Raw genomic sequence first — 244581 nt, forward strand, 5'->3', positions numbered from 1 at the left:
TTTATATATATGCTGCCTGAGATTCACATGGATCTAAGAAATACTGACTTTTTTATATTATTATATCCTTCTGGTACTGTTGGACCTTCACACTCTAGCCTTCATCTCTTTATAAAATGTCCCTCTTTTCATCTCACTCTATGTGGAGAATATCTTCAGATCTAGTTTTCTAATTCTTTCTTCAGTTATGCCTAGTTTCTTTTTAATGCATTGAGGTTTTTTATACACAGTTTTATTGAGGCATAATCAACATACAATAAACTGCACTTATGCAAAGTGTACATTTTGATAAATTTTGACACATGCACACATTCATGAAACTGTCATCACAACCAAGATAATAAACAAATCCTTCACTCCCCAAAATTCCCTTATGCCCTTTGGTAATGCTATTCTCCAGTCCTTACCTACCACTATCTCTGGTCAAGCAACCATTGATTTGCTTTCTATCATTTAGATTAATTTACATTTTCTAGAATTTTATATCTATGGAATTATACAGTATGACTTTTTTTGGTCTGATTTCTTTCACTCAACAAAATTATTCTGAAGTTCATCCAGGCTGTTAGGTTCATTTATTTTTATAGCTGAATAGTATTCCATTGTATGAATATACCACAGTTGGTTTATCTTGTCCCTTGTTGGTCATTTCCAATTCTTGGTTATTACAAATAAAATTGCTATGAACATTCATGTACATCTTATTATAGACATGTGCTTTCATTTTTCTTGGGTAAATAATCAGGAATGCAATAGCTGAATTATATGGTGGGTATATGTTTTACTTTTCTCGAGACACTGCCAAAGCATTTTCCAAAGCAGTTGTACCATTTTACATTCCTACCAGCAGTGAATGAAAGTTCCAGTTGCTTCACATTCTTGTCAGCATATGGTATTATAAAGCTTTTTACTTGTAGCCATTCTAGTAGATATGTAGTTGTATTACATTGTGGTTTTAATTTGTATTTTTCTAATGGCTAATGATGCTGAGCATCTTTTCATGTGCTGCCCATCTACCATGGAACTCAACCTGTAGAATTCTTTGAAATCTGAATTAAAGTTAAATTCCTCCAAAGAAATTTGCATTTGTTCCTATCAATTACCTGGGGCTATGGTCAGGTTAAATTTCTATCTTATAATTCCCCATTTAAATTAAAATGAATTCTGACAGAAAACACATGTGGAAAAAAAAAACACATGTGAGGACCAACTTGATTTATGAATCCTCAAGGGAGATTTCTGCCCCCTCCACCAGCACCAAGGTGAAAATAGGCATTTCTTCAGATCCCCTGTGTAGTATGATTTCTTATTGCATCAAGGGTGTGATAGGCTAGGTTTCCCATGAGATACTTCACCTTGGTCAGCCTAGGCTTTAACTCCTGACTCCACACTCCACACTCTGCTTCACAAAGCCATCAAGGAGGAAGGACTCTCTGGAGTTTGAAAAAAGCCGCAGAGTGATAGCTGGCTTGGCACTTGTTTCCTGACCAGATTTCCTACTTTCGCTACTGGTTTTGAAATCAACAAATTCCTTACTTTACATGCATTTATAAGTATCTGAAAATATTTTACCCAAAATTTTAGTTGTTTCAACCTAGAGGGTTGTTCAGAGTACCTAATCCACAATACTACCAGAAATAGACGTTTTCAGCCCAATTATGTTGCAAATTGGGTGCTAGAGGATACATTTCAGAGCCATTGTTAACAATAATAGCATATAACTATTATATGTTGAATGCTTGCTCTGATTCAGGCATTTTGCAGATACAACCTCTGATCCTCACAGTAACCCTACAAGTAGGCATTATTTTTACCATTTAACAGATAAAGCAACTAGGATTAAATTGTCCAAAGTCACACAACTAATCAGCAAAGAAACTTGAACTCTGCTCTTTGCAATCAATCCTGGTCTCTTTTTCAAGCTGCAGTCTCTTCTTAATATTGAAAGTACACGATGGCTTTTATATTTAACAGCAGGCACTGAAAGCAAGAAAAAGATTTTAAGCAGTAAGATTTTCCACTTTAGTGTCCCAACATACATCTCAACCCATATCCCTGATATGATTCATCAGTGATGCAGAAATGCAAAAACTGACTTCATAACATTAGTAGTCAGAACTCTGAGGTCTTCCTATTTCTCTATTTCCAAAGCTTCAGGTGATCTTTATTTGCCTGAGACACAAAACCAATTCCTTCATCTGAAGTCTCTTTTAGACCTTGATTACCTAATGGGACTTTCTCACAACTGCAGCCTTTCAATGTCATTTTTCTTCATTTTGGGGGGTTGGTGGCTTTTGTCCTTAGCAGCTGTGGCCTTTGACTTTATCTGAGTTTGCAATCAGGAAGCTGTGATACTTCCTGAGACTGTTCGGGGTACAATTTACACAATACAAATTGAGTTCACTTTCTTCACTTTGGAGTTGCTCTGGGCAGCTGAAAGGGTTGGTTGGTTGTGCTTTGTCCAGTTTTCTACAGGTTGTATCCAGCAGTTGGTGAGAACGAACCTCTGTGGTTTACGATTACTTGTGCTTCCTGAGCAGCATATGTGGAAAATTTGGAAAGAAAGCAATGATAGGATTGGAGTCTAGAAAACCGTTAAGAAGGAGGAAGTTTATCAACTCAGTGGGAGTAAATCTCCAAACCACCTTCAGAATGCTAACACGCACTTGTTGAAATACTAACACTTTCTTGTTGCCATGACTGATCAGCAGGTTGTTGAAGAAAACCAACCTAATACCAGAGGCAGAGGGAACTTGGAGAAGAATCATCATTTTTAGATATTCAGGTCTTCTGACCAAAAAAACAGAGTCAGGACTGTAATGGACAGGTGTCACTTATTATACACAAGCTTTTTCATTTGTGAAATGCTCCCAAAGCTATGACTATCAGTCTATGTTTAAAAGTTATTTCCTTGCTGACTACACTTTGGGACGCTGTGACGAATTAACCTGTTTATTGATATGAAATTTATGTTACTTAAGTACTATTAAAATCTTTATGATTATTCCAACTACTATAAAGAAAGGACAATTATGTAACTTGATAGAGGTGCTAATTATTATATTATATGAATGCATCAAATTAACATGTATATCTTAAATGTACACAATGTTATATGTCAAATTTATTATAATAAAAAAGTTTTATTAGCTTATTATTGAGTTTGTGTGCTAGTAGTCTTCTTCTGACCTTCTTTCCCAGGGTCCTGTTTTTGTATCATTCTAGTAAGAGGACTTGGAGGGGTAAAAGGGGAAAATACACAAGTCAAATCTGTGTGAGCAGATTTGGTAAATGGAAATGAGTGAGCATAGGGGTGGCCTGATGTTTGGGATCACATCTGAGTTAGAGGTGTTCAACTTTGTTGATCTCCACAAATAACAACGATCCAACAAAATGTTGACTCACTCACTGCCTGACTACCAGAAATAACATAAGCAATGCCTTGATGGCTATAATATCTGTCCTCTAACAGTATTACCTCACTAAGCCCCACAAAGTCCCTGTGAAGTGAATGAATAAGATTGGTATTAGTATTTCCACAAGAAGGAGGTATAGGGTCAGATATCTAGGAATGAGACTGCCTGACTCATTAGGCTGAACTGTCTCCCAGCCCAGCATACCCGTAGAAAACATGAATTCAAATCTTGGCTCCACCACTTACTACCTGTGTGACCCTGGGCAATTACGTGCCCGAGTTTTAATTTTCTCATATATAATCCAGACATAATGACAATTACCTAACAGGAATTTTGAATTGGGTAAATACGGGCAAAAATCTTGACCCATTATTTATTCTCATCCCTTCCCCCACAGTTCACAGAGCCTAAATTATCATTGCATGTTTTCTATACCTGGAATGGAACAAAACTATTTGAATATTCCTGAGGCTAGCAAATATGCAGTTAAACCACACTCCATTGAACACATGATAAAGAAGGTATTTAAGAAAGTGACCACATGGGGGAATAAAAGAGACATTCATAATGGCAACCAAAACAGAAAAAACCCACAAGGACACAATGAAAACTGAAACCACAATAATGTTCTAAATAGAGAAGTAATAATTGTAGCCTATATTATGGGAAGCAAGGTTTTAGGGAGGGATGTGCCTGCCATGGAGATCATGCTCATTATTTGAAAGTTTGTGGAGAGAACTAGAACTGATTTTTTTTAAATCACAAAATATTTCAGGTTTTTCTAGTCTTATCGAAAAAAGTATACAAATAAAATGAATAAATAAATAGTGATGCTGACGGAAATGGGCTAGGGCAATATACATACAGTAATGTCAATGGTATTGACAAAACCCTAATTTTTAAGCTCGGGCTGGGATCATTGTTGTTTAATCTTATTATTATACTCACGACTTACAATTTCATTACATATATTCTTCTTTACTAAATATTACATAATAAAAATTAAAGTGAACTGGAAATTGTTCAGTGAGTGCCACAGCAATAAAAAAGAATAATATCTGTGAGATTTTGTCTACAGTCAAGTATGGCATATGTAATCTCACTACCTAAATGCTGCCAGAAAACATATTTGCATTTCTGATTTTTTAATCAGTAAGTTAGAGAACAAAAAGAGTATAGCTTTACCACTGGACATCAGTGAATTGCTAGATCAAGTGTCTCATACAAATGTACCTAGGGACACAGAGAAGCCTGGTCTTTTCCAGGCAGATGGAAACAACTTGCGCGATGGCATCAAAGGGCACCAAGCAATGGAATAGTCTCAGGCTTGGGAGAGGTGGACTATAAGTCACAGCCCTCAGTAATGAATGGCTAATTCTTTAAATATCTTAATGAATTGTTTGAAAGAAGAAAATATTTCTCTTAATTGAATGTATGTGATTTAAAAGTAAGATTATCCGGTTTCCAGAATAAAATTTGTCATGATCTAATTGCGAAACAAAACCAACCAATGACATGCCCCAAAGAAGCATGCAAATGATCTGATATCAGCCTTGAGAGCTAAACTGCCTGGTTCTGTTTCTCTTGAAAGCTTTGACTAATTCAACACTTCATAGTAATATTATTAGTATTAAATGAGAAAATATGTGCAGAGCACTTAGCACAGTTCTTAGCACAGAGTAAAATCTTAATAAGTGGCAGTTACCAATATAGGAGGATACCAATAATGATAAAAATATTAACAATGGTAGGGCTATTTATTGAGTGCCTACTCTGCACCAGGTTCTTGATATCTATATTATCTTTTTTTTTTTTTTACTGCATATTTATCTTACAAATTGTGTTTAATTTGTAAAGTGGGTGATGAGTAAAGGAAATCAGATTTTTCAAAGAGACGATGATCACAGTGAAACTGAAAGCATAAGCTAAGGAAAGATCAATCACACCTTCTTTTCAGGGACAAAAGAGCTTCAGGACATCCAGATATTATTTGATACACAAATAAGAAGTAAAGCTAATTCCTATACTCCATGGGACTACAAAGAGAAAGCAATACTCTATAGTTTAGAAATGCCTGCTCTTACTCTGAAATTGACCATTATCTCATGTACATACAGTTTGGCACATACTCTACTACAATAATGTGGAGAAAGTGCAGCTCAAATGAATGCTGACAGCAGATGCTTCCTGGCCTGGACAAACAGTACTTTTACTCTCAGTTTTAACTTTTCTGGGCCCCCAAACTTAGGTTAAACCATGAAGAATAGTCTATTATTGGCCTCTTCCTTGTTATTCTGAAATTCCTAGTGTCAACAGTAGACAGGTAAGATTAAAACATTATATATATGTATGTATGTATGTACGTATGTATGTATTTACTAACATACTTCTCCCAAGAAACCCTATTGCCCTGAATTCAGACCAAATTAAATAATTTTTAAGTATTTTTAAGTAAATTTTTAAGTAAATTTTTAAAATTAAGTAATTTTAAAAATGTTTACTTTGTGCCAAGTACTGTTATAGGCCCTGAGGGTGCAGTAGTAAATAAAGCAGACATGATCTCTTACTTTGTAGAGACTAAAGTCCAATGAGTAGTCAGATAATAAACAAGAAAATAAACTACAAATCATAAAACACAGAAAAGAAGGTAACTTATAAACACAATCACTCTGACGCAGGTAAGCCTTTTGTGATGACCTCTTCTAGGCTATCTAAGACTGGAGTGTATGTACCTTGGCCCCTCTCTGTTGGTACTCTACAATCTTAGGGAAGGAGCCCAAGGGTCATTGCTTTTCACAACATGAGAGCTGGAAGAGGAATCAAGGAGGCAATTTCATGGCCACATTTATATTCGTACACATATCCGGTAAGGGGTGGGAAGGCTGTCTCACCATGACCTAGGGTAAGACTACACCATGGGAGAGGAGGTTATCTTGATTCCTGGGAACTTCAGAACATGAATAAACTTCCCAAGGCTGCAGGTGTAAGCTAGAAAATCCTTGGGGGAACCCTGATCACTGTTCTTCTCTCTTGGACTGGGAAAGATCATGTCCAAGCTGGGTGTTTCCAGGGCCCAGCCAGGGTTTTGACGGAATTAGATGGTCAGAGCTGGAAAGTCCCTTAGCAATTATTTAGTCCATCTTCCTCTCTTTACAAAGAAGGAAACAGACTTGGAGAGGAGATAAGCACAAGTTTAAAAGCTAGTTAGGGTTCTGGCAAGACTGGCTAGATGCTCACCAGTCCCATTTTCTCTTATTTGGTATAAAAGAAGATTACATTTCCTAGCCTCCTTTACAGTTATGTTGGTGTTCAAGCCATATGGAATGTGACTAGTGATCTATCCGTTGCCCAGTCTGTCTGTATAAAGGTCCCATATGATCCTTTATACACTCTCTATTTTCAAAGATTCATCAGCCAGTTAAATGCGAATAATCCAACAGAGGACTCTAAGAAATCCTAGAAGATGCCAGCACTATAAGACAACAAAAAGAAGGAGCTGAGATTTCCCAATCACCTGTGAAGGCAGCAACCTGAACACACCCAAATCAATTGCAACGTGTATGAGAAATAAACTCTATTGTGTAAGCCACTAAGATTTTTGAGTTATTTGTTACTAAAACTAGTGCTCTTTATTCTGACAAATATACTGGCATGTTGGAGACTGTGATGCTTACTTTTATGTGTCACCTTAATTGGGCCATAGGGTGCCCCAACATTTGATCAAACACAGTTCTGGGTTGTCTACGAAGGTGTTTATGGATGATATTAACATTTGAATCAATAGATTGAGTAAAGCAGATTTTCCTTCCTAATGTATTTGAGTTTCAATCAATTAAACACCAAACCATTGAATAGAACCAAAAGGCTAAGAGGGAACTTTGTCTGCCTGACTAATGAGCTGGGGCATCGGTCTTCTGCTGCTCTTAGACTGGAATCTATACCATCAGCTCTCCTGGTTCTTGAGCCTTTGGAATCAGACAAGAACTACACCACAGGCTCTCCTGCCTGGGTCTCCAGCTTGCTGACTGCTGATCTTAGGACTTCTCAGCCTCCATAAGCACATGATCCAATTCCTTATAATAAATCTCTCTCTCTCTCTCTCTCTCTATATATATATATGTATTACATTGGTTCTATTTCTCTGATCCCTAATACAGAGGCTATATGTCAGAGCTCCTGACTCCCAATTCAACCCTCTTTTTCACTAAACAATTCTGTTTCTCCAAGCTAATAGAAGATTCCCTAAGGAACTTTCCATATCTGGAACCTCCTAGTCTTGGACCAACAGTGACCAGTGGAAAAGAAATCTCCATGTGGATGCCACGGCACCCTGAGCAATGCACAAAGCGTAAATTTGTGTGTACTCTGGGATCAGCTAAACCCCTGGCACTAGTGCTTCAAATGAAATGTGTCTATCAGTCTACTGCCCATTATTTCATGTGCCTGACAATAGCACATGTGCCCAGCAATCTGTCAGCTAGAGAACTCTATCCTAATCAGTGCTTCTACATACCTGAGGCTTGAACTGTAAATCATCAAATAAAAAAGTTAAGTAGAGCTTTTAGTGTTGCATGATTTTGCTATAATCTGATTTTTAAAAATATAATAATCCAAACATGTACATAGAACCACAGTCCATTGCCACAAACTTATAAGCATCAACCGATTCAAATAGTTTATTCTTGTCCTTTCCGAATCACAGATGGAGAGAGAGATTTCCTGATGGAACAGCTAGTCATAAAACATCCATTCTCAGGCAGTAGGTGAAACAGAATAATCTGGATCTCTTTTCCATATCTTCCTGATGTTAACTCTCTTCTGAGTGAAAGGATTTACTTAACTGAACACACCTGTAACATGCCTCTACTATCAGTTTAGATTGTAAACTCTTAGGAAAAAAGAAGGACTCAAAATCAGAGAACCTTTGGAATGAAAAAATTTTGGAGTTCCTCTGATTCTATCTTTATTTTTAAATTTTTATTTTATATATTCTTTGATATAGTGCCTAAACACATGATGTAACCAATGACCATACAAAGATAAGTAAAAAAAAAATGGCGTGCAAAACTATGATAATGTGGTGGGACTCCCTCAGCTGAGGTAAGAACTTGTTACTCTTGCTTATTGGAGTCCTTTGAATAGTAGTTTCAGTACAAGAAAAGAGGAAGTTGAGTTCATATGAAATCTCTGAGAAGGTATGTCCAAGAGATAAAATATAGACAAGTCTAGCAAAAGGTAATGAAAAGATGGTTCCTGACTCTTCCAGAAAGTCGTAAGAAATATCCAGTCAGCCTTCCTTACCTAAGAACAACTAAGGAATTGCCATTGCAGCAAAATCTTTTAGAGGCATGCCAATGAGTTCTACTTCTCAGAAAAGGCAACCTAGGAAATTATCTAATTCATGTTAAGAGACAGAATTGAAACTACACTTCCTAATTTACCAAAAATAAAAAATTCTCAATGAACTTTGTAAAACTAGCATCAAGAAGCAAATCTAACTTCCCACTTTTGTTTCTCCTCTACAGTTACAACAAATTCAGGCTTTAAATACCTTACAAATTAGGATCCCTCCTCGAATACCAGAAAATGAACTGGCTGAGTAAAGCAGTATCTTATTCTTTTGACCAGAGTAATTGGTTACTTCTCTTTCCCATGTGTGTGATCAAACACACACACACACTCACACACACACACATACACATACAATCATTTCAGAAATCAATGTTTTGATTGGAAATTATATTTTGGTCGTATCTGAAAGACTTTAAAAAGGTAAACAGTATTCAGTTGATGCTGTTTACAAAGACACAACTAGAGCATAGGACATAGATTTAAAATAAAAGGATAGGAAAAATACTGTGTAAAAATCAACCAAAGGAAAGTTGATATAACAATATTATAATCAGCAATTAGAAAACATACATTCTTTTTAAGCACATATTCTGTATAAAAATTGACCATGAATAAGGCTATGAAAAAATCTTAACAAATATCAGAGAATTAATGTCATGCAGACCATGCTCTCCAATCATATGTAATTAATTATAATTCATTAATTAAAAATTACTGGATAACATGATTAGAAATTTTAAATGCATTTCTAAATAATACATCTGTCAAATAAGAAGTCTTATTAAATAAGATATAGAAATAAGTGACAATGCAAACATGCTGCAAAAACTAATAAAATAGAGACCTTTGTCAAAATTAACCAAGAAAAAAGGCACAAATAAAAAATATTACAATAAAATTTTAAACATAATTATAGTAGAGATTTTTTTTTAAATCAGAGAATACTATGATTTTTCATTCTGTTTCACACTGATTTTTTTTTTTAACCCTTACAGCACCTGGTCTTCCTAGGTGGTCTTCCCATCCAAGTACTAACCAGATCTGACCCTGCTTAGCTTCTGAGATAAGATAGGATTGGGCATGTTCAGGGCAGCATAGCCGTAGACACACACTGATTTTTATACTGTGGCCATTCATTTGAAAACTTAGAAGAAACAGAATATTTCCTGAAATATATAATCTACTGTAGTTATTTTATGAAGAAATGGAAAAACATAATAGATCTATAGTTGCTAAAGCTTAAAATATACCTTCCTTTTTGCCTTCCCTTACCAAAAAAAAGAGGCCCAGATGAGTTCTATCAAACATTCAAAAAATATATAATCCCAATCATTCACAAACTGTTCTAGAAGACAGAAAAAGAGAAAATGCTACCTTATTCATTTTGAGATGAGTTAACCTTGACATTAAAAGCACATATGGACATTATAAGAAAGATTATAATATAAACTAATTTCACTAATAAGCGTAAATACAAAGATCCTAAGTAAAGTTCAGCAAACCAAATCAGCAATGTAGTTTTTCAAAATGACCAAGTTGGGGTTTTTTCCCTTCAGGAATGCAAAGATAAGTTAACATTAGAAAATCTATAAATGTCATTCACCATATTCACAAATTAAAGAATAAAAGCTATAAGATTTAGAAACTAAATAACAGTTTTCTCAGCAGATGTCCCAAAATTATACAATAAAATTGAATACCCATGCATACACAAAAAAATTTTCCCAAATGGAAACATAAATTCTTAACCTTATCTACCAAAATCTACCCCCTATATCACAATACACTGGGAAAAATTAAAAACATTTCCTTGGAAGTTATGAATAAGACAAGGATGTCTACTATTTTGCCCCTATTCAATATAGTCTTGGCTGATGCAGTAAGTCAAGAAGGATACTTTGGAAAGAGCAAAACGAAGCTGTAATCATTTGCATATTTTATGATTATCTTACTTAGAAAATCTAAAATAATCTGCAATGAACTAAAAAGAAGGCTCAGCAAAGTTGCAGGGTAAAAAATCAACATATAAAAATTAAAAATTTTGTTCTCATACATCAGCAGCAGTTAGAAAATGTAGTTTTAAAAGAGAACTCTGAGAAAAATGACCAAAGAAAGATAGAAAGAAAGAAAATAAATTATGCCAAAAATTAGAACATGTTATTGAAAGACATAAAGGAAGATCTAAATAAATGAACAATATACCATATTTATGGATGGAAAGAATCAATATGAAAATGATTTCAATGCTCCCCAATTAAATAAATGTAGTACAAATAAAAATTCCAATGGAGTTTTTCACAAGCAAGAGCGAAGGGCAGAGGGTTGCCAAGATATTGCTGAAGAGATTGAAATAGGTAAAGGGATAACTTTCCCTACTAGCTACTAAGTTTATTATAAATTTAATCAAGACACTATGACTTTTGCATAGAGGTAGGCAAAATGACCAGTGGAACAGAGCAGAAAGCCCAGAGATGGAATCATACTGAAATAGAAATTTGACATATGACAGAGGTAGCATTATAATCAGAGGGAAAAGGATTTAATCTGCAATAATGTTGGATTAATTATTATCTTGGGGGAAAAAATATTTAATTAGATCCTATTTCATACCATATACATATAAGTAGATTTAAAAGCTAATATTATAAGCAAGCATTTTAACATTTTTAGAAGAAAATATAAAGGATGAGCTTATGACCACCAATTAGAGAAGGGTTTTGTAACTAAGATGTAAAAAGCATAAATCATTAAGGAAAAAAACAATACATTTGACTACAATAACACGAAAACAGAACAAACAAACAAATTCTCTCTTCAACCAAAGTGAAAAGGCAAGCTACATACTGAAATATGTTTGCAACACATTTAACTAACAAAACAGTAAGTACTTAGAATATATTTTAAAACAAATTGATAAAAATCAAGTAACCTTATGTGGCAACAGAAAGAAATCTAACTATGGGAGGACACAATGTAAATATGTGTGTGTGTGTGTGTGTGTGTGTGTGTGTGTGTGTGTGTCTTAAATAAATAAATAAATAAATAAATAAATAATTAAAATAAATAAAATAAATAAAGTAACTCAACCAAAAACTGGACCAAGTACATGAACAGGCATTTCACAGGAAAGGAAAGGTCAATAAACTTATGAAAGATACTCAATCTCACTAGGAATCAGAAAATGTAAATTACAATAACATTTCATATCCAGCAGATTGGCAAACATTCAAAAAGTCTGACAATACCAAATGTTGGTAAAATGTGGAGCAACAGGAATTCTATACTATTGGTAGTAATGTAAATTGGTACAATCACTTTGGAGAACACTCTAGTAATATCCAACATTTCCATTCCCAGAAATACACTCTAAAGAATCTCTTTAACAAGAAGATAGGCAAAAGATTGCTCACTTCAGAATTGTTTGTGACAGGGAAAATTGGAAATAACCAAAACTCTCCCAACACAACACATAAATAATCACCAAATATTCATATGACAGAATTCTATATGCAGCAGTTAAAATAAATGAACAAGATTACATATACCAACATCGATAAATCTCAGAAATAAAGCGTGAGCAAAAAAAAAAAGCAAGGTGCAAAAGGATATATACACTATGAAACATTTGTATTAAGTTAAAATACGCTAAACGGTATTATATATTTTTATTGGGATATGTATAAGTAAAGGTGTAAAAATATTCATGGCAATGCTATGTACCAATTTTGGTATAGTGGCTGCCTCTGAGGAGAGAGGAAAGGGAATGGTGTTAGGGGAGAACATTTTCCAGAAGATATTCGACAGAATATTACAGAAGATATTTTGTAATATTTTATTTCAAAAATAAAATCAGATGTAAATATGGCAGAATGATGGGTACATTCATATTTATTATATTATTCTCTGTAATTTCCCATATGCTTAAATATTTTTTTATCTAAAAAATGAATAACTTTAAAGTAAAACTTCAGAAAAGACTACCTTAATGACTGATAAAATTCCTAATAAATACTCAGACGTCAGAAAAATTAAACTACAAAAACTTTTGAAATTCTCATTGTGAAATATAAATATTTCAGTTTTAAGTATGTGCCCATTTTACAAATAAATAGGAGAGCCATATAGCCAAAAATTGCAAATATTCTGATTACAAGGTAAAAAATATAAAATATAAATATACATGCATGGGTAAAAATTGAAACACTAAAAAAAACACAAACTTTTAAGCTGGAAGAGTTTGGAGTAAAATTTCATTTTTTTAATTTTTAAATTTTGACTCAATTAATGAAATATTAAATAAATGCATTATGCACTTCCTAAAAATATTTTACTGTAGAAATAATATAGCAGCAGAGATTTAAACAATTAGAGCTCTAGAAATGCACAGGAAAATTCCTTTTAGGCTTTCCACTGAAATTATGTATTTCTGTGAAACAATCAGCTTAAACGAACAGGTATCAAACAAAATGACTTGGGTCAAATCACTATCACCACCCAATTTTCAAAGGTAATGGCAAATCAACAACTTGTCCAGGTTTAATACTTTGCTATGCCTTTAATTAAGGCGGGGCTTTTAATATTCAGTTGTTCCATACGTGTCTCAAATCAATCAGATGAAATTCACCTTTTACGTGTCCTGAATCCTGATAGCTCCGCACACTTGATAGGTAATTTAATCATCTCTGGTGTAGATGAACGCAAACTCAAATTAGCTACTGAAAGAGTTGGTCTTCTCTGAGATAGCTGTGCTTTTCCACTTTTATGCACGAGCTGAGCTTCACCAACTGGCTGGCTGGAGATGTTATTAAAAATTTAGTGAAAGAAACAAAGGTGTGCTCTGGTGTCTCTTGTTACCCTTTCTACTGTTACCCAGTAGACAAAAGGCATAGGGGCTGCCTCATGAATAATGTGACATGGAATATTCACAATCTATTTTTAATGGAGTCAAGTAATAACATTGAGAGATATTTGCAATCTTCAAATTTCACACAGTAACAGATGCAGTAATTTGTTTTGATTCTGTACTGGGGATATTAAGATATTTTTTTTTCCCGGAAAAAAAGGTATACTGTTAACATAAAAATTAAAACTCATTTATAGCACAAACAGGGATTATAAAAATGGAGCCAAAGTTCTATATGTCATAAAGGGAGAACAGGACAGGGCAAACAACTAGATTTCAATCAGTTCTACTTACCCTTCCATGCAACTTCTTTACTTTTCAAATCAGGTTGGAAATAATCAACCAGTGTGCATGGTGAATTCTGTGGGAAGGAAGTTTTGTGATCTTTATGCACTGGGAACTTTGTTTCCGAGGATACTAGTTAGAGGTTCCTGGATGCTGCAACTATCCACGTATCAGTTCTGGAAAATTATCTTAAACTTGCATTATAGAGCAAACAAATTTAAATTTTGAATGAGAGTAAACTGACATGGAAAGTTATGGTGTTGAAAACTAAGTGAGCACAGCCAAGGACTGAGATTTGGATAAACTGGCAAAAAGCAGTGTCAAAGCCCCCCTTACCTACCAACTCAGAGAGAGTCCTATGTGTTCTGTTGGTTTCCTGGGACCTCAAGCAATTTCTCTTCCCTTTGTGCTGTAGAGAGCAGAGCCAGCCAGAATAAAGCAGTTTGCCTGCTAATTCACTTAGCACCTCAGCAAATATTTATTGTTCTACTGTGTGCCAGGCACTGTTCTGGGAGCTGAAGATTCAGCAGTAACCAAAGAAATAAAGCTCTACTGACATTGTGCTCACTGCTCTATCCTAGCACCTGGAACAGTGCCAGGCTTATTCTAGGTGTTCTATATGTGTGAAGTTGATTTGAATTAAAATGAACAATCTGCTGGTGATCACCATGAACCATATATACCCTAGTTGGCAGATGTTAGAAAAAGTATCTTGGGATTTAGGCTAGGACCCTTTTCTGGTTTCATTCTCTTAAGGCATTGACTTATGCAAGAAATTCCCACAGGTGAGAAAGAGCCAGAAATAACCCAGATCCCAATTTTACTGCCCCTGATGCATCTTTGGATTTATAATTTCCTTTAGGTGAGGCAGCTAACCAATCTCAGATATTTTCTTTCCTTTCCAGTCTCCATAGAATCAAAGTGCTCAGGGTTATATTGGGATGCTAGAATCATATTACATTTGATAGTTAAGAAAACGTATCAGAGAGGTCAAAGGCTTTTTGCCCATGTCACATAATGTGTTAGTGACAGGGCTGTGACTAAGAATCGATAGACCTAAGGCTTGTGATTTCTTTATTCATCTGGGAGCCTGCTAGCCTATAAACAAACAAGCAAACAAACAAAAAACCCTGAAACTCTCAAAAGAACCTATGTACAATCGGGACCATCAGGGACTCTCCAAGGTAGGAGCTTAGTTTTGTACACCTAATTTTTCTGTTAAGAACTAAGGATCTCTAAGAAATAGAAAAAAAAAAAAACATGAAAAGCAGAGAAACTAAATTTTATTCTCTTCTGGATGTTGGCTCATCTGCTTTACTTCTATAGTTTCTTTCAGTGCCAACTCCTTCTACAGACTAAAACAAAGGTCTTTCACAAATTCCCTGCCTAAATAAAAAAGCAATATGTAAGAGTCTTAATACTTTATTAACTTAAAACATCACTCTAATAAATATGTATTAACAAACATAATACACCTCAGAAAATCTAAAAACATTTACAAACCTCATCAAAGGAAAATACCACTTTTTTGTCCTCTACGGTACACATGGAGGGTCAAAGAGTTGAAGACAGAGACTTCATTCCTACATGCCTGCTAGCTTATACATCTTTTAAAAATCAGCTTGACAACAAAAAACTGAATATACACACAAATCTTTTAAGTATCTGTTCAGCTATTCTTTGTTTATCTTTGATAAAATCCAAACGGGTCAGAAGGAAATGTTCAAGATTCTGTTTTGTCTTCTTGAAATTCTTTTGGAGGGAAAGAACAGACTCAGACACTTGGAAGTACGACTATTAGCTTTTGAAAGGCAAAGGTAGAGGCTGTGGCCTTAATCTCTGGCTCCCCAGTACCCAGCATAGGGCCTGGTACCATGGTTACTGGTGATCAACAAACATTTGCTGAGTGAATGGGTAGTATTTTGTCCAAAGGCATTGCTCTGTGCTTCTACCTCCTCTGATGAAACCTTCAAAGGTCTCCTGGAGGCCTCTAATCTCCTCTCATCACCAAATCCACTTTTCTTCAGCATCTTCTTGGGGCAGGCTCTACAGTGTATCTTGTAATTTCAAAAGTATGAAACCACTTCCCTAAATCATTTCTGAACCAGTCTTTAAGTGGGAGAAACAATTCCTCCAAGATTTACAGGCAGCACCCAACAGAAAGGGGTCAACAGACCTCCCAAAAGGAAAAAAATAAAAATAACACTCATTCTTCATTCTAGATAAAAACATTAGCATGTGTCTACCTTGTAAATGGTGATTCCTCCTCTTCCACACAAGTATCTGGGGTGGGTCAGGAGGGAAGAAACCTGAAGGACCTTCCTGTCTGTGGAGCAGGGCTGGGAATGTGAAGGACTGTGGGGCCCAAGGTTTTAACTGATCCCCTCTTGGGTTTGAGTCTTCAGGTAGAGAGGAGCCCATTCGGCACGTCCAAAGCCCAGTGAGTCATTTGGTTCCCACTTTAGGAAGAACTTTGAAAAAGCAATCTATCCCCTCTGTCAGCTGCAGGAAGTAAGGTGAAGGGGTACACCCTAGTGGGATCTGCAGACTGGACTAGGAGGCCTGAGAAGTCAGAAGTGAGTGGTGGCATGTGGGGAGGCTACCCTCCCTAGTGTTGTGTAATTGCTGCTTGCAGCCAGCCAGGGCTCTCATTTTAGCCCATGCTGTGTCTCCCGGTGCCGCCTGAGGTCCACTTTTCTCTGGAAGCCCTTCCCACACAGGTCACAGCCGAAGGGCTTGAAGCCTGTGTGCTTGCGGCTGTGGGTGATGAGGTTGGAGCTCTGGCTGAATGCCTTGCCGCACACCTGGCACTTGTGGGGCTTCTCACCTGCAGGGATGGAAGGGTGGAGGAGGAAGTATGAGTCTGTGATGAAGCTAGAGGGGATTCTCTGTGACCCACATGCTCTCAACAGCAGCTGGCTACATTACAGTCTAAGGCCTTCAAGCAACTTGGAGGGTGACCTGTTGCAGTGCAAGTCTCAGAAAGCCATGGGTGCACCAGGTGAAAGGGAGACTTTCTGAGTGGGGGTTCCCAGCCAAAAGGCCTCAAACCGTTTCCTGCTAAGCGGAAACAGAGCAAAGGCCACGTGCCCTCCTCAGGCTCGCAGCTGAATCCACCCCGGGAAGACTCTCCTGACTTTAGAAGCTGAAAGCTCCACAGCAGATGTTCAACAGGAGGGGTGGGGGTGGGGGCTGTCCTTCAAACCATGTGACTCTGTTCTAATTCAGAGGAAGTTTTCAAATCTGAGTTTCCAAGTGGGTGTTGGTTTGCATGGACCAGTGAGCCTGTCTTCTTTCTTGCTCTTGAAGGACAATAGAATGCATCTGAAGCATTAATATTTCTCAAAATCTTATTTTTAAAAATTCACATGTGGGCCACAAAGTATTTCTTAAGGTAGCTGATATTTTTCTATCTTGATTTTACTTTCTTTTTCATGAGGTTAATCACAAGATTCTTTATATACCAGCAACTCTTCACCATAGATTAATAAATAACAGATAGAAAAGATTTTGTCTTCTTCCATTCCCAATTCACAAGTTGCTTAACATGGCATCATAGTCAAGGCTTGGCCTTGGAAAAAATGCAAAATAGATGAAGTTTATTTTTGAGGAACCCTCTGTCCATCTTGCTGCACCTCTTTCTGTCTTCATGCTTCAGATTTCCTTGATAAGAAACCACCCATCAAAACTTATCCTAACCCTTAGGGTCAAACAAATCTGAGAAATGAATTCTAGCTATAATGTAAATGTTTGATAAGGGCTTAATGTTTCATTCAGTCAAGAACCTACTTACATTTTGATAAGCATCTGGAATACCTTTACTCAAAAGGAGTGAGTTACATGGAAATTTCAGGCAAGAAGGTATGATTAAAGGAGAATATTTTCCTGGGTTTTCTGATGGGGGCATCTACCTTGCCCAAACATATTTAAATATGAATGGTAAGTGTTTGGAATACACTGTAATTTGTTTTTAATCAGTATTCATATTCTGAAATAAAATAGTCAGAATTCTGGGTCTTGTGTATATGTCTTGTTGACTATTAAAGAGAGTGCTCCTGGCATTAAAAATGCCACCCACACACAATCGAAACATTAATAAAGAGTCCAGGATTTGGAAGCTAGAGCATTTCATGGCCCTATGATTTACTCTTGGTTTGAACTTTAGTAAATTATTCTCTTCGAGTTTCAGAATGGTAATTGTAGTTCCTTCTACTTTATGGGATGGCAGTAAGGATCTAATGAAGCGATATACTTGAAAGCACTTTGTAAATCATAAAGCATTATAATAGGTAAAGAATTATCATTATTATGGCGCAAACTTGTTGATATTTTGAAGAGGGCAATAAGTGAAGAGAAGCTTTCTATATCTGTCAACCCCCGTGACTTTGAAAATAGAATACAATAAATGGTGGTCAAGAGCACAGACACTGAATTTAAGTCCTGGCCCTGCCACTTGCTAGCAATGTGACCCTCAGCAGGCTACCTAACCCTTTTGTACCTTGCTTTCTTCATCATATAAAATGGGAATAAGGAATAGTCTCTACCTTACAGCACTGTTGTAAGCATAAAATGAGAATGCATTTAAAAAGTGCTTAGCAGTGTTTAGTAATATTTACCATTTCCCCCCTCAATCAGAATAAGCTCTCAGACTCTTAAAATGCAGTCAAGATGGCACACATAAGTCCCTCCCCAAAAATGCAGGGGAGAAGCCCTAGAGAAAGTCCTCAATCCCCAGATAAACATTTAGGACAACACTCTGAGAGGACCCTGGGGCTTCATATTTCACCCAGAGCAGGCAGCAGTTGGAGCAGCTGCTAAACTACAGGAAAATTGCCTTTGCAAGGGATCCTGCAGCTGACCTGCTGCTGAGTGGTTCTTCAGATGCAATCTCAAATCAAGGCCCCTCTGGAGAGAACCATATATATAAATGAACCTAAGAGAATCTGCATCCTTGTTTTCTTTAACACACTGCAAAGATTAACTCCATCTGGAAAGCTTCATCCACCACTCATTCTGGGGCCAGAACATCACAGAGAAGTTGAATTACATTGGCCTCAGGGGGAAGAACAATGTCCCCATGGTCCCCATCCCTCACTGGGTGTTTTCTACAAGCCAAGGGCCTTCAGCTCACCAGTGTGGATGAAGGTATGTTTCTTCATGTCTGACTTCTGATGGAACCTCTTGCCACAGTACTGACAGGGGTAAGGCCGGGTGTCTGAGTGGATGAGCAGGTGTGTGGACAGCGTTGATGATCTCTTGAAGCTCTTGCCACAAATCTTACAGTCAAAGCTCCGCTCCTATTGAAAAATGTGTCATTCTTACTGCAATCATCTATGCCAGCAGTCCCCAACCTTTCTGGCACCAGGGACCAGTTCTATGAGAATCTAATGCCTGATGATCTGAGGTGGAGCTGAGGCGGTGGTACTAGTGCTGGGGAGCGGCTGCAAATACAGATGAAGCTTCGCTTGCTCACCACTCACCTCCTGCTATGCGACTCGGTTCCTAACAGGCCACAGACTGGTATTGGGGAACCTGGGGGTTGGGGACCCCTGACCTAGGCTAACATTCTCCTCGTCACTAACTTGAATCTAAAATCCCAAGCGTGGCCTTTCTCTTCCTTCAGACTTTTCAAAGAGCCTGCTCCATTATCCTTTCTCCCCTCATTTATTTCCAACCTCCACCCTCCCCACTCTTATCCTCTTCCCCTTTAACACTTTTGCTACCCAAACACTTTTTACCCACAACCCTCCACACCCCATGGCAAAACTGTATCACCACCCTGTTTTTTTAACACCCGTTTACAAACACTTCTCCACCCTCTTCCACAGGAGGCTTAGACCTCAGTCACTTGAGTTGCCCCCCACCCTCCAGCCTCCAGCCTGTGTAGCTGTTGAGGAGATGGGAGAATACTCTTTTTGGTAAATACGTCTCTGTGAGTAAGCCTTCTCCTGTCATAGTTATTTGGGTACTTATTTGCTTATCCACACTGTCTCTCAGCTAAACTGTAATCTCCACATGGGCATCCTGTCAGGGACCTGATGTGTTATAGGATTCTCATATGCCTAGCACCTGGAAGTTGGGCAACAAATATTTTGAATGAATGAAAGACTAGCAGGACAAATATGCCACTAGATGCTTTAAATAAGCTGAGATCCCTCCTTTTCAGTCGTGGAGGGGTTAATGCTGATGAAATGACAGCCATTTGGTGAAAAGCTGAGGAAAAGAAATGGATATATCAGTAGCAAGAGTGCGTACAAACCCTCCTCAAACCCAAAGCAACGATCAGGATCACGGTTCTGGAGGTTCGCAATGATGTGGCATCAAATTCTAGGGCTGCCTGGAGGCCTGAGCCGACCACCACTCACCTTTCCCTACACACCTACATCTGGGCAAGGGAACAAAGTGGAAGAGACTGGAGCAGTCCAGGGAAGTCCAAGGCGAAAGCCACAAGGCGAAGAGCTGCGGGTGCTGCACAGAGAAGCTTAAGATCGCTGAAAGCGAAAACCTGAGCAGGGCTGCAAGCGCTTCCAGCTTACCTGAGAGTGCACGGCTTTGTGCTGCTCCAGGCTCACCGCGTGCCCGAAGGTCTTGCCGCATATCTCGCATGCAAAGGGTCTGGTGCCACTGTGAGACCTGCGCACGTGCACCTCGAGCCCGTGCGGTGTGGAGAATACCTAAGGCGGGTGGGGCCGGGGAGAAGGCGGCTGAGAATGGCCGATGGGTGCGGACGCTGGCTGGGCGTGTGCCAGGGACACGGGTGCAGGGCTGGCCAAGCCCGGGACGCGGAAGCCTCACCTTGCTGCACTTGATGCACTTGTAGGAGCCGCCGCCCAGCAGCAAGCGAGTGCACAGCAGATCAGACTCCACCTTGACTCCGGAGCCCTTGTCCGCGTGCCGTCCGTGGCTGCGCTCGGAGTACAGCCCACCCGCTGCAGCCACTGGCCGATCGTATAGCCCGGCCGCCCCTGGCCCGAAGTCGCCGTAGAGCCCCAGGCCCGCACCGCCTCCTGCGCTGCCTCCCCCTGGGGCCCCTGACCCGGCGCCGCCCGCCCGCTCCGGGCGGTACAGCGCCGCAGGGTGGCCTGGCTCCTGGGTGCGCTCGCAGAAGAGGCTCAGGCTGGCGCCGCGCTCCAGTGCCGCGCACGGCCTGTAGCTCTGCACCAGGTGCCGCAGGTCAGACCCCGCCAGGCCGCTCCACGAGTACTGCTTAAAGGGCAGGGAGAAGGGCTGAGCTTCGTCCAGCGACGGGCACATTGACTTCTCTGAGGCTGCGGAGACACAAGAAGGTGTCTGGTCAGGCTTAAGACTGCAAGTCAGGTGCCACCCGGCTGCGTCTGCCAGTCGGGTGTTTGGGGCTGCCAGGCACCCAGCACTGTGGAGCACTCCGTGTGCCAGGTGCCGCACTAGGTGCCTGGATAAAACACGAGCCTTGTCCCTGAGGCCTCGAGGGCCACTGGAGGCCGCAAGCAGCAAACATAATTAAAATGACATCCATCCCGAGCAGAGATCGGTAAATTCTGTGCCAGGGCAAGGGAAGCGCAGGTCGTTAAGAGGGTCTTTTCTGGTGGTGCCATAGAGAAAGGCGCGCCACACTGTCTGTGGTTAATAACTGCACTGAGCTGAGCTGTGACGGAGGAGAAGGTGGCCACGGTTCGAGACCTGGACAGCAATCGTGGGCAGGGGACCCACAGCAGGCGCTCTGCGGCCCAAATGTGTTCCCACTCCGTTCCTTTTCTTTCCCAAGATCGAAAAGGAGGGAAGGAGAGGACCAATAAAATGCGGCCCAGCCCACCAGAGCCCACCTGAAATAAAGGGGGGAGGGGAAGGCGTTAACATTACTTAAAGTTATTAAGTGTTCACCTCCCCGCCACTCCTCCCACCCCCTGCCCCATGCCAGTAGCAAAGGGGCAGCGGGAAGGGGGCCTGGGGCTTCAACTGCCTGCCAAATATTCCCCATTCCCATCATAGCTTGACAAGAAAAAAAAAAAAACAACACCCGAATTTCTTAGAGAATAATTCACAATTAAGGTTTAGCCACTAACAGTAAGGGGAATAGCTTTCCGAATTCAGGGCCTTCTGCACCTCCACCCCACGTGATTTTTGCTAGAACCAGATGACCAACATATACTTTCTCTAAATGCATACAGGTTTACAAATCCGTTCACACACATCGCAGCCTCCAGTCGAGACTAGCCACTTCGCCAAGAGGCTGCACCCTGAGTTTCCGTCCGAGAGAGATGCGGGCGGCGCCGAGTCCTTTAGGGGTGGTGTCCCGCACAGCCAAGAACCCCCGGGTCACTAGCTCCCAGACACATTCGCTGGAGTTACGCTTTAGCCAAGCCAACGCACTGAGTGCAGGATGAGGTTGGGGGTGTCTTTCAAAACTAGTAAATGTCATCTGGGAACAACTGGCCCTTGGCAGATCTGGCTGGTCTGCACTCTCCTTTCCCCGGCCCGACCCCGAGACTCAATCCCCACACAACGTGAAAAATCACTCAGTTTTCGCAAAACTCGACTACTGGCTGGAAATGAAACCAGACAGCTGGTCCCCCAACTTGAGCCAACCAGGCAGAACGAAAAATGAAATGGGCCCCCAATCCACGCCCGCGAAGAGCCAGAGGAGCGGGGCTGAGATTTTCGTCCCGGACGGGTCCCACTGGCTGGGCGCCCCATGCGCTGCCAGGTCCCACGCCGCGGGAGCGAGCGTAATTTTTAAAGGCAATGACTGGTTTCTTTCAGAGTGGCCAGGTTTCCGTTTGTTTGAGACTCGGGGCTCTGGATTCTTTGTTAACAGCTCTGGCCAGAAAACGAAATATCGACTTTGCTTCGGGTTGAAATCACTCATTTATTTTCTCCCACGCATCGGCTCCGCGCAAACGAATTAGTTCGGGATGAACAGCCTGGGTCCCGCTGCCTCGGATTCAAGCAGCAGACCCCGAAAACAGGCTGTTACAGTCCCAGAGAAGCCAAATGCCTCTCCACCGGGCCCCTTACCCCCAGGAAAACGCTCCCCCCTCTCTGAAAATTTCTCCACCATTCATTTAGTACATCTGCGCCCAAAGCCGCGCGGGTTCATTCCTCGCCGAGGGGTCCCTGGCGCTTGGGCCCTAGAGCTTCAACGAGTTCCTACCTGGAGACACAGAGGGCGACGGAGGCCTCCAGAAGTCCTCAAATTCCGAGCTCCGATCGCAGACGCTGCCCTCGCAGCTGCCAGGGGACACGGAGGCTCTGTCGCGGGCCTCCGTCAGCTGCAACTCGGGGGACAAACGGCCCCTGGGCTCCGCCTTCGCCCCGCCTGCGTTCGAGGTGCTGTCTGCGGAGAGGAGGCAGAATAGGGGCTCAGGCTGGGCCTGGTTGGGCCCAATGGTTCTAAAGTGGCGCCCCCCAGACCATGGCACCCAGTGTTCTCATCTCTCCCCAGACCTTCCCGGATCCGAGGGCGAGAGCAGAGAGGCCTTGGCACCTTGGCGACAAGCCCGGAAGAAACCAGACGGTAGGAAACAAAACAGGCAGCAAAGGGGGCGTCGGGCCTCTCTTCCCGGTTCCTGGGGAATGGCGTGGCAGGGCGCAGAGTCTACGTTCCCGGGAGCAGCCCCGCCCGGCCCGCGCGCGCCCCGCACCTGCTCCGCCTGGCGCCAGCACATTCTCCAGGCGGAGAGAATAGTCGGGTCCCGGGGAGCGCGGCTGGTGGTAACTGTGAGCCTTCTTGCTCTTGACAAGGAACGAACGCGGCATGATGGTCGGGCGCGCTCCCCACTCTGCTCCAAGGGTCCCTGGAGCCGCTGTCACCCCACCGTTACCCCGAGTTCTTGCTCAGCCCCAGCCAGGCAGAGACCTGCGAGAGGAGAACCGGGTGGAAACGCGAGTCAGCACGCTCCGAGCCCGGGACTGGATAGTCGGGCGGAGATAGAGCTCTGGCCGGGGAGGAGCGAGAAAGGCCCGCGGGAGGAGGGGCCTGGCCCCGCTGCGCCACGCTCACCAGGTGGCACTCGGACAGGTGGTGCGAGCCCGCCGCTGCCGCCGCCACAGCTCAGCGGCAATCGTGGTCTGGAGGCCGGGGCTCAGGCCTCTTCCTTCTGCTCTGCCCACTCCCCTCGGCTCCTCCCCTTCCCCAGCAAAACTCGCTCCCGCAATCAAACTCTTAGAAGAGCCAGAGCCCGCAACGCTCCAGTTACTCCAATTCGACCATTCACTGCATGCCTGGCTTTGCTTTCGGGCTGGGAAAGAGGTCGGGGACCCATGGATACATTTAGGGCCAGGGGATGTATCAGTGGTCCGGGACCTGAAATAGGCAAGGAGCCAACCCCTCCGAGAACTGGCTACAGACTGGAGTGAAAAGAAGGCAGAGGCGGGGCGCACTAGGCAGGCTGAGGGGTGGGGTCCGGTGGACAACACCAGAGAGACTGAGGGCAGCGAAGGCAGGAGAAAGAAAGCCGGAAGGCAGGACAAGAGGTGAGGTGGGGGCGGAGAGAGTGGCAGAAGACCGACCCCAGCCCAGGCAGGAACTCGCATCCCCATGATCTTGTTCCGCCCACGGTCATGCCCCATGCGGGGGAAAAAGTTGGCCCGGAGACGCAGGTGCGGTGGGAGCAGGCAGGATCCAGGACGAGACACCCCAGGCCATGGAGACCTAATTTCGGAAACCAAGTCCCAGGCAAAAACACTTTCCTTTTTGCTCACCAACAACCTTGTCTTGGGGAAGTCGAGCCCGATCTGCGCGCGCTGGCGGGGAAACGCGCGGCGTTCCGGAGAACCCAGTTTAGCGGACGCAGGAGAACGCACGCTGCTCTGGCAGCAGCCAGAGAGCCGGGGTCCCGGCGCGGGGTTGGGAGAGAGCTAGCTACCCGCTACGTCGCTCTCATTAACCCCCAATCAGTTCACCTAATCCCAGGGTCGAAACCTGAGCCCGGCGGGGAGGCGGGGCAGTGCCTCCTGCTCTCCTCGTCTCTCAGGGGGCGGGACCAGGAGGGTGAGGAGGTCTAAGGAAAACAGCCTTCTTCCCGGGGCGACGACGATGGGGCCCGGGTTCACTTGCGAGCTGCAGGCTCTTCGGGCATCAGCTCTACGAGGTCTTGGCTAGTTCAGAAACAAGGGCGCTGGGGACCCTGGACCAGGGCAGGACCCCTTGTCCTTGGGCTTCGTGCGACGTAGACTACCAGATTTGGAGTCGCGCGGATCTTAAGGCAGGATGCAGGACAGTCTACATCTGCCGGTTGGCGCTCCGGGCTCAAAACGAGTTCCAGCGGACTCGTTCTCTGAAGGGCATTCCACGCCCCCCCACTGTGTCTCCTTCTCCTGGGGAGTAGGGACAAGCTTGGGAGAAAAGACGGCTGGGACATGTAGCGGAGCCCAGAGCTACGTCTCCCGGTCCTAAGTGCCAGAAGGCCCCTGGGGTGAGGGTGCCTCAGATGGGACTTCAGGAGGCTTCGGGGTGTTTGGGCTGCCCTAGGGCTTAGTCCTGCCGCTTCAGTTTTCCTTGCGGCGCGGCATGAGCCACCCCTTCGGCCGTATAATTCGACACTACGAACGCAAAAATCAATTCCTTAAACAACCCTAAAACTCAGAGGAAAGGAAAACGGGTGGAAAGGTCCCGGGGGCCCTGCTGAGCCTTGAGTACGAGTTGGCGCGGAGCTGGACCAGAGTTGGGGGCGGGGGCACGGGGGAAACTGTCCGCGCCCGCGCTGAGTCTGGACTGGCTAGGACAGCGCGGGATCGAGCGGACGCGGTGGCACCTTCCCGACTCGGGCAACAGCCCCGCGCCACTCTCCCATCCTGGCTGGCTCTGTGGGTTCCTGGGAGGGTGGGGTGGGTAGCAGGGTGGTAGGGCAGAGGGCTGAGCGCGTGGGAAGGCGACCTCGAGTAGCAGCTGGCGGCCGGGGGGCGGGGCGGCCTTCTCCGCGCACGCGGGCCCGCAGGGCCTCTGTTCATGGTCAGGGCCTGGGAAGGCGGGAGCTGGAGGCGCTGAGGGAGCTGACTCTTGAGCCCAGCTGCCGCCGCCTCCCCACCAGATGTTTCCTTCCCGAGTGGGTCCCGCTCTCTTGCAGAACTACCAAATGGCCTGGCGCGCGTCCCCTGCGTCAGATCCCAGCCCCACCGTGCGGGTCGCGCCAGGACCCAGCGGATACAGTTCTTCGTGCTCCCGCACAGAGACTCGCCGCGGGTAGGAACCCAGCAGCGCCCTCTGGTCGCCCCCGCAGTGCCAGTGCCCAGCTAGTTTCCGCCGCCCCCGCCAGGAGGGAGGCGCAGAACAGGAGCAGCGGACCTACCTGCGGGGTCAGGGCGCGGACACTGCGCTCTGAGAGTTTCCAAACTGAGTTGCTTTCGGGACAGACCGCTCTCTCTGTCTCCTTCTCTCTCTCTCTTTTTTAATCTCCTTCCGAGCTCAGCCCCCAAAACCACAAGCTTCACTTCCTGAGCGTTAAGGAGTAGCTCGCTTAGCCCGCTCAGACATGCTCCCCACCCCCCTCCCCTAGTCCGGAGGCTGGGCGCGTTCCTCTGTGCAAGGGGCTAGGAGGCAGATAGGAGGCCCAGCCTTTCCAGCCATCTTCCACGACGGTCCTAACCCGGTTTTTCTCTGTAGAAAGGCGTGGGGCGGGAAGGGGGAGACCTGAAGGGCCCAGACACTAGAAATGACTCGAAAGAAAATGAACTGTTCTTGACTCTTGTGAGACTTCCACAGCGAGAAGCCACAGATTCAGGACACAGATTGACTGGAGCGCCGGGAGTGAGAGCGCCCTGCTCCGAGGAGGCCTCTCCGCCCATCTGGTCCGGGACAATCCCCCCAGCCCCCGACCTCGCCTCCTGCTTGGGTTGCGCCGCCCCCGGGTCGGGACAGTGAATCACCCGCCCGCGGTGCCGCCGGCCTGGAGCCCGGCGAGTGGCCGCGGCGTCCGCAGAGAGAAACCTGCACCGCCGCCCCGAAATAGCTTGTTGTGGAAACACTTCGGGATAAATACGCCCAACGATGCTGAAAATACCTTGACACCCAATCCGAGAGGTTTGCTCATTTCCCTTCGGATTTAGGTAATGGTTAAATTTGGAAGAGGTGGGCGAGCGCCGAGCCCCCGGCGGAGAGGGCGCTGGTGGCGCGTCCCGCGGGCGCCCGGCTGGGCTGGAGGGAGCACCCTCCCCACGCCGTGCTCTCCCGCGCGGTGCCGGCCTCGCTCTGCTGGCGGCTAATTTCCGGTGGTCGGAGCTGCGAAATTAAAGTCCACGCGGGAGGGAGCGCGCGGGGGCAGCGGCGGCGGCTGCTCGGCTGACCCCGCCCTGCCCAGGCCCGCCAAGGAGAGCTGAATCTCAGGGGCGGGCTCCGCCACCCACTGAGGTCATACATAGGCACCTGGTCCAGAGGGGAGCAGTAAAGCGCCATGAAAGCACTACCCCGATGATTCTTAAAAAGTAAATCTTCGCCGGGATTGTGTGTTATATGAGGGTGGGCAACTGGATCTACGGCACTATGTCCCTGGTAGTCTCTTAACAAATGTCTGTGCACTCAGTAAATGAATGGCATTAATTAATTAATCCTGTTAATAGAACAGAAAAAATTAAAATCTCACCCATAAGTAAACAATGCAGCAATCTCCAACGCTAGCCTGTATGTCATGATCCATAGTGTGGTCTGTTGTGTATACTTAAAGTCCAAGCCTTTTCCTGACAAGGGTGGATATCGTTGTAATTGCATTGCTTTCCTAAATGAATTGACTTAGATTTTGATCACTAATGCATGCACAATAAGTCTCCAGTGTCAGATACCGGGAGAAGAGAGTGGTGCTCTTATTTCTTGCCAATATAATACCATATATTAGAGTAATCCAAAGTTCTCTAGGAAAAAAGAGTCCCTTAGAGCTCTTTTCCTAGAGAATTTTTTAATAATTTTAAATTTGTACTGTAAATCTAAATAATTGTGGAAAATATTTGGTTACCGTGGCAGCGCTTCAAGCATGCTTTAATAAATTAATTATGTTTTATACCGCAATGGCTGCACACCTACTGTGTGCCAGGTGCTGGACTAGGCATACATCTTTTGTGCCTACTTGCTGTCTTTATACTAATACTTGCTCAACACACCCTTTATAAATAAATGCAGAGGTAACTAGTCTTAATCAGAAAGATTACAAATATTGAATTAGCTGAAGGGAAATTAAGGGCGTTTTGTTAAGTTTTTATTTCTTGGGTGCTTTGTCCTGGCCCAAGATATAAAAATCTTAAAACAGTCCAAAACAAATATTTCCCTTATTCCTTCTATCCTATGCAAAGCAGAAAAAGACAAAAATTTAAAAGAAAATGATAAATGAGTCAAAAGAAAATTTATTATCAATCAAATTCTAGGGAAATGGCTAAACCATTTTCTTTGCACATTAGCAAGTTCACAGTCAAAATTTCTTGAAAAGGGGATGTGACTATTCAGCAGTTTAATTGAGTGTTGCTTTTTGAAGTCTCAGAAAACATGGGGAGGCTATGAAGGGGACAAATAAATCACCTTGCATATCACCTTAGAATAAATCTATTTCATTCAGAATAAATCTATTTCATTCAGATTAAATCTAGTCATCTTGCTTTGTTTGCTCTTCACAAGCTTTTGAGTTTGCAAAATAAAACTGAGGACTGGGACAGGAACACCAGAGAGAAGCAGGTGGGAGGGAGATGGCACCGAATCCCCCTTTTCCTGTTTTGAACCATGTGGCTGTATTACCGATTCAAACAAATAAATACATATTAAAAATATTTAACTAGCAAGAGCAGGTCATTTCCCAGGTGTATGGTGTTGAAATGTGATTCCCATTTAGCGGGAGCAGGGGGAAAAAGTAAGAAGAGGGGCACCTGAAGGTTAAGAAACTTGCCAAACAGCAGCCAAGAGCCAGTACTGGAAATGGTAGAATGAATCTGACTTGCCACTACTTCAAACTACTTCTCATTTACTACTAACCTGAGAGTAAAGACAATAAGAACCCTCCCCCGACACACACCCCCGCCAAAGTGCAAATTTTTAAAAGCTAGAAAGAATCCCTACCCCCATATGTTCCTTTGGAACTGAAATCTAATGGTAAGCATAATGTAGGCTCAGGGCATAATTTTCTATAAATACTGGTTTTCCCAGTATTTATAGGGATATAGTATAAAAGGATGTATAAAAGGATGTTAAATTGACTAATTTTGTCAGTAATTTACTAATTGCTATTAAGTAACAAAAATAATCTATCAGTAGGTGCCAAATAACAAATGACCTTCTTCATGAGGCAAACATTTCCAAGCTCTGGCCAGTGGCCTATTTATTTCAAGCAGCATCTCATAGATCAGAATTTCCCTACAATAAAAGATCTGAGACATTTTTAAAAAGAAAATTGTGACAGGATATTACCAGTCTCTTATTTATTTATTTATTTTTTCACAAGGCTTTACAGTTACCATCTCTGTTCTATTTGGGGAGATATAGCTTCGAAGGATGGGTGATCCAGGAACCGCAGAGAGGGGTGGTGATGCCCCATTTTCCAGCATACATTTCTGTAATGTTTGCTTCATTTGATTTTCACAGCAATGCTGCCAGGAGGGGAAAGAGTCCATGCTCTTTGTAGACAATCATTTGTGGGTATCAATCTCTGTTATGCTAGTTAACTACCCCTGTGACCTTGAGTAAGTTAATTCAACTCTCCCAGCCTCAGTTTCTCACTTGTAAAGTCAGAATACCTACCTACCTTGCAAGACTGCGGAGCAGTCCTTCAGTTTCCACTCTTCACAGGTTCCTCTGGGCACCAAGAATGGAAGAATGCTCCCAGTGGGGGTGTCCTAGGTTTAACCTCCTTGTTCCATGTCCTGCTTCAATTTATTCAACTCTGCATAAGTAAACTTCGTTACAGCAATTTTCAGGGACTTGGATTTTTTTTTAAGTCAAAAGTCAGAGAAAGTGAATGAAGGATCTATTTTCATTTCTAGATATTTTATGGATTTGTTTTGGGAAAGTTAAATTAGTAACCAACTTGTTTTAGGACTAAGTTTACCCATCTTTAAAACAGGAAATGTCTGCCATGTGTCAAATACCGTGAGCTATTGGCTGAAGAGTACCTGTGGGAGACACACTTAAAGTAAAATCAAAAAGAAAAAAAAAATCACAGGGTGGGACTGGGCATGAGGTTCCTCTGCAGGCCAGACAGAGGTTTTGTCTTTATGAAGGTGGTGCTTTATTTTTAAAATATATTTTTTCATTATAAATGATATGAGATATAATTTGATAAAGAAAGAAGAAACCCTAGTAAAACAACTTTCCAGTGTTTTTGCTCTGCTTCTTTAAAAAACCATAACTGTAATCATATCACAGGTACAAATGTGTATTCTGCTTTTTTTACTGAACATTATAATAGTATTTCTTTTTCCTATTCTCTTTTATTTTTCAAGTTTTATTTAATTGAACAAAAAGTTTTATAGTAAAAATTATTTAAATAAAAATTATGACAATCATCTTCCTTGCTCTAGTATTATCTTTTATCATTCTCAGTCGCTTAAAAAAGGAGTCTAAACTAGATTACTGTAATTTACTCAATCGCTCCTGTTTTAGTATTTAGCTCTTTAAAATTTTTTACTATTTTAAATAATGCAATAAAAAGTTTTCTGGAGCTAGCTTTGCCCACATTTTAAATTGCTTCTTTAAGAGGTATTTTTAGGGGCGAAATTTCTGGATCTGACAATGGATATTTTTAAGGCCTTTGATACATACCAGAAAAAGTGTTTTGGATAACATGTTTATTTAATGCATAAGCCAAGAGAATTCATATCACTTAACAAGCAATTAAAAGATTATAAAAATCAACTATGGAAAAGTTAGATTTTGATTAAAGACCAGATATAGTACAGATCTCTATTTTATTCACATGAAGTATTTGTTAGACAATAACCACACCCTGTCATATTGCCATGGTTTTGTCCTCATGGCATTAAACAACTATTTAATTTTTGTCTTTGCATTAGCTATCTTTGTGGGTATAGTCAGGCAGAGATATATATTTTTTCTAAATTGTATGAATTCAAGGAAAATAAATGCAAAGTGGTAATTGCGTAATGGCTTAATTCAAATGTTATATAATACCATTGTCTCCCTTCTACTCTTACAAGTAGCAGGCTATCAAGATAAAATTCAAATGTCGCTGTAAGTCAGAATGAGATTTGATGGTATCATTTATGGAAAGTGGGTAATGCTTTTTTTGACCGACATACGCAAAAATTGGGAAATGGGGTAAAGGAGAAATTTGGAGATAAACAAATTAATATAAGTCTTATGCTATGAGTAAGATCTGATGTCATATTAATATTTGGAATCCTTTCAAAAATGAAGAAAAACACTATTTTTTTAAATAAACATTTTGGGACTGACATTCAAATCTTGATACATTATAAAATATATTACTATAAAAATTTTAAATTAAACTTTACAAAAAGGATTTCAAACATCTGATGAGGGAGGGGGCTGTTAGCTCTGGTGTTCAGAGTTCAAATAAGAAAATTGTTAACCTCTCCACATATGTATTTTTACATTGTTCCTAAGAACAGATTGACTGAATAAAGTGTCATCTTATGTGTGGGCTGCATGAGATGACTCTTCATAGAAACATACCCAGTGTGAACTTTTATGGAAAAAAAAAAGGAGTAGATTTTACTTGGTGAATGGAAAATGTAACGAGAGAGGAAATGTAAAATTATTTTTCTTTTAAGTTTTTCACCATTTCCTCCAGGATGTTTGGTGATCATTTTACTCTACCCTAGATGAAACACTTCGCTTTAAGAAATTAAAGCCTGCATATTGTAACTTTGCCTGAGAGGCACGTCCCTCGGTAGACAGCATGAACACATTCCCTCATATGCAGCAAACTTCTAACCCATCACCCCAATAGTGGACAGTTATTTGGTATGTTGCTCATCACAAGCCCAGAAAATTGCATTCAATAAATACATCGCCGAACACAGCATAGCTATATGATGGAACATTTGTAAAGTAGATAAAAGAAAAATTGAAACACACTTCCATATCCCACTACCTTAGTTTAACCACTACTAACTACTATTTGGGAGGCAGTTTTTCCAATCTCAAAAAAAAAAAAAAAGAAATCTAGATGTATATTTTGCAAAATATGTATACTAGATGTATATTTTGATATTGTATAACTGTCTATTTAGATGATGTGTTATGATTTTTTTGTTCACCTTTTACTGGACAGTTAGATTGTTTTTCTTTTCCCTACTATAAATGATACAGTGATTTTTAAAGTTTTTATGTATGTATTTTTTTTCTTTAGGATTGATTGGCAGAAGAGGAATTACTGAATCAAAGAGTAAGAACATTTTAAAGTTTATGGACACATATTGACAAATTATTTTTCCAAATAAGTGTAACAATTACACCCCTGCCAAGGAAAATTTTAAATACCATAGTAAATGAAGGGCAGCAGAATGTAGTAATTAAAGACATGGACCTGAGCCAGATTTTCATAGTCTAGAAATTCTGACTCTGTCATTATCCTTAGACAAGTTCCTTAACTTCTCTGTTTCTTTATCTGTAAACATAGTTACAATAATAGCACCTACGTCATAGGTTGTTGTACTGCACAGATTCAACAAGTTCATAGATGTGAAGATAGAGTAGGCATTTGCTGTTATCACTATACGCCAGGCACTCTTCAAAGCCTTTTCACTCATTATCTCTCTGACTATCCCAATAAACAGGCTATGGAAATAGACTTGGAGAGGCTTGCCTTCTCTGGGTCACACAGCTAGACAAGGACAGAGCCTAGATTCAAACCCTGGTTGCAGACCCTAGGCAGGCTCCAGGAGGTAGGCTTCGGGGCCTCACAATGTGTAAGCAGGAGCTTGCACACTTTGGGCAGAGCCCAGGACTTGCCAGAAAGCATTTTATATAAATTTCTGATATCCCCAATCAGACTGACCACCTGAGAGGCCCTTTCCCTGGCTCACAGGCCTCATCTCCTACAGGAGGCCTTGGGTTCTAGACTTTCGAAGATCACTTCCAACTTTGTTGTGTCCCTAACAAATTGAGCAGTTCACTGGGGCTGAGGCTGGTAGACGAGTGCCAAAGGCTCATTGCCTCTTCCTAAAATATTCTTTACTGTTCCTGTTTTCAGGTAAGGACCAATACAGTGGTAAGGGCCACAGTGAACTTTGATTTGAGCTTTAAAACGCCACCCCCGTCCGCCTGCTACACATCTGCACATAACCCCCAATCCCTACATGATGAAAGAATGAGCAGGGCTTCTGTGCAAATCAGAGATTTGCTTGTGCACCTCACTATCTCTTTGTTCACTGGTGAGAGAGAGAATGTCCTGGTGGCAACAAGGGAACACAAAAGATAGCCTCAGAAAGAGCTCTGCCTCAGATGGTAACCCATTTACCAGTATGGAGACTAAGTTTAAAAGCAGCCACTGAGGCCTGAAGGATGGAAAGGTCCAGTGCTGGCTCAGTGGTCCCACAGGAAAATGAGGTTTGTGGACTCAATTGTAGAATTCAATTTCATCCAACAATATTTACTGAACACTGATTGAATGTCATGTGCCATGCCATATGTGGGTTTCTGTTCTCTTTCAACCAACTCAGAAATGAATATAGCAGGGAAGGTGAATAAAAAAGAAAATTAATAAATGAAGAATATTTTTATCCTATCCCAGTCCTCTGAGATGCCATCTGGCATGGCATATTTCTATTTTTTTATGGCAAAAATAAAATTATTTAATTTAGTAAGGTAGTCATATCAATGAAGACATAATAGAGTATCTAATTTTTATTCTAACATTTGTACTTTTTTATGATAAGAGTAATACATGTTCATTTTATTTATTTTTAAATTTTATTTATTTTTAATTACAGTTGATGTTCAGTATTATTTTATGTTAGTTTCAGGTGTACAGCATAGTGGTTAGACATTTATATAATTTACGAGGTGCTTCCCCTCACCCGATTAATCTAATACCCACCTGGCACTATTCATAATTATTACAAAATTATGTACTATATTCCCTATGTTGTACTTTACATCTCCTTGATTATTTCATAACTACCAATTTGTACTTCTTAATCCCTTCACCTTTTTCATCCAGCCCCCCTCCCCACCAACCCTTCTTCCATCTGGCAACTTTCAGTTTGTTCTCTGTATCTGAGTCTGTTTCTGTTTTGTTTATTTATTTTGTTCTTTAGATTCTATATATAAATGAGATCATATGGTATCTGCCTTTCTCTGTTTGACTTATTTCACTTAGCATAATACCTTCCAGGTCCATCTATGTTGTCGCAAATGATAAAATTTCATTCCTTTTTATGGCCGAGTAATAGTCCATTGTTTATATGTACCACTTCTTTATCCAATTGTCTATTGATGGGCACTTAGGTTGCTTCCATATCTTGGCTATTGTAAATACGCTGCAATGAACATAGAGGTGCATATATCTTTTTGATTTAGTGTTTTGGATTTCTTTGGATAAATACCTAGATGTGGAATTACTGGGTTATAAGGTAGTTCTATTTTTAATTTTTTGAGGAACCTCCCATCTGTTTTCTATAGTGGCTGCACCAGCTTACAATCCCACCAACAGTGTCTGAGGGTTTCCTTTTCTCCACATCCTTGCCAACACTTGTTATTTTTTGATTTATTGATAATAGCCATTCTGACAGGTGTGAGGTGATAACTCTTTGTGGTTTTAATTTGCTTTACTCTAACAATTAGTGACACTGATCATCTTTTCAGATGTCTATTTGCCATCTGTATGTTCTCTTTAGAGAAACTTCTAGTCAGATCCGTTGCCCATTTGTAAATTGGATTGTTAATATTTTGGTGTTAAGTTACACGAGTTCTTTATAAATTTTCGATATTAACCCCTTATCAAATGTATCATTGGTGAATATCTCCTCCCATTCAGTAGGTAGTCTTTTCAGTTTTTCAATGGTTTCCTTTGCTGTACCAAACCTTTTTGGTTTGATGTAGTAGGGACTTTTCTTTTGACCAGTGTGATGGGTAATTTTATATGTCAACTTGACTAGGCTAAGGGATGCCCAGATAGCCGGTAGAACATTATTTCTTGGTGTGTCTGTGAGGGTATTTCCAGAAGAGATTCTCATTTGAATCAGTAGACTGAATAAAGAAGATCCGCTCTCACCAATGTGGGTCAGCATCATCCGATCTATTGAGGGCCTTACTAGAACAGAAGGTGGAGGAAGGATGAATTCAGATTTCCCCCCACGCTATCTTGATCGGGACGACCATCCTCTCCTGCCCTTGGAGGTTAGAACTTATGGTTCTCAGGCCTTTGGACCCGCCACCTCTGCCCTTATTTGCCACAGACTGAATTATGCCACTGGTTTCCTAGATCTCCAGCTTGCAGATTGTGGCACTTTTTGGCCTCCATAACAGCATAAGCCAATTCCTATAATAAATCTCTCTCTCACACACACACACACACACACACACATCATGGTGTGTGTGTGTGTGTGTGTGTGTGTGTGTGTGTGTGTGTGTGTGTGTATCCCCTATTGGTTCTGTTTCTCTGGAGAACCTTGACTAATACAACAAACCAGTCAGAACATTGCACAGTTTCTCCTTCGGATCTGAAATTCATGTAAAATGAGGCAGGGGTTAGCATTTTAGAACATCAAAATATTCTACCAGTTGCAGAAGAATGTATTCTATTTTTCACACAAAGATATTTTTGCTTTTTTGGGAATCATTTTGCAGTTTGGATTGAAGAAAGGCACTTAATTTGGGGTATTTCATCATGCTTCTCTAATAAAAACTTCTCTGTTTTTGCTTAGGATTCTCTGAGGAAGGAGCCAGAGAGGGTAGGTGAAAGTATTTTTTTTCTTTTTCTTCCTCCCTCTTCCCTCTCTCCTTCTTTCTGTCTCCCTTTCTCTCTTTCTTTATCACATAGTTGAGATTAACTATTACTATTAAATATTCTTGGTTCCAAGGTCAGATATATTTCTCTCTGGTATCTTAAAAAGTGATTATTGTAAGATAGATATGAACAATGTTCTCAGACAACCTTAAAATAGATGCAACAAAAGTTGTTGTTTTTCACAGCACTCAATATATGTTGTTGACATCACACGAAAATAGAGTTTGGTAAAAATTATACTTCAGGAAGCTCTGGCACTGTCCAGCAAGGTACCAGATTTCTATTGATTTGGTTTAATCCATGGACATGTTTTAGACTAGACTATCTGAAAAAGTGCGTAAGTTGATGTATGTTTCAAATAATCCTCCCTGAAAATTGCCTATCCTTACTGAGTTTTTAAAATAAATATTAGATAATGAAATGAGATTATATTCCCAACTAAATCATGGAATGCAGCTATTCTGAGTTATCTGAATTCAGACCCATATTTCTTAATAGACAATTCAAGGGTAGAGTTTGACCTATTATGGAAGCTGAGGTACCTAAGGACAGCTGGCTGTATAAAAGGGTTTTCTCACCTAAAAGGGAAAACCAAAGTCAGGTGTAAGGTTTTCCTGAGGAAATTGTTTTGAGTCTGCGTAGCACATAAATGAGACCCTAAAAGGGTCTTGTCTTTCTGTTTTTTTTTTTACAACAGAAAGGAGTTGTCTTACTCATTTACAAAAATGGTTTTATATCCCAGGTTCTTTAAGATTTAATTTAAGCATTAATAGGGGGCAGCAGGATAGAGCACATCTGTGTTGAACTTGTGTTGTTGGCCCCTAACCAGTTTCTACCAACAGACCTAAAGGTTGAGGAAGTTCAAAGCAATGAAAATTATAATGTTGGCATATAATAGACAAGTCGTGTCCTCAGTCCTCCTTATGTATAATACTAATCTAAAAAAACCCAAGCTTGAAATTTGTCAGTCAAGCTAATAACTAATTTTTATTGATTGTTGACTATGAAATTTGCCAAGTTCTTTTTTCTTATTATTTCATTGAATACAATAACCCTATGAGGTAGACAGTGCTGTTGTTGTTGTTGTTATTTTATGGATGAGGAAACTGAGGCTTAGAGAGGTAATTTTGTCTGAAGTCACACAGTTATTTAATAGGATTCAAACCTAAATGAATTCGAATTAAAACCCAGACTCCTAACTCCTTGATTATGATATTCCCCTACCCCCATAATAAGCAAACACACTAGATGGTCCTTTATTCAAGCTGGCTTTGTAAAAGATAAGATAAATGCTGCTCTTCTCCTAAGCAAGATCATGCCTGGAGAGAGAACAAGTCAGTAATACCTCTTGTTAATATCTATCAGAGCTCGTAATTCACAGCAATTCTTAAATGGCTCTAGAAATAAAGTCTCGGGTGCTTTATTCTCTTTTATAAACTTCTATTGATGTATAATTTATATGCATACAGTAAAAGTGCATAAATCTTAAGAGTTTGGCTTGGTTAATTTTTTTCATAGCTATACACCCAAGTCAAAATCTAGATTATTTCTAGCACCCCAGGTGCTTGATTGAATTTGTATTTTTTTTAATCAGTTGCTACTATGGGAGACCATTACTGAGCTCCGGTTAGAAATTGGCTTGGGAGCTACAAAAATCTAGACTATTGACCCTGGTTTGTAGAGTTAAGTAAAGTGAGCCTCCCATGAGCCAACTCAGATCTGCGATGCCACTCCATCATCTTGCCTTGGAGACTGTCCAAATTGCCAGATCCAGTGATCTGGTTCTGTTTCTCCTATATGATTGGAGCAAAAGAGGTTTTACTGTTTTTGTTTTATTTTCCTGGAAAATAAAAAACATATATAGATAAAATAGTAAACTGCACCCCCTGTATCCATCACCAGCTCCAACAGTAAATCTCTGGCTAAATTTGTTTCATGTATCTCTCCATTCACTGCTCCCCTCCTCTGCCTGACTATTTTGAAGTAAATCTCAAATATCATATCTTTTGTTAATATTTCAGGATGTCTTTGAAAGAATAAGGACTCTTCTTAGTAATAGCTTTTAAGGCAAAGAAAAATTATAGAAGATCTTTAATTCTACAAGATTTTATAAGGGTCATTCCAAATTTGGGTTTATCATGATTAATCCTACTAAGATTTTTTTTGGCTACCCAGCAGTCCTTGACAAATCACATATTAGGGAAGTGATATCTTTATTTTTAGTGAAAACTGCTTATGAGTTTTCTACATCCAAAGAGGTTTATTTTAAATTCAGCTAATGATAAATCACCAGGTATTTGAAAGCTCTCAGCCACCTTACTTTTCTCGGTGCCCTAACCACAGTAATCTAATTCCTAGGTATTACGGCTCTAGGACAGGGATGCTCTTAGCTAAGTCAGAGAAAAGATAACTCTATATGTAATCCAGAGTATTTATTCTAAGGATGTTTAGAAGCATAATAGCGATAATATGTGAATAATATAAATGAATATAATAATATATGAGGCAATCTCTCAGACTGGAGAGGAAAATTTCCCCCAAATGTATTGAATACCACAAGTTTTCATTTATAATATGTCTTTAGTTCAAATTAGCTTATCTGTTTCCAAAAGTATGTTCTGCAGGAAAGTGAACATTATTCTCTATTACTAATGGCAATGTCGATTTGTAGAGAGTAAGCTGGCAATATGTATCAGAAAAAAGTATTTAAAATATACATATCCTGTGATCTAGGAATTCTACTTTTAGTAGTAAATCATAAGGAAATGTGCCACAACTTACTTTGAGCAGGTTTGGCAATAATAGGGAACACAACAATAGAATATTGGTTAAATATGTTAAGGAATGTTCATAGGACAGTCATTAAAATATGCAGGAAAAGGTAAGTTTAAAATATAAGGTCAGGTAACAATGTGTACATATATTCCCAATTCTGAAAAAAATAAACAAACGAATAATAAAAATAAGAGAGAAAAAAATAGTGGAGTAATTCAGGGGCCTCAACATCTCACTAATAGAATGAGAAAGGAAACTATCACAGAAATAAGAAAAATACTTCCACAAATAAAGGACACAAGTCTCCCTATTGAAAGGATCCATCGAGGGCCCAACACAATGAGCGATAAAAGCCCTCATATCAGGGGACATCATTGTGGAATTCCAGAACCAAAAGATATTGGAGGAACGTCAGGCAGTCTCTGCCATACTGACCAAACTATCAATAAAATAGAACAGCAACATATATTTTCAGACTAGCAACATCTCATAACATTTAACTCTCATATATCTTCTCTTGAGAGGCAACTGGAGGATGTAGTGTAATTTACCTAGAATTTGGGATTGATGATGAAAATGAGAAAAATTCCATAACTTATTAGCTATATAACTGTGGGCAAATTACTTAAGCTCTCCAATGTCTTAATTTCCTCATCTGTAAAGTAAAGATAGTTACAATGTTGTGAGGACTAAATGATTTAATATATATAAAAAGTACTTAGCTAAATGCAATGTGGTATCCTGGATTAGATATTGGAACAGACAAAAAGAACATTAGTGGAAAAACTGGTAAGATCTGAAAAAGTCTGTAGTTTAGTTAAAACTATAGTACCATTAATAATTTCTTATTTTGACAAGTGTACTACAGTTGTTAAGACATTAGGGAAGCTAGGTAAAGGGCATATGGAAACTGTACCATTTTTGCAACTTTTCAGTAAATCTAAAATTATTCCAAAATAAAAGATTTATTTAAAAAAAGTACTTTGTCCCTACCTCATACCATGTACAAAATGAATCATCAACCTAAATGTAAGAGTTGAAACTATAAAACTCTTAGGAGAAAATATAGTGACCTTGAATGAGGCATTGGTCTCTTAGATGTATCACCATATGCACAAACAACCAGAGAAAAAAGACAAAATTGACTTCATCAAAATTAAATAGTTTTGTGCTTCGAAGGACATTAAGACAGTAAAAAGATGGCTCATGGAATAGGAAAAAATATTTGCAAATCATATATCTGATAAGGGACTTATATTCAGAATATATAAAAAATTCTAACAATTCAACAATAAAAAAAACCCAAGCCAATTTAAAAATAAACAAGGATTTAAATAGACATTTCCGAAGAAGAAATCAAAGGGTCAGTAAGAATGTGAAAAGATGCTCAATATCATTCGCTATCACAGAAATGCAAATCAAAACCACAATCAGATACCACTTCATACCCACGAGGATTCCTTAAATAAAAAGGACAGACAATAATAAATATTAATGAAGATGTGGAGAAATTGGAATCCTCATACATTATTGGTGAGACTGTAAAATACTGCATGCAGACACTTAAAATAATTTGGTAGCTCCTCAAAATAGTAAATAGAATTACCATGTGATACAGAAATTCTACTCCTAAATACACACCCAACAGAATTGAAAACCTATGTCCACACAGAAACACATATACAAGTGTTCATACACAAGTAGTATCATTCATGATAGCAAAGGACTAGTAACAATCCAAATGTTTATCAGCTGATGAATAGATAAACAAAATGTGGTATACCCATCAACTGGAGTATTACTGAGAAGAAAAAAAGGGGGGGGAATGAAGTACTAATACATGCCACGACACTAATGAGTCTCAAAAACATTATGCTAAATGAAACACACACAAAAGGTAACATATTATATAATTCCATTTATATGAGATCTCTTGAATGGGCAAATCCATAGCAACAAGGTAGATGGATAGTTACTTACTAATAGTTGCGGTGGTTGGAGGAAAGAATAGAGTGACCACAAATGGATATGGGATATCTTTTTTAGAGTGATGAAAATATTCTGATATTGACGTGAATATTCTGAAATTGGTGTGAACCATTATCTCTAGTGGTGATGGTTGCACAATTCTGTGCATATACTAAAAATTATGTAAACGTATACTTTAAAAGGCTGAATTTTATGGTGTGTGAACTATATCACGATAAAGCTGTTATTTTAAAAATGTACTTAGAATAGTCGTTGGCACAAAGTACTATGTCTCTAAATACTCACTGCCTCTTCCTGGGGGAATCTTAAACATATGACACGCCTTAGCCAATGAAATGTGACTGGAAGTGATGTGTGTTAGTTCCTGGCAGAAGTTTTGGGAAACAGCATGTCATTCACCATATCACTTTTCCATCTGCTGTAACAATCAGAAATGCTCATCAGCGTGGGTCCTAGATTAAAAACGATGTAGAGCAGGGCAGCAGTCAATTTTTGGTGGACATGTAGCATGAGTGATAAATGATGTTGTAAGCCCCTGAGATTTTAGGATATGATAATAACAACTAATATAATTACCACCACTGGCAGAAATTAGGAAATAGATACTGTCGCACCATCACCTCAAGCAATACATTTATGTGTAAATACCATGTAGACAGTGGAAATGTAGAACTAGAATGCAGATGAGAAGTCAAGGCAGGAGAAGAAACATTCGAATAAATAACTGTTTACTGAGAGGCCTGTACCGGTTCTGGGGAATCAGAGGTGCCATGCATGATCTCTCTTTAGCTAACATTGATTGAGCACTCACTATGCGCCAGACCTTTTGGGCTCTGGTACATGCGTTGTCTCCAGTCTCGCCAAAGAGTGGTTTGGTGATGAACAAGAAGCTTCTCCAATTTTGACCCGCAAATAAACAATTCTATTTTAGAGAATTAGTGAAGCAAATAAAAGGTTGTGGGATATGTTTAAAATAGCTACAGAGTGTCAAGGGCTGTGAGCCAGACCAAACAACACACCTTCCCACACACCCCACTTGGGCCTGTGATTACTCAAATCCCAGCACTGGCCAGGGGTGCTGCCCTGCCAGGAACATCCCTCCAAAGAGCACAAACTGGAGGCAGTTTGCCAGAAAAGGGCAGAGCTAGACTTGGCCTTAGGCTTCAAATTGACTAAGACTTAACTGGGAAGCAATGCATGACATTTTTCTTTATATTTATACATTTATGCTTCACATGATGCCTCTCCATTGTTTGGTTTTCCACTTCCTCACCTGGCAGTTTGCTTTTGCAGTTCTGGTAGTAGCTGGGCCTGGCTACTACCCAGGGGAGAGGGATGTGGTGCAGACTCCTTTAGGCTGAGCAACCTAAGCCTGAGCAGAAGCTTATCTGGTAATAAGGAGGTTGCAGAGATCAACATTTATTCATGCACCAAAGTTTTTAAAACTCTCTTTGTAAATGGAGCGTGGTTGACCCAGTCCTGAGCTCCAGTGAAGGGCACAAGCTGGACCTCAAGACACATGAAACAAGAGATGATGCAGGGCAGTTGGGGGAAGCATCAACATGGTCAAGTCTGCACACAATTGTACCCTGAAGGTAGAAGTACAGGAGGGACACCAAGTCCAGTCCTGGGGTGACACTGGAGACCAGGAAAGCCTCAGCCTGGAGAGGAAGAAGAGCTTTTGGTACAGGAGGAGACAAGGTTCGAGGGCGGTGACTTGACTGGCTTCTCTGCACCAGCCTGCCGTGTGCAATGGCCACTTGCCCCACCCCTCGGAGCAGAGGCAGGGAGCAGTTAGGAGCTCCCAGGTGCATCTCAACTGCCACCTCCTCTCTCAGCCTTGGAGTCTCTCATGTGTACAGTATGCATTTCCTTTTTTAAAAAAATCAGAGAAACAACATCTTTAAAGCCAACTAGTTTCTTTCCACCTGGCCCTGCTCTCTCCTGTTACTGAAGACAGCCTCAGAAGACCTTTTCCAAGTCTCTGAAAAAGTGGCCAGCCCTGGGTGACAAGGGAGTGAGGACACAGCCGCTGACTGATCTTACTGTGGACACAGCAGCAGCTACCTTCTAAGAGTCAATTCAGGAGGTAATAAAAAGGTTCTCTGGACCTGAAATCCTACACACTGATTTAAGATGCTTCATTTCTAGACATCTTTGGTAAAATCTACAGTGACAGAGAGATGTAACTATGAAACCAAACAAGGAGACAATAGTACCTATGTAAGAGCAGATCCTTGAATAGGAGACAATGGAGCATACAAGACAGTTGTGACAGGGATCATGGGCCCCACCCTTGTGTAGGATGAAACTTTAGGATGGGCAGAGAGGGGAGAGGGTACAAAGTAGGCCCTTCCTCCAAGCTGGATATAATCTCTGAGTTCCCAAGGCATCGTATCTGTACTCTTGTATCTCTCATTCCATATGTGAGGACAGGAGTTGGTCTGTCTCATTTTTGCATCCTCATCAGTGCCTGGTTAATGCCTCATGCTAAATCAGTATTCAGTAATTAGAGGACTTTGGAGGTAGATTGGCTGCACTGAGATTCTGGGGTTTCTACTGGCATTTGTAATTCACAGATGTAGTTTATCCCATTTTCATAGTGAACAACTTCATTCAGTCATTCAACGAATATTTATTGTAAGATAAGGCACTGTTCTGAATACTGGGGATAGAGACAAGCATCATAAAGTTTGGATTCTAGTGTGGGTAGACAAAGAAAAACAAAGATGTAAAATGTATAGGATATCAGTCATCAATGCTATGGAGAAAAATAAAGCTGGGAAGGGGCTTTTCAATTTTTTTAATTTTTATTTTTTTCAATTACAGTTGATATTCAACACCATATTAGTTTCATATGTACAGTATAGTGGTTAGACATTTATGTAACTTAATAGTGATCCCCCGATAAGTCTAGTACCCACCTGGTACCATATGTAGTTATTACAATATTATTGACTATATTCCCTATGCTGTGCTTTACATGCCTGTGACTATTTTTGTAACTGCCAATTTGTATTTAATCCCTTCACCTTTTTCACCCAGCCCTCCAATCCCCTTCTCGTCTGGCCACCATTAGCTTGTTCTCTGTATCTAAGGGTCTGTTTGTTTCATTTGTTCTTTTATTTTTTTAGATTCCACGTATAAGTGAAATAACATGATACTTATCTTTTTCTGTCTTATTTCACTTAGCAAATACCCTCTAGGTCAATCCATGTTGTCTCAGATGGTAAGATTTCATGCTCTTTTATGGCTAATATTCCATTGTATATATGTACCACCTCTTCTTTATCTTGTCTTCTATTAATAGACATTCAAGTCGCTTTTATCTTGGCTATTGTAAATAATGCTGCAGTGAATATAGGAATGCAAATTAGTGTTTTAGACTTCTTTGGATAAATACCCAGAAGTGGAATTTCTGGGTCATAAGGTAATTCTATTTAAAAATTTTTGAGGAACGTGCATACTGTTTTCCATAGTGGCTGTAACCATTTTTAAAAGAAAGGGTCAGAAAAGGCCACTGTGCAGGAGATACTTCAGCAGAGACTAGGAGGAGGTGGGGAGCTAACCTTGTGTGAATGTGGCAGAAGCCTTTTCCGGGAAGGGCAAGGCTTTGTGTGGGACTCTGGTGAACAAGTTGCAGCAAGGAGGCCATAAAGTTCTTCTGTGATTTGTCCAGGTTTCATCAATACAGATCATTCATCTGTTGATGATCATGTGTTGTTTCCACATTTTGGCTGTTGTAATGCTATTATGAACATTGGTGTACAAATATCTGTTTGTGTCTCTGCTTTGAGTATACGTCTAGGAATGGAATTGCTGGATTATATGATAATTGTTTAGCTTTCTGAGGAACTGCCGAAACTTTTACATAATGGCTGCACCATTTTACATTCCCAGCAGCAATGCACAAGGTTCTGATTTTTCTATGTCTTTACCAACACTTTTTTGTTTCATTTTGTTTTGAATAGCTGTCCTAATAAGTGTAAAGTAGCACCTCATTGTGGTTCAGGCTTTAGTTTTCTCACTGACTACAAATTTGTGATCCATTGTCAATAGGTATATGTATTTTTAGTTTTTGTCCTAGTGGCTTTGTTTTTTGACTCACTTCTAAATTCATACCAGAGATTCTCAACCAGGGGCAATTTTCATTCTCAGTCCTTCCCTACCAAGGATATTTGGCAATGACTGGAGGGAGACATTTTCAGTTGTCACAACTGAAGGAGGGGGTGTTACTGTCATCTAGTGGGTAGAGGCCAGAGATGCTGCTAAACATCCTACACTATACAGCATAGCTACTTGCAATAATTTGGCCTCAAATGTCAATAGCGCCTTAAATCCTTTTGGGAATAAAGCAAAAATATATAGTGAACTACTCTAAACTAAATGGTATCAATATTGTGATAAAGATGCAGAAGGCATAACTTTATATAATAGCCTCTCTATACATAACCAGATTGTATATATTCAAATATATTTATTGAATAAGTTGCTAATTTAATAACCTAAAGTACAATGTGAGATGAAAATATTGCCATTAATATTTTCAAAAAAAAATTAGCATGTTCCTGAAGGAAATAACAAATCTAGATATCTGGCTTCTCATGAAATTGAAAAATATCATATACCAGACTCTCTGTCTGGCACTAATTATATGTGTGTGGACCAGGTGGATACGGTGCCTGTACTCATGAAGCACAAACCTCATGAATAAACATCTGGTGTTAGGCTGAGCATTTTTTACAGTGTTTTGATGCACCTCCCCTTTAAAGTTGAATATTTTAAGAAAACAAAAGTTTTTATAAAATGGAAAATTTTAATTATTTAAAGCAAAGGCACGAGTAAACATTTCAGGTTATCATACAATGTTACAATAAGAAATTCCAACAGTAAAATGAAATACTTTATAATTTTGCATCTCTATAGTATATTATTCTATCATCTCTTCTTTAGAGTGAAAAGAAGGGATAGGTAGATCCATGGATATGATGTAAAAACCTGGATTATAAATAGCATCCACTCTACTTTTTAATCAGAAATTTAATTTCAGTAGAATGAATTGAATTAAAATTAACCAAAAAAACTTAGTTTTGTTAATGAGAGAGCAGCAGTAACTTTCTTGCTAAAGCTCATTGTTTAAATAAAGTAAATCATTACTTTCTGCAATGTTAGCTGTAGATGTGTGGTACTACAATAATCAAACTGGTCATGAAAGGGATTTATTTTAAATCTGAAAATTATAGTGTATTACATAAAAGATAAAGGAAAATGAGGAACCAAGTAATTTCTTATGATGTCAGAAATAAAATACTTAAAAAGGTCTAAGACCTTGTTTTCAATCAAAGGCACTATCTGGAGTTTTTTTCTGTCCTTCCAAAACAGCCAGCCAGTTATTTGGGACTTTGTTGTCTCAATTAGTCATCAAATATTGAGTGCCTAATATTTATCAATAATATCAATAAAAGGGTAGAAATTGTGTAAAGTTACATCTTTGACTTTTTTCCAGGAAGAAAAAATTTACCACTAACTTTTTAAAAGCTGTTGAAGTATTTGGATCTAAAGGTCTCTGTTTCATCACCACAATGCAATTTCCATTTTATTCAGGTCACTTGTAAGCCTCTAGTATCAGCATTTCAACCCAGGATGGCAATGATGCCAGGGATGTAACTATCCCCAAGGGAGTAAGTTTTTCTTTTTAATTGTGAGTTTTAAAAATTTCATTTATTTCTGCCACTCCCCTCGCCCCCCGCCCCAGCCCAATAACTGTTTAACTTAATACCATTTAAATGACATAAAATAACAGACACTAATTAAAATCTATCAAAAAAACATTGTCCCATGCCTCAAAGTCTTAATCTGAAGGAAATGGAACCCAATCAGAGCAGAGTAACCTGTTGCATCCTAAGGCCAGGAAGATTTTAAACCCTTCGAAGGAGTATTTTAATGAAAGATCTTGAATGAGAAGATTGTTTCTCGTTTTCATTGTCCAAATTACAAGAGTATCAATGGATTAAGATTTACTTACCATGATTCTTTTAATACCTAATTCCTAACCAGAAACAGTACTCATGAAATTCTCTAAGAATACCTTTCAAAATTTAGAATTCACTGTGACTCCAGAAAGATGTTCTTACTTTTAAAGTCAAATGATAACAATGATTCAGTTAAGAATACCTTAAATGTCAATGATACATACTCTAAAGAACAGTGCTAAGATTCTAGAATTCTTTCTCCATTCCCAAAGGTACAGCTATCCTTCCTAATTTGTCTACGGTGTCAAAGACTTCATGACATAAAATAGCTGGCACACTTTCCATTTTGAATAATCCTGAGTCTAAGATTCATCAGGAAATTTTAGGTTTCCAAATTATTAGTTCAACAGCAAAAGCAAATGGTTCGATCGTCTACTGAGACAAACTGAAGTAAACCTACATTTTAGAGTATCTAAATCAAGGGTCAGCAAACTTTTTCTCTAAAGAGACAGATAGTAGATATTTTAGGCTACTCAACTCTGCCAAAAGCTGTAGCACAAAAGCAGGCATAGATATTATATAAATGGATAAACATGGGTATCCAATAAAATTTTATTCACCAACACTGAAATTTGAATTTTATGATTTTCATGTAACACAAAATATTATTCTTTTGATTTTTTCCTCAACTATTTGAAAATGTAAAAACTACTCTTAGCTTGTGGGTCACATAAAGACAAGCAGCTTGCTAGAATTGGCTCATGGGCTGTAGTTGCTTATCCCTGGTCTAGATCATTTAGATTTCTTGATGTAGGGGTCAAAGCAATCATGTGGCCGTGCATCAAATCATCTCATTTCACTTGGGCATCAACAGCCTCTAGGCTGACAGTCATGAACAACAAAAAGAGTAACCCAAAAGCACCAATCAGACAATTCTGGGAATAGTATCTAATTCATAAGCTGTGTAGAACTTATGAGTGTTGATACTTATATATCTATACATAGATATAGATATGCATCCAGGTAACACATTTAAATAAAATTTATTTAAATCACATTAATTGTCAGTAATGCAGGGGATTTAGAAATTCATTAGCTGAACCTTTTCAAACACTTTGGTATCAGAGAAATCTGAATTAAAATCTTTGCTATTTACTAACTTGTGACCACAGGTAAATTACTTAGCTACTAGAATTTAGCCTTGTGCTATAGACATAGCAGGCATGTTTTCAATCTCATTTCTCAAGCAAATAGCTACAAAGGACTTGCTGGAAAAGCCTAGTCCATGGAGATACCATGAGGCTTAACTTCTGGTTTTAGGCAGAAAATTATTTTTGTCTCTTCCACTCCACTCTGTCATATAATTTTTTTGCATGCAACATATTGTGCCCAATTCTGCCTCCATGTATACTGAATTCTACCTTCCCCTCTTATTCTCGAAGGCTATTTTTTTCCATGGACTGCTGATGAAATTGAGCATGGAAAGCATCAGTCAACACATTCTTGTTGTCTTTCCATAGTGCAAGTATAATTTGGGTGTTTCCTCCAATTTATCAATGATAGGCATTCAGTTTTCTAGGAAAAATAGTCTAGATGATAAAAAAAAAAGGGAGAACTGCCAGGAAAGAATTCTTATGGCTTTATCTATAGATTAGTAATTAGAGAATCTGAAGATAATGTTCATAGATTATTGGCAGATATAACTGTTGTGTATCTTGGACTTCAGTCCATTCCTTAAATTATATTAAGTAGAATATTAGCACTAAGTAATACGTGCTGTAACCTCTTTAATCATGGAAAATTTATTAGTTATATATACATGAAGTAAGAGTTTCACTACTAGTGTTTTTGAACAAGCATCAGTTAAGTTATGAATCTGCTAGTGGATTCTAAGCAAAATACTAAGGCTATTAAAATATTAGTGTTTGGCTTTATTTTCAATTTTCTTTTAACCTCTATTTACAGAAGTCCTGTTAGAATGCTGGAGGCAGTCATATTGCAACATGTACATTCTCCTTATAAAATGATGTCAATGTTAGGCAATACAGATTTATAAATTATGTACAAAAAAACTCAATATATTTGTAGTTAACCTACTGCTCTGAGTGGTAAGCAATATATGGAAGCATTGTATGCACATAAAAATTAGAAATCCAAACAAAACTTAAAACTCCCAAGACAGATAACCATTAATTTGTATAAAGTTAAACAGAAAAAAGACATTGTGTTTGGGAACTTCTAGTGGCCTACTAATAAAGCAGTAATTTTAATCGAAAATAAAAAAATTCCCCAAACACAAAAACACTAGGTAAATCAGATGTATGTCTTGGTCAAATGTTTGTAGACAGCTGTCCTGAAAACAAATTGATAAACATGAATATACAATTTGTTTATTGAGCATAAAATATTGCACAAGAGCAGTTTTGTCTGAAGAAAATTCAATTTTCTATAGTTTCGAACTTCAAAATGGTTACCACGTTTAGATACAATTGCATTTTCTAAACAAGAAACATTAACATTCAGTAATACTGTTAGAACCTTATTTTTCCCATTAACCATATTCCAGTCTACTTTATAGCAATGGTAAGTCAGTGGTGAAGATTTGGCAAAGGTAAAAAAGCAGATAAGACTGAGAAAAAAATATATATGTACATATGAAACAGATATGTTCCAAAAACCCTTAATCATATGATAATTGATCCCTTAAAATAAATCCGCAGTCTAGTTCACAGTGACGGTCAGACAGTGGTTGAGTACGACTCTTTTCTTTTTGGGGGCCGCTCCTTTTGAACCACCCCATCGCTCTCTCTGGTCTCCAGTACATTGTCTTCTGTTTCGCTTTCACTACCATCTGCCACAGCGGGGTCTAAAGACATCCGGCCGGATTTTCTGTGCAAAGGAAAACCAACGCCGCTCTCCTGTAAGGAATTATCTATAAAATCTTCATCAGAGGAATGGAATGATTCATCATCTCCAATTAAATGGTTGACAATGTGGATTCCATCAAAAGGGGGTTGATTTGAGAAGCCCCTCTGGCCTTTTAGGCACCTGAGCTGTCAAAACAAAATCCAAGTTAATATACTCAACTAGGGGAAACAATACACCCCGCCCCCAAAGAAGCAAATATTTCATGTTTAAGAAAGATGATACCCTGATCTTTTATCATTTATAGATTTAATAGTAACTATCAATTTTTGTGTGTTATGTAATGGGCACATAATTTATTATTTTAACTGAATCATCACAACAGTCCTATATGGTAGATTTTCTTCATTTCAGAGATTACGAAATAGACACAGGCACATAACTAATAGTCAAACTGCGATTCCAATTAATCCTTCATTTTACTGGAGATAATATAATGAACACATGTCCCCAATCACCAAATTTCAACAACTACCACGGCCTGGAAATTATTGGTACATTATACTTCTCCAGTCCCTGGATTATTTTGAGGTAAATCTCAGACATCCTATCAGTTCACCTGTAAATATTTCAGTGAACATCTCTAGAAGATATGGACTTAAAGACCACACTATGAACTATCACACACACTGTCTTAAGAGCATGTCTCTATAATTCAGTGAATAATGAAAATGATTTACAAATTACTAACATTTGCTATGAGTCTCCATCTTGTTACAATATTCTAAAGACCACCACACCACTATAACTCAGTTAGGGCAGGAAAGCATCTTCCCACTAATGATAACTTCCCTCTATGTGGGGGGAATTATGTAACCTTTTTGGCTCCACTCTCTATTCTTTACCGTGGAGTCGGAAAGAGGAATGGCATGTACTGCTCTTTCCATCTTCGGGAGCCAGGCCCTTTTTCTCTATCCCTGGAGTTTTACAGGGCCAGACCCTCATGTGGGAAGGGCTGTGAAGATTAAATACTACCTATTACTGGGTGGGCAAGTGTGGCTAATTCTAGAGTTCAGTATTGAAAAACCCACTGTCACACATTTAAACCATATTCTCCAAAACCAGTTTTATCAGAAATTAAGGTGATTTCTTTATCATCTGTCACTTCTTTGCCTAACTTCCTTCAAAACCCACCACCATGGATACTACTCCTTCCACTACCATGCAATTAAGACAGCCCTGTCCTCAAGAGTTTATATTTTAAGTATAAAAATTAATTTTGATATTATCACTTGTTTAATTTCTCCCATAAATTATGAAGTTTATCCTACAATAAAACAGAAGTTAAAAAAATACAAAACAAATTAGTAGTTACAAAACAGTCACGGGATGTAGAGTACAGCACAGGGAATCACTTCATAAATTATACAAATGTCTAACCATTGTGCTGTATACCTGAAACTAATATAAAAAAAAAAAATCCAAAACAATAAAAAACAATTAACTATCCAAATCTACCTTGTCTATCAAGAATTTGGCTGAAATATACTCCATGTCTCCTACCTTTATCATTACTATCAACCTTTAATTTTGTTTCTCAGGGACAAATTCCTGGTCACATAACCATCTTTCAAATCTTGAGATAAAGGCAATGTGAAATATTCAGGAAATATTACATACACTTTCAAAACTAACGGTTCTCAGAGTAAAGACATGACAGCTTTGCCATAGCACCTCCCAACTTTCCCTACAGACTTCCAGGAAGGTGTGAAGAAACATGAACACTTCCCGGCTAGTATGTGACGACAGGAAATAAGAAGGATGCTGGGACTCAGTACAATGATATCGGCCTCAGGCAAACTTTCAACTATAAAGAAATTCCTGTGCCCTAGGCCAAAAGAACAAAATTATAGTGAGGTACAATATAACTGAAATAACACCTTTCTCCTTGGCAGAGCAGAAGAGATATAAACTTGGAGTTGAATTTTTAGGGAAAGGGCACAGAGCACCACAAAGACCTCCCCATGGTTGTGATACCCACTGCATTACAACTGCCACATTCTGATGCAACATCCTATCACCATATTGCAACACATGATTTACAGCTCCAAGTGTTAAATTATGTCAGTTAATCTCTTCCTTTCTCTCTTTTCCCCAGACCTTTTAGAAGAAATAATATGGAACATGTGTCTTCCTTCTTCCTGGCTGTTATAAAGGAGGAGTACAGCAGAGGAACCACAACTTCCCAATTGTTTGGAAAGCTATAGCTTTCTTTTGCTCTAACGAAATTTACTGCAATTAAAACACTGGAGCCTCATATCAGATGTTAATAAGCGACCTCAAATATTATAAAAACTAATTTTAAGTTGAGGGATCATTTCCTCCATGTCAAAGGAGATGCAATTAACACTTTATTTGGGAACTGCTAATATAGAATAGCAAAGGCATAGAGGAATTTTTTGGTAGACAGAAGAAAAAAGTGTAGGTAAGGGACTATTTAGTAAAACTGAAGCTATCCTTTAATTATCCCCTGGACCTAGGAATGTGCACACTGGTTCTGAGAGGGAGGAAGCTTGTCCAGGCCCTGAACGTGGACACTGGGCAAGGAATTCCAGGGTACTGAGTACTCGCAGTGTGGTCCAAAAGGGGCTAGACTTCAGGAGGGGATGTCCTCTGGGACTCCACACCCTGGTCTTCTTTGGCTACAAGACCAGAGCTGGGCTCTCTAAAGTGGAAAGTCTTGGTTGCCTGGATCTAAGAGCTATACTGATTAACTTATCTTTACGACTAGACTTTTAGGAGCTAATTATATTTAAATAATAACAAGAAGCAGAAAATTAACCTTTTCAACTCAACTCCATCATGAAAAACTTTAAAGGATATTATTGGTAGCAAACTTAGGTTAGCATATCTCAAAATACAGTCCACTGATGATCTGTATCGAGATAACAGAGGATACCTATTAAAAATGTAAAATTGCTCCCCAGGTATAAAGAATCAAAATCTCAAGAGTGAAACCCCAGAATCTACATTTTTTACAAATGTCTCAGGAGATTCTGATATACTCAATTTGGGAATCACTGTGGTATATCCTCTGTTCCAACCAAATGGGGCTGAGTCAGGAAGGCACTGATTTATCTGAAATGGAACTCTAATTATTCAGGACAAATGTGCTTCTGAACTATGGACATCTGCCTGTGTATGTCTGGTATATACAAATGGACAGCATCTTAGGAGTATAATCAGACTGTTCTAGGCAAACTCCACCTTTTAGTAAGGAGAAGTCATTTTAAATGTCTTTTCCTGAATTTTTCTCCTGGGTCTAAGAATATATATATTTAACAAAGCTGAATAATTATGACACACATCCCAGGGTAAGGACCACTGCTCTAGGAAATGATTTATTTGCTTTTATTTGAAATCTGTTTTGGGTCAAGCACAGGATCAGGAATCTGACAAAAGCTACCAACTCTGTCTTGAAAGTACACATACATATTTTAGCATACCCTTTTGAGGCCCAGTGCCTTTTCTAAGTTTTGGTTAAAGGCTATAGGAATACTGTCATGACACTAACAACAACAACTTTGAGATTCACCAAGGAAACAACAGGCACTAGGACTCTCTGGACTGTAAGTAAAGAGATTCTTCTTCTCTGGTGAATCTTGGGATTCCCTAAAGAAGGGTCTCAGCTAGATTACCCTACACTGATGGTCAAAGTCAACAAACTCTACCCAGCCATTCAGAATTTCCTGTCAGCTCTTTAAGTTCTCCAGTCTTAAAGTTTGAGTAGAGAGTCAAATATTACCAGATATTTGAGGAAAGTATCAGAGAAGCCAGAAAAAAGGCAATTAAGAGGAAACAGACTATCTGGGGAAAAGAAAACTTAAAAAATTAATTTATTCTTTATGAAGGTGCTGCATCTATGTAAAAAGAACAGGATACTCTAATGAAGTGTCCAGGAAAATAGATAAAAGAAGAACTATACCAGGGTACATCATGATTAAATTTTAGGACACTGAGAAAAAAGAAAAGAATAAAGAATCCAGCCCAAAACAAAAACATGTTTTATATAAAAGATAAAGAATCAGAATGGTATCAGACATCTCAACTATAGAGAGGTGCCTTCAAAATTCTGAGAAAAAAATAACTTCTAACCCACATTTAAAAAATTATAATTATCTTAGAACTGGGCAAAATGGTATAGATGATAGAAGCTTTGTTCATCCCCTCTTGAAACCACATCAAAGTTGAGATGGAAACACGGAGCAAACAACAAGCAGAGTCACCTGGGGGTCTAGATGAACAGAGGCCCTATGAATAAGGAGAGAAATAAGAAATCAACTTGTAACAAGAGGAGGTAGGAAGGGGCGAGGACACAAGGCTGCCCGGTCCCGAGTGGCTAAGTGGGACAGAGGCTATGTCAGCTGCATCTGATAGCTACAGATGTCTCTTAAAGGGGCTGTGTCAGCAACTGGACTTTCATTGTGATGGACCTGCTTGCTCTGAGCACCAGCGCCAGGTTAGCTGCTCGGGGATACCAGGGACTTACAGGGGGACAATGAGTTGTTGGAGCGAGAGCTGGAGACGAGGCTTTCTCTTGGGCAAAAGTGCTGGCGGTATCCATTGTTCCTCTGTTGAGCCCTACTCCCTCTCAGTGTGCAGATGCAGCGCTGCCATAGCTGAGTCGTCAGCAAACTGGATAAGAGGTTGCTCTGCCCATATGATTCCCTGAAACTCTGCCTCCTCCAACTTGGGCCCTACTCAAGCCACATCCAAGTGTGTCCTCAGTGAATCCTGTGTTACTTGCGAAGCAGTGCCATGACTCACACTGGTGGCAGCTGGCCTAGGTTTCTGGTGTGGTCTTTTGAGGCAACTATAAGCACAGCATCTGTGGATCACTTGCTGAATCTTAACAGGTGGCCCCAGAGGGGCACAGGCTGGCACTAAACTTGGCCTGCTGCTGAACCCCTCTCAGAACTGTGCTGCTAGACACTGACTACACAAAGCCATACTAATAAGACTGGGAGACTTAGGAGCTTTGATTAGTACATAGAAAAGACTCAGAAAGGCAGCCAAAATGGGAAGACAAAGAAGCAGAAACCATATGAGAGAACAGAACACAGATCAAGGAAAAATGGAGTCAAGTAATCTAACAGATGCAGAGTTCAAAACACTGGTTATAAAGATGCTCAATGAAATTAAAGGAAGTGTAGATGAACTCAGTGAGAATTTTAACAAAGAGATAAAAACACATAAAAATGGAAATGGAATTTATAAAAGGGAACCAGTCATAAATGAAGAATACATTATCTGAGATGTATATTAGAGGGAATCAACAAAATGAAAAAGAGGATCAAAATACCAATATAGAGGATGGGGAAGCCAAGGTCACCCAATCAGAACAGCAAGAAAAAAGTAATTAATAATTTAAGGAGCCTATGGAACAAAATTAAGTGTAACAAAATCATGTCATAGGGGTACCTGAGGAGGAAGAACAAGAAGTTGAATATATATTTGAAGAAATAATGATGGAAAACTTCCCTAACCTGGTGAAGGAAACAGACATAAGACCCCAGGAAGCTCAGAGTCTCCCAAAAAATGAACCCAAAGAGGCCCACACCAAGACACATCATCATTAAAATACCAAAGGTTAAATACAAAGAGGGAATCTTAAAAGCAGCAAGAGAAAAGCAATTAGTTACCTATAAGGGAGCTCCCATAAGACTAGCAGCTATTTTATCAAAAGAAACTTTGCAGGACAAAAGAGCTTGGCACAAAAATACTCAAAGTGCTGAAAACTCGGGATCTACAACCAAGAATACTTTATCAAGCAAAGCTATCATTCAGAGTTGAAGGACAGATAAAGAGCTTCCCAGATAAAAATAAGCTAAAGGAATTTATCAACACCAAGGACTTAAAAAATTCAGTATTACAGGAATTGTTGGAGGAATTTAAGGAGAAAAAAGTATCAAAAAATGAAGAGTCATAATAACTACATATCGATCAACAAGTACTTCAAATGGAAAAGAATTAAGTGCTCCAACCAAAAGATAGGGAAGCTGAATGGATAAGAAAACAAGACCCCTACATATACTGCCTGCAAGAGACTCATTCATATTAAAAGACACACAGACAGACTAAAAGGAAGGAGACGGAAAAAGATATTGTCTTGATGGATCTAGAGGGTATTGCGCTGAGTGAAGTCAGGTAGAGAAAGACAAATACCACATGATTTCACATACATGTGTAATCTAAATAACAAAATCAACAACAACAACAAAAACGAAAACAAACATAGATACAGAGAATATTTTGAGGGCTACTAGACGGGAGGGGGGTGTTGGAAGGGACAGTGAAAAAAGGCAAAGGGATTAAGAAGTATAAATGGATAGATACAAAATAGTCATGTAGATCTGAAGTGTAGCATAAGGAAAATAGTCAACAATGTTGTAAAAACATGTAAGGGGGAAGAGGGGTACTTGATTTAGTGGAGTGACTACTTTGTGAGTTTTATAGATCTCTAATCGCTATGCTAGACAACTGAAATGGAGATATTATTGTATGCCAACAATAATTGAAGAAAAGCTCACTGAATCGTACAATGTAAAAAAATTATGATTATCTTAAAAAATGTCTATACTTAAATAATCAATTAAGTATGAGGTTAAAATAATGAGGTAAGACCTACAAGGACTTAAAAAAACCCAAACCCACCCTCTTTTGGGTCAATCATGAGAACTGAAATCAGATGAAACCTTTTTATGGTTTATCTCCATAAACTTTTTTTTTTCCCAGAAATGTAGGTGATGCACTCCATCAAATTGAAATACATCAAGAATAAAAAAGACATCTTTTTGTTTTTGATCCAGGAAAAAGAAAGTCCAATACAAAAGTGAGGCAAAAGTAATCCCTAAGAAGACAGCTGTGCAAGAAACCCGGAAGCATCCAGTCCTCATTGCAGTATACTGGAGCAGGTCAGAGGAAAGATTTCTTCAAGAAGGTGAAATTAATAGAATGACTAAATTGTTTGAAGAGAAGAGATTAACACATAACGGGATTTACATGGTACTCAGTTACAAATAAGAAAACACTGTAAGAGAAAAATGAAAAAACCAAGGCAATCACTTGAATAAATTTATCAGGTAAAATAATCACATCAAGACATTGTTTCTATACAATTGATTTTATTTTGCAATAAAAATGAATGAAGTAGTGATACATGGATGAACCTCAATTACATTAAGGTGAGTCCAAAAAGCCAGATACAAAAGATGGCAATGCATGATTCCATTTATGTGAACTTTTCAGAACAGGCAAGTCTATAGAGACAGAAAGTGGATTAGTAGCTGCCTAGGACTTGGGGAGAAGGGAGAAGAAAGGGAGTAAGGTTTCTTTCTGGGGTGATAGAAATATTCCAAAAATTAGATTGTAGTTACAGTCGTATAACTCGGTAAATATACTAAAAGCTATTGAATTTTACATTTAAAATGGAAGAATTTTGTGATATGTAAATTGTATTTCAAAAAAGCTGTTTAAAATAAGCTAGACTCAGAAAAACAAATTACCACCCCACCCCCAAACTCCACAGTATTTTCCAAACTTCCATTATAAGACCATCTTGTAAACTTGTGAAAAACAAGTCTTACCAGGCCTGTCTCCAGTCTCCACTCTAGAGGAGAGGCCTAAGAAGTGCATACTTTAAGAACTTGTGTGCTTGATGTTCCACTGTGAATTTATATAGCACTGATGTAAATGTAAGCTAATGATGTTGATCCTGAATACTAATATAATCAAAATAATTATACAGGCATAACTCATTTTATTCTGCTTTGCTTTATTGTACTTTACAAATATTGCATTTTTTTTTACAAATTGAAGGTCTATGTTAACTGCATTGAGCAAGTCTCATCGGCACCATTTTCCAACAGCATTTGCTCACTGTGTGTGTCTGCATCACATTTTGGTAATTCTTGCAATATTTCAAACTTTTTCATTACAGTCATGTGCTGCAACAATGGACCACATAGAAATGGTGGTCCCATAAGATAAGGGAGATGAAAAATTCCTATCACCTAGTGATGTTGTAGCCACTGTAATTTCATAGCACAAGCATTACTTATATGTTTATGGTAATGCTAGTATAGTGTTTATAAAGTTTACAACAGTGTAAAGTCCTAGGCTTTCACTCATCACTCACTCACTGACTCACCGACTCACCTAGAGCAACTTCCAGTCCTGTAAGCTCCATTCATTGTAAGTACCCTATCCAGGTGTACCATTCTTTAACTTTTATATTGTATTTTTACTGTACCTTTTCTGTTTAGATACGTTTAGATGCACAAATACTTGCATTATATTACAGTTATCTACAGTATTCAGTACAGTAACATTCTGTACAGGCTTGAAGCCTAAGAGTGACGGTCCGTACCACACAGCCCAGGTGTGTAATTGACTGTACCATCCAGCTTTGTGTAAGTGCTCTCTATGATGTTCACATAATGACAAAATTGCCTAATGATGCATTTCTCAGAAGGTATCCCGTAGTTAAGCAATGCATAAACTGTATTATTATATTTGTTATGGTGATATGTGATCAGTCACCTTTGATGTTACTACTGTCATTGTTTTGGGGTGCCACGATCCTCACCCATATAACTTAATCGAGCAGTGTGTTCTGACTGCTCCCTGACTGGTTATTCCCCCCGCTTCTACTCAGGCCTCCCTATTCCCTGAGATACAACAATATTGAAATAAGGCCAATTAATAGCCCTACAATGGCCTCTTAAGTGTTCAAGTGAAAGGAAGAGTCACACAGCTCTCACTTTAAATCAAAAGCTAGAAATGATTAGGCTTACAGAGAAAGCCATGTTGAAAGATGAGATAGGCCAAAGCTAGGTGTCTTGTGCCAAACAGTTAGCCAAGTTGTGAATGCAAAGAAAAAGTTCTTGAAGAAAATTAAAAGTACTACTCCAGTGAACACACAGATAAGAAAGAGAAGCAGCCTTATCCCTGATAATGGAGAAAGTTTTAGTGGTCTGCACAGAAGATCAAAACAGCCACAATATCCCCTTAAGCCAAAGCCTAATCTAGAGCAGGGCCCTGACTCTCTTTAATTCTATGAAGGCTAAGAGAGGTGAGGTAGCTGTAGAAGAAAAGTCTGAAGCTAGCAGAAGTTGGTGCATGAGGTTTAAGGAAATAAGTCATCTCCATAACATAAAAGTACAAGGTGAAGCTGCATGCTGATGTAGAAGTTGCAGCAAGTTATTGAGATCTAGTTAAAATAATTAATGAAAGTGGCTACACTAAACAGTAGATTTTCCATGTAGTAAAACAGCCTTATATTGGAAAATGCCATGTAGGAAGGACTTTCATAGCTAGAGAGGATAAGTCAATGCCTGGCTGCAAATTTTCAAAGGACAGGCTGATTCTCTCGATAGGAACTAGTGCAGCTGGTGGCTTTAAGTAGAAGCCAAAGCTCATTTACCGTTCCGACAATCCTAGGGCCTTTAAGAATTATGCTAAATATGCTCTGCCTGTGCTCAAAAAAAAGTACTTCTTTCAAAATATTACTGCTCATTGACAATACACCCAAGAACTCTGATGGAAATGTACAATGATACTAATGTTGTTTTCATGCCTGCTACGCAACATGTATTCTGCAGTCATGTATTAAGGAAGAATTCTGACTTCCAAGTCTTATTACTTAAGAAATACATTTCATAAGTCTATGGTTGCCACAGACAGTGATTTCTCTGATAGGTTCAAGAAAAGTAAATTGAAAACCTTCTGAAAAGGATTCGCCATTCTATGACATTAAGAACGTTCATAATTCATGGGAAGAGGTCAAAATATGAACATTAAAAGGAGTTGAGAAGAAGTTGATGCCAAACCTCACTGATGACTTTGAGGGACTCAAGATTTCAGTAGAGGAAGTAAATGCAGATGTGGCAGAAATGGCAAGAAAACCAAAATTGAAAGTAGAGCCTGAAAATGTGACTAAATTATTGCACTCTCATGATATAATTTCAATGGATGAGGAATTGCTTCTCATGGATAAGCAAAGAAAGTGGTTTCTTGAGCTTGAATCTACTCCTGAAGATGCTGTGAAGATTGTTAAAATGATAACAAAGGATTTAGAATATTACATAAACTTAGTTGATAAAGCAGTGGCAGAGTTTGAGAGGATTGATGCCAATTCAAAAAGAAGTTCTACTGTAGATAAAATGCTATCAAATAGCATCGCATGCTACAGAGAAATCATTTGTGAAAGGAAGAGTCAACTAATGTGGCAAACTTCACTGCTGTCTCATTTTAAGAAATTATCACAGCCACCTTAACCTTCAGCAACCACCACCCTGATCAATCAGCAGCCATCAATTTTTAGTAATAAAATATTTTTAAGTTAAGGTATGTACACTGTTCTAGACATAATGTTGCACACTCAACAGACTACAGTATAGTATAAATATAACCTTTATATGCATTGGGAAACCAAAATATTCATGTGACTCGCTTAACTGGAATTGAGCTGGCAGTATCTCTGAGGAAAGCTTGTATTATATTAGTAGGATGGAGGGATAAAAAGTTCGTGTGTTCATGGTGAGGATGAGAAGAATGAAGAAAAGAGATAAATCCTTTCCCATGTTAAGATGCCAACAAACTATGTCGAAAATGGAAAAATCAAGAATTAAGAGATAAATTTAAAAACAGAGGCCTCCAAGGAATTGCAAAAGTTGTGTCTAATCTTTTTTCAAAAAGCCTTTTAATTACTCTTTGTCCTTTCAAATCATGTATATAATAACTAAAATTTTTAAAAATTAAAAAAACTTCAAAAATATATTTCATCTAAATTTCAGTAATAAAAAAGGTACGGAGTTAAAACTGAGAAGTCCTTATAGGTAGCCAGTACTAAGAATTTTGTGTTACCAACTCTAATTTTTAACTTAATTGTTTTAAGTCAAGGTTGTATAGACCAGCCAGTCTCCCAATTTTCTTTTTGTTTTAGAAGCAGCCTCTCTAATGACTAAACGACATCAAAAACTGATGCTAAATAATAAACAAATATTGTCACAAAATTACCAATGATTTCTTGTACTTCTTTTTGTGTGGGCATTTTCACAGAGAACCTAAAGGCATAAAAAACTGCTGCATGACTATCAAAAAACTGCCTTCAACATAATTCTAGTTTTGTCATGTACTTACTACATAAGCACCATATCAAATAAGGCAATATAGAAAATAAAGCAGTTCTATAATCCACAATCCTGAGATAATCGAATTAATTTTAATATATCTTTCAAGATGACTTTTCTAATTTCATACTTTTCAAAAATGGATTGGCCACTACACATATTGTTTCATAACCTACTTTTTCACTTAACAACATCATACATACTTCTCAGTGTAATAATTTTTTAATGGCTGCATGGTATCTCCTTTAGGAATGTATCATGATCTGCTTAACCAATCGCCTTGTTGCGATGTTTAGGTTTCTACTGTCACAAACATCTTTGAACATACAGTTCTGAAGAGTAGATTATTTCTTAAAGGCAGAAGTACAAAATACAGTGCAAAGTTTCAACATTCTTAAGGGCTTTGATTTCTATGTTTAAGCTGCCCTCCAGAAAGGTGGTATGGATTTACATTCTCAAAATACTGCCTGAAAAGTTCAGGTTTCCCTATAACCTCATGCCACCTTTTTCCCCCCATTTTTGTCAACTGTATAAATAAAAAGTTTAAAACATTTTATTATGGAATATTTTTTCAAATACAGAAAATAATTTAGTGGACTTCTATGTTATCATTACCTAGCTGTAATAATCATAAAATTATGAACATTTTTACTTTAACATAATACCCTGTCCCTCAACCCTAGAATATTTGGAAGCAAATGAAAACGGATTTTTAAATAACTTTGGCCTGCATATATGACAAATCCTCAGCTAATATCATACTAAATGGTGAAAAATTGAAAAATTTTCCTCTAAGATCAGGAACAAGACAAGGATGCCCACTCTTACCACTGTTATTCAACATAGTATTGCAAGTTCTAGCCAGAGCAATCAAGCAAGAGAAAGATATAAAAGGCATCCAAACTGGGAATAAAGAAGTAATATTGTCACTTTTTGCTGATGACATGATTCTTTATATAGAAAACCCTAAAGCTCCATCAAAAACTATTTGAAACTGTAAACAAATACAATCAAGTTGCAGGATACAAAATTAATGTACGAAAATCCATTGCATTCCTATATACTAACAATGAAATTTCAGGGGAAAAAAATGAAAAAACATGCTTTTGAAATTGCAACAAAGGAATAAAATATCTAGGAATAAACAACAAAGAATGTGAAGGACCTATACACTGAAAAGTATAAGACATTATTAAAAGAAATTGAAGAAGACACAAAGAAATGGAGAGAGATTCTGTTTTCATGGATTAGAAGAATCAACATAGTTAAAATGACCATATTACCCAAAGCAATATACAGATTTAATGCAATCTCTATCAAAATCCCAATGGCATTGTTTAAATAGAACAAAAAATCATTAGATTTGTATGGAACCACAAAAGACCCCAAATAGCCAAAGCAATCATTAAGAAAAAGAATTAAGCCAGAGACTTCAAAGTTACTACCGTTACTACAAAGCAACGGTAATCAAAAGAGCATGGTATTGGGTGAAAAGCAGACACACAAACCAATGGAACAGAATTGAGAACCCAGAAATAAACCCACAAATATACGGGCAAATAATTTTTGACAAAGAAGCCAAAAAACATACAATGGAGAAAAGAAAGCCTCTTCAATAAATGGTGCTGGGAAAATTGGAAAGCGCCATGCAAAAGAATGAAACTAGACCTTTGTCTGTCACCATAAACAAAACTTAACTCAAAACAGATCAAAGATCTAAATATAAGACCCAAAACAAAATGCACAGAAGAAAACATAGGCACTGAACTTAGAGGGGATTCTATGAATTTGACCTCAAAAGCAAGGGAAGTAAAAGTAAAAATAAATGAATGGGACTATATTAAACTAAAAAGCTGCTGTGCAGCAAAAGAAAACATCTACAGAACAAAGAGGCAACCATCTGAATGGGAGAAGGTTTTACAAACATCTCCAATAAAGGGCTAATATCCAAAATGTATGAAGAACCTAAACAACTCAACAACAAAACACAATCCAATTAAAAAATGGGTAGAGGACCTGAACAGACATGTCTGCCAAGAAGATATACAAATGTCTAACAGATATATGAAAAGATGCTCAACTTCACTAGCTTTTAGGGAAATGCAAATCAAAACCACAATGAGATACCACCTCACATCTTTTAGAATGGCTAGTCTTAACAAGACAAGTAATAACAAGTATTGGAGAGGTTGTGCAAGAAAAAGGAACCCTTATACACTGCTGATGGAAATGTGAATTGGTGCAGCTACTATGGAAAATAGTTGGAGGTTCCTAAAAAAATTAAGAGTAGAGCTACCATATGACCCAGCAAACCCTTCTTCTAGGTATCTACCCGAAAAAATTAAAACATTTATTCATAAAGATACATGTACCCTTATGTTCACGGCAGCATTATTCATGGTGGCCAAGACATTGAAAGAACCGAAGTGCCCTATGATAGATGGTTGGATAAAGAAGATGTGGTACATACAATGGATTATTACTCAGCCTTATAAGAAAAGATGAAATGCTGCCATTTGCAATAACATGGATAGATCTTGAGAATATCATGCTAAATGAAATGTCAGACAGAAAAAGCCGAGAACCATATGATTTCACTCATATGTGGGATATAAAATTGAAAGCAACACACAAACAAGGCAAACAAAAACTCAGACCCAGACAACAGTATAGTGGTTACCAGAGGGAGAGGGGTTTGGGGAGAGGCATAAAAGGGTAAAAGGGATCAAATATATGGTGACAGAAGGAGATCTGATTTTGGGTAGTGAACACACCCCAATAAATTTAATAAAAACAAATAACTTTTGCCTACTGAACTAGAAGATCTTTTAGAAAAATATTAATACATAATCTAATAGCGTCCTTTAGATTATTTTATTCTTAAACATGAGCATGTTGTGCTACAAAATGTTTCCTTCTAATGAATGTCTTCTAGTTTTATAACATTTAAAAGTAATTTATTTAGGTATTAGTTAGATTTGCCATTTTCCAAGCAACATGAGCTAAAAGAGTCACAAATACTAGATATGATCTCACTAGCTATTCAACTAAAAGAGTCACTCTGGAGTGACTTTGAGAATGATGGTGATGTTGAGTATCCTGCCGATTTTCTAATTATCTAGATAAAAAATTAGTAACTTTCGTTACATATAAGAACCACCCAGATTCACTATTTTAAAATTATATATGTTACATATAAGAACCACCTAGATTCATTATTTTAAAATTATATATATTCCTGAGCTCTAATCTCAGACATATGGATTCAGCAGGTGAGGCTCAGGAATCTGTATTTAATAAGTATCCTAGGTAATTCTGAAAAAGGTGATCCAGAGATCATATTTTGAAACACTGTTCTAAATAGATCATATTTGGGGATTTACTCTATTAGGGTAATGTTAAGAAAATTTGGTAAGGGCAAGTAAATTTGGACTTAAAAATTTCTTAATTTATCACTTCCATCATCACATTGGCCATTGTCATACTTTTAAAATACAGTGGTCTAAATATGGACACACAATCAACTAGGGGAAAAAAAATGAAAATCGAAGTGGAAAGAACCATGAGGCTAGTAAATATTTTAAGGTAGGACCGATTCTTTGGGGTTTAGAGACATCATCACCATCTAATTTAATGGCTAGGTGCCATGGGTGTTTTCAGTAGATTCATCACTGAAGAACACCATCTAATTTTAGACATCTCAATGTCTGTTTCTATCCAAGTGAAAGAACATGTGTGTGTGTATGAGTCAGAGTCTTCTCTTCCTATTAAATGTCAACCTTCGAGTTCAAATTTTATTCTGAGGATTATCTTCATATTCAGGTGATGGACTATTTCTTTTAAAAAAAACAGCATGTCTACTCTTAGGAGTATAGTTCTAGCTTACAGGCTTTGACAGAAAAACTACTTAATACAACAACTCAATAGTCATATGAGAGACACACATGGGTGAGTATGTGTGTTTGTGGGAAGCATAAGGAGGTGTTTTGTTACAATAAAATAGGAGAAAATTTAGAATGGGTGCTGATGACAGTACTATGCTAATAAAATGCCTCTAATATATCTGATGTTTCTTATCTAGATCAGTAATTTTAGGCTGATATTTGCAAAATAAAATAAAAAATTTTAATTAAATTTTAAATTAAAAAATTTTGTTGGGAATTCCAAGTATTAAAAATGATTAGGTACCACCACCAATATTTTTAAAAACATTCCCCATGATTAGCTCATCGGACTATTTCTATTAGTCTGTTCTATTACAGTCTACTGCTTCTTTCAGATTTAGGCTCTCTCAGTAGAAAAGTTTAGAAAAGTAAAAAAGTTTTACTATAATTGTGTTCCAGTTTCAGACAGGTCTCAAAGACCATTTCTAGGGAAACTCAGGAGCCTTAAAACACACACATACACATACAAATGAAAATACCTTATATACCTTTCTTAAGAGTGGAGCCCTTTCCAGATTTTTGAGTAGGGTCTGGTTTCTCTCCAAATGATTGAGTTTGTACCAATTATTCTTTCTGATTAGAAAGTATCACATGGTGTCACACATCTGAAAAGCCCCATAAGAGACAAAGCATGTTCTCAAAGAGAGCATAGTAGGTAAGAGGAACTGTTAAGCAGTTTAATATTAGGCTGCTATGGGTGCTAGGGTTGGAAGGGGGTGACATGGAAGAATCTTAAATGCATATTGCCAAGTCAAAGAAGTCAATCTGAAAATGCTACATACTGTGTGATTACAACTATATGAAAAGGTGAAATTATGGAGACAGTAAGTAGACCAGTGGTTGCCAGAGGTTCAAAGGGACAAAAGGAGGAGTCAATAGGGGATTGTTAGGCAGTACGACTATTTTATATGATACTGTAATGGTAGATACATGTCATCATACATTTGTAAAAACCCACAGAATATACAACACAAAGGGTGAAACCTCATGTCAATATATATTATCTTTACATATATTATGTATATCAATAATACATCAATACTGGCTCATCAGTTAATAATACATCAATAGTTACACTTTAGTTAATATATCAATACTAGCTCATCAGTTGTAACTTATGTGTGATACTAACACAAGATGTTAATAACAGGGGAACTATAGGAAGGCATTGAGAATGTGTATTTCTGAACTTTCTGTTCATTTTTTTCTGTAAACCTAAAACTGTTCCCCAAAATAAAGTCTATTGATTAAGAAAAATGAGATGTTCTGTGATGTTTTATTTACTATGGCTATGATGCTATAGTGTCAAAACTGCTTCAAAAAGATGACAGTATGTCTGTTTCAAGACAATGTATAGGCTCTTGTTTTTTAAAAAGATAAAACACAGACTTTAAGTGTACAGGCTGATAAATTTTTGCTTACATTTTTACCATGTAACGACCACCTAGATAGATCAAGATAGAGGGTTTCCACACTCCAGGAGGCTCCCTTGTGCCCTCTCTTCTCCCAATGATTACATTACATTCCCTCAAAGGTAGCCATTATTCTGATATCTATCACCATAGAATAGTTTTACTGCCTGTACCTGGACTTAATAGCAAAAAGAATAATATGGTATGTAATCATTTCTGTCTGGCTCCTCCTGTTACTCAACATTAGGTCTGTGAGATTCATCCATGTTGGCACATATAGCAGTAGTTCAATCTTTTTCAGTGTGGTATAGTATTCTACTATGTGACTATATTATAACTTGTTTATCTATTCTACTGTTAGTGGCCACTTGGGTTGTCTCCAGCCTATTACATATAATGCTGCCATAAACATTCTTCAATATGGTTTTGTTTTGTTTTTGCTGAATATAAGCACTCATTTCTCTTGAGTAACTACCCAGGAGTGTAATTGCTGGGTCATAGAAAATATGGGCGTTACGCTCTAGTAGATGCTGCCAAGCTATTTTTCAAGTGTTATACCATAAGTTCCTTAATCTTTGCAAGAGAACTTTTGCCTTACCTTCTTCCAGGTTGGTTGTCAAAACAAATTAATGGTCCCTTAATTGACCATACTGAATAACTTCATTCCAGATTCTTATTAGAAAATACGACATTGAATTTTCAGCTAACCTATCATGTCAGCGAACATGTGGAATAGTAACTTTGTACACTGGTGGTAGGAGTGAAAATTGGTGAAAGCCCTTTTGAAAATGGTTTGGGAGTATTTACTAAAGTGAATATCTATATACCCTATACCTAGAATAAACCAACCATACATTACGGTTTGCTTGGGACAGTTTAGCTTATACCTGTTATCACGGTGTATTTGTAATAGTGTCCTATTTTCATTCTCAAAAGTGTCCTGGTTTGAATAATAAATTGTAACAGTCACCCAGCAATCCCATTCCTAAGTATATGAACAAGAGAAATAAGTACAATGCACTAAAAAACATTTATAACAGGGTTCATTGCAATTTTATTTATAATAACCCCGAATGGAAAAACCCAAATGTTCATAAGCATAGAATGAGTAAATAAGTTATGGTATATTCATGCAATGAGAGATTAAACAGTGACAAAAGTGAATGAATGTAGACTACTGCTACATGGAACAACATGGATAAATCTCTCAGTACTGAGCAAAAAAAGCCAAACATAAAATAATTCATTCTGTACGATTTCATTAGTATACAGTTACAAACCAGGCAGACCTAATTTGTGATGTTATAATTCAGGGCACTGACAAGATGAGAGTGAGTAGTGAGTGGAAGGAATGATAAGGAAACTTCTGAAAAGCTGGCAATGTCCTAGTTCTTGACCTGAGTGGTAGTTAAATGGACATGTTTATTTTTTGTGATAATTCATCAAGCCGAACACTTATGGTCTGTAAATTTTCCTGCGTGTAACAACATACTTAAATAAAATGTCTAGTAAATCAATAGCCTAAGAAATAATATTTATAGAAGACTGCTGGAAAGACATGCAATTGCCATTCATTATTTCATTAGTATTTCTAAATTTTAATTTTGGATCTTACAGACTAAGTTACGTATTCGGACTTCACTGTTTTAGTCCATTACACAGTTGCTCTTACTCAGATGTTAGGCCATTAGCTTAACACTTTTCCTGTTCAGTACATTTTCCCGTTCCATATGTGGACCCATAAAAGAAATTTATTTCAAAGTTAAGTAACAGGAAAAGAATAACTGGTCTGGTTTAGTCTTACTAGACACCATGAATCTTCAATATGTTATGTTCCTTTCTGGCTAGCAAATATGTGGTCCACTTTGATATGGTATACATTTATGTGTGATAATATTAACTTTGATTTTACTAGATTTTGCCTTAAAACTCATTCCTTTACCTATTAGACTGAACCATATGATACTGCCATTTTCATAAGTGAAAGTCAAGTATCAGCAATTTCATTTGGTTTAATTAATCAAATATTTAGTTATTTTTGTATTTTATACATTCATGCAAACTCTCAAAATCTGTGGAGAACAAGGTATAAATCTAAAAATAAACATTTCCCACTGCGCATACTGAGTTTCTTAGTTTCAGTTATTTGTTTAGTTGGATTCCAAGAATAATGTCATCAATAAAGCCTCTCAAATGTGCTTCCAAATTTATCTGTAGTTTGACCGATTTGATAATAAAGTAGTTGCAGTGACCAGAACTCCCCCTAATAATTCAATAACAACTTAAAAACAAAAAAGTCAAAACTGCTTCCTTTACTTTTGAAAGCATTTTTTATTTTCTAGTATTATTTTGATATTAAGTTTAACTAATTTTTATAACATTTTAAATAAATCAATAGGTATAAATATTTTTATAATTTATATATTTTATTGACTGACACGCATCTATATTTGAATGTATTATTTATAGATAATCTTTTTTCCAAATTACATGATTTAAAACTGGAAATAAATATTTAAAATCAGCACTATTCAGAAAAATATGGAACGATTGGTTGCTATACACATCTCCTACCTCTTCTGTTAGTCCCTGAGGGTGGAGACTGTTTCTTAATCATTTTTGTATCCTAGAACTTAGCATTCTGACTTGACAAGAGCTGGAACATAAAAAATGTTGATAAACTACACTGAAAGGATGGCAGGATTCTGGATAAAAGCCCTCCGGGACTCAGTATTCATTCCATCCTTTTAAATGCTCAATGAGAATATTAATAAGCAGACAGATGGGAGCACTTATATACGAGATCCAAATAATATGCTGTTTCTTACCTGATGTGGACTGCTTCATCATGTTATGCATTAAGAGACAGAGTAAAAAAGAGTAAAAACATGTAGAATGTATTTAAATAATACTTAAGACATTCTGACACTCATTACAACTTAAAAAGTTAACGAAATCATAACCTCTCACTATCAACAAAGAGATGAGATTTTAGGATTTCTCTGCATGTATCAAACAATGCTGACTTAAAAAAGCATTTAGTAATTAGAAAAGGAAAGTGATAAGCTAAGATATTATACAACTTTAAAGAATAAAGCAAAAAATGAAGTATAGTTAATAAGAAAACAGGAAACTGTCATGTTCATAGTCTGATGAACGTAGGTTTTGACAGGAAACAGCAGTTTCTAACTGCATGATAGTAAAAAGTCGAACACTAAAAAAGAGTATTAAAAACTATTACTGCTATTTCACATAAAAATTATCATTAAAATTTTAAAGCAGGAAGAACCTGCAGGGATGAATATTCTAAAGCCCCAAAGCACTTCAAAATCATTAAGGATACATACGTATTTAAAAATTTTTTGTTAGTCTGCTTCGTTAGCTAAACCACTAAAGGTTAAGACAGAATTTTCTTTTGTAAAACAGAGATGTGTCATAGTTTTAGAGGTTTATAGACTTTAAATATAACTTCAGTAAAATAGAGAAATCTGTGCTAAGAAAATCTCGACACCTGAGCAATGTCCATGTGGACAGAAGCCACATGTTCTTTATGTGTTTGCTTTCTTTCAGCATATTATAGAATACTGATAACTTAAAAAAGTTAAGGTTGATTTTTACAGTTGGCTTTAAATAGACACGACATTCTTCCTCAATGTGTAGGGTAATAGAATTAATAATAAGCCCTTACATTTACATGATGCTTTATAGTTAAAAATACTTCCATGCATATTATTTCAAGTTAAAAATTTTTTCCCCGTGTGTGATTGGAGGTTGAGTTGTACAGGCAGCTACCACTTTCTGAGATTCAAAAGAATAAAAAGACTGCACTGAATATTTTGAAAGACAATCAATCCACAACAAAGTGGAAAAAAATCATCCACACACCAAAAAAACCCCTAACCAAATGAACTTTGATCACTACTAGACAGGGTTTAAATCATTGAAGTGAGTCATGTGATACCAAACGAAGTGCAAAACAGTTGCAGTAAGTTTCCAAGACTGAGTCATATCAGATTTTAAAAGCTCCTATTTGTACATTCAGGTTTGTATAATCAATCTATAAAACAGAGCTATATAGCTTTTAAAGATAAATGTAACATTTCTGTAAGTGATGTACAATATATAAAATTTTAAATAACTACATTATACTTTATATGGGAAGATGGACATAAAGTCTAATAATCACATAGTTTTGTATTTCTAACTTCTAGAGACTTTATTTTTTTCCCTCAAAAGTTTATCGGTAATTTTGCTGGATTACTTACAGAATAGTTTTCTCAGTTTTCAAATTTTAAAATAAATGTAAATGAGAAATGAGATGCTAAATTTATTCTCAATTAACAGCTTCTTTAAAAACTGAATTGTATGCATGACAAAGATTAAAACTAACAGCAAACACACAAACCAAGATTTCCAGTGAATCAGAACAGGAAACCCATAAAAATGATCAATTGGAGGTCATGACTTCTTGATTAACTTGAAGTAATATGCATGGAAGTACTTTTAACTGTAAAACATTACATATATATCAAGAGCTAAAATTCAGACCTACAGGACTTAAAATACTGTTTAAAAATTCAAGAATTTTATTAAAATAATATCAAATAGACAATGCTGAAAATGTTTCTGGTTTTAAGCTAAGTAAATAATTTTTTAAAAACCAGATAAAACACTTAACATTTAAAAAGTACAGCTTCTATGTTAAATGTATAAAATGCAATAGTTAAAACTCACATTTTTAGAAGCAAAGAAAAAAATATGTACGCACATTAAAAAGTGAAAGAGGTCAAAAGGAGTTTAGAATTGAAGCAACTTATACTATGCATTTGTTACCAGAGTAGGAGAGAGGATTAAGAAAGGAGTCACAAAGAACTTTTAGCCTTTCTATAGTAAACACTTAGATTTATCCCGTATACTGGGTCAAAGAAAATGAAACTGCATTGTCCTCTTCCTGGCAGCTGACACATCTTGATAAAATTGAAACTAGTAACATTATTTAGAAGGTACTCTAATGTCAATGGTGATGAGGTTAGGAATATATGAGGTTCTATGTAAATTTATGACCAATTACAGGAAATAAATCACTTCACACTTGTTTCACTCTGAAATTTAAAGCTACATCAAAGTACCACACACATTTCATTTGATTTAACCTTTAGCTGAAAACCTGAAAACATTCAAACCTTAAGCAAAACATCCTTATGGAAATGAAATACTTCTTTTCTATCTGGATTGAATTCTGTTAAGAGGAATTATTCCTCTCTAAAGCTAAATCATAGGTTTTATTGGTCCATCCAATCAGTTAACCAAATTTTAAATCATTTCGCTGATAAAGGACTTATATCTAAACTATATAAAGAACTCTTACAACTCAATTATAAAAAGACAAATAACCCAAAGTGAAATGGGCAAAGGATTTGAATAGACATTCTCTAAAGATATGAATGGCCAATAAGCATATGAAAAGATGCCCAATATCATTAGCCATCAGGAGAATACAAATCGAAACCAAAATGAGATGACATTCACACCCACTAGAATGGCTACAATCAAAAAGAAATAATAAGTATTTTCAAGGATGTGGACAAATTGGAACCCTCATATACAGCTGGTAGAAATGTATAATGATACAGCTGCTTTAGAAAACAACATGGCAGTTCCTCAAATGGTGAAATACAAAGTTACTATATGACCCAGCAATTCCACTACTAAGTATATATTCAAGACAAATGTGCTCATAAAGAAATCTGTACACAAATGCTTGCAGCAGCATTATTTACAAAAGCCAAAAAACTGGAAACAACTCAAAAGTCCATCAACCGATGTATGGATAAATAAAATGTGGTATATCCACATGATAGAATATTATTAGGCATGAAAAAGGAATGAAGTAGATACATGCTACAACATGGATGAACTCTGAAAACGTTATAGGTAAAAAAAAACCGATCACAGATAATAATTCCATTTAAATAAAATGTCCAAAATAGGGAAATCTATAGAGATAGAGAGTAGATTAGTGGTTGCCTAGCGTGGGGGGAAATAAGAAATGACTGCTAATGGGAATGAGATTAATTTTTAGAGTGATAAAAATGTTCTAAAATTGATAGTGATGATGGTTGCAAATATACTAAAAACCACTGAATTGTACACTTTAAATGAGTGAACTGTATTGTATGTGAATTATATCTCAATAAAGATATATATATATATATATACACACACACATATATATATATATCAGATAGCTATTTTGTGGGTATGTTTCTAATGGAGATATTGCCATATGAAAATAAATAATTTTCTATTCTTAAAGACATAAGTACCCCCATGTTCACTGCAACATTACGCACAGTGCCCAAGACATGGAAACAACTGAAGTGCCCTCCGATAGATGATTGGATAAGGAAGATATGGTATGTATATATAATGGAATATTACTCAGTCTTATAAAAAAAAGATAAAATATTGCCATTTGTGACAACATGGATGGATCTTGAGACTACTGTGCTAAAGCAAAATAAGTCAGAAGGAAAAAGTTGAGAACCATATCATTTCATTCATATGTGGGATTAAAAAACTGAAAATAACAAATAAACAAGACAAACAAACAAAAACTCATAGACACAGGCAACAGTTTAGTGGTTACCAGAAGGAAAAGGGGGAAGGGAGAGGTAGAAAAAGTAAAGGGGGTCAAACATATGGTGACATAAGAAGATTTGACTTTGGGTGGTAAACACACAATGCAATATACAGATGATGTATTACAGAATCATATACTTGAAACCTATATAATTTCAGTAACCAATGCCACCCCAATAAATTTAATTAAAAAAATAATTTCCTATTTAGGAAATGTAGAAAATTTAATTGAATTTTTAAAAATCAGCAACAATATTTTTGTCAACATCCAATTTTTTCTTCTACAGAAAAAGATTTTAAATAGGTAGAAAATATTTGCAATAAAAGTTTAATGCTCTAGATTGAAGTATTAAGTGAAAGATGAACACATTTGTAATGTTCACTTTTTTCAGAAACTAAAACTCCTGATGAAATATAATTTTAAAAATGTATAATATACATATATAATCATACCCACACTATTTTGTGTCAGAACACAAAATAAGCTTTCAAACAAACAAGGTTAGTAACCCTCTCTTCCTCATTCTGAGGGCTCACAGGCTGCTTAGTTAAGATTGGGTACTTGCAAACCACATGACTTAATGAATACTATCTTATCATATCACAGGTTCCTCAGACTGACCACAACAACTTAAATCAGACAGGCAGCAAAGTAACACTAAGTCTTTGACACATATTACTGGTATGACATTTCAGCTGTCCAGCTTGTGGGGAGTAAAAATCTGATTATCTCAAGTCCAACTGCATCTGTGAGATACGGTCCATGAAAAGCACATGATTTATTGCACTAAAGACTTCTAACTACAAAGTAAATTTTTTAGTATTTGTAAATCTCAGAGAGCTAGCTATCTGTCTTTTGTCAATTCTCCTTTAATTCGCACTTAGTAAATTTGTGGAGCACATTTTCAAATGTTCCTAGTTTGAATATTATTTTATTGTTTCTTTGAAAAACTAGCATTTAAAAATTGAATTACCGGATCAAAAAAATAAGGTTTTTCAAATGATTGACTATATTTCAAAATCCTGGCATAGTTGAAGAAACTGGACTTTTATATTTAAGAATATACAGCACTAAAAAACAAGTGTGAAGTATTGGGTAGCTTGGATAATAGCAAAAGAATATCTAAATTAGACTGAAATGATTCAGACTGGCTCTGTGATGTATCATTTGGATCCAGGCCTTAAAAGGAATATAATTAAAAACATAATCAAGGAAGAAGATTGTGTTTTATGGATTTCTTTCTTTAATTAAGAAAGCTTTACCCTCAGCCATCAGATCAATCTCTATGAATGCTATTTTCAGTACCACACATTAAAAACAAATTGATCAGGGAAGAAAGTCTCTCTGATTTCAGAGATGCCCCTCTCTATTGATTTCCTTCCTACTTTTACAGCTGCTCCTATTTGGTCTCCTTTGTGACCTCTTTAATTACTTCCAAGCCTTTGTATATGATGGCCTCTCTGCCCAAAATAATCTTCTACTTTCCTTTCCATAGCTACCTTTTACTCCTCCTTTAATATACACCAAGAGACGTTTTGACATGTTTCTAGGCCATGGTGCCATGTAGTTCTACCACAGCACTGCCCGCACTGGCTGCCATACCAGTACGAATTCCTTAACAATTGGGACTATGAATTTTATACACCTAGCATAAGACTAGGATTAAAAGGACTTTAAAGGTCATTTAGCATAACTGTTTTGAGATGCAAAAACTGAGGCAAGGCCTGAGGATTCCTGGGAACTAAAGGATATTCAGATGTTCACTGACTGGATGAATATATGAAGTAAACTGACATCCTAAGGTCACAGAGTCAATCAGTGGCAGAACTAGGTCTTGAATCTAGGTCTTCTGACTCTAATTTCCACTATTCAAAAAATGAGTTTCTCAACTACCTGTAGTAAAATGGAGAACAAAGACACAATATCCAGAGACAAACCTAATCAGATTAAAAAAGAAACAACTAACAAAAATCCAGAATAGTTACTAAGAACCTGATAAATTATATGGATATCTATTTTCCCCCCTCTTCTCTATTTTATGTATGTGTTTAAAAGTTTGTACTGACATGATGATGAAAGGAGAAAGTAAGAGTTAAATGAAGAGTAGGAATAATCAGCTTTTGAATAAATAAAATAAATATTAAAAATGAATACTCGAGTCTTGAAACCTCAGTACATGAGCAAGTTCACTGGATTTTAAAACTGTAGCATATTTTGGTTACCCAAATCAGGTTGAATGAAATCTTCAAGCACATCCTATTAGTTAACATTCTAAATATCAGCAACTACATTTAATACTGTAGTCATGCTAAAAGCTTATTGGTATCATACATATTATTGAAATGGTTTTAGGTGTTTTATTTTCCTCATGTCTAAGATCTAAAAGTATGCTATTAGATGGTTTCTTCATGAGAATGCTGAAAAAAAGAAAAAGTCTTCCACCCTTATTGAATTAAATATGTTTAAGAACTACTATATGTAAGTATAAAACCTGTTGCTATAGGCTTTATAGTTAGCGCTATTCCTTTTATAAATGCTTATTATCATTCGCTTTTATTTCTCATAACCCAAGTGGTATTTGACACCTAGTTTACTCTGAAGTGGTTTCTTATGACTTATGTTTCCAATCATATTGTCACAGAGTAATTGTTGGGACCATTTATTAAGCAATTTACAGATCAGTACTAATACTCTTTCATTGCCATACATTTGAAAATCTAGCTATACTCATTTGATATACAATACTGTTGAAAAAACTTGCCACCTATTATCAGAAAACACAGAAGTGCTCAAAGAATAATGAGGTTATAGAAAAAAAAAGATCCTGGGGCTAGCTTGAAAGAGTTCCCACTAGTTAAATTCAGGAAAATTTGAGCACCAGCAGAACTGATTGAATCTGTGAATTCACAGTACCATGTCAGGACTTTTGAAATACTCTAATGAATATAAGGCTGAATAAGACACAATGTTTGCCATCAAGGAATTCAGTTTAGCTTGTTCCTAAGCATCAAGGAGAGTATAACAACCATTAATTAAAATAAATGAAATTAAGTGATGTTATCTCCCATTTCTGAACTATTAAGTACTCACTATCAGTACCAAATATATAGTCTTTATCAAATTAACTGTTAAACTTTTCCCCATCAGATTGTAAATTCCTTGGCAGTATTACTATACTATACTTCCAATAGTGTCGAGCACAATATCAGAAAAAAATCCCATCTGGCACAGCTTAATATCCAACTCTGACTTTACAATTCCTATTGACTCTTTTCCTTGGCCAGTGTGATATTATCTCTTGAGGATATTTATTTGGTCCTTTAATTCTGAATACCAGATGCAAATCCCTAGTATCAGGTTGATTTTGTATTCTCTAACTTGGCTGCTCGCCCATATTTTATCCTAGACATCCCTAAACAAATCTCGAGGCATATTCTGCCTTAGTCAATATTCTTAATAGGCTTCTTTCCTTGATAGCTCATCTTTTCTAGGTTCTAATTCCTTTCCTCATTTTGTTTTTGAATTTTTCTTTTCTAAGTGATTTCATCATCTTGCCCTCTCCTACAAGACCTATCCTTTTTTTTATCATGCTCCCATGATTCAACTCCAGTTCCTTAATAAAATTACCACCAACAGAATCACATATTTTCAACAACAAATTAAAAAAAAAATTTTTTTTAACCTATAGTAGGAATATGATACATATAATTGGGTAGAATACCCTATTTTCATGAATATAACATAAAACTGGAAAGTGGTCTAAAAGTCTTGAATATATAAGTAACACATCTTGTGTGGGATTATTATAGTTTTTCTCTGAATGTGGTATACTATATATTCTTTTTGGAGGCAAAGAATGAATGGAAAGATATATAGCCCTGGAGATTAAAAAAATGAATCAGAAACAATTGCTGGAAGTTTGGTCACCAGTTAAATAACAAACTCTTGAAACGGAATGTATTGAATAGTTGAGCTAATTTATGTCATTGGGTAAGGCTGTATTTCTTAAATAACAGGTGTATGAAATTGGGTTGACTAGTTTTTAAATCCAGTTTTATGTTTCTGGAAATGTCAAATTTTACTAGAAAATCTCAGTTGCCTTTATTTTCAGAAAATCATGTAATATTTACAAGTTTTTAGTAGCACCCACTGAAAACTGAAGCAGAATTTGAAGGGAAAAGTCAGACCCATTCCGCAGGCTCAGATGTAACAGAAGTCCAGAACTTGATGCTAAAAGTAAGGAATACCAGGTGCGAGTAGATTTCTATTAAGTAGACACTGGGTTCTCATTTGAGAAAAGTAATTAATTTTAATTCAATTAAATACTTATGGAACTCCTACTGCATTTAACATGTGACAGTTAAATAGGTTGGAGGATTGTGGTAGGCAAGTGAGATGTAGTAGATCAGAAGCCAGAATGCCTGGGCAGCAGTTCTATCTCTGCCACTAACTAACTAGCTGCGTAACTCTGAGTAAGTCCCTTAACCTCTGAGCCCTCGGCTTCCTTATTTATCAAATGTAAAACTAGATAAACTTTGAAAACATGCCTGTCTTAAAAGTATATGTGAATCTGAAACCCCAGCCTTAAGTCTTTTACACAGTGATATTATTCCAGACATAAAATATTGTACATTGAACAATAATTGGTATATTATGACTTCAAATAAAATAACTGCTTATCCAAGAGGAGGAGTAATAACATTCATTTAAATAAGTCATTAAGAATGAATTGTTTATCCATAGTGGAAGTTTTAAGATTTTTAAGAAGTGCTAAATGTTTATACTTGTACAAATCTGATCTCTCATTGTCTGCATGGGACCTTTTGGACAGCAAAGAAGAACACTTTACTTGGAATGAAGCTTGTGTGAGCTCCTGCATGGTACTTTACATTTCTCTAATTAGAGAAAGAACAAATTTAAGGAAATAATTTCTTTTATTAAGAGGCTGTCACACTGGGAGACCTAGCACTTTTTACAGTAAAAACATACATGAAAACTATAACTCCATATATTAAAATTTTTCTTAAATAATTATAAAATTAAAATTCAATTATTGGCAGCCATCAGTACAATTAGAAAACACTATTTTTGATTCTTATTTCTGCCTCCAGACATAGACCGTTACTATCAAAGCAGTTTGTGAGTAAGAATGTCGATTCTGGGTTACCACTCTGTAAACTAGGTAGTAAAACTGGAGTGTTGCAAGATTTAAAATGAAATAAAGACTGGTAGAAAAGAGTCAGTATAGAATAAAAATCCAGTTAAAAAACAAAAACAAAAACAAAAGTAGTATCATTCGGTTTGAAATAGAAAAAATTAGTTGCCAATGACTACAGAGCCAAATGACTAAATTCTTTACTACCTTTAGTATTCTGGATTTAATGCCTAGATGAAGAACAATGTTAAATGAGTTTTTAAAAGGCTTCTTGAATGAGTCTTTTAAAAGCCTCTTTAAAAAAAAGTTCAAATGATTTTATTAACTACTTTTAAACTGAAAAATATAAGGGCAAGGAAGAAAAAGACTCAAGCGGTACAAAAGGGTAGGTAGTCTGTCATTTGATTTTTTAAGTTCTTTATTTCAAAAATTCCCATTTAATAACAAAATGAGAAAAAGAGTATACATATTAAAAATATTATGAATGTTTGGGACATTAAAAATACTTTTTTGATAAATATTTAAATCCATTGCTCAGGTATACATAAACAGAGTTAGCAGTATATATTGAGAGTATATACATAAACATTTTTAAGCCAAACTTCAGAAGAGCTTTATTTAGATTTCCTATCACAGCTTATATGCTACCTTATCAGCAAAGCCTTTCACAGTCATTTATTCATTAAAAACATTTCCATGGAGTACCTACTGCATGCCAACATTATTCTAGATGCTGGAGGAAGGTATTCAATTTTATTAGTAATTGGGAAAAACCATAATGAGAAACCTCTTCCCAGACAAAGAATGACAAAAATTAGGTAAGCAGAGCCAATCTCACACGTAGATGAGTATATGTAGAACAATAAAAACTGTCTTCATTGCTCAAAGGAGTATAAATTGCATAATCATTTGTAGCAATGTTCTTAAAAGAACAAACTGGAAATAATTTAAATATTCATCAACAGAATAAATTATGGTATATTTACACAAAAAATTATACAGCAATGAGAATAACCTACAGCTACATTTAAAAATAACTTATTAAATTAGGAAATATTTTTTTGTCTTCGGTGGTCAGCAGCTGTAAGAAGACAGACTATATTGCAAAAGTACATGGCTTATTCATTCCTGGTACCTACAATTTTATGTCTCTGACTTAAATGTTCCTGATGTCCAATTTGCCTGGAAATTTTCTTTCCATTTTTCAAAACTCAGCCCAGATGCTGTTACCATCTTATCCCTGTATAATTCAAAGGAGATTATATAGCATATGGTGGTTAAGTACAAGGATGGGCTTGGAGTCATATAGTCTGAACTAGCATTCTATCTCTGTCACTGACTAGGTATGACCATGGGGAATTATTTAATACCCAAAAGCCTCAGTTTTATTGGATGTAAAACATGAATAATAATGATGCTACTTACTTCACAGGGCTGTTGCTGAGATTAAAAGAAATAATGGAAGTATACTACTTAGCGTCTGGCACAGAGTGACTGTTGAATGGTAGCTACTACAATGGTATACTTTTCATTATGTATTATAATTTATTTATATGCCTATCAACACTGTTAGGCTGTGAGCCCCTTGAGGCTATGTATTGTGCTTCAATCTTCTTTATCTTCAGTTCTAAACCCAGTGAGTAGGATATATAGTGGCTGCTATGATAATAGATGGGTGGTAGGGTAGGATGTGGAAAATGAGATAAAGAAAACACCTGAATTGGGACCCACGTTCCTTTCTCTGTATGCCATGAAGATAGCATACATGTTGGGATGCGGGGAGGATTTAGCTACAGCTCTTGCCAGGTCTGGGGCCACAAGGGTTTCTGTGAAGGTCTTAGCAGGATTTAAGAGACTCCAAAATAAAAAAACTTCTATGGAAAGCAGGTAAAATTAGGAGTAAAATTGGGAGCAAAATTAGGTAAAATTAGGAGAGGAGTTGTAGTGATTGGGAGTCGGAGAAGGCATTTAGATGAATCACAGTAAATTGCAAGAAGTGAAGATAAATCTCCATTTGTAATGCTAACAGGGAAAGATAGGGGCTCTTGTGGCTAGGTCAAGTGCAGGATTCACTTACTGAATGCATGCAGATTCATGTGTCAGGAAGGAACCAACAAAGTTAAAATACCATCATTAATTGCCATTCTTAAGATTTTAAATATTGATGAAGTGTCCTAAACTAATGTCTCTGTAAGTAGAACAGAAAAGAACAGGCCAAACTGAAGTTACTTAATTATTGTGAGTGTGTTTCCATATCCATTGAACTGAGAATGCCAGCATTATGTGGGATTATTAAGAGGGTTAGTAATAATAAATATAAAGTGTCTGACGCAATGTTTGGCTGATAGAGGGTACTCAACAGTAACTATCATTGCTATTTTAGTAATCAACAATATATTCAGTCATTCATGAAAAAAATCTGCTTAATCCTCAAAATTATAAATGGGAGATTGTTTTAGTCATAATTTCTTTGAGAAAACCTTTGAACACAGTGAATAATTCCTAGGGTTCTCAAAAGAATAAGAACTTCTAAGATACACTTATTTGTAACTTATTCTTTCATATATGGCTATTAGATCAGAAGAGATTATAAAAAATGCACATGAATAAAAGATTATAAGTAATCCCTCAAATGTTATCATGGCTGAAAATCAATATTTACAGGAATGACCCCCAAAATTTCAGGACAAATTAAATTAAACCACATCTAAAATTTACCATTTTTGTTACTGTTTTATTTCTTCATTCAGAATTTACTTAGATTATCACCTCCAGGAGGTATTACCCAAAACATTCAGACTTTAACTGAAGAGTGTAACACCAGGAAAGGGTAATGTCCAAACTTTTTCCTTTGAGGTTTAAATTAATTTAGTGGCCAAACAGTCTTTTTCTTTTTAAATAAATGAGGTTTATGTTACCCATTCAAATCTTATCATTGTGAATAAACATTATTGCACAAATAATTCAAGATAAGAAACGTGCTTTCCATTCATGTTTAGCAATATCTTGCCATTAGAAAATGACAAGAAAATTGACCTAGAGCCACATTAAAAAAAAGTGTCTCTCTAATCAAAACACAGTAGTTTAAAATTTAAAATTACTTAATATATTACTTAATATACTCTAGTAAAACTATCTGAAATTAATGAGTTGAATTTCACAGATTCAAGGTAGTGTCAGTTTAAAAAGTGTTCAGATACTAAGAAATCTGTTAACTGATATTAGGCAAGTATCCTTTTTTGCAATCTCGGTAATACCACCATGAAAGGAAAAAGAAGACAAGAGTAAAAAGACTTCCCTCTCTCTACAACAGTAAATACCACAAATCTAGTCTATAGGTATAAAAAAAATTTTAGTTTAAGTGATGTAACTTTGATACCTAAACCAACTATTGAGGGTTTTCAGATCATAATAACAAATAAAATATTTTCCTTGCAAATATTAATTGATCATTTTAGGTCATGATTAAAGAGGTTTAAGGAAAATAAATCAATATTGAAACAGAAAAGTTCTTGTTAAAAAGAAGACAATCTTCTAAAATATAATTATAATCAAGGATTCAAAGAGAATATTTATCATGAAAGAGTCAGTCGTAACCAATAATAAACTGTTGTTACAATACAAGGGAAGGAAGAAAGAAATATGTGAAGATCAAAATTTATCACTTACCTCATGATGCAGCTCTGCTATCTGATCTTTCAGTTCCCTAATATACTGGTTAGAATCAGACTTGTTAAGCTGTCCTTGAAGCTTTCCTTCTTCTTTCTGTTTTGTGACAACATAACAAAGCAAAAACAAAAGACAACTTTCACAGCATGTATGCAAATATTTTGAAAATACAGGACAGCATAAAGACATATCCTTTAACTGGCTAAATGCTGAACAAATCTGTTCTCAAACTAGCTCTGAAAAATAATTCATAGTAAACTATACCGACTATTTCTTAAATAATGCTTAATGGAACTTGATTACAACACATACGACTTACAAAACGTACTTTTTAAGAGACTCTTAGAAATCATAGTTAAGTGCATCTACTGGCAAAAAAATTATCCTAGAATTTCAAAGCCATTTATCTAGTTATTTTGAGGACAAATAATTTTGTCTCCATAAGAGATTCAGTGCTTAGTCAGAAGGTGGTGAGCTTCTTATAGCTACAGTGGGAATCTGCTTTTGCTTGGGGAACAGAGAAGAGGCAAAAAAGAAGGTTCTCCAAACCACTCTTAAAAGGGGGGGGCCAGCTCTAAATCTCTTCTGCTTGATTAGCTTAGGGATATGTATTGGGAGTGCTAGAAATAGCTGATTAAATGTGCTCCACTCCTTAGAGCTAGTTCCAGAATCGTGTAGGAACCATTTTCCAGGGACAGAGATTGTAAAGGGGGAGGAGCTGCCTTTTTCTTATACCACCAGAAAACGTTAAAGATTTAAAGGGCTTACTAGAGAGTGAAAACAACTGTGTTTGATATATCCAGATTATTTGGAATTAGGAAGCCATATGTGATGCTTAAAATGTTAAAAAGCCCTGATCCAGAGATTTCTACTAAAACTACTGAGTAACTCTTGACACCAGAAAAGTACCTGGTTACTTTTAATAGTCACCAACCACTCAGTCTCCTTCCATGGAGACAACCACTGTTAAGTTTTTCAGTGCAGTCTTCCAATGACATTTCGTACATATATAATCGAACACACAAGTATACACACATATTTTTACTTGTACTATAGATACTTTACACAGTTCTATATTTGCTATTATCTCTCAAGAATACAACTTGAAGATCATTCGATATCAGTACATGTAGAGCAGAAAGATAACTTTAATCTGACAGAGCTTTGAAGGCCCTGTAAAATTTATCTTAGTGCTATCTGAATATCTATAGGTTTTTTTGAAGTAAGAGAGTACTCCCCCTGCCTGACTGCTTGAATATCTATAGGTTTTTTAAAAGTAGGTTTTAAAACATGCCTTAGGTCCTGTACAGTTACCTGGAGAGTAATGGGTTGCAGTGAAGAGCATTTCCCAGTGTGGAAATCCCTACTGCTATCTTTCCATTCACGATAAGAAGGGACCTTGGACATCACCTGGTTTGGTCCTCTGACTGCAGCCAAGTCCACCCTCTGCCTTCTACATAAGCTACTCTAACATCCTTGGCAGAAAGAGGAACTAACCAGAACTGCTCCAGCAACAGAATGTATAGCTCTTCCATAGAGTCAGGGCCCCGTTCCAACAGGATTGCTCTTATGCCCTAATGGTCTTTGTCACCTCAATTGCATTCTTATGTACCTTTAGTCTGTTCTTCAAATCCTTTCATCAAGTTGTTCCTATAAGCCTCCCCCCGCCTCACCCCCCACCTCTTGGGTTCTTTTTCTTTTGGCAAACTGCCTTCCAAACCTTTTATTAGAATATGGCCTGCTGAAGCAGTTTAAGGTAACTAGTATTTGTACAGATGTAAAATAACAACAATAGATTCTATAGGCTCTAAAGCTCTTCTTCTATATTTAAACGCAGGAACATCACATAAAATTACCTAAGCAAAGAACTAATTTAACAATTACTATATTCCAAATGTGCTAGGCTTCTTAAATATATACAAAAGACATCTTATGACTTTTAGCCATAAGCTTGTATTTAAGAAATTTTTTTTTTTGAGAATTTGGTTAAAATATTAGTTTGACAGCCAAAGAAGGGCAGAACCTACAGAAGAGTAGATACCAAGTTAAAGTCCTAATTAAATAATCTCTGACGCCTTCCCTACCTGTTTTCCCTTTATTATTTGAATGTTTACATGTGGATGTCTGTCACTTACAACCGTAAAAGCTAAAATATTCTGAGCACTTATCAGACCTTTTCCACTGAGGTTCCCCAAAAGAATTAGCATCATTGTATGTAATCACTTAACTGACCTCCTATACATCTAAAATGATACTATCTGCCATCCTTAGAAGAAATGAAAAAAAAAAAAATTCAAATTATTTTCTGTAGGACTTAATTCTCTTGTGGAGCTGCAGTAAAGAAAAATTGGGGCTTACAATGTGCTAAGAATTGTTCTAAACCCTTTATATGTCATCATCACAACAATATTGTATAATAGGTAACCATTATTTTTATTGCCTAGATAAAGAAAAACTTAAAGATTGAGTGAACTGGTCGCTAAGAGTCACAGAAAAGTTGATAAATTTTTCACTTTATATTATAGCATTCTAAACATGAGAAACAATGAAGCAAAGAAGAATATACGAAGATTTATGCAAAGGGCCTTGCGTATTAGCTTTCTTGAATTTGTTTTAAAATCTTATGACTTTACTTGAATATTTATTTTAGCCCTTGCTGATTTAAATGGGAATTGCAATATAAAATGAATTAAAGATGAAATACTATAGCTATTTGCATTTATTGCCCTAAGCTAATGATCCATATTATTAATTTACAGTTATCCAATACTACTTACATGTACCTATGTCTGCATCTTATTTTTAATCACTTTTAATCATTTTATTCATTTTTAAATGAAATATTTTAAAGGCATAGAACAAGAACAGAAGAGTAATATAATCAAGACTAATGAACTCATCACCCAAATTCAGTTTGTTTCATGACTATCTTGTCCTAAGATTTTCCGTGGCTAGAGACTTTCTCCATTTCAGTTCTGTAAATCCCAAAGTGGGAAAGGATGATATCAAGTAGAATGGAGAAAGTAGTGAGGGAGTGAAGTGAGAAGGAAAATGTATAAAAAGAGAAAAAATATATGGAGGGAGACTATTTGCTGATGTAAAATAAATGAAGCCATTATTCTTATAGATAATATTTTCCAAGTACCATATGTGACATGAGAAATGGTAGCAGCAACTGAGTAAATAGACATATTTCCAAAGGGGACCAATTTGATGAGAATTCTTCATTTGGATATATGTGTTCAGATGTCCTTTTTGATGGCTTTTAATTTAAGCATCGTATATTAATTCCCTTGAAATGGTTGATTAAGTAAAAATTACAATCCACTACTAGGAAGAAATCCTTCAGGATGAGATGGAAAGGCTAGATATCTGTGGTTTAGAATCAGACTTGGAAAAGGTACCTTTAAATCTGGTCCTCAACGGAGGCAAAAGTCTTGAGAATTTTGGATATCCTATAGCAATAATATCATGAGAGATACAATAAAAATTTCAGGGCAAATAAAATGGCAAAGCCTAAGGTAAGCTCTATATTATAAACTAGAAGTTCAAGAATGCAGAAATACTGTAAGTTTGAAGGCTGCTGAATGACCAGCAACAATAATTAATACCAGTTCTTTCCTATAGGAAAACTTACATGAAAAAAATAGTTTGTCAAGATAGGAATCATCAAATTTGTTTTACAAAAAGCAACGAAGTGATTGCAAAGAGCTGTTTTCTCCAACAGTAGGTCTTAGTAGGGTTTAGCTAAAAACTGTGCTATCGCACCATGATTCCTTTGGAAGAAAGGCAGTATTAAATAAAAAACAAGGCAGGTAAGAAATTGTACAATAAAAAATGGAAGATTTTTAATTTAAAAAAAAAAAAAGGCAGAGTATGATGCCCATTAAACTGTTTCTCTGGACACTTCCCGCCCCACATACTCCAAATTACAACTTGTAAGGCACACTGGCTAAAGTGAAGGAAAGAGGCGGGGAGATTAAGCAGCCCTGGGCTCTGGTAGTGACCCCAGGACAAGACAATCACCATCTCAGCACATCTGTCAAACATTAATAGCACACCAGTGTGACAGACACACCAGTTGGAAAGCTCTGCCTGGGGTATTCTGATTCAACAGTCCTGCTTTAAGGGAACATAGCTGATATTTCAAACACAGAAGTGCAAAGTGAGAGATGTCCTAAATGCTATTTAATAAATTAAAATGTATAAATAACCTTTTATCTAAAAATCTGTGATTTTTACATTCTACATCTAAATATGTGAATTCAAAGTTTTTTAAACCTTCTTTAAATGTAAAAACTGAGTAACTATATATTTACAGTACCCCCCAAAATCCAATTAAGAAGTGGATATCAATTTAATTTTACCTGTGAGAGAGTTCATTCAATTATCTAATATTTAAGATTTTTTACAAGTATTTTTAAGCTTTCTATTTTAATGCAATGTCTGCATGGTCCTTTCTGATAAGCAGGTGGGAAAATGTCAGCTACACTAATAAATTTACTAGGAACCTGTATTTTCTTGAGGTTTTCTTTTGGTCTAGCTGATAACAACAACAGATTGCCAGTCAACTGGTTTCCTAAGCAAAACTAATTAGGTAAGTAACAAACTTAAAGAGATCCAACATATCAACAATTTAGGTATTCTGTAATTTCACTGAATAGACCTTAAATACATATCTTTTTGTCAAACAATAAAAGAAACTTTATATTCAGAGGGCATAAAGTAACATTTGCAAAAGTTTTAAGTGTATGTTTACTCTTGGAACTATCTTTGAATAATTATTAGGCAATTACCATATGACATCTATAATAATCTAATTCACATTAAGGCCTTAAACCATAAATAAGCCTCTTAATCAAAAGGTCATCAATTACTCTAGTTAATGATATGCATGTTTAAGTGATTAGAGGCAAAGTTTAACAACTTTACCTTTCTCTGAAATGCATCCAAAAATAAGGTAGCTAGAATGGTAGGTAGGTGAGTATCTGATAAGTCAATAAATAGAATATATCAAAATATTAATTTTAGAATGGAGGTGGTGGGTTTATAGTGTTCACCATACAATTCTTACGACTTCTGTATGTTTGAAATTCTTCATAGTAAAATACTGGAAGAAGTCATCAATAAAAAACAATTCATTGCCTCTCCTTCCACCTGCTAAAAAGTAAGCACTTGCTCCACATTGTATTTCATTTATATGTGTGAAAAGATACGTATCTCCTAAAGTCACTTAGATTCTTCATTTAAAATCTACGTTTTGTTCTAGGAATGGATACTACTTTCTTCACATTTTACTGGAAATTTAAACTAAAAAGCAGTACGATTAAACCATATAAATTAGTACTTCATTAAAACAGAATACAATTTTAGAGAAGGCTGAATTACAGTTCATCTCCAGAATATTTTGTAGTAGATTTTATGGTTGTTATCTCAAGATCCACTCTCTCTCCCTCATTACACAGTGGCGTTAAGATAGGAGTTATCTCCATCTTTAATTCCATTTGTAGGTCCTGAATGGTAGGGTTTAAATCAAATAGGACAATTACATTTGTGATTGATTCAGGGGTTGCTCAAAGAGTGCGACTCTTGAAAACTTTTGTGGGAAATTATCGAGTACAGCTTCTTATTCTGTACATTATGATGCGTAGGTATAAAGCTGACCTGTTAGCCATTTTAACACAGTAAGGAAAATCTCCTGAGGATAAAAATGAGAAGGGCAGAGCCTTGAGAATCATGATTAAATGGAACAAGTTGGGGCCCAAATCAACTTTCCTGAAGCACATCCTACTTCTGAACTTTTCAGGAACAGGAGTCAATAAATCCCCTTTATTATTTAAACCATATTATTCAAGTCACAAATAAATATAGAATTGGGGTTTCTGTTATCTCCAGTAAAAATCCTACCTAATAAATATTTTTAAAATATCATTGAGTAAATGAATACAAAAATATAAACATAATCTAGGAAATGCTTAAAACTGTGATTCCCAGAGATGACTATGGAGAAAAATCACTTTGAGAGTTTTGTAAACATATAGATTAAGAGAACCCATTTCTGACCAGCTGAATTCTACATATCTGGGAATGGGGCTTGAAAATCAATATACTTTGGAGGCTACGCAAGTGGTGATTCTGATATAGCCAGTGTGCAGACCAATACTTGAAACGCCTTGGTTTGAACCAACTTTGAAATTTACCTGTTTCTTTTAGACACAAATGCAAAATTCTACTTTTGTGCCAATTACAAAATACTTTTAATCCTATTTCCTAAGGATCTCAAATAATATTTTATGTGTACACTCATTATAGAATTTACTCAGTATAATTTTACATATAGAAAAAGAGAGAAATATTCTTTCAACTATCACCACAATGGTAAATGTGGTAAATGACCAAGACTCATAAACTTATTTACAAATAGTCTTTACATTTCCGGAGAAAATATATTTAAAAACATAAATAGAGGAAAACTGTCAAGGGCTCTTAAATTAATTTCTTTCAATTCTGCTATCAGTTTCACTTCACATTATTTCTGTTAGTTTCAACTGGTCAGTTCCCTGTCTACAGAGTTTGGTTCAATTTTGAACTCAAATCCCTTTCTTGGTTAACCTAGCTCTCAAACAGAAATTATTATTTTACAATTTAGTAATGTATGATGAGGAACTAAATAAAATGTTTAGGATCTGAGAAAATTCCACACATATGACTCCTATGACTGAAAACTAAGATAACTAAAGAGTAAAGAAAAATCAAGTATTTGGAGACCAGCAAAATAATTCTTTAAAAATTTAAAAGCATCAATATCTATGAGGAGATATTGCAATGAATAAGGGAAATATGGAGTCCAATTCTCTAAACTTTTTATTAGGTAACAGGTTGATACAGTAAAAAAGTTATGTTCTTTAATATAACATACAAATATGTGGAGAGGAATATTGTACTAAGAGCAGTGACTCTGGTGTTCAACTACCTAGATTGTTTATTAATGACTTTAGGCATACACATTCACCTGTTTTATCCCTGAAGCCATGAGAGAAGTAATCAGAGAAAGGATGAGGTAGAGAAGGAATGAGCCCAGTACAGGCCACATATTCTGTTACAGCTGATTGAAAAAGCAACAAATGCTTTAGTCAGCAGGAAAAAAAAGTGATTATGTATTTGTGCAGTGTATATATAGTCACAGAATAAAGTGGACATTTTTATCAGATATCATCAATTACTGTACTCCGACATACTATTTAAAAAGTTGAACAATTATATGTGGTAGTGCCTCAAGCTGGAAGATTGAAGGTAAAATGTGAAATGTTTTCTCTACAGCTCTAAGTAGCATGCTATATTGCAGAAAAACTGAGATGATTACATTGTTTGAACAATTGTTTGGGAGGAAAGTAGGGTTTAGTAGTGTATAATCTTAAAAAATATTGTGGAGGTGAGAGAAGAGGCAGGGACCTAGGATTTGTTTAAACTTACAAATTTAGTCTGCTTCATTTTTAAAGAGAAATTATAATAGGCATGCCTAAGAATCCATTCTTGTATATTTGTTTCTTTATCTATGTTTTTAATGCTGGTTATAACTTACCCTATCTTGCCACAGAAAGGACACTTCCTTAGACAGGAAGATAGCAGATTTTAGAAGCTGTGTTACAAGCCATAGACTTTTAATTTGTTTTTTTTTTTTTTTAAAGAGAATTTAACCAGTTAACACCTAGTTAATGTACTAAATGCATAGATGAGGTAGGAGAAAGCACCCTAGATCAGGAGGCAAATATCAAAGTAACTTACTTGTTATTTACATCTTGCCAAATTTTTCTCTAGCTTTTTGGTTTTCAAAAATTTTAAATCTATGAAGAGTTAAAATTATAGTACAATACTCATATACCCTTATGCCATATTCACCAATTACTATCTGCCACATTTGCTTTTGTTCTATTTATGCACATCTTCTAAACCATTTGAATGTAAACTGCCGGTATGACATTTCGATACTAAATATTTCAACATGCATCTCCTAAGAATAAAGAACTGTCTTACATAACCAAATGTCATTATAACAAGTAAATTAATAATAATTTCATAGTATCATCCATTGAACATATGGTTCCTATTTGAATGTCCCTAAAAGGGCCCAATATGTTTATTACTGTCCAGAATTGAACCAAACCAAGGTTCATGGTTATATTTGGTTATTATATCTCTTTAGCCTCTTGTAATCTATAATAGTCCCTCTGCTTTGTTTGTTTTTCATATTGTTAATATTTTTGAAGAGTCCAAGCCTATAAATTGTATGTTATACAAGTTGAAATAGAAAAATTTCCCATTCCAACAAAACTCCAAGTAAAGCACTGTTTTTATTCTTTTTTTCAAACCAAATAGGCAACGGAATAATATATATATTTATGGTTTATATTTATATAAACCATATATATTTAATGGTAGGAAACACATGGACATATTAACACATGGACACATTAAATATCCTAAGCCAAAGACTCAGAAAATTTATAGAAACAGCACTAGAAGACAGCATTTTAAATATTATACTGGCAAATATTTATTTTTATTACTTATATATGTGGCAAAAGATAAACATAATAAACATTAGTAGTTATGGTTTTTTTGCAGACTAATCTATAGGTTTAACTTGTCAATCCTGAGGTCCAAAGAATTCTCTCCAATGTTTGACATAACTTTAAATACATACAAGAGCCTTTCAGCCTATCTGTCTCTTTGCAAAAAATATTCTATAAAGTAGGCAGATGACTTTAAATTTTGGGAAAAGCATAGGGTTAGTCACAAAGAAATCTCTAAAAGAGGACTTGTCATAAAAGAAAGCATCAAACAGCTACTCATTAAGCTTCATCTTGCTCAGACTTCTGAAGAATCAGTTCCAAAATGCCTTTTTAGATTTACATAAATATAATTTCATCTTTTAGTCATTTTACTACTTGTCACTGTTAATTCTCTAGGTCTTCTCTTCCAGCTTGATGACTATTATGGTCTAGGCTTATTATTTTTGTACTCTGGATTCTTAATACCACTTCTTTCTCTTAGCAAAATTTTCCTCTAGACTGATAAACTAATAATATGTCTTCTTTTCTGGCATGGCCTCATTTTCTGTATATTGTCCTCATAGGTGGCTTGCCCTAAGCACAGCCTGGCTCCAACAGCACTAGAGGATTAAACACACACAGTGGCTGACTAACTTAACAAAAATTACATGGCTAGCTAGGAAAAAGCCAGGGGTAGAAATCAGGTTTCACTTCTAGTCCCATATTTGTGAGACAAATCACAGAAAGATATGTGCTAGAACTGTTTTTCTAAAAATGGTGTTGCTTATTTTATGTTATTCGTGTATCTTCTAGACCCTATGTAAAGAGTGATAAGTAAGGCCGAAGTTGGAGAGTACAGTCATTAGCTGTCAAAGTTTCTTATGTACCTTCCATAGCATCAAATGACCAGATGGCTCCTATATATTTATTTCACTGATAAACATGCTCTTTTCTCACTTGTTTAAAAAACGCATTGTAGAGCTGATTTTATCAAACATTTTTTATCATCTTATTAGACTATTAGATATTGGAGTATCAGAGCTTGATAGGGAGCCAGTCATATTTAATCTAAGTATAGAAGGTCAGTGTGAAAAACCAAATTATAATTACTTGTAAATTCAGTAATCCCTTCCCATATGAAGCCAAGGGAAACCAAAGCACAAAAAATAAAACAGGCAAATCTATGTATTATTCTCATAGGTGGGTTGACCTATGACAGCCTATATAAAGACAATATCAATAACATTTTACACATTTCAGATTAGTAACTCACACTATAAAATTAATTTTCTTTCTCAACAATTTCAATGAGGTGGTTTGGGTTGGATGTGAATAATATGGTTATTAAGAGTCATTTTTCCTCTGCATATATTCCTCCATCAAATACTTATCACCTTTAGCTTATAACTTGGAGTTCACCTTTGGTACAGAGATATTTAAACGTTTGCAGGGAAAAAAGTAGGAAAAAATATTTAGTTTAAAAAAATGCTCAAAGAGAATAATCATATCTATTCATATTTCATAGAATTAATCAATGTAAACATCTTCAAATATGTGCAGCCAGCTTTTTTGTTTTATGAGAAATAATTGTTTCTAAATAATATATATAAAATTACATATTACTGGCATTGAATATACTGTAAGAAATTTGGAGGACAAGTTTTTATCTTCCCATACAACTTCATAGGTAATTTGTTCTAGGTCAAATTTTCCTAGAACATAGAGTTCTTTTAATTTGCACATTTGAATCTTCTTTAATTTCAGGGTTCTCCTGTTTATATTTTTAAATATGCCTTCTTTCCATTTGTTGTGGGACATCAATTATCCTTAGTGTTAAATTATTTATTGTCTGTACCTATTAGGTAATACTTGCTTTATATTCTTAATCTCTGCATTCATTGTGATTATCTTAAGCTTTTCTTCCATGACAATATTCCACTTCTTAGCATTGTCTATAGAATAGACTATTCTTTTTGTGATTTCAGCAATGATATATTAGACTTCAATTTGTTTCCTTAGTGGTACAATCTTCCTTCTTACTTCATTATATTTTTTGTCATCTTATCTTTTGATATCTTAATTTTACTGAATTCATGTTTAGTTGTTTTATAGTGTGAAGCAATTGTAATTACTGTCTTATCCCTGAATTATCTTTCTTCTTGATTGTCTCTTTTTCCTTCTCTGCTCTAATAATATAAACTAAGTTGAAATGCCATTTCTGCTCATCATGCTCATGGCTAAGTGACTGTCCGGATATTCCAAAATGCTTTAATGATATGAGTTACTTATTAACTCTCTTCTCACCATATTTAAGACCTATTTTCTTTGCCCTCCAATCTGAAGTTTGTTCTCACTTTTCTACCATCTGAGGGTTAGCACAGGGAAAGCAAGAACCTGGCGAGATAACGGCTCCACTTATTCTTCTGTGATTCTGTTAAATACTTGTATAACCCAATCGAGGTGATAAATGTTAAAAACTGGATTTTAGGATTCAGATCATTTCCCAAATTCAGTGTGTTGTTTCAGTGCCTTCACTTTAGTTAAGATTCAGATGTTTACTTTCTAATCTCTTTCACTGGGTTGTTCCTTCCAGAAGTTTCTACAACTCCTCAGTCAGGAAATTACATACTCATTTTCCTTCTCTACACATTTAAAATATGAAGACTTCTTGGGGGGTTTTGCTGACTTACCTATACAGTTTGGCAAGTGGGACAGGAGAGGGGAGGCAGCTGAGGTTAGCAGCCAAGCGCTGCTAGGCCTCTCTGCTGTAGAATAGTTTATTTCTTTCCTTAGCTGTCACTTTTAAAGTTTCTTGCATTAGGTTATAATTTTTTTCCTCTCAGACTGCTTTTAGTGGGAAAGTACTTGCCTTAAAAATATATATATTATTTATTATTTCGTTAGATGGTTGAGATAGGATATTAAGGGATCAGTTTCAATCTATCTCTGGGGCAGTATTTATTTAAATAAATGAATCTTTCCATACAAAGTATTAGAACCTGCTACCTGCTCTTATGGCATAGATTATCAAATTCTCTTTTGCATGGCTGTTTTCTGCCTCCTAAAATTCATTCTGCAATTATTTTTTGAGTACCTGTTATATGCCACGGCACAAGGCGCAATAGAGCAGCAAATAAGACAAATAAGATTCTAACATGTGGATATGAGTTAATTTTTAAAGTAAAGATAATTTCAGACATCCATCAATAATAAAAAAAACATGATGATGAAATAGAGAGCAACAGTGCGACAAGACAACTTTACAAAAGTGGTCAGGGAATGGAACAATTCTCAGTTGGTGAATTTTAAGTTGAGATATAAATGATGAGAAAAACCAGCCATGGAAAGATTAGGTAACACAGTATCCTGAATGTAAGAAGAGTAAGTGCAAAAGTCTTAATGTAAGAATGAATGAACTTGGTTCAAGAAACAGAAAGAAGGTTTGTGTTGTAAAGCATAGTATGTGAAAGGGTGTGTGGTTTATGATGCAGTCAGAGAAGTAGGTGGGAGTCAGACAACTCAAGGGCTTTAAGGCCAAAGGAGTGTGGCACTTTTGCTGTGTTGACATTGCTATTTTCTATAATTATTCAGAAGTTCTAATTCTTACGCCCATTCTTACAATAGTTAACTTTAAAAGTTATTTAAATGTAAGTACATTTCAAAAATTTACAATGGTAATCAAGTAAATTCATGCAATATAAAAAGTGATCTCCTCCACTATGGAAAACAGTATGGAGGTTCCTCAAAAAACTAAAAATTGATCTACCATATGATCCAGCAATCCCTCTACTGGGTATTTACCCCAAAGACTTCAAAACCCATATCCGAAAAGATATTTCCACACCGATGTTCACAGCAGCACTATTCACAGTGGCCAGGACATGGAAGCAACTGAAGTGTCCTACGATAGATGATTGGCTAAAGAAGCTGTGGTACAGATATATACAATGAGATATTACTCAGCCAGAAGAAGAGATGAAATATTGCCATTTGCGACAACATGGATGGGCTTCAAGATAATCATGCTAAGCGAAATAGCCTAGACAGAAAAAGTTGAAAATAACATGATATCACTTATATGTGGGATATAAACCTAAAAGCAACAAATGATCAGGACAAAGAAACAGAGACTCATGGACATTGACTATAGACTAGTGGTTACCATAGGGTAGGGGGTTGAGGGAGCGGGGAAGTAGACAAGGTAAAGGGGGTCAAATATGTGGTAACAGAAGGAAATCTAACAATGGGAGGTGAATACACAGTGTAAAAAAAAAAAAAAATATATATATATATATATATATATATATATATATATATATATATGCCTTACTGTTAAAGTGTATAGCTGAAACTTATTGGATTTCGTTAACCAATGTCACCATAAAAAATAAATTAATTAATTTTTAAAAAAGTGATCTCCTGCCCCTTACTCTTTTACACCAAATGCTTTACTCTCCCCAGAGGGAGTACTATAAAATTTTGATAGATGTCACAGTAGACGTTCCAATGTATTTAAATACATATATATACACATGTGTATAAACATAATCCATACACACATAATACATACACTTTTTAAACACATGCAAATGGAATTATGACATACATCCTGTCTGTAACTTGTTTTTCTTATTTAATATGTCTTACAGATCTTTCTTCATTCTTTCTTAAAAACAGACTATTCTAAGTATGGATTTACTATGGTTTAAACATTCTCCTATTGATAAATAGTTGCCAATGTTTTTAAATAATAAAAACAATGTGAAATTTATGCATCTATCTTAAGAAATTATATAAAGAACACAAAATAAATCTAAAACAGAAAGGAAGTAACAAAAATAAGAACAGGAATAAAACAGAAAAAAAAAAACGGTGGCTTATTGTTTAAATTTGCAACTGTTTACTAGTACTGTACTGGCCAGTAGTATCAGAAGTATTGGCTACTGGAAGTACCATTGCTTTCTACTTTCTTGAAGGCTCTACAGATGTCTAATTCTAAAACTGAATTCTAAACCGAAACTTATAATTGGTTATTCAATTTTCTATAATAAGTTTAGAATAGAAAATCAGTACTTAATGTACTTTGACATTTTAAACCTGACAAATTAAAACTTAAAACATGGTTTACAAATAGACATCACACCCATAAAGGAAATAACAGAAACAATTAGTAATCTCTCTATGCTCTCTTCATAGAGATTTCAAAATAAATCTAAGGTTATACATAGGATGTGGGTTTTTCACTGGGAGTAGTATTACAGAAGGTTTGTGGTATTAGAAGGGTCATGACACAATGCAGGTTGCTTAGTCTCAAATGCAAGTGTAAAGCTTACATTTAAAAAATATTTTAAATTATGCCCAGAGATAAAATGTAACTAAAGGAGAGATTATGCTACATAAGGATATATTTAAGTTCTCTGTCCTTTGTAAAAGTTAATTTTCAAGACCATAAAAAGGCAACATCTTGACTGTTTTAAAGTTAAATAATACTTTTTTTCAAGGCTATATTATGAAACTATGTTCAACGGTCACAGAGGCAACCATATTAACTTGCAGCAGGGGCCCGATTTCTAAACCTTATTTGATATCTTCAATTCATATATTAAAGCAAAATGTATGAAACAAATTATAACTACATATGAAATTATAGTAGAAGAAAATATACAATATGACTAAATCCGTGATAGTTGATAAGTAATCACTGTGATTAATCAACATAACCTTACTGAAGCATCAATAGCAACTTCTAAGCTTTACTAAGTTATTATTCATTGTACTTTGCCCCAAGACAAATTAATCAGAATAGTAAATGTGGTAAATGGTAGCCTCTCTGTGACTTCAAGGTGACTCATTTGAAACATCTAAAAACAAATCATATGCATATCATGTACTACTGGTAAGTTTCTAAAACAGTTTCCTGTAATTTAAAGTCATGAACACAAAAGTTTGAATATTCTTTATGTTTTAGTAACTAGAAGAAATAAAACTACATTTAAACATTTTTAAGAAAACAATAAGTTGAAAAGGAACGAAGAAAATAAATCAAACTTTTTCTCAATGCTAAGACTGATTTAATTCCTTTTCAGCACACACACACACACACATAATTTTTAAAGTAATGTTTCTTATAGGCTCAGCTAAATGCACACATGAAAAATTCGTATCTGTCCAAGGTTCAAAAGCTGAAAATATTTCTTATAAATTACAGTGTAATTGGAAACGGATTAATTTTGTGACCAGTACTTAAATTCCATATAATTCCAGGTGTTGTTAAAAACCACAGAATTATATAAACTATTTTTTTATAACAGATTTTTTCAAAAGAAAAGTTTTAGATTTACAGAAGAATCAAGATGATAGAGCGTTCCCATTTACCCACTGTACTTTCTCCCCTATTATTAACATCTTCCATTAGCATTGTCAATTTGTTACAATTAAGGTGTCAATACTGACATAGTTTTGCTAACTTAAGCCCACTGTTTATTCAGATTTCCTTAGTTTTTTTGTTTGTTTGTTTGTTTTAACCTAATATTCTTTTTCTGCTCTAGGATCCTATGCAGGATATCACATTATATTAGTTGTCATGTCTCCATAGCTTGCTCGTGGCTGTGATAGTTCCTCAGATTGCTTGTTTTTGATGACCTTGACAGCTTTGAGGAATACTGGTCAAGCATTTTTGTAGGGTACCCTACTCTCAAAATTTGATAATATCTGATATTTTTCTCATGGTAAGATGGGGGTTCTGGGTTATTGGAAGACCACAAAGGTAAAGTGCTATTTTTATAACATCATATCATAGGTACATACTCTTATAATGTGATTTGTAACTGCTATTGTTGACTTTAATCATCTGAGTAAGGTGGTGTTTGTCAGGTTTCTCCACTATAAAGTTACTCTTTTTTTCCTGTTCTTTCCATACTGTACCCTATGGAGGGAAGTTACTATATCCAAAGCCACACTTATGGAGGAGGGATTTATGCTTCCCTTCCTTGAGGTCAGAGTATTTGGAATTCTTCTGCATAGAGATTTATCTCTTCTCCCCTATTTATTAACTTATTCAATCATTATTTATATCACTATCGATTCATGGATATTTATTTTACATGTTCAGATATAATCCAATACTACTTTAAATACTGTTCCACTTTTGGTGACTAGATGCTCTTTCAGTTGGCTCTTTTCTGTCCTTTTAACATATTTCTATTAAAGTAGGGTTTTGTTTAGTTTTTGAGCACTTCTTTACTTTCTGGCATTACCATATACTCTGAGATCATCTTGTATATATCTTGTCTTGGAATCAGCTATTTCTCTGAGGAGTCTTTTATTTTATTTTATTTTATTTTATTTTATTTTATTTTATTTTATTTTATTTTATTTTATTTTATTTTATTTTATTGTTTTTTGGAAATGGTGTTAGAAACCAAGATCTGTGTGCTAGGTGTAGATAAACTAATTTTTAATAACACCCAGACAATCACTGATACTATGGTACTTAAGAGTCTAACCTTTCTTCACTAATTCTTCAGATGCTACTATGAGCTGGTTTGGGGTATCTGAATAGCCTTTATAGATGTAGCCATATCTTTAGAACTTTGAGATACTTAATCTCTTTATAATTTAACTGCATAGTAAAGTTGGATGCCAAAGAATCATCTCTGAGCACGTTAGTAAAAAAAAAAAAAATTAACTAAATTTTATAATACCTAATAACTAGATAGCAAGCTAAGTAAATTATTCTATACACCTACCTTCTTTTGTTGAGAATTAGTGTTAAGACTAGATAAGATTACAGAATAGCTATTTTTCTAATTTAAAAATGCTTTACAATTTAGGAAGGCTGTTAAAGAAAAATAAAAAAACATTTTAATATTTAAGTAAGTTGTTCAAAACAGAAATTGTTGTTCTTCAAGGGGGAAAAATAACCTTCCAAAGAGAAGTTTGTTAGCCAAGAGTTGGCATATGAGCTAACACTTGTTGTAAAACTATTAACAAATTAGCTCAGGAAACTGGAAAGCACAAACTGATCACTACATTTTATAATAAACTCCATCATTTAGTAATGCCATGGTAATGTAACATTATCAAAATATGTAATATTTTAAAGTTCAATAGTAAAGATTTTATCACTTCCTCTCCATCTCTGTCAAAACTACATACTGATCTGGGCACACTGATTTAAACCTAAATCCTTCATTTTATGTCAGAACAGAATTTTGAGTGGGTGTTTTTAAGTCAAGAGTGGTTGGGGTATTGCCCATCTGAGGCATCCCTAGAGGTTATCTGCTGGGCAAATGAACAAAAGTGGGTAAATGTGACTGGGTACCAGGAAAAGAACAAAAAGTTGGATTTGAGTAGCGCTGTTTTAAATGAAAAACTTTCCATTATTTATAACAAAGCAGAATTAATTTTATGGATGTGTTTAGCCCATAGCAACTTTTAATATGGTTATGACAAATTAATATACTTATCTTTATAATAATCAAAATATAAACTCAATTCCAAGTTAAATATCAGAAAGCTTGAGTTCAATTCCCATCTACTTTCTTCAACTAAGCCAAATAACTTTTCTGCATTTTGTTCCACTACCTGGAAAGTAGAGTTCTATTTAATATTAATGTAAAAGTAAAGTGCTCAACTATTAAATAACATTTGGATTTCTATAATAAAGGTGGAAAATTCCACTAAGTGAAGGAGGAAACAACCTGTAACCACCATTTCCTCACATGTAAATACTATGAATTTTTACAAGCATTGTTTTCTGAATCAAGTGCAATTAAATCTTTTTAATGGGTTAATGTCATCTAACTGATCACTCATATGCTTAAATCCTCCAATGATTTTTCCATCTTATGCAGAGAAAGGCCTAAATTCTTAGGTCTACATAATCTGCCCTATTTACTTCTCAGACTTCCTCTACTTCCCTTCTTACTCCACCCAGAGACCCTACTCAGACATAGTAGGTCCTTTGCCCTAACTAGTCCCTTATCAGGAAATTTCCCCCTCCAAATCTGCATGCCTTACCTGCTTCAAATCTTTGTTTACAGCCCCATCTAATGAGCCCCAACCCTCTCCCTTTCCTACATTTTTTTCTCCATTGTATCCATCATCCTCTAAATTAGACATTATAGAGTTCATTTATTTTGTTCATCTGACTTCTCTCTCTACCATTAAGCTTGATGAGGAAAGGGATTGTTGTGTGTTTTGTTCACCAATTCTTCTAAACTATTTAGAATAGTGACTAGCACATAGTGGGTACTTCATAAATATTTCTTGAATTAAAACCAATACCCCATTCGAATTCATAATTTAATCTTCTTCACATCTGGGCTTTTACATGAGAAAGATTAAAATAGTGTGTGATGGTATAAGAGAGAAGGACTATAACAGAGTGTGTTAGAGGAGGAGAGACACAAGAAAATTGGCTGAGTTGGCATCATCAGGGAAAGCTGATCGCATCAGGTCAAACTTAAGATGACCTTTGAAATAATAAGCAAGATCAAAGGAGAAGAAAATAAAAACACAGAGTGAATCAGATGACAGGCTTGACAGATTCTTAACTAGTTTATTATGGCTCAAGTAGAGGTATACACTGAGAAAAGTAGGAAATGAAGCTGGAAAGGGAGGCAAAATCAAAGCAGGAAGGAGAGAGCCAGAACTTGAACTTTGTCCTGAAAGCCATGGAAAGCTACTAAAAGATTTTAAGTGATGAACAGGAACTAGTAGGTAACTTCAACGATGTAAGAAGCAGAGTTATAGGAGGCAGTGGATCTGCTATTTAAAAAATCCATAAAACTACCATGACAGTATTTTTAATACTCAGGATAAAACATTTCTTCTGAATCCTGGAAAGAATTTAAGTTACAGAGTGTATTCTTATACAAACAACAAAATCTCATTTTTAAATCTTCACTATGCCTCAGTTTCCTCAACTATAAAATTAGGATATTAACAATACTTACTGTCATACGGTTGTTGTGAAAATTAAATAAGTGAATATACTGAAGTGGCTAAGAATACTGCCTGGCACATTTTATGCAATTAATGATGTTTATACTTTTATTAGTAGTATCCTGGAAGAATTAAAGTTACAAATAATAAGGCCTATATTCCCCCAAATTAAAAAATACCTAAAAAATAAAAAGTTAAATAGGGCTTACAGTGGATGTAAATAAGCTCGGTTAGGTATATATTTTAGTAAAAACCAAAAAACCAAAGCAATTCTTAATTTGAAACTATATATAATTCTTGCAAAGGGGTAAATTCATTATTTGGGGTGGGTAAAAACTGTCTTAAAGGGAACTCAAATACTTTCTGCACTTTCCAGTTTGGTTGTAATTTTTGGAATCCCGTAAGACACTGAGTGAGATTTTTCATATAAGGTCATCTATGAGCTGTTTTTCGGGGCGGAGGGAAGGCATTATTATAAAGAATATTAAGTATATTACAGATGTATTTATCTCAGAACAATAACATGTGAAAGATTGTGAATTTTAAATCACAAAAGTGTCAGGTTAACTGAAGAATTTTCGGAAACAAATTTTATAAATTTCAGCCTCATAAGTATATGTACTACAGAATGCTACAGCATTTATAAAAATAAGTATTTCTTCATCTAATGTAGTTCCACATCTATATATGCTTTTACAAAAGTGTAATTTTCATAACTACATTAAAAAAGCAGTATTTAATTATACCAAATAACAGATTATATAATGATATAACTTATTAAATGAAGAGTTTGAAATATTTTATTCACAAGAGAACAACAGTAATTAGAAGGGTTGATCTGAAGAGACCTGAAGTAGGAAAGTGTTTGACTAAGTTCAGTTCTCCCCCTAGTGGAATCTGAAAGTGCTCTAAGACATTTCCTTGACTAAGAATAACCTAAAATATATTATTCTTAGAATTGAAAAAGGAGTTTCAGATTTCACAACAAGATCTATTTATGGATCTTAATCTGCATAAAATAATTAAATAAATGAGTAAAAGTTGAATCATTAAGATGTTTACTGAAAACACATTTACTAAATATATTAATAGCAAGCTAGCCAAGGAGAACTCAGTAAGCAGAAATACCTCAAAAGCAGAGAAGTAAAGGATACAGAAAAATACATCAGTTATGAAGACATGGCGATGTGTAGAATGGTACAAAGTTTTGAAAAAATGTGAAAAATCTGAAAAGACAGTCTATGTGTGTAGGGTGTGGGTAGGGAAGATGGGGAGGTAATGGTGAGAGATGAAGCTAGAAATGCAGGTTCAGGCAATAATGAAAAGGTAAGCGTTTTATGCTGAGGAGTTTTTATGTGATTTAGTAGATAAAAGGCAGTCAATAAAAGTTTTTATGTTTTAGAAAGATAACTCTGGTAGTTTTGTGAAAGAGCTGAGGCTGGAGAAAAGAAAATTAGATAGGAAGGTACTACGATAGTTGGGGGGCCGGGAGGTGAATTAAGGAAGTGGCAGGGGGAATGGAAAGGCTAGGAAAGATTAAAAAAAATGTTTCTGAAATGATTAAAATTACCTTTGATTTAGTTTTAGATTTACTCAGGACTTTCATCTTTTGAAGGAATTGAAAAGCTGGAAACATACTTTAATCTGTATCAATTACTAAGAATTTTCTGAAGGCAAATCTACAAGAGTAGATGAGCAGGTAAAATGTTGGTAGAAATGTTAACCAGCACAAGCACTTTGTAAAACAATTGGATGTTGTCTAGTAAAGCTGAAAATTTGCATACTCTATGTAACAGCCCTGGTATACTCGGCAGAGGATAAGAAAAGCATACGCGAAGTTCCTACTAGTTTGAATAATTCAATAGTAGATGATACCACTAAGATACAAAAGAAGAAAAATGGGTTGGAATAGGAACCCATTTGATTTTAAACATGTTGACTTTAAATGTCTGTACAATTTGCAGGTGGAGCTGTCTACTGTCCATTAAAACTATTGGTTTATACATCAAAAGACACAATAAATTTAAAAATAAACAACAAAAAAAGACTAACAGTAGATGTTTGCAAAATATAACATCAATATTAAAGAACTACAAATCCGTTAAGAAAAAGACAACCCAAAAGAAAAATATACACAAAAGAATTTAAAAGACACTTTACAAAAGAGGAAATCCGAATGGCCAAATTCATTAGTAATCAGGTCAATGGAAATTAAAACCATGATGAAATATCACTGCATACCCACTAGACTGGCACAAATTAAAACATGTGACACCACTAAGTGTTGGGGGAGGATGTGGAACAAGAACTTTTGTATGCTGCTGTTGGGAGCTTAATCTGGTACAAACACTTTGGAAAATAAAGTTGAAGATTTGCATGCTCTATGACCCAGCCATTCCACACCTTGGTATACATGCTAGAGAAACTTGTGTACATCTGATAAGTATAGTTATAGCACAAGATTGCTTATAACAGCATTGTTCATAATAGTTCCAATCTAGAAATTCCCAAGTGATTACTAATACTAGAATGAATATATTGTAATAAATTCATAAAATGGAACATGTACAATAAAAATGACTTACTAAAATAATGTTTAACTATGGGTGGTGAACACACAATGCAATATATATTTGACTTACTGTTGTACACTTGAAACTTATTGGATTTTGTCAATCGATGTCACCTCCCAAAAAATAAATTAAAGATAAATAAAAATAATGTTGAACAAAGAATGAAGAGACAAAAATGAAAATATCCAATATGACTATACAAAATTCAGAAATGGGGAAAACTAAACTGTGTGGATCAGAGATGCATACAAAGATGACACAACTATAAGGAGTTTTATGGTAATCACCATAAATTTTATGATTATCATAAAATTAACGTAAAATTCAGAATAAGAGAGTATGGTGTGATTGGGTAGAATTCTGGGGTACAGGCAACATTCTTTACAGTGGTCATATGTATAATGTTTTTATATATATTATAATTTTGCCTTGTTTATGCACTTCTCTGTATATTATATTAATAATTTTTTTTTTATGTTTTTAAAAATTACTGACGCTAGAGCTGAAGTTCTATGGGATTCATTGTTGTAAAGATGGCTCCTAAAGACATGTAAGTGAGACTCGTCATTTGAATAGTTTATAAAAAGCCGAAAAATCAAGTTCTCAGAATACAAACATTCAGAACTGATAGAGAAGACAGAAAACAACATTTAAACAAAAAAGAATAGGGTCAAAAGTTAGAGGTGTTAGGAAAGCCAAGGAAGGAGAAGAATGCAGAGGATCAAGTGATCAATAATGACGAATGAGATAAGCTCAAGCAGGATAAATACTAAAAAAATACCAATGAATTTGGCAATGAGGATTCCAGTTATCACTTAATCAAGTGCCAATTGATGTTAGCATACTGTCATTGATAGGAAAAATTTCATGATTTTCTTTTGTTTTTCAAAAATGACATGGTATATTTCATTTTAAACAAAACATTCATCATACCAAGTTCTTCATTTTAGTAAGGATTTCGGAATCAAGAAAAAGATTTAAACCTTGCTATTTTGTGACTAAGATATATAGAAATGTGGCAAAACTATAATTTTCTTGATGTTAGGAAAGTACAGACTAAACTAGAATTGCATGACAGTATGATTTAAATAGCTAATTACAAATACATTATGCATATCTGAAGTTTTTCTAAATATGTGCTACTTTGTGGAAATATTATCAACAGAACATAAAGGGTACTGTTTTGTAAACTTATATGTCATAATGAATTGTGATAACATATTGACTAAGATCAAAAGATGAGGTTATAATATAATATGTAAGTCTTAGAAATTAACTGAATTTTGAATTGAAATTTAAAGACAAAAGGACCTTTCAGGTGGGAAAAAATTCTAGATGTTGCAAAGAAAACTGTATTTATGACTTGGAAGAGAACATAATAAAAAATTGTGAAAGAAATAAGATTTTAAACATAATGCTTTGCCCATATTGGAAATGTATTATCTTATATTGTACAATAAGAAGTAGGACATACGTAGTGACGTAACATTTATTTTTAAAGCTTTAAATTTTCTTTTGAAAATAGCTTTGACAATATAGACATATGATAAACTGTCATTCAAAAATGGACTTGGAACACAGGCAAAAAAGAAAAAAATAGGTAAATTTGACTTCAAAAAAATTAAATACCTGTACATCAAAAGGCAATAACAACAAAGCAAAAAGGCAACCCAAGGAACGGGAGAAAATATTCGTAAACCATATTTTTGATAAGAGATTGACATTGAGAATATTCTATAAGGAACTTCTAAAACTCAAGAACAACTTGATTAAAAAATGGGCAAAGGACTTGCATAGACATTTCTCTAAAGAAGATATACAAAGGCAAATAAGCACATAAAAAGGTGCTCAACATCACTGATCTTTAGGGAAATGCAAATCAAAACCACAATGAGATACCCCTTCACACCTATTATGATGGCTATTATAAAAAAAAGAAAATTAGTAAGTGTTGGTGAGGATGTGAAGAAATTGAGACTCTTGTGCTTTGCTAGTAGGAATGTGAAGAAAGTAGTGTAGCTACAGTGGAAAACAGTATAGCAATTCCTCAAAAAATTAAACATAGAATAACCACACGATCCAGCAATTCCACTTATGGGAATACACCCCAAAGAAATGAAAGCAGGGACTCAAACAGATATTTGTACACCATGTTCATAGCAGCATTATTCACAACAGCCAAAAGGTGGAAACAACCTAAGTGTTCGTCAATAGATAAATGAATAAACAAAATGTGGCATACACATACAATGCAATATTATCCAGCCTTAAAAAGGAAGAAAATTCTGACACGTATTACGACTTGGATGAACCGTAGTGACATTATGCTAAATAAAATATGCCATCGCAAAAAGACAAATACTGTATGATTTTACTTATATGAGGTACCTAAATTAGTCAAATTCAGAGACAGAAAGTAGAATGGAGGTTTCCAGGGGCTAGGGGAAGAGGAGAATGAGAAGTTGTTGTTTAATGGATATAGAGTTTCAGTTCTGCAAGATGAAAGATTGACTGCACAACACTGTGAATGTACTAATGTCACAGAACTGGATACTTTAAAATGGAAAACTTCATGTTATGTGTACTTTACCACAATAAAAAGAATGGACTTGGAAAAGAATAAGTTTTAAAAATAGGATCGCAGTCATCAGGGTAAAGATATAAGTCACTGTTCAGGTACAGAGGGAAGAAGAGACTATTTATTTATATATAAAATTATTTTCATATGGTACCTGGATTTCAAGTTCAGCAATGTGCTGCTGCAGTTCAGCCACAGCAGCTATGCTATCTGCTTCCCGGAGTCTCACAGCCATCACTTCTTCCTTATTCTAGGGTAGCAAACAAAATAAACCAATAATAAACCATATAATAAACCAAACTAATAATAAACAAAACATAGTTGAAATCTGTCTCAAAATTTAGAAAATAACAAATAAACCCATGATTAAATGAGAGAAAAAGCCATTATTTCCTGAACTTGATATGAAGAATACAGAATAGCATTACATCTTTAAATATTAAGAAATACTACTCATATAAATATTGCCCAAATGTTTACAATCAAAAATTAACTTAAAATTATTAGGGATTGTGAAAGCTGTTAATTTTTTCATTGCAAGAATAATGATTGAGAACCTTTAACACATAAGTAACTAGGAAAACAAACATTAGAATATGGATACTAATACAGTATGTCAATGACTATTTACATTATACTACAAATAATAATAAATATTAATTATATCACAATTCTACATTAATGTATCTCTACCACCTCAAAACTTCACAAAGGAAAAACTCTTAAACCATATTTTATAATATTTATGCTAAATAATATTGATCCAGAAATAACAAAATATGAAGAAAATATGGTAGAGAAAAATAGGGCATACAAAAATATTTGCTCCTCCATTAACTTCAATTGAAATTTACCAATCACTTAGTATCAAGAATGTGTAACATGGTGACCATCCAAGAAATTTAGCACCTAACAGTAATATCATATAATATCAAAATTTAATATCAAAAATTTTAAAAATATTAAATGTAGTAAAAGTATAATAATTAAGCTTTTAAATGAAAATTTATATTCTTGTACCTCAGATATGATATTGGTACTTCACTTCAAGCAAATACTGCTTTAAATACCTTGCAAATGTGCATACGGCCAGAACATGTAATTTCTGTACCCAGTGTTGTGCTGATAAACACTTAACAACCAGCTCTCAGGTAGAAGTGTTCATGCATGCATGTGTGTGCGTATGTGTGTATTTGTACACACATGTGTGTTTATGTAAGTTTATTATAATTTATACATATTTTATAATAAACTGATATAAAGGATGTACAGTTTGAAACATACATATAAAGATATTCAATACTCATTATTGTAAATTTTATCTAGTCAATATATTCTTACAAAATGCTTTCATTTATTTTTGCCAAACTCTTGTATCCATAAGCTACCTATGGCTGAAATTGAGGAATAAGTAAAGTATTGATATGAACACTGGTTAAGTATTTTTGTTTATGTTAGAAGATGAAAGTGAAATGAAGACTTGTGTTAGAATTTCACTTATTTGTCAATGATGGGAGCAAGTTTTTTGCTGATTTGATAATAGTAACTAAATATAAGAAGAAAATCTCCTTAATATTTTGTGCTATTCACAATGTAAAGTCTGAAGATACAACACATTCTTAAGCTTTAATCTGCATTATTAATTTAGAACAGAGTCAAAAACTTTTCCTTAAATGGCCAGATAGTAAATATTTTATTTTAATTTTATTTTATTATTATTTTTTACACCTACAGCACCTGGTCTTCCAAGGTAGTCTCCCATCCAAGTACTAACCAGGCCCAACCCTACTTAGCTTCCAAGATCAGATAGGACTGGGTGTGTTCAGGGTGGCACGGCCGTAGAGACAGTAAATATTTTAGACCTGAGAGCCATACAGTCTATGGTAACTACTCTATATGCCGCTGGAGTGTGAAAGTTGCCATAGACAGCACATAAATGAATGAACAAGGCTGTATTCCAATAAAACTTTATTTACAAAAACAGGCAGCCAGGCAGATTTGAGCTATGTGCTATAGTTTGCCAACTCCTGGTCTACACAATCAACAAAACAATAAATCAAGCCCTGATATGTAGTTTGCCAATTTATGTCATATAAATATTTCTACCATGGTTTCTTTTAAGCTGCCAACATAACATGTATGAAATACTGAGTTGGGAAGAAATATGCAGTAGCACACTATGGTGTTTCCACCATACTGCTAAAACAGGTATAAATAACCTCAAAAGCACGGATAATAGTGAAATGCAAAAATAATCAAGAAGTGATGAAATCTGACTGTTTATTACCTTTGCTCTACCATAATTATGTTATATAACAATTTTAATATGGCTGCTTAACAACTGTGCCACAAAATTCCTGAAAATTTAAGAAATGGTTCTTATAACCCTTTATTAGTTGGCTCCAGTACACCAATGTCTATGTTTAATAAAATTCAAATCTTGTCTTGTCGCTCCCTTATTTTAAACACTTTAATGGCACTCCTCAAATCTTGAGATAACGTTCCAGGTCCCTATACTGGTGTCTAAGACGCTGTATGATTTGGATCCAGGTTCATGTCTTACCAGTATTCTTTTCCAGGCTCACCTCCAGCTAGAATGAACTTCTTTTAGTTCAAACGACATGTTCTTTTTCACTTCTAATCTTCACAAAAGCTATTCCCTTTACCTACTGAACTCTCTGTTACCTTTCCTTGACTAACTCCTACATATCCTTAAGAACCACTTAGCTAAGCTGCTCCTGAATTTGAACCACAGAGACTCTGAGATATTAGTGCTTATTAGTTTTAGAGGTGATGTGTTAAATAGCAATAGATAACTAATACATTTATAATCTACTAATTATATATAAAATTAGTTACCATTGTATAAAAAATTTTATTAAGTACAAAACCAAAAATATAGGCATCAATTTCCCCCTAATATTGTCCCCCTCAAATCTAATCATCAAGTCTTATCGTTCTCTAGAAAAATAGATCTTGAATTGACATATTTCTCTTTAGCTCCACTGCCAATTCCTGAGACCAAAGCTAGCATCTCTATCCTCAAATCTCTCTCCCATTCCACCTTAAATCCATTTCCACACACAGTGGCATCTAGTCCTTTAAAAAAAAGTAATTACAGTAATTGCTAAAGCAACATCCCCTAATAAATGCTAGAATTAGTTGCTGAAACTTTAAGGATATTTGCACAGCCTCAAAACAGTTCCCACTGAATATATAATTATTGTGGTATTTTTAAAATACATCCACAAATCCTTTGAGACTCTTTCCTTCAGGAGTTGTAGCTTAATGCTCACCTTGAACCATGGACTGGACTTAATGTCTCGCTTGCAATGAACAGAGTCTGAGAGGAAAGCACTTTGCAATGGAGAAAGCTGGCAGACACCAACTTAATCAAATGACAAGGTTAACAGCACTAGAAGTAATATATATCAATACAATATGCCTCGTGATATGATATGCTGAGAAAGACAATTCATCTCTGTATTCTTTCCTAAAATACCTTGGTCTAAGCATGAGAAAACATCAGATGATCCCAAATTACAAGATATTCTACAAAAAATACCTGACTAGTATTCTTCAATAGTCAATGTAATGAAAGATAAGAAAACACTGAGAAGCTGTTACAAATCAGAGAAGATTGAGACACAATGGGGGAAATGTGAATAAAGTCTGTAGTTTAGTGATAACATTGAACCAATGTTCATTTCTTACTACTGATAAATGTACTATGGTTATGTAAGATGTTAAAATTAGGAGGAGCTAATTAGAGTGTATATGGGGATTCTCTATACTACTTTTGCCACTTTTCTTTAAACATAAAATTATTTCAAAATCAAAAGTAAGAAAATCTGAAGCAAATACAGTAAAACAGAAAAAAAAAATATGTTGCTTTCCCACTTAAAACCTTTCATTGGCTTCCCATAGTACTTTTAAGTGAAACCCAAACTTGTTACCATGGGCTATAAAAATTTACATGGCAGTAAGAAGTGGAGTCCCAGCCTACCTCTCTGGCTTTAATTTATTAAGCCTTTCATTATACACAAGACTCAGCAACCAAGGTCTTTCCTACTTTTTGGTCTTGAACTCTGTGACCCTTTTCATGCAGGGATTGTCCCATGGCTCTCCACAAGGCTGATTCTTACTCTTCAGGTCCTAGCTCTGAAACCATCTTCTGGCACTCAATCTTTATTACCACTTCCCCTTAACTCCCATTGTACAGTATACCATTAGTAATAATCTTATCTATTTTTTACTTATTGTCTCACTAAACATTATGCTCACCTTCTTCACTACTGTATCCACAGTGCCTACGAGAATAACTGACAAAGAGAAGACACCCAAATATTTGATAAATATATAGGTAGATGCCATCATTATTTGAAGCCTCCAATCTTACCTCCTCCTCATCTCTTTGAGAATCACTGTCCTAGAATACGTAAATTACACCTATTTAAAATGAAAAGATTTGTCTACACGCTTTGTATGTAACACAATGAAGAAAAAGAAACTATCATGCCTACTGGTCAAAGTACAAAATGGTACAATCCTAAGGAGGATAATTTGACAAAATCTATGAAAAGCAAAAATGTTACTTATCCTTTGTCCAAACAATAAAATTTATAGGAATCTATCCCATAGAAAGTGTAGATATACTTCTATACATCTGAAATTATATGTGTGCAATGTGATTCACTATACTCTGCTTGTAGTAGCAAAACTGGGAACAGCCTACTTGCCCATGAACAAGGGCCCAGTTAAGTATCCTATAGTACATCCACGCAAAAGAAAACAGTGTACCTTAAAACTAATGAGAGGACTCTTTAAGGACTGATATTTAAGATTCTATAAAACATACGACAAAAACAAAAAGCAAAACATATAGTATGCTTTCACATAAGAAAGTAAGAAGAAAAATTACGCACTTTTATTTGTTAGTATTTGCCTAAAAGAAATTCTAAAAGGACATATCAGAAAATAATAAAAGCATTACCTGAAAAAAAAATAAAAGAAAGGGTATGTGGTAGGGCCAGGAAGGGAATGAGATAGAAGGGAACAGGGGTGTTATAATATTATAATTATAGTAAATGCTTTGATTGATTTTCCTCACTTAACATTATTTATTACACAATTTCACAAGTTTGTATAGAAATTAATATAACTTTTCTCATGAATATATATGTGTATGTGTATATATATATACATATATATATACACACACACAGAGAGAAAGAGAGAGCAAGAGAGAGAGAGAGACAGACAGACAGACAGACAGAACTAGAGAATATAAAATATTTCTCTAATCTTCAAATTTAGATTTATGTAGAAAATCCCACAATCTCATTCCTAAAGTCTTGGGAGCCAGGTGTGTTATGGAATGTCAAATTTTTTAGATTTTAGAAAAGTAATAAGGTGTATAAACCATATATTAGTCTTTTTCAGTGGGATCTCAGGCAGCATCCATAATGAAACTGTATATTTTGATGCTCAACACAATGAAGCAGTTAAGTATAAATACCCATACAAGTGGGCTAAATAAAAATAATAAATGGCCATATATCAATTCAAATCAGGTTTTGCTTCCAGATGAATTTGGACCATCAACTTGTACTATTTCATCTTTAAGTGAGATATTCAAATTCAGTTACAGAGGGAAAATAAAGTTAATAGTAGAACAGCATCCTAACATTTAATATAAATGAAAAATAAAATGAACTTTAATAATTACTTATCAACAAATCTTAAGCTATAGTTATATAAAACTAAATGAAAATGAATCAGAGTTACTTAATGGAAGGGCTAACTTCCTTGAAAGTTAAGTTAGTTCCTGAATTATTGCAATGTAACAAGGTAAAATAAATACAATTAATCAGAATGTACCAGGTGATAGAGTGACAATACACTGGTCATTTTTAAAATCTGCAAAAGCATTATAAAAAATTGAATAAATCAATATACAGCTTAAACACAGGGGAGATATGAGTCAGCATCTGTAATATACTTCATAACTGTATTAATAAACAATTAAAAAATCTTTTAAATCTCAAAACAGTTCTTTAAATTCTCTAAAATTTTGAATCTGAGCCCATTGCTTAGATAAATTCAAAGAGAACAATTATTTTCATCAGTAAACTCTCCAAATATTTATTTCCCAAGAACACTTTACCTTGATTTAAAGGTGCTAAGGCATTTGAGGAGCAACATTAAATCCAGTAACAGTATTTTAAGGAAAAGTTAGACCAAAAATGAAAAAAGATTAAATTTAGTTCTCTATTAAATATAAGTCAGTACAGACATTATAGCATAATAAAAAGTCAGATATTAGTACAACAAATCAAACTGCTATGACTTCATGCCACATCATTTTATTTCTAAATTAGTTTAGTCATATCCTTCAAGAAGAGCTCCTCCTAAGTTAGCATGAAGTTCAGCACTGCCTACAGATTTCTGTCTGTGTAAATTGTAACAGCCATGCATATTTATTAGGATGTAATTTCATCTGTGGATTTCAGTGACACTGATAAACCACTCAAGCTTCACTCTTGGTTTTTAATGACACCAGAAGAAGTTGATGGAATTACAGCTTTATATGTGCCATTGAAAGTCTTATTTCTTATCACAGAATAATAAGGCTGAAATCCTTAAAGGGCATCATTCTTACTATCTCACCAAGGAAAGATGGATGTTTAGTTTATTTTTAAAATCCCATAACTTGTCTTCAGAAATCCATTCTAACTCTCAGACCACAGTCATCTCTTTAGTTATTTCACACACATACCCCGTCTCTTTCCACCCCACTTCCATCCCCCCTCTCTCTCACCACTGTTAATACTGTAAATTTATTTGAGAAAAAATGTACTTGCATTCAAATAATTTTTCATACTTTATGAATCCAAATACTTCATAAAAAAAGGAAAACTGATTAAAATAATGGGAAATGTATAAAATTTTCTCAACCCACTGGTACACATACACTTCTTTAGCTCTCTTCTCTATTCTGAAAACACATGTCAATATGATTGCGAACTAGTCACTATAAGGTACTTAACAAAGCGGAGGTGCCCCAACCTCTTTAAAATACTTATCTTTTTTGGTTGAGACATTAAAAGCTTCTGTTTTAAAGGACTACAGGTCAAAAGAAAATCTGTAAAGCAATACAAGTTTTTAACCAGTTAGTTAACTTAATTTCCTGCACTGGCATTTAACCGAGTAGTTGAAAATGAGGTTTCCTGCCCGAAATCCACCTCAGAGAAAGATGAGCTAACCTGGTCTGAAACCAAGTTCAAGAAAATCAAGTTCAAGAAAAGTGGGAAACAAAACTAGCATCTTTTGGCTTTATTTGGTTTTAAGATAATGTAATCAATGATGAGACAGTACAAAAAAAGGCATTTTATATTGACAAAAAAACCTAGCTAGTTGATTTATTTACCTTACATTCAATCTCTGCTTGTCTGCGCTTTGCCTCGCTTAATTGAGTAAGCAGTCCTTTGTTCTGCGCAGAAAGATACTGCACCTTTTCCTGTAGACTGATCACCTCTTGTTCTGCTCTTCGAAGATGGTTACTGTTGATCTGGTTCTAATAATTAAAAATATAAATACTCAGATTATATAGAGAAAAGGCCTGAAAAAAATTTCTATTTCTACCTACCCATTTCATGCCTATGCAACATTATAAAAATTGCTGTTATTATTAGTTATAGGTCAGTTTTATTCAACAAATAGTTAAAGACTTAAAAAAAATTATAAAGTTGCTTTTAAAATCAAATCACCCAAAAGAATACAAAAGGTCTATATCAGAAACTCCCATTATAGTTCAATTTACCATTTATACAATAAATATCTGTAAACTATAAGAGTGCTTACATAAAACTTAAAAGTATTAAATCTCTGAAATAAGCAATGTGGTACAAAGTGGGCAGATACAGGAAGATGATGAATTTAGCTCCTCTTTCCAATTCCCAAAATAAAGCACAGATTGACTAAAGGTACCATCACCATTTACTGATGTCAGGAAATGTTTCATGTACATATCTACCTTCCTCCAATGCACAGCAGAGTCTATTTTTATGGAGCATGGACTGATTTTGAATTCTGGCTTGTTATTGGGTGATTAAGCAAATTAGTTAATATCTCTGAGTATTTATTTCCTCATTTGAAAAATGTATAAAAAATACTACTTATTTCTCATTTGGTGGTCTTCAGAATTAAATAATACACGTAACAAGCTTAATGTATAGTAAGAACTCAATAAATGCTAGCTGCTTAGTGTATTATAAGGCATGCTAAATAAAACACATACACATATTCCCTGAAATGACTGACTTGAGGTCAGTCTATATTACTCTTTTCTTTTTCATTTTTTAATCAATGAATACTGTCTGTCTACAAAATTAAGAGCACCTTAGTACTGTACTCAAAATGTCTACGAGTCTTTCTACTGTCTTGCCTCCTACCACTAAAACAAATAATTACACTTCAGAGGTACATACCTTAAATATAAGCTGCAAAGAATTCCCACAGATAAAACTCCTTCCTGCACCCCTGAATACAATTCCATGATCCAAAATCACAAAACAATCATACATAAACAAAACCCAAGAAATGACTACGAGTGAGGAACAGGAGACCAAAAGAGAGCAAGAATAGATTTGTAAGAACTCTAGATAATAAAATCACAGAGACTTAATATAAGTTTATGTTTAAAATTATTAGACATAAACAGAGGATCCAGGGATACAATGTAGCCTGATCGAGACTATATCAGAACAATAGGGCAGAGGTGTTCTCTGTCCCTCCAACTTCCTGTAACAGGTAACAGTGGAATACTGCTGGAGACCGAACCTCTTTGAAGTGTTGTACAAAGGAAAGACCTGCAGACATTGAGAAAACCCTTTGGCAAACCAGCCCCCAATCTAAAAATAAGATACTGCTAGAGGAATTTGAAGCCTGTGGTACAATGAGGTAACCACAGAAACGACAAACCTCAAACCCAGCTCAGCTCCTGACCATATTAACTCAAATCCCCCACATTAACATGCTAGCAGAAGAAAAGGTGTGCCCATTTCCAGGCATAAAAAATATTTATCTTAGTTTACTGTCCTACACAAGATATCCAGTTTTCACAAAAAAATTACAAAGCATAGGAAAAGGTAAGAAAAACAAAACACTGCACCAAGAGACAAAGCAATCAACAGAACGAGCCTCATATATGACAGATGTTGAAATTATCTCATAGGGAATTTAAAATAACTGTGATTAATATGCTAAAAGCTCTAAGGAAAAGGTGAAAAACATGCAAGATTAGATAGGTAATAATATCAGCAGAGAAATGAAAACTATAAGAATAGAAGTGTTAGAAATGATCAACACAGTAATTGATGTGAAGAATACCATTAATAGTTCACCAGACAATCCACCAAGTAGAAGAAAGAATCAGTAACTTAATTATCAGTTGACAAAAATATTTCAGGCAATAGAAACTGAAATACAAAGAGAAAAAAATAATGAGCAGAGGGTAGGGGAGTACAGAGCATCCAAGAGTTGCTGGACATTAAACAATCAAACGTACATGTAACTGAAATCCTCAAAAAAGACAGTTTGAAACAAAAGAAATATTTGGAGAAATAAGGATCAAAAGTTTTCTAAATTTCATGGCAGACACAAATCCCCAGGTCCAAGAAGCTCAGAGGAAAAAAAAACAAAAACAAAAACACTCAAGTCATATCATATTTCCTTAAAGATACTATCCATTCCATCTAACTTTTCAAATTTCAAATTTATCACTTAAAGTTGTTCCAAGAATATTTTTTTAAAGTATTTTCACTGGATCTCTATTTATGTCCCTTTTTATTCCTAAGAGAATTTCTTTGCATCTTCTTTATTTTCTTGAAGTCTTGTAGAAATTTGCTTTATTTTACCAAACCAGACTCAAGAAGACACAGGAAACTTGAAAAGATTTATACCTCTTGAACAATTAGGACCAATAGTTACTATTCTCACAAAAGAAGACTGTTTAAAGAAATAAATTGCAGTACATATTCATGCGATGAGTAATTCCAATCTCACAATAAAATTTCTGAGAACAGAAAAAGATAAAATACAACCCAACTCATTCACTAAGCTTACTATAACCTTGGTACTAAAGCCAGGTAAGAATCTCCCCAAGAAGGAAAGTTATAGTACAATCTAACTTAAGTACGAAAAATCTGAAGTATTAAAAACCTGAATCCAGCAATGGGAATGTGTTGTATATGTCTCTGTGTATGTGTTCTATGTCACAAATTTGTTTGCTTTTTAGCACTTTAATAACTGTACCTCAATATAACTGTTCTCCTTTGCAATCTTATGTATTTCATTTTTAAATTAAATTTATTGGGGTGACATTGGTTAATAAAATTATATAGGTTTCAAGTGTACAATTCAATAATACATCATCTGTATATTGCATTATGTGTTCACTGCCCAAAGTCAAATCTTCTGTCACCATACATTTGACCCTTTTCCCTCTGGTAACCACTAAACTGTTGTCTGTGTCTATGAGTTTTTGTTTATTTGTTTGCCTTGTTTGTTTGTTGCTTTCAGTTTTATATTCCCACATATGAGTGAAATCATATGGTTCTCAACTTTTGCTGTTGAGAATGGCAGTATTTCATCTTCTAAGGCTTAGTAATAGTTCATTGTATATATGTACCACATCTTCTTTATCCCATTATTTATCGAAGAACACTTCGTTTATTTCCATGTCTTGGCCACTATGAATAATGCCGCATATATCTTTACTGATAAGTGTTTTCAAATACATTGGGTAGATACCCCGAAGAGAGATTGCTGGTTAATATGGTAATTCTATTATTTTTTTGAGGAACCTCCATACTGTTTTCCGTAGTGGCTGTAACCAATTTACCTTCCCACCAGCAGTGTATGAGGGTTCCTTTTTCTCCCACAACCTCTCCAACACTTGTTATTGCCTTGGTGATAACAGCCATTCTTACAGATGTAAGTTGGTATCTCACAGTGGTTTTGATTTGCATTTCCCTAATAGCTAATGAAGCTGAGCATCTTTTCATATGCCTGCTGGCTGTCTGTATGTCTTTTTAGAAGAAGTGTATTTTAATTTATGCATTAAAAACATTACTTTGAGAAGGGGTAAAAACATTATTTTGAGAAGGGGTCCACAGGCTACAGACTGCCAAAGGGGTTCTTGGCACAGAAAATTTTTTTTTAAAAAAACTGTACTGAAGAAACTCTTAGAAACATACTAAAGGAACCAAGTGCAAGAATACTCAGAGCAGCACTATTTATAATAGCAAATATTGGTACAAAGAGGAATGCGGCTCAATAAACTGAAGTATACTCCCTAGGTGGACTTTTTTACAAGTCACTAAAAATGAAGGAACTGGAGTGTATGTATTCAAGGACACATCTTAATCTATGTGTTGGATACATGGGTGTTTGATATATAAAACTCTTTTGATGACTAATATAGCATTACCATTACACAACACTGTTTTTAGTTATTTTTCTATTTTGCAATGAGAAAACTTCATGGATCATCCTCAGTTCAAGCACTGGCACTTAGGAACAATTCTTTTTCCAGCAAAATCCATCCAAAATCACACTCATTAGGCACAATTCAAAATACAAATTCCTCAGAAAGCCTTCCCCTAAACCACCTCATTGGAATTAACTTTTTCCTCCTAGTCCTCATAGTAATTTCTAACTCTCTAATTACTAGATTTCTGAATTATATATTTTCTAGTTTATCAATATAACTGACATACAGCACTGCATAAGTCTAAGGTGTACAGTATAATGATATGACTTACATATATTGTAAAATGCTTATCACAATAAATTTAGTCAACGTCCATCAACTCATATGGTGAATTATATTTAATATAGTTTATGAATAGCCTGATTCCTCAACTATAAGATTTTTGAAGGTTGGACAGTACTTTGTATTCACAAGTTCTCAAAATCACGTTTGTTGATTTGATTCATTCACCTACACCCACTCTGAAATAAATCCTGAACGTGGCTTAAAAGCCGTGTTTGCATCTTTAATATCTATACTGAGATAAAATTTGATTATAAAAATAAAACTTCCCATTATAAAAGCTAGATTTCTACTTGTCATTATCTTACTATTATTTTTAATTATTAGAAAATAACTTTGAACAACATAAAACAAAGTATTTCTATTCTAAAGTATTTACATATTCATTTTATCACGTTTAAGTTGGAATGATCGGTTTTTGCATGTAGGTATACAGAACAATACATGAGTTAACTATGCCCCCTACTGACTGAATAAGTATTGTGAAAATGAACTAACATTACAGAGAAGGGAGAAAACAGTCTACACAAATGTATAATAACCAAATGTACCAAATGTACTGTTATACTGCAAACGGATTTCATATAAAGGACTTTTAAGATCTTAAATCAAGTATATTTAAGATAGGGTTTATTAGGGATAGGGGAACTTGAGAAGAAGGAAGTATAATTTTGGAATTGACTGCTCAGTCACCACATTACACAACTTTAGGAAGCATCGTTCACATTATATTCTACATCAGTGATTCTCAAGTGGGGCAATTTTGCCCCTCCCAAGGGACATCTGGTAATGTGTGGAGACACTTTTGGTCATCACAACGTGGGGTAGGGAAAAGGGAGACACATGGTGCTACTGGCATCTAGTAGGTAGAGACCAGAGATGCTGCTAAAAATCTTAAAATGCAAAGGCCAGTCCCTACAATAGAGATTTATCTGGTCCAAAATGTCAACAGTGTTTAGGTGGAGGAATTTTGCTATATAAGAATATTCTCTCCCAAATTGTACAACAGGCAACAAAGTTAAATGGAGTTTTGTGACTTGCCTACATTTTGTTGAATGGGTCAAAGACATTAAATATCTGATATCAAAGAACACAAATTTTAGCCCTTTTTATTTGGGCTAGAAAACTGCAATCTAGACAGTTTCATATATACACCTTTTAGCTCTAGTCTAGGGATGATACATCTGTGCATAAACATTTGGTCTGCTCAAGGTATTTTTAAAGTTATTGGGCTTTCTATCATACCTGTGTTTCCATTTCCATCATCCTTTGTTTTATTTCTCTTATTTCTGCCTGTGTTTCAGCTTCTCTAAGACGAATGGTCATCAGTTCATCTTGTAACTCATTCACAGCATTTTTCTTAGGTGGATCTTTCCATCTCCCAGAAGTACGAGCTAAGTGGCGCTAAAACAAAAAATTATATTGCAACAAATATTGTCAGTATCAAAATAAGAGCTAACATTACTGAGCAATTATTTCAGGCCCAGGACTATGAGAGGTTTTCACATTATTTTTAATAAAGTCGTAAGGAAACGGAAAAAATGGAACTATTCATGAATTAAGGAGGCAATATTAGAAATTAAGAGTAGTCTCAAAATATCTGCGATGAAGGTTCAGTTTTGTTTCTTTTTAATTTCCACTTTAGTGCTGCCTGTAATTTATATCCTAGTGTTGGTCATCAGTTACTTTTGGGGGAAAAAAAAGCCACAGCAATGTCAAGAACTAATTTCAGTCTTTGCTAGACCGATCACCTACCCCAAATCCACACCGAGATCATTATGCCATGTAGTTTTTGTTTTCTTCCCTCTCTCTCTTCTGTCTTATAGATTTTGGTTGTTTGTTCTCTGCCTCGTATGTAAGTAAATTTGTTGGCATATAACTAGCAAAATGTCTGATTTATTTTATGAGATAATTAGTTTTCAAAACAAATTACAAAGTTATAGAAAAATTTATATTAGTGTTAGCCTTCTGATATTTCACATTGAAAAATAGATATCAAAAAAAGAAATATATACTATATACAAGATTATTTTCTTATAGTTTTTTGGAAAAAGTTATATAAATTACAATGGTATAACAACAACAAAAAATATAACTTGATCTCTGTTTTATCTTTCCTTTAATTATAAGAGTTAAACAAGGTAGAAACAGCTTAAAGGTACTTTCAATTTATAAACACTCTCAATTTTGTACATTAAACAGGTTTTCTCATTTTAAATTTATATCCTAGTGTTGGTCATCAGTTACTTCAAACTCATACAAACTGGATATTCAGGTTTGACACTCTTTTTAAAAATCACATAAAATATATTGATATACCTGCCAGTGTTCCTCTAAATCCCTGACTTGTTGTCTAAGTTCTTTCACACCCATAATAGCTTCTGCTTCTCTCAGTTTCACGGCAATGAGTTCTTCTTGAAGCCTTGCAATGTTATTCTCATCAGGAAAGGAGTTGTTTCTCTAAAGCAAGAGAAAATTTAATTTGGGATTTTAAAATTTAAACAATGAAATACAGCATATATAAATAAGAGTTATTTTGTTCTATATGTAATTATACTTAATTTTATACAGTTTTATTGAGATATAATTCACAAACCATAAAACTTACCCTTTTAATGTACACTAGTCAGTAGTTTTTAAGGTTTTTCACAGGGTTGCGCAACCATCATCACAATTTAATTTCAGAATATTTTAATACCCCCAAAAGAAACCCTATTGCCATTACTAGTCACTCAACATTTACCCTTCTCTCAGCCCCTGGACACTCCTAATCTACTTTCCATCTCTATGGAGTTGCCTATTCTGGACATTTCATATAAATGGAATCATACAATACGTGGTCTTTTATGACTAGCTTCTTTCACTTAGCATGCTTTCAAGGTTCATCCCTTTTGATAGCAAATAACATTGTATTATACAGATATACCACATTTTATTTATTATCAGTTGACAGAAATTTGGGTTGTTTCTACTTTTTGGTTATTATGAATAATGCTGCTACGAATATTTGAGTAAAAGTTTTTGTGTAGACATATGTTTTTAATTCTCTTGAGTCTATACCAAGGAGAACTGCTGAATCAGATGGCAATTCTCATTTAACTTTTAAGATACTGTCAAACTTTTCCAAAGCAGCTGTACTCTTCTACATGCCCCCCAGGAATGTGTGAGGGTAATTGTACTTTATTTTGAGAATACAGAAGGTCTATTTGTTTAAAAGAATACTAAATCAGTGTTATAGAGCAACAGGATTAAAAATGTTTTTCAACATGCAATAAACTTACTAACCTCTGAATAGGACTCCAAATGAAACATAAACATCATTTACATTTTTAAAATTTATGGAAAAGAATGGTCTAAAATCTGTTTTCTTGTATTTTCTCATCATGTCGCTTTGGAAAGGGGTATAAAATCTCAGTATATTAGTCAATATTTATATCAATAGTCATTAAATTAACACCAAGATGATCTAAATATTTGTTTCAAGGGTATAAGATTAGATTACTCTCCTACCATACTGAAAGACTCACCTTAGGATATAGGGTAGTCCTGTATTAAACTGCTCTGGGGAGTGACCAAGAGATCCTAAATTAGGCCCCAGTTCAAAAAAAAAAAAAAAATGTTCCTTAGATAAACAGATACTACTGAAATATGAAGGTCTGAATCTATGAAATTTTCTATCTATAAAATAATTCATGGTGGACATGACAATTTTAGCCAACAGAGATGATGGAATAAAGGATATTCTTGCCAACTACACATTTTTATGATGGACTTTATTTTCTCAATTGAAAACAAGAAATTGACTGCATCTGCATAAAAAGAGAATCCTGCATGAAGAAATTAACCATAGATAGCATGAAACCTTTCAATTTCCTTTCTACTCTATACCATGAATACCAACAAAGCTACTTAAGAAATCCATTTTAAATTGGACCCAAGGGCATTTCTTTGTACTAAATATTCAAAATGGAGAGATCCAGATTCCTATCTAAATCACAGAGCCCAGAATACTCCTAAGTTAGAGACCAAATTTTCTGTATGCATTTCTCACAGCATTTTTGTAGGCTTTTTTTTGGACAAATAGAATAAATTTTCCAAAAATAATATAAAAATAGCAAGCAGATTTCTAGCAAAATTATTCCACTACTGATAAGAGTTGCGCCCTGTTCTATTTCATTAAGAAATAGTTAAGAATAACTTGTGTCTGTCATGTCCATTATTTATGAATCTTTGATTCAATAGCTAGATACTACCCATCGGTAAAAGGAACAAACTCAACATAGAGCCTAAGCCCTCAATGATTTTATAGATGAGAAAACAGATTCAGAGTTGATCCAGAACAGACTCTCAAGTCTGACGGTTACAAGAAACCTAAAAATGTTTCTATTTCTACTACTTATTCAATCCTTAAAGTTCTTTAGTAACCTTGAAAAGAGGTAAATTAGCTTCTGTAAAATACCTCAGGCTAAGATCTTCCTGTATATCCTGAGGTGGCTTATTGTGCCATGGAAAGTCGCAAGTTACACTCACATGAAATTTTCCCTGAAATGTTTATGTATTATATCTGACTTCTTACAGATGAAGATATTACAATAGTTAATTTCTATTCCCTAAGCGTCTCTTTTCCGACATTTAAATATTATTTAATTTCTATCCCCTAAGCGTCTCTTTTCCGACATTTAAATATTATTTATCCTGGTTGTTTTCCTCTAAAAGAATTCTAACCTCCATTTTACCCTAAAATACAGGACTCAAAGTAGTATGGCAACAGCAAAGAACAATTAGGAATATTTTGTTTCCCTTTCCTCTTAGTAACTAATATGTAAGGTTTCTAATGTGTAAAAACACAAAGTCCAATTTAACTGCTCAGTAAGTACTTAACAAATATCTACCACATATTTCCTCTAATTTGGGAGTAACGGCATTTATGTTGTTCTCACCTTTTCTATATCCAGGACCTTATCTTGCATCTCCTTTAGTGCACACTGAGACTCAGCTTCACTCAAACGAGCTTGGACCAATTCCTTCTCTAACTGTAGCACAAAGTCTTCACTGTAGTTGGAACTGCATTTATGCTACAAATTACAGACATATACTGAAACTTCACAAAGTATGAACATGTATATACAATTAAAATAAATGCAATTATACAATACAGTTAAGGGCAACCAAATAGTGAAAGTTTTATTTACCCAATGTTTTCAGCATAGCTCCTCCAATTAACTTTCCGATGAATAAAAAAGTCCACATTTGGCATATAAAGATGATCACATTATTAGGTATTGGTAACTAGTTATTACACTAAATAAATGTAATTTATAGAAGATATATATCTCTTATCTTTCTATCCATCCAGATACTAAGAATTTGTTCTGACTCTTTAGACCTGTACTGCACAACAGCATAGCCACTGGCCACATGTTGCTACCAAGCACTTGAAATGTGACTAGGCCAAACTGAGAAAGGTTTTAAGTGCAAATACAAACTGGATTTTGAAAATATGAAATACAAAAGGCAAACTATCTCATTAATAATTTTTATATTGATTACCTGTTCAAACAATATTTTGAATACACTTAATTAAACAGTACTATCATAGACTACAAAAGACAGGTATGCATTTACTGAAAATTCTATTTTAATCTAATAGAAATAAAAGCAAGGGATCCACAATGTGAACCATCCTAAATTCCAGGCAGAACAAAAATGTATTTTCTTATAGAAATATAGATCTCTATAAAGATATGCATGAAAATGATTGCTGGAAGCAGAGAAAACTGCAGATGCTGCATAAAGAAATTAACCATGAAAGAATGAAATCTTTCCATTTCCTTTCCTACTCTATAATGTGAATTCAATGCAGCCACTTAAGAAATTTCTTTTTAAACCAGTTTCTATACAGAAGTTGTTCTTTAAAAGCAAAAAGATATCAATTCACCACTATAAAAAACTTCCTAAAATAATCTATCACTTCACATTTAATTCATGTAGCAAAGTGGCAACTCAAAATTCCAAAGTAGAGTCATAGGGAGCAATCCCCTACTGAAGTAGCATGAGTAAAGAATTTCTTTTACTCTTCAATATATTAGGAACAAAATAGATGTCAAACTAGAATTCTATTAAAAAACCATTAAGTGTTTAATTAAAATATAATTGCCCTAGTTACCCAAAAAAGATGTCATTTTTTTAAATGAACAGTTTACTTAGTAAACAAATGACTTTTTAATTCAATGTATTACACATTATTTCTCCTAGTAATTTTCTGATACTATTAAACCAATATTTCAATACAAGAAGTACATCTGCAACAGGTATATTGCTTTGGCAAAGACTTACCTTACCAAATAGGGAGAAATCACTCTTTTGGAATGACCATATCCAAACTGCAGGTATTGTAATTTTTGTTTAAATGAATCATAGTTATTTTTGAATAATACTAGGTTTTTGTTTGTTTGTTTGTTTTGTTTTGTTGCCCTAATCTAAATACCTGACAACTGTAGTTCAGGTTTGTTTGCCAAGACTCTATATTAGGAGATCCCCAGGAATACATTAAACCCAAATGGCCCATATAAGAATAGACTCATTGATCTGGGATAAACCAATTGATCCAACTAAGCACAAAAAACTACTAATAGTGGGAAATTTTTTTTTTCAATAAAATTTACAAAACTTCTAGTTGTCCTCTGTTGTTAAAGGAACAAATTCTAAATTCCATAGTTTATACATGTTATTTCCCCTTTCATACTTCCCATTTGTTCCTCAACCCACTGCAAACTAGCTTTAGTCCTCATCTCTTGATAAAACTGCTCTAATCACTAACAATATCAATACCTTGCAACAACATAAAAACTCAATGAAAGCCCTTTCTTTCAGCTCTTACCTTCACTAGACAGTCAACTGACTACTCTTACTTAAAACTTTCTCCTCCCTCAGATCTTGGGATGTTACTCTTCCATGGTTCTCTTGCCTATCTTCTCTGTCTCCTCTGCCAGTTCTACTTGATAGGTATCGATGTCTGTCTCTGTGTGTGTATCAATCAGTAGACCCCAGGGTTTCAATATTGTTTGTTTTCTCTCAATTTTTCTGTTAGTTTTCTCACTATGTGATTTCATCCACTGTCTATATAGTCTGTATGTTTAGGCAGTTTCACTGTCTATATGTAACAGGTATTGTCTATATATAGTCTACACAGGCAATAGATGAAATCACCAAGGAAGCATCTATAAAATAGCAAAAAGGGGAAAGTAGAAGGAAAGAGGGACAGGAAGAGGGATAGAAAACATACAGTAATGGAACTCCGGGAACAACAGATGATAGACAATATAGACAGAGTGATGACTCTCAAGTTCATATTTCCAGCCCAGATCTTTTTATTAAGCTACAGATCCTATTCACAACTTCCTAATGGTTTTCTGCAGCTGGTTAACCTCATATCCATCTCACATTCAACATGTTAAAACTGAACTCCCCATCTTTTCCTGCTAACACATTTACTATTCTGCAAAGGATCCGACCATCTACCATATGACCAAGTCAAAACTTCCCCTCTTCTATTCAACTCACACCATTTAATCACAAAACCTTGGTAATTTTTCTTCCAAATATTTTGATATTGTCTATTCCTCTCCATCTTTATTGTCTTTGTTTCTATTCATGCCTTCCTCTTTCTTTGGACTATTGAAATAGTCCTATATATATCCCCTCCTATTCATTGTAGCACTTACAGTGAGTATTATTTAATATTTTATGTTACCTTCACATTGAGTTGTAATGAATAAGGCATTTTTACAATTCCTCCACCTGGAACCTACTATTTTGAGCCTGAGGAAGTTTTGATTCTATGTTTATTAATACAGACATGTTACTGAAAATTATGCAAGCCTTGATATACCTTTAAAAGTATTCAGAATGACTCTAACTTCACTAAGCCAATTCCATCCCATTATCAATTTTTCTATACAGCAATTATCCCTGTCCAATTATATTCTTATGCATTTTTATTAGACAAAAAGTATTTTCATTGGAATCAATTCCTAATATTGATATAGGCTCACTAAACAGATTCTGCATTTATTGTTGCAGCCTGGGGAGCTAGAAAAGACTTTATCTTTTGTTTGGCTGGTTGACTGAAACATGGACCAAAAGGTTGCCCATAATGAGTGAATCAGAAATGCTGGACATGCCTTGGTTTTATTTAGAAGGGAAAACTGGTGACAAAGAAATGTGAGGAAGATATATGTAAACGGACTTCTCTGAATGGGCTGAAAATGTGAAGACATTTGTGTCCCATGTGAATGCTCACCAAAGGGTGACTTCAGCAGAAGAGGATTTAAAAAATCAGTTGGATAGTATGATCCATGCTGGAGATACCAGTCAGCCTCTTTCCCCAGCCACTCCTGTTATTGCCCAGTAGGCTTAAAAACAAAGCAGCCATTGTGATAGGGGTGGAGGTTATGCATGGGCTCACCAACATGGACTTTCACTCACCAAGACTATGGCCACTGTTGAGTGTCCAATCTGCCAGCAGCAGAGACCAACACCAAGACCCTGATATGATATCATTCCCTGGGGTGATCAGCCAGCTAGCTACCTGGTAGCAGGTTGATTACACTAGACTGCTTCTATCACGGAAGGGGCAGCATTTTGTTCTTACTAGAATAGACACCTACTGTGGATATGGATTTGCCTTTCCTGCACACAATGTTTCTAACACAACTATTATCCATATACTTACAGAATGCCTTATCTACCAGCATGGTATTGCAAACTGGTCAAAGAACTCACTTCACAGCAAAAGTGCAAAGATGGGCCCGTGCTAGTGGAATTTACTAGTTTTATGTTCCCTAATATCCTGAAGCAATTTGATAGAACAGTGGAATGGCCTTTTGAAGACTCAGTTACAGTGCCTGCAAGGTGGCAATACCTTGCAGGGCTGGAGCAAGGTTCTCCAGAAGTATGAGTATGCTCTGAATCAGCACCCAATATATGGTGCTGTTTCTCCCATAATAAGGATTCATAAAGACAGGCATCAAGAAGTGGAAATAGGAGTGACAGCAATCACTGTTACCCTAGTGACTAATAAGCAAAATATCTGCTTTGAGACTTTATACTCTGCTGTTCTAGAAGTCTTAGTTCCAGAGGGAAGAATGCTTCCACCAACAGACACAACAATGATTTCACTAAACTTAAGTTAAGACTCACCTAGCCACTCTGGGATCCTTATGCCTCTGAAGCAACAGGCAAAGAAGTGAGTTATAGTGCTGGCTGAGGTGACTGATCTTGACTACCAAGGAGAAACTGGACTACTATTCCACAACGGAGATTAGGAAGACTATGTCTGGAATACAGAAAATCCTTGAAGGTGTCTTTTATTATTACCATGCCCCGTGATTAAGGTCAATGAAAAATTGTAACAACCCAATCCAAGAAAAATTACTAAAGGCCCAGACCCTTCAGAAATGAAGGTTTGGGTTACCCCACAAAGTAAAGAACCATGACCAGCTGAGGTACTTGTTGAAGACAAAGTGAATAGAGAGTGAGTACTGGAAGAAGGTCGTCATAAATACTAGCTATGACCATGTGACATGTTACAGAAACGAGAATGGTAATGGTCATGAGTAGTTCCTTTTAATTTTGCTATGAGTATGTTTGTGTATCTCTATCTCTATCTCCTTTCCTCTCTTATTCCTATATGTAATATTAAGATGCATTAACTTTATATCACAGTATAATATAAGTATTAATTTTACATAATAATATTTAAATTACAAGGAGAAAACATCACTCAAAGACTTTACTTCCTTTTCTGGGAAGGTGTTAGTGCATTTCTGGTTGTGTGTAGCATAATTATATATTAGGCAGAATTATGACCTTGCTATTATCTGTAAGTGAAGATGAAGTGTCATTTAAGAAGATATACACATAGGTACCAAATTGACAAGGGTTGGATTTGTGATGGTTAATTTTATGCGTCAACTTGATTAGGCCATGTGGTGCCCAGATTAAACACTACTTCTAGGTGTGTCTATGAGATGGCTCCAGATGACTCAGTAGACTGCCCTGCCCAGTGTGAGTGGGCATTGTTCAACCTGTTAAGTGCCCAAAGAGAACAAAAAGCAGAGGAAGAGAAGATTCGTTTCCTTTCTGCCTGCTTGAGCTGGGACATCAGGCTTCTCCTACTCTTGGACTGGGATTTACAACATCAGTTTCCCCAGCTGTCAGGCCTTTGGACTCAAGACAGGACTTACACCACTGGGTTTTCTAGGTATCCAGATTGCAGACTGTGGATTGTGAGACTTCTCAGCTTTCATAATGGCATATGCCAATTGCTCACAATAAATCTGTATGTGTATATATCCTATTGGTTCTGTTTCTCTGGAGAACCCTAACTCAGGGTAAATTTTACAAATAAGATTAAACTGATTGATTAGAGGTTTTATTGTTGTTGTTTGTTTTCTGGTCCATTTCAAATTTGACCATTAGAGTTTCTGCAATTGAATTCTCTTTCTTCACAATTATTTCTACCATTTTCAATTTTTCCTGCTGAAACTTCTGTAGATTTAAATTCTGTCAGGAAAGTGATACTTGTAAAACTTCTGTCAATATTTAGTCTATTAAAATTTTTACCATATCAATTTTAGTTCTTTGTACATTTTGGTTTTTATTGCTAGCAATCTATGCCATTAGCCATACAAGCTGGTGGAATCATAATAATGAAATAATGTTAATACTAATCCTAATCCCATTGATTGACCACTCACTATGTGGCAGGCATTATTCTAGAGTATAACCCCCTTAAGTCTCAACAACCTTCTCTTATACAAACTGTAGTACAGAGAAGTTAAGTAATTTATTCAAAGACATACAACCACTGAGTGGCAGGACTGGCATTGAAGTGGCAATGTTAAAAGATGCTGCTGTGGACTGTAAACTACCTGTTTTTTTCCCCACAGGGGGAAAAAGTGTTATTTATAAAACAGGTTTCAAAGTTTATGATGATAATAACGATGATGATAGCAGCTAACATCTAGAGTGATTATTATATGCCAGACAACTGCTCAGTGCTTTGTATTCTCATTTAACCTTCACCACAACTTCTTTTAAATTTATTACAGTTGATATACAATATCATATTAGTTTCAGATGTATAACACAGTGATTTGACATTTAAATATCTTACGATGTGATCACCACAGTAAGTCTAGTAACCACCTGTCACCATACAAAGTTACAATATTATTGACTATTTTCCTTATGCTGTACATTACATTCCTGTGACTTTACTAATAAGGTAACTAAAAAGTCTCAGTAAGGTCAAAGAGCAATCAGCAGTTCTGTTAATTAGGAATATGAACTACAGAGCCCATGTTCTTAACATTTAAGCCATATAAGGATTGAAATAATATTTTTAAAAGCCTAATATATTGTCTTTATATGTACTGTTCTAAGAATTAATGATATATTAAAAATCTAAGCATCTAAAAAATTTTAAACATCTCATGCAATATTCTTATAATAAGAAATTCTTAGAAGAGTATATTTCATATTCAAATTAGTAACCTGGACAAATATGCAATTTGTTTTACTAAATGACAACTGTCACACTTATGGCTGATCAGTCAGCAAGGGTCACTCATTTAAAAGTTTATAAAAAATGAATAACTTCCCTACACTTACATCAAGTTCACTTTTGTCAATGAAGCTCTTAATGTTCCTGTGATTACCAGCAATCCCAATCCAATGAAACTGACAGAAAAAAATTTTAGTAGGTGTAGTCTCTGCTTTTCAATCCCATGTGCTTTTCTGGTGTTGCTAAGTTACAAAGGTAAAGCCAGAAAACTCTTGGTAATCTTTCTTGCTTATGTCTTAAGTAAAACAAAAGAATGAATTCTCAGATTCAATGTTTGAAGAATACATGAGTGGTACAATGAAAAGCAATTATTTGTATTTTAAGATGTTTCTTGTATTAAGTTAAAAAAATCCAAATTGGAAGAAAGATTGTCTACACAGATGTATCAAACAGTCTTTGTCTGATAATTATATGTCCTTTTCTGGAGCTCACACATTTCACGAACCTCTGGATTCCTCTCTTTGTAGTATTTATCACAACTTTAATTAATTGCGCAGTTAATTTTTTAAAACCTGTCTCTAGACAGGTTTATCAACTTTGTTGATCGTTTCAAAGAACCAGCTTTTCACGAATTTTGTACTGTTTCAATTTCATTGATTTCTACTTTTTATTACTTCTTCCATCTACTTGCTTTAGATTGAATTTGCGTTTATATGTCTAGTTTCTTAGACACAGAAGCTTAGATTTCTGGTTTGAGACTTATTTTCTTTCCTAATATAAGCATTCAATGCTATAAATTTTCCACTAAGCACTGCTTTATGTGGATCCCACAAATTTTGATAATGTGTCTCCTCTTTCATTTAATTTAGAATGCATTCTAATTTCCTTTGAAATTTTCTCTTTAACTGTAGGTAAAAAAGTGTTGTTTAATTTCCAAATATTTGGGAATTTTCCAGATATCAATTATTAATTTCCAACTGAATGATGTTAGGGTCAAAGATGATATACTGTATGATTTCAATAACTTTAAATTTGTTAATTTTATGGCCCAGAAAATGTTCTATCTTTGTAAATGTCCCACTTAAAAAGTGCACATAAAAATAATATGTATTCTGCTGTTCCTGGGTAGTATTTCATAAATACCAATCATGTCAAGTTGGTTGATAATGATGTACAGGTCTTCTGTAGCCATAATGGTGTGTGGTAAGAGTATTGTTTTTGTTGTTGTTGTTGTTACTGTTGTCGTTTTTTGCATGAGGCTATCTAGTTTTCCGAGCACAATTTGTTGAAAAGATACGTCTTTCCTCCTCAAATGGTTTTGGCACCCTTGTTAAAAAGCAATTGGCCACAGATGTATGAGTTTATTTCTGGACTCTCAATTTCTATTCTATATGTCTTTTCTATTCTACATGTCTATTCTATTCTATATGTCTAAATGAATGGATCAGAAAGAAAACTAGCAAGATCTATATGTCTATCTTCATGGTAGTACCACAGTTGTGATCACTCCAGCTTTGTAGTAAGTTTTCAAATCAGAGTGTGAGCCCTCCAACTCTGTACTTTTTCAAGACTATTTTCAATGTTTAGGGCTTCTTAAAATTCCATGTAAATTTCAGGATCAGCTTTCCCATTTTTGCAAAAGACAGTTAAATTTTGATAGAGCTAACAGAATTGAATCTGTAGATCATATTGGGTAGTGTGACGTGTTAACAATTAAGTCTTCCAATCCATGAACGTGGCATATCTTTCCATTTCTTTACGTCTTCTTTAATTTCTTTCATCGACAGATGAATAGAAAAACTATGACGCATAGTTTTCAGTGTACAAGTCTTTCATCTTATTAGTTAAGTAAATGTATTCCTAGGTACTTTATTTTTTGGATGTTACTGTGAGGGGAACTGTTTTCTTTATTTCCTTTTCCAATTGTTATTGCTACTATATCCTTTGACTTTTAACCTACCGAAGTCTTTAAATATAAAGTGAGTTTCTTATAGACAGGACTTCTTTTTTTTAATCCAATCTTTTAATTCATATGTTTAGAATATTTGCTTTTAATATAATTATTGATATGGCTGAATTAAAACCTACGATTTTGCTAGTTTTCTATTTGATCTATTTATTCATTGTTCTTTTTATATTTTGCTGATTAAATGGTTATTTTTAAATGATTCCATTTTATCTCTACTTTTCTCTATTTACATAACTTTTGAAAAAAAAAATTTTAGTTCCTCTAGGGTTTATAAATATGTATCTTGCTGTTCCTTGAACACCTCAAACTTATTCCTTGATCAAGGCCTTTATAGTAGATGTATGTTCTGTCTGGAATGCTTCTCCCCAGATCTTCAAATGGTTTCTTTCTTCATATAATTCATTCTCTGGTCAAATTTACTTCCTTTCCTCAGGGATGCTCTCCAAAACTATCTTAACTAAAATAGCACTGCACCTACCATTTCACTCTTGCTTTATTTTTTTTTCACAGCCCTTAACAACACCTAAAATTACATTTATTTGTTTAAGATTTTATTTGTTTAAGATTTCACCTAGAACATACAATTTATATAATAGCAAATTTTATTTTTCTTTACTATTGTGCCCTTAGCAAGTAGGACAATACTTTGCACATTATGAATGAATGAGTACATGGCTCCATTATAAGACTGTCACATCAGAGTAATATAATATAGGACTAAGCAAATTACCAAGTACTTATTAAAACTAAACTTGATATCTTGACAATAAGTTACAGAATAGTCAAACTGTTTTCTTTCTCATGACTATGTAATTAACTACTACTCATATTTAGAGAAAAGGGGAAAGAGAAACACTGTAAGAAAAATCTGGGTCAAAAATTAACACTTTAATGTCTATCTGTTATGCTCTTTGCATTGAAAGAACTTTAACGTTAAAAAAAAAAAAAAAAAGACTTGGGAGCCACAGCTCCCAGTCAGGCACGTGATCACAAAGGTAACAACAGACACTCTACAGTTTATTGTGTTGACAGCATTTTTTGGAATAGTGTGTTCTAAGTATGTTTAAGGTAGGGTAGGCTAAGCTATGATGTTCGGTAGGTTAGGTGTATTAAATGCATTTCTGACTTACAATATTTTCAACTTATGATGTATTTATGGGATATAACTCCATCTTAAGTCAAGAAGCATTTGTATTGGCAGTAAAGGGTGGTAGAGGTGGATGATTATATTGGTAATTCAATATTTCCTGCTGGAATACAGATTTGAAACCCTTATTCTGAGAATTTTAAAGAATTCATGAAGTTATATTGCAAGGCTATAATCAAAACCTTTAGCAGATGTTCATTTTCTACCAGGAGTATGCTTAATACTTGCAAAGCAACTTCTCCATTTGTCAAAGTTCCAATGAGTAAAATTTTGTATCCTTGGACCTTAAGCACATTCTGCCCTCTGAAGCAATATCAAAAAAGGCTTACCAATTTTCCATACAATTACTTCTCAAATACTTGAAAATGATTATACCTATGACATTCTTATGTAGTCTCTTTAGTGCAGTCTAAAAATATCCAGGGCTTCTAAAGCCTTTCCTACAATGGCCAGAATGTCATCTGTAAACATTTGACACGAGTTTAGTATTCAAATTAGATACAACACTGTAAAATTTCTGTAAGCTACTTAGAATTGAATTGGATCATTATACTTCTAGGAAGATGGTACTTGAGATTTTGGGGGGATGCTGGGTGGTCATATTACATTACTGGCTAATTCCTGATTTCCTGTCAATTAAAATTTCTATGTCTTTGTTATATAAAGCATCATTAAGATACGTCTTTGAATTTTAAACTTAAGGGCAACGCCATAGATTTATTTCTGTGAAATAATCTTTTATTTTAGTTTGTTATTCTGAATGGCTTGTTTAAATATTTTGGAATCTTGAGTCAACATCCAACGTTAGCTACATTTCTGAAATATTTCATTTATACAATTCTGAAACATACCTCACATATGAAGATTTAAATAACAGATTAAAATACTTGAAGCATAGGTTTAGAAGGATTTCTAACATTTCTCCACTTCAACATGAATAGCCTCCTGATATAGTAAATCACTTATAAAACCACTTAAGTTTACTACTTTCATCTATATTTCTCTACCTTGATTAGAGATCAGGAGAGCATACCAAATAATCTGTAAAACTGAACTTATATCACAGTTTTTATTACAGAAATAAAGTTACTTTGTTATGACTTAAACATAGTAAATTGGCTTTCAGTGAGTAAAAGTTATTTTTCTAATTGTTCATAATTCAGATGTTCTAGGAATTTTTAATGAAGCATCATCAAGGTCAGTGATCCTCTTTTCAGATATCTAACCATTACTAAATGTAAGAACATTATTTGCCCACCCCAAAGCCTTTAGTATGTCATTTTCTAAAATCCTTTAAAGACAATATTGTTTCTATGATCATTTTGCAAATTATTTTAATATCTAGGAATATATACTTTGCTTTGAAATTGAAAATTTAACCAAGGCTCTGTTACTTTCACCTATTTTGTGCATCTCTGCTTTATATGTCTGTTTAACAGTTTATTCCAGTTAAGGAGAATATCTTAGTGAGAAAAAAATGCAAACAAAATTGAAGCAGGGATCTGCTTTCTTCTCGTTCTATCTTAACCCCACAATGTGGGTCTTTCTTGTCCTTGGGAAAAAGCATAAAGATTCTTTTTGTTACACTTAATTTTCAAAAGTTTCAGTTCATTCTGGCCATTTTTGGTTCCTCACTTAACTTTTTCATTATAAATTAACATTCTATATTTTTGATACACACCTAGAGGTCTCGATATTTGAAAAAAGATGCAAAAAAAACCTAACAATTCATGATTCTAAATGTATTATGACTATAACTTATGCTAAATACAAATATAATACTTACTTTCTATCCTTATAACAAAATCACATTGCACTGATAAACTTAGTAATTAAGTTCAATTTAATTCCTAACATGACCCCCAATTCTGCTTTTTCTATTTTTATACTTTGATATTATTAACATTTTATACAAAGGCAGAACAAAATATTTGAGTTCTTATCTTTTTAGTATTCTTTACCACTTTTCTATTCATTTTTCTTAACCATCTCCAATGACGTAATAGGAAAAAATTCACTAATGTTGTTTTTCAATTGCCAATTTTTCCTTTTTATTTTAGTTTTCTCATTTTTGTACCGAAATAATGTTGTTTCTTAATTTTACTGAATAAAAGTAATGTCCACTCTGAAGTCATTCTATTTGCTTCCAGATCCATATAGAGTTCTAGGTTTAATACAACTTTTTTTTGCCTACTCTGTTACAATCCAACTTCTACTTGAAAACAGAAAACTGAAACAAGAAATATATTGTCAAAGATAAACAGTTGGCTTTTCTTTTTATCTCTCATACTCTTGATTGAGATCACATTAGTCTGAATCTGCTAATGAAAAATAATGTGTAGGTTGCAAAAGATTCCTGAGGATAGCTGTACGATCAGTAGCTGTCTCATACCCTAAGTTATTTAACATAATTTTTTATAAGTTCATTTTTTTTCATTTTGACAACTTCTCTCCTTTTGAAAAAAATGTTAAGCATATACCTTAACCCATAATTTAATGTCTTGATGTAAGAAGTTAAGGCTATAGTATTTGATAAGGCATTATCAAAGCTTTTAATGAGATAATTACATATATTCTACATTGGATAATATTTCGTTTGCGCTATTAACAAAAACTAGCTGAAGTTAAGATTTCAAAATTACCCATGGCAAAATATTTATTATGAAACAGATTTTTAAAACCTGAAAAGCAGGTCTGATACACAGCACTTACTTTCTATGACTGAGAACATAATGTAAGCTAAGAAGATATTACCTATTTCTAACAAAACTGTGTAGACAGAAAAAAAAAGTTAGAACAAGAAGTCTTTAGGCCAGAGTAAGATCATTAAGTATTACAGAAAATAAAATTGATTAATTTAGAATTTAATTAAAGTAGAAAATAAAATTATTTATAACAAGAGCACAGAAGTTGTGCTTCAAAAAAAAAAGTCTAAAGGGAAGGGGACGAGAAAGATGAGAAAAAGTACTACCAGACTCCTTACCCATTGTTGTTGGTGCTGGAGCTTCCTGATGGTATTTTCAGCCTGCTCCAGTTTAGCACTGGCCTCATCACTCTGCTGTTTGATGGTGGCCAGTTCCCGTTTTATGAGGTAGTTTTCCTCAGCCTCCTGGGCTCTTGTCACTTGTCCCTTAGGACATAATTTTTGTGTGTGTAAAGCAGTTTAGGACAGAGTCAAGAAAGACTGCCTTTGTGAGGTTTAGTTATTTACTACGACATATTTTTTTAAAATCACCTCAGAGAATAGAACAGCCTAAGTAATTATTAGCCAGCAGCTCATTATTGCTCCACCAAATTTTGAGAAACTAAATGAAAAATTTAGTTCATCTGATAATCTTAAGAACAATTCTTTCGGCCAATAAAAATTCAGTTCATGCAATATTACTGAGTTGTACATGCAGGACTAACATTTCAATGAATAGTAGTTAATTCCACAGAATCCACTGATTGCCATTTTGTAATACTTTAAAATAAGGTTAGCTTTAAAACGTGCAAAAGGTGGTTATTTTAATAAACCAAGATAACACACAGTTATCAAAAATAAGTTTACACCCATATATACCACCCAAAAAATTATTTCTAGTAAAATGCATGTAAAATTGCATGCATTAAAACACGAATTTCTAGGTTTAGGAATTTCCTTATATATTAGACAAAATGCTAAAAAAAAAACAAAAACAAAAACAAAAAAAACTATACCTGTATCAATCTATCTGCCAAGGAAGCACTTTCCTACAAAATGAAAAATTCAGATAGAAATATAAGAGAAAGAAATAAAATAAAGGTGATAAAATTAGGAATAAGAAGAAACAAAGCATATCCAAATTCCACTACTTTTCATGTAATTAAACTGAACATGTAGATTTTAAAACTATTTTTTACGGAATATGTTTTTATTCTTAAACCTTAAGAAAAAATATATCAAAATAAGGATAGACTGAAAAAAATTATGTGCTTCTAGAAGAGACTAAATACAAATTCCAAGAGGTTTTTCATTATCTAGGACAAATAAATCTCTTTTAAAGCATACTTTTAAGTCTTTATTTTTAGAGTCAGCCATATTGTCAAACCACTTAGATGAAAGAGAGAGGGAATTTGAGCAAGCAATTCCACTTATAAGTGTGATAGCAATTTGTGCAACCCCAACTTCCAAAGATATAGAGCAAGAAAAATATAACAAATGAAATCTATGAGCTCAATGTAATATTCTAGCAATACCTGAGTAAGCAAACTTTTTGGTTGCAGACTTTAATTGATACATACGCATTTACAGAATTCTAAGAGCTAAAGGACACATGTAGGCCATCTAAGCCCATAAAACACATAGTTTTCTAGAAACAAAATCCAAGCTTAACACTTTTCTATAGCACCTTTATCATTCTGAAAGTTCAATGAAATAAAAATGTTTTCTCTATGAAAATGTCCTGCTCCAAAGATAAAAGACTACCTAAGATGTACATTTTACTGTAAACTGAGTATTCAGTGAAAAAAAGTATATAATTAAAACAACTTAAAAACAACTAAGGTTCAACTTTTTTGCAGAATCACCAAAAAAGTAGAATTATCATTAAAGCAACTCTAGTAAGATAAAAGAAACACAGGAAAACTATTTTTGACTTAATATAATGTACTTGCAATTATTATACAACAAAAACAAACATGTAATAAGCATTCTGTCCTTCTGCAGTGCTATTTAATATGAAACCATCAATACTTTCAAGCAAAAGACAAATAGACAAACTATCCATTTTTCATTTACCGCATTCTTGAATATTGATCTACAGATTTTCAGGGAAGACTTTAAGATACTTCACAATATCATGAGGAGTACTTTTAAACCTACTTTCTCTAATCTTTAGTTAAAAAAACACAAAAACTCCAAAAAATACCAAGAGAGTTTGTAAATTCAGATGTTTTTCTTATAATTATCCAAAACTCATACACTATATTTTTATTACTCAATACATTCTTATAGCATTAGAAACAAGTCTACAGAAGACATATCAAGAGCATACTATAAGAAAGAATGCAAAATTACCACATTTGCCCAGTTATTTTACATGAAATAAAGAACAGGTAACAAGTGGTATCAAAATAAGTCTAAGAACCAAAAAGTTTAAGCACAATTTTGCTGTGTTTAAAATCATGGTAAATTTTTATATAAGAAATCAGTCATTTTGACTAAACTTAAAACAATCCTAGGCCTTAAAGGAATCACCACCACATTTAATATGTGGCCAGAAAATAGGCGATATTTGAAATTGTTCTTTAAAGGTAACTTAATTGAGAATCTATTCTATATTGTATTCTGAAGAAGATACATTTTAGAGATTATACGTAAAAATAAAATGTTGCTGTAATAATAACCTTAGTTAAAACTTAAAAATTCAAGAATAGTGGTCAATTTTTACAAATGACAAGTTATACAGTTAAGTAGTAAGCTAGGCAAGCTAAGCAGTCAATACCATGACCTCGGAGACAACCGTGCTAGATTTCTTCAGGCTTTACATAAAATAGACAGAAAAACAATACTGTACATTTAACAGAAGCTTGCAGAAGTAGTCATTTACTTACTTTTTCTAATGTTTCAATGCGTTGTTTTAAAAGCCTATTTTCTGTGCGTAACCTCTGCAAAAGAAAAAAAAAAAGGAAAGAAAGAAAAAGAAACATACAAACAAGAAAAAGGTTTGCAAGCATTCCTGAGAGGAAAAATAACACCTAAATGATAGTCCTTAAAAATGTACCACCTTTTATAAATTCAAAAAGAGCCTAAGGAATGGTTATATTATCATCTGTCAAATTATTAAAGGCTCAGAGTAAGGAATACATGGCAAAGGAAATGACTACATTTATCATTTCAGCTATGACTGGATTTTAAATATAAACCACAGTACAAAAATAACCCCTTTCTTTTCTGTACCTATCATAATGACTCATAATCAATACCATATTTTCTTATATGTCTTAAAATCCTCATTAGCTAGAAAAGATTCTAATTCATTTATCTCCTGCAAAGCCTATCTACATAAACAGCCTTCACATGTCTATCAAATAAACAAATAAGAAGTCTGAGAAATACATGTGCATAGAATATTAAATTGTCAGTTTAGAATTAGACCAGCTTCCATTTATATATAATGTGTTTTATATGCCAAGCTGCAAAATTCCTTACAGTCTGAAACTATAAAGAATGAGTTGTGTTCATTAAATGAATTGTTCATCATGGTTTTAAACATAAGAAAATTAAAAGCTCCAATTGCTAGCATTTTTCTCGTAGTTCAAAAAGTAAAAGTAGATTAAAAAAAATCTTCATCTAATTGTTCAATGCCTAATTCCCCAAAACTGTCAAATCACTGTCATTAAGTATTAAATCAAAAATACTCTACATTATAAAAATCTCTTTTGCATATTTCATCAATATAATTTCATATTAATCCCCTATATAAATTATCCCTTCATTTTAGAATCAGTTAAATGTTATCCCTTTGTTTTGTGATCACTCTAATTTCAAAACCCCTCCTACCTTTTTGTACAAATTTGCTCCACAGCTCAATCCAGCCTTCTTCCAACACCACCTTGCTCTAAATTTCTGCTAAAAATGTCTTCCTCAAAAAATTCTTCTATCAATTCAATCTAATATTTTGTCAGTAAAGACTAAAATACAGTTTATAGAACACAAAGTCTTAGACCAGAGAAATAAAATACTCTATGAATTATTGTATCTTACTAAGTGGACCACAAATTAGAACAAAGAAATCTTAAGAGTTATAACAAAGATACTTTGCAGATTAGATCTTCTTGTTCTATTCACTAAAGCATTTAGATGATTTGAAATGTGTGATCTCAGACTATAAAACAGCATGGTAGTCAAAACAAGTAATTATTAAGTGCTGTTAAAGTCTAGAAAGCCAAAGAAACAAATGTGATTCTCAAAATGTTCTCAACATATTTCATCAAAAAAATTTAGAAAGTTAACCAGTTGAGTGAATAAAGTTATGTTACAACAGAAATAATGCTAAAATAATAAAATGTAGTTCCTTTCTTATTCCCTTTAAATCTTCTGAAATTTTGCTATTAAAATCTAAATTGATTTTTCCCTAAACATGTACCCAAATTTGTTAATACCAATTTTTAAATAAATCATCAATTCCTCATGTGTGTGATATCCACTTCATCATAAACTGGTAACTATAATAGACTTTATCAGTTAGTAAAGATTATTTCAGAATTATCTATTAAATTTCAACTGTTTTTGTCTTTTTTAGGACTAGTATCACAGTATTTTTGGTAATTATAGCTTTGTAATGTCTTTTAATATCTGGTAGAGCTAATTTCTCCCATTGTTATACTGTTTTGTTTATCCTCCCCAAACCTTAACTACTAGTGTACTAAATTAGTTAAGAGACTGGGTTTTGAAGTTAGGCAGATTTAGGTTCCAATCCTTACTCTACATTTAACACCTCTGCATGTTACTCGATTGTCTTAGAATCTCCACTTCCTCATCTAGAAAATTAAAGTAATAACACCTACAATGATATTAGAAGAATTAAATGATATAGACTTAATATATACCAAACATTTGGTTAATGATAAGCATTGCTCGTATTTTAAAATTTGGGCAAAATAATTATTTTATTACTTTGTCTATTTTTTTACATTATTCTGAAGATTTTTTTATTTCTCTGGAATCTTGCGAGGAATTAAATTTGACTCAGTTTGTTAACATGTATTTTTGTGGGGAAATTCAAATGTTTATACAACACATAGTTATTTTTGTCTTTACCTTTTATTCATCTTTTTAAAACATCTGTATGCAAAGCTTTTCAGTGTTTATTTCTTAGGTCCTATCCTATTTTTCATTTAGGTTATTCCTAGATATGCTTTTATTTTTATTTTAAATACAGCTTCTTCGAAGATATTTTTGAAATGTTTATTGCTGATACACAGGAGAGTTAATGACTAAAATCTATCATTTGACTGACTTCTCACACATTTTTGAGTATTCCTCTTTTCAATCATATTTTCTGGAACTAATTAAAAGTGTTTTCTGTGAAAACCACGAAGAGAAATACCAATGAATATGTACACTTAAAAAAGAAATTTTTTGACCTATCAAATTAGAAAAGAAAAAATGAGATAGAGAGAAAGAATGAAATACTTAATGTTGACAAAGTATTACTGAAATGGAAACTCACTGCTAAGAAGAATTTACTCTGGAAATATTCTTTAGGAAATTTACTTAGTACATATCAAATGTCTTAAAAATACTAATATGCTATAATTCAATAATTCTACTTTTTACAACTGGCTATGAAAATTCAAGGTGCCAAAAAACTTTATATTCAAGATACTAACTATAAGCATATTTTTAATAATAATAAAAATGAGAAACAAATATCCTGAAATAGGGAAATCTTGGTTTCAGACAACCCACTCTTCAACCATCATCTCCTATTCTTTCCAACTTACTTATTTTACAACATAACCCAGGCTCAACAATCTTCCTTCTCATAGGGACAATTTAATGATCTTATTAACTTTTCATCATTCCTCACTCCCTGATGTCTTCTCTTCCCTCTTTAATTTCCAGTCATAATAGACTTTCCCTTGCTTTTATTCTCCCTTCCCCACTTCTTTCTTAGTAGTTAGTATACATACCTGATGAAACCACTACTATAGGTAAACATACTGACAACTCTGTGTCTGCACCTGTGCTAGAAAAATATAGCCATGATGCTTAAATTAACAATCATTAACTTTATTTGGATTCTTAATGCATTCTAGCAATAAATATGTATTTACCTAGTCCATTCCTTCTCCTTCTCTCTTAGATCACTATTTCTTTCTTAACTCTTTTGAACCAGCAACCCTCTAACTCACTATCAAATGGTAATCTTGCTTACAATTTCACTGAAAAAACTGGATCAGAAGAGAATTTCACAAGCCCCCACAACCACATCCTACATTTCCCCTGCATTTTTGCCGCTATATTTTACTTTCTCTTTTGTTACTGTGGATTAATTATCTGTAGTAGACCAAGTGTCTTACCTATGTACTAAATCTATACCTGCCTGACTCTAGCAATTATCTTGTCATTCACACATCACTAATTTTTCCTACTTAATTATCACCATAAAAACATGTGCTTATTTCTATCTTTAAAAAGGAAAAAACAAAAAACTACCATCTACTCTTTCTTCTTGGCTTCTATACCTCTTCATTATTTTCCTGCTTTGCTGCTTTATCCTCAACTTCCTAATCTTTAAATGCTGGCTTACACTCAGGCTCAATTCTTGAACTCTTATCTATTCTATCTACACTGATTCTCCAGGTAATCTCAACTGCTCTCATGGCTTTAATATCATCATTGTGCTAAAAGATGCCAAATTTATATTTACATTGACCTGTCTTCTCTTAACTCCAAATATTCAAGGGGCTACCTGAATATCTCCTAGTCATCGCATACTTAAAATATACAAAATTAGACTTCTGGTGTTCCTCCTCAAACCAAATCCTACTGTAGTCTTTCACTCCTCCGGTAATGGAAACTCCATTTTTCTAATTGCTCAGGCCAAAAAGCTTGATTGCTGTCTCTCTCATACCTCCACATTCAATCTGTCAGCTTTACCTTTAAAATCTATTCAGAATTCAATCACTTCTTACCACCTCAATCCAAGCCACCACCATCTCTTGCCTGCATTATTTTATCAGCCTTGTACTTAAGTCTCCCCGTTTCTCTGGTTCTTGTCCCCAGCAATCTATTATTAACACAGGAGCCAGAAGGGTCCACTGAAAACTTAAATCAAATCTTGTGCTCCTCAATTGCTTATCAGGGTAAAAGCCAAAGTCTTCACATAGTTAATAGCATCCTACATTATCTGCAATTCAGCATCTTACCTCTTATCATATTCCTCATCATTCATGTTGTCCCATCTACAATGGCTTCTTTAGCATTCCTCACAAGGCACACTCCTGACCAGATTCTGCTCTCCTTCCAGATATCTGTATATCTAGCTCCCTCACCTCCTTCAGGTCTTTATTTAAAAGTAACTTGGTCAATTTCTCTAAACTTTTGACCTAAACACTACTATTTTATTTTCCCTTCCCTAAGGTATTTTGTTCTCCTGTTTAACACTTATCATCATCTAAAATACTGTACATTTTACTTTTCTGTTATTGTCTAACTTCTGTACTAGAATGCAAACTCCATGAGAGCAGGAATTGGTTTGTTTCATAAACACATCTCAAGTACTTAGAACAGTGCTTGGACATGTAAGTAGGCACTGTAAGTATCTGTTAAATAAGTGACTTAATATTATGCTGAATATTATGCTGCAGCCATTAGTTTTTTATTTATTTTTATTTAAAAAAAATTTTTTTTAGGCAAGGTAACCCTTGGTCGACCTCACAGATTGCAAGGACCTTGTCAGCTTACAATCCCTTATTTTCTATTTTTACACCTACAGCACCTGGTCTTCCTAGGTGGTCTCCCATCCAAGTACTATACTAACCAGGCCAGACCTTGCTTAGCTTCTGAGATTAGACGGGATCGGGCACCATTAGTTTTTTAATGGAAAGGCCATAATGCCAGAGTAAAATAAGAATCCAGATCCTTCTCGTATTACTAATAGGTTAAAGTCTCTCTTGGAAAGCAGCATAGTATATACACTGAAGAACACATATGAGCCTTAAAATGACACAAATCAGAGTTCAAATTCTTGACTTTCACCCTTTTCTAGCAATGTTACCACTAGCATGTTATTTGAACTCTCTGAAACCTAGTTTCTTCAAGAAGAGGATAAGAAAACTTTCATAATACTATTCTATGAATAAAAGGAGATATGCATGTAGATGACCCTTCATATATTAAGTGTTGAATAAATGTAAGTATCAATATTAATACCTCACATTAATTTAGATAATATCTGTCATGATTTCTTTTTTTATAACAGGTAGTAGATACATATGTTTTTATATTATTCTGTTTTTAGCATATCTGGAATATTTCATAATTTTTGAAATAAGAAAAAATATTTAATTTCTGACTAAAAACCAGTCAGAATTTCTAACACTTCCCATTTGCAGGGCCTTGGATCTCTGTGCTCCAAAGCACAAATTTAAATATAAATATTAGACTACCAGTTCATATGTTTGTCTTAAATAGAGTGGGGGATAAAAGTTTTTCTTTTTTAAAGATTTGTGGGTTACCCTAATATAAGCTAGGATTTTAATATTTCTTACCTCCTCCCCCTCAGGTGGAACATCAATAGATTGGAAGAAGATACTGATAAAGATGTTTCTATTAACAAAAAATTTCACACAGTAAAATGTAAGATTCTCCATATAAAAGCATTATTATCAAAACCTTCCTATAACATTTTCAGAGAAGGAGTGGGAAATACTTAAAAGTCACATCTTGATCAGGGAGTTGACCGACAGATATGTCTTAGAATAAAAGGTCACCAACCCAAAGGTCTTAGAATTTTAAAGTAAAAACAATGGAAACCTTAAACATACTGTACAACATCAAAAACTGATTTTTTTATACTTCCATATCAAAACATCAAATAATTTGATGATCATACTATGTGCTTGTTTAAAGAACAGCACAAGACTGTCTCTGAAAGTTTTTGAGGAGAACCAAGGCAAGAAAGTACTAGTTTAACATAACTCATTCTCTTGTAAAAGGGACCTCAGAGGGAAGAGGAGAATGTAAGGAACTGGCATATCTCAATTTAGAGAAAGGCTCAAATAATACATGGCTAATTAATTGTAAATAAGGTGGCCATTTGATCATGACTGATCCTATAAACAAGGTGGTCATCTGATTATAACTGAGATGAGTTGCCAGGTCCAAGTCAAAAAACAAACACACCCAAACAAAGTGAAAAAAGTATAGTTTCACAAAAATTGTTTTGGCTTTGTCTTTTACCGGAGTTGAGGGGACCAAAGAAAGAGATGAAAATGGTACAAGAATAAGAAAAACTATGTGGAAACAAGATTTTATAAAAGGAAAAGACTACCTTTAAGATCAGCATACTTTATTTACTTGATATGTTCCACTAATATTTTTAACTTTTCCAGATTCTTTTCTATAAATAACGTAATGCCATCTGCTTTTGCCTAAGACATATGGAGCTGGCATGCAAAAGTATTCTGTGAGGTACTGAACTACAACTTTTCCCAAAAAACAAAATTTGGAAAAAAAAAACAAACAACAACTGTAAATATAGGCTAGAATCCGCTGAAGATCTTTTTGAAAAGGTCTTTTGTTATTCCTTCAATCATGTGATTTAATTTTAGAAGTAACTTCTTCAAGAACAAGAACTGTTCATAGATCTGAGATTTTTTTTTCAATAACACAGCATGGAGAAATGAAAAGGATGGCTTCCCCATCCTCAGATTCTTGATTTGCAGTTCCAAATACTCCTGGTATGCGATAACCCATACTCTCTCCCCACTTATCAGGATGGCGTACTTTTTACTTTCAGTAGGCTGAAGTGGAGGGTATGATTTAATATTACCCTTACTCATGGTACCTAAAAGAAAAGCAAATGGTAGAGCAGCAGTTGGGTGACAGAATTTTTAAAAAGAAGGGAAAAATATCCATAGGGTTCTTTGTCTGTCTGTCTTTTTCTCTCTTTCTCTAAAAAATGTAGATGTATTTACTTCCAATGGATAGAAATAGGTAACAGAAATGGAAATAAAACGTCTAGAAGAGACAGACTTAATGAGGGAGAGGTCACATAGAAAAATAGGGGAGACTGTCTCCCAGGAGGTTTTTGAGGAACACCATGGCAAGAAGGAGTACTAACAGAACACATTCTCTTGTAAAAAGTACCTGTAGGATGTGAGTAATGTAGTGGTTATTTTATAGCAAGACTGAGTTAACACATGGCTAATTAATTGTGAATAGGTGATCATCCAATGTCTTGCCAGGTCCAAATCAAAACTCAGACAGACACATCCAAATAAAAAGTTGAGTCACACAATAAAAATTGTTTTATTTTTATTTCTTTTTTGAGGGAAGAGGTGAGTATTAAGAGATAGAAAATTGGATAAACCAGTCACTGAATTCCTTCACTATATCATGCTCCTACTCATCATCCCCAACCTGAAATATGAGCATAAGTGCCAATACAACTTTCCTTAACTCCCAGCTCAAACAATACCTAAGATCCTCAACTTAAGAATTTCTGGCCTTATCAGGGCTATAAATAAGAATTTTAAGGTACATATATGAATTTATGCACCTTTTAAGTTGAAAATTTATCTGTTTCTCTGAAGAGTAGTTCAAAAGTATAATTTTTGTTTAGTGAAGGACAAAGTGAAGTAGCAAAAACTTCCTGCATCTATCTCTAAGGCACTCATAATTAATTTTATGAAATAATTTGCTCTATTTGGTCTACCTTAGACTATACTTCTATTAATCTCAACATGCTATAATCTTCTCTGCAACTTTTTAAAATACACTTAAATAGAATAATTCTTTTCCACAGAAGTATTTTCACCAACATATCTAGAAAAAGGGATGAGTTGCACTCTTATACAGTAGAATGAAAACCAGTCTGGTCACATCATTCTGGTTTTTAAAGTATCCTTTTTAAACCATAATTATTAGAGTGGCAAATAAATTTATCAAAAAATAAATACAAACATCATTGCTAAATGCACTACAGGTAGGTAACAAATATATTAACATAACCTAACATCTACTGCTCAACAACTGACTTCAATCAATTTATGTTCAGCACTTTTAAAAGTCCTGAGATGCTTACTTTAATTTCAACTTGCTCTTCCATTTCTTTAGTTTTTATTGTAGTGTATTCCTTTTCAAGCCTAAGAAGGAAAAAAAATAAAGGTGTGTTTTCATTCCAAAGTAGTTATTAAATTATAAAATTTAAAACTATATTAACACAAAATATAATTTCATTAGATTCCCCCAACTTATAACTTGAGATATTTGATATGAGAAAAATCATCTAAATAGTTACAAAAATTCTTACCAAAAATTATTTTCTAAATAACAAAAATAAGAACCATACAAAAGTAAACTTTAGAAAGTAAAATACATAAGGCACCAAACAGAGAACTGAGTTTACAGTCTATTCAGCCCTAAGCTTACAAAATAACTACCCATCATTCCCCCTTAAATTACGATACATCTGTAGAGTTCAACTGGATCTGAAATCACCGCCAAAAATGCTTAACCACAAGGATATGTACTGAGTGACAAATGCAGTGTCATTGTGCAAAAGCTTAAGGTCCATGATGAGCAAACCAATATAAGATTAAATAAAGCGTAAAAGAAAATGATGCAATCAAGAGAAGTGGTAAACACAAGATGTACGAGGCAGCTGCCAGGGTAACATGACATACTATTTTACAGCAAACTGTTGGTTTTTTTTAAATAAGTAGAAAGCGTACATTCTAAAATAATGATTAAAAGAATAGTAGAGCAAATACATAATCCACTAACACAGTTGTTTATTGCCATTATCAAGTATTATGTACTGTACAAACTTGTATGTGCTATACTTTTATATGACTGGTAGTGCAGGTTTGTTTACACCAGTATCACCACAAACACGTAAGTGAATGCACTGCGATATGATGTAACCATCATCACATCACTAGGTGATAGGAATTTTTCAGATCCATTATAATCTTATGGGACCACCTGAATATATTTGGTCTGCTGACCAAAAACACTGTTGTTATGTGGTACATGACTATACTAAAATTGACTAAGAAATTTATAATGGGGGAAAGAAGACAACTATTCCTAACAAAAGAAATCCAATTAATAAGCACAGAAGGAATGAGGTAAATATAAAAGTCACTATTAGAACTCCAAAACAGTAACTGCCATAGGCAAGAAAAATCAGCGGATGCTATAATTGTAGATAAAAGTTTGAACCTAATCTTAAAGTGTTTCTCCCAATATACTTAGCAATTACAAAGGGAAAAATAGTCAACTTATTGCACAAAATCTCAGACAACATCTGAGCCAACTGATTAAGGTTAACATCACCATAACACATGTTGACATCATGCACTCCTTAATATGTACTGAGAAGGGACCCTCACTTCTGTAGTGTCCTTTCCAGTAATGAATATCCTCAATGTAATCAAGAGAAATTAACAAACCCAAATTGAAGGACATTCTACAAAATAACTAAACAGCTCACTTCAGAAGTCTCAAGGTCATGAAAGACAACATAAGACAAGCACTATCACTGACTACAGGAAAATAAAAAATGACAAACGCAATATACTATTTTTGCAACTCTACTACAAGGGTAAAATTATCTTTAAAAAATTTTTATAGCGCATACAAAAATTAGTCCCCAAAAGATATTTTTATATCTTGTTCTCGACCAAAAATGTTAATATCAAGTTTAATGACTTCAAATATTAATGAGACGGCCTCAAATAACTTAGAGCTGCCTTTAAAAATTAAATTATCCCTCAAAAAAACAAAAACCTATTATTTACTATAAACATAAAATCTCATTTAGCTCACAGTAATTTTTTATTAAAGTAAAACATTTAACAAAAAGTTTACCATCTTAACTATTTTCAAATGTAGTTAGTAGTATTAAATACATTTATATAATGTTATGCAGCTATCACCACTAGCATGTCTATAGCTCTTCTTATCTTATAAAACTGAAACTCTACCCATTGAAACAATAACATCCCATTCTCCCCTCTCTCTATACTTAGACAACAATCATTTTATGTTCAGTCTCTTTGATCGTTAACACCACCAAATATTTCATTTAGCATAATGTCCGCAAGGTTCATCCATATTATACCTATGTCAGAATTTCCTTCATTTTTAAGGCTGAACTGCCTTGTATTTATTGTAAATACAATGAATTTTATCATACTTATACGTCACATTTTGCCTATCCATTCATTCATTTACACTTGTTGCTTCTGTGCTTTAGCTAAAATGAATACCGCTCCTATGAACATGGGTGTACAAATATCGTCTTGAAACTTTATTTCATTTTTTGGAGTATATATCCAGAAGTAGAATCACTGGATCATATGGTAATTCAATTTTTAATTTTCTGAGAAATTGCCATACTATTTTCCATAGCAGCCTTAACCATTTTACACACCCACCAATAGTCTACAACAGTTTCTATTTTTCTACATCCTCACCAACACTTGTTATTTTATTTTTGTGATAGAAGTCATCCCAATGGGTGTGGGGTGGTATCCTATTGTGGTTTTAATTTACATTTCCATAATGATCAGTGAGGTTGAGCATCTTTTTGTGTGCTTGTTTTATGGGCCATCTGTATATCTTCTTTAGAGAAATTCTATTCAAGTCTTTTGACCATTTTTCAATTCAGTTGTTTGTTTTTGATTGTTGCTAAGTTTTAGTTCTCTATAGATTCTGGATATTAATCCCTTATCAGATATATGATTGTAAACATTTTCTCCTCTTCTGTGGGTTGACTTTTTATTCTGTTGAGAGTGTCTTAGGCTGCACAAAAATTTTTAAATTTCATTAAATCTAATTTATCTATTTTTCTCTTTTATTGCCTGTGCCTTTGCGTCATGCCCAAGAAATCACTGCTAAATCCAATGTGATGAAGCTTTTGCTCTGTGTTTTCACTTAAGAGTTCTATAGTTTTAATTCTTACATCCAGATCTTGCATCCATTTTTACTTAAATTTTTATGTATGGTTTTAGGTGAGTCCAGTACATTCTTTTGCATGTGAATATCCAGTTTTCCCAGCACCATTTGTTACAAAGACATTCCTTTCCCTATTGAATGTTCTTAGCACTCTTATCAAAAATCATTTGACCATATATATGCAAGGGCTTATTTCTGGGCTTTCTAGTCTATTCTATTGGTCTCTATGCCTGTCTTTATTCTAGTACCAAAATGTTTTGATTACTGTAGTTTGAAGAAGATTTGAAATCAATAAGTATGAGTCCTCCAACTTTAGTGCTCTTTTTCAAGATTATTTGGCTATTTAAGGTCCTTTGTGATTCTATATGAATTTTAGAATGGGCTTTCTATTTTGGCAAAAAATGTTATTGGGATTTTGCATGTTGTTAAGATGTCAGTACTACCCAAAGTGAATCCATAGTTCACTTTGGATAGTACTGACATCTTAACAACACTAAGTCTTCCAGTCAATGAACATAGTATGTATTTCCATTTATTTGTCTAATTTAATTTCTTTCAGAAATATTTTATAGTTTTCATTACACAAGTATTTCACCTCCTTGGTTAATTCCTAAGTATCTTATTCTTTTTGATGCTTTTATAAATGGAATGTCCTTCTTAGATTGTTCACTGTTAGTGTATAGAAACACGATTTATATTTGTGTTGACTTTATATCCTGCTACTTTGCTGAATTCATTTATTAGCTCTAACAGTTTTTCTTTTAGAGTAAGGGGCTGATAGAATCTTTAGGTTTTTCTGAATGTCATTTGCCAACAGAGTTAATTTTACTTTCCAACTGGGATGGCTTTATTTCTTTTCCTTGCCTAATTGACCTGGCTAGACCTTTCAGTACTATGATGAATAGAAGTGGTGAAAGTAGGCATCCTTGCCTTATTCCTGATCTTAGAGGAAAACCTCTCAGTCTTTTATCATTGAATGTGATTCAGCTATGGATTTTTCATATGTTTTGAGATATTTTTCATATTTCATAAAATTCACATATGAATTTTACTATGTTGAGGTAGTTGCATTTCATTCCTAGTGTTGAGTGTTTTTATCATGAAAGGGTATTGAATTTTATCAAATACTTGTTCTGCATCAATTGAGATAGTCACATGTTTTTTCTTCCCCTCATTCAGTTAATAGTGGTGTATTGCACTGATCAATTTTCATATGTTGAACTATTCTGGCATTCCAGGAATACATCCTATTTGGTTGCGGTGTATAACTCTTTTAATATGCTGCTGAATTTGGTTTGCTAATATTTTGTTGAGGATTTTGCACAATATTTACAAGGCATCGTGATCTTTTAGTTTTCTTTTCTTGTACTGGCTTTGGTATCAGGGTAATGCTGGCCTCACAGAAAGTTAAGGAGTAGTCCCTCCTCTTCTACTTTTTGAAAAAGTTTGAGAACTGATATCAGCTATTCTTTAAATTTTTGATAGCATTCACCAGTGAAGGCAACAGGTAAAGGGCTTTTCTTGTCAAGAGACCTTTGATTACTGATTCAATATCTTTACTAGTTATAGGTCTGTTCAGATTTTCTATTTCTTTGAGATTTAGTCTTGACAAACAAAAGCTAGGACTGATTGTTTGCAACTTTTTTATCTTAAAGGTACCCTTGAGCCTCTGTATATATTACCCTCCTGCCTAAAATGCCTTCCCCTTCTCTTGACCTGGCCAACCTCTACTTACCCTTATAAACAGCAAAAAGAGTGAAATTTTTAAAACCAGATGTCACTTTTCTCAAAATTCTCTAATAGTTTTCCCTCAGACTTAGAATATAATTCTGGCCCCTGAGGAGGCCAACAATATCCAGGAGAACTTTTGAAAATGTTCTATATTTGTGCTGTCCAATATAGTACACACTAGCTACATATAAGTGACTAATAAGCATTTGAAATATGGTTAATAGAATTGATGAAGTAAATCTTTACTTGTATTTAATTTAAATGGCCACATGCAGGTAGTGGCTACTACATAGGACAGCACAGCTTTAAATACCCCTATACCCCCACATATCAGACTTCATTGCCCACCACACTCTTATTTGCCTATATTAGTTACACTGTTTTTTTGCTGTTCCTTAAACATATCAGTCACATTCTTGCCTCAGGCATATTTACTATTCCTGCTGTGTGAAATACACTTCCCCAAAATAATCATATGGCTCTCTCTTTCACTTCCCTCAGGTGCCTGCTCAAATGACACCTTGTCAGTCTGTGCCCTCTATCCTTGAGTGTTCTATCCTGCTTTATTTTTCCTTCATGGCACTTTCATTGATGGATTTTATATAGTATATTTGTTCTGTGTCAGTTTTATGCACTTTTATAAGTTTCACACAGAAGGGACTTCCTGTTGTAGTCACTGTTTAAAACCCAGCAATTAGAAACATAAGTTCCTTGAAAAGGTACTCTGGCATCATCTCTTTCAAAAAAACTGAATCTTCAACTTCCACCATCCCTGTCAGTGATATAATTTTTCTCCTCATGTACCTGCTAAAATAATGTTTCCCCTTATCCATTTTAAGACTTCCACAAAAAATGTTTTACCTGAAGCGTATATAGTTGCAAAGAATGTAATTTATGTGTGCTTTAAGTTTTTTCCACTAAAACTTTAAATGAGATTTAGTCTCATTTAATTTATAAATAATGTCTGTTCTATAACCTAAGTGGCAAAGGCAGTTACTGCTATTGAACCAATGAGTCAAATTATATTTACTTTGTCATTAAAGTCTGCCTTTACTTTTCAACTCAAATAAAATACATGTTAATACTTGTCCCCATAATCACCACTCTATTTTCAATTCTAATTATAAGAAAGATAAGACAGCCTTGCCAAGCATTTGTTAGCTGGATAAAATAAAAGCTGCTCTGTTCAATTTTTCTTGCTTTGCTCTCTCAGGGTACACTCCTTCTGGAGCAACACATTCTAAAACTGTCACTTTTGTTTGATACCCCCTTGATTTTTATATCCCAAACTAATGTACTACTGTAAGATCTGGAGAATAACAGGTTTGCCTTTCTTTTATAAAGTGGTAGAAGGCAGACTGCAAAAGGGGAGAGATGAAAAGGAGAAGCAAGACACCTCTATCATAGGAATGTTATCAAGGAGATGAATGTGAGGAAAGAATATACATGAATATTGAAAATCTAGTCACCATATTCTGACCCTCAACAGACTGTATGCAGTTTAAAGACATATAGGTTACATATCTCTTATATGTTATATTAAGAACCTCCTATATTGGCATCTATCAGGCTGTAACTGTAACAAGCTATTTACTTTTCTATTCTGCAACCCTCCAATCTACAGGAAACTTGAATCTTCTTCAGAGTGAGGTCCAAGTCTAACTTCGTTACATATTCCAAGAGTAGTACTTAGTAGAAATGGATGAGACTAATTTTTTAATACTGATAAAGAACTACTAACCGAATATATATAAACAACTACTAACTACTAAAGAGTAGTCAATGCAGTAAGAAGTAGACACTGCAATAGAAAAGGGACAAACAGAAGAAAAACATGAGACCAATTAACATATGAAAAGATGCTTACTCTTATTAATAATTAGGAAAATATGAATTAAGTCCAAAATGAGATATATTTTATACTCAATAGTTTGGCAAAAATTAAGAATACTCAAGTGTTAATGATGAAGTAGAACAATAAGAACTCTTATAATACATTGCTAGATGAGATTATAATACAGAACACTTTGGCAAATTTCATAATGTTGAACATGACCTGCCCTGCAGTCTAGTAACAGAAATAGGAATGGGTTCCTAACTATTCATCATAGAAAATTCCCACACAAATAATCACAGTATTTTAATAGCATGACAGCAAACGAACAAATCTGAAATGTCTAAAATGGCCATCCAGAAAAATGGATACATTATGGCAGATTTACTCAATAGAATATTATACAGCAGTGAAAATTAATGAACTGCAGCAACACAAAAAATCTAATAAATTGTACCATCATAATGTCAATTGCTAAACTCAAGTCACAGATGACTATATACAGCAATGATACAATTTTCATAACACTCAAATATAAGCATAACTACTTATCTATGTAGTATGACTATCTTTCAAAAGCAAGAAAATCAATGATGGATCAAAAATTCAGAATAGCAGGGGAGTTATAGAAGTGAAGTTTTATAGCATTACAGACCTCAAAAAACAAGAAAAATCTCAAATTAACAATCTTAAAAGAACTAGAAAAAGAACAAACAAAGTCCAAAGTCAGTAGAAGGAAAGAAAAATTAGAGCAGAATTAAATGAAATAGAGAAAAAAAGGCAATAGAAAAAAATTAATAAAACAAAGAGTTGGTTCTTCAAAAATAAAATAAAATCGACAAACCTCTGGATAGACTAAGAAAAAAAGAGAAAAGACTCAAATATATAAAATCAGAAATGAAAGAGGAGAAGTTATAACAGATACTACAGAAATAAAAAGGATTACACAAGAATATTATAAAAGGCTATATGCCACCAAATTCAATAACCTAGAAGATATGGACAAATTCTTAGAAATATATAACTTTCCTAGACTGAACCAAGAAGAACTGGAAAACCTAAATTGACTGACAACAGTAAGGAAATTGAAACAGTCATCAAAAAGCTCCCCTCAAAACAGAAGTCCAATACCAGATGGCTTCATTTGTGAATTCTACCAAACATTCTAAGAAGATTCAGTATCTATCCTTCTCAAAATCTTCCAAAAAACCAAAGTGGGAATACTTCCTACCTCATTTTGAGGCCAACATTATTCTGATATCAAAACCAATCCAGGACAACACACACACACACACTCACACTCACACACACAAACACACTACAGGCCAATATCTGTAATGAACATAGATGCAAAAATCCTAAACAAAATAATAGCAAATTAAGTACAATACATTAAAAAGATAATACAACACAATCAAATGGGGTTCATTCCAGAGACGTGAAGATACTTCAACATACAAAAATCAATGTGATACACCACATTAACAAAATAAAAGATAAAAATCTTATGATACTATCAACAGACTAAGAAAAAGCATTTGACAAATACAACATCCATTTATGATTAAAACATTCAATGAAATTGGTATAGAAAGAAAATACCTCAATAAAATAAAGGCCATATATAACAAACCCTCAGCTAATATCATAGTCAATGGCGAAAGAAAAACTGAAAGCTTTTCACCTAAGATCAGGAACAAGACAAGGTTGCCCACTCTCACCACTGTTATTCAACATAGTACTGGAAGTCCTAGCCAAAGCAATCAGACAAGAGAAAGAAGTAAAAGGCTTACAAATGGGAGTGAAGAAGTAAAACTGTCACTATTTGCAGATGACGCTGTTCCATATATAGAAAACCCTAAAGACTCCACCAAAAGAATATTAGAAATGATAAACAAATATGGTAAAGTTGCAGGACACAAAATCAATGTACAAAAATCCATTATATTCCTGTATACTAACATTGAAATATCAGAAAATGAAATGAAGGAAACAATCCCATTTGCAATTGCAACAAAAAGGATAAAATACCTAGGAATAAACTTAAAGGATGTGAAGGACCTATACACTGAAAAATACAAGATATTGCTGAAAGAAACTGAAGAAGACACAAAGAAAAGCAAAGATATTATGTGTTCAAGGATTAGAAGAATCAACATAGTTAAAATGGCCATATTACCTAACGTAATATACATTTAATGATTACATTAAATCATCAAATTCCTAGCAGTTTTCAAAGAAATAGAACAAAAATCATCAAATTTGTATGGAACCACAGAAGACCCTGAACAGTTAAAACAGAGAAAAGAATAAAGCCAGAGGTATCACACTCCCTGATTTCATATTATACTATAAAACTACAGTATTCAAAACAGTATGATACTGGCAATAAAACAGATATACAGACCAATGGAATATAATTGAGAGCCCAGAAATAAACCCACACATTTATGGGTAAATAATTTTTAACAAAAGAGCCAAAAACATACAATGGAGAAAGGAAAGCCTCTTCAATAAATGGCACTGGGAAAACTGGAAAGTTACGTGCAAAAAAATGAAACCAGACTGCTATGCGACACCATACACAAAAATTCATTCAAAAGAGATTAAAGACGAATAAAATACATAGAAGAAAACATTGATACTAAATTTATGGACCATGGTCTCAGAGGAGTTTTTGTGAACTGAACCCCAAAGGCAAGGAAAGTAAAAGCAAAAATAAATGAATAGGACTACATCAATCTAAAAGGCTTCCGCATAGCAAAAGAAACGATCAACAAAACAAAAGGGCAACCAACAGAATAAGAAAAGATATTTGCAAATGTTATCTCCAATAAGGGGCTAATATCCAAAATACTTAAAGAACTCATACAACTCAACAAAAAACAAAACAATTTAATTAAAAATGGGCAGAAGACCTCAACATTTTTCCCAAGAAGATATAAATATGGCCAACAGATATATTAAAAGATGTTCAACTTCACTAGCTATAAGGGAAATGCAAATCAAAACCACAATGAAATACCACCTCATACCTGCTATCAATAAGACAAGAAATAATAAGTGTTAGAGAGGATGTGGAGAAACCACGGATGGGAATGTAACTGGTGCAGCCTCTATGGGAAAGAGTATAAAGGTTCCTCAAAAAAAACAAAAATATGACCCAGCAATCCCTCTTCTGGGTATCTACATGTAAACTGAAAACACTTATTCTTAAAGATACATGTACTCCTATTTTCATTGTAGCATTACTCATAATAGGCAAGACATAGAAAAATCTAAGTGTCCTTTGACGAACAACTGGATAAAGAAGGTGTGGTACATATATACAATGGAATACTACTTGGCTATAAAAATGATGGAATTTTGCCATTTGCAACAACATGGACAGATCTTGAGAGTATTATGCTAAGTGAAATAAGTCGAATGGAAAAGGAAAAGGAGACCCATATGAACAACAAATGAACAACAGTATGGTGATTACCAAAAGGGAAAAGGCATTGAGAGGAGGATAAAAAGGGTAAAAAGGGCTCTAATTTATGGTGACAGAAGGAGACTAGATTTGGGGTGGTGAGAACGCAATGTAATATACAGATCATGTCTTATAAAGCGGCATACCTGAGACATATAATGTTATTAACCAATGTTACCCTAATAAATTTAATTAAAAATAAAAAAATTGAAGAGAAGTGATTACCTGCATCCAAAGTTAATAGTTAGAAATAAAAATCACCTATTTGATTTGCAACTGGGAAACAATTATTTCTTAACATCTCAGCTACTACCACTCTAAGTGAAGCTTTCATTATTCTCTAGTCTGAATTATTTCAATAGTTCACTAACTCCTCTCCCTGAACACATCTTGACCTTACCTCCTCCAATGTCTATTCTCCATAAAGCAGCTAATGTGGTTCTGTTAAAATGTTAAGTCCTTCCTCTGCTCTTACTAAAAATAAAAACAAAAATCTATCTCAAGGGCTATAAAATCTCGTTACCTCTCCATCCCGTTTTCCTCTCTCTCTCCATTTGGCCCACTCTACTCCCACCATCCTGGCCACAATGATGTTCATCAAATATGCCAAGCACATCTCTGTTGCCAAGCTTTTGCACTGCTTGTCCTCATGTCTGGAAAGCTCTCTGAGTTACCTGAATGGCTTGCCTTTTATTTCTATTAGGTCTCTACTTAAATGCCACCATTTAAGAAAGGCCTTTGCCCACCACTGTACTTAAAAAAAAAATAGCACCCACCTGTTACTCCCTAGCCTCCTTACACAAATTGTCTTTCTTCACAGTACTTATCACCACCTGCCATGTAATTTTAATTTCTGCCTCTTTACATACACACTAGGAACATAAGTTTCATGAGATTAAGAATTTTGTCTATTTGGTTCAGTATTTTACTTTTAACACTTAGAGCAATGTCAGCATGTACTGAATGCACACAAAAAATATTTATTTAAATGAATTTAAAAAAAAGATTTCAAAAAACTGGTTTTAGTGTAAGAGTAAGGGCAGATATCAGTTTACAAGGGGTTAAAAAATAGTTGAGACATTGCTATGAAGTCATGTTTATTCTCCAATACATATTTTCTACCTATGTCCACTGAAAGATCCTTAAAGCTTGACACCCTAAATAATAATGAGGACCCCTCACACCTGATTTTGTTCTCTAAATACTATTCCTCACTAAAAGAAATCAATGTGCATAATGAGGCTGGGACATCTTTTGTTCCTAAAACAAGGAAGTGTTTAAGGACCAAAAGAGTCATGTTTAAGAAGACATACAAGCCATCTGAAAAGGGCTCTGTCAGCCAAAACTGAGAGTATCTAAACAACAAAAATAATGACTATATCAGCTTAAAGCATGTTGAATATAATTCCATAAGTCCTTAATAATACCCCGGCTTAAAAAAAAGAATAATTTAAAAGAGCGCCACTTCCATTAACTCTCTTCTCTGGATACTGGTAATTAAAGGGAAATAATGAAGCATTTATTTCTGTTTCCAGTAAGGTGAAAAGTTAGTTCTAGTTAATGAAGAAAGTGTTAATAAAGAAAGCTAACTAATAAATGTTATTAGAAAATTATAATTTTGTTATTCCAAATGAAATAACTTAAACACGAAAAGTATCATTATCAAATGGATGCTAAAGCTATTAGGTGAAAGGTCATGATGAACTATATTCTCATAGTGCCCAAGTATCAAATATAGATTACTGAATGGTCATAAGGGGGAACGAGTATAATAAAAAAATCTGTCATTAGTTTAATGCAGTCGCCAGTCATGGCATCGCTAATAAAAGTAGGACAGATAGACATTACGCATTTCTTTAGGTGAATATGAAGTACACATTTATTTATTATATATTCTTGCCAAAAATGTTTGTGCGTAATCTAATTAAACCTTTCAATTTAGCTCCTCGTTTACAGAAAATAAGGGACACAGAAGTTAAATGACATCAAGATGATTAGACAAGTCCTTAAAACTGGATATTCTCCATTCAACTATCTCTTCTACAAGTCAGTATATTAAAAGAGGATTTGGAGTAGGCAGTGCTGATCTAAATTAAAAGAAATATAAGCGAATAGCTGAATGAAACATAATTAACGGTAAAAGACATTTTTGGCACAACTGGGGAAATTTGAACTTACATGGGTTATTAGACAGTATCATGTAATTATTGTTAAGTGGTATAAGCAATGTGGTAAGGGAGGCAAATGCCTTTATATTACAGAGAAGAATACTGTGGTATTAAGGATTGAAAAGTCATGATTTCTACAATTTACTCTGAAACACCTAAGAAAGAAAATACATGGAGGGAATATGACAAAATATTAACTCTTAAACCTAGATGATAAGCATATGGATAGTCCTTTATTATTCTAGTCTCTCTATTTTTCTGTATGTTTAAAAAATGTCACCATTGAATAAAAGGCTGCAGAAATATAATCTGGAGCTAATGAGTATAAACTATTCTTTCCTTCACAGTCAAGCTTCATAAAAGGAAAATGGAATGCTATATTGAGGAAGGTTCTGCTTTTGTTGCTTTTAAGTGAGAACTCAAAAATGCCTTCACATGCTGATGAAAATCAGCAATAGAAAGAGGGGTTGAAGATAAAAAACAGAAGACACAATTAACGGAGCTAGGACCTAAAAGAGACAGGAAAAATATCCTATATTCTGATTTAGCATTATAAAGGAACAGAAACAGAAAAGAAAAGAAGAAAAATATGGCTGTCTGTTAAGATGAAAAAAAGTTTAGAGAGTTTGAAAATGACGGGGATATGATCTTGGGAAGAATGGTAAAGTTTGAAATAACCACTGTGGGAAATGGGAGAATCAATCAAGGTTAATAAAAATATACATGGGGTGGCAGTGGAGACACAACTTACTACCAGCAATCTCACTAACTACGCAATATTCTCCAACACTTGGCTATATGAGCACAGGTACAAAACATCAGAGGAGGTATACTTATTCAGACCAGAGGAAGGCTATTAGACATCAGGCTAGGGAGTGATGAAAGAATCAGAGGGTAAGGAGTTTGATAAGTAGTATAACTAAAATTTCAGAAATAGGATTATACTAGTAATAAACAAGAGTTAAAAGGAGACTCTGTTATCTTGTTCTCCATTAGTCTAAAGTAAAATAAATTCTCTTTCTGGCTACTGTGATTTAAATGTGGTTTTACCAAGAGGTGGAAACTGAGATGGCTCCTTAAAAATTTTTATCAGAGCAAAGATCAGTTTTTTGGTCTATTCCGTCTCAACATGCTGGTGTAACGTGCTTGGTTATTAGAAATTTCACAAGCAATTTATTAATAATAGTTGAAGCTCATAAATTTACTTGTTTTGGCAACTAATTTTAATAACATAATTCTCACTCACATTTTAATATATTTTCTGGAGTTGGAACATCCATAGGAGTATGTCCTATGTGTTAATGTAATTTTGTGTTGCAGCAGCAAAGATATTGAGAACTACTAGCATATAGTACTGCTATCATTTTAAAGCATCTTGTAACCATAGAAACTAGTGTCAGGAATGCTAACTATGACCTCAGGCTAGGATTTATTTAAGTACTAAAAGCTAGAAAAATAAGAGCTGTCGTTATTAATGAACACTTTTACTATATTTTGAAAACTGGTATTTATAAGCCAAGAATACTTATCTTGAACTTTAATGAAATACGTGTGTGCATGCACACACGCACGCAAGCACACACACGTACCAAGAAATGTTTCATTAGAAAGTAATACACAATAAGTAAAAATTCAAGTTCTTAATCTATAATTCATGCCTTTCTTGCTGGTTATGTTAATCTTAAATTTAAGTGACACTCTGGGATCGAGCAACTGAGAGGAAAAGAATGTCAGTAAGATAGACCACATCATAAAAGTGGCTTTTAAAACAATAGCACACTCATATATATGTATAAACTTACCAGGTTCCTAACTAATTCTAATCAATGTGGAATGGGAAGGGGGAGTGTTAAAGGTAATCCACAATGGTTCCATGTACTGCTAATAAGGGCGGTATGAAATTCTAACATTAAATTTGTTACATTGAAACCATTACTACCAAATAAAATAGCACAGTTCTATAAACTGAGGAAGAAAACTGCACTTATTAGAATGTTTTGGCATTTCTATTTAATTTCCTATATGCTTCAACAAATCCCTATAACTGAAAACCAAAATATAAAATACTTACTTTTTCATTTTTTTTGAGTTATACTTGACTTGGTAAGCTGCCTGGATTAGTTTGTCTGGACCACCATCAAACTGATGAGGGATGACCTTCTGAAAGTGCTAAGAAACAATAAAAGAAAAACATAAGAACTACTTAGTGCCATTTTTTAACTAATTAATAGTAAAATATAAAGACATTCGAGAAATGTACTGACTTACCTGTAACATCCCTTCCATGTCGAGTTGTATCAGTTCTGCTTGATTCATTTGAAGAAGTGCTAATCCTACTCGAAACACTATTTCTAAACCCTGAGGAAAGAAATTATATAAAGCCAAATTTGTCTCACTCTTAATCAACAAAAACTAATTATTCAAAAGAATAATAGGGTAAACACTTAGGGGTCTGAACTAGATGTTGGCTAACATTTTGTGTAAAGAGTCAGATAAAAATACTTTAGGCTTGCTGGGCCATGTGATTGCAGTCACAAATACTCAACTCTACCATTGTAGCCTCCAAACTGACAAACATAACACATCAATAAATGGACATGGCTGTGGTCTGAGAAAACTTTATTTACAAAAACATAGTAAAGGACTAGTGTTTGGTCCTTTGATTTGGCATGCACCAGTACAAAAATCATAGTTTGCTGGCTCCAGACTAATTTAGGTAGGTAACACAAATTAACCTTCCCAAGATATAATTAATAACAATTAATAATACTTGCAGGTGGTATCTACCACTGGTCACCTATTCTTACCTTCCTACATTTGCATTCAAAATATAGAAGACAAAGAATCCCTAATACATGTCAATGACAATTAAGAGGACTACCTGGAATGTGTTAGTGGAATAGAAAAACTTAATTATATTAAGTTTTATATTAACTATAAAGCAAATTTTACCTCACTAATTCTCGCTAAATCAATAGGAGGTAATACAGAAGTTTAAGAGTGTAGGCTCCAGAATTTGCCTAGATTTGAATCCTGGTTACTATACCACTAATGTGCTAAGACAAGCTAGCTACTTGCCTCGGCTTCCTCATCAATCAAATGGGGAAACGAACAGAACCTCGTAAGGTGTTAGAGGTTTAAATGAGATTATCCAGTGTAAACAATTTAGCAAGGGACATATGGGTCTCCTTTATTGTTCTCATTGTCCTGCTCTATTTAACCTAATGGTTCCATGCGCAGTCTGCCCATTAGCTTACCTCAGACATAAAGATATCAAATATTCTTGTTGCAATTGGTAATGGAAAGGTCGTAAGAAAGATAGTCAGAAACCAGGATGATGCATACATTGAGGTATGAAAACTCTGAGATTGAAAATGTACAAAGAGCTCTGGGAGATGCTCCTAAAGGAAAAAAAAACAATTAATTAAAATATGGTAAAACTGATGATTTTAAACCAGGTCACTGTATATATACAAGATTAGCCTATACCAAACACAAAGACAAGATCAGGCATCATATGGAAAAGTTAAGATGTAGAAATTAATACATTCAGGATAGTGGTTAATATCTGGGAAGGGAAGAAGGGGAAACAAATGTGGAGTTAGAACTTTGGCTGTATCTATAACTTTTGATTTATTAATAAAAATATTAAAGCAAGTAAGTAGAACTTTTTTATTTGTTTAATTTTGTTGGTGGGTAGATAATTTCTATAAATTATAGTATTTCAAAAATTTTTACAAAGAAAAGAAATGCTATGTTGAAATACTTTCAGGTGCTATCTACCATTGATAGGTGTATCCTTACCAAGGATATACCAAGGATAGATAACTGTATCCTTACTTTCCTACCTTCTCATCCAAATATATGCTTTAGTAACTCTAGTAATTCAAAACATAAATGACACTAACTGAAAATAACCAAGAAAGTTTAAAGGTTGATAAAAACAAGTTTATTATTTCAGAAAAAAACTTTAAGAATCATCTTAACACTTACTCTTTTTCTTTAAAATATAAAAAAATTTTGCATATCCCCTTTCTCCCACCACACATAGAAAACACAGATTTAAACATTCCTGTGGGTAATGCTGCCAAGAAAAAGGAGACTTGTAAAAATAGCTCTGATGTCAGTTGAAACATTAACCTATATTCTTAAATTCTGCTTATCTAACTGACATTTAAGTAAATGAGAATATTTATATCATCATTTTACAGGACAATAAACTTACTTATGCATAAAATATGTGAATCAAATCCACTTAATTTTGATTCCTCTCCTTTTCTCTTCACCCTTGAGCAATCACTAGACTCTGAGTCTTAAATCAGCAACATAAAAGGATGGAAACATTTTTTAAAAAGATTACAGGTCGGCAAAATGTGAGATTAAAAAGAGAAAGACAGGGGAGAGGACTGAAAGAGACAGAAGAGACAGTCTCAAAGGAATTAACTGATGTTAGTGTCTTAATGCCATGGACTCCTGTAAGAGCATAATCTGCATAACGATAATAGGATACAATAGAGCATAATGAGCAAACTCATGCATTTAGGCAATGGGGTTATGACATATGTGGCATATACACTTCAGTCTGAATATAAAAACTGCTATCGAATTCCAGACTGATAGTATAGATATCTGCAGACAGTGCCTAAATGAAAAGCAGGTCTAAGTTGTATGTTAACCAACCAACAAATAATCATGTGATAAAAACACTAATTTTCCAACTGCTTTAATGCCTTTAACATTAAATCTGCTTAGCTGTCACTAAAACCAAGATGATAAAAAATATAAAGGCAATATGTCTTTTTGTTAACACTACATTTTTACCTGAATCATGCATTCAAACTGGTACATACAGAGGCCCAATTCTGCCATACTTGGTTTAAAAAGTTCACGAAGTCTATAATCTTGCATTAATTTAACAAATACACAGAAAGCTTCTTCTTCTGGCATCTACATTAGGGGAAAAAGCAACACAGGTTAATGTTCTATGATATAGAAATAAGCTAAAGTATATTTAAACTAAGTACCCATCAGACTATAAGCACTGTTCTGGGTGGCCATGTGATACAATGTTAAGAGCAACAGACTAGAAATCAGTAGGTTCTAATCTCCCATATCTATCACAGAGATTGAGAACTCAGAGAACTCTAACAATCTCTGATACTGCCTTACTTGCCTAATTCATCAATTTAACCAACAAATATTCATTTAGAGCCAGATACTTCTCTCCCTCTGGATATATACCACCGAACAAAATAAACTCAATCTCTACCTTGAGGTTTGAATTTTCTAGTAGGGGAAGATAGATGGAATAAATCAATTAATATACATCATGTGGTGATGAGTGTTATGGAAATAAAACAAAGTAGGGTAACAGGGAATGTTGGGAGATACACTGCTATTTATATAGGTAGGTCAGGGAAAGTACCTTAATAAGGTAACATTTGAACAGAATACTGAAGAAAGTAAAAGAGAAACTGAGGAAACAGTCCTGGGAGAATAATTTAAAGGACCTGAAATGGAATCAAGATTGGCATGCTCAAGGAACAGCAAATAGGGGCCTAAATTAGGAGTAATGTTGTAAGTGGCGGTTAGGTTATGGAGGAGAAATAACAGGGAACCAAAGCACATAGGGCTTTGGAGCCACTGTAAGGACTTGGACTTTTACCTGACGTGAGATGGGAAGCCTTTTGAAGGTTCTGAGAAGAAATGATACAGTGTAAGGGTTAAAAGAACTTGTAAAATAAGTTTTCCAAAGAATCCATAATTGGAGTTTAAAGGTACCAATTTCACATTTTATGTGTAACTCAGAAAATTATATCAAATAAGATAATGAATGTAAAAGCTCTGTAAAGAGCTATAGATATTCATATTTAAGCAAATAGCTATCTAAATTAGTAAGTCATCTTTCTCAAAACAATAAAATTTTCTAATGCTCATTCATTCACATTATACCAATGTGTTTCAAAAGAGAAAACCTAAAAGGATCTCTAGGCATTCTTCTTACTAAAGACTGCTTCTAATAACAATACATTTTTCCTGGCCTTGACATAGCCATGATAGGAGTCAAGAGTTACTCTTGGCAAAACCTGTACTTCTTTCCTTCCTCCCAACACACACAGCCACAATTCTGCCTTGGAAACTGTCCTTATTAATCCTATCAAGTCCTACAGCCCCACTAATTTAAGTCAGTCAGAATCCCAATATCCCAGAACTCTCATTGCTCCTCTAATCTAATCCCACTTCCAACCTTCCCAAAACCTTTTCCATGGCACTTTCAGGAACTCATAATTTGCCATCAAAAAAGATCCTAACTATATTCTCAATCTCTTTACTAAATGTTCTTTCATCTTCTTCCTCTGATATCTGGCTCTCTCCTAAGGTGACTGTTTTCCCTCCCACAGCACTGGAAGAAGCTAGCGGGTAGAGAGGTATAAGTCTGAGTCCTCCTTGAATCTCATTGCCACTTCCACAGCATTAACTCCTCTTTTTTGCAGCACCTACAAACCTCTGGGTTTCATGCCCACAAACCCCATTCATTTTCATGTGGATTAATTCCCTAGTCTGCTATCTCTTTGACTTCCTTTGCTCCAATGACCCTAGCAAGCAGTTACTAGTTCAGGCTCTAGAGCCACACCACATATGTGAACTTCAGCAAACTATTTAACCTTTCTGTTGCTCAGTTTCACCATCAAATGGGTAAAATAAAAGTACTTTACAGGGATGCAATGAAGATTAATACACATAAAGTATTTATAATGATCTGACCTTGTAGACCTATCATTCATTTATACAACACTAACTTTTCTGTTTCCAACTCTCTCCTGTGCTTACTCTGCTGTTATATGTATTCACTCACTTAAATCCACAATTACTTTGTCTTTCTCTCTCTGTTATAATTCCAACTGCAAAATTCCACCCTTGGATAACCAGAGCTACATTTAGGCAGCAGGAAGTGGCTAGGTCAAAACAAAACAAAACAAAACAAAGTAACCATGTTAGCTGGTCCCATTTGAATTCAGGACCACTAATCTCAGTGGATCCTTAATACTGTCTGGTATACTTTATTTCCCTAATTCAATCACTCTCATTCTAGACCGTTTTAAACTTTCTTCTATGTCCTCAAGCTTCCAACACCACCTCCCCACTCATCTCTAAGCTAAAGACCTTGTTTGTTATTTCAATTTTTTCTTATTTCTTGATTTTTTAAAAAAATTATTTATTTATTTTTATAGTGACACTGGTTAACGAAATCCAATAAGTTTCAGCTGTACATTTTAACAGTAAGGCATATTATCTATTTACACTGTGTGTTCACCTCCCATAGTTAGATTTCTTTCTGTCACCACATATTTGACCCCTTTTACCCTGTCTACCTCCCCCCTCCTCCCCAACCCCTACCCTCTGGTAACCACTAGTCTATAGTCTATATCCATGAGTCTTTGTTTGTCCTGTTCATTTGTTGCTTTTAGGTTTATATCCCACATATAAGTGATATCATGTGATTTTCAACTTTTTCTGTCTGGCTTATTTCGCTTAGCATGATTATCTCGAGGTCCATCCATGTTGTTGCAAATGGCAATATTTCACCTCTTCTTATGGCTGAGTATCAATTTTTGTTTTTTAATGGAAGCAGTTAGAAGAGAATTTTTCTATTCTCACACTACCAAATCTACCAACCTACCTGCATCCGTACCCATTTTTACAGCTTCTAGTCTCTCTCTTCTATCTATCAGCCTGGAATTTTTTCCCCAATTCCTATCTCATATTTCCAACTGGCCACTTAACATCTCCATTTAGATGTCCAACCACATCTCAAATCACACTAATTTCCTACTCTGCCATTCCTTGCCCCCAACTTCTCAAAAATCTTACGAGTTATCACTGACTTCTTTCTCTTTTACTCCACGTCCAATCTATTAGTAAATCCTATTGGCTCTATATGAAAAGTATTTCAAGAATCAATCATTTCTCACCATAATACTTAGTCCAAATAACATCAAGAGAGTAGCACATCGTCTAGACAATTACAAGAGCTTCCTCACTGGTCACTCTGCTGCCTCCCTTGTACTTCCTTCCAAGAGTCTATTCTCCATACAGCATGGAGCTGCCAGAGTGATCCTTTCAAATCATGATTTAGATCATTTCACTCCACTGCTCAAAAAAAAAAAGTCACACTAGTGGCTTCCTATATCCTAAAAAAAATCCAAAATCCTTACAAGGTTCTACATGATGTAACCCCTAACCACTTCTCCAGCCCCATATCCTACCATTAACATCCTCTTCCCATTTCTCCCCCAACCCCTCACTTCAGTCAGTCATGGTGAGAATGAATTAATCTCCTTTTTCTGTCTTACAAGAATTTCTTTTCTTCTGAACATATCAAAAAATGTTTCATTCCTCTCCTCTCTACAATAGCATTGATGAACTGGAGGAGGTTTAAAAAATGGTGATATTTTAAAAAATAAGGTGAAGTGACCAAATAGAACAAATATTATCATTGGGTCCTTCTCAATAAAATTGAAACAATGGCCACAAAGTGAAAAAGTATACACCAAGTAAAATATAAATATGAAGAACAATCACTCAGTTGTTTTACAGTCATTCCTTTCTATTAGAAAGAAATCTGAACCATTAAATCTTAGAGTACTGGGACTGACTGCTACATATTTTCTCTGACACTGACTTATTTAAAAATCCATGTATTTTGCAAAGGTCTACTGGGGACAATATCTACCAAATTTATAGGAATACTAAGATATATGCAAAACATACATCCAGCACTTTTAACTATTTTAACACAACATGTACTAATTAAAGCTAATTTCCAAAACTGTTTCTAAACTAGTTGTGGTAGGCAATATAGCACAGGGGTAAGAGAATTTAAGAAACAAAGAGAGGAGCTTTTGAATCTGGTCATACCATACTTTTAGCTTGTGGCTCTGGGCTATTAAATGATTATTATTATGGTAATATATTAGCTGCCACTGACAGCATTAGGTAAATCAGTCACTGGATGAAAGTATCGGTACTAGCATTGCCTGCACTCTCAGAGGAAAAAGTGTGATGGTCCCTGAGGCTACCTAAAGAGCTATCTCAGCTGTTTTAAGATTCATACCTGGAGTAGGGAAAAAACTGCTCTTTAGATGCTCAATAGAAATGAGTACTGAAAGGTTATTTTGGAGCTAATATAAAAGTAAAAGAAATAGAATTATGATAAAAATCACTGGACTGATACTAGGGATGTTTGAGTTCAATAGTAAAAGGCCTACCGATACTAACCAATTACAAATTAGGAAAACCACAATTTTGCAAAAGAGCTATCAACATATCTAGTTTTTTTTTTCTTCAATGTATAACCTAATGTCACCTAGAAATGGACAAAAGTCCTGCAAAAACAACTGAGAGCAGTTCTTATGTAATTTAAAAAAGGTAAAAAATTTGTTATTTTTATCATAAACCAGTGTCTCTGATATCAGGTTTTTGACACTCAGAAAAGAAGCATTATATTCCCAAGCTTTAACACTCAGGTAGAACTGTTAAGAAACTGAAGCAAAGTATCGGGAAACAGCTTCCGATTCCCTACAAGGAATTCCTACCCTGCTTTTATCTACCATGACATGTGATCTTGGGGAAGTTACTAAACTTTTATTGCATGTCTACTATATTGCCAAACATTATGCTTGGCTTTTACATTTATTATCTTACATCACCCTCACAATGAATCTGAAAGCAGACAGTATTACCTAATTAAGGCTCAGAGAGAGAGGTTAAATAAAGTAGCTCAAGTTCACAGAACTTAGCTCTATTAAGAAGCAGAAATCAGCCTATATGAGTCAAATTAGATTATATCCAAGGTTTCTTTTCAGACTATATTTTAGTTTGAGACTAAATATAGAGTACGATGCACTTTAAAAAATTTTTTAACAAGGCTGAAGAGATAACATTATATGTTATTTCTCTTCGAAGCTACGATTATCCTGTCTCTGACTTCTGAAAACATCCCAACCAAACACACTCCAAAATAAGTAATTGCTAATAGAAATATGTATTATATCCCTAGGACAGTAAAAATGACTGAGTACCACTATTTTAGAACCTATAACAAGCACTCAGCTCCATGACAACCAAAATTCTTATATAAATTTCCCAAGACATTGTACAGCATAAGTAAGATTTCATATCAATACTATAATCATGTCCTCCTTGGTTGGGAAATGATTACTCCTCATTAAAAACTGACACGGCAGTTCAGATTTAAAAGTAGATACAGGCTTTAGTAAATATTATGATCCAAATGTAGACACCAAGAAGTTGAAACTTCATTCAGTGGCAGGATGTTACTGTATGTTATTTGCAACACTTTTAATCTTTTAAAGTGCAAACTAAATACTCCTATTTAAATTACCCCTGGAGGAAAATACCCAATATCCACTTATACTTATTAAGAACAAGGATTCTTTTTAAATTCTCCAATCCAACTTTAATAAAGAGCTTAAATGAACATTTAACACTCGTACTAACTTACCTGCATGAGCAACAATCCAACTATAAAAGCACTTCCTTGACAGTAACCAACCTCACGATCCACTAAAGAATATGCCTACAAATAAAAAATATTGTTCAAAATTCTTTAACATTATATATTATACCTTCCTTTTCTAAAAACCTAAAATAGTAAAACAGGTAAACAAAAGACCATTTATATTTTAGAAAAGCTCTTCCTTGCTTGTTGTAGATTTTGCCCTATAAATATTTAAGAAGCAAATGATTTATTACTTAAAATATCCTTTTGACAATTTCCCAATTAGAAATTGACTGCTTCTAGGGAAAAGAAAATAAAGGAATTTGTACTTTGGTAAGTAACAGAGTTTAAAGCTCATTTAAAATGTATATTTGATAAAGATAAAACCAGAGTAGGTTAAGGTAAAGCATTTGCAAAATTGAAATGGTTTAACAAGAAATTAATATGTCACAGAGGTAGCTCGAAAGGAAAGGAACTATGGGAAGGGAAAAGGCAATACTGAAGAAGAATTTACAATGGTACACACTTTCAATATGACCATACTAAGGTGAAAAAATCTGCTCCCAGACTGGGAAACTCACAGAAGGTGAACTATTTATTTTCATAGAGGCTATCTCAATGTACAGTGATTTACAGGTTATCTGATTTTGGCTAACTAATACCAGCAATGTGATGAATCTTCCAATAAGTTCTCCAAACTAGACAGTAATGTAGCATCAAAATTAAAGCAAAAGTTATGCTAAAGCCAAATTTATTGCCAAAGCAACTGATTATTGGGGTGAAAGTTCATGTTTCATTGTGGAAAATGTATAATTTGACCTTCTAAGCATTCATTTCATTTCAAAAAGTGAATAAATAGAACTTACCTTCATTACATTAAATAAAACCTCCTGTCCAAGGCTATCTTTTTCCTTAAAAAAATTGTGTTCTGGATAAGTTCTAGCAATGTCCCTTCGGATCAATTTTTCACAGGGCGAAGTCATTTTCAGGAGTTCTGAATACTGATCTTTAATTGGCATACTTTGTGCACTGCATAAAAGTTGCCAAACTATTGCTCTAAAATGATGGGGTATCCCTTTACGAACAAGTTCCTAAAAATAAAAATAAAAGTAAATATTTTTAAATGAATTATTTAAGTCTCCTACCTTGAAAGCCAAAGAAGACTTATTGGGGGTTGGAGTGGAATGCAAGACTTTACCAAATTTATAATTCACAAAGGTACTTTTATAATAAGACTAGGGAACCTTTTAACTAAAGCAAAGATTTGGCCCTTGGGTATATCCTGTTCTAGGGAAGTGGGGGCTACAATGTTAAAGATAAATTCTTGTCATCTCACTCAGAGATGTGGTCTTTAAAGGTACTAAGGACTTCATACACTGCAAAGCTGTTAATGGCAGCACAGTAGCCATCATCTTACAAAGTGTTACAGGCAAAAAAAAAAAAAAAGTAAAATACTGACAATTCAAGGATATAGGATGTCACAATTTTTTTTCTGAATCTATAAAATGACAGAATTTAATTTCTAAAATAATTTTCAGTTACATAGTTCTATAATTAGGAAACCTCTATAATAACTGATACTACAAATCAAAACTATGAGCATAAATAAAACATATAAAGGAAACCTCTTTATTATAGTACTTAAAAAGTACTAGAATTAGTTTTTTTTTTTAATTCTCTATTAATTCATGCCTGATGCCCTTTGGGATAAGAGGAAAAACTTCAACAAAAAATATGAATACCTTAACTTGCTTTTCCTTTTTTTTGCGCACATCTTCCCATTCATTAACGATTCTCCCCCAAAGTATCCAAGAATCTTCTTCAAGGTGGCTGAGGTTGCTAGAGGCTGATGAACTTGATACAAGGGAGGAGCCACTGTTTCTTCTTGACCCATTTACAGATCTTAAAGACTTACTATCCGTCTCTAACAATCTAAAACATAATTAAAAATTGCTCAACATCTAATCTCACAGTGATACTAGATGAAATAATGATGATACTTACAGCTTCATGACAGTAATTCAGCCATAGTTTTAAAATATGCATAATTTCAGTAATATTTGGTTGGCATCTAAAATTACTGCTGTATGTTCTTCATCTAAGCATAGTGATTTCAAAATTTGAAATAGTAAATTACGTTAAATATTTTAGTGCTATTAGTTCCATCATAATTTCCCTTTATCTCTACCAAAAATTCAAATTAAGAGAAATCTGGTAAAAATAGCAGTTAGGAGGGTTTCAGGAAAACCAAAACTGTACTATGAAGAATTACAACAAATTCTATGAAAGAACTAATCCTATCATGTTTACAACCTGTTCGGAGCTAAAAAGGTAAGGCAGAGCCACACAAATTAACCAAATTCCTTCTCTTTTTTTCATTTTGTTTTACCCATACACAACTAATCTACCCAAAACAAAAAAATGTTTTGTTTGGCCCATCCAGTGTTTATATAAAAGCTGAATAATTACTAATATTAACATTGGAAGATTTCACTTATTCATTTATATACACCTACATTTATATTTATTTACAATTCTGGATTCTCTTGAAAAACAAAAAGATAGGGCAAAACCAGGCCCACATTCTGGCCATAGGAACAACAGAGTGTAGCAGAACAGGAGCTTTATCCATTCAATCTCTATATATCTACTGTATCTTAAAAACTCATGCCAGCTAACAGCTGTTATTTATCTGGGCTTGCACTGTTAAACTGAGACCTCTCCAATCATAAGGTCCTACTGGCCTTTGAGTTTGAAATCCGGTTTCAGGCCTCTTCCTTATCCATAGAAAGATGGGTTAAGATCATTTTAGAGATCCATTCTACAACTCATCACTACATCAAATTCATTATTTCTTTCACATACACACAGGCTATAAAGAAAGACTTGAAAAATGTGACTCTATCATTATAAAGATGTAAATTATATGTCTTTCAAATAAGGGTCCTAAAATATCTATTTGTGTATTTAACATGGCCACTATTTACTTCCAATAACTCTTTCAGAAAGTGATGTGCTTAGGGTAAAAAAAATGCTCCCAATACTAATTTATGACATATTAAAAACTAATAAAGAAAAGAAATATGGATCAAACCCTATTTAGCAGATTACGGAAAGAAATAACCCTTTTTGAGCCAGAATTATATTTTGCTCATCCTTATATTCCTAAAAGCATTAGCTCACTGCTAAGTGCATTAAATACTGACCGAATTGAAATAAAATAAAAACCCATATATTAAAAAACCTTCAAATCCCAGATATGTCATAGTCAATAAAGTAATATGAACTGAAAAACTACTACTCTTATTTATGGGATAATTTAATGCATTTTTATGGCAACGATAATTTAAATAAAATGTCCCAAATATTACAGAAAAATTTATAAAGCAGCTAAATTAAGGGTCAAGTATTGCCATAAATATTCTTTATTAGCAAAGCATAATTAATGATGATGTTTTACTTTTAAGTACATTTTTTCTAAAGATATTTCAATAAATCCATAATATTTTATAGAAAATTAGTGTGCATATGTAATTTTACATATAATTCTAAACCCTAATTCTAAATGGAATAAACAAACTTTACTAAATTAACCTGAACGTAAGTTCTTCCTTTTATTTACTCACTGAATGCTTGTTATATGCCAAATAATTAAACTGCATCACTACCAGAATAAGGAGACATGCAGCTAAAAAGAATATAAAGATACTGCCTATGCTAAACCTAAGTTTGAGATACAATGGAAGTATAGATGAAAAATTGCCTAAACAAAAGGCTTTTAGAGAGTCATAAAGGTCAGATTGCCAAATTGCACCTTTCAGGGTAAGCAGTGACTTCATGAGTGGGTTAGAGAAAAGGGTTAAGCAGTTCACCTTTAGAGGAAATTGAAATAACATATAGAAATATAAAAAAACTGTGAGAAATATTAACAAATGAAATAGTCCCAGTAAAGACATCACATTATTTAAATATATTGTCCCTGTAGCAAAAAAACAAAAACCACCACCAAAAACAAAAGATATTGTTCCTGCCTTAACTCACACAATATACAAAAATGACTCAAAATGGACAACAGGGCTGAATATAACAGCTAAAATTATAAAAGTCCTTGAAGACAGGAAAAAGTCTTCACAACCTTGGAGTAGGCAAAATTTGTTAATGAGACAAAAGGAAATACCACAAAAGAAAAAATTGATTAAAAAATAAATTGGACTTCAACTTAAAATGCTCTGTTCTTCAAAAGATAGCATTAAGAAAATAAAAAGGTAAGCCATGGACAAAAAAAATTCTCAAAATATATATCTGACAAAAGATTAGTATCCAGAATTTATGAAGAACTCTTAAAATCAATAATTAAGAAGGCAAACAACACAGTTTTTTAAATGAGTAGGATATTTAAACTGACAATTTCTAAAACAAGATAATCAAGTGTCCAATAAGCAATTGAGTGTTCAACATCTTTAGTTATCAGGAAATGCAAGTTAAACCACACTATGGACACACTGGACACAATGCTAAAGACAGACCATATCAAGAGTTGCTCAGGATGGAAGCAATTATAATTCATATATTGACGTCAGGAGTATATCATAGTTCAACCACTCTGAAGAACTGTTTGGCAATTCTTTGTAAAGCTAGATACAATGTCATATGACCCAGCAAGAGAAATGAAAATATATGTCCACAAAAAGACTTGCAGTTCAAAGTCATGGAAGTTTTATTCATAATAGCCAAAACCCAGAAGCAATTCAAATATCCAGAAAATAAATGAAGTTTTATTTATAAGAGCCCAAACCCAGAAACAAATCAAATATCCAGAAAATAAAATGATCAAAGTGTGATGTAGTCATTCATTGCAATACTACTATTTAGCAATAAAAAGAAACAAACTGCTGATACATATATTTACATGGTTGAATCTTATAAACATTAGGTTGAGTGAAAGAAGCCAGATGCCAAAGAGTGCATACTATATGATTCCACTTATATAAAGTTCAAGAACAAGCATATTACAAAAGAAAATATAGGAGTAAATTCTCATGACTTTGGCTTAAGTAAAGCCTTCTTAAATAAGACACCAAAAGCACATGTTACAAAATAAAGATATATAAATTGGACTTCATCAGAATTAAAAATGTTTTGTATCTCACTGGATGTCATCAAGAAAATGAAAAGAAAACCCACAAAATGGGAAATAATATTTGCAACCCATGAAACTTGTATCTAGAATGTATGAAGAACTCTTATAACTCAATAATAAAATGACAACCCAATTAAAAAATGGGCAAATCAGAATAGACATTTCTCCAAAGAAGATAAACAAATGGCAATAAGCATATAAAAAGATGCTAAACATTACCAGTCACTGGTGAAATGCAAATCAAAACCATAATGAGGTACCATTTCACAACCATAATAAGTTCAGGTGAAGATAGAGACACAAACCCACAGAAACTACAGATGAGAATGTAAAATGGCAAACCTACTTCAAAAACAGCTTGGCAATTCCTCAAGTGGTTAAACATAGAATTACCACATGAACCAGCAATTCCATTCTTAAGTATATATCCAAGAGAAATGAAAACCTATGTCCATATAAAACTTATACAACAAATTTTCACTGCAGCATTATTCATAATAGCCAAAGATTGGAAAATACCTAAATGTCCATCAACTACTGAATGGATTTAAAAAACTTCTGGTATATCCACAGAGTAGAATATTATTCAGCCATGAAAAGAAATTAAATACTTATATATGCTACAACATGGATGAACTTTAAAAACATAATGCTAAGTAAAAGATGCCAGTTACAAAAGGAAATATATGATTCTATTTACATTATTTAGAATACAAAAAACAGATTAGGTGTTGCTGAGGACTGAAGTGGGAGTGAAGGGATTAAGGATGGATGGGCAGTGAATGCTAACAGACATGCAGTTTTTTTAGGGGTGATGAAAATATTCTAAAATTGGTTGTGCTGATTGTTGCACAACTCTGTGAATATACGAAAAACCACTGAATTGTATATTTTAAATGGGTAAATTTTATGATATGTGAATTACACACCATAAAACTGTTACATAAAAAAGAGCAGGCAAAATGTGTCTATGGCAATAAAAATCAGAAAAGAGGTTTCAGGTGGTGGGGTGGGGTTGCTACAAAGGGCCAAGTAAATTTTCGGGAATGATGGGAGTTTTCTAAGATGATAGAGTTACGTCAGAAGCATAGTGGAGTGAGGGATATCCCTGGATCTCTCCCCTTGAAATAATGAGCTGAACATCTAAAACTCAACAACTAACACCCAATCTGTACACAAGCATATCTGAGAGATCTGCACATCAGAGCTTCAAAGGTCGGAACCATGCAATTGTGGAGGGTAGACTGGGAGAAACAAAGGAGCTGCCATATGCATCTGGAGCTCCCTGCAAAAGGAGGGAGAGAGAAAAACTTGTGGTCGGTTCCTGGAACGGCCCTGTCTGAGGGATCAGCATGTTCCATGCAGTGGAGCTCAGGGGTCAGGGCATAATGTGGTGGAGGAACTAAGGGCAGAGGGGCAACAGCTGTGTCTTAGCAGCCACTGTTGCCAAGTGGGAGGCTGAGACACAGAGTTTGGCAGCAACCCTTGGCAGCAACCCCTGTCACCAATCCAGAGCGCGCCCTCCCCTCATCCCGTATCATCCCAGACCTAGCACCACAGAGCACCAGAGGAATTTGAGCAACCAATACTGAAACCACAGCCAGTATACCACAGACAGGCACTTGGACTGAGAGAACCTGATCAAAGATCAAATATACAGTATGTCAAAGGAAAAAAAAAGCATTTTTAGCCTCAAAGCAAAGATCCAAGAGGTTTGTAAGCCACCTACTGGAAATCAAAAGAAAAACTTCTATCAAGAGCTAAACAGAGATTCTTTATAATGAATTTTCTTTTTGAAAAAAAGCAGAGCATACTCCTATTAATGCCCAAGTAGAGAAATAGTTCATCAAATACCATGAACAACCAAGGTGATAAGGCAGCTCAGAAAGAAAGAGAAAAATCTCCAGAAAATAAGCTTAAAGACATAGAAACATGTGATTTAAGTGACAGAATTCAGGATTGCACTTCTGGAAAAAAACTCAATAAGATACAAGAAAAAACTGATCAACAATTCCAAGAATGAAGAATCAAAATAGACCAACAAAATAAGTTTTTTAAGGGATTAAAACACTAAAGAAGAACTGAATAAAGCTTCTGAAGATGAAAAACACAATGAAAGAGATGAAGAATGAAATAGCAGAGTGGCTCCACAGTGTAATGGTTAGCACATCTGCTTTACACACAGAAGTCCTGGGTTCGCATCCCAGGTGGAGCCACGGACCAGGCTCCAGGTGCGCTGAGCCCCAGGTGCGCCAGGCCTCTCGAGTGTGCTGGGGGTGCCAAGCCCTGGGGGCATGCCACGAGCGCGTGAGGGGAGACACCCTGCCTTCAGAGATCCAGTTCTTAAAAAAGGGAGATGGCAACATCCACAGGTCAGGGATGGAAGTGGAGGGGGAGGAATTAAAGAAGGAGGAAAAAAAAAAAAGAATGAAATAGCAAGCTTAGGAAATAGAGCTGACCAGATGAAGACTCAGTGATATTGAAGACGGAATTCTAGAAATGACACAGAAGGAAGAAGAGAGAAACCTCAGAATGGAAAAAAATGAAATATACAAGAACTATATGACACCATAAGGAAAAGCAACATAAGAATAATGGGTATACCAGAGGGAGAAGAGAAGAAGAAATGAACAGAGAGCATATTCAAACAAATAGTTGATGAGAATTTCTCAAATCTAAGGAATGAGCTGGAGCTTTGAATCCAAGAAATAAAGACAACATCCAATTATCTCAACCCAAAAAGGCCTTCTCCAAGACACATTATATAAAAATTGTCAAAAATTAATGACAAAGAAAGAATTCTCAAGGCATCCAGGGAAAAGATGAAAGTCACCCATAAAGGAAAACCCATTAGACTATCTTTGGACCTCTCAGCACAAATGTTACAAGCAAGAAAGGAGTTGAATCAAATATTCAAACGAGTAAGTGAAAGGAATTACCAGCCAAGAATTATATATCCAACAAAGCTCTCATTTAGATATGAAGGAGAAATCAAGTCCTTAACAAATGTACAAAAGTTGAGGGAATTCTCCGCTACAAGGCCTGCATTACAGGAAATACTGAAGGGGGTCATTCCGCCTGAAGGGGGTCATTCCTGCATTACAGGAAATACTGAAGGGGGTCATTAAAAAAATATATAACTACAAGTAAGATGACTAACAGGCAGACAGAACAACCCTTATTAAGAACAGGGTATTATAAGCTTAAACATTAAGAAGATAATTTCTACTGCAAGTTAGAAATGAACATTCAGCACACATAGGGACAAACTGAGACAACAAGCAAGTGGAAAGAACCACAAATATGTGGATTAAACAACATGCTACTGAAGAATGACTGGGTCACAGAAGAAATAAAGAGACATCAAGAGATACACAGAAACAAATAAGAATCAAAATATACCATATCAAAACTTTTGCATCTTGTTAATCAATGTCACCATAATAAATAAAAAATAATTTTAAAAAAACCAAAACTTTTAGTACACAGCAAAAGTGGTAATAAGAGGAAAGTTCATGTCATTACCAGCCTGTCTCGAAAAACAAGAACGAGTCCAAATAACCTAATACTACATCTTTAAAAACTAGAAAAAGAACAAATGAAGCCCAAAGTCAGCAGAAGGATGGAAACAATCAAAATAGAGAATTAAATGAAATTGAGGAAAAAGGGGCAAGAGAAAAAATAAATGTAACAAAAAGCTGATTCTTTGAGAAGATTAATAAAATTGACAAATGCCTTGCTAGCAGACTCACTAAAGAAAAAAGAGAAAGGACACAAATAAACGTATCTGGAATGAAAGAGAAATTGCAACATATCACCAAAATACAAAGGATCATACAAGAAAACTATGAAAATTATATGACACCAAATTTAATAACCTAAAAGAAATGGACAAGTTCTTAGAAATATACAAACTTCCAAGAATGAACCATGAAGAACTGGAAAATCTAAATAAACCAATCAGCACTATGGAAATTAAAACAACCATCAAAATCTCCCAAAAAGTAAAACTCCAAGACCAAATGGCTTCATCAGTGAATTCTACCAAACATTCAAAAAAGATCTCATACCTATTCCTTTCAAACTCTTCCAAAAAAATCAAACAGGAGGCAATAACAGTATGCTGATACCAAAATCTGGTGAAGTTAACACACAAAAAAGAAAACTACAGACCAATATCTCTCGTGAACACAGATGCAAAATTCCTAAATAAGATACTAGCAAATCGAATACAGAAACATATTGAAAAGATTATACACCATGATCAAGAAGGCTTTATCCCAGGGGCACAGGGACAGTTTAACATATGCAAACTGATTAATGTGATACACCACATAAACAAAATGAAGAATAAGAATCATATGATCATATCAATAGATGCAGAAAAAGCCTTCAACAAGATAGAGCATCCACTTATGATTAAAACACTTAATAAAATAGGTATAGAAGTAAAGTTCCTTAACATAATAAGGCCATATATGACAAACTCTCAGTCAACATTATACTTAATGGTGAAAAACTAAAAACCTTCCCTCTAAGATCAGGAACAAGGCAAGGCTATCCACTATTGCCACTGTTATTCATTATAACACTGAAGGCCCTAGCACGTGCAATCAGGCAAGAGAAAGATATAAAAGGCATCCAAATAGGAAAGGAAGAAGTCAAACTGTCACTATTTGCAGAAGACTTGATTCTCTATATAGAAAACCCTAATAACTCCACTAAAAACTACTGAAAATAATAAACAAATACAGTAAAGTTTCAGGATACAAAGTCATATTCAAAAATTCATTGTGTTCCTATACTCTAATAGTGAATTTTCAGAAAAAGAACAAAAAAAATCCCTTTTGCAATTGCAACAAAAAAGATAAAATGCCTAGGAATAAACCTAACAAAACATGTGAAGGACCTAAACAATGAAAATTATAAGACATTATTAAAAGAAAGTGAAGAAGAAACAAAGAAATGGAAAGATATTCCATGTGGACTGGAAGAGTAAACAATAGATAAAATGACTTTATTATCTAAAGCATTATACAAATTTAATGCAAACCCCATCAAAATCCCATCAGCATTTTTTGAAGAAATAAAAAAAATACATCAGATTTGTATGGAAGCACAAAGGACCCTGAATAGCCAAAGCAATCTTGAGAATTAAGAATGAGGCTGGAGGTATCACTCAGCCCTACTTCAAACTATACTACAAAGCAACAATAATCAAAATGGCATGGTACTGGCAGAAAAACAGACAGACACACAGACCAGTGGAACAGAACTGAGAGTCCAGAAGTAAACTCCCGTTTATACAGGCAAATAATTTTCGACAAAGGAGCCAAAATCATAAATGGAGAAAGCCTCTTTAATAATGGTGCTGGGAAAACTGGAAAGCCACGTGCAAAAGAATGAAATTAGACTGTTGTCAATCATCATATGCCAAAATTAACTCAAAGCAAATCAAGGACCTGAATAGAAGACCTGAAATAATAAACTGCATAAAAGAAAACACAGGTGCTAAACTCATGGACCTTGGACTTAGAGAGGGTTTTATGAATTTGACTTCAAAGGCAAGGGAAGTAAAAGCAATAATAAATGAAAGAGACTATATCAAACTAAAAAGCATCTGCATGGCAAAAGAAACCATCAACAAGGAAAGAGGCATCCATCCAAATGGGAGAATATGTTTGCAAACAACACCTCTGATAAGGGCCTAATCTCCAAAATATACAAAGAACTCAAACAACTCAATAACAACAACAAAAAACAATCCAGTTAAAAAATGGGCAGAGGACCTGAGCAGACATTTCTCCCAAGAAGACATATGAAAAGATGTTCAACTTCATATGTATTAGGGAAACACGAATCAAAACCACAATGAAATACACACCTGTTAGAATGGCTACCATCAACAGAACAAGTAATAACAAATGTTTGAGATGATGTGGAAAAAAAGGAACCCTCATACACTACTGGTGGGACTACAAATTGGTACAGCCTTTATGGAAAACAGTATGGAGGTTTCTCAAAAACCTAAGAAATGATCTACCATATGATCCAGCAATCCCTCTACTGGGTATTTACCACAAAAACTTGAAAACATTTATCTGCAAAAATAATATGCACATTGATATTCATAGCAGCATTATTCACGATGGCCAGGACATGGAAGCAACTGAAGTGTCCTACGATAGAAGACTGGGTAAAGGTGATGTAGTACATATATATAATGGAATATTACTCAGCCATAAGAAGAGATGAAATACTGCCATTTGTGACAACATGGATGGATTTTGAGATAATCATGCTAAGTGAAATAAGCCAGGCAGAAAAAGTTGAAAATCATATGATATCACTTATATGTGGAATATAAATCTAAAAGCAACAAACAAACGTGACAGAGACTCATGGACATGGACAGTAGACTAGTGGTTACCAGAGGGTACAGGAGGAAAAGGGTGGTGGATGGGATAAAAGGGGACAAATAAGTGCTGATGGAAGGAAATCTAACTCTGGGCAGTGAACACGCAATGTAATATATATATATGACTTACTGTTGAATTATACAGTTGAAACATATTGGATTTTGTTAATTGATGTCACCATAATAAAAACAAAAACAAAAACAAAACTAAGGATTGAATTACCCTCTGATCCAGCAATCCTTCTTCTGAGTATTTACCCAAAAAACCTGAACACATTTATCTACAAGATATATGCACCCCAATATTCATAGCAGCATTATTCACGGTGGCCAGGACATGGAAGCAACTGAAGTGTCCTGCGATAGATGATTGGACAAAGAAGATGTGGTACATATATTAATGGAATATTACTCAGCTATAAGATGAAATTTTGCCATTTGCAAGAACATGGGTGAATCCTGAGATAATCATGTTAAGCAAAATAAGTCAGACAGAAAAGGTGAAAACCACATATCACTCATATGTGGGATATAAATCTAAAAGCAACAAACAAACATGACAAACAGACTCATGGCCATGGACAGTGGATTCATGGTTACCAGAGGGAAGGGGAGAGGGAGAAGGTAGAAAAGAATAAGAGGGGTCTAACATTTGGTGATGGAAGGAAATCTAACTCTGGATGGTGAACACAGTACAATATATATATGACATACTGTTGAATTGTACACTTGAAACTTATTGGATTTTGTTGACCAATGTCACCCCAATAATTTTTAATTTAAAAAAATACTCTGAAAACAGAATAAGATAAATAAAAATAAATTCTCAATGAATATAAATTCTTAACACTTAAAGAAAATAAGACAGAAATCGTACGCATGTTAAAGGGCATATGGGTTCTACACAGTGTATATATTTGTTAAAATTAGAACTGTACACTTAAGAACTATGCATTTCTCTGATTAATAATTATACATCAACTTTATAAAAATTTGTAATGAATACTGTTTTTGGCTAATAACATTAGGGGCAGTGAGAATTAGGTAAGAAACTATTGCTTTTTATTACTAGAAGCCCTTCAGAACTTTTTTTAAAACTATGAATAATATTACTTTGTAAAGAACTGTTTTTTATATATTAAGAGTATCTATGATGTAAAGAAAGGAAGGTATGAACATTACTTAATTCTGTCCTTTTCAAATCTGTTGGTCATTCTAGCAAATTTTAGAGTTTTCTAAAGAAAAACTTTGGGGAGGTGGGGAGAAGGGGGTGTAAATGGGGTGAAGGGGGTCAAATATGTGGTGACAGAAAGAAATCTAACTATGAGAGGTAAATACACAGTGTAAATACATATATGCCTTTCTGTTGGGGTGTACAGCTGAAACAGTGGATTTGGTTAACCAATGTCACCATAAAAAAAAATAATAAATTTTAAAAAATAAAATAAAAACTTTGGAATGTTTTTCATTGCTAGAGGCATAATAAAGTCTGTCTGAACAAGTTAGAACATTTTCCAGAAGATGTAATACTTGAAATGGTACAACAAATCTCCCCCACTGAGCTACTTAGCCCTAGTATGCAGGAAAAGAATTGACATATTCATTAAAAATATGTAGAGTTTATAGAATGTGTAGTTAGCATCACGTATTTTGATTCCTTATTGCTAAAAGCTGTGATTAAATAATTCAGGAAAACCTCTAAACAGATTGCCGCCTAGTTTTGATATAATAAAAATATTCTGACATGGTAGTGGAGGGTGCACACTGCCTGAAAATGTCAACAATTTCCAAAGACTTGAGCCTAGCAACTGGGAAAATAGTAATAAAGCATTACTCAGCGGCCCGCAGGCTATTGAGAAGTCTATTCAAGACTTAGTTACTTCTTCCCAGAGCACGTGGGTCACCAACTTACATAAATTTATTGCAAAAAATACCTTCCTGTCCCATGACTAATATAAGAAGCGACTTATCAGATTAAAGGAAAAAATAATGGCCCAGCAGGAATACTGTATGTTATAATCAAAGGCATTTTCTATAGGTTTCTGTGGCCTCTTGGCCATTTCTTATCTGCCACTACTGTACAATAATTCATAAATCTAAATCTACTCGGACTCTCAGAATACTGCCAGACTAAGACATCAGAGGTTGGATCTCTATTAACTGGGGATACATAATCCTCAGTTTCCTAACTAAGCAACTCTAAATTTCTGTTAGAGTAGCTCCAGCTCTACGGGGAGCATTCAAAATGGCTACAAATCCACATTACCTGAGGCAGGAGAGCTAAAGCCAAGTATCAGTTGGACTTCAAACCATATCAAGGATGGAGAAAGTCTAGGATTGGTTGCTTCCAGAAGCCTAGAGGACTTGGCAGAGAGAAAGCATTTCCAGTTTCCTAATAGATAGAACCAGGGATTCAACTGATAACAAGGGAATATGTCAACATGGACAATAGTTTGGGTTACTTTCACCATATCTTTGCTACTGAGAACTAAACTTTCTCCTCACCAAGGGGATGCCTATCCAAGGAAAATGGCAGAGTGTGCATTTCATGATGGATATCTGAAGAAAAAAGAATAGCTTGTGGCAACACATATTTGATAAACATTAAAGAAAAAGCCTCTCTTTCAACAATATTATGACTGAAAAATACAAAGGAGAAGAGAAAAAAAGTGAGTTCTCTCTTGGGAGTTTGAAGTGCTTGGGGATCATCCATTAAATAAGCAGCACAGCAGTTGAAAAGACAAGTCTGAAGCTCAGAAAAGAGGTGGTCTACAAACAAAAATTTGGCAATTATCTGTGAACAGTTGATAAATTTTTCGAATATCCTACTGCACTCAGCATAATGCTTTCCTAAGGATACCAGAACTAAGAGAGCAGGATAAACAATAAGAGATCAACATGCTATCTGGTAATGTGTAAATTGCTAAGATAATTTATAAAAAGCTAAGGAAGGATCTAAGAAAGATAAGGAAGAAAATTGCTACATGAAGAAAACACTTGGAAAGCTAAATATACTTGCACTTATTGCAGACGGAGCAATTTTTCAAACATGGGGTTCAAACATCTTTTGTAATGTCATACCGAAGAAAGGAATACGAATGTGCTAGGAGAAAGACTGCAACTTGCTAGTTAAAAGAAAGGCAAATCAGTAGCAACAAAACACATGTCTGACTCAGAGAGGAGTCACACCCTTTCACGTCAACATCATCAAGCAAAAATCCCTGTCTCAGAGCAACAGAAGCAAGGAAAGGAGAATTAACAGAAAGCACATGGAATTAACACTGGAAACAATTTAGAGACAATTCAGAAGAGAGGTGCCTGAACAGACAGGGATCTCACCAGTCCTGAAAGCACCAGGGTTTTCTTTTGCTTTTATTTATGATGAGATATTAGAGAAGGTGAATACATGAGTCTTACAGCCTCCTTCCAAATATTCTGATCAGAAATTGATGGTCTAAAGATTACTTTATACAGACATACCAGACCGACAAGTATAGCCAACTTAACTTCTTGGACTTCTTAATTTAAAGAGACGACCTAAAGCTAAGCTAGTTGTAACAAAAATAGTACAATCAATTATTTTAATTAACTGTACCGTCAAAATCCTCAGGAAATCAGACAATTGACCAAAAATTTAAAACAATTCTCAATGAAAAAAGAAAACGGAGTTCAAGTGGAGACCTAAAGGTCTCTCCTTTAGATCTCTCGATCTCTCAATTAAAAATATATGACTTTTTAAACACAGAGACTTGAAAATACCTGTTTCTTACTTCCTTAATGTTCATGGCTGTGTATCCTAAGGAAAAGTGAGGTAATGCTGTGGTGGTAAAATTATAAACATAAGATGAAAAATCATCTAGATCAGCATTGTCCAACGGATATATGTGAGCTCTTATATAATTTAAAATGTTCTAGTAGCTGCATTTAAAGTAAAAAGAAACAGCTGCAATTAATTTTAATAATTTTATCAAATATAGTCAAAATATCATTTTCATATCAAATTTTTTTAATTAATAATAATATATATTTAAATTAACTCTTCAAAATCTGGTGTATATTTTATTCTTAGAGCACATCACAATTTAGATAAGACAAATTTCAAGTGTTCAATTGCCACATATGGCTAGTAGCTTTCATAAGAGATAGTGCAGACTTAGATATTGGTAAAATACAAAGATATATAAATTAAAGTTTCAAACATTCCTGCTTATTAAAAAAAAATCCATTTTAATTTAAAAGAACAATTTTCATTTCTTCACTCTCATATCTCACCCCAAAAAATCTGCTAAAAAGCAAAATCTGATTCCAAATAATAGAAATATAAAAGGGAACAAACATAATTGCAAGGCCAAAATTTTAAACCATGCAAATAATGGCCCATTCAAAATTTTAATTAGCAACATTCACTTCCTTAATTAAAATACATTGCTATTACGCTTGAACCATACCTTCTTTAATTCATCTCTGCCAAAGCCAGAAATACAAATTTCTTGTATTTTTAAAATGAAAAAGAAAAGCACATTTAACACATAGGAAAAAAAGAGCTGTCCCATTTCAACTTTGAGGCTATGAATTACTAACTTTCATCAGAAACGTTTGACATTGTGTTGAACAATTTCTTCACATCATTCTGGGGCTGTCACATGCACTTATTTTTAAAAAGGGACAACTGCAGTAAAACTATGGAAAGTGTTTCTTTATAGACTGATATTTTCATGTTTTTTAAATTTAAATTTTCTATGATATTGCCATTTTTATACCTTCTGAATGAAAGAGAGTTAAATAATGTAACCAGAGACTCGTTTACATTTGGGGAAAAGGAAAAAGCAAAATAAAAGCATCACCCCTCTAAGGAATAGTAGTTGTAGCTCAGAATTTTTACTTTACATGTATAACTTGCATATCTACTTTAGAGGAGGTCAGAGAAAACTTACGTTATTATTTTTGCATTTTTTTCCCTTGGACTTAATAATATGGTGGTGGAGTAGTAGGACAGAAAAGAAGGAAGAGAGCTAGATCTTAGTATTTGTCATTTTATTGTTTACCAGAGTCAGAAAGCTGTGTTTTTCCAAGACTGTTTTCCTAAGGCAAAACAAGATGTCACTACAGTCACCCATTCTCTACACAAAAGTCTGTCCCATGGATTATGGGTGAGAAAGTGGGAGGAAGGGAGGGAACAAGAACTCCAAAGAGTACAAATTTTGAGTGATTACATGCAAGAACAAAGGGTGAGAATCCTCTGCTCCTTTTATTTCTTCAAAGTCTTACTTGTCAAAAATCTTTCCTGAACATCTTTAAATAACTCTGGTAATTATTCTTTAATTGTTAGCATATATGCCAAGCACATCTGGTATTCTGGAGTAAAGTGTGAATTATTTGGGAAAAAAGTTCTTCTATACCCATACCTCACTCCTAACAATTTTAATACAGTGCTTTTTATATTTCACTTGTACAGTAATTATTAATCACAATCATTCAATGTGATTTGTGATAATTATTAATCACAAATTCAATGTTGGTCACTTACAAACTTGGCACCAAAAGTTTCTTTTATGCAAAATAAAATTTTCCATGTAAGAAACAATTCAAACTTACACATCTTTTATACCCTTTAGTCAGTCAATCCTACCCTAGCTTCATATCCCACTAAGTTTTCCATGTAATACTTCCTTTTCTTCTTAATGGTCCCTGTTATTTTCTTTTCGCTGAGGATCTATTTGCTCATCACTGCCTTCAAACAACCTAACATTTCGCTTTGCTCTTTCACAACCCTCTTCCAAATACATCTTATCCAAGAAACTTTGCCAATCTACATATTATGTTAGAAGACTGTCTCCTCCCAAAATCTCAACCAAAAATCTTGCTCAAAATCTTTCAAACATAGTAAGCAAAGTAAGCATAGTAAGCATAATAAGTTAAAGCATAATAAGTATGCATAGTAAGCATAGTAAGCATAATAAGTTAAAACCAATACCTACACACACACATTAAATCTCTTCTCTAACAACAAGGATGTCTGTTCACCGCTTATATTCAAATCTGTACTGGAGGTACTAGCCAGTTGCAATACGGCAAGAAAAAGAGATAAACAGCATCCAGATTGGAAAGAAAAAAGTAAAAGTGCTTTTACTCACAGACAACATGTGCATCTATGCTGCAAATCTAATAAAATGGAAAAAAAAAACCCACCTACCAGAACAAGTGAGTTTAGCAAAGTTGCAGGATACGTGATCAATAAAAGAAAAATAACTGTGTTCCTATATGCCAGCAATGAACAAACAAAAATTAAATTTACAAAAACAATACCATGCACAAGTAATAAGTAAATGAGAAATATATTGTGTTCATGGATGTAAGGCAATATTGTTAGAGATTCAATACAATTCCAATCAAAATCTCAGCAAGCGTTTTTGTAGAAATTAACAACTTTATGTAAAATTCATATGGGGATGCTAAGAACCAAAAACAGTCAAAACAAAAGGACAAAAATGGAGGATTGATATTATCTGATTTCAAGACTTACTATAAAGCTACAATAATAAAGACAGTATCATACTGGCATTAAGATAGATAAACACGTGCAAAAAATTCGAAAACATTCATCTGTAAAGATATATGCACCCTGATGTTCACTGCAGCATTATTCATGAGGCCAAAACCTGGAAAAAAATAAAATGCCCTCTGATAGGTGACTAGATAAAGAAAATGTGGTATAAATATATACACAATGAAATATTACTCAGCCACAAGAAAAGATGAAATATTGCCATTTGCAACAACATGGATGGATCTTAAGATTACCATGCCAAGAGAAATAAGTCAGGCAAAAAGTTGAGAGCCGTATGATTTCATTCATATGTGGGATATGAAATTAAAAGCAACAAATGAACAAGATGGAGACTCATGGACATGGACAATTGTTTAGTAGTTTCGAGAGGGAATGGGGGGAGGGGAGAGGTAGACAAGGGTAAAGGGGGCCAAATATAAGGTGATAGAAGGATATTTAACTTTAGTTGGTGAATACACAATGCAATATACATATGACGTGTTATTAAATTGGAAAAAAAAAGTTGAGGGTGAAGCCAGAGCAGTGAGTTCTGTTGGTTCAGTTCATTTATTAAAAGAATTCTAATTTTAAAAAGATATTAAGGCATATTTTAGATAAAAATTCCTTGCGTGATCAATTATATATATATATATATATATATATATATATATATATATATATATAAAGACAAACAGATCAATGGAACAGAAAAGTCCAGAAACAGACTCATATATATGAATAACTGATTTTTGACAAAAGTGCAAAAGTAATAAGTGAAGAAAAAACAAGCCTTTTCAACAAATGGTACAGGACAATTAAATGTGCATATTAAAAAAATGAACTTTGATCTATACTTTGCTCCATATACAAAATTAACTCAGAATCTATTATAGTGGAAAGGAAGAAGTGAAACTCTCATTATTTGCAGATGACGTATTATATATAACCCTAGAGATTCCACCAAAAAACTGTTAGAACTGATAAATCAATTCGGTAAAGTAGCAAGATGCAAAATTAGTATTCCTAAGTCAATTGCATTCTTATACACCAATGATGAACTTTTGGAAAGAGAAATTAAGAAAACAATCCATTTACAATTGCATCAAAAACTATAAAATACCTGGGAATCAAATTAACCAAGGAGGTAAAAGACCTGTTCTCAGAAAATTATGTCATTGAAAAAAGAAACTGAAGAAGATACAAATAAATGGAAGTATATACCGTGCTCACAGATAGGAAGACTCAACATCATTAAAATGGCCAGACTAGTCAAAGTAATCTATAGATTCAATGCGATCCCTATCAAAATACCAATGACATTTTTCAGAGAGCTAGAAAAAATAATCCTAAAATTTATATGAAACCATAAAAGACCCCGAATAGCCACGGAAATCTCGAGAACGAACAAAGTTGGAGATCACACTACCTGATATCAAACTATACTACAGTAATCAAAACAGCATGGTACTGGAATAAAAACAGATACACTGATCAATGAAACAGAATAAAGAATTCAAAAATAAATCCACCTTTATACACTCATATAATATATGACAAAGGAGGCAACAATATACAAAGAGTAAAGACAGTCTCTTCAATAAATGGTGTTGGAAAATCAGACAGATATACGCAAAAAAAAAGAAACCGGACCACCTTCTTACACCGTATACAATAGACTTGAAATGGATAAGACTTAAATGTAAGACCCGAAACCATAAAACTTCTAGGAGAAAACATAGACAGTAATATCTCCAATATTGCTACTAGTAATTTCTTTTTGGATATATCTTCTTGGGTAAGGGAAACAAAAGAAAAAATAAATGAATGGGACTACATCACACTAGAAAATTTTTACACAGCAAAGGAAACCATCAACAAAATGAAAAGACAACCTACTGAATGGGAGAAGATATTTGCCTATGATACACTGGATAAGGGGTTAATACCCAAAATATATAAAGAACTCATATAACTCAACAACTACAAAAACAAACAATCCAATTAAAAAATGGGCAGAAGACTTTATTAGAGATTTCTCCAAAGAGGAAATATAGATGGCCAATAGACATATGCAAAGATTGCTCAAGGTTATTAATCATCAAAGAAATCAAATTAAAACCACAATGAGATTATCACCTCATACCTGTCAGAATGGCAGTCATCAATGAATCAAAAAACAAGTGTTGGTGAGGATGTGAAGAAAAGGAAACCCTCACACAATGTTGGTGGGACTGCAAATTGGTACAGCCGCTATGAAAAATAGTTCTTCAAAAAATTAAAAATGGATCTACCTTTTGACCCAGCAATTGCACTTCTGAGTATTTACCCAAAGAAAACCAAAACAATAATTCATAAAGATCTATGCATCCCTAAGTTCCTTGGAACACTATTTATAATAGCCAAGAAATGGAAGCAACCTAAATGTCCATCAACAGATGACTGGATAAAGAAGATATGGTTCACATAATTACCACTTCTTTTTTGCAGTGCGAACATTTAAGATCTACTCTCTTAGCAAGTGTATGATACACTTTCAAGTGTATAATACAATATTATTAATAAAAATTGCCATGCTATATATTAAGTCCCTAGAACTTATTCATATTCTAACTGGAAGTTTACACCCTTTGACAGAAATCTTTTCATTTCCCTCACCTGCAACTCCTGGAAAACAGCATTCCACTCGGTTTAAATGAGTTTGGCTTTTTTAAGATTCCACATTATCAAAAAGCGTTTTTCTCTGACTTATATCACTTAGCATAATGCATGCCCTCAAGGATGATTAATGTTGTCACAAACAGCATGATTCCCTTCTGTGTCTTCTTTATCCATATACCCTTGTGTGTCTTCTTTATCCATATACCCTTGGACAAACCCTTAGGTTGTTTAAATATCTCGGCTATTGAAAATAATTCTGCAATTGTTACCAGAGTTCATCCACCTGGCACTAGCAGAGCCAAACACTAAACACTGATAATTGCAGTGGAAAAACTGGAGTTTCTTTATTTTCAGAGCATTAGCAAGGAGAAGGGGGAAACTATGGCTCAAAGGCTCAAAATCCCCAATCCATAGTTTGGGGTGTGTTTTTAAGAGGTTAGGGAGAATAGGTATGTGGAAGCATTGGTGGAGCAATTTGTAATTGGAAGACCTTGGAACTCAGTCATTTATGGTAAAGGGATTCAGCACCAATCTTCCTGAACAACAAACCCTTTGCCTCTGAAAGGGTTCCAGTGTTCAGGTTCTGGTAATGTCCTAGACTTTTGATTCCAGGGAGGGAGAGAGAAGACTTTGGTTCTGGGTACAGCTAGAGGTCAAAGATCTCTCCTATGCACATGCTTCGGCCTCATGACTTGCAGTTTTGGTCTGTTGTCTCTGAAAAGCAATTCAGTACCTTTCAAAACAGGATAAGATCATTTTGAGTTGGTTCTGCGGTTACAAATCTCCCTTTTGTTGTTCATTCATCAATCTTGAGGTAAATAGAGCGACCGGGTTCGGGTTCAATTAAGATAGAGGATTAGCTTCAAGAGGGAGTCAGATTTGTTTACCCATTGTGCCCCTCTTATCCGGCGGCTCTTATAATCTCATACACTCGCCTCTTCCATAATGGTCCCTGAGTCTTAGAGGGGACATTCTGAGTGTTCAATTTACAAGCAGAGACCATAGCAACAGTAGAGGTAGCAGCAGGTGATGATACTTGTACCCTGGAAAAGACTGCTACAAATCATGTAAGCAAGGTACCAGACTGCTTTTTCCCAAGGGGGATTTATTTGCTTCCAAAGTCAATCTTAATTTTTAAAAAATTTCTGGTCAAATCCAAGTCTATGCATCTCTCTCTCAAAATGACAATCCTATCAAAGCCTTAATAATAAAACCAATTTCTAATTATGTTCAGTACAGATCTTACAAGCCAAGAACCCAATTTCTCTCACTGGAAAATGAAAGTGCCACAGGTCAGCCATGCCCCATCAACAGCACTGCAGGTCTGTTTCTGGAACAATCAATCCAGGTTGTAATTTCAATGCGGTCCTGGGAGAAGACGAACCCTGCTTTTACCTAGTCCACCACCTTCCCTCACATCCTCCAGGAACAATCAATCCAAGAATCTGCTTGGACAAAACCTGGAGAGACTGCCCCAACCAGGGGTTGCTGAAGCACAGACAGAAAGCCCACTCAAAGCTAAGTCCCATCTAAGTCATCATTTTTGTTACAGAACAAAAAGTTTGTCCAACCAGCACTAGAGCCAAACACTAAACACCAGAAATTGCAGTAGAGAAAATTAGGGTCATTTTCTTTGCTAAGCACTAGGCAAAGAGAAAGAGAAAGCTATGACCCAAAAGCCCAAACTCCCTGATGCAGGCTCTAGGGCAGGTTTTAAGGGGGCAAGGGAAATAGGTATGTGGAAACACAGGCAGGGCAAATTTCATTGGAAGGATGTTGGAGCTTGGTCATTTATGGTAAAGGGCTTCAGCACTGGATCTTCCTGGACAACAGGCCCTTTGCTTATCTATAAAGAACTCCTGAAACACAATAATAAGGAAGCAAACAACCTCATTATTTTAAATGGGCAAAAATTTTAAACAGACATTTTATGAAAGAATAGCAAATAAGCACATTAAAAGATGCTCAATACCATTAGGGGAATACAAATTAAAGCCACAAGATACCACCACAGCTTATATCATCAACTAACCTATGACAAAAGGAGGCAAGAATACACAATTGAGTAAAGATAGTCTCTATGCACCCCAATATTCATGGCAGAACAATTTACAACAGTCAAGATATAGATGCAACCTAAATGTCCATCAACAGATGACTGGATAAAGAAGTTATGGTTCATATATACAATGGAATATTACTCAGCCATTAAAAAAAATGAAATCCTACCATTTGCAATGACATGGAGGGACCTAGAGGTTATTACACTGAGTGAAATAAGTCAGACAGAGAAAGAAAAATACTATATGATTACACTTATGTGCAGAATCTAAGGAACAAAAAGAACAAACTAACCAAAAACAGACACACATACAGAGGACAATTTGGTGATGGACAGAGGGGAAGAGGAAGGGGTTTGGGGGACTGGGAGAATGGGGTGAAGGGTTAATGAAGTACAAATTAGTAGTCGATAGATGGTCATAGGGATGGGGAGTATGGCATAAGGAATGCAGTTAGCATTAATACATTGGCAAGGTGGAGGGCAAGGGGATCGTTTTATGAACTATATAGGTGTCTAACCAATGTACTGCATACTTGAAACTAATGAAAAACAATAATAATACTGTAATAATTATATATGTTATCAGGTGGGTACTAGACTCATTGGGGTAATCACTTCGTGAGGTACATAAATCACTAGGTTGTACACCTGAAATTAATATAATATTGTATGTTGACTGTAATTGAAAAAAATTTTTAAAAACCCACAAGATAACAATACCTATTAGAATGGCTACAATTAAAAGACTGACAGTACCAAGTGTTGGCAAGGATGTATAGGAAATGTCTGTACACTGATGGCGGGAATGTGAAAAAGTACAGGCCCTTTGGAAAACAGTTTCACAGTTAAATAAATATCTACCATATAAACCAGCCATTCCATCCCTAAGTATTTGCCCAGGAGAAATGAAAGCATACATCAATAAAAAGTTTTATACACAGATGTTTATAGCCTTTCATAACAACAGGTGAGTAGGTAAACTCTGATATACTCATTAAATGGAATACCACTAAACAATAAAAGGAATGAACTTTCATATGTACTACAACATGGATGAATTTCAAAATAATTATGCTAAATAAAATAACCCATTAAAAAAGAGTACATATTATATGATTCCATTTCTATGAAATTCTAGAAAATGCAAACTAAACTACAGTAATTGAAAGCAAATCAATGGCTGCCTGGGATAAGAAAGGGGATATGGATATGTTCATTTTCTTGATTCTGGTGATAATTTCATGAGTAGATTCATATGTCAAACTTATCGAGTTGCACAGCTTAAGTTTGTATACTTTTTTATTACATTAATTATATATCAAAAAAAAATTAGAAATCACCTGTTATTACCCTTAAAGCCAGTGGTGGTACATATCTTGACTGAACACAAAAAGATGCTCCTTAATAATTCTTTTGTAGCAATACCCTCAAAGAACTTCTGATAATAATATAGTGAAGGGGCACACAGAGTCCAGAGTACATATTACTAGCAGAGTAAACAACTATTGTATTTCATACCCACTGACAGAAAAGGATACTTTGCCTTCCATGAAAAAATATATGAAGAGATTTCCCACTCTAAACCACAAATCAGATATCCATCTTAAATTATTTTACAACATTAACCAAAGGGGACTATTTAGAGAGTTTAAAAAACAAAAATGGTAGTTCTACTTCCTTTTTTTTTTTTAATTCAGGAGTAATTTAGAGAACATTATATATTAAGAAAATGAATATCTAAAGCCATCTGAACCAGAAGACCATTTTAGTCCAACTTTAGCTTTAAGACCAACTCCTCCAAAAAAAGACATGAATACTTTTGTTAAGTAATTTTGATAACCAAGAAGCCAAAACTAGAAAATAAACATTCTTAATATGAGTAAATATTTAAAATTTTGATTATTGCATATATACCTATATGAGTGGTTGAGTTTGTATAACTGGAGAGAGAAAAGCCAAGCAATGTCACTCACCTATTTTGTTCCTCCAGTTTAGCCAGGAGTTCTAAGTCGTCTGGACTCAACTGTGATGGCGAAGATGGTGAAAGGGCTGGCGTTGATAGTGTGGTAGATGAGGATGTAGTGTGTAATGAAGCAGATGGACTTGCCACCTGACTGGCCATCTGACTGACTGTGTGTGATACTGTGTTCTTCACCCATGAGAGAGTAGAACTCAGCTTTTCTGCAACCTTGTCTGTCGCCACCTAAGGATAAAAATAAAAGTTGCATGTATTTTAGTTTTGTGGTATTTATCAAGAACTTGGTATTTAACAAGAACTTGGTATTTACCAAGAACTTGCTAATCCTATTAAGTTTTACTTAATAACTACCATCAAAATACTCTCTTTAAGGTGATAAAGGTAAAATCTGTTTTAACAATCATTATCTCAACATCTAGTTTGTGAAAACTGTTTCAGTTCTACAGCATGAACAAACTAGAACAGTGTTTTCTAAACTACAGGTTGAAATCCATTAGGTAGTGATAAAATTCAATTTAATAAGTAACGCTAGCATTTTTAATAATGAAAAAGAGCAGGAAATGTCAGTGTAAAGATATATCTATCATCTCACAAAATTTTTGTTTCAGTAACATATGTATTAAAATTATGTACTCACACGTATATACATGCATGAGTGCACTAAGTTGGGATATAAAAGGTAATCTTTATCGGGGTTGTAGTCAAAAATATTTGAAAGCCAAAGAATTCAAGCATGTTCATTAGGTAATGAGGATAGGAAAATCCTGTAACATGACTAACAACTCAACAAAAACTAGGTTTGCTTGACATAAAGATGTAATGAGACCCGTGATATCTGTCTTCAAGCAACTGAAGAGTATTTTTATTATAGAAGACAGTCTAGTTCTAGAGGATAAAATTATGATAAACAGTTGAGTTAACGCAATGAGACAGATTCAAGGTCCAACTTTCAAATAGAACTATTCAGAAATAGAATGAGATGCCTAAAAAGAATAGATATTCCCTACCAAGGCTACAATACAGTAGCAATTATTAGAGCCATATGTCAAGAGTTGGATGAAGATGTATCTCTGTTTTAAGTTGACAACCAGGACTAGAAAAGCATTTAAGATCATTCCCATCTCTAAGATTCAATGATTTATACACATGTCCATATATGTGTAATTGGACATACCAACCTCCTAAGCAGATATGTACGCAACAAATTCAGCTGAAAAACATAATATACACAAATAATACTCAAACAAGGCATTACTACTTTGGAAACGAAAAACATGAACAATAACCATATATGAATATCTTTATAAAACTAAACATTCCTAATGAGTTAATAGATAAGGTAAAATAGATTTTTAAGCAATAATAGATTTTCAATAGATAATAGATTAAGGTATTATAGACTTTCAAAAACTATCATAAAAAGAGCTTCTTGATTGTGAAGTCCCTAAGACACATAAAAGCTGAAAACTACAAAGTGTTTTTATGTGCTTTGAGAATATCTTAAATTTTATGCAGTAGGTAAATAGCTAAATCACTATAAATTATTTTCTGAATCAGCATATTCTCAGCCAACTTTGGTTATATAAAGCAATTCATACTCACAAATTAAAACTCCAACACATGCACGCAAATAAAAATCCCATCCAGACTATCTTAGCAGATCCTATTTTCCTCGTGAGTTATCCAAGGCTTTCTTCCTCACCTCAAAACACACGACTCTATCCCTCTGCCCGCTCCCTTCCTCCACCTAACCCAGCAGGAAAAATCAATGTAGGGGAAGGATAACATGGAAAAGGGATTCTAAGGTCATAGCTAAGCCACTCAACATTGAGGCTGGAACTTCTAAGACAAAGATTTGATTATAAGTGCTGAACAAGGGACAAGAGTTGTATTAACCCAAGGATACCTCTTATTTTCTTTTACTTTTCAATAACTTTCCCCTTTTAGAACTTACTTACCTTGGGAATGGTATTATGGAAAGGATCGGGGGCTCTCACTGTTGAGGGAAGAGTCCCCAAGAAAGATAAGGAGGATGAAGTATAGGACCCAAGGAAAAGAAGCATAAGGTAGATTATTTAGGCTTCCAGGTAAAAAGAAGTCTTCGCCAATGTATAGACCAGCAGCACATCAGTTCATCAGAGCAAAAGGCCAGATAGGAAGCAAGGAATAATTTAGCCAAAACTTTCTTTATGCAAAGAAATGGTAGGAGCTGTGGGAGACAAAAGATAGCCTATGATTTATTATCCTATTGATCCTCTCTACATAGTCACAACTACAAATTCAACTGTGAACACGGTGCTAATTTGCATCTCAAAAGCACATTATATTTTAAAACAGAAAACCTAATATGTAAATTTATAGAAAAATGTTACCTTTTACTAATATCAATAATTTCAAATATACTTACAACTTTTAAGAATTAATGCTTTAAATTTCTATTATGTAAAAGACCTCTGCTCAAGTTAACTGCAGCAAAGACAAAAGACACCTATAACTTGCTTTAATTAAAACAAATAAGAATTTTTTAAAAATTGGGGTGACACTGATTAATGAAATTAAATAAATTTCAAGTGTATAAAACAAATAAATTTATCATACCCCTTCTGTACACTGTAGCAACAGGCTTCCATTTAAAGAATCAGAATAACCAAGAGTACAATCCTGACATCCTTTCAAACTTGCTGAAATGAGATTTAGTCTATAACTATCAAAGATTCAACAACCCATCTTCGAATTTTATATTCTTAAGTATAACTAGAGTATTTGATTGCAGTTGCGCTTCAATAAAGTTTAATACTCATGGTTCTAGAAATCCTAAAGGGCTGAATTATTTTTCATATATCATTATGTCCTATTTTTCCTCTAAATTTACTTTTCCAAATCTCCACTCAGCCGCCTCTAAACCTCTTTCCTTCATCCTATGGTAAATTGAGGTCATGAACACATAATAAATCTGACAATGCAATTACGTCACAAAGCTCCTATCTACCTACAGAAGTGTTATACATTTATTTTTAATCATGAACAAAATATGAAAAGGTTAAAAAGATCTTAAAAAGGCTTAGTGATCAGACACAAAAAGCCACATGTTATATAATTCCATTTATATAAAATGTCCAGAATAGGCAAATCCAGAAACAGAAAAAGATTAGTGGCTTCAAGGGGCTGGGGGAGGGAGGATTGAGGAATGACTAAAAATAGGTACAAGTTTCCTTTTGGAGTGATGAAAATCTTCTGGAATTGGACTATGGTGATAATTATACAACCTTGTGAATATAAAAAATGCCACTGAACTGTATACTTTAAAGGACCGAATTTTATGGTACATGAATTATTTCTCAATCTTAAAAGGGCTTAGTCGATCAGAAAAAGCCACATAATATATGATTCCAACTATATCTGAAAAAGCTACATATTATATGAATCCAACTATACGACATTCTGAAAAAGGCAAAGCTAAAGAGGCAGTAAAAAGATCAAAGGTTGCCAGGGGATGGAGAGAAGAGAGGAATGAACAGGTAGAGCAGAGAGGATTTTTAGGGCAGTGAAAATACTCTGTATGATACCATTATGATAAATAAGCGTCATTATACACTTGTACAAACACATAGAATGTATAACACCAAGAAGTGAACAGTAATGTAAACTATGGATCTGGAGTGATTATGATGCATCGATGTAGGTTCATTAATTATTAACACATGTGCCACACTGGTAGAGAATGTTGATAATGGGGAAGTGCATGCATGTGTGGGGGTAGGAAACATATGGAAAATCTCTGTACTTTCCACTCAATTTTGTTGTGAACATAAAACTGCTCTAAAAAAAGTAAAATCTTAATGAAATAATAAATATAAAGTTTAGTAAAAGTCTTGGATATTGCTACATTTGAAGAGGATCTCCCATGAGAAATAATCATGGTCTCTTTATTACTTTATATTTTATTTGAACTTATAAGGATGCTCTTACTCCCCAAAAGGACTACTTTTAAAAAGTCCAGTTTTGATCCAAAATCTAAAACACTCTAAAGTATGTGTCACTGTTTTCCGCATTTCAAAAGTGAAGAAATAATGACACAGGAAAAAAAATAAAAAACAGAGAAGGTCAGAAAGCTGGTGAGAAACAAACGTAAAGTCTGATTTGAGATTCTTTCCTCTTAACCACTATCAAGAGTGAGCAAGCCCGAAAGTTGGCGATGGATGTGATTACTAATGACCTCAGGGAGTCCATGAAAAAAAGCAGAAATCAGAATCCAGTCGATTGAGGAGCATCTGAGAGATGAAGAATTAGGAGCTACAAAACCTTCCCACTCCCACCACTATGACCTCTAGTTTTGAGACTCCTTGATTCATTCTGATTCCTGAAAACTGGAAATTCCAGAATGTTAGTCAGGACTTCATTATGTAACAAACCTTACTTTCCAAAAAGTGCCTTCAAATAGACACTAATTTCATTTGATTTTCTTAAACAGAGAAAAAAATTGGCACAATACAGATAACTAAACTGTTATGATTATTTTTTATCATTGTTTATAGCAAGGCTAAGTCAACAATTTAGCATTCTTTTAGGATTTTTCACATCACTTAATATTAACTCAATGTTCATAATTCTATAGGACAAGTAATGTTTTCGCTTTAGAGATAAGAAATTCAAGATTAAGATCATTTAAAAGACTTACCTCTTAACTCAAAATGGACCTCAGCATAAGAGCTAGAACTATAAAACTCTTAGAAAAAACACAGGGGAAAAAGCTTATGACAATGACTTTATAATCATTCCTAAAATATGACACCAAAAGCATAAGCAAAAAAGAAAAAAATTAGATAAAATGGACTTCATCAAAATTGAAACTTTTGTATATCAAAGGATACTATCAACAGAGTGAAAAGGCAACCCACAAAAAGGGAGAAAACTATTTGAGAATCATATATCTGATAAGAGATTACATCCAGAACATATTAAGAACTAAAATCACCAACTCAAACAACCCAATTAAAAAATGGGGAAAGGATCTGAACAGACTTTTCTCCAAAGATATACAAATGGCCAATAAACACAATAAGCATATAAGAAGATGCTCAACATCACTAATTAGGAAAAAGAAAACTAACTTCACATACATAAGGATGGCTATTATTAAAAATAACAAAAATAGGAGGCTTCTGGGAAAAAATGGCATAAATAGGGGCTTTGTTCATCCTACTTGCGACAAAATTAAAGTTGTGATGGAAACACAGAGTAAACAGCAAGGAAAGTTGCCTGGGTTTTAGATGAACAGAAGCACTACGACTAGGGAGAGAAATAGTTAATCAACCTGCAACAGTAGAAGGTAGGAGGGGGCGAGGACGTGAGGCTGCTCAGTCTCAAGCAGTTGAGTGGGACAGAATCTGCGGCAGCAGCAGCCACAGCCGCAGATGCCTCTTTAAGGAGCAGTGACTGGGAGCAGACTTTCGCAGTGATAGACCTGCTCACTCTGAGCACCAGCGCTTGGTTGGCTGCATGGGGGACAGGGGCACTAGGGACTTACAGGGGAACAATGAGTTGTTGGAGTGAGGGCCAGAAGCGAGTCTTTCTCCCACAGAGAACTGCCAGCGGTATCCACTGTTCCTCTGTTGAGCCCTTCCCCGTTGCAGCACTGCCATAGCTGAGACATCAAACTGGATAAGAGAGGTCACTCTGCCCAGAGAATTCCCTAAAACTCTGCCTCCCCCAACTCACAGCCCCACCCGAGCCACATCTAGTTGTGTCCTCACCAAGTCTGGTGCTCCTTGCGAGCAGCGCCTAGACTCACACTGGTGGCAGCTGGCCTCAGTTTCTGATGTGGTTTCTTGAGGTAACTATAAGCACAGCATCTGTAGGTGCTTGCTATATCTTAACAGGTGGCCCTGGAGGGGCATAGGCTGAGGCTAAACCCCTGCAGCTGAACCCCTCTCAGGACTGTGCTGCTGGACACCTACTACACAAAGCCACGCTAGTAAGACTGGGAGACTTAGGAGTTTTGCTTAGTTCATAGAAACAAAGAAGCAGAAACCATATAAGAAAAGAACAGAGATCCAGGAATAATGGAGTCAAGCAATCTAACAGATGCAGAGTTCAAAATACTAGTTATAAAGATGTTCAATGAACGTAGGGAAGTGTAGATGAATTCAGTGAGAACTTCAACAAAGATATAAAAAACATAAAAATGGAAATGAAAATTATAGAAGGGAACCACTCAGAAATGAAGAACACATTATCTGAGATAAAGAGTACATCAGAAGGAATAAACAGAGTGGATAAAAAAGAGAATTGAACTACCAATATAAAGTAAAGGACACTCAATCAGAATGGCAAGAAAAAAGCCAAGACTATAATAATAATTTAAGGAGCCTATGGGACACAATTAAATGTAAAAATATCTGAATGAAAACAAGTTGAAGACCTATTTGAAGAAATAACGGTGGAAAACTTCCCTCATCTGGAAAGGAATAGACATATAACACTAGGAAGCTCAGAGAGTCCCAAACAAGATGAACCCAATGAGGCCCACATCAAGACACATTATAATTAAAATGCCAAAGGTTAAATACAAAGAGAGAATCTTAAAAGCAGCAAGAGAAAAGCAGTTACCCACAACGGAGTTCCCATAATAGTAGTATCTGATTTCTCAAAAGAAACTCTGCAGGCCAGAAGGGTTTGGCACAAAATATTCAATGTGATGAAAACCAGGATCGACAACCAAGAATACTTTATCCAGCAAAGTTATCATTTAGAGTTGAAGGACAGATAAAGAGCTCTCCAGGCAAAAATAAGCTAAAGGAATTTATCAACACCAAGCCAGTATTACAAGATATGTTGGCAGGACTTCTTTAAGAAGAAAAAACATGTATCAAAATCATGAATAAAGAATGGTAATAACTACATTCCTGTCAACAAATACCTCAAATGGAAAAGAATTAAGTGCTCCAACCAAAAGAAAGAATGGCTGAATGGATAAGAAAATAAGACATATGCTGCCTATAAGAGACTCACTTCATATTAAAAGACACGCACAGACTAAAAGGAAGGGGATGGAAAAAGATATTGCCTTGATGGACCTAAAGGGTAATGCGCTAGATGGAAGGAGGGTCAGGGGATGGCGAAAAAGGGCAAAGGGATTAAGAAGTACAAATGAATAGTTACAAAATAGACAGGGAGATATAAAGTGCAGCATAAGGAAAATAGTTAATGTAATAAACTTGTAAGGGGGAAAAAGGGTACTATATTTAGTGGGGTGATCACTTTGTGAGTTATATAGATCTCTAGTCACTATGCTATACAACTGAAATGAAGATGATATTGAATGCCAACTATAATTGAAAAAACATTGAATTACATAATGTATATATGAGCAACTAATTATTATATTTCAATAAAACTAGAAAAAAATTTTAATAAATAAATAAAAATAAAAGTAACAAGTATTGGCCTTGCTAATGGAAATGTAAAATGGTGTAGCTGCTGTGGAAAACAGTATGATGCTTCCTCAAAAAAACTGAACATAATTACCATAGGATCCAGCAATTTCATTTCTGGTTATATATCCAAAAGTACTGAAAGCAGGGCCTCAAAGAGATATTTGTACAACCAAGTACTTAGCAGCATTATTCACAGTAGCCAAATGGTGGAAGGAACTAAAGTGTTCATCAAGAGATGAATGGATAAACAAAATATGTTATATACATAAAGTAGAATATTATTCAGCCTTTAAAAGGAAGGAAATTCTGACATAAGCCACAATATGAATGAAACCTGAAGACATTAGGTTACATAAAACAAGCTGATCACAAAATGACAAATATTATATAATTCCATTTTTTTGAGGTACCCAGAATAGTCAAATTCATAGATAGAAAGTAGAATAGTGGTTACCAGGGGAATGGGGAATGGAGAGTTTAATGGGTACTCTGGAGATGGATGGTGATGACAGTTGCACAACAATGTGTATGTAATTAATGCCACTGAACTGTACTCTTAAAAATGGTAACTCTTACGTTATATATATTTTACTGCAATTAAATTTTTTTTAAAACTTACCTTTTTCACTCCTTATACTATTGACCCTTGAACACCACATTTTTGGACTGCAGGGTCCACTTAAACATGTTTTTTTTTTTCAATAAATATACAGTCAGCCCTCTGTGTTTCCAGGTTTCACATCCACAGATTCAACCAACCAGGGATCAAAAACAGTATTTCGNTTAAGTTTTTAAGGAGTCAAAAGTTATTCATGTATTTTCAACTGTGTGGCAGGTTGGCACCCCTAACCCCCTGCATTGCTCAAGGGTCAACTGTATCAGTGATTTCTGTCGTCTCTCTTTTGGTCTTTGTTCTCCTGACTGGAGGTCAATTTTATTGATATTTTCAAAGACCCAGCTTTGAGTTTTGCCGATTTTCTCTACTGTCTTCCTGTTTTCAATTTGATTTATTTCTGCTCTAATTTTTATTATTTATTTTCTCCTACTTGCTTAAAGTTTTTCTTTTTCTCTAGTTGCCTAGGTGAAAGTTTAGATTACTGATTTTATATCGTTCTTCTTTTCTTATATATACATTCAATGCTATAAATTAACCTCTAAGCACTGCTTTTGATGCTTTTCACTTTCCTTTAGTTCAAAATATTTTCAATTTCTCTTGAGACTTATTTTGACCTCTGAGTTATTTAGAGCTATGTTGTTTATATTCAAACATTTTAAGATTTTCTAGCTATCTTTTTGTTATTTCTAATTTAATTTCATTGCTATCTGAGAGTGCAAGTTAAGGTGTGATCAATGGACCCAAATGTAGTCCATCTTGGTAACTGTTACATGTGAGCCTGAGAAGAATGTGTGCTCTGTTGTTAGATAAAAAATTCTAAAAATGTCACTTATTTCCAGTTTATTAATGGTACTGCTCAGCTATATCTTTACTGGTTTTCTAACATCTGTATCTATAAGTTATCAAAAAAGAAGTGCTAAAGTGTCCAACTACAATGGTAATTTGCCTATTTCTCCTTGAAGTTCTATCAGTTTTTGCCTCACCAACTGTTTTATCTTCTTGGAAAATTGACCCCTTTTGTCATTATGTATGCCTAAAATTTTTCCTTCTTGTCAAGTTAGCTTTGTCTGAAATTAACATAGCTACTCCAGTTTTTATTATTATTATTATTATTATTATTATTATTATTTAAAGAAGTCCAAAAGTAAATAAATTCACATAACAAACAGGTGGGTTTGAGGTCATCTGGTTTGCAGTTTCTGGCTGTTTTTGGCCCAAGGGCATTTACCCTACTTTTTTGGAAGTACAACTTCGAACTGAAAAGGATATTTGCAATTCAAAATATTTTACCAAAGAAGAGTTTTTCCAATCTATGTAGTGCACCATATTCCTGAAAACTGAAGTCCTGTAGATTAATATTTTTTCATTATAACACTTCTCAGAGACATAACTATATTATTATACACTATTAAGGATAGGAGGTGGAGGAATGCAATTTCCAAACTTGAGTGGACAGAAATCCTTTTTTCACCATGATTTGCAAAACATATTCTGAGAAATGCTGCCGTTTCCAAACAGCATTCATTCTTCACTGTGTTTGTAACTGTGTGCTCTATCTCACTTTTCTCTCCATTTCTATAACTTTCATCTATATTAACCATTTTTACATTCATTAATAAAGATATAATAGTTAATATTCACTGAGCACTCACATTCAAATACTTGATGTTATCAACTAATTTAACTTCTGCAACCCTACGGTATTTGCGTAATATTATCCTTATATTGTCAAATTGTTAACCATTTATACATGCTGCCTTAAGAAATGAAAAGATTACTTCACATATATTCATACTGTCACCCAAAAAGAGTATAATAGGTCAAAGATACTACTCTTTACTTTCCATGAATCTTCTTGACGATTTAAGAACAAAGCTGTGTGAATAGTAGGCACTTAATTAACATTCCCTTAACAACTTTTGATGAATTTTGATTGTTAAACAGCACAATTCAATGAATATAACTCCTATTCCAACTTCCTTTTGTAGCTATACACTAATAATTTTTAATGTTTTGTATTCGTTCACTAAAAAATGTTAACATATAAACTAGACTGATGGCTATTAAAACAGCCCCTCCTGGTAAGTTTCTGTTGGCTATAAAAAAGTATAGATGAGCAAAATAAGTAGGTATGGTTACCAGATACAAATGAAGAAAAAAAGTTATGGAATAATTTTTATAACACATCTGTAGCAAACCGTATTTACCAAAGATGACCTTTATTAGTTTCCTAAGGCTTCCATAATAAAGTATCACATATTGGGTGGCTTTAAACAACAGAAACTTATTATCTCATAGTTCTGGAAGCTAGGAGTCCAGAATCAAGGCATCAGCAAGGTCATTCTCTTACTAAAATCTATAGGAAGAATCCTTCCCTGCCTCTTCCTAGCTTATGGTGGTTTGCCAGCAATTCTTACTTCTTGTCTTGTAGCTGCAGCACTTCAAGCAGTGTTCTCTGCCTCCACTGTCACATGGCATTTGCCCCTCATATGTCTTCTCCCCTAATTATATTTGCAACAATGCTATTTCCAAATAAGGCCACATTTGGAGGTACTGGGGGATTAGGGCTTCAACATACCTTTTTGGGGGGATATAATTCAATCCATAACATGGCTACTTTGCCTATCCCACATCTTCTCATTGAGTGGTGAAGTCTATGTCCCTTCCTCTTCAACCTGAGCAAAGCTTTTTAACTGACTAAACCAATAGCGTATATCAGAAATGATCACTGGGGCTTACTCCTGGAACCCAGCCACCATGCTGTTAAGAAACCTAAACTAGTCCACACAAAAACCACAGAGAGGCCAAGTGTATTCTGGCTAACAGCCCAGTTGTGGTCCCAGCATCAACCTCCAGACATGAAAGTGAAAACACCATTGAATGAATCCAGGCCCTAGATAAAGAGTCAATGCCAGCCTCTGAGTCTTCCCAGCTTCTCAGGCATGAAGCAGCAGAGATAAGCCTTCCTCATAATGCTCTGTCCAGAATCCGTGGACATGCTAACAAGATGGTTTTAAGCCACTAAGTTTTATGGTGGTTTGTTATACAGCTATAGTAACTGGAACAATATAATATTATCTCACAAAACAAAATTAAAACATCTAACAATGCTTAAAATAAAGCCAGGAAATCACGGAATAGTAGTAAAGTCATAAGACTGAACTTGTTTTGTTCTTTGAGATGGAGGACTCACATAGTGGGGAAAAAAAACATTTTACCTACCTTTAGCATCCTATAAGTAGGTGAGGGCATATACTAAGAAAATATAAGTAAATATTAGAACTAGAAAATTACATGAATGCTCCAGAGGCCTGAGAGACAGCATCTAATTAAGCTAAGAAATTTTATCATGGATTTCTGGCTCAGAATCAAATGCATTAAAATCACATCAATTACCTTTTCACTGCTATTAAAATGGCATTTTGATTAGTATGCTAAAGTAACGCCAAGAAATAAAATATTCAAGGAAACTTGTTTAACAAGTGGGCTATTTTCTTGAAATAGTAATCTTGTTTTATAATACAGGATATCATTAAGTTGTAGACTTTATTGCAAATATTTACATTTTCACTAAGAGAAGTGCCTAATAAAGTAGAAACATTTCAAAAAAAGATATTCAAAAGATCTTAATTCAGTGGCATAAAAAGTCTGTAATTAAATTTCCATTTTAAAAAAATTAGGTCACAGCTCAAAAACAGAATGAACTACTGATATGTTCTATAACTTGGATTAATCTTGAAAACATCATGCTAACTGAAAGAAGCTAGCTACAAAATACCACATAAAATCATTCCTTTATATGAAATGTCCAGAATAGACATTATCTATAGACAGTTGATCAGTGATCGATTAGGACTGGGAAGGACAGAGAGCAATACTTAAAGGGTACAAGGTTCCTTTCTGAGGTGATGAAAATGTTCTAAAACTGATGATGTTGTACACATCTGAGACTATACTAAACACCACTGAATTCTATAACTTAAATAGATAAATCATTTAGCATGTGAATTATACATATCAAGAAAGCTATTTTTAAAAATTTAGGTCAGAACACATTTTTCCTTGAAATAACGAAGAGCACATTACCACATAAGTGATGCTTGACACCTTCCTCACCACCAATCAAGTATCTAGTATATTCCTATATTCATGTCTATCTCCAACTTTCTTCACCATGTGGTTCTTTGGACAATTCCAACCAAACAGCCTCACCTTAATGAGGCCCAAATGATCTAAAATTAAATGTCTCATATACTTTTCCATTCACTTCAAAACAGCTTTGTCTCTTACTCAGAACAAGGTACCCACTCCTTTTACTTGCCAATATACCCTATTATTTTTAACTTTTTAGAACTAGGCAACCATTGTATAATGTGAACAACAATGAAGGCTGAACATTCTTAAGTTATCCATAAGGTTTTCTCAGTTTAGTCTGCTACCTGACTTCCTCAAAAGAGACTATGTCTTGAACATCTCTATATCCCTAGTATCAAAGATTATGTCCATCATAAAGCACATAATAAATGTCAGTAGAATAAGAATAAGTTCTACATAAAAATAAGCGGGAGAGTAATAACTAGTAAATATAATGAATATTAATTTTAATTAGCCAAATCATGCTGACCTCAGACAGCTAGGGGAAAACTCCCTCACTATTTATAGTACATGAAAGCATTTGTAAATAGTTTGCCAAGCATTTAAATGGTTACTAAAATGCAGATCCACGCTTATCATATACAGTCTACATCCTGCTAAAATTGGGCTCACAGTCACAGACTTCCAAATATCCATACTAATTCATGTTCACATAACCGCTCTGAAGCCCCTTTATTTAAAATGCTCAATCAAGTCACCAAAGTTGATACAGATGGAAATAAGCTCACCATTCAAAAATTTAATGCACAGCAATAAACAAAACTCAAAAAATGACAGCTGAAACACAGCATTAGACCCATAAGCACTTCGACTACTAAAATTATCAAATGCAGAATACAAACTAAGCGCTTTTAAAATACTTAAATCAATAAAAGAGAATGTCTTTCATGAGTAAGGAATAAGAGACTGACAAAGATAAGACAGATTTTTTAAATAACCAGATGGAATTTCTGGAAATAGAAAAATGTCATAAATAAAATAAAATAAAAAAAAAAACATTAAGAGTGGGAAAGATGGAGGGATAGATGGTTAAACAGGTTATCAGCCACCCATCAAAAGAAAACCAGTGAATCAGAAGAGCTGATGACATTAACTCAAAAAGCAGCGCAAAGATACAAAGCACTACTTTGGAGATTTATTTTGATAAGTAACCAAAAATAAAATAGCATTTCATTTCCCAGCCAAAGTTATTTTTCATTTATGATGAAATAACACATGAAAAAAATGAATCAAGAATCAATACCAAAACCACCACATCTTATAAGCATGATGAAAAACACCACCACCATACAATTCTACCCCCTCTCCTGCTGAGGCAGCGGTCTGGACAGGTTAGGAGTCACAAATCCCCTTAAGAACTTTATGCACATGTAAACAAATTTTGCAAATAATTTTTAAAGATTCACATCATCCACAGACCCAGTAATAAGAATATCTGGCCTTCCTTTAGCTAATGTCTACTTCATCACCTTGTTTCCTCACTTAGTTATAAATTTTTATCAGTTATATGAGGCCTAGGACCAAAAAGAAAGTATTAAATATTTTACCTGTTGATCTCTCACAGTGAAAAAGGACACCTTAGTTCTCTTTCTCCATCACCCACACCACCCACCCCTTGCCCACCAAACCATACACACACTTCTTACATCTTATCATTCCTATATAATTAAAATATGCTTTTGGTTGAACCAAGATTCAGTGTATACATTAATACACCTATGTAACTTTAGTAACAGCTGTTCTATGAAGTGTGCTGTGATTACTTATACTTTCTTGGCCCAATTTTTTAATTTCCCTTGAGTTAATAAATGTTTTGTTTGTTTAGCTTTATATGTACTTATTATTAACTCATGCCCAAATGTTCCCAATTCATCCAATTTTATAAATCTCCTCAACACATTTATCATACCTGCTATTAATTTTATATCTTTGAAATGTCCATTCTGAAACCTTCTGACGTTTTTCATTCTGGATTGGTTGCTCTCTACACCTGGTGCACCACTGTCATCTGTGATCTCCCTTCACTGTGATTCAGGCAGTTCCTTCAATTCTCTTTATGTACAAAGAGTTCTAAACAAGACAAACCCAAAGAGGCCCACTCAAGACATATAGTAATTAAAATGGCAAAAGCTAACGAGACATCTTGAAGAAAATAGGGAGAAAACAAATTAGTTATAAAGGAAACCCCATAAGATTATCGACTGATTTCTCAGCAGCAAATTTATTTCTCAGAAGGGAGTGAGTGGCAGGACAGCTACAAAGTGGTGAAAGAAAGGATCCTACAACCTAGAATAACCTACCCAGCAAAATTATCATTTAAAATTGAAGGAGGCATAAAGAGGTCCCCAGAAAAGCAAAAATTAAGTTCATCACATTAAACCAGCTTTACAAGAAATGTTTAAGAGTCTTCTTTAAGCAGAAGAGGAAAGGTCATAACCAGAAATAAAACATGAGAAAGGAAATATATCGCCCAGGTAAAGCCAAATATTTAATAAATACAGCAAATAAGACATTTAAAAAGCCACTACCAAGTTAAAAATAAAAAAGTATCAAACTCAAACTACAAGAAGTAGTTAGGATATACACAGCACAAAAAGATCTAAAACATGACATCAATAACATAAAGCTTAGTTGGGGAAATAAAAATGTAGTCCTTATAGAATACATTTGAACTTAAATGCCTGTCAGCTTAAAACAGACTGCTGTAGATACAAAATGATATACATAAATTATCATGGTAACTACAAATCAAAAATCTACAAAAGATATACAAAGAATAAAGAGAAAAGAACCCAAACAAAACACTAAAGAAAATGAGCAAACCTCAAGGGAAGAGATCAAGAGAAAAAAGGAAGAGAGGAAAGCCATAAAAACAACCAAAAATCAGTTAATAAAATGGCAATAAGTACATACTTATCAATAATAACTTTAAGTTTAAATAGATTAAATACACTAATAAAAAGACACAAGGTGACTGAATGGACTAAAAAACATGCTGCCTACAAGAAACAAACTTTAAACAGAAAGACATACAGACTGAAACTGAAGGGATGGAAAAAGATATTCCAGGCAAATAGAAACAAAAAGAAAGTTGGGGTAGCAATATTCATATCAAACAAAATAAGACTTTAAAACAAAAAAAAATTGTAAAAAAAAAAGACAAAGGACATTATATAATCAAAGGGATCTATTCAAGAAGAGGCTATAACTATCGTAAATATCTATGCACCCAACATGGGAACACCTAAATATAAAAAAAAATTATTAATGGATGTAAAGAGAGAAATCCACACTAATACATAATAGTAGGGAATTTTAATACTCCATTCACATCAATGGATAGATCATCCAGACAGAAAATTAATAAGGAAATAATAGTCTTAAATGTCACATTAGATCATATAGATTTAAAAGACATTTATAGAACATTTCATGCAAATGCTACAGATAACACATTTTTTTCAAGTACACATGGAACATTCTCCAGGATAGATCACATATTAAGCTACAAAATAAGCCTCAATAAATTCAAGAAGATTGAAATCATATTGAGCTACTTTTCTGACCACAAGGCATGAAACTGGAAATCGACTACAGGAAGAAAACTGGAAAAAACACAAATATGTAGAGACTAAATGATATCCTACTAAACAACTGACGGATTGAAGAGGAAATAAAACAGGAAATAAAAAGCTATCTTAAAACAATGAAAATGAAAACATAACTCTTCAAAATTTATGGGATGCGGCAAAAGCAGTTCTGAGAGAGAAGTTCATAGCTATACAGGCCTATCTCAAGAAACAAAACAAATCCCAAATAAAAAAATCTAACTTTATACCTAAAGGTACTAGAAAAAGAAGAACAAACAAAACTATAAATAAACAGAAGGAAATAGTTAAGATCAGAGTGGAAATAAACAAAACAGAAATTTAAAAAAAAATACAATAGAAAAGATCCATAAAACTAAGAGCTGGTTCTTTGAAATGATAAAATTAACAAACCTTTAGCCAAGATCATTAAGAAAAAGAGAGCACAAATAAAATCACAAATGAAAGAGCAGTTACAACCACCAACAAAGAAATACAAAGAATCATTAAAGAATACTATGAACAATTATATGCCAACAAATTCAACACTATGGCACTAGCATAAAAACAGATATGGAGATCAATGGGCTAGAATAGAGAGCCCAGAAATAAATCCTCACTTATACAATCATTTTAATCCACAACAAAAGAGGCAAGGATATACAATGGAGAAATGACAGTCTCTTCAATAAGTGTTGTTGGCAAACTGGACAGATATATGCAAAAAAATGAAATCGGACCACTTTTTTACACCACATACAAAATAAACTCAAAATGAATTAAATGTTTAAATGTAAGACCTGAAACCATAAAACTCCTAGAAGAAATTATAGGCAGTAAACTCTTTGGCATCACTATTAACAATATCTTCTTGGATATGTCTCCTTGGTGAAGGGAGCCAAAAGAAAAAATAAACAAACAGGACTACATCAAACTAAAAAGTTTTTGCACAGCAAAGGAAACCATTAAAAAAGTGAAAACACAATCTACTGAATGGGAGAAGATATTTGCAAATGAAACACCTGATAAGGAGTTAGTATCCAAAAATATATAAGGAACTCATATAACTTAACATCAAAAAACAAAAATTCAATTAAAAAATGGGTATAAGACGTGAATAGAAACTTCTCCAAAGAACACATACAGATGGCCTACAGACATATGAAATGATGATGCTCATTATTAATCACCAGGGAAATGCAAATTAAAGCCACAATGAGATATCACCTCACACCTGTCAGAATGTCTGTCATCAATAAGTCAACAAATAACAAGTGCTGTTGAGAATGTGGAGAAACACTGTGGAAAACAGTACGGAGATTCCTCAAAAAATTAGAGTTGCCATACAATCCAGCAACTTTATTTTTGGGTATTTATATGAAGAAACAAAAATATTAATTCGAATATATACATGCACCCCTATGTTCATTGCAGTGTTTCTAGTAATAGCCAAGATATAGAAGCAACCTAGATTTCCATCAATAGATGATTGGATAAAGAATCTGTGGTATATAAATACAACAGAATATTATTCAGCAAAAAAAAGAAAAAAGAATAAAAAGAAATCTTGCCATTTGTAACAACACAGATGGACCTATTATGCTAAGTGAAAAAGTCAGAGAAAGTCAAATACTGTATGATTTCACTTATATGTGGAATCTAAAAATGAAAGTAAAAAATAAACAAAATAGAAACAGACCTATAGATATAGATAGAGAACAAGCTGATGGTTGCCAAAGAGGAGGAAGGTTAAGGGGAAATTTAAAGAGTTTCCATTCCATTACAAGTTATGGGATTTTGCAAACCAGATGGAATTAGTGTTAACTTTTCTGTGTTATAAAGAACAGAAGTTGGAAGAGCTAGGTTTTAATCTTGGGTCTTCCATAAAATAATTTTGTGACCTTGGGCAAAAAACTCATTTGATCTACTTTATTTTTTTCTCATTTTATGATAGGCTACGTGTCTCCTTTTTCAGGATTACTGAAGTTAGTTGATTTGGAAGAGGCCTGAAAACTATTTAACAAATTTAAGGCATTATTAATATAAAAATTGAAGTTTTGTGGTTAGATTTAAAATAAACATTAATAAGCAAGATGAAAAAGAAAAGTTCTGAAGGAAATAAAAGAAATAATTTTTAAAAATTATTTATGAAACATGAAAACCCCCAAAAGCTCTAGGTCACACAATATATGTAATATTGTGTCAAACTAGCAAATGCAGTTTGGAAAACACACTGAAATACAGACTAAATTCACAGACTATGCTTCATCCAATTGAATCTTAATTTCCCAGGAGTCACAACCAATTTCTTCAGCTCTTTACATATAAGTAACATTGGTAGGGCCCTTTACAGTTTATAAAGTATTTTCACATATTTGATCCTTACCATAAACCTGAGAAAAGGGTACTTCAATATTAATCATTTAACAAGTATTTATGTAGAACCTACTCTGAAAGAGCACTTAACTGGGTGCTGAATATATGAATATATTGTCATAAACTATATGTTTTTTCCCCTCCTGGAGCTAGTTAGGAAGTCAGAAAAATAGTGAACAAACAAATTCAAGGAAGGATATAAAACATAAGGGAAACAAACAAGAACTTAATTTTATAGGATAGTTAAGGATTACAAGATCCTACAGGACGATCACGAAGAAACCAGCTGTGCAAAGAGGTAGGCAAAAAAGGAACACATGTACAAAGCCCTGAGGAACTTAAAAACTTGATGAATTAGAAAAGGCTGTCCAATGAAATATAAGATGAGCCACAAAGGCAAGCCACATTAGGTATTCTAAAATTTTCTAGTAGTCATACCTTAAAAAGTAAAAGCAATAAAATCTTTTCTTTAACCCAATATATTCAAAACATTATTTCAACAGACAATGAATATTTAATGAAATATTTTACATTCTTTCTTTAATATTAAGTCCAAAATTCAGTGTATATTTTATACTTAACAGCACACCTCAATTCAGACTAGCCACTGTTCAAGTGCTCAAAAGTTACATGTGGCTAGCAGCCTCCATATTGAATAGAACAGGTTAGAACTAAGAGAAGACCATTATGGGTAACATATCGTAGTTTAAGAGGAAGTACGTAAAAATAAAATTAGAAAAGTCAACAGGGACCCCATCATTAAAAGTCTTACAAGAAATGAATTTGGAATCTATTTGGAGTAAAACTGAAAGTCGCTTAGGGTGTAAAGAATGTGAAGAATAACATGATCATTTCTATTTTATAAAAAGAGTACTCTCCTATATGAACAACAGATTATAGCAGAGGAAGAGCAGAATTAGGGAGACTAGGTAGGAGACTGTTATAGAAATCTAGGTCATTTGGAAATAATTACGGTTCAGGCTACTGTGAAAGCAGCAGAGACAAAGAAAATAGATGTATGCATGACAACATTTTGGAGGTGGGAAACAAAATGACTTTCTGATGAAGTGGATGCAAAGAAAGAATAATCAAGATTGCAATCTATCTTGACTTGAACAACCAGTTAGTGCCATTTACTGAGACCAAAGAAATTAATATTTTGTTATTATTTGGCAGGAGGTGCTGGAATTGATGGAAATGAATCAAGAATTCTCCAAATAAGAAAACGGGTTCAGAAAGGCACATACTTACTAATAAATAGTGAATGTGAGACTCAAATCCAGAATTCTAAAATTAGGCATACTACCATCTGCAGTAATGTATTGTCTCTCCATAATCCATACATAAAAATAATCTATTAGGATGTAGCTAAGCACTGCCTCCTGCTACATACACCAGCAAAATCCTCAACTGAAAGGCTTTTAGGTCTTTAATAATTCTTTCATATTTTGAAAAATGAAGGCTTCAGTTAATGTGCCCAAAAGGAGTTTGTTTGAAATCAAAATCTTCTACAGAAAACTTTCTCTCCTAACCTAAGTCCCAGCCAAAAATAGCAAAGTAGGAGCCAAATGCCATGACTTCAAAATCAGTGCCAAAGTCCTACAGTCAAAATACCATTAGTTCAGAAGCTCACTATACTAGTCTTCAGAAGGAACAGGATAGTCTTTACATGATATCTAACAATGACAAAAATCTGGTAATCTCAGGTTCAGAAATTTAACATTCCTACTACATTCTTTACCTCCCCGAGAGCCCTATCAATTTCATTCAATAAATACTAAACATAGGTATAGGGCTAGGCATTGAGTGGGAAGATAAGACATATGTTCCTCTTGTCCTGTCCTCAAGTAGCACCACCACCAACAGAGCGTGAGGAGACAAACATGGAAACAATTACAATACAATGTGACAGTTGCCATAGAAAAGTATATACAAAATAATATGGCATTACATAAGAGGGACAACTAATTTTATATCGTTTGGAAGAAGTAAAGGGTTCAAAAGTCTTGTGAAATAGCTTTGGTCACACTGACAAAAGATGGTAGCTTCCACTCTATCATTACCATTTTTGTCATTCCATCATCGACCTGATCTGTTAATATTTTCTGTCCTTATAAATACCTAATTGTATAATAACTTTAGTCAATTATCTTAATTCCTCCATTTATTAATCTCATTTTTACACATTCAAGTGAGGATAGGATAACCTTCCAAAAAAATTGGGGGTGGGGGTTAAAGATATAGCATTATACATACTTCACAATGTAGGCACTGATACTGTCATTCTTTCTGGCCACCAACACCTGAATCCCCATTAATGTTTTGAGATTTCCCCATCTAATAAGTCTGAATAATACCAGGTACTCACTTTCCTGATCTCCCTCAAAAATGATTCACAAGCATGGGGTGAATAATACACAAACAAGGTTCCCATATCTACCTACAATATTTGTCCTTTTGTATTTGGCTTATTTCATTCAGCATAATGTTCTCAAGGTTCATCCCCATTGTAGAATGAATCAGAACTTCAATCCTTTTTACGGCTGAAAGATACTCCATTATATACATACTTCTCTCATTCTTCAAGGTCTTAGAAACTCTGAGCTCATGAAAAACGATATATTTAAGGTCAGAAGACTAGATATATAGATATACACCTCCGCCCATCTGTTGTTTATCCATTTATCTGTTGATGGATATTTGAGTTGTTTCCAAACTCTTGGCTATTGTAAATAATGCTGCTATGAACACTGGCATACAGGTATCAAACACACTTTTAATAGTTTGCTCTGGCCAGAAAGCCAGCAGGACTATAAAGGAAAACAGTAACAGACACTGCCAACAGCAATTACCACATTGAATTGAATAGAATGTAAGACATTAACTTCATGGTTTTTGTATTATTTATATTCTGATTTTTCCACATTTTCTTGAATAAATATATTTTATTTGTGTAAGTGAGGGGCAATCATCTTTTTAGAGTCCTTTGTCATGACAGGATCTATGTGTGTATGTATGTGTATATACACATACATATATGTGTTCTAATCTGAAAAACATATGATAGGGAAATAAAAGAGAAAGCAACATAATGCTAATGCAAGATATTAAGAGATCATTATTGAGGTCAGGATAGCAGGTTAAGAGCACTACTGAAATGGGAGCAGAGCTGGAGCATGAAAGCATTTTGTTATGTTCCGACCAAAGACAAGGTACTACTTTGTCCTTCCTGATGCCTAGCATAGTACCTGGTATATACCAGAAACTCAACAACAAAAGTTGGTTAAAAGAATAAATAGATGGATAATATTCTATAGATTCCTAAACTCTTCCACCTACATCATATTTTGTAAATTATTTATACTCAGTCTGAAATAGACTATTATAAGCATTTCAAGTTTCACAGTAAGTTTTATAGGAATCCATAAATTTAGGGGGAAATTGTCAGGTAGGTTAATGACAGGAAATTGTATTTGGGGGATCATTATTTAAACTAAAACTCTGACTACTTACACAAGACTACCAACTTACCCTCACCCCCCCCCCCTTGTTCACTTATAGTGCCATAGTTATTTAGTGGGTATCTAAAGTGTTTGTAACAATGAATCCAGCGGTCTTTTCTTATTTGCTTTCAAAGTAAACAGTGATGTATCCAACTTAGAAACAAATTCTAAAATGTTTGCTCAAATTTCAAAATGTTCTATGTTATCATAAATACAAAAAATCATTAACTTGTACCTGTAAACACTATCATTTCTCTTTATTTTTCAAGGTGTTGGAAATTCTGAGCACATTAAAAAACTCAATACAGAACTGAATAAACATATAAAAAGCAAAAAGATATTTCTACTCAATCTTGTTCCAGTAGGATTTAAGGTTGGTGCAAATGTAATATCGTTCCTCAGTCTTTTAAGTAGCATAAAAGAAAGTATTCCTCCAACTCTGTAAACATGGGAATAAACATCATTATTGTATAGAGACCAATGTCCTGCATGTTTTGAGTATTATCAATAAATACAGAGGGTAGATTTTAACACACAGCCTGTAAGTATCACAAAAAAGAATTATATACTACGTCGTTCACTAAAGTTAACAGCTGTCAGAAAGAAGAAGGGAAGAAAGAGCACTGGCTTCAACAGAAATAAAAAAACAGAACAGGAATTACAGTGAAAGGGAAAAAAACAGGAAATAAGGGCAACACTGCTGACAAGTTTCCTTCCTTTAGATGTCTAAATGACAAATTTATCTGAGTTAAATTACTTTCTGTAGGCATACAACAGAGTTCCATCACTCTCTGATCCTTCCTACTCTGCTAAATTTCAGAAAAGCAAAACGTGTATATGATATACTATTGCCACTGCTACATCCATCATCTACTATGTTTTACTATGCACCAGGCACTGTGACAAAATTTATTTTCATTATCTTATTTCATCCTCACAATAGCCCTGATATAGATTTTACTGAAGTTTATTTATAGAAGTTAAAAAATTTGTCCAGTATCCATTAGCAAATAAATGATGGAGCCAGGATATTAAACATTTGTACCTAAATCAAAAATGTCCTGACGAGTGAAAATCACTGGTAAGAAGGAGAGCTAAAACTGTATGAGGGAAGAACAGTCAAGATGATGTAGAAGCTGTGCACTCCTCCTCTTGCGACCACATCAAAATTATAACAAAACAACAGGGCAACCAGCACATGGAGTCACCTGAGGTCTGGCTGAACGGAAGCCCTACAACTAGGAACAAAAATAACAGGTCACCTCAAACCATAGGAGGGGTGAAGATGTGAAACAGCCTTGTCCCACAATCGCATGTGGCAATCGAGAGGGTTATCTTGGCTGCAGAATCCCCTTCCCTCCCTAAGGAGTGAGGGGTCCTGGTCCTATACTGGGCTCCCCAGCCCAGGGTTCCAGCACCAGGAAGAGAGCTCCCCACAAACTCTGGCTGTGAAAACCAATGGAGGTTGCGGCTGAGTGAGACGGAGGGCTGCAGTAGCCACAGACGTTCCTCTTAAAAGGCCCACGCCCAGCCTTACTTGCTGACCGACAGGCTCTCTGAGTGCCAGCGCTGGGCAACTGCCCAAGGGGTGCCAGGGACATACAGGGAGGCACTGAGTTGTTGGGCTTCAGGGCGAGGGCTTGAAGAGAGGCTGGCTTCCAGACAGAGGTGCAGGCAGAAGCCTCTGTTCCTCTGTTGAGCCCTCTCCCCTCCTTGCCTGCAGATAACACAGGTCACTCAGCTCAGAGGATTCCCTGAGACTCTGCTTCTCCCAACTTGTAGGCCCACCCAAGCCACTTTCAGTGGTTTATTCCATATAAATGGGCTGTCTTGGCTCCCGCTGCAGACTTTCCTAAAATCTCTCAAAGGCTCACAAAACCCAAAACAGCAGTATCTGGCCTCAGCGTGCTCTGTAGCCTCTGGTGAGCAGCCTCAAGCCTTGCACTAGCAGTGGCAGCCGGCCTCGGTTTCTGGCTTGGCCCCTTGAAGCACCTATAAGCCCAGCACGGGTGGCAACCATCTGTGGATTGCTTAGGGGCCCCAGAGGTGCACAGGCTGTGGCTGAACGTGGCCTGCAACTGGACCCCTCCCAGGTATGTGCAAAGGGGCCCTATGGCACGCCTACTGCATAAAGCCACTCTAAGACCAGGAGACTTAGAAGCCCTTCCTAATACATAGAAACGAACAGGGTGGCAGCCAAAATGGGGAGACAAAGAAGCATGTCCCACATCAAAGAACAGAACAAACATCCAGAAAAAGAACTCACTAAAATGGAGACAAGCAATCTACCAGATGCAGAGTTCAAAACTCTGGTGATAAGGATGTTCAAGGAACTTAGGAGAGGAGTAAATTAACTCAGTGAGAACTTAAACAAAGAGGCAAAAAACAAAAATGGAAATGGAAACATAATAGGAAACTAGTCAGAAATAAAGAATACAATATCTGAGATGAAGGGTATATTAGAGGAAATCAACAGAGTGGACGAGGTGGAGGATCAAATCACGGATATAGAGAATGGGGTAGTGGAGGACACCCAATCAAAACGGCAACAAGAAAAAAGAATCCAAAAAAATGAAGGTAGTTTAAGGGGCCTCTGGGACAACATCAAGCATAACAACATTCGCATCACAGGGGTACCAGAAGGAGGAGAGAGCAAGAATTGAAAACATATTTCAAGAAAATGATGAAAAACTTCCCTAATCTGATGAGGGAAACAGACATACAACCCCAGGAAGTTCAGAGAGTCCAAAACAAGATGAACCCAAACAGGCTCACACCAAGACATGTCATAATTAAAATGCCAAAGGTTAAATACAAAGAGAATCTTAAAAGTAGCAAGAGAAAAGCAATTAGTTTACCTACAAAGGAGCTCCTATACCACTGTCAGCTGATTTCTCAGCAGAAACTTTGCAGGCCAGAGCGCTTGGCACAAAACACTCAAAGTGATGAAAAGTAAGGACCTACAACCAAGATTCCTCTACCCAGTAAAGCTATCATTTAAAAACTAAGGACAGATAGCACACTTCCCAGACAAGAAAAAGCTAAAGGAGTTCATCACCACCAAGCCAGCATTACAGGAAATACTGGAGAGATTTCTTTAAGAAGAAAAAAAAATTATTTATCAAAAATATGAATAAAGAACGGCAATAACTACATATCTATCAACAAGTACTTCAAATAAAAAAGAATTAAAATGTTCTAACCAAAAGATAGGGTGGCTGAATGGATAAGAAAACGAGACCCTTACATATGTTGCTATAAGAGACTTACTTCAGATTAAAATACACACGCAGATGGAAAGATATGTCATGATGGACCCAGAGTAGTGTGCTGAGTGGAGTAAGTCAGACAGAGAAAGACAAATGCTATGATTTCACCTACATGTGGAATTTAATGAACAAAATAAACAAAAACTCATATATACAGAGAACATTCTGAAGGTTACCAGATGGGAGGAGGATTGGGGGATGGTGAAAAGGGGAAAGATTAAGAAGCACAAACTGGTAGTTAAAAATAGTCACGGAGATAGAAAGTATAACATAAGGAATATAGTCAATAATATTTTAATAACTATGTATGGTGTCAGAGGGGCACTAGATTTATTGGAGTGTTCACTTTGTAAGTTATATGGATGTCTAAACACTATGTTGTATACCTGAAATTAATATAATATTGTATTCCAACTATAACTGAAAAATAAAAAATGTTATTTAAAAAAACTGTAGGACATTAAAGTAAAAACACAGCAAGCAAATTAGGATATGTTAGGAGCCTGAGAATTTGATTTGATAGACCGACAAGGCATGCCTAAAACCAATCTGATCGCCTATTTAAGAAATTCAATTAACTAAAATATTGAGATGGAAATTATGTTTGAAAATAGAATTGTCAACATATCACATGAAAATTCCTACTTCCTTTGAAAATAGGCACTATTAGAAAAAAAATGAAAGTAGGCACTATTATAAACTACTTAATCTTTTCTTTTTAATCTATGTATAATACTAATGTAAAAAAGTCTCAAGAATATCAACAAAAACTTCGTAACTTTTATATTAAATGTAAACAGATCTGTGTAACAGACCTGGAGAAACATTAGACATTTTCCTAACTCTATGTTTAAATGTAAAATACCAGTTTTGTTGCTAATTTTTTTACATTAATGCTCATTAATAGTATGAATTTATGGTTTAATAGTTACAAATCTGTATTTATATTCACTGTTAAAGAACATTAGTAAAGAGTACCACATGCATTGCTCTCTAGGTAAATTCCCTTAATTCTACTGGACTGCCACAGACAGCTCAGAAATACCTTAAACTACACGCACACACACACACACGCACACGCACTTTTCGAATACTTATTCGAAACATAAGTATTGTTGATATTTACATGCTATCTGATTGAAACAGTTCATATGAATGAGGTACTACTCAGTTTCAGCATTTTAAATATTTGGGACATCCAAAACTATACTAGATAGAGTATGCAGTTACATTGAGAAATTAGCATTCATTTAGTCTTTGAACTCTAAGAGCTATACAAGTTCAATTTTATTCAAACTTAAGGAAATATTTTAACTGACATATGTAGTATTGAAAGATTTTTCCTGTTAATACATTCAGTATATTCACTGCTATAGGTTACGCTAATTTCTTAAGAAATAGTGGCCCTCTAAACAACCTTTGTCAAATAACAAAAATTACCATGGGCTATGGATCTGAATTAAGTTTCGTTCATGCTAAAAAAATGACATTAATGCTATATACTTCAGTAAATATGATGCATTAAAAAATTATACAAACCTACAAATCTCTCCTGCTACTAGGCCAACCTAAACCATCCAAAAAATATAATCAGTATTTTTAGGCACATACAATGCATCAAACAACAACTTTATGAGACAGACAATATAATTCCTCATAGTAACATATGAGAAAATTGTCTTATAGGATGCTTTGGTAATCTACTTAGCTATTTTGGTCATTCAAAGCTAAATAAAAAATTGAAACCAATCCTGCTATTAAGACAGATCTTTTTTATATATTACCTTCAATTTCATTTGCACTTTTCTGCATTTTTTTTAGTCTTCCTTTAATATCATCATCATCATCACAAAATCATAGCTGCTATTTATATTAAGCACCAAAACTTATGCCAGGCACTATTCCAGGTACTTTATATTCCATTTCTCATGATCAACTTTGTACAGTAAATACAAAAATATAAATTTTTCTAATAAGGAAACATATCCAGGGAGGTTAAATGACAAAGAAAATGACAAAGCAAAATGCTTGTTCTTTCTACTACACTATGCCACCTTTTTTTTTCCAGCCATCAACTCTTATCAAAATTAAATTATTTGTAATACAGAATTTTACTAGATTCTCAACAAAAACTAAGGTTGTTTTCCTTCATAGAAGGGACAATTATTATTATGTGAAATATTTTCTTGTATTACCAAATTACTGATGTAATTTTCCACAAACACTTTTGTACTAAAACTGAGAAGAGAGAATGCTATCTAAAATACAATGAATAGGAGCACTAAGTAACTAAAATTTAATCATTTAAGCTGCACTAAAATTGCTACAGCTATGGTGTTCAAGTTCGGGGGTAAGGAGCTAAGCCTGTTCCCTGACCTCAACCTTCCATTGTTACAAACAAAAAATTGTTTTTTTAAAAAAAGGCATATCCGCACACACAATTTTTTCCTGGCAGCAGCAAGAGTACTAAAATACATGTTTCCTTATGTCTCAATCTAGTCTGAAAAAAGCACAAATTCAGATATATTCAGAAAATATATCACATATTATATGAATTTTTTATTTAGTAAGCACAATATAATATATCAAGCACTGGATCAAGGAATGTTAAGGATTTTCACACCATACACAATGGGAAATAAAAATGAATTACTACTGTTCTATAAAATCCTAAAATGGCATCAAGCATCTGCAACATAATTCTCCAAATGAGTAAAAAGTGCTCAGATCATGGCAAAGGCCTAGAAATTCTATTTTAATGCTAATCATTTTAATTAAGTTAATTACATTGACACTGGTAAAGGAAGAATGATGAAATTATGAGAAAAAATTTATGTTAAACAAAACTGGACTGAAGGATGCATATGAAAAATCAGGAAGTCCTGGCAAATATAGTATGGGCAAAGTAGTAATTTTTTAAAAGGTCCTAAGTACCTCAACAAGGTAAAAGTATCACATTCTATTAAGATGTGTAGGGCCTTCACAAGATATTTAAATTCTTTAAACCTTGGTTTCCTTGTCAGAAACTTGAATAACGGCTGGCATAAATGATATATATCTCCAATGCTTTCCTGTTCTAAAATTCCACAGTCAAAAGAAAATTGATAAACTTAAATAAGCAGATTTTTTAAAAATAAAGTTTCAATGATAACAGAAAAAAAAAAAATCCCCAAAATGTTGTCCTAGAGACCTTAGGTCTTATTCCTTGAACTTCATATACTAGGCTACAGAAACAATCAAGAATTTCTGGGACAAGCCAACACAATGAGAGTATCTTACCAAGACTAAATTTACACAATAACTTTAGACTTCCAGAAGATGCCAAAGAAGCACTTAGGATTGCAAGAGTTTTGGTTTGTTTTTTTTTTTTTAATCTGATAATATTAAAGAAAACTTAAATATTATAAGCTTAACTACTACCCATGTCCACATCTCTCTACCACAGGCAAATAGGTATTCTGTCAAAGTCAAAAAATCCCAGGCCTCATGCTCTTTGAATTAAACCTGGAACTCAGGCGATCTCTCTTCACAGTTTCTATTCTGAACTTTTAAACATGCTGCTCTGCCATATTTAAAAATCTCACTGGATCTTACATCTCCCCTAAGTACCCCAGGTCTCACAGAATCCTGCCACTCCCATAGCTAAGCAATGGGAAAGATGTTTAGCATTCACTCTTCCTTTCCTCACCTCCCGCTTCTTCACTGCAATCTGGCTTCTACCATACCATTTTACTAAAACCACACTTACCAACGCTGCTCATCAAGTCTCTCTTTGTTGCTAAATCCAAGAAACGCTGTATCTTACTTGATCTCCCTCAACAGGTGACCCAGAACAATACTCTCTCCTTTTATTTGACTTTTCTGATTAGAAAATACATTTTAGTTAAGAATTGAAATATCACAGACAAAAATGGAAAGTGTAAACACACTGTAATCACTGTAATTCCGCTCTCAAAGATAGCCACTGTTAGCAGCATAGATTTCTTTTCCATACATACACTAACATGGGTATATGTGTATGTTTTTAATCTAACAAAAATGAGATCACATATACATACCTGAGTTTTTGTTTTGTTCTTTTTTTTTTTTACTTAATATACCTTGATCTCATGTCCTTGTTAGTATTATGTGGTAGCTTGATAAAGGCCTCTTAAAGAGGTCCTCCTCATAACACCTGGAATTTGTGATTACTATCTTAAATGACAAAGGGGATTTGGCTGGTGTGTTTAAGTTAAGGCTCTTGTGATGAGGAGGTTATCCTGAATTATCTGGGTTGGGCCCAACTGAAGATGCCATGTAGTTGGCCGTGAAGATGGAGGAAGGGGCCAAGGAATGCAAGGCAAAAAATACAAGGAATGCAACTCTTAACAGATGGAAAAGGCAAAGAAACATTCTATGCTAGGAACCAGTCCTGCCAACACCTTGACTTTAGCCCAGTGAAAATATTTTGGATTTCTGGCCTCCATAACTATAAAAGATTAATTTTTTAAGCCACTAAATCTGTGCTAATTTGTTACAGCAACAGTAGGAAACTAATACACACACACACGCACACATCATATTCCATTGGCTGCACAGAATTCTATCAAGTGAATGCACCATATTTTATTTAGATGAACCTTTACTGAAGGATACTTGGGTTGTTTCCGATTTTTTACTATTATATACTAAGAGCCCATGAACTCCTCTAAACACATCCTTCCACAATTGCGTGTTTCTCTAGGAGTTATTCCATAAAGTGCAACTATTGCATCAAATAACATAAAATTTTAAGTTTTAACAGATATCTTTAAAAATTAACCTCCAAGAAAGCTGTACTTATTTTTTAACTCACATAAACATTCATGCCCCTCCCTCCTTCAAACTTCTATTTTTCAGCTTCTGTTAAATTACTTTCCTGGTTTTCCTTCTGTAGTGGCTACTCACTCTGTTCCTCGGCAGACTACTATTCATCAGCTCATTTCTTAAATATCAATGGCCCCCAAAGTTCCAATTCCATCCTGGGCTCTCTCCTCACTACACATATTTCCAGAGTTATCTCATCTACTTTCCTTTACCCCAATTACTACATATGAACAAAACAGAATTATTACCCCCTTTACCTCCAAAATTTACTCCTCCACTGTGTTCTTTTAATAACTGACACACCAATATCCAGCAGACCATGGCAGCTACATGGGGGTCAAGTGACTCCTCCCTTATCTTCACCCCACATACCATAGCTCTAGAATCCATAAGATTCTCTCCCTCCCTATCAATTCCTTAGAACAGGAATACATCAGTTTTCGACTGTATTAGTTTACTGTGTGTATTCCTCATTTCAGTTCTTATATCTATTGTATCAGAATAATCTTTCTGAAACACGATTTTGATTTGTCATTCAAGTAGACTTTCATATATTGCTGGTTAGATTGTAAAATGGTTTAACTACCTGGAAAAATTGTTTTGCAATGTCTTCTAAATTTAAACATACATCTGCCCTAAGACCCAGTAATTCGCCTAGTTATTTATCCAAGTAAAATGAAAATGTATATCTATAAAAAGACGAGTAGCCAACTGTTCATAACAGCTTTATTCGTAGTAGACAAATGGGAGAATGGATAAACAAATTGTGTAATAGTTATGCAATGCATTACTACACATGAATTGAAAAAGAAACTGGTATGAGCAACAATGTGAATGAACTTCAAAAACATTGTATTGAACAAAAGAAGCTAACCAGAAAAGAATACACACTGTATTATTCTATTTATGTGAAGTACAAAAACAAGAAAAACTAATCTGTGGTAAAAGATATCAGAACAATAGGGATCGACTAAAGGAATCATGAGGGATTATTGGGAGAAAGCGGGAGAAAGTCACACAGCTGTATACAGGTATCAAAATTCATTCATTTGTATAGGTTCTGTGCATTTCACCATATGTAAATTTTACATTAAAAAACTTTAAGGCAAATATTAAGATTTAAACTTACTTCAGCATTTTTCCTTAGAACTTATAAAAAGCCTCAAGTTTTAACACAAATGAATCACTGTTATCTTTAAAAAAAAATTATCACCTCACTCAGAAACAAGAATATATCAACTGTCTTCCCCTGATTTGGAAATTTTGTGAGAGCAAGGATTCTGATGTAGACTAGATCACCATTATCTTCCCAACACCCTTCATTATGCTCAACACATACAAGATGCTAAATATGTTATCTTTGGTGGTTTTTAATGACTTATGGACAATGTTTATAACTTCACTAAATTTCTAGATCATTTACTGACTCATTTTTCTGATCTTGCATGCTAAATGTAAATGTACCATCATGTTTCATAACCTTTTTATAAATCTGTCGATCTAGCAGTAGAAAAGAAGCTTCTCCACATTTTCAAAAAGGCAGCCAAGTTGAGTCTTTAACTTTATGCTCATCTCTGACATGTATTCCAAATAAACATTCAAAGGCATTACATTTTTCATGGGCTTATTCCCTAAAATTCATTCTCGATTTACTTCACAGTCTATCTTCTCACCATCAAATTTTGGCTCAATCTTCTAAACTGTCCTGATTTCTGGTTTACCTGAAGATATTAATTTTTTTTTCTTTCTTATGTCTATCTCATTAAAATATCACATTATACAATGTTCATTAAAGCTACACTATCCAGTATCTGTTAACACTGTTCTAACAAATTTACTAGCATAATTTTTGAGGATAGATTCACTTCTGGCATAGCAAAAAAGCTGTACCAGGCCAAAGAAGACAGCACCTAATCATTGGAGCACAAACTCAAAAGACAATATCTCCATCTTCAAATCAGTGCTCACACTTTCCTATAAAAAAAAAAAAAGAGTAATAATCCATAATAAAGCCAGTTCTGTTCCTATCTCTCATCAAGTCCCTTCCTAGAACACAAGAGTTAGCAGTTCCTTAACAATAGAGCCCTAATCATGAACTCAAAAGACACTAAATAGCAAAACGAACAATGAAGACCCAGATAATAGCCAGTTTAACCAGCTTTAGGGAACACTTTCCAGAGAACTGTGAGGGTTGGATCAGTACAAAGAACAAGTAACAAGCACTGAACCCACAGAAGAATAAACTGCAAACATCACATCTGCAAACAGTTTTGAAGTACAGATGCTATAAATGGCAACAAATAAAAACACCAGGCAACCTGCAATAATGATATGGGATGACCTTTTCTGAACAAACATATAGGACCCACAGTCAACAGGTTCTATCCACAAAACACAAATAATTAACCCCTATGTTTCCAATAAGGAAGAATTATTATACCATCAAGATAAATAGTAATAACTGCCAATGTCGTCTTTGATAATCTTGAATTTTATATGCAAACATAAAAATAATTGTGAAGCAAAAAAGCTAGTGAGAATAGAGCAGTGATACATTTGTAAAACAATGTGATACATTTTATAAAACTTGTTAAAAATTAATTGGAAGAGAAACAGAGCTGACAGCTCTATTTTTTCAAATGACATTATAGAAAACAAGGAAAACCCACCTACCATCACAAATTACATGTGAAAAAGGACATTTTAACACAGAAAAAGATGTACATAATTTAAAAGTAAATACATTAAATTTTATAAATTTAGCCTAAGAAAAAGCAAATTATGTTGAGAATATTTTCATTTCACCATGAACTCTGTCTCAAGGAGCATGTGGAAAACAACTGACTTAGTGTTTTAGTGTTTTAAAGAATAACAAAGCTATTAGTGGAGCTTAACAAAGAGCTTTTAATAGGTAATTCTAATTAATTTTTCAGTTTATGTGAACTATAAACTAAGATCTCTACAACTATACCTTTAGTAATAGTTTTCAACTTCTTCTGGTGTAGTATCTTTTTCAAAATAAAAAATACTGAGTATTACCTCCTCCCATGACCATAGTTGGATTTAAGTATGATTGACTGAAATAAAACCACATGACTTTTTAATAATTTTATGTTACAAATATGTAGGATCTATTACTTATTCATTCCATATTAAATATTTAATGCACATATGGATTTCCAGACCCCTTACAGAGATCCACACACAGCCTAATCAGTCTCTCCAATCACTCATCTCTTTACCATGAGTTTCCCACTACAGAAAGTATCAAATAGCTCAACAGGCTAGCTTTTTAAAAAAATCATTTCCAATCCTGAGATTATAAGATTCTGGGACAGTAAATACCTCTCAAAAGAACTTTGGGACTTCTAGAGAAATGACAGTTTGATCTAATATTTAGGTGCTCTCCATCCTGACATTCTATTTAGATGATAGTAAAGAAATTTAAAAGCTTTAACCCCACAGGAAGAAGACAACAGTGGAGGACAAATGGCAACACATTTTGAATAATGGAAAGCAGATGATGGACTTCCAGGTTACGACAGCAGATTGACACACACACATCTAATTTTGCTCCCTCCCAAACTCTACTAAAACAAGGATAAAGAAAAAATTTGTGTTGTTGATTTGTTCTGTTTTTAGAACACAAACCATAAGGACAGAATAGGAAAAAGAAACAACAGCAATACAATTTTGGAAGCTGGAAGGTAGATGGATGAGTGGTAACTGCTTGGTCAAACACAGCCAAATGGTAAGCTACCATTGCCGACAACTAAGAACAAACCCAGTTTACACTACAGAATCCTCAAAGGCTCAGGAACTGCCGGAACAAAGAGGGGGAGGGAAGACTAAATAAAGAAAGCATCAGGTGAAAGCCATCTGAACAGTTAGAAACCTAGACCCCATTCTTCTTCCAAGTTGCTGGGTGGCCCACCCTCAATGCGGTAGCTGACTAGAGATTTTTCTCTCTCAAGAGGGTGAACCATACATGGTGGAACACACATGGGTATCCTAAAAACAAGAGATAAATTATGTTATCTTATATACTAAATGTTCTATGGCTCATTACCTAGCCCCATCTTCCTGAGTTCCCAGATCACTGGCAACCAGAATTCTGCCCTCCAACCAGAAAACTGAAAGATATGCTTTGGGAAACCTGTCCAGGACAAAATGAAAGACAGAGACTCTGGAGATCACCTTAAACAGTCCACCTAAACCAATGGTTTCAATCTTAGCCACACACTGGACTCACTTGGGCAGCTTTAGAAAATACTGATACTAATCTATGGAGATAGAATTCAAAATATAGTAGTTGCCTCTGGAAAGGGAGTGGAAAACATAGAAGAAAGGGATATTGAAGGAATTTTCTACAATTTTCACAATGTTTTATATCTTGTGTTAATTACAGATGTGTACACATGGCAAAACTATCAAACTAAATACACTTAAAATCTGTATTTTACTGTATGCAATTACATCTAAATTTTTTTAAATTATTGCTATCTGGGTCCTAACCCTAGAGATTCTAATGTATTTGGTCTACTAGCAGTGTGTGTGTGTGTGTGTGTGTGTGTGTGTGTGTGTGTGCGCGCGCGCGCGCATGTGTATATACACATATATATTTTTTAAAGCTCCCCATGTGAATCTAATGTGCAGCCAAAGTTGCAAACCAGTTTTAGACTCTAGATTATAGGATAAAACTGTAAATCAATAAGCCCTGAACTTTCAACCAGCTTTTAGTCACTCATTCCCAATCATGAGGAAACTATCGAGGATTACCAAATGTCTAGAGAGGGCCTCTACTGCTGAGATTATACCAACTAGAAAAAAAAAAAGGAACTTGGAGGAAGGAAGTATGCAAGAAGAAAGCTTAAAGAAACTACCTTTAACATTCTCAGACAGATAAGAGAAGGAATGGCATTCATGAAACAAGAAAAGAGATAGTGGAATATGTAACTAAGTAGATGAGGGGATGCTTGAAGAAGGAAATATGGTCAGTAAGTGATTTGCCTAACAGAACCCCAGTAAGGCTCAGCATTTGAGTCCACAGGAGTATGGTCAGCAGGGGAGAAGTATAGTGCTGAAGAGCAGGTTAGTGGTTTAAAGTCTATAGAAAGTCTGGTGAAGTCTGTGTATAGACCCTTCGGTTTCCTTTCCCTACCATTCACATCCTCTCATAAATTTAATTTTTTGAAAACGATGACTTGGAGAGACTCCAGATCCAAGAAGAGAAGAGTGGAGTGATGTTCAAAGCTGAAAGCCAAGACAGTAATCCACCCTATCCATTTTCTACAGTTTCAGTTACCTGCAATCAACTGCGGTCCAAAAATATTAAATGGAAAATTCCAGAAATAAACAATTCATAAGTTTTAAATAGCACACCATTCTAAGTAGTGTGCTGAAATCTTGCACGATCCCACTCTATCCACTCCATCATGCCCGGAAAATGAATCATCCCTTTGTCCAGCTCATCCATGCTGTATATGCTCCCCAACCATTAGTCACTAGCCATCTCAGTTATCAGACAGGCTTTTGCGGTATCACAGTGTTTGTGTTCAAATAATTCTTATTTTATTTAATAATGGCCCCTAAGCACAAGAGTAGTGATGCTGGCAATTTAGATGCGCTGAAGAGAATCTATAAAGTGCTTCCTTTAAGTGAAAAGGTATGTATTATAGGAAAAAACAGAGCATATACTGTGTAGGATTCGGTACTATCTGTGGTTTCAGGCACTCTGTGGGGTCTTGGAAAGTACCTCCTGCAGATAAGGGGGAACTACTGTCTGTATTGTGAATAGTAGCCCCCACAAACCACTTCCTTTGCCCAGCTCTCAGAACACTGGGAGCCAGGTATATTACCTCCCGCAGTTTGATTTCAATGCCCCTTTTGCATGCAGCCAAACCAATTTTCAACGTAGCACTTTTTTTCCCTAGTGGAGGATCAATGTCTTTTCTTGTATATCTACTACTCCTCCTAAACTCTAAGCCCCTTAAGGGCAGGGGCAGCATCCTTAATCTTTAATTGATCCTAGACACTGGAGATACCATAAAAAAATAAATTAAAAAAAAAAAAAAAAAAAAGGCCCTCGGAAAACTAGAAGATACAAGGTATATTTAGATTAGGTCCCGCATGAAGATTAAAGTCTTAGAATTTAAGACCTAAATAAATGGAGGACTATACCAAGTTACCATGTTCACAAATTGGAAAACTCAATATTGTTAAGATGTCAATTCTTTCCAAATTGATATACAAATTCAACTTCATTTTCCAAAATTTGTAGAAATAAACAAGCAGATGCTGAAATTTACATGGAAATCCTAAGTGCCAAAAACTGCCCAATGTTAAAGAACAAAGTGGAGGCCTTATACTCCCATATATCAAGGCTTATTTTAACATTACATTAATTAACACAGTGACATTCGTGCAAGAATAATAGACCAATGAAACATAATAGTGTCCAGAAACAGATCCACACTCATACAGTCACCTGATTTATGAAAACGTAGATCCACACTCATACAGTCACCTGATTTATGAAAACTTAGAGAGGCAAGGAAGGTATTTTCAATAAATAGTGCTGGGTCAAATAAATATTCATGTAGTAAAAAGCATATCTTGACCCCTGCAGACCCATCTGAAATTTACTATTAATTGTATACCTTAAATGTGAAAAGTAAAACAAAATCAAACTTCTGTAAAGTAACACAGAAAAATATTTTCATATTCTTCGGCTAGGCATAGATCTCTTAAACAGGGCACAAAAAGCAGTCATCATAAAGGAAAAGATTAAGTATATTTCATTAAAATTAAGACTTAATAGCACGTGTGTGTGTGTGTGTGTGTCTCCCAGAAAGGACTTTTATCCAGAACAAAGAATTACAAGTCAATAAATAAATAAAACTTAATAGGCACTTCACAAAAAAGAACAAACGGCCAATAAAAGATACTCAACCATAATCATTAGGAAAATGCAAGCTAAAACCACAATGATATATTACTGCACCTCTACCAGAAGAGCAAAAGTTTTAAAAATTGACAAGGATCAAGCATGTGAAGTAACTGGAATATCATTCCTGCTAATTGTTACAACTACTGTGGAAAAATGTTCAACAGTACCTAATACTAAAGTTTTATCACTCACATACCTTTTCATAAACCAACAATTCCAGCCCTAGGTATAAACTCCAACCTAATAATGTTTTGTTTCTTGATCTGTGATGGTACACTTAGTAAAATTTCTTTACCTGCACACTTAGTAGGGTGCACTTTTTCTGTATATCATACTTCAATAAGTTTTCTAAGATTTCTTTGACATAAAGTTCTCATAAACCTTAAGACTAGTATTTTAGAATAGAAAAGGAGCTTCTGGTAAACTGCAGAAAGTTTACAATTAAAATTTAAAAATAAAAATAGCACCAACATGTATCAGCCCAGAAAAAAAGGTAAAAACTACCAACAAATAATTTTTCTTCATCTTCATGAAGCACTGGATTTCTTTCTTTCAGCAAAGAACTTATTATCCCCCAAAAAGTTATCTTTGCAAGAAAACGCCGCTTTTAGAAATCACCTCTAACAGCAATGGATGGGAGCAAAGAGAAGGAATCATTCCAAAAGTTTTGTTTAACTCTTCAGTGAAAGGATGTAAAGTGAGTTGATGTAAGGCCCCCAAATGACACATAGACACGAAGAAATCACAGCAACTCTAAAGCAAACACCAACACCACAATCCTACCTACCGGAAATTCTGCGGTTAATTTGAGGCTTGCCCCGCTAGTCATAAGGTGATTCAGTGATGGCTACAACCGCTCCCCAACTGCATCCTTGGGAGTCATCTAGCACACCTGGCTTGCCCATCACTTGCCTAGAGACGCGGCCTTTCGCAGAATCCCGGGGGCCAAATAAAGACGCTAACTTTGCAAGGGGCGCGAAGGGTCTCACCTGGTCAGGTTACCCAGAGGGAATGGACTTCTTGCCTTGAGGGCAGGGGTAAAGGGTCAGAATTCCCCACAGAATTTACGGGGAGGCGTCCCCAAAGCCGGCCCGTCCCTCCTCCTCCTTGGTACTCCACTGGAAGACTCGCTGCAGAGTTTCTTCCCTAGCGCGCAAGGGAGGAGGATCCCGGGCCGCTGCGGCCACAGGGAACTTAGGCCCCGGCGGGGCCGGACGCACCCTCCCCGCTCGCGCCGCAAGTTTGGTGGCGGCCCCCACTCGCCGCGCCCCGGGCTCGCGGCCCGCCCGGCCTGGCGCGGCGCCTCTCACCTTGGAAACGTTGGGTGGACTCCGCGGTAAACATTAACTTGCCATCCAGCCGGCAGCCGCGCCGCCGCGTCTCAGCGCCTAGGCTCCGCTCCGGGCTCCGCGGGCCGCCCTGCCCGTCCCCTCTCGAGCGCCTCGCTCACTCAGGAGCTCCGGGCAGCCGCCGCCCCTCACTCACCGCTTGCCGCGCCGCCGTCGCTGCCTCAACCACTACGCGACCCCGACCTAGTGCGCCCGCCAGTCCCTCCGCGGTCCGGCCCGGCCGCGTCAGGAAAGCCCAAAGCGCAGGCGCGGCAGGGCCTTAAAGAGCCCCGGCCGCCTCCACAGCAAAATGGGTTCGAGCAGGTTAGGGGCCGGGCTGGCCGGCCAAGGAGAAGCCGAAGCGATTGGACGGTGGGGAACGGGGCGGGGAAATCCCGCTCCTCCGCCTCTTTCAAAGCCCCTGTCCTCGGCCCTACAAATTGCTGACTTCCTCACTCTCTTGAACCGCCCCTTTCTTGTAAGGGTTGCACACTGCACAACCATCGGGAGCCCCGAGCGACCCCACGCTTATTGCTGAGGGCCTCGCGCTGTCGCACCGCCCACGCGCTTGTCTCTCAGGCCGCGGGCGCGCGATGCAGACTTGCAGGCTTCGAAAGGCTACTTGAGCTCCCCGAGAGGTGACCTAGGTCTCTCTCAAAAACAGTAATCAATGAGTAAAATGCACTTGTGATTGCAAATCACTTTCCCCTTCAAGTCCTCTCGATACACCAGAGTCCGGCAGGGGGCAGAACATGGGCACAAATGTGAGATCCAGACGGGCAGCCATCCAATATCAACGAAGAGATTCTTAGAAGTATTTAGTTTGGTACAGAAGCTACCTACTAATTCCGGTCTAATTCCAGGAAAAAAGATCAAGAAGAATAATGAGGGCAATATAAATTACTTTTATTGTACATTTACAAGTGACTGGATGATAGTAATTATCAGCACAAAATATCCAAAATTATTTGCCTAGAAATTAGATAGCCCTGGTTATCTTCTAATTTACATTTATAATCTCCAGAAGCGGTTCCGCTGTGATAAACATTTCAGAAAAAGAAAAACTCTCCATTTTTTTAACAAGATTAGGAAATACCAAAAAAAAGGAAGTAGAACCATGCCCTTCACCCAGCTAAAAACTTTGAAACCTTGACATTTTATCTGAGGCAAAATTTTGCATAACTTTAAGTCATGCCATTATTTGAAGTCAATTTCAATTAATTTAATTGCTACCAAATTTATATTGTATAAGAAAGCTAAAAGACATCTTAATCTAACTTTCCCTCCTATATTTCATCTATCAGCAAATCCTGTTGATCTTACCTCCCAAATTTTGCTTGACTTTGTCTTCTTCTGTCTCCTCCATCAACACCCTAGACCAACCAACTTTTGTCAGGAGTGGGGAGTTACTAACCTAGACTTCTAATTGGTCTAGCCCCACTCTAATCTCTTCACACAAAAGGCTATGTAAGGCTATGTGATCCTGTCACTTTCCGGGGTAAATTACTTCAATAACTTCCCATTCTCTGAGACAAACCCTCTTAACTAACCAAGCCCTGCAAAATCAGGTGCCTTTCCCACCTCCACCTCTTCTCACTGCTCAGACCACATTCCATCCTGCTGTCTCTGTTCCAGGCACACTGGCCTCTTCCAATCCCTCAAAGCTCCCTCCCTCCACAGAGCTTTTGCATGTGCTTTGCTTTGTGCCTGGAGAGTTGTTCAGCCCTCATACATCTGATCTCAGCTTTTATCTCTACCTCTGAGAAATGCCTGTGGACCTCCCTACCTTGGTCTCTTCCTATCACACTTCGCTGAAACTGTAATTGCATGATTATTTGGGTATGTTTTTGTTTCTCCCACTGGACTATTACCTCCACAAGGCCAGAAACTTGGGTTTTTTGTTTGTTGGTTGGTTCATGGTTGTATTTCCATATTTGTTCAATACATATCTGTTTAATCAATGAATGAGATTCATAAAATGCTAGAACTTGAACTAGATGTGGCGTAAAGGTTACCTATGTCATATAATGGTAAAATGTCACAATTTGACATTTGGAGTTGGAGTCAGTCAAAAAGAACTCAAGTTATTTTGAAACGATTTTATATTGTTTTAGCTGGGCTGACATAAGATTCTTTGGGTGACCTTTAAAACTGAGTTCTCAAAGTACCTTGTACAAACCCCTGAATTAATAATAATAGCTATGGGATGGGCCCACATGAAACTAATAACACTGGTCACTTCAAGGGAGGAAGATTGAGTGACTAGGGGGCAGGCCTGGGAAAGAGACTTTTGACTGCCTGCCCTTTTGCACCTTTTCAATTTCAAACCGTGTGATGAAAAAAAATCGTAACTGGTTGCTTATGGCTGGGAATTGACCCGGAAGGGACACGAGAGAACTTTCTGGGTGATAAAAATGGTCTATATCTTGATAGGGGTGTGAGTTACACCAATGTATTCATTATATCAAAAAAAATACACTTAACATTTCAATTCGTGTAAATTTTACCTTAAAATGATATAAAAATAAATGTAATTTATTATTTTAAAAATAAGCTAACACATGGTTGAGCACTCTCTGTGTACGAGTATTGGCTGAGGTCTGTACATACATTATTTCTTTCAATCCTCTACTATTCTCGTGAGGCAGGTATTATAACCCCCTCGCATATAAGAAAATTAAGACTTAGTAAATACCAAGTAACTTGCTCCTTTTTATACATCTGAAAAATAGTGGAGCAGGGCTTTGAACCCAGTCAGTCTAATGCCAGAAGTGGTTTATGTATCTTACCCACCCACTAAATCAAGAGCTTTGCAATGATTGAAATCATATTTTGTCTTGGGCTTCTCAGTAGCCCCAGTACTTTGCATAGTAGCCGCTCACAGTATTTTGAATGAATAATAACTAACTTGTGTTGTTTTTATTGGTACAAATTATATATTTTTTAATTAGTAGTGTGTGTGCGTTTGTGTGTTCTAAATAATCTAAATAATCGGTGCTGCTGTGCTAAGTGCCTGAGATATATTATCTCAAATGAGGTTGTTGGCCTGAGGAGACAAGCTTGTACCCTTAGCTCTGAGCTTCCAGCATTATCCCTGGTTTATTCCTTTTCTTCACTCACCCTGAGCGCATCAATTTATGTGATGACACAGCTTACACTTTAACTTTTCATTAACATAGCTAAATCTAACCAGAGAAATAGCTGATTCTAACCTCTCACAAGTGCTTGAGCACTTGCGTAAGTGAAATTCCACTGTGTGAATTCCATACCAACACCACCTCTGCTTCAGCACTCTGCCACTCTGGTGTTCACACTCAGGAACTTCGAACTAGAGTAGAAGACAGAGGAAGCGTAGGTGTAATGGGCAGTGTCGCCTTCCTCAGAAAAGTTTAATTTAGGGTAAATTCAGTTAGCAATTCAAAGCTTTCTATGTTTTAATGCTGCACACACTTAGCAGTGATTTGTGTCACTGTCACAAAAGGAAGGTGTAAGCTCTATCCCCTTTAAACCTGGCAAAGGTTAAATCTCAGACCACATTCTCAACTACCAAAAATGTTTCATAAGTCAGCCATATGAGCCTCATCGATCACAGAAAAGAAAAGCAAGGGAGGCATTCACCTGGGAGGCAAAAACTGCAAGGTACAGAAAAGGAACTCACCAGTGGACTCAAACCCACTGATGAACAACACCCCACCCTCACCCTGGGCAGCTGGTATTTGGGGCTTCCTTGGAGAACCAGGACATCTCAGTGACATTCTAGGATTGTGCCGTCCAAAACAGTAGCCTCTAGCCACATGTGACTATCTACATTTAAACTTAAATTAACTTAAATTAAAACTTCAGTTTCTCAGTTGCACTTATACATTTCAAGTCAAGTGCTCAATAATAGCCACATGTGGCTACTGGCCGCTATCTTGCATAGCACCAATATAGAACATTTTCATTCATCATAAATTTCTCTTGGTAGCGCTATTCTAGAAAACGGAGAAACAATACTCCATTGCAGCTCCCAGCTAATGTTCAAATTTGTTTCCTTTGCAAAATGAAGGCTTGCAATGAAGTAGTGAAAACCTATTTCACTTGGCTCATTGTTTTCCACAATACCAATAAAAAGGTAGTCAAACACAAAAGCTGTGGCCTCTCCATGTATTGAGATTATAAGAATGACTTTAACCTCACCACTTCACCTCCACCATATTCCATTGTTTGCAAGACACATAATCCATAGAAATAAATGTTGTTACGAGGCACACAATTCTATTGCCATCTCTTGGCACTTGTGCCCAGGTAGAGACTAGATCTGCTACAATTATAGTAAAGAACCAGCTCTCTGGTGCTAGATTTTGGACATGGTTTCCCTATGAGATATTAAGATATCCACACTATCAACCCAACAACAGCTTTTGAAATTGCGCCACCAAAATGAGATATCAACAGAGTGCCAATTTCTACCCCACCCACCAAAAGAGAAGTCTACTCTTTTCTAGACTTTCTGAAATACCTGTTTTAAAGCAAGATAAAAGTGCAACTAGAGTAGAAATTCCATTTAAATTATCCAATTATCTGGGAGTTAGGAACCTTTATGTTAATGCAAGTGACTAGATTGTAACCTAAAATTTCATGTGTGGTTGCCAAAAGTGCGCTTAACCTTTTTGAGCTCCAATCTTCTGATCAATAAAATGGAGATAATAATAATATCTATGTAAGCACTAAAGTTACAATAAAATAGAATAATATATGCAAGGCACATAATAAACATTCAACAACTGGTAGCTATTGTAATTGCTATTATCCAAAGCCACAAAGCCCAACATGCAAAAAATAAAAAGGTAGATTTAAAAAAAGACTCTGAAGTACAAAAATCCTGACTCTACCACGTGCTAATTGTCTGGCCTTTAACCTCTATAAGCTTCAGTTTCTTAATCAGGCAAATAATGATTAGAGTTGCCAATAATAAATGTGTTGTGAGATGTGTTAATTCATGTGAAAATGGTCTAATAATAGTAAAGTCAAGTACAAACTTTAACTAATGTTAATTAGCACCCTGCCTCACCTCCACCAAAAAGATGAGGAAACTAACGTTAGGAAGGTGTTGCTTTACAGTATAATTACTTTAGCGTTTATCATGAGCTGCACTCCTAAATGCAATGGGGAAACAACCACTGCTGAAGTCATCACCTAAAGGACATACAACCATCAACATCACCACCAAATAGAAATTGTGAACAAATACCATGGTAACTAGTCATTTTTCTCAGCTAATCTTTTTCTCCACATGAGAAACTCGAAGCCCACACACACACATCAGGTCTCCTCTGAGAATGTACATTCAAAAAAGATAGCCAGCAGCCAATTGCAGACAGCAAAGAGAGAAGTAGTATTGAATTACAAAAAGCCAGTTACTAAAATACCTTTCTGACAGGTGTGGAATTAAACCTAACACTTAATAAATTCTCGTTCATCAGTGAAATGGCCACAGTACAATGAGATAATATTCTTAACACTGAAGAAATGTTAACAAGCTGTTCCTGTGTTTTGAAGATTAAGCAAAGCATATAAACCCTACTCAATAACAAAATATTTCCTGTTGCAGTAATTACATTTTTACAAGTCTTAATATAAAAGCAAATGTTGTTTTAGACATTTACCTGTTTCCCTTTAGAGTTTCTAAAGGCAGCAGTCATTTTGGTGGTAACCATGATAAGCAAAGACAGAGAGACTAGGGATTTGAATTGAATTTATAGCTGACTCATAGGGAGTGTTTACAATGACACTGCCACTGGGATCCACCCATTTAACACCCTTTCATTTCCACCCCATACGTTTGTTAGGTAGTACCTTAGGAGAAGCTAGGAATGTGGAAGACTAGGAATGCAGGAATCAAAGCTGTTTGGTCTTAAGAATGCTAATTCATTTTGTTTTTCTTCCACTTTTCTCTCCTGTCTCCCTTCTCTTTCCCTCCCTTCCTTCCTTTCTTCCTATTTCCTTCCTTGCTTCAACGACCTGATTTGTCTCAGAATGACAACTGTATATTAACTATTATCATGTTCAGGGTGCTGACTCTGAAGCATTGGCTAGAAAATTCTATGTACTAGGTTGTTTTAGCTCTTGGAATTTGATGCTAGGCAAAATTATTAATTTGGTAGGACTTACCTTTTTGTTTCTTTTTTAATCTTCAGCTGAGGTTTTAGAATACTGCCAGAATTGCGTTCTAGGAATGGATATTGCATTTGTGTCACTCAGGGCTATTAATTGAGAAATAAAATTTACTGTGAAATACAGAAGCACGTGATATACCTTGCAAGAGATATCTAAATAGAAGATATTTTTCATTCTCCAACATTCTTTTATCCTCTTGAAAGAGATCAGATTCAGATACAATGTGTTAATTTTAAAAGATTGCCTCTCTAGTAATGATAGCTTATTTTTTAGAAGTTTTACCATGAGTTGGGCTACAGAAGCACTTTTCACCTATCATCGTTCTTGATCTTCACCATAACTCTATTATCGTCTTCATTTACAAGTGATCCCCAAGCAAGTCACTAAGAATGCTTCATGTGTTTGCTCATTCATTTATTCATTCATTCATTTACAAACATATTAAAGAATTACAATTGTGTCAGGTACTTTCCTAGGAGGAAAGACAATAATTAACATTCACAGCACCTACAACATATAAACAATAATGTTACATGCTTTCATGTGAGGCAGCCATCATTAGGTCTGTTTAAAAGATGAGGAAGCTATGGCTGGTCCAAAATCACAATGGCAGTAAGAGAAAAAGCAAAAATATAAGCATGTCTCTCTTCACTCTAAAACCTATGTTATTTGGAGTTATAAAAATGTAGCTCCCGTGTTCAGACTCCAGAGTAAGAATGTATAGTCTGATGTAAAAGACAGACATGTGAACAAATAAATGGACAATAACAATATGTTCTAGTACATGGAGATGTAATACGGTGGGAACGCACACACTGGGAACACTTGACCTGGCTGAGGGAGCTGTACTATTTTCATCTGTCCATACCCTTAACAGATGTAGGCACCTAACTCAAGTTAAGGCAATCACGTAACCTTAACCCACTGACCACCCTGGCTGGGTCAAGCGGAGTAGGTCTGGGAGAGTTCTGTCCCAGGATTTTTCAAACCAGAGCTGGAAAAGTAAAGGCCCTTTGCCCTCTCATTAGGAAGCTCTAAGGTTGTGAGCCCAGAGATTCTGGCTATACTCAGTGAAGCAAAAATGAGATGGAGAGCATCCTGAGTATATTAGAATCCCTGGTTCCAGTCAATCCTGCCATTCCTAAGTCTCTGTCATTCTGCTCTTTCTTTAATGCTGTAACCTCACCAGTAACCTTCAAGTGACTCATTTACTCATTAAATATATTTTTTTGATATGTACATATGTATACTGCCTATATACAATACTTATCATGCTAGGCACTATACCAGGCACTATTTTAGGCACTGAGGATAGATACATGTGGTTGCCATCCTCTAATTTGCCCCCCAGTGATCCTTGCTGTCCATTCTTGGTGCCTTCGTATAATCCCTCCCACATTGAATAAGGACTGGTCTTTGCGACCAATAAAATACAGCAAAAGTGACAGAGTATAATCCCTGAGACTACATGATTAGGACTCTAGTTTTAACCTTGTTCTCTTAGGTTGCATGCTTTGAGGGAAAGCCAGTCACCACGTGTGAGGAGCTCTGTGAATAGAAAAGCTCTAAGGCCTCTCTCTCATCAAGATCCAGAATTAATTTGACAGCCATGTCAATAAGCCACCTTGAAGTGGATGCTTCAGCCCCAGTAAAATCTTCAGATGATTTCAATCCTGACCTGACCCATATATGACTGAATCTCATGAGAAACCCAGAACCAGGACCAGTCAGCAAGCTGGTCCTGCCTAGATAGAGCTTAAGTTCTAATGGGAGAAAACAGACAATAAACACATATGTACTAAGTAAAAAATACAATAGGAAAACTGAGTATCCACATGCAAAAAGATGAAGTTGGACCCTTATCTTATACTACATATAGAAATTAATTCAAAATGGATCAAAGACTTAAACTTAAGGGCTGAAACTATAAAACTCTTATAAAAATATAGGAGGAAATCTTTATGACACTGAATTTGGTACTGATTTCTTAAATATGACACCAAAAATATGGGCAACAAACAAAAAAATACATAATTTGGACTTCATCAAAATTAAAAATACTTGTGTATTAAAAGACACTATCAAAAGAATTAAAGAATAACTCATGGAATGGAAGAAAATACTTTCAAATCATATATCTGGTAAAGGATTAATATAAAGAACTTGTACAACTCAACAAAAACAAAAAGCCAAATGAGCGCATTAAAAAATGGGCAAAGGTCTTAAATAGACATTTCTCCAAAGAATACGTACAACAGTACATGAAAGGATGCATAATACTATTAATCATTAGGAAAATGCAAATCAAAACTACAATGAAATATCACTTCACACCCGCTATGATGACTATTATTAAAAAAAAAGAAAATTATAAATGTTGGCAAGGATGTGGAGAAATTGTAATCCTTGTGCATTGCTGGTGGGAATATAAACTGATGCAGCCACTATGGAAATAGATGGCAATTCCTCAAGAAGTTAAACACAGAATTACCATATGACCCTGCCTTATACTCCAAGCTATTTAAAAGAATTCAAAACAGGAATTCAAACAGATACACCAATGTTCATAGCAGCACTATTTACAGTAGCCAAAAGGGGAAACAATTCAAGAATCTATCAGTAAATGAATGTATAAACAAAATATGGTATATTCATAAAATGGAATATTATTCAACCATAAAAGGAAACGGAGCTCTGACAACATGCTACAATACAGATGAAATTTGAAAATACTATGTTAACTGAAATTAACCAGATATAAAAGAATAAATATTATATGATTCTACTTGTATGAGGTACCTAGAGTTGTCATATTCACAGAGATAAAAGTAGAATAGAAGTACTAGGGTCCAGGGGAGGGGGAAACGAAGAGTTATTGTTTAATGGGTACAGAGTTTCTGGTTGGGGTGATGAAAGGGTCTTGGAATTAGATAGCGGTAATGGTTATGCACTATTGTGAGTGTACTTAATGCCATTGAATTATAACACCTAAAAATGGTTAAAATGGTAAACTTCATGTTATGTATATTTTTCCATGATAAAAAAAAAGAGAAGAAATCTTCCTGAGAATTTAGATTATCTTGGAAGAGAGGAATAAATAGAGAGTTAAATATCTCTATTTATTTATAGAGAAAGAAAATTTTGATTTGACTTAGTTGAAATAATAAATTGGACACAAAAATCACTATATATATATATATATATATATGTATATAGTATGTGAGATGGTGTAAGTTTATGGATAAAACTGAAACAGGGAAGGGAAAGAAAAAAAGGAGTCTGGAGAAGGGTTATTACAATTTTAAATAAGATAGTCAAGGAAGTCCCCACAATGACAGTGATAAGAGAGCAAGACATCTGGAAAAGAGCATTTCAGGCAGAGTACAAAGCAAGTACAAAATCTTTGAGGCAGGAATGTACCTGATATATCCAAGGAACAGCAAGGGGGCTACTGGTGTGGTTAGAATGGCAGGAGCAAGATAGAAAATGCTAGGATATATCAGAGAGAAAACAGAACCAGATGACAGAAGGGGCCTTACAGGCCATCTTTAGGACTTTGGTTTTTGCTGTAAGTAGGATGGATAGCAGAGTGACATGATCTGATTTGTGTTTTACGTTTAAAAGCGTCAACTGGCTGCTGTGCAGTAGTTGACTATAAGGAAAGGAAGAAACAAGGAAACCCGTCAGAAAGCTACTGATGACTGCTTGGACTAGAGAGGGAAGCACAAGCACTGGAAAGTGACCAAATGTACATATATTTTTAGCCAGCATGACTTGTCCTCAGATTGGCTACAAGATAAAAGAGGGAGAAATCAAAAATGACTCTGAGATTTGGGGGTTAGGTAACTAGAAGGATGGAGTTGCCATTTACTGAGACAAGGAAGACTTAGGGAGGAGCAGCTTGAGAGGTGGCGGGAAACTAGTTAGAGTTGGGTTTCTGTCACACACAATCAAGAGTTGACTAATACTGGGGCAGAAAGGTTTTCATTAAGTAAGTGATATTTGAAGTATATCTTAGTAAGAATTCTATTCTTTCTGTTAGAGAATGAAGAGTATGTAGGTGTATTTGGTCAATGCTTATTGAAGTCACTTTCTTTGGAATCTCATCTATTGGGTTATCTCTTCTGTATGTGCACATCATTGTATTGCATATCACTTCATATGCTGTATCATTGGGCTTCTGCTAGGTTATACTGCAATAACAAAGACCCAAAACCTTGCCAACTTACACCAGTAAAGATTTATTTTTCACTTACATTTCCTTTCATAGCAAGTTGACTGTGGCTCTGCTCCACACCAGCTTCATTTTATCTTTTAGATGGTGATGTGTAATACTTGGAGAATCATTGAGTATGGCATCACTATGTTCATTCATTCATTCACCAAATATTTATTCAACTCTAGTTTCATGTCAGGCAAGGTCAAGTACTGAGAATACAACAGTGAACAAAACAGACAAAATCCCTGATCTCCTGGAACATATATTTAAAATGAGAGAATGGCAGTTAGAATGGACAGCAAATTTAAAAGCGAATAAAGTGAGTTAAAAGACAGTCATATAAGATCGTTAAAAATGCTAAGAGAAAATAATTGTTAATGTAGAATGGGATGGTGCATCTATTCAGGAAGAATGGTGAAATGGGGATCTTTTTAAGTAAATAAGAACTGAGGGTATTGACCACAAGAGTCCTGCACTAAAGAAATTTCTAAAGGCAATATTTTGGGGTAGTGTGCTTCTCAAACTTTAATGTGTATACGAACAACCCAGAGATTTATTAAAATGAAAATACTTATTCAGTAGACCTAGAGGGGGAGCCGAATATTATGAGAAAGTATGCATTTATGCAAATTATGCCAATGCTGCTGGTCTCAGACCAGAAGTGAGAAAAGAGAAGAAAAATAATCCTAACTGGAAGGTGAAGGATGAACTAATGAGCAAAGATGGAAGTAAGCATGTAGTTAAATCTAAACAAATATCTATGTAATAATAAATATTGCTAATTTGGAGAATTAAGAAATGGATAAAACTAAAAAAACAGAAATAATAGCATTTAGGTTAGGATGACCAGAGTTAAAGAGTTCAAAGTTCCTTATATAGTTTAAGAAGGAAGATATTAACTTTGGATATTGTTAAGAATGCTTCAAGGGTGATCACTAAAAGAATAGAAATAGAATATGCAATCCAAGCCAGCAGAAAGGAAAAAATGAAATATGGAACATATTCATTATGGAACATACAAGATAATTTTTTAAATCTTAATATAAAAACTGACGGGAATAAAGAAGAAAAATCATAAGAAAATAGAAAAAAAGGAAAAAACAGAAAGTGGAAAAAATAGAAATGTTAATAATTTAATAAATGTAAATGAGCTGACTAGCCTGTTAAAAATAGATTGGTTTAAAAAAAATAAGATCCAAGTATAAACTATTTATGAGACATACCTAAAACATAACATGGAAAGGTTTAAAGTAAAGTGATTTAAAAATTAAAAAGACAAAGCATCAATGTCAATAAACTGGTTTTGATATACTACAGTTTTGTAAAATGTTACCATTGAGGGATACTGGGCACAATGTACAAGAGATTTCTCTGTATTATTTCTTACCATGTATAAAAATACAATTATCTCAATAGAATTTCAACTAGAAAAATATGTCAGGCAACTATCAACTAAAAGATAACTAAGGTAAATTTTAGCATCACCAGAATCACCTAGAGAGCATGTTAAATCACAAATTTTGGGGTCCCACACCCAGAGTTTCTGATTCAGTAGGTGGAGGATGGGACCCAAGGATTTGCACTGCTAGCAAGTTCCAGGTACTATTGATGTTGCTCCTTGTAAGACCACACTTTGAGAAACACCAGTATGATATAATGAACCTCTTAGTACTATCACCCATTTTGGTGACCTTGTTTAAGATAGCTCCAATTTTTTTCTGAGAGAGTAAGGAGAACTCGAGTTTTTTAAAGCAAATTTTGACAGCAAATCATTTTACTTATACATATTTTTAAACATTTAAACAATGTAATTAATAACTTTGATTTATTACATAAAGATAGAAATCTGCATCCAATAATTTGAGGACTCATTCTTCTCAAGTACACGAAGAATATTTATAAAAATTGACATGGAACATTTCTAAATTTTGGTAGCTTTTCAGACAATAAAGTATGTCTTACCAAAGTTCAAACAATTGGTAGTAAGTGGAATATTTTCTTTAACCAAAATGTGGTTTAATTAGAAGTCAAGAAAAAAAATTTTATTTATTTATTTTTCTATCTTAAAGATAAAAAGATAGAGAAGTCCATTTTAATCTCCAGAGGTCTCAATATTTGAAAATAAACTACTAAATAACCTTTCTTTTCTAGCAATAACACTACACTGGAAGTGAGTGAAAAGCTAGCCATCTGTGCCATATAGGTGGACTGAATTACAGAGTGAAATGCACTTATTACTAGGATTGTATTGAAAAAAGCATGTAAGTTATTGGCCTAGAAAACCCTCACACATGTGTAACTAAGAGAGAGGTTCAAGAAAGTTCAGATCAATATTGTTAGTAATTGAAAACAAACCAAATATCCATTGACAGGTGAATGTATATGGCACATTAACACAGTGGGATATTACCTAGCAGTGAAAACAATGAACTGCGGCTCTGTACAACATAGATGAAACTTAGAAATGTAATATTGAGTTGCAGAAGCAACGTGCAGAAAATGTCACAAGATATGATATTAATTTCTGGAAACTCTAAAAAGAATTAAATAATACATTGTTTAAAGAAAATATACATACCCAACAAAACTGTTACTATAGTTACGAAAATGCTAACATTTAGGTTAGCGATTTTTTCCTCTGGAGAGTGAAACAGGGGAATAGCATAGGAAAGGGGTTGTCCAGGTATGTGCAAAGGTGTTGTTAATGTATAGTGGCCAGGTAAAGTTCTGGGTTTAAGGCTGTTTTAATTGTCAAGTTTCTTTACAAGCAGACACTCTTTTTTTTTTTTTGAGCAAATATTATTTAAAAACTTAAAAAAGAAAAAGTCTGATTTAGTAAACAAGAAGTAATACTATTAAAATTCCGATTTTAGGGAACAAAAATATTCAGTGAAATTTTATTCAAATCTGCATGTCTTGTTATTTCCAAAGTGTTCGATGCTTAGGATGAGAAAAGGATGTTTTAAAGTTTATTGGTAAGTCTCTTTGCATCCCTCCAGCTATACATCCTCTTTTTTGAAAAAATCTCATTACAGAAACATTACACATTAATTGTATAAAATGTGACTACTGAAAAGAACAGGTATTAAAATCACTTGTAATTTCATCACCAAATGATAATCACCATTGATTTGGAGGGTCTAGTTCCTTTCTGTCTCATTCCTGACTATATACATATCTATAGTTTGTTTATTTATAAAAATGAGATCAGACTTACCGATACATTTAAAGCCATGAAACTGAACTAAGGAAGTGAGTACAGGTGAAAAAGAGAAGAGGCTCTAAGATTGAGTCTTAGCTAGGGCATGATTAGAGGTTGGGAAGAAG

General features: G+C 35.0%; 2 protein-coding genes and 1 pseudogene across 8 annotated transcripts; all 3 read right to left on the reverse strand.

The window, feature by feature from the left end:
- Nucleotides 1-15362: 15362 nt before the first annotated feature.
- On the reverse strand, nucleotides 15363-26414 carry GFI1 (growth factor independent 1 transcriptional repressor). 2 transcript variants are annotated; one of them, XM_039838842.1, is made up of 7 exons: nucleotides 26223-26414; nucleotides 23577-23791; nucleotides 23087-23269; nucleotides 20752-21224; nucleotides 20493-20630; nucleotides 19088-19253; nucleotides 15363-16783 (listed from the first exon to the last, which is right to left on the reverse strand). In XM_039838842.1, exons 2-7 carry the CDS (start codon nucleotides 23689-23691, stop codon nucleotides 16605-16607), a joined length of 1254 nt encoding a protein of 417 aa, XP_039694776.1. In that variant the 5' UTR covers nucleotides 23692-23791; nucleotides 26223-26414; the 3' UTR covers nucleotides 15363-16604. The 2 variants fall into 2 exon arrangements, with proteins under 2 accessions (XP_039694776.1, XP_039694777.1); XM_039838843.1 differs by lacking the exon at nucleotides 26223-26414 and adding an exon at nucleotides 24637-25565.
- A 21186-nt stretch (nucleotides 26415-47600) lies between these two features.
- On the reverse strand, nucleotides 47601-231186 carry EVI5 (ecotropic viral integration site 5). 6 transcript variants are annotated; one of them, XM_039838844.1, is made up of 20 exons: nucleotides 230859-231186; nucleotides 192808-193037; nucleotides 169752-169941; nucleotides 168876-169100; nucleotides 168013-168087; nucleotides 162309-162434; nucleotides 160745-160888; nucleotides 159756-159845; nucleotides 159559-159656; nucleotides 145404-145464; nucleotides 137200-137253; nucleotides 135325-135357; nucleotides 134609-134755; nucleotides 121881-122015; nucleotides 119260-119400; nucleotides 118186-118344; nucleotides 112534-112680; nucleotides 105259-105354; nucleotides 81454-81549; nucleotides 47601-49626 (listed from the first exon to the last, which is right to left on the reverse strand). In XM_039838844.1, the coding sequence occupies exons 2-20, from the start codon at nucleotides 192954-192956 to the stop codon at nucleotides 49312-49314; spliced, it is 2481 nt and encodes an 826-aa protein (XP_039694778.1). In that variant the 5' UTR covers nucleotides 192957-193037; nucleotides 230859-231186; the 3' UTR covers nucleotides 47601-49311. The 6 variants fall into 6 exon arrangements, with proteins under 6 accessions (XP_039694778.1, XP_039694781.1, XP_039694780.1 ...); XM_039838846.1 differs by having other exon boundaries at nucleotides 49312-49626; nucleotides 231034-231177; XM_039838845.1 differs by lacking the exon at nucleotides 230859-231186 and adding an exon at nucleotides 230538-230743 and having other exon boundaries at nucleotides 49312-49626.
- On the reverse strand, nucleotides 106830-106948 carry LOC120583583 (uncharacterized; annotated as a pseudogene).
- Nucleotides 231187-244581: the final 13395 nt, after the last annotated feature.

The sequence above is a fragment of the Pteropus medius genome, unplaced genomic scaffold (assembly GCF_902729225.1).
Source record: "Pteropus medius unplaced genomic scaffold, Ma_sr-lr_union100, whole genome shotgun sequence".
Classification (NCBI taxonomy): Eukaryota; Metazoa; Chordata; class Mammalia; order Chiroptera; family Pteropodidae; genus Pteropus; species Pteropus medius.

Coding starts and splice junctions, on each gene's coding strand:
- EVI5 (XM_039838844.1), bottom strand. CDS start 192,956: ATGGCCAGTCAGGTGGCAAGTCCATCTGCTTCATTACACACTACATCC. Junction 159,657..159,755: donor ACATGGAAGGGATGTTACAG/GTAAGTCAGTAC, acceptor ATTGTTTCTTAG/CACTTTCAGAAGGTCATCCC. Junction 49,627..81,453: donor TAGCAGAGCTGCATCATGAG/GTAAGTGATAAA, acceptor TTGTTTTGACAG/CTCAGGTGCCTAAAAGGCCA.
- GFI1 (XM_039838842.1), bottom strand. CDS start 23,691: ATGCCGCGTTCGTTCCTTGTCAAGAGCAAGAAGGCTCACAGTTACCAC. Junction 23,270..23,576: donor GCTGGCGCCAGGCGGAGCAG/GTGCGGGGCGCG, acceptor TCCTCTCCGCAG/ACAGCACCTCGAACGCAGGC. Junction 19,254..20,492: donor ACAAAGCCGTGCACTCTCAG/GTAAGCTGGAAG, acceptor ATTTTTCAATAG/GAGCGGAGCTTTGACTGTAA.